We start from the raw sequence: 253,086 nt of genomic DNA, 5'->3' as shown, positions 1-253,086 counted from the left end.
GCTGATCTTTGGTTTTTATTTGTGGCATTAACTAACAAAAATTCTAAATCATATTAACATCATAATGTGACGTCCATACAATGTCAAAGTGTAACATCATTAGACGCTGATCTTTGGTTGGTTTTAGGTTGTGGAACTAACCAACCAAAGTTTAACATCATCTTAACATCATAATGTGATGTCCAGATAACGTCAGAGTTTAACATCAGTAGACGCTGATCTTTGGTTGGTTTTAGGTTGTGGAATTAACCAACCTTAGTTTAATGCCGTTTTACTATCATTATGTGACATCCATATGACGTTAAAATGTAACAATGATAGACATTGATCTTTCGTTGGGTTGAGGTTGTGGAATTAACAAATCAAAGTCCAACATCATATTAACGGTATAATGGGATTAGACCCTGATCTTTGCTTGGTTTAAATTTGTGGCATTAACTAACCAAAATCTAAAAGCATATTAACGTTAAAATGTGATGTCCATACAGATGTTGATCTTTGGTTGGTTTTAGGTTGTGGAACTTACCAACCAAAGTCCAACGTCATCTTAATGCCATAATGTGACGTCTATTCAATTTCAAAGTGTAACAAAAGTAGATGTTGATCTTTGGTTGGTTTTAGGTTGTGGACTTACCCAGCTAAAATTGTACAATGTCAATCTAATGTTCTGTGCCTGCAGGCTACTCTGAGGTCTTAAAATGTACAAATTAAGCTTATGCAAAGAACTGGAATATTGCATTTGTATAAACATTTGCAAAAAAAGCACTATTTTCATCCAAAAAAAAAAGCAAATACAACAAAACGGTCCCTTCCTAATAAATTGGCACCAAATATCAAAAAGAAAAATGGAATTTTACTTATGGTAGGAGAAGCCACTGTGAGCCTTTTTCTTATATAATAAATTACTTGCACCTCAGAAGACAAAAACGAAATTAACTGAATGAAATTATAATTGGTTTTTGGAGGCTCGAGACTACTCTTTAGGAGTTCAGTCTCTCAAATAGTTCTGCTAGATGATAATACTGAACCACTTTAAAGAGAGACCTAAAGCTAAAAAGTCATTTTAGAATGTTTAGACCAAAACAACATTTCAGATATCGGGCAATGTGGTTTGACCACTAGTTTGTCTATTAATGGCATTCCATTGTGCCCCAGATTTGACAGAAAGTGAAGTTTATCTATAAACAAATTTCGAGAGAATCACATGCTTATGATTGTTCACAGCTGTTCCAACTTTAGCTAATGACTGATTATCCTATCAGACGATCCTTAACTCAATATAAATAACCAGACTTTTCTCATCTTAATATCTTTGTCTTGAAGAAACCCCCCCACCCAACCCTACTTTTCCTCCTTTCAAACGGGCGACACGGTGGCCAGTGATTAGCGCTATTGCCTCACAGCAAGAATGCCAGTGGTTTAATTCCCTTTCAAACCAGGCAACATTTCTGTGCGGAGTTTTGCTCGTTCTCCCCGTGATTGTGTGGGTTTTCCCTGGGTCCTCCATTTTCCTCCCACAGTTTAAAAACAAGCACCCTAAACAATTAATCCAAAATATTTTAGCCAAACTCTGAGTACACCTTTTCCGCATCCATATCCGTCATTGCGATCTACCTTAGCTCAAACTCGCCTCTCGCCTTTCAACAGGAGGGAGCCCAGGGCTCAAGGATCTTATAAGCTTAGGGCTCTCTCCCGGGACAGCGCGCCAAACAAGCTTTATTATCAATCATCAGCTAAGTGTGAACTCTTGAAAGCTTTTTATGATGATAATATTATCTTTTAAAACTAAATCACATGACTTTTTTATGCTGGTGAATGTGTTTATGGTAAATAAACAAACAAAAATATGATTGATGTGTTTCCATTGTACTTTTTGCACATTTTTTCTTACATAATAAAAAGTTTATCCTACTCAAAATTAAGGAGCGTATTGGCATTTCCATTTAGAATTTTTTTTATGCGATAGTTCAAAATGCGCATAAAAATCTGTGTATGAAAGTCAGTGGTGGAAAAAGTACTGAAAAATCTTACTCAAGTAAAAAAAAAAAAGGACCATTCCTTGCCCAAAAATGTAGTGCAAGTAGTCAAAGTATCTTTTGGAAATATTACTCGAAGTATGAGTAAAAAGTAGTCCTTTCAAAAAGTACTCAAGAGTAGTGCTGATACATTTACATGTAATTTGTGTATGTGTGTAAATGTAACATTCTGTAGTGTATTTAATTATGGCCCAGCAGGCACACAACGTCATAAGCTCATATTAGGTTAGATTTAGGTTGTGATGTCAGGTGACCAAAATTCTATGTCTAACCGGCGTCTAAGGACAACATTATTTTGACGTTCAATAATGATTTCAAATAACGTTGATATTTGGTTGATTTTAGGTTGTGTTAGTGACCAAAATCCAACATTGAGCCAACATCCTAAACCAACGTCATACTGACGTCAAATACTGACGTTTATTCATCTGGTATGGCAACCAAAATCCAACATCTGATGGACATTGTGGTAACGTCAACACAACGTCAAGCTGTAACATTATTAGACCTTAATATGTGGATGGTTTTAGGTTGGACGTTGGCCTGACGTTAAGTTCTGATATTAACATGATTTTCATATTCATACTAAATTTTTAAAACTACTTAGGAAATTACAATTCCTGAGAAAAACTACTCAATTACAGTCATTTGAGTATTTGTAATTAGTTACTTTACACCACTGATGGAAGTATAGCTATCATTAACTTCATTATTTCATAAATTACTTGCTGGGTTTCCATCATAATGAGAAGCAAATATTTTGAAAGTTTGCAAACAAAGAAAAAAACAAAACAAATACAAATTAGGTGTAAGTTGTTAGAGTGGATGACTTTGGGATTGGTAATCTAGTAACCAACAGTAAAAAAACAAAGCATAACAGAGACAGCCGATTAGCCACGTGAGTTTGATGTTTGTTACATCAGAGTTTATTCAGCAACCCATCTGGCACATGACGTCAGATTGACCTTGTACCCCAATTTTGTAGAACGTTGCATTTTGTTTGAAAATGAAAATTAGGTTAACGTCAGAACCCAATGTCATGTCGCCGTCAATGTCTATTGTTGGACAGAAGTTACATTTTGGTTACTTTCCAAATCAACCTAAAAACAACCAAATATCAGCGTCTAATGATGGTACAGCCTGACGCTGTGTGGACATTACCCATAGACCATCTATCAGACATTAGATTTGGTTGCCATCCTTGACGAATAAATGTCAGTATTTGAAATCAATATGATGTTGGATTAAGATGTTGGCTCGACGTTGGATTTTGGTAAATTTCTGACACAACCTAAAATCAACTAAGGCCGTACTCACACTAGGTACAGTTGCCTCGAACCGGGCCAAAGCACGCTTGTCCCCCCTCCCGTCTCCCCCGACGGCCCGCGCTCACACCATATCGGGCCTCGGCACGCTTACGTCATCGCTGCTGCGCTGTTCAGAAGCGCTCTCTATGGCAAGCCTTTTTTAGCATTTAAATCTTTGTTCTGACTCCATAAATATATTCCTCCATTGACTTCCATTGAAAAATATTTGCAGATATCTCTAAATGAGTTTTGACTAGTCACAATTGTAATTAGAGATATCTCTGAGTTTTTACTAGTAGTAATACATTTGGAGATGTCTTTAATTCATCATATTTAGAGATATTTACAAATATATTTGAAGATCTCTAATTAATTTACTAATAGTCGAATTACAGTTGTAGATATCTTGAATTGGATTTTTGACGAGTCAAAACTCAGTTAGAGATGTCTGCAAATATTTTTCAATGGAAGTCAATGGAGGAATATGACCAGTCATAATATATTTGCAGATATCTCCAATCTGATTTCGTACTAGTACAATTGTAATTGCAGATATCTCTAATTGTCATTCTGACTAGTCGAATTATAATTATGACTAGTCAAAATATAATTAGAGATATCTCTAAATATATTTATGGATAGTCAGAACAAGGTTTAAATGCTAAATCGGCTTGCCATACGCTCTCACCCAGCAGCACAGCGGAGATTTCTCTAGTTATATCGTTTCAGTCGTTTGATAAGTCGTTTGATATGCCGTCAAATATTTCGCCAAACAGTCCTTAGGGATGCGGTGATACGCAGTCAGATATTTCGCCGAACAGATCCGCCACTTTTGGCGCTCATAAACAATCATTAAGCTCTCGTGCTGCAGGAATGAGGAGGTCTGCTGAAGGCGCGCAGCTGGCGTGCTGTGAGGAGTTTGCGTCTTTAATAAACTACGGCAGTTTGCGTTCACTGAACAGTAAGAATAATTAATAAATCCATATCAATCAGTCCCTTAAAAGTCACCTTTCAGTTTCGGGCTTTGGCGCGTTTTGCGCTCACACACAAGCGTACCGCGCCAAAGCCCAAGTGTACCGCGCTCAGGCACACCTCTTCCAACCGGGCCAGGGCCGGCCAAGTGAACCGTGCTTGAGCGCGATTCAGCGCACTCACACTTCTCAAACGATCCGGGAAACGGGCCTGGGCACGGTACGGATGGCATAGTGTGAGTAAGCCCTAAGTATCAACGTCGTAACAGTACCTAATACATAAACGTATTTCACGTTGTTATTGGACATCAAAATAACATTGTCCTTAGATTTTAACAAACATCTGCTGCGTCCAAAACCGCATACTTCCATACTATAGAGTACGCTAAAATCAGTATGCGAGCCGAGTAGTATGTCCGAAATCATAGAATTCGAAAAACAGTATGCGAGAAGTACCCGGATGACTTACTACTTCCGGCGAGATTCTGAAGTGCGCATCCCATCCCGCTGCATTCATACTGTATAGAACGTACTTTTCTAAAGGCCGAGTAGTACGTTTAAATTCAAATGCTGTACCTATTGAGTAGTAGGTGGTTTCGGACGCAGCTTTAATCTAACCTCATATTAATGTCTTATGATGTTGTGTGTCTGCTGGGAAATGTTTCCATCTATTATTATTTTCATTAACCCTTTTTCACACAGGTCCAAAACCACATCAAGCAAGCAGAAAAACTTTTTATGCGTGTGAATTCAGTGATTTGCATGCAAAATATATAATTTTTTAATGTTGTTTGTTTGTTTTTAAATCTTAAGTCCTGGTAGCCATTTTCTTGCATTTTATGGATCACCCTAGACCAGTTTCAGCCAAAATATTAATGCTACAAAGTCACCTACTAACCTAAATATCTTTTGAGGTTCGATTGAACTATCTCTTTAAATTAGGCTATATAAAAAAAACAAGAGAAAAAAATCTTGAGCAGCCATTATTTGTGTGAGAATGACAGGAAGAGTTCAAAACAAAATAAAAGATGTACGTATGCCATTGTGATTTGACGAGAAAGCTGTAAATAACTATGCCCAAATATAACTTTAAATTTTCATAGAAGAATGACAAGATGTCCCAAACTAGATCTTATTAAAACGGCCATGCGTTGTATATTGACCATCGTCTGTTTTTTCTTATGGTGCTGCTTCATATTGCTGCTTCTGTGGACTTTTAAAAAAAACGCTTTCCTCTCTGCTTTCCGTCCATCCTGTTTCCGAGTAGCATGTGTCACTGTTCTAAGTGTCTTGAGTAACTGTACAGCCATGCATTGCATAAACCTGTAGCACAACAGACATGTTTTTTTCCTCCCCATGAAGATGTCTTTCCTTTTATAGATTTATAAAAGGATTGTGTAATTAACATGTGCAGCAATACGATTTTAAGACAAGATTTATGTCTCTGTAGAATAAATATATGCACATGTACTTGGATTATGAGTGCATTTGTGGTCTTAAATAAATGATGGAATTAAACTGTATATTTTTCCTGTGTTTAATAGATATGTGGAGATTACTTAGGTCCGGTATTATTGTATAGGCAACAGTTATCAAAAATACCCAAGATTGACATGTATTTAACCCATATATTATAGTTTTAAGGATGTTTATCCTGTTCTGAGCAGGAAGGGTTTTGAAATGACTATTCATACTTTTATTTCCATGTGATTATATTATCAAAATTCTTTATATATTGGTCGAACTTCATCTTCTATTTCTAATCTTCAAATGGTCCAAAATGTGGCCACCCGTTTGCTTACAAGTAGCCACAAATAGGATTATATCACAAAATATTGAGATCACTACATTGGTTGCAGGAACATTTCCGAATAGACTATAACATTTTATACAGACTATAAAAACTATATCTGTTTTTAAATCGATGTTAAAGACTCACCTTTTTTCGAGTGCATTTAATCTTCCCTAATGGCGGTTCCAGGCTACACTAAATTGCTTTTTTCTTGAAAACTTTTACTGTTGTCATTATTGTTATGATGGCTTGAGAAAGCCAACATACTGTTATACTACATTAACTTAACATTCTTGAGTCATTTTCTATTTTAAAAACGCATCTCCTAACTCCAAACCTTAAAACTATACTGAACTAAGTTGCTATGTCTTTTCCAACTGATCCGACTTACGGTTTTCTGAAAACTGTCCCGGAAAATTCTGAAAAGTCCCATTCACTTAACATTGGACCAAACTTTCTGACTTCATAATTTTGCTCTAAACCAGGGGTCAGCAACCCTCGGCTCTAGAGCCGCATGCGGCTCTTTAGTGCTGCCCTTGTGGCTCCCTGGAGCTTTTTCAAAAATGTTCAAAAAGATGGGGAAGGTTAATATATATTTTTGTTTTAATATGATTTCTATAGGAGGACAAACAATTTTAACGTTTTCAAATGCTGTAAAAGTGTGTAGAATTAATATTTAATTTCAACATTTCTGTCAACGAAGATTTGCGTCATAGCCTGCGACACAGGTTTCCATCAGCAGGGCGGGATGCCAGGCAGGTGGCTGTTGTAAACAAACCGGGAGATATTAAAGCATGGAAAACCGTTCACAGATGGTGACTACATGAAGGAGTCTCATCATCATATTAGAACACCTATTTGCAGACTTCAAAACCAAAATAATACAAAGATTAAAGATATAGCCCTCTCCGCTAAGACAGTGAAGGAAAGTGCTATTAAAATGGCAGGTAACATCACAGATCAGCAAACCAAGGACATTAATTCAGTGCCAGCATACTCAATTGCCTGTGATGTGACCGATATTCAATGCGCTTTTATGCAGGTATGTGAACTCTGATGGGCCGAAAGAAGAAATGATCAAATTAATACCACTGAAAGACCAGAGGCTGTGCTGAAGTGTTTAAATGACAACACAATAAACACCAGCCACCTGATTTCAGGGGCTATTTAATCATGAAGACTCATTATGTATTTGTAGCCAACTTAGTCATTTTTATAGTAGGCTAATATAGCTACTATAGATACATACAGCATGTGTTTCCTTCATTATAAGGCTTATATAAGGCTTTACATTTTTTGCGGCTCTAGACATATTTGTTTTTTGTTTGTTTTGGTCCAATATGGCTCTTTCAACATTTTGGGTTGCCGACCCCTGCTCTAAACTGTCATACAGACTTAATGTTGGGCTCATTAAACCCAGACTACTAATCTGCCCCTCACTGATGACCTTTCAACTTACTAGCCACACCCTTGCAACCACTTACGGCACCCTAGCAACTGTCTCATAGACTTCCATTATAAAAAAAAACTTCCATTGACTTTACATTAGACATGCTAACAACATACCAATTCATACTAACAATATACTAGTCCATACTAGAAACATACTAACAACATGCTAAATAATTTAGCAACATGCTAATCAATCATAAAAAAAAATATGCTGGATAAGTAGGCAGTTCATTCTGCCTACTGATGATCCTGATGCAGACATTGTTTGGAAGAACTTTGATCTATATTCCCAACCAAGCTCTTTTCTGTTTTAAATCCCACCCAGAAGGCAGACCGCTAAACCCACGAGTGAATATCACAGCTGTTAAATTATAATCTTATTATAAACTTCCAACCACATGGAGGGGTTTAGTTGCCAACAAGGGGGGTGTGACATTAGAGGGGACCTATTGTGCACGGATCACTTTTATAAGGGGTTTAAACACAGCTGTTGTGGCAACGTGTGTAAATAAAGCCAGCCTGTAATAGTAAAAATTGATTATTTCTAAAAATTAATTATTGTTTTTATAATAACACTTCAGAAAAACAATCTGCAGAAACACTCTGATTGACATTCACAGGAAGAGAAAAGTCCTGCACATTAGTGATGATCTCTCCCTCATTAGCAAAAACAGCCCTGAGTGAGAAGCAGCTGTCCATCGTTAGAGATTTGCCTACCAAAGATGTCACAGACTAAGCTTTGAGAAGCGCATCTTTTAAATGGTTTACTGGGGCTGATCACACTGAACACGCCTTTTGCTTTGAGAAGCGCATCTTTTAAATGGTTTGTTGGGGCTGATCACACTGAACATGCTTTTTGTGTTGAGAGGCGTCTTTTTGGAATGATTTACAAACGGCCACAAGCGTTTTGCGCGCTGCTTATATGCCCAACACACCTCACGTTTTTGCCATTGCGTGCTGTGCACTTGCAGTTAAAAAAAAGTCAACTCTGAGCAGAAAAAGCGTGTTACGTCAGTTGCGTCTGTTTCATTCTCCATTTAAATGAATGCAGAGGCAGAGTTTTCAGTTGAGGTGACAGCAGTGTTTGTGTTGTTAAGACAACTATGGAGACTTTTGAAGGTAGAGGAGAGACTAGTGGTTGCTGTTTTGAGTTATCTGAAGCTGTATGACTCTTAAATCTTGAATATTACAATATTATTAAATATTACAATTATAACAACATCAACAGCAACACACGCACACAATACACAGCTGATTCAGTCGTTGCCTAGTGACATAAAAAGCCCACAGCACTGCACTTCTTTTTTGTTGTCAACAAAAAGACAGTGCAGTGCCCCACATGTTTTTAGAATGTAAATGCTTGTTCTGTGTGATCACCCCTGACGGCCACAAGCATCTTGGGCGCTGCTTATGCACCCTATTTGCCTTGCGTTTTAACCACCTACTGCACCTCACATTTTTGCGGTTGCACGCTGTGCACTTGCAGTTGAAAAAAGTCTTAGTGGAAAAAACGCGTTATGTCGCATCTTTTTTAGGGCTTATGCGCCCTATTTGCCTCATGTTTTTGTCGTTGCAGGCTTCCCTCGCAGTTGGAAATAAGTCAACTCTGAGCGGAAAAACCGCGTTATGTCAGTCGTATCTTTTTCATTCTTCAATCAAATGAAAGCACAGGTGGGGTTTTCAGTTGAGATCATTGCAGTGTTTCTGTCATCAAGACAACTAAGGAGACTTTTAAAGATGGAGGAGAGATTAGTGGTTACTATTTAGAGTTACACAAACCTGTATGACTTTACAGATCTTGAATATCACAATATTAATAAATATTACAATTATAACAACATCAACAGCAACACTCGCACACAATACACAGCTGATTTAGTCATTACCTAGCGGCATAAAAAGTGCACCGCACTTATTTTTTTTCTTGTCAACAACAAGGCAGTGCGGTGCAGGTGTTTTTGGAAGGTAAATGCTCATTCGGTGTGATATAGACAATCTTCTTCTGAGCCACTGTTTTTTTTTTTTTTTTTTTTTTTGCCATTTTCAGTTTTTCACAGAGATAATGTTAGTCTTGTTTTTTAATTTGCCGCTATGCTAATGCATAGATCTTTGTAGCTCCTTTCTCTTTTTTAGAGAGGCATAGGAGCACAATCTCGTTTGAGTTGGAAGCAACAGTCACCAAAATGACACAATTTGGATAAAAGCTTAAAAGGGGCAGTTTCTTTACGTTAATCAGAGTTATAAAACATTATGGGCTCTATTTTGACGGTCCATGCGCAAAGCGCAAAACGCAGGGCGCAAATGCTTTCAGGGCGTGTCAGGACGCGTTTTTGCTAATTTAAGGATGGGAAATCTGCCTTGCGCTTATTTTCTTAATGAGTTATAGGTGTGTTTTTAAGAATAAACCAATTAGAGTCTCATCTCCCATTCCCTTTAAGAGTCAGCTGCGTCACGCCAAGAGCGCATTCGCTATTTACAGGACGCAAAGTAAGTCTAAGTGGAAAAAATGAGCATTTCACAAGCAAACAGTTAACAGTTAACAGTTTTTTTAACAGAAAACTGTTAAACAGAGCATCTACTGCGTGAGAATGAGAGATAATGGATCACTTTCGCTCTTGGATAGTGAAACCTTTATGCACAGACATCAATTAGTCTATAAATAAATACTTTTGTTTGTTAAGCGCAAATATTCGTTTCAAAACTATTTCTAAATTCAGTTCTAATTTCCAGCAAACGAATAAATGAATAATAATAGCAAAATGTGCTATATAATGAGTTATATCCTAAAACACATGCTGTGCCCCATATGGTCTAAACCTGACAGGTGGGCAAATCTAAGCTTGTTTTTAATAAAACAAATATAAATATGGATATAATAAATAATACTGCTAATAATAATAACATTATACAAAAGCAAATTGTTATGAATGAACTGAAAAAGCCTCCCGAGATGAAGAAGGCATAAAAGCAGTGGTTTTTCATATTTATGTAGGCTAGAAAATAATTTGTTTTGTAATATTTTAATCCTTTATATTTATATCATATATATATATATATATATATATATATATATATATATATATATATATATATATATATATATATATATATATATATATATATATTCTTATTATATCCTATATATATATATCCTTAATATTTAAAATTTTTTCATATGTAAAGATATTTGCCTACTGCTCTCTTGTGCCTTCAAAGTGATATCCGTCAATACCAAATTTCTGTCCTTTAAAAACTGTAAAAAAAAATCATGGTTGTAAGCTGTAAGTAAGCTGAAGAAAGAGAACCTCACGAGTCATTTGAACTAATATTATGTAAAACTAATCTAAAATAGCTTGCCTGACTTATAAAATTAAGTTAGAACATGATTAATTTAGTTTAATAAGTTACTGTGAACTAAAAACATATGCTGTCATGGCTAACTGATCATATAATTTTTACAGTGTACTTTCTTTTTTTTATTAATTATTTATTTTTATTTATTAATAATTATAAAATAAACTTTTTCAGAGTAACTGGTCAAAAATAAAATGTATTTCTGAAATAAACTCAATTCTAAAATTAAAAAAAATGTAGATGGAAAGTTTTTGACCTTTTGTCTAATCATACAAAGCTCCAAGAACACTTTTGATCACAAATGTTTTGACTCCTTTTCTGGACTTTCTGGAATGTCTCAGGACCACTGCTGTCTATGGAGGTCTCATTTAAAATATCATTATTTGTGTTCTGAAGATCTCAAAAATCTCAGGGGTTTGGAATGACGCAAGGGTGAGTAAATATTAAAGGAATTATTATTTTTAATTTCTCAATTTGTTTTTATCAGCCATTATTGATTATTTCACTATACACTTCACTAGTACTGGGTTGGACTCCCTTTTGCCTTCAGAACTGGCAAAACTGGAAATATGCCTCAGAGATTTTGGTTCATATTGACATGATAGCAGCATGCACTGTGAATCTCCCGTAGCCATCAGTACATGGGTACACTAGACATGGTCAGCAACAATAGTCAGGTAGGCTGTGCTCAAATGGTTTGACTATTACACCACCACCACCAGCCTGAACCATTGATACAACTCAAGATGGATCCATGCTTTTCCTGCATCTCAGATGTACCAAACTGTGAATTTGTGTCTGTTTGGGCATGTAAGTAGGCCATAGGCTCTTCAGACTTTAATAGGATGTACTAAAGCATCACAAAAAAAAAAAAAAAAAAAAAACCTGAGTGCCAGATTTATTTTGGACTGAGCACTTTACACTTCAATCTAGAAACACAGAAAACTCCCACAAGCTTTCACCCTTGGCACGCATTAAGAGGATTTCCTGGATAACCAGAGTGGACTGATAATGTGTCACTCTGCTTTAATAGGGCTAAAGTTCACTTTAATTCTTTGGCTGAACTGTGATCTGATTTTATACTGAAATATATAGGACAGAGGGGACTGTATGCAAGGTTCATTACTGGTTGATGATTGATGGTTGGACTCATCAAATAACACTCACTGTTTATGGAACCTCTCATCATTACGTAAAAAAAAAAAAAAAAACATTAGTCTGTGTGTACAGTGTTGAATTGCAGTGTATAAGCTATGTTCTCTATTGTGAATATCCAACAGTTCTAGATGAGCATGGTGGGAATTTGAGCAACATCCATTTTTGACACTTTGATTAGAGAAATTTTAAATGATTAAAGGCAGAGTTTACTTGTTTTGTTTAAAAAAAAATAAAATTCCCAACTGCTGACCATCAAATTGGATTAGATCATTAGCCTCTTGCTCAAAAATGACCAAAGAGTTCTCAGATGTTCCTATTTAAAGCTGGACTGTTCTGTACCCACATAGCAAAAATTTCATTGGCCTTGCTCTGGCCCACAAAATCAACCTTTGCTTAGCCCAGATGCTTCTGTGAATGGCGGTTCATGACTGGACCAAGTCTGGCTTCCAGACAAGGTCTAAAACGGACCTTATCTGGGCAAGTCTCAGCTAAGTTAATTCTTTATTCAAAAATAAAATGTAATTTAAATATGGGTCAAACTTACATGGCCCACAAATCAGTTTTTAAACATCCGGGTGAAATACTACAGTTGACTTCTGGCCCATGTCTTGTGTGCCGCCTTAAAGACGGTGCCACCTCTGCCAAACCCAGGACATGTCTGGCCACATGCTGTATGGCAGTGCCGGATGAATGCCTGCTGTGGTAGTTTCATGCCAAATCTGGGCCAGAATTCTTTGCTATCTTGGTAGTTACATTGTGTACTAGGGAAAATGAAACGTTTGCTGTTTTCCTAGACTGATGTCTAGGCAGTGGTGCCCCCAGAAAATTTTCTTAGGGGTGGCCAGAAGAGGCCACACCAAATCTTAGGGCGGCACACAAAAATTAATGAATTGAATGTAATGTTGAAAATTGTTTCTGGTAAACAAAATAATGTGGTTTTAATTCATTTAGATAATTACTCTTGAAATATTGCTATTTATTCATTGAAATAATTCAGCAAGTACATGTGCAAACCAAATTTGTATTTAGTTTAAAAACACTTTTCATACATATATTTATTTATTTTTCACATACCTTTATTGTACCGCATACAGTATAACCCATGTCTATAATTAATGAAAATTAATAAATGAATTAATAAAACAAACAGTTGAACAAACTGAACAAAAGGCATTACTATATACACACACTCACTATATAGACCCTATGCTATAATTTATCCATATTTCTTTTTGAGCCACAATATTATTAATGCAGCTTCTTCTATTAATGTACCCTAAGGTAAATATTAAACTGCTATTGCTGTCTATTGAAGATGTATGCGTGCTATCAAAGACGATCGAGGAGGCCCGCAGTGGCGGTTCTAGTTTAAATGACACCCTGGGCAAACCACCCCATACACCCCCAACCTCTCAAATTGTTAGATTTATTTTTCAATAAACATATCAATTTGTTTATATTTATTCTAAATAAATACAATTATTAACATTATTATACAATTATTATTCTAAATAAATAACAGAAATAAATCCTAAATGTTACTGAAAACAATGTAACAACCGGAGTGATATGCCAAGATCACTTAAGAAATCTTTTGCATGAATATTATGACAATTCTATACAAAAAATAAAAATGTTTTATAAAATTATCTGTGCTCTTAGACCTGACTCATGGCCGAGAATTAATGTTATGAAGTCTTACCTCCCTGACTCTTTATTCCTGTTTTCTGCCTTATAGCCATGCTCAATAAAAGTAACATCATCTTATTATTTAAACTCAAGTTTTGTCGACTTTCAAAACTACCTGCATGCCGACACCTCTGCACAAAAGGCTGTTACTCCGGTTTCACACAGGGATTCACACAGGAGCACGTGAGGCGCACGGGAATGGTTCTCTGTGCACATGTGTCAGTTTGCTTTCACCAGCATTGTTTCGGTTGCACATAGAGAACGCTTGCAAAAGATGCCAACTGTGAACGACCCCTAACATCTTTATTGCCACTCACAAAAAGTTAATACACTTGCATAAAGTAAATCGTATCCCAATGCATTTAGGGGATTTATTTTTATTTTTTTTAATGTTTTTGCACCGTCTCCTCCGTGCCCATGCCTAAATCTGCCACTGGGGGAGGGAGAGGGGCAGTCATTCAGCTAAGTCAGTGGCACCAACAATAATTTAGTAGCTGCGTTTTTATTTATTTATTTATAGAAACATTAGAATTTACATAAGTACATTTAATTTAATAATATCAACAGCAAAATCATATTGGGGTGGCCCTGTGTCCAGGAGTTATGTTTTCTGTTACAGTCAGAGAACTACAACTTCAAGCCACCAAATGGACTACAAATCCCAGCATACACCGCACACACACCTAATCTCTCTGATTGCAAACACTCACAGCTGAAGCTGCTCAAGGACTCATTACACTGACTATTTATACACCACATTTGCTCACACACATTGCTGAGTGTTGTTTATTTGTTTTGTTAGTTTAAACGAACCTTTAACTTTAGGTAGCATTTTTTTACGTTTTATGTTTTTATGTTTTATGTTTTTATGTTATCTACTTCTAGCCTTGTTCCTAGTTTATCCTACCATTCTGCGGTTTTGACCATTTGCCTGTTCCTTGACAATGACTTCCGGATTATCTGTATGAACCCGATTGACCAATGCTTTCCTGACTAATGTTGAATAAATCTGCAAATAAAATTTGCTCCTCTGTGAAAGCCTCCATTTTCATTCTAGCGTAATAATCAAGAAACTTTGCTGCTGTACCATGCTGCTGCAACTGCAGGCACAATTATATTATTATTATTGATCATTATATATTAAACATTATTGTTCTTATGACAAAATAATGGTATATTAGACATGTCGCTCTAGAAAAAAAGCTACTTTTCATTTTCTGTCAGTCTTAGTACATGATGGAACTACAGAGAATCAAGCTTTGAATACAAACATTATTGAAACAATTTTTTGTAAATTTTTGAGTGAAATGCTAATGGTCTAATTTGCTTTAATGATCTGTGCTAAGCTAGAAATATTTCTGCCAGACCGGAAGATTGGCTGAACTTTAAAAGTTAAAAATTTTGCCCATAAAAAAAAAAGCAGTGTTTTATAATTGTATACCAATTGAGACAAGGTCCATATAGCTCTGCTACACAATTTTTTTAATTAAATTTGTTGCTAAATAAAGAAATCTGCCTTAAAAAAAAAAAAACCTTAGTATCAATATTTTGTATTGAACAATTAATGATTTTATTGCCATCCTGTGGAAAAAAAAAACAGCTAAGCAACCCCTTAACCATGGGTAAGTTATAAAAATTTACCATAGTTATTATAAATTATTAATTAAAAAAATGACCATAGTTATTATACAAAAAACATTGTTGTTGTAGTTAATTCATGACCACCAATGTTCACATGTAAACATGGTTTCCTTCGGAGGGGAACTTCAAAGCTACGTGGAAAAACTTCCACTATGGGGATTTCGTTCAGAAAGCCAATCATCTGAAAGAGTATGTAAAAGGGCCAATAAAATGCCAATGAGTTGGCAGCTTCAGCTTGCGCAGCTGATGCTCGTTGCAATCAATTTGACAATAAAAGCACAGTGCGTGCAAAGCTGAGCATTCTTTTTTACTTCAGAGTCTTTCACAAAGCTTCTGAAAGTCAATGAGGGTTCCTCAAGTTGTACTACAGAAAGTGAACAAGGGCGGTCACCCGGTCCAGAGTGTGTGACACGCATTGGCAGACGGTTGACCTGGGCTTCTCCCTTGCCTGGCGTTCTTTGGATCCGGTCCTCGAAAGCAGTTTTTATTGTTTCTAATTTTGCTAAAAGAGCAACACGGTCCTGCAGCGCGTCTTTTTCAAGATTTCTGCTGCTTCGGCTGCGGGCCTGGAGATGGTTTATCCCCCAGCCCCGCAGCCAGACTGACTAGATGAGTGTATGTGGAGGACTAAAAAGGCAAGACCTTCTAGCCTCCCATCCCTTTCTTCCAGGAAGTGCACAGTGGGCTCACGTAGTCTTGGAGGGCACCTTTCTCTGCCTGATCTGCGTGCGGCTCTGCCTTCACCACCCTTAATGGTAGAGCAGCCAGGTATACGAGTCGATTCCCCAGATTGAGAGTGCCATTGTGGGCCCGCTTGGTGCCTCTTTCTGCTGAAGTCAAACCCGTCCAGGGCGTGTCAGTTTACTGCCTCTCTCGGAGCCAGAGCCCACACAGCCGCGGGCCAGGCTGCTTCCACCCTGCATGCTAGGGTTTATGCTTACATGCTGGCCCAGGTGCACGAGAGTGGTTCTGACCCAGGCTTGTTACAAGCCCCTCACTGCACCCGACTGAGCTCCAGGCACCTCACGATTGCCACAATAGTGGTTCACGAGTGCCACCTCAAGGTCAGCAAGGTTCACTTTCTTGACTCCCTCATAACCCCGAACTGGCCTGTTCGGCGACACTGTCAGTGGATACCCAGGAATTCACAGCGGTGCAGTCGGATACAATGGGCTGAGTTTATGAGAGCTGCTACGCCCCGCCAGCGCCTCTGGTCATGCACCAGTGCCGAGCACCTCGCAGGCAACCGGCACCCCAGGGCACAGTAAAGTATGGTAAAACCAATGGACTACAAATCCCAGCATACACCGCACACACACCTAATCTCTCTGATTGCAAACACTCACAGCTGAAGCTGCTCAAGGACTCATTACACTGACTATTTATACACCACATTTGCTCACACACATTGCTGAGTGTTGTTTATTTGTTTTGTTAGTTTAAACGAACCTGTAACATTAGGTAGCATTTTTTTACGTTTTATGTTTTTATGTTTTATGTTTTTATGTTATCTACTTCTAGCCTTGTTCCTAGTTTATCCTACCATTCTGCGGTTTTGACCATTTGCCTGTTCCTTGACAATGACTTCTGGATTATCTGTATGAACCCGATTGACCAATGCTTTCCTGACTAATGTTGAATAAATCTGCAAATAAAATTTGCTCCTCTGTGAAAGCCTCCATTTTCATTCTAGCGTAATAATCAAGAAACTTTGCTGCTGTACCATGCTGCTGCAACTGCAGGCACAATTATATTATTATTATTGATCATTATATATTAAACATTATTGTTCTTATGACAAAATAATGGTATAGTTATTAGACATGTCGCTCTAGAAAAAAAGCTACTTTTCATTTTCTCATAACCCCGAACTGGCCTGTTCGGCGACACTGTCAGTGGATACCCAGGAATTCACAGCGGTGCAGTCGGATACAATGGGCTGAGTTTATGAGAGCTGCTACGCCCCGCCAGCGCCTCTGGTCATGCACCAGTGCCGAGCACCTCGCAGGCAACCGGCACCCCAGGGCACAGTAAAGTATGGTAAAACCGCCTCTGGTCATGCACCAGTGCCGAGCACCTCGCAGGCAACCGGCACCCCAGGGCACAGTAAAGTATGGTAAAACGGGCCACAAAGCGCTACTGAGCTCTCTCCCCGGTGGGGGACCGGGCTTTTCATCCACCGGCACTTAAAAAACGCCACCAAACCTCAGAGAGAGAGAGCATTTTTTCCTTTCCCGGACAGCCTGAATACTGCCAGTCTGGGATGCGATGCCTTCCAGCTTGCAGGATCGGTGCACTTCGCCAGTGGCTCACGAGCTCTGGGAGGACAGTCTCCTTTCTCTCACACCTCCAGGCCTCCCCTCCGGAGTCTGGGTGCTAGGTGATAGTGAATCTCTTGCCTCCAGCTCTTCCACGGGACCCCAGCGCTTCCCGGATCAGCACTCCCACTTCATGCTACCCCACTACTGGTACATCAGAGATTGTAGCGATGCAGCCATTAGCGAGGACTCTGCTTGCCTTGTTTGTGCAGGCTAGCCCTTTGCGGTGGCTCATACGCACGATCAGACTCGGCTACGCAATTCAATTCACAAAACGGCCTCCCAAGTTCACAGGTGTGTATCTCACCAGGGTCAGCCCTGTGATTGCCCCTTACTTGCGAGAGAAGATTGCGGTTCTCCTAGCAAAGAATGCAATCTAACCGAACCCTCCAGCCAAGATTGAGATCGGGTTTTACAGCCTTACTTCATCGTACCCAAAAGAGCAATGGGCTACGGCCAATCCTATATCTGTGCGTTTTGAACTGCTGTCTTCACAAGCTGCCATTCAAAAGGCTTATGCAGAAGCGCATCCTGTGGTGCGTTCGTCCTTGGGCTTGGTCTGCAGCAATAGACCTGAAGGACGCGTACTTCATGTCTCCATTTTTTCACCCCACCGTCAGTTTATGTGGTCTGCGTTTGAAGGTCGAGCCTGGCAGTACAGTCTTCCCCTTTGGGGTCTCTCTGTCTTCGTGGGTCTTCACCAAGCTCGTGGAGGGTGCCCTAGTGCCCCTTCGGCATCCGCATACTCAAATATCTTGACAACCTGCTGATTTCAGCTAACTCGCAGTAGCAATTGATTATGCAAAGGGAGAAGTTGCTCTCGCACCTCGACCTATTGGGGTTTCAGGTCAACAGAGAAAAGAGCAAACTTGGGCTGGAGCTGGACTCGGTCACCATGACGCATGACAGAGTGCCTCTCCAGAGAGGGTGCTCAGCTAATGCTGAACTGTCTGAGATAATTTGACAGCAAAAAAGTGGTCCAACTGAAATCTTTTACAGTCTCCTGGGGCATATGTCACGCCACTCGGATTACTCCATATGAGACCACTTAAGCACTGGCTTCACGATCGAGTCCCCAGATGTGCATGGCATGCGAGCACACATCGGGTGACTGTCACTGCGCTGTGTCGCCGCACCCTCAGCCCCTGGAACAACCCCTGGTTCCTACAGGCTAAAGTGCCTAAGGGACATATTGACATATTGTCGTTTCAACAGATGCTTCCAGCACGGGCTGGGGGGCCGTGTGTTGCAGGCATGCAGCTGCAGGCCTATGGAAAGGAACCCAGTTGCATTTGCATATGTATTGCCTAGTGTTGGTAGTGTTCCTTGCTCTCTGCTGTATGTCACGGCATACTCGCCGTTTGCTCCTCTTGAGTCATACGTGGCAGAAAACGATGAGAGCTATTAACATTCCAGGTGAGCTCAACTGAGCAGTCGACGAGCTCTCATGGCAGCTTTTAGGAGACTACACCCGTGTCTGTTCAGCTGATATGGATGTGATTTGGGGAAGCCAAGATCGATCTGTTTGCTTCCCCTAAAAAAACGCTTATTGCCAGTGTTTTTTTTTCTCTGACCAAGGGCTCTCTCGGCACAGATGCACTGGCCCACAGCTGGCCTCGGGGCATGCGCAAATATGCGTTTCCCTCAGTGAGCCTGCTCACGCAGTTACTGTGCAAGGTCAGGGAGGAGGAGCAGGTCTTGCTAGTTGCGCCTCTCTGGCCCAACCAGACCTGGATATCTGGATATCCGGGCCCTCCCCTGGCAGATCTTTGAAAGAGGACCTACTCTCTCAGAGACAGGCCACCATTTGGCACCCTCGCCAAGATCTTTGGAACCTCCATGTGTGGTCGTTAGACACGAGGAAGATTTAGGTAACCTAACAACTGCGGTGGTCAATACCATCACTCAGGCTACGACCCCCTTGACGAGGTGCGGCTACGCCCTGAAGTGGAGTCTATTTACTGAGGGGTGCGTCTCTCACAGAGAAGACCCCGGAACTTGCCAGATCAGCGTTGTGCTTTCTTTCCTTCAAGTAGAAGCTGCAGAGCAGGCTGTCACCCTCCACACTTAAAGTTTATATGGCTTCCATCTCTGCTTACCATGACGCAGTGTCTGGCAGCACCGTGGGAAGGCATAACCTCATTATCTGGTCCCTCAGAGGTGCTAGGCAAATTAATCCACCCCGCCCCCTCTTATGCCCTCTTAGGCTCTTGCCCTTGTTCTCACGATCATGCGCCGAGATCCATTTAAACCACTTGACTCAGTATCTACTGGAGGCCTTTTCGGTCAGTGAATAGTGCCTGGAATTCGGGCCGGCCTACTCTAACGTTGTTCTGAGACCCCGGCATAGATACGTGGTTAAGGTTCCTACTACACCGTTTAAGGACTAGTTAGTGAGCCTGCAAGTGCTGCCCCCAGAGGAGGCAGACCCAGCCCCTTCATAACTATATACAGTTTTTATATAAAAAGCTGTGGCTCACCCTGGCTTAATGCTGTGGCATTCTCCCTAACATACATAAGATACATAAGATACATGCGCTTATTTCACACTGTCAGTAAAGTTTCCCGCTTGACAAACCCTGCAGAGATTTCTCCGTCGCCCCCAGCATCTGACTCAGCAGAGGAGTCAGGTGCTGGCATGTTACATTGTAGGTCTGCCCACTGGTGTGCGATCCCAAATGCTTATATAGCCACGGTGCAGTCCCCCCTCACAGGCGGACTGCGTCTTCCCTCACCGCTAACCATCTTATATTTATATGCCTATAAATATAAGATGCTCTTCTGCCACCAGGTTTCCCCTCATGGGTAGCAGGTGGCCTCCACATAATCCTCCTTATCGCGCTTCCCAACGTACTGTCATATTTAAATTCCTAGAAATTATGTAGACGCATTCGCGACTCCCAAAAAAATATCTAAACCCGTAAATCTTCTGTTGAAGTGGGATAAGTAAGCGCCAGGGAACAGGTTGGAAGACTGCGCCTCTGGTGTTGCAGGTATGCTCACGCTCTCTTTTGCCTGGCATAACCTCTCATCTGATGCGAATGTAAGGTTCAATCATTATGGCGTTTGCCATACATTTCCCTATAGTGGAAGTTTTTCCTCATAACATTGAAGATCCCCTCCCGAAGGGGAATGCTGCGGCCGGTTACTAAAGTAATCCTCCTTCCTCTATGTTCCTTCGCCATAAAGATTGCCCCTTAGCTGTTGAGGTGAAAGTCTCTTCAGCTAAAAAAGGATGCTCAGTTTTGCACACGCTGTGCTTATATTGCCAAATTGATTGCAATGAGCATCAGCTGCGCAAACTGAAGCTGCCAACTCATTGGCATTTCATTTGCCTGTTTACATACTGTTTCAGATGATTGGCTTTCTGAAATGGTTTGAGTAGTTTCTTGCCACCTACTGGTGTACCAATCCCACATAGCAAAATTTGATTGGTAGAATTTTTACTTTAATCAAAAAATATTTAATTATGTATTTTAAAAGTGGGTCACGATAGGCCAAGCATATACATTTTTAACATCTGGTTCAAATACTACATTTGATCCCAAGTCCTATGTGCTGCCATCTCTGCCAAACCTGGGCCATGTTTGGCCCACATGCTTAATGCCAGTGCCGAACGAATGCCTGCTGGGCCAGCTTTTATAACAAATCTTGACCAGAATACTTTGCTTCCTGGGATGTAACCTAGACTAATTAAGCTTACTAGAAAATTCCCACTACTGAAGACAGACTGTCCCCGGCACTGGTGTTAGCTCTCTTGAAACAACACTTAGCCAATCAAATTCAAGTAAAAGAACTCAATATCATTTTGAAATTCCATTTTGTCATTTAAATTGAACCGTCAACAACAAGCACCCTTAGCCACCCTCACATGATGGCAAAAGTAAAGGTTTCACAATTGTTTTCTACATTTTTGATATCTGAAAGAATCACTCCAACACTTTACGGCTGTTAATAACACTTTATTACATTCATCATCTCAACTGCAAAATGAACATGTATCTGAAATCAAACGTTCACTGAACCACAGTCGGCCAGTAGATCATGAGGTAGACGATTTCAAATGGATTGGTGCTACATATGTTGAGAATATTCACAGCTGACAGAAACAAAATGCAAAGATTGTGAGAAGCAAATTGCATAATTTATGTGCACATCAAATTATCTACAAGTGAGACACATTCTAAAGGTTGTCGAGTGGGTATTTGGCTTTCTTCATCGTTACAATCAGTATCATCGCAGGACCTGATGCCTCTCATACTAAACACTCCATTTGGTAAAGCATTTATTTGTACAGCTTCTTGTTTACATTCGTACATTTCTAATACATCATCTGTACATACTAGTTTTGATGGAAGTGTGCAAAGGTTTTGGCGATGAATTGAAGGACTTGACCTATTTCAATGATTATCAGTCCCAAGAAGCTTGTTTAATAAATAAAACAATCCCTAAAAAAAGGGATCCATTCATCTAATTTTTAAATAAATCACTCCAAAAACAGAATCCAATGGGTCCTAGGTAGATTCATTGTGTCATGGAAAAATAAAAGAACATCTCTGATCTGTGACACATTCAGTTCAAAGTGACTCTTCAGTAAAACTAGCCAGAATTCAAAGTGACAAAATAGTCTGTCGTATATATTAATATCGCCATTTCTTAAAATGTAAACAAAGATTTTTCTTTTAACATCCAAAAAGTCATAAACACCAAAAGATAAATCTGTCTAGAACATTCATTTGATCAGACATATATGCTAGCTAGCATACTAGCTAGTTAGCCACACAAAATAGGCAACATCTTTAATGTTTTGACTGAAATTAATTGACCCTTCTGATGTTAATGTCATAGTTTCTTAAGGCATTTACAGTGTGCAACTCTGTACCCAGCTACCTCAAAAAAAGCTGCAATCTGATGACTAGTAGATGCTTACTTCAAATAAAAGTACCTTTGCATCATCTAACATTTACAATCATAAAAAACATCATTAGTTGTATCGGAAATAGCAGACTTTGACATCAGTAATTGACTTTATGGTTCACTGAAATGCTGAACTTGTTTTGCTAGCGTAAGGTAATGTCTTTGGCGAGATAAAAGACTATAAGATTTTTAGACATCGGAACCTTTATGACATATGTTGGTATTACTGAAACGCAACAAACCTAGTATCACCAGCCATTGTGTGAGCTTCCAGCGTGATGCCTCATTAACACTAGCAGTGACAAAGTAGCTCAACACGCACACCTGCTCGTCAATGGTTGCTGTCGCTTGCTAAGATTGAGGTTGCCAAGAAGTTGCTCATTCTCCTTTGAAATGAGCAGTCGCTTGTTTCTTTGCAGATAAAAGTCGCTCATAGTGTGATGCCTCGTTTACACTAGCAGCGACTTTGTAACTGTTTTTTGCTTTGGGTGGCGACCTGCTGCAAATGCAGGTCCGTGTGGGTCAACAGCACGGAGAATACAACTGGCCTCTGAAGGAACTGAAATAGGATCACTTGTGCTCCTATTGGCTGTCGCTCAAGAAAGTCGCTCTTCGTTTGCATGAAGTTGAAGGATTCTCAACTTTGACATATCGCATGGCACGCCCACCTGGTCATTAACGGTCGCTTTCATTTGCGTAGATGGAGGTCGCCGAAAGTCACTCGTTCTCCTTTTGAAACGAATGATCGCTTGTCGCTTTGCCTCTGCGAGTCACTTGTAGGGCGAAGCCTCATTCACACTAGCAGCGACTTTGTAGCTGTCTGTTGCTCTGGGTGGCTACCTGCTGCTAACGCAGGTCTGTGTAAGGCTACAGCACGAATACAACCGGCCTCTGAGTGACGTCTACCTGGTCGCCAACGGTTGATGTCGCTTGCGTAGATGGAGATTGCCAGAAGTCACTCGTTCTCTGCTGAACGATTCTCAACTTTGTCCACCTGGTCTCCAATGGTAGATGCCACTTGCGTAGTTGGAGGTCGCCGGAAGTCACTTGTTTTCCGTTGAACGATTCTCAACTTTATCCAACTGGTCACCAAGGGTCGATGTGGCTTGTGTAGGACACACTAGTTTTACATTGAAATGAGAAGTTGCTTGTCGCTTTGCCACTGCGAGTCGCTCATAGTGTGAATGAGGCTTGAGGAGTTCATCAGTCTTTTTCGGATGGCGTGAGAAGTAAATGAAGCAGGGGAGAGGAAAGGAAACCAGTAGTAAGTCATTTTGTCTTCAGACAAAAAACCCTGAGATATATAGAAGGACATATCTGTCCTTCGCATTGTCCTTGCGTGATAATACACACAAAATCAAAATCACCAAAAAGTTCTCAATGTTTTTCTAAAACGTACAAAAACTGAAACGCACAACAGCTGTATCCAGCACAGTATCTGTTCTTTTGGACACACTCCAGAGTATCTATCCTCAAACCTCATCCAAGGTAGCATCTCAAGTCTTATGCCTCATTCACACAAGCAGTGTCTTTGGAGCTGCCTGTCGCTCTTGGTGGCAATTTGCTGCAAACGCAGCTCTTTGTAGGTTTATAGCACGGAGAATACAACCGGCCTCTGAGCGAGCTCAGAGAAGATCATGCGAGCTCTACTGGTGGTCCTATTGGCTGTCGCTCCAGAAAGTTGCTCCTCATTTGCATAAAGTTGAAGGTTTCTTAACTTTGTTGCATTGCTCGACATGCCCACCTGATCACCAACGGTCACTGTTGCTCAAGCCGATGGAGGTTGCTCACTCTCTGTTAAAATGAATGGTCGCTTTGCCACTGTGAGTAACTCATAGTGTGAATGAGCCTTTAATATATTTTCTTCAGAGGCAGAAACTCTAGAGTTTTCAGCTTGAAAAACGTCTTGTGTGTTTGGGGGTAAAGAGTTAAAGGTAAATGGAAATTTGGAGATTAGATATGTCGTCCTGTGAGGAAGTAGAGCGGACGGTCCTCGCTGCAGTTGGCCGTTTGAAACTCATCTCGCAGGCGAAATTGCCACTCATCCTCCAGCTCCAGACGTACAATAGTCTGACGCAGAGAGCTCCGGTCCTGACAGATCACACACAGCGTGGCGCCTGCAAGAAATGATCATCATTTAAAGCTTCTTATGGGATCAAAATGTCCAGAGCTGGGTGTGCTATTACTTTCCTGGTGGTTCTAATGAACTTAATAATTAATGTCTGAGTGGAGAGGGGTTTCAGACCAACCAAATCCTAATTTGCCATGATTTTTTTATTAGGTTAGACGTTATTTCAGTTCTAAAATATAAATATAAATAAAAACTAGGGATGCACTGAAATGAAAATTCTTTGCCAAAAGGAAAACAAAACCGACAATTCTCAACGAACTTGGCCAAAAACCTCAAGTACTGTGTATTCATTCGTTTATTCATTTCCCCTTTATTTATCAGGGGTTACCACAGCTGAATGAACCGCCAACTTTATTCATTCATTGATTTTTTTTTGGGCGTAGTCCCTTTATTAATCAGGGTTTGACAAAGCGGAATGAACCACCAACATGTCCAGCTTATGTTTTACACAGCAGATGACCTTCCAGCTGCAACCCAGCACTGGGAAACATCCATACATACTCATTCACACACATACACTACTCAAATTTAGTTTATTCAATTCACTTATACCGCATGTCTTTGTACTGTGAGGGAAACCAAAGCATCTGGAGGAAACCCACGCAAACATGGGGAGAACATGCAAACTCCACACAGAAATGCCAACTGACCAGGCCAGAACTCGAGCCCCAGCTGGGTCAGTTGGCTTTTCTGTGTGGAGTTTGCATGTTCTCCCTGCATTTGCGTGGGTTTCCTCCGGGTGCTTCGGTTTCTCCCACAGTCCAAAGACATGCGGTACAGGTGAATTGGGTAAGCTAAATTGTCCGTAGTGTGTGAGTGTGAATGAGTGTGTATGGATATTTTCCAGAGATGGGTTGCAGCTGGAAGGGCATCCCATACGTAAAACTTGTGCTGGATAAGTTGGTGGTTCATTCTGCTGTGGCGTCCCCATATTAATAAATTGACTAAGCCGAAAGAAAAATGAATGAATTAATGAATGAATGAATATAATTTTGTAAGACTTTTTAGATTTAACTTAATAATTAAGATTATACAGATGAAAAAAAAGGGATATAAAATAAACACATTTTATTCACAGTAAAGAGGCGCCATGTTACAAGTATTGCCATGACAAAACAGTAGCACTATTGCAAGTAGTTGGAACAGGTATACTATATAGGAATGTCCTGGCAGTGTATTAATTGAGAGGCCTTTGCATAGAGCATTGAAATGAATGTGTTTCAAAGCTCAGTGACTTCCACATCCTGTGTCAAAGCTCTGTACAGTGTACACTGTGCATTGACTATGACTGAAGGGAGAGTGAAACCAGCGTGCTGAACACTGTGGTGCAGCATCAACTTTTTTCCGCCTCATATTTTCAGACTTTTCTCTCTTTTGCGCGAAAACCAAAAATGCCATTTTCAGGTGATAACTTTCAACAGCCAAAAATTCAGAGCATCCCCAATAAAGAATTCACGACCATTTACAAGTTTAAGGTCAGTAAGATTTGATTAGATGTAATATTTCTAGATATTTGTTAATATATGTGTCTAGATAGTTTTGTCTAGTTAGTTATATTTAGTTTATCTAGATGGTTTATCTGTCTAGGTATTTGTTCTAGATAGTCGTTCTAGATAGACCTGGCCTTACCTTTGAGGAAGTTGAATTTCTTTAGAAGGCTTGAAACGACAAAGGAGTCACACAAGTAGAGCAGCAGGCCACTGAAAATGACACCTTGATGATCTACATTCACCGAATGAGGTCGCGAGCTCACATAACACACCTGAACCTGCAAAAGCAAAGAAAACGCAACAAATCAAACATTTATAACAACTACTCCAATATGAATAATAATATGAATATGGTTAATATGAATATAACCTGTCAACACTATATCTCAGTCATTTCCTTACCAGTAATGGAGCATTATTAAAGAGAGTTCACCCAAAAATGAATCTTTGGACATCATTTACTCATCTTAAAATCCTGTTTGAGTTTCTTTCTTCTGTTGAACACCAAAGAAGATATTTTGAAGAATGTTGGAACAGCCACAGCCATTGACATCTATAGTAGAAACTAAGAAATACTATAGAAGTCAAGAGGCGCTACTTTCCAACATTCTTCAAAATATCTTCTTTTGTTTTCAATTGAAGACAATTAAACAGGTTTGGAACAAGAGGACAAAAGTTTCATTTTTTGGAAAACCATCCCTTTAGGGAATCAAAAAGTGATGATGTTGAGGGAACTATTCTTTGAAATTGTAATTATTTAGCCTCTGAAAACAGAAATGAAAGGGTCCTACATTGATTCATTGTGTCATGAAAAAAATAATACATATGATCCGTGGCACATAAGATTCTTAGGGACTCTACAGTAAAACTAGCCAGAATCCAAAGTGATAAAATAGTCTGTTGTATATATTAATATCGCCATTTCTTAAAATGTAAACAAATAATTTTCTTTTAACATCCAAAAAGTCATAAACATCAAATTATAAACCAGTCTAGAACATTCATTTGATCAGTCATACAGTATGCTAGCTAGTATACTAGCTAGTTAGCCACACAAAACATTCTTTGTCTTTTTATGTTCTGACTGACATTAATCGACTCTTTTCAAGTGAATTGGGTTTTCCTCATAGTTCCCTAAGGCTTTTACAGTGTGCAAGTCTCAAACATTCCCAGTTACTTCAAAGCAAGTTGCATTATGATGACCAGTGCATACTAACCAATCGGCTCTCCCTTGTGAAGCAAATAGGCCTACAGAAGTAACTGAAACTGCAATTCATCGAAAATCCACTAGTCTTGACACCATAATAGAGCACATTTCTATTGACCCCACTGTAAAATGGCCAACTTTACAGCAGAAAAAGGGTGTTTACAGCCTTACAAAAAATAATTTTGGTTCATATAGCTAATATTACCCTTCATGACAACTTTTAGGGGGGTGAATTTTTTATAACTCATGCGTTTTGTTTATATTAAGTTATATTATTTGCATAATCAAGGGCGTGGCCACTTGAGTGACAGCAAGGTGTCTCTGGTCGCCAACACTTCACCTCAGCTAATTCCAGCTGATTAGCCGTTGAACTCGGCATATGCATTGTGTTTTTGTTTTGCTTTATGTGGCTTTACACAGTCAATTGCCTTTTGAGATTATTTCCCACACTCTGTTACCCAGATGAGTGAAATTATATACTTTTATACCATCTCTATAAATGTATTTGCTTTATTTAAGATCATTTATTATTTATAATTTTCTTTAAACCTGTAATGCACTCCAGAATCTGACAGATTGATTAGTTGTAGGCTATAAAACAGTCATCTGAAGTGTTGTCATACAGTGTTATGCCTATATTTCATAAGTGGCCTTGCGTACACTTACTTGGCTATATTTGAAGAGTTTGGCAGTAATTAGCTTTTTCCTCTGGTAGAAGAGTATGATAAGAACAAGGTTTAGTGGCTCAATGTATTACAACAGTGTTTTTAAAGAACTAAACACTTTATTGCTATAGTATACAACCAAACACATGTAGTCAAAACAGAAACGAGTTGCAGGTAATGAAGTATTGTTTTCCCAAATACGTCAAAGCAAAATGCTAGCAGGTGTCTGTAGCTACGCCTCTTTGCACTTGTTTGATGTGCGAACAAATGGCAACCGTTGGCCATGCCTACTTGTAGCTTCATTTGCGTTCTTCAGAAACCTATGAGTGACATCACGAATACTACGTCCATATCTTTTACAGTCTATGATGCTAACAAACATAATGACCTCAGATATAATGATGCTAATATGCACCAACCAGTGAAATCAGTAATTTAATTTAGTAACTTTGTGAACTTGTGATAACAAATGTGAGGAATTACTAATATATATATATATATATATATATATATATATATGTGTGTGTGTGTGTGTGTGTGTATTTTTTTTTCTTTTTACCTCTGGTCCAAGGTTGAGGTAGCTGTCTATGGACAACACAGGGTTAGCACTGTTACTGAGAGCCAGAGGAAAGAGCCGATGGCTACAGGACTGCAGAAACTTCTCCAGCAGGAACTGAGCTGGCGCAGACAGCAACGTTTGTTCACTGTCCGGAGCGCACACATATTGAGACGCACACACACGCACCGGCGTCTCTATTCTCTGCAGGCACACACAGGAGGAAGAGGTTATTTTTGAGCTGTCTTTTACAAATACACTGCACTTTACCAAGCACTGCTTTCAGAGTTCCAGAAATGTGACAAATGAAATGGAATGTGATATATATTAATAAAAAATTAAATTTAATAATAAAATAAAAATAAAAAATACTAAATGTTTGTGGTCATTTTGTCTTATATTTTAGAAAGAAATTCCTTTTTTAAAATAAATATTTAAATAATTATTTCTAACCAAGGCTCCATTTATTTGACCAAAAATACAGTAGAGAAATTGTCAAATTACACTAAAAAAACTTTTTTCATAATTTTTAAAATATTTATTACATTTTAAAATGAAGTTTATTGTTGCCCTGTTTACTCCAGCATTCACTGTCACATGTTCATACAAAAATCTTTCAAAAATGTTTATCTGAAATAGAATTCCAAATATAAACATATTTATTGTAAATGCTGAATAAATGTATTATTAATTTATTTAATTAAAAATAAAATGTTAAATAGTTAGTAATTATATAAATATCAATTATATATATAAACAATTATATAATAATAATAATAATATTTATTATTATTATAAATATAAACATTAACTTATAAATTACAGTAATATATAGTGTAATGCATTATATTGATTAACATTTAATACTAGCAATTGTTGTATAAATGTACAAAAGCACTGTGAATTGTAAAAAAATATATACATTTCTAAAGTTCTAGTTCTTTAATTTAAACAAAATTCATGTTCAACATGCACAAAAATTACCATTACTGTAGCGCCCACTAGTGAACATACTATCTAACTGCACTTACCATCAACATATTTTTTTTGTTTTAAAAGGTTTTTATTGTGATATTCATTGCATTGCATTGCACAGCATTACAGCAAATATTACATCATCTCTATTTATTTATTTTTTGTTGCAAAAAAGAATTCAACAAATTAAATAACACACATAAAATAAATAATTAAAAAACAAACAAATAAATAAGTAATTCGTATAAACCCAGAACACATTTCAAAAATCACAAAATGTCTAACCCATAAAACCCACCCCACCCCTGGGACTAAAGCTTATGCAGTACTGTTGGTGTGACCTTCACGATCAACATATATTGTAATTTTACTTTTTTGGATGTAAAACTAGCATACTGAAGGTCAACTACGAAGCTCACCATGAGTTTGGGTTTGATGAGGAAGTCTTTATGTCCTCCGATGGGAATGTGTTTCTTCATGATGCTGAATTGATTGAAGCGACAGAGCAGAAGACCACTGCTGTTTGCCCTCAGGTTGAAGTCCACCTCTTCACATGTGAACCTACATGTACAAAAACACACATCCAGACTGTTAAGACTTAAAAACAACAATAATAATAATACATGCATACTCAAAAAAAGAGTTGTTCTTCCTACTTAATCCTAATTGTTAAATATAATATGTAACCTTAGACAACATAACTTGCATGGGTATATTTGTGGAATTAGCTACATTGTATGAATCATATTATATATTAAATAGATTATATTTATTTTTATATCAACAATCATTATCATTAAGGATCATCTAACACTATTTTTTCAAATTTAAGTATATAAAAATCAAATCAACCTTTATTTACACTAAAGTCAAAAGTGTTTTTTTCATGTTTTTTTGTTAAGAAAATGATTCATTTATTAAATGTATAAAATAGTTCAAAAATAGTACAAAAATAGTTAAATTGTTAAATATTTATAAAATTTTATTTTATGTAGTAAATCGTACTGTATGTAGTTTGTAGTTTGAAATGAAATTATTATTATTACTATTATAGACATTGTTGCTTGTATTACTATAACCATACATGTCATAGTGCAATAACATTTCACAATTTCGCAATTTGTACTGTATTTTAATTAAATAATTGCAGCCTTGATGAGCAGGTGAAGCTGATTTTAAAACATTTAAAAATCATACTGACCCCAAACTTTTGACCGATAGTGCAACTTACTACAACCAAGGTTGACCAAAGTGCTTTACACCAGTAAAAACAAATTATACAACACAACTAGAAAGCAAACAATGCAAAAACAATACAAAAAAGGTCAATAAATTGCAGCAAAACATTAAAATAGAAAAAAGTCTAAGTGCTCAGTCATTTTGGACAAGTGGGTCTTTTGCTACATAAATAAAAAAATATTTATTCAGCTTTTCAGAAAATTAAAATGTTAACAATGGACTTTGTGATCCAGGATCACATATATTTTCAAATGTTGAAACATTATATATATATATATATATAATATAATATAATAACATATAAATAAATAAATAAATAAATAAATAAATAAATAAATAAATAAATAAAAACAAATATACAAATAAATAAAATTAAACAAATATAAAAATAAAAATAAATAAATAAAAACAAACAAATAAAAAACAAAAAAAATGTTAAAATAAATAAATAAAAATAAATAAATAATTTTAAAAAATATATATCTATAATATATACATCCATATAAACTTACATAAATATGTATTTTAATCATGGATTTTTAAAGCAATTTAAAAGCCTAATTATTTAATAAGAACATGAATTAATGTAACATTATTTTTTATGTGTAAAATTTTTAAAGAAAGGAATACACAACAAAAATACAGCAAAAAAAATTACATTGAGAATTCTTATTCTAATATCGTTCTACCTCGATCCACATTCTATTGTGAAGTTAAACATGTATTTTCTTGACCCTGAAATACATTTTAAAATATATATTGGCATATGAAGGTTAGAATTGATATATTTTAAATGTTACAAATTTCTTTTATTTAGCCTCAGGGTTACATTTATCATAGTGTATATTGTTTTTACTGAACAAGAGAAAGCAAACGCTCACCGATTGAGGTCATACTGGACGTTCTGTGTGAGGTCAACATTCAGCAAGATGAGGTCGTGGAGATGACAGCGAGAGAAAGGGCTTGTGGGAGCTTGAGAAGACAAACTACTGCTCCATTTGCGCAGGCCACACACTGCATACTGGGAGATCTTTGGAGTGGCTTCCATGTGCTGCAAGACGCTCTTCAGAGACACGTTCATCACCTCGCTGAGACACACACACACACACAACCCATGCATGTTACACAATCAAGATATTAGAGTGAACAAAAAAATGTTTGCTTGCTCAACAGTTCTATTGTTACATACGTTTTGCCGTCTGGTCCAGGCTGCTGGGCGTTCCACAGGACGCAGGAGTCATCCATCATTACGATAAAGGGCCACACGTCCTGCCGTTTGACGCCTTGCTCCTCTTGTCGGTTCCTCTCAAGCTCCAGGTTGTGATAGGACAGTTCTTTGATCATGAATCGAGCCGCACCTGAAACAGCATTTCAATTCATTTAAGTCTGTCATGGTCCTGAACTGAAAGTCTCGTTTGTCCTGTGCTTGCTTACATGGCTTTGCCTTAATTAGTGTTAGTCATGTGCTCCTCTTGTCTTTCCTCCTTGTTTTTAGTCACCTCACCTTTGTTTCCTGATTGTTTTCACCTGCCTCTCATGTGCTTTGTTCTATATATTGTGCAGTGTGTTGTGTTCTCATTTCTTTGCTTGTTCGTTCCATGTGAGCTTGTCTTTGCTTATCTTGTATCTTAGCCTCGTCTCCATACATAGTGTTTAGTCTTGCCTGTTAATCTAGTTCTCTTGTTTATTTATTGTTTGTTGTTGTTACTACATTGAGTTTGTTCCTAGTGTTTACTTAATTTTGTGTTTTAATCTTGTCTTGCTTTTATCTTTATAACCATTTTCGTTAGTCCCAGTCTTGTAGTAGTTTTTTATTAGTTGTCTTTTTGTTTGTTTAATTACTCTCTTTAAGATTCTAGAAGTCTTTATTTCAGCTTTTTCCTGTTGTATCCGTTTGCCTAGTCAGTCTAGTTTCCTTTCTACCAAAAACATCAATTTATTTTATTTACTAATTAAACATGTATTAAAAGCTTGTCAGTTCTCCGCCTTCTTCTTTCCAGCGGCCAGGTGGCCAAAAACTTCATTACAGGGATGCCGAAATCTGGGAGAAGGAGGGACACATTGTCCAGTTGCCCTCACCGATGAGAGGGAGTGCGAGTGTTTGGGAGTTAACCCGAGTGTGGGAGAAACCATTCATCTGCCCAGAGTGCCAGGGCGGCCTGAGGCTGGCAAGGAAAGGATCTGCTTGCTACCGTCTCCCAGCATGGGGAGGAGGAGGGGATGCGGGGCTCACCACCGGAAGGGGGCCATCCCGGAGAGCCCAGGGGAGTCACCGCTGTCCACCATAATGCCAAAATCTGGAAGCGGGAGCGGAGCAGGAAGCCAGAAATGACGCCAGCCAGGAGAACCACTGCCGGATACCAGAAGACAGACGGGTGGATAGATTCCTCCACATGGCTCCCAGCACGTTGTCGAATCTCTTAGCTGGTTGAGGACAGAGTGGCAGCATACCCCGATTTTTTTTTTTTCCTCTCTCCCCTCTCTCTGTCACTCTTTAGCCTCTTCTCAGCTATCCAGCTCCTTTCTCTCGGCCCTATTATTCTCAAGTTTTGCTGGTCCTGAAGAACGGCCATATATGAGGTGTCGTGATCTCGTTCCTTTGAAGTGTGCATGCACATTAGCTTGAGCAAAGATGCAGATTTTGTTTGATTCTAACATTTAGAAATGAAACTTATGACACAGTTGTTGTTTAATTTTATCTGTGATTCCAAATTTGTAATGTATCGTAACCTTGGCAAACAGTTTTGGAGAATTTGATGTTTTCCCATTCAATACATCATACATTAACATACTGTATGATAAGATGTATTCTTAAAGGCATAGATCACCCCAAAATAGACATTCTATCATCTACTCATCCTCCACTGGTTTGAAACCTGTTTAAGTTACTTCCTACATTATTTTCTTTTTCTAGTACTATAGATGTCAGTGGCAGCAGGTTTCAAAAATTCTTTAGAAAATCTTGTTTTTTAAGTACAACAGAAGAAAGAAAAGTTTAGAACGAGTAAAGAGGAGGACTATATGATGACAAATGTTCAGTTTTGAGTGAACTATCGCTTAAAGGTTCAAGAAACCCTCGAGTACTTTAAAAAAAAAATGTTAACAGATTTGTGTAAGTAGGGCATCAGTTAAGACAATGTTAGCACCTGTTAGCTTTAATTGTGGGTAAAACTGGATCATTTTGAGCTTTTGTCAGCTAATTTCATCTTCCGGGTTTAAAATGATTTTTGGGGCGGGATCAAAACCGGTGACATAGCTCAAAACTACAAGTGGAGTGACGACGTGTCGGTTTCTCATTATTCATAGCAGAGTTTTCTTATCCCATGGGAAGAGCCTGCTTCTTAATTATTTATGATTGTGCATGCTTTTCGAAGGCAAGACAGACCTGCCAGTGCCAAGCTGTGAGATTCTATGTTGATGACTGAGTGAGACCGCGTCCACAGACCCACGGCACACAATATTTAGCCTATCATGAAGGGTTGTATGTGTTTGTTTCCATGATCAACTGGGTTTGTTGCATGCTTTTCCCCACGACCCTGTCAGGGCTGATACAGCAAAGCTGTATGTGCGCAACAAGCATTTTTGTTGAGAGAGCAGTACGAGAATTGGAGAATAACGGACTTTGTCTTTTAAAAGTTAAGTTCGTTCACATTTAGACTAGCGCTGTCAAAATTAAATAATTAAAATAAATTTAAATAATTTTAAATAATTAACGCGTTAAAAAAAATTTACGCAATTAACGCAGTTCAGGGTTTTTTTACTTCCTGTTGTGGTGGACGTGTGTTCAACATGCAATAAATGTGGATAAGACCAAGGAAGCACTTTTTGAAGGCAAGTTCCAGTATACTACAATTAGTTGCATCACAGGTTATCCAGAGTTTCATGCAATTTCGGGTGTTTCATTTTTAACTTCCGACATCTGTTGTAAGTTGATACCGCATGGTGAACAGAAAGAAAAACACGCATTTCGTGACTCGGTGTTCCTTTTAGGTAAGGTTCCTTTTAAGGCTCCACGGTAGAATTTTAATAAGAGTATTATCTTAATCATATTAAAATCGGAGTATTGGTGTCTTTTGTAAATGTACTCAGAATGTCTGGTGAAGTCGCGAGCTGTCAAAGACAGGGCATTACTCTGCCTTTCAGCATGAGCCCTCCAAGTTTAGCGTGTTTCCTCATTAAACGCAACGAAAGTGTATGCTTCGCGTTGCTGTGTCAGAATCCTTGTGAAATACAGTAATACTTTAGCACACTTAGCAAATTTGATGAACGTGATCATGCGTGTTGAATCTGAGGGGAGTCGCTCCAGTATGGAAGGCCGTTGGGGCCAAAACGTCTGCAGCGCGTTGTGTGTGTGTGTGTCTGTGTCAGGCCCATTGAGGGGTGTCAGGGGTGGAGTGAACGACGTATCTGAGTAGGGGCGAGAGGGGTGTGCAATGTATTTAACGACAAGAAATTTTTTGCAAGAAATTATCATTCATTTGCGGGCATTTGGGAGTCTCTGTGTACTTGCGGGATACTCCTAGTCTTAGCAACTGGATGAATGTAAAAGAGGATTAAGCAAAATTGTTTCTACTCTATAATTAATGTTCTCAACTCACAGCAATAAAACTTTACAATGACTGCAACAGTTTGTATTCTATAGTTTATTATTATAATTTTTCATTTTCCATATCTGCAATTCCTGTATTTTGGCATTTTTTTGCAGTCCACTTAGAATCCAACATGGAAATCAAGGTTTTCTTTATTGGCATTGATTGTTTTGAAATTTTAATATCATTAACATGCCTGTGTTTTAATTTCTGTAATAAATATGGCTGTCAAGCCAGGATCTTGATGGTTTATTGTGGGTATGTTGTTTACATGAAGAAATCTGTGTTACAAGTTAAACAAAACTCTATTAAACAATAATATTTTGAATTTTTCTTGCGTTTACATAAATTTTACATTTAAATAGGCAAAATTACAAGTTTCAGTATTTTAAAAGCGATTAGTCACGATTAATCGCGATAATTTTTTTTAAAGGTGCGATTAATTAGTTAATTTTTTTTAATCGATTGACAGCACTAATTTAGACACATCGCCGTGCTGCTGAGTACGCCTAAATCCTCCAGATTACCAGCAGGGCTAATGGTTGAAATAGGCAGGGTAAGAGACCTGCTGCACTGAGTCTGCATTCAGACCCGGAGCTTGAGGGAGAAGTCCTCATTTATAGTGTTTATATAAACTCGATTATCTTTATAATGATATAAACTGAGATTGAATTGAACTGAGTATATGAATTTACGAATAAAAAATGTAGCAGGACATTAAATTACTGTTTATTTCTTTGCATTTTAACTTTGTAAACTATAAAATCATGGGTCTCCTCATGGTTTGTTTCTCATTTTGTAAGCTGACTGACGACAGTTGTTTGCTCCCTTCCTTCTACTCTGTTCTGCTGGCCATGCCCACTCCTGCCTCTACTCGCAGAGTTCCACGTCTATTATGATGCATTTTTTGAAAAACATTTGCGGTAGACTTGAACCGAAAGTGGGGGGTTTCATGGCCCTTTAATAACACAATGCACATTCCTCTTTAATTTTCATCATTGACACCAATACTCACCGACTCCTGAGTTGTTGAACATGGCGGGCAGCACCAGCAGGATGTGGTTGGGCCAGTATTTCCTATAGAGTGGCATTTCATACTGTTTGACCACCAGGATGTGCAGGTGCTCGGCTCCCTCCATGGCATGGTAGATGTTGAGAAGGCCGTGCTCCTGGCGGCCCGTGGTTGGGGTGAATATTGGGCTTTTCATCATGCCCGACTCCTGAATCAGCAAACAGTGCAACACTTTTTTTTAGAAATTGTGCAACACAACCAAGAAAACATACCGTAAGAACACTTGAGAGATGACTCAGCAAGCACAGGACTTTCTGCATTGCTCAGGTTTCCAGGTGCTCCTTACAGTAAATCAAGATGCATCTCTAAATTTATTCGCATTGTCCTTGAGTTTAACGTATTTCTAGATACAGAGAGCTGATCCTAGATGTTTTCTTAAAGCTTTCCATTCATGCCATATAGAAACTATGCTTTCACATTTTCTGTTTGGCATTTTTTTTCAATATGTTTAACATGTTTAAGTAAAGTTTAGACAAAAATCTAATTATGAATGATCTATAATCGCCTATTCAACAAATTTGTAAAATAAAAGGAAAATAATAAAATATATAATCAAACAACCAACCAAATAGTTAACAATATTAACAGTGTGCTTAATAAAGACAGCAGCAAGATGAGCGTCACCATTTTTCACAAGTAAATATATAATATTGACAAAACCAGTTAAAGGAAAATAAAAGGAAAAATAATAAAAAAAATATGCACTGCGAATTTAAAAAAAAAAAAACTATTTTCCTAAAGAGATGGACCTCCGACATGATTTTAATACCTCAATAATGATATGAACAAAGTCACTCATTTCTTTATCCACTTTATTCTGGCTTTTTCTTTTCCTCCCTCTTTTTTCTTTTTACTTTCCACTTTTAAATGCATTTGTTTTTTTTACCTGCATTTACAACCATTAATGTAGCTGTAAATGTATGGACTAACATGTAAAAAATTAAACAAAATAAAATAAAAAAAGTCTTGAAACAAACAGACTATGCAAGTGTGCAAGTTAAATGTTCTTTTTTCTGAACCTTTAGTCTTATTACTTACTTAGAAGGTAGGGTCGTTACATATATTCCAAAATATGTAATCCAAATTCAATTTCAAATAGTTAAAAATTGCATCATTTTTAATTCTTAAGCCTGAATTTGCTATGAGATGTGGCTGTGTATTGCAGTGCCCTTACGTGCAGCGTGTGCATCAACTGCTACTTCTGAGAGAGAAAGAGAGCAAGAGAGCAATGCCAGCAAGAAAGGGAGATAAATCATTTTTGGCATGCTGATTTATGTGAAACTGTGAATATAGGTGTATAATCACCCTTAAAAAAAAATATTTTATGTTTTCCTGTAAGTAGGTTAGTTTAATATTCTGTTTATGCTAATAATGCATTGTGTCGGATGCTGTAGTTTGAAAGTGTCAGTTAGGTGACGTTGATGTGCATAGCTGAAGCCGTCAAATTATGTGAAGTTTATTCATAAACTAATTTCGAGAGAATCACGTGCTTATGATTTATCACGGCCGGTCTCGCATTTGCTAATCAATATCTTCCAATCATATGAGCCCTAAGCTACTATAAATAACCACCGTTTTCAGTTCACTTTATCTTCGTTTGGAAGAAACCCCCCTCCTCCCCTTTTCTCCTCCTTTACCTCTGACTGGGCGACACGACGGCCCAGTGGTTAGCACTGCGAGCCCCACAGCAAGAACACTGCCGGCCCTGGTTCCACAGGACCGGTGGGTGTTTCTGTGAGGAGTTTGTATGTTGTCCCCGTGTCCGCGTGGGTTTTCCCCGGGTTCTCCGGTTTCCTCCCACCATCCAAAGACATTCAACATACATAACAACCAAGAATTTATCTAACCCCTCGTGTTCCCTTAGCTACCGCAGCAGGGGAGTTCTGAGATCCACCGAGCTCAGGCTCCCCTCTCGCTCTGCCACACGGGAGGAAGCCCCCGGCTAGAGGAGTCCTTGAGCTTGGGGCTCTCTCCCGGGACAGCATGCCAAACAAGCTTTTATAAATCATAAGCTAAGTGTGAACTCTTGAATTGTAGTTCATTTATTATTAGATGATGATTAAAAATAATATTAATAGTCATTTTATTCAATGTAATTAAACATGTTATAGGTCTATATTATGTGAAACTAGTTAAATATTGTCTTTAAAATCGTCATAGGTCTCAGCTCAATCCTAAACTCTACCCTTAGTTTTACCTGCTCGCGGAAAACACTCTTTCTGGATCTATCAAACAAAACTCAAGTACACTCAAAGAGGACAACATGAGCATTTATAGCAAATAAACTAATGTAAATATTATTCCACTTTTTGAGCATTGTCGAGTGTGTTCTTACATGCCTATGATTGATCATTATGTTCACATGCTCAACAGAAAGCGTTGCAATTGGCTCAAAAACGGTCAGCGCTTTTCCCTGATAAGAGACACGGACACTGAAAAATGTGCGGTAACAGTCTATTTGCATGTAGTAAAGCGCACATTGTGCATTTATCATAGCTGATTCATAATAGATGGCGTGGGGAAAACTCGCTCTACAGACTTCTTCAGGATCCACAAATATCACTTTAATAGTGATAGAGGAAAAGTTACCTTACAAACATACCAGCAGTTCAAAGATCCAAAGTGAGAGAGAGACAGAGAGGGAAAGAGCTTTCAATTTCTCCCTAGCAGTAAAATAGTGTATCCTGATTATGCTGTACTTCAGTGTCAGTGAAAAACAGTCCAGCAAACTTGAGTGCAGTGAATTGTGCACAGTTTCCTGCTTTTTAAGTAGTTAAAGCATTTTAATTACTCGCCCTCACCTCGTTCAAATGGTATTCTACCACGACATAGTGCAAATGAAATAAATGTCAGTACTGTATGTAATAACCGGTAATGATCTATTAATGAACCGATACTGAATTGTCTACGTCTGCATCGTAGTGCATCAAAGAAACAATTCATTTTGACACCCCTATATATATTGGCAGTGCAATGTAATGAGAGTAACTCACCTTGTCTGAAAGCAGAGGCAGTCTCATGCTCTCTAGGTGACTGCCCTGTTGGCTGAACACAAAATGAGGCTCTTTGGATTTAGGGATGATAAAGTGCAGCTGGACTTCCTCTCCCAGCATAGATGAGCAAAAGGTGAAAGCGTGGAAGGTGCAGTCGGAGAGCTACAATCACACACACATAACACATAATCTTACAATAGGCAAACAGCTTTCTAGATTAGCTATTCTGAACCATCAATAGTGAGCATACTTTTACTATGAGATTTACTGTTAAATTAGTCATTATTAGTCAGTATATATGTCTTTATTCTTCAGTAGATCAGTAGAACATTATATATGTATATATAACAATATATACAGGGCTGATAAATACAGAAATGAGTACACCCCCTTTTAAAAAATGCATATTTTCATCCATTTCTCAGTGAATAAAGCCAATCATTTTTTTGCGCATTTAAAAAAAAAAACAAACAAAAAAAAAAATTATATATATATATATATATATATATATATATATATATATATATATATATATATATATATATATATATATATATATATATATATACATACATACATATTCTTTAAAAATAGTGTGGTCTTCTGATATCTTTAGGAATATAAAGCTAATACATTTAAATTCAAATAAGCAAAAAAGATAAACTTTCAATTCTTTTCAAAAATTTCAACCTTGAATAATTTTTATGTTCTTTTTTATGATTGTTCCTGTTTATTACAATTTTATTTAATATTTTACCCCAACATATTAATTTGGGTGTGCTAAATTATTTTGTTAGGTTAGGCAAGGTTTTGGCTTTGGTACTGATTGATACTGGACAAATATAATATTGTGGCATGGTTGTTGGTGCCAAACAGGCTGGTCCTTCAGAGTATTTTAGAAACTGCTGATCTACCGGGATATCCACGCACAACCATCTCTAAGGTTTACAGAGAATGATCAGAAAATGCCTTGTTGATGCCAGAGGTCAAAGGAGAATGGCCAGACTGGTTCCAGCTAATAGAAAGGCAAAAGTAACTTAAATAACTACTCGTTACAACTGAGGTATGCAAAAGAGCATCTCTGAACACACAACACGTCCAACCTTGAGGCGGATGGGCTACAGCAGCAGAAGACCACTCCTCTGACCCACTCCTGCCAGCTAAGAACAGGAAACCGAGACTACAATTTGCACAGGTTCACCAAATTTGACCAATAGAAGATTGGAAAAACGTTGCTTGGTCTGATGAGTCTAAATTTCTGCTGTGTCATTTGAATGGTAGGGTCAGAATTTGGCATCAACAACATGAAGGCATGGATCCATCCTGCCTTGTATTAACAGTTTAGATTGGTAATGGTGGTGTAATGGTGTGGGGGATTTTTCTAGGCACACTTTGGGCCCAAAAGTAGAACCAATTGAGCATCATGTCAATGCCTCAGCCGACCTGAGTATTGTAGCTGACCATGTGCATCCCTTTATGACCACAGTGTATCCATCTTCTGATGTTTACTTCCAACAGGATAACGTGCCATGTCATAAAGCTCAAATTACCTCAGACTGGTTTCTTGAACATGACAATGAGTTCACTGTTCTCAAATGGCCTCCACAGTCACCAGAGCTCAATCCAATAGAGCACCTTTGGGATGTGGCGGAATGGGAGTTTCGCATCATGGATGTGCACCTGACAAATCTGCAGCAACTGCATGATGCTATCATGTTATTATGGAGCAAAATCTCTGAGAAATATTTCCAGTACCTTGTTAAATCTATGCCACGAAGGATTAAGGCAGTTTTGAAGGCGAAAGGGGGTCCAACCCTGTACTAGTAAGGTGTACCTAATAAAGTGGCCGGTAAGTGTACAAACTGTATATATCTATATAGAATGTGTTTTTCTTTTTTGAAAACTATGTTGTCTAGCTTGTTTTTGGTGAACTTTTTTTAATTTAGAAAAAAGCGATATGCTGCAGTTATTTTATGTTGCTAGGCAACCCCCACAAAAAAAAAAAAAAAAAAAACACTGAATCAGCTGTCCTGTCACAATGGAAGACTCACCTCTGGATGATTGGAAAAAAACATTTATGACGTTGAGTATTTTTTTTTTCTTAGCAGAGTTAATTTTGTTTTTTCAAGCATTTAAAGAGCTCCAATAAAAACACGAGTGCACAAAACATATAAGGCCTCTACTACACCACCGGATGCATCACATGATCATCACATTTTACTTACCTGAGCAGCAGGAATAGGTTCACTGTAATGGTGGCACTGCTCACAGTGGTGAAATGCATTGTGGGCTGCAAACAGGCTGAGTCTAACAGATACTGTGTTTCTCTTTGGTGGGTCCGCTTCTGTATCCAGTCTTTCGGTTTTAACCCCTACATTTTATGAGCACACACAAAACAACATCAGCATACGTACACAACTGTAGCTTTAAACTGACATACAGCATCATAAAAAAGCAGTTTCATACCACTCTGTGTTTTTGGCATCCTGTTGGCATACACTGGACTTGAATATTTGAACTTGCAGTCATGAGGGCAAAGGTCAAATCTTAGTTTGCGGACGTCCTCCACATCAGGCCACTGTGGCCCACTAGAAGGGGGAACCTTTGATTTGTCTTGCACATCTAGAGATTGTAATTTAAGATAATTAAAAACAGTTTTACATAATTATCATCTCATATGGCTAGGTTAAAAAAAAAAAGATGAAAAGGACACTTTTAGCTTTCTTACCTTCCTCCAGCTCTTCTTCATCATAAACGTCTACCTCCAGAAGGCGAATCAGCATACGGAACAGAATTCGTAGAAACTGCAGATATGCACCTGTTTTTCCAACCTAACACAGAGGAAAAACAAAGAATGATGCACTGGATGCCTGGCAAAGGGGCAATAAGCTGAATCAGAGGTCAATGTAAAATGAGCTTCTTGTTTAAGAAGTCTCATTTTAAATGGATAAACCTTATGTAGAAAATGTGAACAGTAAAATCTTTTGCAGTTTTATGTATTTTTTAAGCTATTTAAACATTCAATTCACCTATACCACATGCCTTTGGACAGTGGGGGAAACCAGAGCACCCGAAGGAAACCCACATCAACACAGGGAGAACATACAAACTCCACACAGAAATGCCAACTGGGACACAAAGCAGCGACCTTCTTGAGTGAGGCAACGGTGCTTAACACTGAGCCACAGAGTCGTCCTCTTAGTTTAAAATATTTTTGTATATTCAATATATTTTAATTCTTACACATATTCCAATAAACCTGGCAGCACGGTGGCGCAGTGGGTAGCACAATCGCCTCACAGCAAGAAGGTCTCGGGTTCGAGCCTCGGCTGGGTCAGTTGGCGTTTCTGTGTGGAATTTGCATGTTCTACCCGTGTTCGCATGGGTTTCCTCCACGTGCTCCCGTTTCCCCACAAGTCCAAAGACATGGGGTGCAGGTGAATTGGGTAAGCTAAATTGACATGTTGCATTGACGGGTTGCAGCTGGAAGGGCATCCACTGCGTAAAACATGTGTTGGATAAGTTGCCGGTTCATTCTGCTGTGGCAACCCCAGATTAATAAAGAGACAAAGCTAAAAAAAAATGAATGAATGAATTCTAATAAACAATGTCTTGATCACCAGCGATCTAACATTTGACTACAATTCTGCCACTGGACCGAATTACAACTTCCAGAAGTCATTGCTCCTATCATTCCTGCCACAACTGACATTCATCTGGATAGTGACACACACACACACACACACACACACACACACACACACACACACACACACACACACACACGCACGCACACACGCACACCTGAAGTTCATCATTAAATGTTTACATGGACCATATATACACTACAGTTTCACACACTCTTTGCTGAGTCTTGTTTCTGTTTTCTGTAAGCCTTTCCAGTTTGTACCTACTGGTCAGCAAAGTGAGGCTTCATAAAACACTGAAACATTCAAAGAAAGTGTGTCGATGCTTCGAAGCATTTCGAAACCCCACTTTACGGTGACACTCAGTGATCATTTTTTTTCATGTATTGCTCTAGAACAGCTTTAGCAAAATACATTTAAGCAAATTGAGGTATTAAACCCCACGTTGTAACGTTGTAGAGTTGAGGTTTCAAGTGATTTAGTGAAGCGATGAGAGTTTCTGACAAGCATTCAGAGGTATTAAGTTTGAATCCAGGGTGATGCAGTTATAGTTAGTTTTAAATGCTATGTTGTTGTAACATATTTTGTTTCGACACTGGTCTGACGTCCCAATGAACACTTTGTGAATAAATATGTCTTGTTTTGGTCATAAAACAGTAACATTATTAAAAATACAGCAAGGTCTCCAAACACTTCTGAAATGACCGATGCTTTGAATTGCTTTAGTCACATGGCCTGGTGTTGCGAAACACTTTAGTCATGTGACCTGTGTGTTTCGAATCACCTTAGTCACGTGACCTGGGATCATGCTTCAGTGCAGTGTTTTGAAAAACTTGGCCTTCAAAATCTCGACACTGTAACGAAACCCCAACAAACACACCACCCTGCCTCAACGTAGTGATGATCTTACAACATTGTACCAAACTTGTAAAGAGGTTGAGAATTTATGTTGTTGCTAAAGGTTGTCACAGCGGTGTCATAATGTTGCCAAAAACGCTGTTGCCTTAAGTTGTGCTTTGGTGGCATGGACGACAATTCTACAACATTTTCTCGTCATCAATGAATCAGTTCAATTTCAACAGACCGTTCAGCGTCTGTCTGTTGTGTCAAGCTCTGATCTGTCCTCTTTTGTTCACTACCTATTTTGACTTGTGGCTGCTGTGGATCCATCTCTGAACTGGATTCTTTGTTGGATTTCTTTGTATGACTGCTTTCTCCGTACAAACAACTATGCCTGGTCTTCGGTTGCGCTCCCCGATCTGCTGTATTCTTCAGTCCAGAGCTTCGATGCCCAGTGTCTGTATTTTAATTTGCTTTCTTGTTTACTTTTCTTGATTGTTTACTTTCAAGTTTGATTATATGCATTTGTGTGGCATTTTTACACTTTAAAGTTTACATATGCAGTTATTAAATTAAAAGGGAAAAATGAATGAACAATATTTAGTATATGTAGTAATATGTAGTAAGAACGTCGTCTCAAGGTTTCTGAATGTTACACCACAACATTACAACAGCCTTCTACGTTGTAACAATGTAGCGAGCACGTAAGTGGCGACGTTGCCTTTGAAAAAATGCATGTTTGTTGGGTCAGTTTCACATCACCCATCCCTCTTTATACCTGTTTTGACCATTCCCTGCCTGACTATTCTCCTAAATTAACTGCATGTGGATCATCAACTCCATTGCAACAACAGTTTTTGTTAAATATTAATACAATAAATTACGTAAGTGCAATGTGTATTAAAAATGTTAAATATTTTTGTTTATTTAATTTTTTATATTTTATAGCAAAATTATTTTGTATACTTTAAGTGTATCCTATATTTTAAAGGTTTCTTATATTTCAATTTGAAATATTTTTGTGCATTTACGTGATGCATTCTGCATATTTAAACAAAAAAGTGTTTTGCACATTAGTAAACAATGTATCCTGTTTATTTGACCAATTTTATATAGATTAATATTTGAAACATTTTTTTTAAATATTTGTTGTATTTTTTCCATTTACTTTCATGGCTTATTTTATAACTTAATATATCCTTTCTGTATTTTGGTCCCTTTATTGTGAAAATGTCACGAATAGAAGTGATGCTTTGCATTAACACACACAATCCAATAAATAGAAATGGATCATGATTTTTTTAAGCAACTCCTGACCTGTGGTGGGCCGCTCAGCAGCAGTCTTCTTGGGTGGGGATGGGGTACTGGGCCTTCATAATCAGCGTGGTGTTGCCTGGCTGTGGTCCACTGACGATAGTAGAGGGACTGCTCTGCTCCACCAAGGCCATGAGGAACCGGTGGTCTGAGCGGACTGCTCCACGACACATCCGCATGTGGCAGCAGAGAGGCAGAACTGGGATGACCCAGAGTTTCAGGAGCCAGCAGGGTATACGCAGCCCGAGACAGCACCGCCGTCCGGGGAAAGACCTGCGTCCTGTTACATTCACGTGGAGCCTGTGTAGACTGACTCGGTCTCTGAGCTGCCGGAGACGAGGAAGAAGAAGAGGAGGAGGAAGCAGAGGAGAATGAGGACGTGCCGGATGATGAGGGAGCCTGAGAGTCGCACTCCTGCTTGAAGCGAACAGGAGAGGAGCAAGAGTCCATCATAGTCCTGCTTCCACAAGGGTCACTCTGTGAGGATGGCTTGTCAAGTATACTTGAGGAACTGACACCATTTTCTGTGGTGGAGCCTGATAGAGAAGAGAATATATTGTAATGAATTATATTAGATCATGCGACCACACAAGACAACAATCTGGTTCACCAACAAACTCACTTCATACTGCAGCTAAATTTGGATTATTTGATGTTTATTGATTTCTTGCTCCAAACAAATAGTAATTTTAAGGACAATTCTTAGTTTGTCTTAAGGCCAGTTTCCACATGATAATAACATGCATTCAAATCTATTGAGAACACCTGTGTTTGGATTTTGTCAAGAGCCTTCAGTTTTATTTTCAGGGTTCTTACACATTTTTCAAAGTCAAACTTTAGCACTTTTCTAACACTTTTTCAGGTGCATTTTCAAACATTTCCAGCATTTTACAAGTAACATATATGCAAATTACACATTTACATACACACTTAATAACATTATATCAAATACTAGTTGTTAAAATGCCATACCAATACTGTATCATAGATTAGATTTAGATTAGATTCAACTTTATTGTCGTTACACATGTACAAGGCAACGAAATGCAGTTTAGGTCTAACCAGGACTGCAATAGCAGCAAGTGTAGGACATAGGTATATGTTGTAAAAGTGCATTTATAAAAAAAAAAAATAATGGTGATATTTACAGATGTATGTACTATGAACATTACATACAGGTTGTATTAACTATAAACAGAGATTTACAATAGATGAATATATGTACAGGTTACTATTATACTCAGGTTGTGCAGATAGATATGAACATAATTATAATGTACCGTTGAAGTCAGAATTATTAGCCCCCATTTATATTTTTCCCCAATTTCTGTTTAATGGATAGAAGCTTTTTCAACATATTTCTAAACATAAAAGTTTTAATAACTCATTTCTAATAACTGATTTGTTTTATCTTTGGCATGATGACAGTAAATACTATTTGACTAGGTATTTTTCAAGACACTTTTATACAACTTAAAGTGACATTTAAAGGCTTAACTAGATTAATTAGGTTAACTAGGCAGGTTAGGATAATTAGGCAACCTGAAGCGCCTGCCAGAAGAAAGGGTACTATACTATACTACAGTATACTATACTATACTATACTATACTACAAAAAAATTAGAAATGTATTTATGTAACAGGGACAATGTTCATTAATCAACAGTAAAACTGTACATAAGCCAGACTCAGCCACATAAGCTAATTTTAATCTGTTGCCCCCTGCCAGATTTTAAAAACGCAAGCTAAAATAAAAAAAAAAACACGCTATTACACATACAATAAGAATAAAGTTACATACAGTTGAAGTCAGAATTATTATCCCCCCTGAATTACTAGCCCCCCTGTTATTTTTCCCCTAATTTCTTTAAAAATCTTTTCAGCCCATTTCTTAACATAATAGTTTTAATAACTCATTTCTAATAACTGATTTATTTTATCTTTGCCATGGTACAAGTAAACAATATTTTACTAGATATTTTTCAAGACACTTCTTTACAGCTTAAAGTGACATTAAAAGGCATAACTAGGTTAATTAGGTTAACTAGGTAGGGTAGGGTAATTAATCAAGTTATTGTATAACGATGGTTTGTTCGGAAGAAAGCCATTAAAATATGCATTTAGGCAAACTACTATGCATTTTTTGTCATGTGATGCAATCATGTGATCCATTTGGCCCAAATCTAGATGGTGGTTTGCACAAGCGATCGATAGCACTTTTTTCAATTAAGACAGAATGTTTACTCAATAAATTATTGTCTGGATTTACTGATGAACAATACACAGACAATGTCAGCATTTTTTAGATGTTTAAATGTGGAAGAGAAACTTTTGGAAAACACTAGAAAATGCTGAAAAGGAGAGAGCTTTTTTTCATCTGTTCACAGTGACAGAAAATTGGTTACAAATGGTAGAGATCAAACAGGTGACACTCAACTACATTGCTATGGTTACCATGGTGTTAATGAGTACATGTTTTGTGCATAAAAATATCTTGGGTAACACTTTATTTTGATGGCCATTTGAGTATTAGAAGACTGTCTGCTTAATATCTGTTGATACTGCTCCTTCAATAGACATTTACCTGACTATAAGAAACTTTGCAAGTACATGTCAAATTACACTATCACTAACCCCAACCTAACATTATCTACTTATAATCTAATGAGAATTAGTTGCAATGTAACTTAAATTCAACAAACTGATAATCAAAATAAAGTGTGACCTTTTTTAAATAATTCTCTCCTATATTTAGATGCAGTTGTCACTCCTAAAATTGTACAGAGTGAACAGGACCCTTGAGTCCAGTGTCACTCACCGGAGGTCCTAGTAGCAGCGCTGGCATTGCTGGGTGGTCTTTCCAGCTCCATAGGGAGATCATCGTGTTCTGCTGTTTCTCCAGAGCTCCTTTCACCTTCTCTCGGTCTCTCTTCTCTGCTTGTGGCAGTTTTGGTCTTAGGGATTACTCTACGTGTCACATATGAACAGGCCAAACCCACTTCCTGTTCCAGCGCTGTGCGTGTCAGGTAGCTGGAGTCAATCAGCCGCAAGTCACAGTACTTTAGAGACCTATACAAATACAGGAATAAACATGTAAAGTAGTCTCCACGAGATTATTTTGATGTCAAAACGTTTTTGGATTTTGATCTATCCAGTAGAACTTTATGCCGAGTTCAGGCTGCAAGATTTTAGCCCTGATTTTGACTTGGCGACAGGATTTCAGAAATCAGCTAAATATCTGGAGGTGTCTGCGATTCAAATCATGCTGTGTGAAATACGATCACCTATAGCCAATGAGAGCGCAGCATCCACTACTGTGGGTATCTGCAGGTCAGCGGGAGGTTGGAGGAGAAGTTTACAGTGCTCATTTTCAGTTTACTTGGACCCAAGAAATTGAGGCAAAACAAGTGGAAAATTGGCAGGAGTACCCATGTCTGTTTGACATGTTATCTGAGCAATACCACAACTGGGTCGAAAAATAAAAAAGATTGAGAGAAATTGCTCCCTTTAATCCCAGATGGGTAACATAAATACATTTTCTACCCCACCTAAAGGCTTCTTTCCCATTATGCAGTAACAAAATATATATTACAATATTTTACTATATATATATATATATATATATATATATATATATATATATATATATATATATATATATATATATATATATATATATATAGTAAAATGCAGTTTTGACAAAGTTGATTCTTCCTATTTTAAAGTCATGCAGTGTGAAACCCCCTGTCGCCGATACATCTTGTAGTGTAAACACAGCACTGACAGAAAGCTACCCCAAATTGTCATGCAGTGTGAAAACATCCGCGACACGACTACTTTGAAAATCATGCAGTCTGAACTAGACATTACAGGATGTTAATCTTCGGTGTATCAAAAACAAGTTTTCGGAAAAATATATGTCTTATATTTAAAATATCTTTTTTTTATTTATTTTTTATTATAAATCTAAAAAGGTTCAAAAAAGGCTACACAAAAAGTGTCAAAAATACAATAAATGTATTCATATTTGTAGCTAATTTCTATTAGCTTGAATTGACCTTGTTAAATTGTACCTATTTACATTTATTTAATGAATAAATAAAAATATTAGTTCAAATATAAATTTTTCCCTCTTTTTCTCAGCAAGACTGCAATTATTTTATTAAAATTATAGTAATAATATTGTGAAATATTCAATACGATTGATTTTTCGTATGATCCTTCAGAAGTCATTCTAATATTTTGATCTCCTATTTACAAAAACTACATTTTTATTTTTCATAGACATTTATATATATATATATATATATATATATATATATATATATATATATATATATATATATATACATATACATATATTTATATATATATATATATATATATATATATATATATATATATATATATATATATATATATATATATATACATATATATATATATATATATATATATATATATATATATATATATATATATATATACATATATATATATATACATATATATATATATACACATATATATATATATACATATATATATATATATATACATATATACATATATATATATATATATATATATATATATATATATATATATATATATATATATATATATACATACAACGTATAACGATGGTTCGTTATGTAGACTATCAGACAAAATAAATAGTTTAAAGGGGCTAAAAATGTTTGACCTTAATATGGGGTTTAAAAAATTAAAAACTGTTTTTATTCTAGCTCAAATAAAACACATTTGACTTTCTCTAGAAGAAAGAATATTTTTAGACATACTGTCAAAATTTCCTTGCTCTGTGAAACATCATTTGGGAAATATAAAAAAATAAAAAAATAAAAAAATTGAAAGGGGGTTTAATAATTCTGACTTTAACTGTATATATAGTACATATTATACACAGAAAGAATAATTTCACACAGTTGGCATGAAGTACCTCGGGAAGGTTTCTCCAAGAGGATCTTTTCCAGTGAGGATGACAATGCATGGAAGTCCTTCCAGATCTTCATATGTATGTGGGACCCACTCCTCATTTTTACAGCCCCTCCAAGCCTAAAATACACAGTTTTCTTATTCCATGTTTATTCTCGTAATAAGAGCCAGACGCATAAGGATCGGATTCTTACCCGCAGACGAGCACAGAAGTGCACTGGCAGGCTGATCTCCGCAGCAGGGCTTCCCAGCAGCACAGCAAAGCGGTACTGCAGCCCCAGCTTGTCCCGGGCCTCCTCCAACCGCTCCTGTGCCAGTCGTGCCAGCTGCAGTGAGGGCACACGCACCAGCAGCATGTGTCCGCACCCATGCTTGCTGCGGCCTGGTACACTCAGCAGATCCTCCACCATGGCGAGTGTCTGAGGGGTCACGTGATCCCGCAGAGAAGGGGCTGCTGTGAGTGCCATCAGAGCCTCCGTGTACTGCTGGATCAACAGGTAGCTGCGGATCACCATACTGTGCAAATGTGGGTGCCTGAAATCAGCAAGGAAGGTTTTATGACTGAGATACAGTGTACTAACAGACAGAGACATTAGATTTTTCACAAAATTGATAGTTTTCATGTTGACTATGAAAAAAATCTAGGGATGGCTAACATGAAACTGATGTTTCGACACAGTGTCGAGATTCCTTAGCGCAAATGTTTCGAAACACTGCACCAAAGCATGATCTGAAACACCCAGGTCACATGACTAAAGTGTTTCAAAACACCTGGTCACGTGTCTAAAGCGACTCAAAGCATCAATCAGTTCAGAAGCGTTTCAAGCCCTTGCGAATCTGGATTTAACTGACAGGGTCGGAAAATGTGTTTGTCTCATATAGCCTAGTGCAGTGGTTCCCAACCTTTTTCTTTGGAGCCCCCCCTATGAACATATACAAACATTGGAGCCCCCCCACCATATAAATACACACGCACGCACATACATATGTACTGTGTGTATATATATATATATATATATATATATATATATATATATATATATATATATATGTGTGTGTGTGTGTGTGTGTGTGTGTGTGTGTTTGTGTAACATTAATATATAGTAATATGTATAGAAAATATTAATTAATCAGTTTTAACTTGTCTTGGCCTTCAATAAAACCAAAATTTAGGTAGGCTTTGTCATACTGTCTAATCTTTTTCTTCGCCTCTGAGGAATCCCTGCATTTACGTTTGTCTGCCATTTTTGTTTTGATTTTGCCTTTATGACACGTTGACAAGCAGATTGCGCGAGTGAGCAAAATTTAAATAATTATTTAAAGTTATTTATTTTAATTATTTTCACTATTATGTTGGAACTTTAAGCATGTGTTTAGTTTTTTATTTAGTTTTTTGGTACTTAAAAATACATATATAATAGTAGGGCTGCTCGATTTTGGGAAAAATCATAATCACGATTATTTTGGTCATAATTGTAATCACGATTATTCAAAACCATTGCCAGTTAAAGTCAAAATTATTAGCGCTCCTGAGATTTTTTTTTTTAATAAATATTTCCCAAATTATGTTTAACAGAGCAAGGAATTTTAACAGTATTTCCTATAATATTTTTCTTCTATTTGTTTTATTTTAGCTAGAATAAAGAAAGGTTTAAATATTTTGAAACCAATTTAAGGTCAATATTATTAGCCCCCTTAAGCAATAAATATTTTTGATTGTCTGCAGAATAAACTACCGTTATAATGACTTGCCTTATTACTCTAATTAAGCCTTTGAACTGCACTTTAATCTGAATGCTTGTATTTTGAAAAATATCTAGTAAAATATTATGTGTGCTGTCATTATAGCAAAGACAAAAAGAAATCAGTAATTAGAAATGAGATATCAAAACTAAAATGTTCAGAAATAAGTTAATAAAATATTCTTTCCATGAAACAGAAATTGGGTAGGAAAAGGTTTGCTAATATTCAGGAGGGATAATAATTCTGACTTCAACGGTATACATACAGTTATTTTCCACCCTGCAAAGGAAAGAGAAATAAATACAATAGAATAAAAATATAAAACAAACTGTGTTTTAAGCATCTTCACTGTAAGAAAAACACTAGCTGCAGCAGTCCTTCAGTCAAGAGCAGCGAGGGTTTTCTCGTTATGTTTGTTTAATAATGATAAAAACAGGCGGCAGAAGGATTATAGTGCGCTGTCTCTTTAATAGTTTCTCTTTCACGTCTTTTGATCCTCAACTCGTTTGTTTATTACACAAATGAGGGTTAATGTACATAATCACTAAACACCGTGTTTTGACACCTATTTTACCATTAAAGCGCTCACGTTAAGATGACTTTAGATGTCTGCGCTCCTCTGCTCGTCTCAGTGTGTGAATGAGAGTGAATGCTGACCGACCGCATGCTTCTGACTGCGTGATCGTGCTGCACGCACACATAAGCTCTTTCGCGCTTTTAAGAGCCATTTAAGAGCGTGTACAACTGGAACGTGGCAAAATATGATGCAATAATCATTTATCTCGATTAATGCTTTTTTATAATCGTTTGAAACCGAAATCTAAATCGGATATTCGATTAATTGCAAAGCCCTTTATAATAGTGGAGCATTTTTATGCCTTTTTCTACCTCAACACTTATCCTCTCCCGCGCCCCCCCTGTGAACTCTGGCGCCCCCCTTAGGGGGGCGCGGACCCCAGGTTGGGAACCACTGGCCTAGTGGACCATGAGAGTACACGTTGTTACTGTGCTTCAAATGGCTTTTGGGTTCGAATACTCAGAAATCAAGATTTTTTGTATTTTAATAATGTTATTGTTTTCTGCTGTAGTCCAGATAGGATACAGCTGCGGATATGCCATCAATTTAGCATCATTTTTGTAACACTGTAAAACAATATCTAATATTTTTACAGTACTGTGATGGTTGGGTTTAGGGTTTGGGTAGACGTTAATAAAATACAATAATTGGGAAATTTAATTAATAATATAAATAACTCTTGTTAACTTTCAACAACAATCTTGTCTGATCTAGCAACAATCTTGTTTTATAACCAAACCAAGACATATTTATTCACAAAGCAAGAAAGCATTTATTCGGATGACCAATGTTGAAACAAATTAATACAAGAACAAAGCAGTTCAAACTGATTTTAAGCATTTCAAAATAGCTGTATCAGCCTGAATTTGAACTCACTTTTCCTGGCTGGTTGTCAGGAACCCTGACCACTCCACTAAATCACTTGAACGTTCAACTCTACAAAGTGGAATTTAATACCTCAATTTAATACCAATCTACCTTCCTGCAGATTTCAGTAGCAAACCACATCAAACACACCTGCCTGTAATCATTCAAGTGCTTAGTTAATTGGTTCAGGTGTGTTTAATCAGGATAGGAGCAGAACTATGCAGAAAGGTAGATCTCCAGGAACAGGGTTGAGCACCCCTGATCTAGCGTGACATTTATAGCCATACTAAAAGCACAAGCTGATAGTTTACCTCACATCTTGAAAATAAAATAGCATTGCCTAATGTTACATGTATTTATTTAGTCAAACAGTACAACTTCGATTTTGTAGTAAAAAATAAAAGATCTTTTCCAAAACAAATAAATATTTAAGTTGAACCAAATGAAACAAATTTACTCATGGTCTAATAAAACATCATTTTACATTTGAGTGAATGTATTTTTTTCGTTTGTCAGAATAAATATTTTGATTATTATTTCATTGAGTATTATTTTATTGTGATAAAATAAGGAAAACGTTGCAAATGTGGTATGAAAAGTTTTGAAGAGCTTGTCATCTAAAATCGTACATACATTTTTTGAATGTAAATAAACAAATTATTTTAAGAAAACTGTCTTTAAAAAGATAGAGCCGAAAGTAATGCAAATATTTAGTCTATTTTTATATAAACTTACTGTTGGTGATGTAGATTTTAGCCTATTGTAATTATTTAATAGTGTAAAATAGCCAGGTTTTCCAGAGAATACATGCTTTTTTTCTTTTGCCAAAATTATAAAAATTAGAAATAGTCTATAGAAAGTGAGAGTTCACTTAAAAAGCTTGTTAGTTGCTTGTGTGTTCTGAACATATTTTAAAGAATATTCATTGATAACTATTGTCTTCTATAGCAGGAAAAACAAATACTATAAAACACAAGGGTTACTGGTTTCCAACATTTTTCAATTAACTTCTTTTGTGCTCAACAAAGCTAAAACCTTAAACTGGTTTGGAACAACAGAAGAGTGAGTAAATTAATTTTCAATTTTGGGTGAACAATTCCTTTAAACTTGTAGAATTATTAACCTCTAAAGGCCTAAGGTGTTTTGTTTACATGCATTTTTTTATTTGTCTTTGCTATTTAGGCTTATTAGAACCTAATTACAATAAAACCTAAGTATCATCTTTTGATATGATGTTCTTTTAGAGAAATATGATATATATGTGGACTCGTGGTCCAAATTTACATAAAACACTAAATTCCTGACTGATTTGTAATGCATATTTAAACGTATTTGAACATGTTTTGTCTATCAGAGTAAAAACAAAAATATTTTCCCCCATTTATTGCAGTTAAAAATAGTGTTTGGGACATTTCACATGCTGCAAAACAGTTGCAGAATGAATCTGTATGTCTGTAACAAAATATAAAACATTCAAAGTATTTTAAATAGCCACTTAAGAGCTAAAATGTGCTGTCAACGTTCTGTATGTGGCCACTAAGCCCTAGGAGGTTAAAGCTGAATATCATTTATAAGTTCCCTCTGGACATCACTTTTTGTTTGTAGTGTAATTTAAATCGAGAGATGCAAAACAGATAAAGTGCATTAGGCTACGTTCACACTGCCAGGATTAGTGCTCAAATCTGATTTTTTTTCTCAGATCTGATTTTTTTTGCATGGCTGTTCACACTGCTCTTAGAAATGTGGCCAATATCAGATTTGCTGTGTAAACAGATCATTAAGGCTACGTTTACACTGCAGCCAAATGTGGCCCGAATCTGATTTTTTTGCCCACAATGTGACTCAGATAATCATAGTGTGAAAAGCCCAAACCGCATGGAATCTGAACTTTTCAGGTCAGATCTGTGCCACTCTGGCTACAATTACACTGCAAGGCTTAGTGCTCAAATCTGATTTTTTTCTCAGATTAGATTTTTTTTGCATGGCTGTTCACACTGATCTTATAAATGTGGCCAATATCAGATTTGCAGTGTGAACAGATCATGGTCCTAAACTGACCCGCATGCGCAAAAGTGCATTACGGAGAGCACAAAATGTCTAATTATCCACACACGTGTGTGCTGCATGAGTAAGCACGTTGTCAGATCCCGCTTATATGATTATTGCCCTTTTCACAGACAACCGGGGTGTATTTCATGAACTTTAAATGATTGTTCTGGTACTACTACTGTGTATTTCGGCATTTGAGATCTACAATAAGTCTCCTGTGAAAAAAAAACACTGATCATTTGTGATTTATGACAACCGCGGTGCGTAGCGCTCTGACCACCGGCGGTGTAGTGAACTCAAGGGTTAATAAGCAGCTGCAGGCTGAGCTGTGAAGGTGGGGTTGGTTTCTTCTCCGTTTGTGGAGTTATTTAATTTTACTTCGTTATAAACAGCAGACATGTGCATAGGGGGTTTGGGTGCTAAAGCACCTGCCCTTTTTTTCTCTCGGAGAGAAAATTCTTCCTCAGTTGCACACAGATCCCCCATTCGCAACACCCACAATGCTTTTCAGCTTCGCGATCAACCCGTGCCTCAATCGTTAACCAGATTAGTTAACAAGCACCAGTTATGCCTTCAAATTCTTTTTCAACATGGACAACCAACTTTCTGTGGTACTGCAATCGCCCTGTGTGCCATTCTACTGTGCTGCTGAAGAGTAGAGGATGTTTGCAGCACAGAATGATGACGCATGTCCCTCAAAGATTACGTAAAAGTCACATGAAATCTGACATAACCATTTACACTGCGGTCGCATTGCAAAATATCTGTGTCTGATTTAAGACCACATATGAAAGTGGCACAGATCTGACCTGAAAATAACAGATTCCATGCGGTTTGGGCTGTTCACACTGTCATCACCTACATCACATGAGGGGGAAAAAATCAGATTCGTGCCACATTTGCCTGCAGTGTGAACGAAGCCTCTCATATGTAGTCTTAAATCAGACACAGATCTGATGTTTTGCAGTGCGACCGCAGTGTAAACGGTTATGTCGAATTTCATGTGACTATTACATAATATTCGAGTGACATGCGTCATCATTCTGTGCTGCAAACATCCTCTACTCCACAGCAGCATATTAGAATAGCACACATGGCAATTGCTTTGCCATAAAAAAGATGGTTGTTCATTTTGAAAAAAATTTTGGCAAAACTGGTGCTTGTTAAGGATTGGGGCACGGGTTGATCGCGAAGCTGTAGAGCCTTGTGCGTGTTACGGATAAGGGATCCGTGTGCAAAGGAGGGAGAACATTCTCCAAGAGAAAAAAGGGCAGGTGTTCGAGCACCCAAACCCCCCTTCTGTACGTGTCTGCTGTTTATAACAAAGTAAAATGAAATAACTCTGCAAACGTAGATAAAACAACTCAGCCTTCACAGTTGTCTGCGGCTACTCATTAACCTTTGAGTTCACTACACCAGTGATCAAACAAACGTGCAACACGGTTGTCATCAGTGTTTTCATTCACAAGTGGCTTATTGTAGATTTCAAATGCCGAAACCCACATTAGTAGTAGCAGAACAATCATTTACAGTTAATGAAATACACCACGGTTGTCTGTGAAAAGGGCAATAATCATATAAGTATGATCTGACAGCGGGCTTACTTCATACAGTATAACTTGTGCATAATTAAACATTTTGTGCTGTCCGTATCTTTACTTCTGCACATGCGGGTCAGTTACGGACCATAGTATAAACAAACGTAATCCACATTTCGTTTCCTGATTTTGTCTTTAACAAAATCTCAGAACTGATCAGAGCAACAAAAACAATATTTTTCTATTTTCTTCATGTGATTTTATTTCAGAAGTACATTCAACTATGTGAAATGGACTAACCTCTCCAACAGGGTTTTAACCATCCGCTCAAAGGCGTCATCACATCGCAGAATTGGACTCGCCACTCCCCACTGCAGAGACTTGCTGTAGTCCTTCAGCCCAAAGTAGATCAAGTCTTTAGGAGAAGCTTCACCCTGCTGTTACATGCAAACAGTAGCATCGTCATTTTATAGCATCATGAAACCCTGGACTACATTTCCTTTTTTTTGCAGGTTTTTGCAGATTAGTTTGAATTGAACATCAATAAAGACAATGTTTGCACCTATTAGCCTTAACTGGCTTTCAACTTTCCTCCAACTTTTTCTTCTGGCTTTTAAACATATAACTGGGTGGTGTCACTTGTGATGATGTAGCATATGATTGTGAGTACTTCAATGATGTGTCAATGTCCATATATTATTCACAAGTCTGGATTTTTTATCCTATGAGAAAAGCTGTTTCTGAGTTATTTGGTCAAACTATGAGACCCCAAAGTGTTTTTTTATGGATCTACAACATTCACAAGTCTACTTAAATGTAAAAATTGTGACAATAGCAGTATTTCCCACATACATTATTGAACACTGCTGATTTGCCATTGTGTTCACATTCTCAACAAATATGGCTGTGATTTGCTGTAATGATCACCGTTTTACAAGAGCGTTCACAAGAACACTAGAAAGACTGGAGTGTTGCATTTTTCAGCTGATCGTCATTGAAATGAAACGCCATTCAGATGCTGACAATCAAACTTTCAAATGCTCAAGTGCCCCAGCACTTTTCAGTCCCTTCAAAGCTAGGAATGTTTGTGTCTATACTTTAAAATAAGCACACTTTAAATATAAAAATGATGCATTTCCTGGCATATTATCTATGATTTTTAGTCAGAGGGCCACTTACAGATGATGGTTACTAGAAATACCATAGCACACATTCTGACATTCTCATGTAAGACATCATATTTACATTCAAAGCTTCTATTAGGATATTTCAAAGATGCTTTGAATGTCTGTCATCATATTTAATTAAGTCATGATGCTAAACATATGATCTTTTTTGGTAATACAGCCTATAAATGAATAGTTAAGCAAGAATAGAGCACTTTTCACTTTCACATGCAGGAGAGAAGGCTTTTTCATGCCACTGAATATGCTGATTTGAAAGACAAATCTGAAGTAAAGTTGTGTTTTTGTTAGCAGAAAATTGCTAGGCAACAGAAACATGCATATTTAAAATCACTGGGAAAAGTAGCAGACATTGAAACGCCACTATGGTAGTTCTAGGTTGAAATAATCAGAACTCTTTTGTGTTTTATCATTTCAATAAATAACAATGTTAGAAGGAAATATACACATATTTAGTAAAAGTCAGGGAAAAATAGATATGACTGTTTTATTTCAACAAAGTTATTCAATTGTAAAACTTACAAATGTTCAAAATTAATTAAATAAATAAATAAATAAAAATACACCCATGACACTTTCATGAGCAAAGTCACAATGTGTATGCATATAAACGCACATCACCTATCTGCAGTGGTGGAAAAAGGAGTGAAAATCATACTCAAGTAAAAGTACCATTACTTGCCTAAAATTAAAAATGATCAGTTGTACATATTCCTCAAAGTATTGTAAAAAGTAGACATTTCAAGAGTACTCAAGAGTAGTGCATAGTGAGTATTACGCTGTAAAAAGCTGATGCATTTACATGTAATTTGTGCATGTGTGTAAACATAACATACTGTAGTTTATTTAGTTATTGCCCAGCAGGCACACAATGCCATAAAACGTTAATATCAGGTTAGATTTAGGTTGTGATGTCAGGGGACCAAAATTCGATGTCTAGCCAGCGTTTAAGGACAACGATATTTTGACATCCAATAACGACTTCTAATGACTTTAATTCTTGGTTGATTTTAGGTTGTGTTAGAAAGCAACCAAAATCCAACATGGAGCCTACATCTTAAACCAACATCATTGACGTCAAATACTGAATATTTATTTGTCAGGTGTGGCAACCAAAATCCAGCATATAGATAGATGTCATAGTGGTAACGTTCACACAAGTCAAGCTGAAACATCATTTGACATCAATATAGATGTTTGATTGATTTTAGGTTGGTCGTCGGACAATAACTTCAGCCTGACATTGAGTTCTGACATCAACCTGATTTTCATTTCCAAACAAAACTGGGGTACAACGTCAATCTGACGTCATGATGACGTTTGTGCCTGCTGGGTGTTTAAGGCCATTTCGGTCATCATACAGTAAACACCTGTCATCTTCTCATCAGTGACATGCATCCAAACAGTCTCTGGGTCAATGCGTGGAAAGATTTTAGACATCTTCTTGGACACTTTTAATGCTTCCAAACAGTTTGCTACAATTATAAATTACCCATTACTTGAGGTAGTTCATTATGATGCGATTAACCTATTTACTTCTATGTCCGATTTGATTGGACTAGAATCAAAGGACTGACTTTTTTTATTCCCTAAAGACAGGGATAAAATAAAGTAGTGGCTGCAGGTTGAAGAAAAAAATACTGGAGTAAAAGTACTGATACTGTACTAAAAATGTACTCAAAGGAAGGTAAAAGAACACATTTTGAAAACAACTCAGTAAATTACAATTCTTGAGAAAAAACTACTCAATTATAGTAATTTGAGTATTTGTAATTTGTTAGTTTACACCACTGGCTATTTGAAGTCTTTTCTATCCTCCACATACTCCTTTAGATCTACTGGTGGTCAGTGAAACTCACCTGGTTCTCAGTGTCGGGCCAATGCACTTCATTCTGGGTACTGATTCGTGACTGCCGGCTCTGCAGGGTGAACGGGAAGCAGCTGACCTGCAGCACCAGTAAGTTTATTGCTTCCAGAACCTCTGGACAGTTCACCACGCGATCGGCCAATCCCTGCAGCTCCCCATGACAAACCGACCCTGAAAGAGCACTAGTGGACCAAGAGAAAAAGACAAGACGTTAACGCAAGATATTCCTGAAAAATCCTGCAATAAAGCACATAGCTGCATCTCTCACCTTGTCAAGTCCACGTGCGAGTTGTCATGAATGAGGACGAAGAGTGTATAAGGGTTCTGTTTGACCTTCCTCATAAAGGCCTCCATTTTTGTGTGGACCTCCGTGTCCAGACGCACCACATACTTGTCAGACTTCTGCATGGCTAATGACACGTCCTCTATACCAAGATCTATTAGGACGCCTAGACATGAGGACAACAACGTGTTATATTATTGTAATAAATCATAGCAATTCTAATGATCAGGGTTGCCACTCTAAGCCAAATATCAAATTTATGACTCTTCCCTTACTTTTACTGAATAAAAAGAATAATTTTATCTATAATGAACAGAAAACATGTTGCTGTTGTGCTTTGCATGATATTAGATTAGTTTTAGCTTAAATATCATATCTGCAGAACATTAACAGCCACTATGAGAACAACAATAGATACTGTACTCACTGTTTGCACGGCTCCCTCTTTCAAATTTGATAGTTGATAGTAGTTTTGCAAACTACTATCCGTTGTCTGCTTTTAACACCCATTCTTTGAAGCCAAAGCTCCTAAAATGTATATTTTGCTGGCATGTTAACTTCAGGTAGCAGGTACAGTCTGATGACTGCCTATGAATTATATTTTTGCCAGTTGATGAGCGTAAAATGATTGTAAAATATAGATGACGTTAATATTACACTGAACTAAACTTCAACTCTGAAAACTGGACTCAAGCAATTTCAATTTACTAGAACCACTTCATTGTTAGGCTGCTCTGACACAGTCTACATTGTAAAAATCCTTGCAGGCACAGGACGTCAACATGACGTCATATTGACATTGTAGCCGACTACGTTGTAGTCCATTTTTGTTTGGAAACAAAAATCGGGTTGACGACAGAACCCAACATCAGGCCAACGTCAATGTCCAACGTCCAACCTAATCTCAACCTAAAATCAACCAAATGTCATTGTATAATAATGTTACACCTTGATGTTGTGTGGACGTTACCACTATGACATCTATCAGACGTTGGATTTCGGTCAACACAACATAAAATTAACCAAATATCAACGTAATTAACACCATTATTGGACGTCAAAATAACGTTGTCCTTAGATGCTGGTTACACATTGAAGTTTGGTCACCTGACGTCATGACCTAAATGTAACCTAATATTAAAGTCTAATGATGTTGTGTGCCTGCTGAGGTTGTCTAGAAAAAAAGATGAACTGAACTGAATTGAAAAATAGCCTAACCATGACAACAAGTGTGAAACAAAACAATAAAAAAGGCAAATAAAAATTACATTTTGATAAATAGAAACTAAAATGTTAAACGACAAAACAAAAATCTCTAATATTCCATGACTTAAATATAAAAAAATATAAAAATTCCCTGTTTTTTAATGTCTGGAATAGACACTTTAAAATTCCATCATATTCCAGAAATTCAAGAACCTTCAACGATTGATTTGTATTCAGTAGTGAGTTTGACATCAGTAGAAAAACAGCAATATTGCTTCAAATTTGTCTTCTTTTCTGTTGTGATGTACCTGATTGTCGTATTCGCTGGACTGTTTGGTGAACCAGCACATGGGAGGGCGGCACCAGAATCAGAAAGTCTACTTTGCAGAATCGGCCCAGATCTAAGCTCTGGCTCCCTGAGTCGGCAATAGCACAAACCTGTGACAAAAGGCTTCGTGCAACGCTCAACTGAGGAGGGTGTATCTGAAAGTCATCGTTCAGCAGATCTGTAACACATATCAAATGTTTATTTTAGCGTGAAGATTTATCATGGCAATAAACCTTTTAATTGTAGGCAAGAAAAATTATAGATTGTGATATACAGTAAAGTCTCACCTGGCCCTGATTCTGGTATCATGGTCGCAGCTTCCTGGGAGTGGATGTACTCGGTGAGATGCCCCTGAAAAGGTTGAACCACCCTGTCTTTGCGCTTACGTTGATAACGAACCAGCTGTTTGTCCATATTGTCACCTGTAGCCCCACAATCCAGATGAAATTAATAATAGGGACACTCTCAATCACTACTATCACTCAAAAGTTTGGGGTCAGTAAACAGTTAATATAGATCACAGGTGTTAAACTCCTGCAGCTCTGCACAGTTTAAGCTGTGGTCACACTCAAGTTTGAGCATGTGAAATTCTGTACTACGACGCTGTGAAAAGGGGCGGGATTAAACAAGATGATTAGACATTTAAAAAGCAAGCGATTGGTCCATATATTCAATTTCTGTCCAGAAAGGACATCTTTTGATCTTCGATTGGTCTTACGCAATCACGTTATGTGATTTCGCAGGTCAGAGTTCAGCAAGCTTGAACTTTGCACCGCAGCAAACTGCGAAACTTGTTGCACAAGCTTGCGTTTCTGGTCTGACGCATTTGCATGCATATGAATGGAAGTCTATTGGGAAAAAGTGCAGTGTGACCACAACCGTAATTAAACACAGCTGATCAAACTAATTGAGTGCTTTAGGTTTGTTTAATACCTACAGATAGGTGTGTTAAAGCAGGGCTGGAACATAACTCTGTAGGGCTGCAGCCCTCCAGGAATCGAGTTTGACACCCTTGACATAGATAAACTGACTGAAAGTGACAGTATAGTTACAGAGGAATGGCTATAGTCTCTATTTTAACAAAAGAGAATCCTTAAAAAATAAAATGGACCCCAGTTTTTATAAAACATGAGACAACAAAGACATTTTGGAATGATATTAAAAGCATATTAAAACTGGAGTAATCATGCACCAAATTTAGCCTTGAATTTCAGTAGGAAATTACAATTTAAAATACAGTACAATTAAAAGACATAGTATAAATTATTTCATAACATATTATAATAGAAGTGTACAAGTGATTCTAAGCTTTAAAGGATAGTTTACCCAAAACTAAAAATTCTGACAGCATTTACTCATCCTTCATTTCATACAACCCTGAGATTTCTTCAAAATATTTAGAAAAAAGCTTGAAACCTGAAACCTTTGACTTTTTTTATGTTTTCCCTGCTATAGAGGTCAATAGTTGCAGGTTTTACAGGTTTGAACATTCTTCAAACTATCTTATTTTGTGTTTAACATTAAAAGGAAACTCTTAAGTTAGGAACCAATTGAAGGTCAGTACATTTTCAGTTTTGGGTGAACTATAGCCTTTTAAAAGAACTGTAGTATTTTAACTACTTTCAAAAATAACCAGAGAGGGCGCCATGACCTAACCAATCTACGCTGCCTGGCTATGTGCATGACATTTTGTGTTCTCCACAAACAGCAGCTTACATTTACATTTTTCAGTTCATTTCTGAATAAAGAACAATGAAAAGATGATGACGACAGAGATTGGATCCACTATTTATCATGCACTGATACTCACCTAAAGAGGTGCTCTGGAAGTGTGAGGCTAGTACACTAACTTTCCCTGTGATGAGCTCATAACTGATCTCCTTCAGAAACTCGTTTGTAGACAGCATGCTCTCTGCCAAGGCTCGAGACTGATACTTACCTAAATAAAAGATCCACATAAAATAATTAGTTGGCAAATCCAAATAATGGTCATTGTTTTCACATTGCACAGCTATCTGTTCACACTGCAAAAATGGATTGGCAACAGGATTTTACACAGTTTATAATATAAAGACTCTATATATGCTCTGTGATGATTCCACACGTCTATGATGATTCTAATATGCTCTGTGGGGCGAGGCAGTGGCGCATTAGGTAGTACTGTCGCCTCACAGCAAGAAGGTCACTGGGTCGCTGGTTCGAACCTCGGCTCAGTTGGAGTTCCTGTGTGGAGCTTGCATGTTCTCCCTGCCTTTGCGTGGGTTTCCTCCGGGTGCTCCGGTTTCCCTCACAAGTCCAAAGATATGCGGTACAGGTAAATTGGGTAGGCTAAAATTGTCCGTAGTGTATGAGTGTGTGTGTGTGAATGTGTGTGTGGATGTTTCCCAGAGATGGGTTGCGGCTGGAAGGGCATCCGCTGCGTAAAAAAAACCTTGCTGGATAAGTTGGCGGTTCATTCCACTGTGGCGACCCCGGATTAATAAAGGGATTAAGCTGACAAGAAAATAATATGCTCTGTATTGTCCACAATCACCTTTTCGAGAGAAGTGATTAGAAACAATAAGAAGTCTTTCTCTGAAATGAAGCTATGCTTGATAATATTGTGGTTTATAACTCCTACCAAACTGCCTGCTGCCTTGTATCTTGCACTTTCATTGGCTGTAGGTCATCCCAGATGTATTTATCAGTCAGAAATCAATTCAAACAATAGGACAATTTCATAATTTTGTAAAACTTGTGAATCAGTGAAAGTCATGGTTAAAATCATGCAGTGTGAACTCAGCATTAGTTGCTTTTTGATATCGTTTAAAGTTTCTAAAGATTAAAGAAACATAACATTTATTTTATTTTACAGCTTCCCTGGAGTTAAACAGTTGAGTTTTACCAATTTTTCATCCATTCAGCTTACTCTAGATCTGGCGGGAGCCTTAGCTTAGCTTAGCATAGATCATTGAATCAGACCATTAGCATCATCCTCAAAAATGTCCAAAGAGTTTTTAACATTTTCCTGTTTAAAGGGGCTTTCACATCTGTGGTCCGGTTCATTTGGTCCAGACTAAGGGCAACAATTGATACATTAAAGCATTTTTCTGCCATTTTTGGGTTCTTTTTACACTGATTGCTTTGGTCCGAACCACTTGAAAAGAACCAAAATGCAGTCTTGTGACAAAATCCACATCACTCCTTGGCCAGATGATACTGAACATAATTCCTAAACTGCTTTTCGATTGGTCAGAATAAATGTGCAGAAAAATGCCAATGGAACACCTGCAAGTACTCCAACAGACACAAAATATCGCTTTTTACTTTGGAGGGAGGACTGCGCTGACTGACTGTATCCCAGAGGTCTGTTCTTCGGACATGGCTTACTCAGTTAGCTGGATTTGGATACTGCCGATTTGACATGATCCAGGATCATTTTATTCTTCAAAACTCATCTGAGACTTGTTGTCATAGCAACAGTTCTGGTAGCTCAAACCTACTTGGGAGCAGGCTAAATTCATATAAACAGGATTAGATTGGGCCAGTTCACGCAAAGATAATACTGAAAGTACCAAACCAACAGCTCCCAAAACAATGGCTTTAGCAGGTGCAACGATATTACATTGTACCTGAAAATAGTACCCAACACCAAGCCCTACACTTGCACTACAAGTTAGAATATGTGCACCTGCTGCAGCCAAGGTACAGCAGCAAAATTCCTTGATTATTACACTAAAACCAGGGTATAATTCTTAGCAATAACCACCTAGAAAATAGCTATTCGAAAAAAAATGAAAATAACTTTTCATTTACATAACCATAGAAGTGTCAAGCCTTAAATAGGAAAATTATCAAAACACTGTGCTAATGCTAATGGTCTAATCAGAATCAATGATCTATGCTAAGATAAGCTAAAAGTGCCCTTTTTCAGACCCAGACATCGGCTGAATGGATTCAAAAATTGCAAAACTCTTTGAACTGTTTGACTTTAGTAGTGCTGTAAAAAGAGCCTAACTTTTTTTAAAAATAAGGAAGTGTTTCTTTAAACCATGAACTGGAGAATAAAGCAAAACTTACCCAACACGAGCACACAGAACTCATTGGCTCCACTTTTGGAGGTGCAGATAATGAGCACATAGTTGGGGAGACACTGCTGCTGCTGTGGAGATGTTTCACTCAGTGAGCGCAGAGACTCAGAGATACCCTCACCAAGAGAGCCGTGGGTGACCAGCACCTGAACACTGCCCCCTGACACACTGGCCTCCATTCGGGCTAACCAGGGCAGCTGCGCAGGCGACACTGGAGGGCCAGTCGGACCACACAGCATAGCCTTCAACATGATTTGCTCAAACTCTTCCCGTAACGGTATCTGCTCTGTACCTGAACAGACAATTAAAAAGAATGTGTTGATCTCACAATGGATAAATTATTGGTTCTTCTGATCCATTAAAACCTGTTAAAACTGATGTATTACAAATCCAAATTCATTAGTCGTGTTAGTATTATATACCCAGTCGAGCGAGGTACTGCAGTGTGAGCAGTATCATGGTCTCTGTGGTCAGTAACTGGTTTGCTGACATGCCCAGGCTGGCCAGGGTCTTCTCGTTGAGCTCTCTGCCCTTGTAGCAGCTCACCAGCAGGGGGCTCACCACCAGATCACCCACATTGCCAAAGAAATATGGTAAAGTGCCTTGACCTGGAGAGGAAATTCAAACAACCATGAGTTCACACAAACATCTAAACACTTCTTTGAGGTGAAGGTGACTTATTTTTGTAAAATGGGCCTCATTGTGAAAATACTATTTCAGATTATGCTACTTTAATATAAAAGTGGCTTTATAAAAAAAATAAAAAGTAGAAAACTCTACAGATGTTGATGTAGTAACAAAAATGAACTAGCAATGAGCAATACATAAGATATTTGTTGATTCTTCATTCATTCATTCATTCATTTTCTTTTCGGCTTAGTCCCTTTATTAATCTGGGGTCGCCACAGCGGAATGAACCACCAACTTATCCAGCAGATGTTTTTACGCAGCGGATGCCTTTCTAGCTGCAACCCATCTCTGGGAAAATATTTATTGATATATAAATTATTTTGTAACACTTTAGTTAAGGTAACAATTCACACTATCAACTATTGACTTTTATCTGCCTATTATCAAAATATTAATCGTTAATTTGAACTAATAAGGTATGATCTTATTTTACATCCCTAATACCTAAACCTAACTACTACCTTACTAACTAGTAATAAACACCTCATTAGGGTAGCTATTAAGTAACTAAAAGTCTACTACTATGTTCAAATATGTATTTGTCATTACTAAAGTTAGACAGTAATAATACAACTTTTCACTGTTAGTTCATTTTAGGTCAAGTCCATTAAAAAACTATTTTGTTGAACTCAACATTAACATTAAAAAATACTGTAGAAGTATTAACAACTAATGTGCAGAAATGTTAACTAATATAGTTAAAGGTGCAGTAGGTGGTCTGACAAAAATGCTATCCTTTAGCATAATAGCTTTGAAAGCACAGTCCCTTACCTCCCGTCCAAAACCACACCTCCTGATATCAAAAAAGCACACATTAAAGATGACAGAAACCCACTGGATCATGCCATTTGCCAGTTAGAAATTTTATAGTACTTTAAAATACTACAATTATTATATCTAGCAACGATGCTTACACTATGCTTGGCCAGCGGGGTGCAGGAATTATTCTTATTACAGAAGTCATACTTGCTATTTCAGAGTGAATATTCAGAGTAGCATGGTAAACAATATAGGGAGCGCGTTACAGGTTGCCATTGTTCAAAAATGACCCAATGTGAATATAAAACCAACTTTACCTCAGTAAAGCAGGCTAGGTGGAATAGCGCTATTTACTTGTTTTTTTTTTTTGTAAAACTAAAAACAATCTACATTATCGATGCTGTAAAAGGCACTTATAAAATTAAATACAGTCACATCAATCTTTCACCAGAATATTTCACTGGCAGAACAACACTTCTGTGCATATAACCTATTTGTAAAACAACACAATCTACATCAGCTTTGTGTGACTAAAACAGTTTTAAAACATAATATGACCTGTCTAAAACAAATACTTCAATACAAAGTAACTCTAATATTGTTTCAGGATTTTAAAAAGTTTTGATTCAGCATTTGTTTTTACTGCTATCACTCTCTCACATGCAAACGGTGGATCTGCGTGAACAGAGGTGCAACAATTTGTTGACAGACAGTTTGGGCTACTAATCAGAATTTTGGGAATTATCGGCATGACAAATTTTAATTAGACAAACATTTTTTTGTCTTATGCCTCAACCAGAAAATAAAAATACAAATAAATACATTTAGATCATTTACTTTATTCATTACAATCAGAAAATGAAGAGCCCAGCACAACAAAAACTGTTTCTGAAGACAATCATCTACTGCGCATTTAAGTAATGTAACAAATGAAACCTCAGTCTAAAATTAAATAACTGAAATAAATGATCCTGTCTATGATGCCATATCTAAAATCTACTTTTTAAGAATATAATATTTTTGATTTTATTTTAATTGAGCATTTGCGGAGAGATTGTTTGACAGGTAATTTGACACATCAGATTTGATTTTAGGGCTTCTGTTGCTATCTGACATTTTAAAAAATAGTGGATTGGAATAACGTTGGAGGACTTGAAAATCTATAAAAAGGTGCTCATATGGGACATCAGGAACCGTCCGACTGAGGAGTATACAAAGATCAAGCCTACTCTTGCCAGAAACATCCATTTTAAAAAGAGATTTGTGAAAAAAAAAACACAAACTGACAGTGGGAGTGCCATAGTTGGTAGAAAAAGCAAATATGTCAATCCTAAATAACTGTCAGATTTTTACTTTATGCATTCATTCAATTTCCTTCGGCTTAGTCCCTTTATTCATCAGGGGTCACCACAGCGGAAAAAAACACCAACTTCTCCAGCATATGTTTTACACAGTGAATGCTCTTCCAGCTGCAACCCAGTAATAGGAAACATCCATACACACTCATTCATACACATACACTACGGCCAATTTGGTTTATTCAGTTCACTTATACCACACATGTCTTTAGACTGTGGGTGAAACCAGAGCACCCGAAGAAAACGCACGTGAACAGGGGGTGAAAATGCAAACTTCACACAGAAATGCCAACTGACCCAACCGGGACTCGAACAAGCAACCTTCTTGCTGAGAGGTGACAGTGCTAACCACTGTGTTGCCCCTTTTTTACTTTATTCCAACTAAAAAAACTAAAGTGTTTATTTAGAAATTAAATCTTTGTGTAAGTAAAACAAAAAACTAACCAATGAGAAGGACTGGCCGGACCCCGTAGGAGTTTAGAAGGTTGTCAGGAATGATGACCGTTTCTCCAGCTGTGATTGGCTGTGGTTGTATGACCCCTGAGACCGATGCAGGCTGTTGATTGGACAGGGACAATAAAGGACCTGAAAGGAAAGAGCAAAACATTAAATCCATGTACTGGAACATATAAAGTGAGGGGTCAAGCCATTGCTGAATGATAGTAATACTTTGGATGGATCTCTTCACAGTTCTCCCTCAAGCTTTGTAAATGTGGCACTCCAATCAATGGTGACTAAAATTGTCATGAATCTTCAAGGTCCATTTCCTCAGCTAAACCTTTCAAGCTGCTATGAAACAGTTCAGAACCTGCTTTAGCCTGACATTTCACTCCTGTATATACAGAAACAATTAATAAATCATCCCTGTGGATAGAAAACATGGATACCACTTGGTACTTGTTAAAAGGAAAAGCAGAGATAAACAAATTCATGTCTGCTTAGGGACATGCATAAACACCCTGGATGAACTGACCAATGGCAATACAAATTTGATAATCAACAAACAACAGGTTGAGTGTGATTGAGTTTTAATTTACCAGAGCTGCAGGTCAGCGGTCGGATGGCTGGTACAGGAACAGCTGTGGCTGGGATGGGCACTAAAGTGGTGGGATGCCAACTACGATGCCGCTTTTTTGGTGGACCTGTCGACATAGCAGTGGATGCTGCAAGAAAGAACATGGGATGGTGAATCTGTTACTCAATATGTAATTTCAAATTGGTTAGTGGTAATATTTGATGAGTTAAAATAGACAACCCAGACTCTTTCTGAAAATGTACCAATATATACATTTCTGGAGATCACGAAATACGTTTCAGGAGGTAAGTTTTTTTTTGCAGTTTTTGTTTTCACAAATCCACCAGAGGCCGCTTTGTCAGCTTTTTGAGATCTCAAATTTCTCCCGCAAGTGCCATTCGCGCCTGCTGTTCTTGTGTAAACCACCAGCTGACTGACTGACTGACTGACTGACTGATGGACAGACGGATTGCCTGACCTACCTTCCTCCTTCCCAAAACCCAACCAATAGTGTTTTCAAAAGCACCGATTGACCAACCCATTCACCTACTTCCCTAAATCCAACCGACAGTTTTAAAAAAGCAATCCAGAAAAAGAAAAGTACTCGCCTGATTTTTACTACGTTTTCAGATTTTACCACTTTCTTACCCTGTTATTTAATTGTTTATTTTATTTTTTGGCTTCTGTTTTTGTTTTATACGATGTCTGGAACCGTTCTTTACTGGACTCAAACCCCGTTATTGTGGACAACTCCTCTCTGCGTCTCAAGTCTGCCGACGTAAATGACTAGCTAACTAGACAAATTGGTAACCGAAGGAAAGCTATCCTTATGGAGGTAAGCGGTCAACTTTTAAGCTTGAAGCATCATACTGCCTCGTAGCATTTGTTTTAAAAACGAAATGCAGCCATACGTACTTTTGGCTACATAATTTGCGATCTCAAGAAATGTATATAGGGCTAGGTGTTCAGAAGGAGCCTATGTAAAAAAATAGACCATTGCATATGTTTAAAGCCTGGTTTATACTTCTGCGTCAAGTGAATTATCCTCTATTTCCACCTGGGGATACTCATCCCGAGGTCCTCAGATTATGCAGAGTCGCTGATTGGATCCAAGACCAGCGAAGAGATGATCCCAAGGTTCCATATCCGGGACCAGGCCATATCCTGAGCTGCTGCTGCGCTGATGGTCATGGGGAGTGGAGAACATGAGTCTGATTCCAGTGACGCTCCAGGGACAGACGAGTCTTCGCTTAGGCCAGGTTCCAGCCTCCACCGCGGTGACTGAAGCTCTGCACAAGACTTTTGGCCAGCGGAGAAATTAAAATGGTCGTGCCCACCTGAGTCTGGTTCTTCACTCTCCTATCAGGTGAAGTTTTTGTTTCCTCTCTGCTGTCACCACTGGCTCGCATGGTTCAGTATTGGTAGAGCTACGCATCGATGAATTTGCTCTTCAGTGTTTGAACTCTCAGTAATGATTTTAAATCACACTGAACTGAGCTAAACTGAACTTAAACACTAAAAACTGAACCACACTGTTCCAGTTACTATGACCATTTATGTGAAGCTGCTTTGACACAACCTACATTGTAAAAGCACTATACAAATAAAGCTGAAATGAATTGAAAAGTGACCAGTGTAACCCATAATGCATGCAACGCGCGTAGCTTTGCATTTATACTTCTGCGCGCTGTCATTGTTGGTCTGCATTAATACTTCCGAAACGCTATTGGGCAGTGAGGTGTTAATGTTTCTCTCTGTCGAGTTTCTTCGCTGCTGTTTTTTTTTTTTTAACGCTTCCTGAATGTATAAGTGGCTCAAACTCGCTCATTTTGAGGCAAGAACCGGCGGACATGCAACAACTTTAACTATGAGGTAAACACAAAACAAAACTCCATCCTGAGCTCCTTCACGGGACTCCACACTTGTAAACAATCGCTTCCTCGGTCCTGCCCTGACTCGTCAGCGCTACCAAGCCGACCAATCACAGAGCTTGAGCTATGCGTCGTTGCGACGTGTAGTAGCATTTTTTGAGAGGTGAACGTCAGCTACGCTGACGGCCATGGCGTAGGGCTGAAGACGCAGAAGTATAAATCAGCCTTAAGCAAGGTGATTTGATTATTAATGGCATTCATCAGGTAGTGCTGCGATTGGCCAGTGTAATGCTTACCTGGACTGTCTCCTGTTTCTGTGGTTCTATAGCCATGACTAGGAGTGGAGAGTGGGTTTGTACGAGGTGGGCTCAGTAGAGTGGAGCGTCCATCCATACTGAGACCATTAGTTAGACCATTCACTCGGAGGGCAGTGGGAACTGCAATAAAATATTTTAAGAATTAAAACAACTGCAGAGAAAACATTCTACAGTTCAAAAGTGTGGGGTTGGAATAAATTTCCTGAAAAAAAAAAGCCATAAAGGATATCTATGTGATCAAAACAATAGCAAAAAAATACAAATACAATAAAGTTTTACAAATTTTAAAGATTTTACATGAACGGTTCATGATAATGGTGTTTTCAAAAGTGAAGCAATGGGTTTTTCCCCACATAAATAACAATAATATGGTTTAACATTTGAAAACAAAAAGCATAATTTTTAGATAGTAATTATACAGTCATCAATAATATTTAATGTATGGATATACAGTGCTTCCAACAGGTTTGTAATATACTTGTGGTGGTAGCCAGATTCAAGCACCTTTTACCAACAGCACATAAACAGTTAACCATACACAACGAACAAAACATAATTAGATTTTGTAACACTATTTTTATTATTAGCTGTTTAAACTTTTTCTTTTTAATGGGTTAAAGTAAAAAAAGACTGTTGAAATAAATAGATAAATAAATAAATAAATAAATAAATAAATAAATAAATAAATATAAATCCACTGTTTCTCTTTTATGCTAATCAGGAGGCATGTGCACCCACTGACAGGTAAAATCTGCTGCTCTTTATCTCTCAGTCAAGTTCATACATTTATAATTGCATGAATAAAATGTGTAGATTATTTAAACAAGATGAATGAGTTGATTACTTATTTTTAATTCTAAAATATTCTGCAGGCACTTTGAATGTAATTTCGTCCTCTCCGAGTATTTAGTAACATTTTTTTTTAGAGTCGTTTATATTACAGAATTAATTATTTAATGTCTCTCTTGCGGCTCTGTGCATAAACTTAATGACAGCTTAGAAAATGAAAGCAAAACCAAATCCCGGACATTTTAGTAGGTTTAGAAACCTCGGCTGGATGCAAAAAGGTGCGGGTCTGTGCTTTGACACAGAACATGAGAGTTCTCTCATCCTTCCAACAGAGTTTGTTCTTCCGAGGTAATCTGGGAACATGTTTAGTGCTGCAAATTCATTGTAAAAGCATGTGCTGCTTATCCAAATTTGTCATTAACAGTGAAATAGTTTAATGTAGGCTTCTCTGAAACTGTGAATATTTCGTTTTATTTAGGCTAGATTATCATTATACTCAACAAACCAACACAATCTAATGGCAATTCGTGTTTTGGCGCTGAAGCAAATAGCAGACTTGTTTTGAAGCACTTAACCTCAAATGTTATTCGTTATTCTTGTTCATCTAGTAGATAACTGACCAACAAAAAGTACATTAGAATTAATATACAAATTAAATCAAACAAAATTTGTTTCAAAAAGATATATTTTTTAAGAAAAATATACAAATTATATTTTTGTTTGTGTTTGTCCACTACTCAACTGTGCAGGTGGATGATTTGTTTCGCTCCGTGGAAAAGGAGAATTTAATTAATGCTTCACGGTTACTGTTGTATCACAAACCTCTATCATATATTTGCTATTTTTTTGTTATGTCAGTATTTTAAAGATTGTCTTGAGCTTCTGATTTTTCCTTGGTGCTGGTGTACTTTAATTTTTTTTTCCATCTCACTCATGGCAAGTCCAGGCGAGGGACTGTTTAGGCAAGATTGATCCTATCAATGTAAAGCAAAGAACTTAAAGTAAATGATGTAGCCAAGTTGTAAGCAAGCATCATTTTTAAATTGAGATCGAAATGAGATAAAAAAAAAATGTAATTAAGATAAGAAGTATTGTTATACTACTTATGTTATTGTATAGCAACACATCAAGGGATGACTGATCGTGAAGGAACGTAGTCTGGCACATTTGTTACCCACGACAAGTGAAAATCTGATCACGACAAAATCGCATAATCTGACATAGTGACTTTTGTAACCGACAATAAAAGCCATGTGAACTGACTGAGGCTTAATTCAACCTTATTGTAAAGTATTTTCATGGTCAGCAGTATATATGTAGTGATATAGAGAGTGATATATCTTTATTCATCTGATTATCTATATGCATTCAAAAAACAGGCTGGTAAAATATTTTCAGGAGTCTCAAAATGGTAGTATTAGGCTCCGCACACAAATGATAAAATTATAATTTTTTTTTATTATTCCACAATTTCTTTCCTAGAGATGGGTTGCGGCTGGAAGGGCATCCGCTGCATAAAAACTTGCTGGATAAGTTGGCGGTTCATTCCGCTGTGGCGACCCCGGATTAATAAAGGGACTAAGCCGACAAGAAAATGAATGAATGAATATTCCACAATTTCCAATGTGCCCCAAAAGGTGTCATGTTTTACACATTAATTGCTAATAGCTACTCTTTTGGTGACAAACTATGCAAATGCCTACCTAGAAGCACACAAATTCAACAGGGAATGCATTCTTGCTCATTTCTGAAGAAGAATGGTTCCTGTGGAACAGTTTATTGATTTCCTTTAACTGATGGCATGTTGATAATGAACTGCTGGGCCACTTTTGCATCTAATATTCTTGACACACACACAAATAGTAACATAAATGTCTTAAACATCAATCAGAAAAATATTGAAGCGTGGCGGTGACATTAAGACCCTTAATTTAGTATTTCTAGACCTATATTGATGTTTCGGAGTGACTTATTGTGTGCAATTCCATAAGTGTGCACAGGGGTTGTGATGGTAAGCAGCCAATACAAATGACCTTCAAAGAGGAGATTTATTTTGTCCTTTTGTGTAGAAAAACAAGGCAGTTAACAACATCGAACACAGCTTTGTGGCTGCTTAATGTAATTTTAGAAAATCTAAAATCAAAACAATAGCTACAATATCTATATGGAAACATATGGCAATATATGCACATGACATACATGACACACAAGATCATATTTGGATTCCAAATATATATAAAATGTTAGACAAATTAGGTGCATTTCTGGGGACCACTGTTTATCAATTTGGTTTAACGCCTCATCACAGTAATGATTTATGTATTTATCCTATAAAGAAAGTATTAGAACTGTATAAAAGGCTAAAATCTACAGTTATAATTGGTTTTATTGATGCCTCTAAATCTTTTGATAGGGTTAATCATCAAAAGGTTTTTAGTAAATTAAAACTAAGAGGAATACCTAATAGTATTTAAAGAATTTACTGGTACACTAATCAAAGTACCCAAATAAAGGTTTGGCAATTTTGTATTTGATAAATTTAAAGTATGTAATGGAGTACGACAAGGAGGTTTATGTTCACCTGCCGTTTTTAATGTTTGCATGAATGAGTTGTCTGAGGAATTAAGTGATTGTAGGGCTGACTGTGTGCTTGGTGATGCTACAATAAATCATTACATGTATGCTGATGATCTTTTCCCCAAGTAGTGCTGGTTTTCAGCAGCTGTTTAATATTTGTGCAGATTATGGGCAGAGATATGATGTGCAATATAATAATAAAAAAAGAGAATTTAAATGACATGTGGAACTAAAGAACATAGAGATATGATTTTTCTAGATTTTTATTTGTCAGAGAAAATGTTTTAAATGTTAGTAAACCTGTAAATATTTAAGCCACGTCATTACTGAAGATGGTTTAGTGTAAGTGAATTATTTTGTAAGGTAAGAGCTCAATAATTTTTGCTTTGATGAAAAATTTGATCTCTAAGTTTATCTGTTGATTAGAGAATTCTTGAAATAATTAATTTTAATGTTGTTGATAAACCCTAGGCTTACTGATGTGTGTTATCAGTCATCTTTGATAAAATATTGGCATATCTGTCTTTTTTAACATATATTGTGTGGTTTGTATTGTTTTATATGCATATATGCAACATATATTTTTAAAAAATATTAGCAAAAATAGCAGTTTTTACATATTTATTATATACAGTTAGGTCTATAAATATTTGTGACTCTATGCACCAACACGATAGGTTTAAAATAAAATGAACAAGATGTGCTTTACTGCAGACTGTCAGCTTTAATTTGAGGGTATTTACGTCCAAATCAGGTGAACGCTGTAGGAATTACAACAGTTTGCACATGTGCTTCCCACTTGTTAAGGGTCCAAAAGTAATCGGACAGAATAATAATCAGATAAAACTTTCACTTTGTAATACTTAGTTGCAAATCTTTTGCAGTCAATTACAGCCTGAAATCTGGAATGCATAGACATGACCAGACGCTGTCTTTCATTCCTGGTGGTGCTCTGCCAGACCTCTCTAGAACTCATCTTGTTTGTTTCATTTTAAATCCATTGTGTTGGTGCATAGAGCCAAACATGTTAGAATTGTGTCTATGTCCATATATTCATGGACCTAACTGTATATTCTCATATATTAACCATTGGAAATACTAATCGGTACATTTATGTTCTGATATAGTAGGTGAAACTATATGTATAAACCTTCATGTATAGCTAGAGCTAAAGCAGTTTAAGGGAAAGATGATTAAGCTAAGGTTTATTCCTATTTAATTTTTACATCCAAAAGCTTTTATTTTGGTAGAGAACTGCAGACAAGCTTCTGCTTTGATAGGGTTTTCTTTTGTTATTTCAAATGCATGTTTTATTGACCTAAACAAAGAACTATTAAAGATTTGAGAGAGATGAAGTGCATCAGAGTGGCTCTGAGATGCTGAAATTGAACACTTATTATGTGCTGCTCACATTTAAGCATGGGCGGGTATAAGATTCTGACGGTATAGTAAGCGTATGATAATTTTCACGGAATTGTGACTGCTCTAAAATATATTCCTTTTAAATGTCTGGGTAAAAAACCAAAACCTTTTTCCCCTTTGTTTAAAATTTTATTTTGAGAATAGATATTTTGTAGCAGCAAACATGTCAGGCTAAAGAATTCAAATAAATTATTGACATCTGAGCTCTTCATTACTTTTTTTTTACTATTTAGAACAGCATCTTTGGATATCTTTTCTGCTGAAGATAGTTTCCTTCCTCCAACCCCCCTCCCCCACCCCCCACACCTAACCAAAAAAAAAACATTTTTACATATACCTTAGGAACTGTATAGCAGAACATTTTTACTTTTCTGAATTGCGGTATACCTTGAAAAAGATTATCGTCCCATGCAGTTCAATCTGTTTTGAATCAGACTTATTGCACATTAAAGTTACAATTAGATGAATTATATGTATAAACATTCATACATGGCCATATATAGCTAGAGCTAAAGCAGTTAAAGAGGAAGATGATTAAGCTAAGGTTGATTCTTGTTTAATCTTTGCTTCCAAAAGTTTTTATTTTCAGAAGCTCAGACTGTTTTGAATCTGATTGATTGCACATAAAAGACCATAATATAGTTTGTGCGATTTGATAATTATTAAATAGTGCTAGATATTTGTAACGGAGGCTAGCTAGCAATATGCTATGCAGGTAAACCTCACTTCTCTGGCCTCAAAAGGTGCTCTAGCGACAGACACTAGAGACCATGGCCTTTAGCCTTCTTGATAGAGCAACTGACTCCCATGCAAAGAATCGCCGGTTCGATCCCAGCAAAGATTGGGTGCAGTAGGACAAGTGGGTTACATATTAATTACGTAATGAGACATTTTTTAAATTAATAATTATAAAGTTACTGACCAACAAGCAAGCAATAGAGTTTCATACACTGTAAAACCCAAAAAGTTAAGGTAACTCAAAGCATTTGAGGAGACCTATTGCAACAAACCAGTTAAGTTCAAAAACTAATCCAAATGAATACTGTGAACTTAATCTATTTGAGTAAAAGAAGCTATTTGAGCACAATAAAACCCGATAAATTAAGAGAACTCAAACCACCTGAGTACTTTAAAACCCAATAAGTTAAGGCAACTTAAACCGTTTGAGGAAACCGATTGCTACAAACCATTTAAGTTAAAAAAAATTATTTATGTGAATACTGTGAACGTACTCCATTTTAGTTGAAGTGATGAGGTATTTAATTAACTCATAACCTTCAACAAAAGAGTTCAAAACTCTTTTCAAATGAGTAGAATTAACTTTAAGTAAATTTTGAGTTAACTAAACTTATTTTATTTGATAAAGTTCACTGTTGGGTTTTACAGTTGTAAGCCCAAATAAATAGTTCTTGGTATAATAGTTCTACGAGTTTAAACCATATGAGGGAGAATAAATGATGAAGTAATTTTCATTTCTGGGTCAAATATCCCCGTATGGTTTGTACACTGTGACCTGTTCAAATGTGTAATCCATTAACATAGGGTATAGCAAAAACATGTTATTTGTTTAGCATGCTGAATTGTTAGCTTATATTGCTGAAATTACAAAATAATATATGAACTGCTTGCATTTTCAAAAGAAATATCTACTTCAGTAGACAATGATTCATGGCTTTAGCGTGGTATTATGAGAAATCAATGCTGCTTTGAATTCAAAATGAAGACAAATATCTGATACCGATCGGTAATGTCTTGGTCCCGTGGGTCGGTGTGTTCAATGGTTTAAGGAAGCCCAGCTCCTGGGGTCCAAAAATCCCTGAGGATGAGCCAGATTGCATGCGGGCAGGAGGCGAGTCTGTAGGTCAGAAAAACAACATATTATACAAACACAACGATTTACTGGGGGTTAAAGTGATGGACAAAAAAATTGTATTTTACCCTCAGTTACTCATCCTTTACTTGTTCCACACCTTTATGAGTTTTATTCTTCTGTTGAACACAAAAGCTTTTAGTAGAAAGCCAAAAACCTGTAACCATTGACTTCCATAGTAGGAAAAACAAACACTATGGAAGTCACTTAATGGTTAGAGGTTTTCTAGCTTTCTTCAAAAAGAAAGAAACTCATGAAAGTTTGGAACCACTCGATGGTGAGTATATAGTAAGTACATTTTCATGTTTGAGTGAGTTATCCCATCCGGAATGTATTAGACAAAAAGCCTTCATTTATCAAATTTGGTGTACATTAATAAGCCCTTCTCCTAAACCTATTTTAGGCACTGTAAAAGACTGCTATCAGCACTAATGGATGCACTCTGCTGCCAGCTGCCTGTTTCTCTGAATGGTGTTGCGAGGAAGAATGAGACAATGACTTGCTTTCTTTCACCAAACACTGTTGGGTAAACACAGTGTGGCCTCTAGCCAGATGTCACCAAATGCTGAGTAGCCCCCCCCCCCAGCTCTCTTTAACCCCAGGTTTCACCCCCACCCCCGTATGTCCCCTCCCCCCAAAACAGAACATGACCTCTGTGCATGCTGAAACCAGCAGAAGATGGACAACCTCCACTGGACAGATGCTGCATGTGTTGTCTTACACTGGTCCTCCAGTAAACACCAGAAAGCTTTTAGAACAAAACCGTGCGACCAGGCATACAATATTTGATGGTCCACACGTCCACTCACCTGAGAGGGGGAAGGGAGATGGACTGTGGCCATTTGTGTCTCCATTTTCTTTGCTGCTTAGTGAGGATGAGGAACTAGGCTTGGATGAAGAAGCACTGTTTGAGAATGGTCGTGTCTTACAATCTGTGTTGAAAAAAAATATGATGTTTGGTGAAACATTCTCTATCATATTTAACAGGTTTAGTAACAACAAACACAACTGTATTTACTTTTTAATTCCTCTTCTATAATTTCTAAATAAATAATCTTAATGTGGCAGTTTTTTACCGTGGTGGCAATACCTGATAAACAGAGATTACGCTGAATGAAAGTGAGGGAGTAATCTCATTGTAAAAATTTATAGAGATTCTCTGTTTCCTGTATTTTGTGATTCAAAGGCATTTTTAAAAAAAAATATTCATGCTTTTAAATTGCATTATGGGGCCTTGATCTCCGCTCCAACATCTCGTGATTTTGAAACGTTTAACAAAGTGTTATTTTGTTACATTTTTGCATTTTGATATAATGTCTGAGCTGGGCAAGTACGGATGTCCAAATCTGATCTCATGATCGGAAATTGGGCCTGATAACACGGTTTCAGATTCATTCGGCATTGGATGTCACCTTAAAAGTCGAATATATATATATATAAATAAATATATATAAATAAATATATATATATATATATATATATATATATATATATATATATATATATATATATATATATATATATATATACATATATATATATATATATATATATATATATATATATATATATATATATATAAGGTATATAAGGTAACATCCAACGCCGAATGAATCTGAAACCGTGTTATCAGGCAAAATTTCCGATCATGAGATCAGATTTATTGGGGAAAAAATTACCGTTTAATTTTTTCCCCAATTTCTGTTTAACAGAGATAAGCTTTTTTTCAACACATTTCTAAACATAATAGTTTTAATATCTCATTTCTAATAACTGATTTATTTTATCTTTGCCATGATGGCAGTACATAATATTTTACTAGATCTTTTTCAAGACACTTCTATACAGCTTAAAGTAGCATTTAAAGGCTAAACTAGGTTAATTAGGTTAACTAGGCAGGTTAGGGTAATTATGCAAGGTACTGTATAGTTATACTTTGTTTTGTAGACTATTGTGAAACAATTACCTTAAAGGGGCTAATAATTTTGGCCCTAAAATGGGTATAAAAAATTAAAAACTGCTTTTATTCTAGCTGAAATAAAACAAATAAGACTTTCTCCAGAAGAAAAATATTATCAGACATACTGTGAAAATTTCCTTGCTCTGTTAAACATAATTTAGGAAATATATTAAAAAAAATCAAAGGGGGATCTATATATATATATATATATATATATATATATATATATATATATATATATATATATATATATATTGTAGCGAGCCATGTAATACCACGTCGCCCTGGGCACAAATCCACACCAGCTGGATCTCTCATCAACCTCGGATCGCTCACAGCTGGACCTCATCAGCCAGGGAGAGATATAAGCCAGCCCCACACAGAAGGAAGTGAGCTTCATTTCAGATGACTCCCTGCGCTAACGCTTGTCTCTCTCTGTCTCTCCCACAGCCGAATCCAGCTCGTGACCGATCCAACACCATCTCTCTCACCAGTCTTCACCTTCTCCCCGGAGCACCTGAGCACGCACCTCTAAGAAGAGCACTCATTCACCCCTTTATCACTTGTAAATAAAAGCACCCTCCGGGGCATTGTTTGTAACTTCATCTACGGTGTTTGTGTTTTCCCTCTGCCTCGCTACAACTGGTGGAGAATGCGGGCATTGCAGAGGGAAAAATTCAGAAGAAACACTCACCATTAAGTAGAAAATAACCGCTGAATTTTTCTCTGTGTTTGTTACAGACAGGCATCCGCTCTCTCTCTCTCCCACGCTTCCTCTTACTCGGCTGTCAACATCCCGTCGCCATGTCGGTGGAAGAGGTACTGCTCCACCTAGCGGAGATCTCCAGCAAACAGAATTCCATCTCTGAGCAACTTACAGCCAGACAGGATCGACTGGAACAACAGCTCCGCCAGGTGGCCAGACACCATTCGACTCCCGAAGTGAGTGCGCATCATCATCTCACTAAACTCAGCGACCTGGATGATATTGATGCATATTTACATACATTTGAAGTTATTGCCGAGAGAGAAGGATGGCCAAAAGAAAACTGGGCGAGAATGTTGGCTCCGTTTCTCACAGGAGAAGCGCAACGAGCATATTTTTCACTAGAGACACCTAAAAATGAAGATTACAAAGCGTTAAAAAAGGAGATATTAGCCAGAATGGGGCTATCCTCAATCAGCGCAGCCCAACAGTTTTCCCAGTGGTCTTACGACGAGAAACAACCAGTGAGAACGCAAGCAGCTCAACTTTCTCGCCTGGGAAGGCTATGGTTATTGGGAGGAGACCCCTCGGCGGTCCAGGTCGCTGAGAAGGTGATCATCGAGAAGATGATGCGTGCGTTACCCCGACGTTTGCGAACACTCACCAGCATGCGAAATCCTGAGTCACTGGCCACCCTGGTGGAAGCGATCGAGCTGGCTGAAGCTCACATCGCCAGAGATAATGGGGAGAGAGCGGCTCTGCCACCCCGGAGGGTAAGTGCGCCTTGGCGACCGGTGGAGGGCACAGCGCGACCAGGCGGCAGACCAGCGGTCCCCAGCCCGATGGACGAGCCGATGCCCACCGAGCCGACGACGCACTCGACCCCGGCCTGGACAGCAGGGTGCGCGGTTCACCGCAATATCCCTCCCGAAGCTCCCACCCATAAAGTCCAACTAGAGGGAAAAACACAAACGGCCACCTTAGACACAGGAAGCGCCATCACTCTGGTTCACCCGAAGACTTTGAAGTACCGCCAAGAAAGTAAAAGCCTTATTCCAATCACGTGTGTACACGGTGATACCCGCCACGTACCCGCCCGAAGAGTGACCATCGCGGCGAAACCAGGCAGCTGGCGCATTGAAGTCGGGGTCGTTCCAGATCTTCCTGTGCCCCTCCTACTGGGCAGAGACTGGCCGGGGTTCGACGAACTCCTCACTCACCACCACGCTCTATCGGCTCGTTCCAAGAAGAAGAACAAGTCACGGGCTCATCGGGACCGCAAACCAGCGCTGATGACCACCGAGAGCGACAGAGGGGGTGAGTCATCAATATCTGCTAATTTATACTTTGATCTATTTCAGCAGATAACCGCAGGAGGTGATTTTGGCAGAGCACAGAGGGAAGATGAAACGCTCAAACACTGTTGGCCACAAGTACGGATCATCGACGGTAATGAGCGACTTCCCAGCCCTCACCCCCTCCCACATTTCATTGTGGAAAATGGTCTGCTGTACTGTGTCGCAGAGAGGCGGGGGGAAAAGAAGACACTACTGGTCGTTCCGAGGACCAAGAGGGAGACGGTCTTGGAACTGGCACATACCCACCCGATGGCTGGACATCTGGGAGCGGCCAACACGGTGAAAAGGATCCGCGATCGGTTCCATTGGCCGGGGCTAGACGGGGAAGTAAAGAGGTATTGCCAGGCATGTGACATCTGCCAGAGAACGTCTCCCCAACGACCACCCCCCAGCCCTCTAATACCACTACCCATCATCGATGTGCCCTTCACCCGAATTGGTATGGACTTGGTAGGGCCTTTGCCGAAGTCGGCCCGGGGACATGAGCACATCCTTGTTATCCTCGATTATGCCACCAGATACCCTGAAGCGATTCCCCTGAGGAAAGCCACGTCATCGGCCATCGCGAAGGAGCTGTTTCTGCTATGCAGTCGAGTGGGAATCCCAACGGAGATACTGACCGACCAGGGCACCCCCTTCATGTCCCGGTTGATGGCAGACCTCTGTCACCTACTCAAGGTAAAACAGCTAAAAACCTCTGTATATCATCCACAGACGGACGGCCTTGTCGAGCGCTTTAACAAGACTCTGAAGCAGATGCTCCGACGGGTGGTGGCAGAGGACGGGCGCGACTGGGACCTCATGATCCCGTACGTGTTATTCGGTATCAGGGAAGTCCCCCAGGCCTCCACAGGATTTACCCCCTTCGAACTGCTGTTTGGCCACCAACCCCGAGGCCTATTGGATGTGGCTCGTCAAGCCTGGGAACAGGAACCAGCCCCCCAGCGGTCGGTGATTGAACACGTACGGGACATGAGAGAACGCATCGACAAAATCATGCCCATCGTCAAACAACACCTGACCGAAGCCCAGCGCGCCCAGCAGAGATTGTATAACCGGCCCGCCCAACCCAGAGAGTTCCACCCAGGGGACAAGGTGATGATACTCATACCTACCACAACGTCGAAGTTCCTCGCATCCTGGAAGGGACCATACACCGTGGTAGAAAGGGTAGGGCCGGTAAATTATCGAGTCCGTCAGCCGGGACGAAGACGGGAAGAACAACTCTACCACATAAATCTTATGAAGAAGTGGGTTGCAGCTCCAGGTCATCTCGTTGCCTTCGCTGAAGAAACTCTTCCCGTTGTCCACATTGGTGAGCAACTCTCACCAAACCAGAAGGCGGAGCTGCAAGCCTTGGTTGGTCAGTTCAAGGATGTGTTCTCAGAGAAACCGGGCCGAACCTCCATCATCCAACACAACATTATCACTCCTCCTGGCACCATCGTCCGGCAAAGGCCTTATCGAGTTCCAGAGGCTCGCAGGCTGGCTATCGACGAGGAGATCCAGAAGATGAGAAGGTTAGGCATCATCGAACCATCCCGTAGCCCGTGGTCCAGCCCAATAGTGATGGTCCCCAAACCCGATGGCACCCTCCGTTTCTGTAACGACTTCAGGAAACTCAATGAGATCTCCAAGTTCGACGGATACCCCATGCCTCGGGTGGACGAGCTGCTGGATAGGCTGGGTGGAGCCCGATTTATCTCAACCATCGACCTCACCAAAGGCTACTGGCAGTTACCACTCAGTGAAGACGCCAAGGAGAAAACCGCCTTCTCCACACCCGGTGGGCACTGGCAATACCGGGTTCTTCCCTTCGGGCTCCACGGGGCCCCAGCCACATTCCAAAGAATGATGGACATCCTGCTGAGGCCCCACCAGCCATATGCAGCAGCCTACCTGGACGACCTCATCGTCCACTCAGAGTCATGGGAAGAACACCTATCCAGGTTACGGAGGGTGCTCTTAGATCTTCGACGGGCTGGGCTCACAGCTAATCCCAAGAAATGCCACCTGGGTCTAGCCGAAGCCAGATACCTCGGGTTCCACATTGGACGAGGTCTCATACAGCCACAGCAAAACAAGGTCAAGGCACTACAGGAAACTCCACAACCCACCACAAAGACCCAGGTACGTGCATTTCTGGGGTTAGCGGGCTACTATAGATGTTTCATACCTAACTTCTCATCCATAGCCAGCCCTTTGACAGACCTGACCAGAAAGGGGCAGCCGGAGAGGATAAGATGGACCAAGGAAGCCGACGATGCGTTCCGAGCCCTAAAGAAGTCCCTCACGTCCTCACCGGTACTGCACGCACCTGACTTCGGCTGCCCCTTCATTCTACAGACGGATGCTTCCGACTCGGGCCTGGGCGCGGTCCTCTCCCAGGTCCACGGCGATGAAGAACATCCCATAATGTACGTGAGTCGGAAGCTGACCCCCGCAGAGACCCGCTACGCAACGGTGGAGAAGGAGGCCCTGGCGATCAAGTGGGCAATCCTGGAGCTAAGGTACTATCTCCTTGGCAGGAAATTCACTCTGGTGACCGACCACGCCCCGCTACAATGGATGGCGACAGCGAAGAACAACAACGCTCGGGTCACCAGGTGGTTCCTGTCGCTCCAGGATTTCAACTTCGACGTACAACATCGAGCCGGGGCCTCCCACGGAAACGCAGACGGACTCTCACGGCTCTGGTCAGGATGGGCAGGTCTGTCGAAACATTCTACCCCCCCTCTCAATACACTGCTCTTCCTTCGCAGGACACCCAGGACCAGGACGACGCTAAGGGGGGGGGAATGTAGCGAGCCATGTAATACCACGTCGCCCTGGGCACAAATCCACACCAGCTGGATCTCTCATCAACCTCGGATCGCTCACAGCTGGACCTCATCAGCCAGGGAGAGATATAAGCCAGCCCCACACAGAAGGAAGTGAGCTTCATTTCAGATGACTCCCTGCGCTAACGCTTGTCTCTCTCTGTCTCTCCCACAGCCGAATCCAGCTCGTGACCGATCCAACACCATCTCTCTCACCAGTCTTCACCTTCTCCCCGGAGCACCTGAGCACGCACCTCTAAGAAGAGCACTCATTCACCCCTTTATCACTTGTAAATAAAAGCACCCTCCGGGGCATTGTTTGTAACTTCATCTACGGTGTTTGTGTTTTCCCTCTGCCTCGCTACAATATATATATATATATATATATATATATATATATACAGTTGAATAAATCAGATGAATTATATAAAAAATAAGGAACATCCTGCATCTGTTTCCTTGCTCTTTTTTATTATTTTTTTATGTATTATAGAAGTATCCGATTGGGTTTCTGCATCAGTGAATACTCAAAACCAAATGACTCAGACTCGGACTTGAAGGCAAATAAACCTGATCAGGACATCCCTAATGTAAAACATAAAGAAGATTTTTTTAACACATTTCTAAACATAATCGTTTTAATAACTCATTTCTAATTATTGATTTATTTTATCTTTGTCATGATGACAGTAAATAATATTTTGCTAAATATTTTTCAAGACACTGCTATACAGCTTAAAGTGACATTTAAAGGCTTAACTAGGTTAATTAGATTAACTAGGCAGGTTAGGGTAATTAGGCAAGTTATTGTATAATGATGGTTTGTTCTGTAGACAATCGAAAATATAACTTAACTAATTTTGACCTCAAAACGGTTTTAAAATAATTCAAATCTGCTTTTATTCTAGCCGAGATAAAACAAATAAGACTTTCTCCAGAAGAAAGATATTATCAGACATACTGTAAAAATGTATTTGCTCTGCTAAACATTATTTGGGGAATATTTAAAAAAGAAAAAAAATTAAAAGGGGGCTAATAATTCTGATTTCAACTGTATACAGTTAAGCCAAAAATATTTATACACCTGGCAAATTATTGTTGAAATGTAAATAAAATCTGAGAAATATGTTTTTTTTTTCACAGTTATGCCTCTTGTACACCATCTTATTATATTTAGGTAGTAGCCTGGGCAATTTCCGGTCCAAAAAACCCCTAAAAATAACTTTAAGTCAGAATTCACCAGGGGTATGATTAATTTCGGGTTTGACTGTATATATTGTTTCACTTTTAAAATGTAAATAAATGTCCCTTTATGAAACTACTGACCAAGCATATGTTGTGGGTAAGCTAACCCAAAAAAGGTAATGGTAATGCATTCTTGGCATACTCGTCATTTTAATTTGTATGTTTTAGACATTTATAACATGGGTTCATTAATTCAATAGTACTTGTGTTATGTTGAGAGCTCCATGAAAGAGATGTAGAACATGACAAAACAAGAATAGGTTCAACAATAAATGTGTCATCATGGGAATGATGATCCCATGATGACACACATTAGAACACATGTAAACACAAGGCAAAAATAAGGACCTTTGGATGATTAATCCTGGTTTTTAACCTTTATTTTTTATAGGACAATATATTGGAGACAGGAAAGCAGAATGAAAGAAGGATGTGCAAAGGACCACGATCTTGGACTGACTAATTCAGTGCTATATGTTGATGCACTTAAATACTATGCTATTGGCACCAGTAATTATTGCTAATTTATCATATTTTGCATGCGTGTAGTACCTTTCCAGCAAATGAGGGCTCCTTTGCACAGAGCACCCTGAGAGTTCTTCACCAGGTAGTACTTTAAGTGCTTCTGCTTCTTCGGCTGAGTGGATAACTTCAGGTTAATGTGGTTAGAGAACTCGGTGAAGTAACGGAACCCTTTCTCACCACAACCCACGCAGTTCCCTGAAAACCCTTTAGAAACACACAAACACAAATCACTACCTGCTGTGAAAGACTCTGATAGAAAGAATAGTCTTTTTGATGCTGTTTATATATACAGACATTGAACATGACCACTATTTGGTCCAAATCACAATATCTAGTTCATCTAGTTTCACCCCAAAATGAAAACTATGTTATTAATTACTCAGCCTCTTATAGTTCCAGACCCCTGAGAATTTTGTTTGTCTTCTAAACAGATGTTAAGACATTTTAGATAAAATCTGAGATCTCTCTCGTCTTTCATTGACCACAATGGTCCCAAAGTATACAAACAATACAGACTTTCATATGCTTTCAGTAGACATACTTTTCAGGAATAAGTCATGACCATTGCTGTCTACGGAGGATAAGAGTGTTCTTAGATTTCATCTAAATTATCTTAGTTTGTGTTCCAAAAATAAGTGAAGATTCATAAACTAATTTCGAGAGGAGCACGTGATATGATTGAGTACAGCTGGTCACTCATTTGTAATCAGTAATAATCCAATCCGAGTGATCCTAGCCTTCTATAAATGGATCACTTTCTAACCTTTTTCCCTATCTTCGTTTCGGAAGAATCCCCCCTTCCACCCCATCTCCTCTTTTTTCTCCCCTTTCTAAAAGGGGGAACTATCGAGACCTTCCTGATCTCGGATCCTCTGATATGCTTATTGACCGGGCAGGAGCCCTGGGCTCAAATATCTCCGAGCTCAGGGTTCTCTCCCGGGACAGCATGCCAAACCTGCTATAATGCTAAGCATATCTAAGTGTGAACTCTTGAAATGAGGTTTAGTGAGGGCCTCAGATATTTGGAGGGTAAGGGGAGTAGTAATTATTGACAGAATTTTAATTTTTGAGTGAATCATTTAAAGTTGTGAAAATGTATTGGAACACCAACCTAAAAGTGCATTTTTCCCATTCTCATCTGGCAGGAAGCGCTTGTCCACTGCACAGACGAGGATGTGCTCTGGGATGCTGGGCGATTTGGCACCGACCAGCTCAAACCCTGCAGGAACCTCGATAGACTCTGTTGCCATGGAAACCAGGCGCAGATCTTTTCCTGCTTGACAGAAACCTGTGCACAGATGACTTGAGTCAGCTATACAGTGAAAAAGCATGATGATTCACAGTTTGCACAATGTTTTAATGCTACCGTCTGCGGTTCTGCAAAACCGTTCTCATGTATTTCACCTTGACACTGACAAATTGTCTCTAAATCAACTACTTTTTTCATTTTACATTTTAATTCACAATTTGCTAAGCACAAGCAAGCATTTACTGTAAATGCACAGGAAGTCTAAATCATTAAGCTTTGAAAAAAAAAAACTAAAGGGTTATTCACTAAACAATTACAATTCTATCAACATCTCACCCTTATTTTGTGAGTGAGACCTTCACTCTGAGACCTTCATTCATCTTCAGAACACACATTAAGATATCTCAGATGAAATCCGAAAGCTTCCTGATCCACCACAAACTTGTTCAAAGTTCAGAAAAGGAACAAAAAACATCTTCAAAACAGACCATATGCACTTAGTGGTTTTATCAGAATATTATGAAGCTACAATAATATTTGTGTGCACATATAAAACGAAATAACAGCTTTATTAAACAGTTTCTTATCCTCAGTGTCAGTATAGGGTGTGCCTTCATGTTCCAAGCTCAGTTTTGTTGTTAGTATATTTCCCTGAATAAGTCTGTGCTTTTTTCAAACACAGATAGTCGAGCATGGGCATTTGGGGTATACAACAATGCACAGCACTTGTGAACACGTGCCTTATACTGACACTGAGGAGAAGAAAGTGTTGACTATAGTTGTTACTTTTGTTTTCTGTGAGCACAAATTGTATTAAGATTAAACCACTGGGGTCACATGATCTGTTTTTTGGTACCTTTCTAGATTTTGAACGAATCAGGACTGTTAATGTTTATGGAGGATCAGGAAGCTCTCAGATTTCATCTAATATATCTTCATTTGTATTCTGAAGTGGAACGAAGAATCTCGGGTGTTTGAAAAGACATGAGGGTGAAGTTTTAATAACAGAATTTTCTATTTTTTGGTGAAATAACTGCTGTTTTCGTGCAGCTAAAAATATATATTAGGAGCGATGCACATTGAAATTTAAGATTTATTATCTTTAACTGCCTGCCCTACCAAATGGTTGACCATATTTTGACTGTTTTAAATAATATATATAAAGTTATTTAAAGAATGACTGTTTTAAATAATGGTTTACACACAGTTAATGTTAGGTCCCATGTGGGACCTGTTTGTATGTGTGTTTTTGTGATTTGCAGAGCCTGCATGATGATTGCAGAGGGGTGGGTTGGTCATCACACCTGAGACTCATCGTGTGGTGTTAATAAGGAGTCCGGCATTCTGTCTGGGAGAGCTCGATTAGCCGGACGTCTCTGCTTGACGCTTTTGATTTATTTTAGTTTGCGTTTGGATCATGAGCTCAGTACACTACCATACACATGCTTCTCACTACTGACTTTCACTTATACTGACTTTGATTGCTTTAAATATTTTTGTTAACTATACGTTTTGTTAATAAATCATTTGTCTTTTCAATTTACCTGGTCATTATTGTCTCTCTAATGTTGCAACGTTGAGCCGGTTGTAACATATGGGGGCTTGTCTTATTGAGAGGCATGCGGACCGGTAATTGTTAAGGAGAATCAGGTGCATGTTTTGGTAGAGCAGAGCGTTCGTTTGGCTTCGGACAGGTAAGTTCGGCTCATAATATGTTTTGGAAATCCCCGGATAGGTTATAGTTTTTTTTATTTTTTGGTGTTTTGCTGGGTTAAGTGCACGGCCGTGGTTGCATTTCTGAGCCGACAGTTCAGCTGTGCACCAGTGGTATTAGCTGCTTAAAGAGGCTTGACTCTTGGGAAAACACAGAAGAGTTAGGTAAGTTTAGTTAGTGGGAAATGTGGGTTAGTTAGGGGGATATTTGATTATGAGCCGCTTGCTTATGTCCGAAGTTTAGATGTAAGTCGTAAGTATTTATTAGTACTGCATTTGGGTAAGTTTATTCTTTATTTACAAAAAAAAAATGTTGCACTACTAAACTTGATTGTGGTTTTATTGTAAAAAAGAAAAAAAAAAGAAAAACATGTTAAATGAGAATCTGAAATATTTAATGGGCATAGTTAAAAAAAAAGGTGATTTAGTATTCAAAAATGTTCTATTTTGATTATGTTTTTAATTAAAATGGTCTTACACTTCATATTTTCATATTTATTACAATACATGTAATAATTCTGGTTCTTTTACCAAAAATTGACATATCAACCATTTGGTAGAGGTTGATATTTTAGAAATTATGGGATATGTTGCAAAAAAATGCATTGAGTGTGTTAACTAGCAACATAAGGAGTTAACAAATGCATTACAAATTCTTGGTGGAGCAGTTAAAGGTCATTTATGTTACACAGATAAATCAGGTAATCTTAAAAGTAGGATGTTTATGAAACTTGTGATTCTACCCTGCTGGCACAGGACATCAACAGGATGTCATATTGATGTTGTAACCCAACGTCATGGGGACGTTGGATCTTGTTTGAAAATGAAAATTAGCTTGACGTCAGAACCCAACATCAGGCCCAATGTCTAACCTAAAATCAATCAAATATCAATCTCTAATCATGTTACACCTTGACGTTGTGGGGATGTTACCTCTATGACATCTATCAGATGTTGGATTTTGGTAACTTTCCAACACAACTTAAAATCAAGTAAATATCAACGTAATTTAAAATCGTTTTTTGACGTCAAAATAACATCCTTAGATGCTGGCCAGACATTGAATTTTGGTCACCTGACGTCATGACCTAAATCTAACCAAATATTAATGTCTTATGATGTTGTGTGCCTGCTGGGTACCTACCACAACAAGCAAATCTGTATTTCTTAACAAAGCACCCTAATCCAATTTTGCTTCTCTTTTTGCAAAAAAAATTCAAACAATTGCTAGATTTTAGCACAGTGGTTCTCAAACTTTTTTCATCAAGTACCACCTCAGAAAATGATTATCTTTCCAGGTACCCCCATAATGATGAGGCAAAACAATTCCTATTATTAAAAATATTTATGATTGTCAGCCACGTTAAACATTTTAAATAGTCTGATCATTAACACTGTACTGTGCTTATAGGTAAAAAATTAAATAAAAAGTCAACATTAAAAAATGTGCTTTTGAAAGTTAATTAAAAATGGCTACTGTTCTTAAAGTAAAAAGAAAGTTGCGTGAGTCTATGTTCTGTGTCCTGCGACATTTAAAACAAATCCAGATGAATAAGGCTAAATCTGAAGTAACAAATTAATTGAAAGCCACACTGCTTTACAAAAACAAATAACTTTATATATTTTAAACACGCATTGTTTTACACAACTCCAAACAGAAATCGAACATATTTGTGATAATTATTTACATGTAAAATTATTTACCGAGTTTGCAGTAACTGAAATGCCAACATAACAGCACTGGTCTGCAAAAGTGCTTCTCTAGCGTATATCTGCTCCACAAGCATCGCGGCCACGCACCTCTTTCTCTGGCTCGCCAAAGCGGGTTTATTGATTAGCATCTGATGCGTGATGAACAACAGTAAGCATTCTAAGCACACCGATGTAATCGGACGATTCAGGGTACAGCCAGTGCTGATAACATCAGTGTAATCTTTCGCATCAAGGGGTTAAAAGTGTATACATGTTTTTTTCATACATTATCCAGTATTCCTTTGCGTACCACTAAAATTAAGCCAGCGTACCACTAGTGGTACGTATACTACACTTTGAGAACCACTGTTTTAGTATGACTGACATTTTATATTCGATTAGTAAAATAGTTAAGTTGTCCTATGAGGTTGGACTGAAAAACCAGGCAGGGTTCTTCCCCGATGTAAAGAGAACAGTTATTCCTGACCAGTTTTCAGTTATTTATTCACTTTAGTGTGCTGTGCTCATTTATGTTCTGTGATTGTCTCCAAAGTGCGCTTGTGTATTGCTCTGTGACATACACTGTTAATAATGCTGAGTTCCTCACAATTCCGTCATGCCGTCCCAAGACAAATCGATTACGTTAATGTAATTGTTTTTTTTTTTTTTTATTTAGTGGATTGAATATAAAACAAATATGTTGTCCCAACAAAATCTCAAAAATATTGTTGTTTTAGCTTATTTTAAAAAAGTAGTTTGAACAAGCAGCAAAAATTATTTTTTTAAAGTGTACAGACTAAACAGAATGTCAAACCTTTTCACCACTGTACAATTAAAAAAATGCAGTGCTTAATTTAGAAATAAATAATTTCCGGAACAAAACTAAAAAATAAACGTTACCTTGACCGACTTCTACCAAACAATTTCAGTTTTCCCAGAACATGACGTCATTAATCGGTGATATTGCAAAAAAATAGCATCACATTTCGGAACAGTCTTTAATTATTTTGTGCTATAAAACGTTATAGGCCAGTCATGGATATTAAAAACATGTAGCTACAAACATAAATCGTATGAACAATCACTAATCAGTTTACTTCACTATTATGTGCCAAATGAAAAATAATAATTAAATGACTTAGTCTAATCTTCAAGAAAAGCCCACAGTTACCTCTTCTGTCATGTTTTCTGGCTGAATTAATATCTCTTTGCTTCTGTCTCCTGCTATCCTGATCCATTCCCGCAGTTTCATCTTCTCTTGATCAGGCTCATTTTCAGACTTGATAACGCACATTAGACTTGATCAGGCACATTATCATTATTATCATACTCGTGGTTTAAAAAAAAAAATTTAATATGCAAGACTATCTCTTTGCCATTTTGAAAATAAAAATATTATTTAGGTTGGCCACTATGCCATTACTTATTTTTGCTAATTATTTAAGAGTGACCGTAAACATAAGAAAGCCGATTGACTGAAAATGCTTTATCGTGCGCATAGTGACAACCGTCATGTGTGTGCGTGCGCTCACACAATCTACACAGCCTTTGCTTGCACTCATTCACACTCACTCACACACACACACACACACACACACACACACACACACACACACACACACACACACACAGGTATTCACCATGCACAAGTTAATGTCAGATCCATTAAAATAAATATCAGAACACAAAATATTTGACGGGCGAAGCAGTGGCGCAGTAGGTAGTGCTGTCGCCTCACAGCAAGAAGGTCGCTGGGTCGCTTGTTCGAGCCTCGGCTCAGTTGGTGTTTCTGTGTGGAGTTTGCATGTTCTTCCTGCGTTCGCGTGTGTTTCCTCCGATGCTCCGGTTTCCCCCACAGTCCAAAGATATGCAGTACAGGTGAATTGGGTAGGCTAAATTATTCGTAGTGTTTGAGTGTGTATGTGAATGTGTGTGTGGATGTTTCCCAGATATGGGTTGCGGCTGGAAGGGCATCCGCTGCGTAAAAACTTGCTGGATAGGTTGGCGGTTCATTCCGCTGTGGCAACCCCGGATTAATAAAGGGACTAAGCCGACAAGAAAAAGAATGAAAAATATTTGACATTTTCCAGAACAGTATCCGGCAAGATCCAGCTCAAATTAAGCACTGAAAAAATGATGTCTGCAAAATTGTTGCAAACAACTTATATGTGTTTAATTTAAACTAATTAAATTTTGTAATTTTCTATTTAAATTGTTTGTTTAAATTCAGCCCAAATAAACTACTTACAACCACTTAACTTTAAAAAAAATTGTAAATCCAAGGAATCATCTTTGAATCATTTTTTTCAGTGTTTGGCTAAATTTTACGCAAACTACATTTGCATAAAGCAAACCAGAATCCTTTTGTTTTGATTGATGAGATCTATAATCAAGCTAAAGACGACTGCTTTGATGTCCAGGAACACAACAAAATAATGTAAGCTATTGACAGCCCTAGTAAAAAAAATATGTTCACTTGACAAACTTATATCATTAGAGTGAGCAGAGAATACTTCGTTACTGTACTTAAGTAGATTTATCTGGTATCACTACTTTACTTCACTATTTATTTTTTGGACAACTTTATTACTTTTACTCCTTACATTTTTACACAAATATCTGTACTTTCTACTTTTTACATTTTTAAATCGAGCTTGTTACTTTCGTTTTGTATGTATTTTGAGGCGCTATCTATAGTATTTCTCGTCACTATGCAATTTGAACACCTTTTTGTTTCTCTCAATCTATTTGTCATCGTGTTGTTTTCAACCTTATTTATTTAAGCTTAACATGGGAACGGTTAACATGGATGAGACAGGGGGAGTCCGAGATGTAATAAGATGTGTTTTGGTAGATCAGATCACAGGTCAAACAAGAGACGCATTACTGTTTAAATCTGGCATTTAAATGGGATTAAAGTCTTTTGTCCACTTCCGACTATGGTGTACTGTACATCTAATCTTTCAATCTAATACAGCAAAATAAATAAATAAATACACAACAATCATGTACTTTTTTTGTCAATGTTTGTACAGTTAGTACTAAAGCAATTAAATACCTATTAACACACTATGCAATGAGGTTTCTTTCCTAAGTTTCCGAGTTCATATTTCCTGAAACATAATTCATTCTGTATTATAGTTTCAATGTGTATATTTTGTATACACTGTTGTCTTTATTTAAATTTGTTAGACAAAATGTTAGATAAATATTTTAGAAAATTAAGCATTTATACTGGGTGATTTATGAATATAAATATAATGCAAAGGACAAGGAATTTATCATCTGAAGAAAGATGATGCAAAAATGTGTATTAACAGCATTAATGACTTCAAAATATGTTAAATAAAATATACACAATACCCTGAAAACAAACAAAACAAAAAACAAACAGTGAAATCATATGAGCTGCAAGAGTGTTGCTCTTTGAAGAAAATGAAGCAGCTTTAGCATAATGCATAAAAACTATTTATCCTCAAATACATTCAGTTTTTTTATTTAATAAAAAGAAAAAAAACTAAAATATGTTTTGGACAAAAAGAAGTGTTAAATTTAAGACAATTATGAGTTATAAATACAGTATATAGGCAGAAGAATTTTGTTTTGGAATATACTACTACTAGAATATGACTACTTTGCCGCTAAACATTGGCAACAAAATTTTGAGAAAAAATTTGAAATGTAAGTTATTTTGTATAGATGTTCATAATGTGCAGTGTAGTTATGACCGTGAAACTAAAACAGGTATACCAATGAATACTTTTTACTTAAGTACTTTTTTTTAGGTCGTACTTCTTAACTTTTACCCGAGTACAAAAGTGTAGTCAGTACTTCAACTTGCAAAGTACTGACTAGTACTGAGTCGTTTCAAATATGAGTATCTGTACTTCTACTTAAGTAAAGGATGTGTGTACTTTTGCCATCTCTGAGAGTGAGTAAATAATAAACAACTTGTCACTGTAAATCTAGATTAAATTCCCAACCATCAACAGTGCAGCAGCCATCAGGAGGGGGTCCCTGCAGGTAAGGCAACGGTGGGCTGCTGGCGTCTGAATCGTCCTCGTCATCCATATCCTCTACAGAATTTGAAGAGTGGCATTTCACAAGCACATGGCTGGATGGGTCGGATCTCAGGCTCAGGTCCATTTTGGGCTTAATATCTGAAGGGCAGAACACAGAAAATATACTGTATAATTACCATATAGAGCATGAAGTTCTCTTCTGAGCTAGTTTTTCACAGTAAAAAATGCAGGGTTCCACACAATTCATTCAAGTTGTCCCAACACAAATCGATTAACAATGAAGTTGTACCAATGAAATCTCAAGAATTGTGTTGTTTTAGCTCATTTTAAATTAGTCTGAACAAGAAAAAAAATAACCTTTTTTGTGTGTTGAACAGCTAAAAAATGCAATTCATGATTGATAATAAAAGTTAATATCAATTCCTGTAGCAAGTAGAGACAAATAGCCTTGCTTACCTTCTACATGGCCAGAATACTGATCAGGCTCGAGATATAGCTGTGTGAAAACCGGCTGTGGGTCACCACCGCTTGACCTTAATGAAGCCTCTATTGAGTTATGGAGAGCTTCCTCAAAGCGAGCAGATTTCAGCTGCCCCGCGTATGAATTTCCCATGATCTGAAACAAAATATCATATTTTTCAATGTTAACTTAGTTTAAATACAGTTGAAGTCAGAATTATTAAACCCCTTTTGATTTTTTTTCTTTTTTATACATTTCCCAAATTATGTTTAACACAGCAAGGAAATTTTCACAATATGTCTGATAATATTCTTAATCCTGGAGAAAGTCTTGTTTGTTTTATTTTGACTAGAATAAAAGCAGTTAAAATTTTTTAAACCCATTTTAAGGTCAAAATTATGAGCCCCTTTAAGCTATTTGTTTTCGATAGTCTACAGAACAAACCATCATAATACAATAACTTGCCTAATTACCCTAACCTGTCTAGTTAAGCTAATTAACCTAGTTAAGCCTTTAAATGTCACTTTAGGCAGTATAGAAGTGTCTTGAAAAATATCTAGTAAAATATTGTTATTACTGTCATCATGGCAAAGATTAAATAAATTAGTTATTTGAAATGAATTATTAAAACTATTATGTTAAGAAATGTGTTTAAAAAGCTGTCTATGTTAAACAGAAATTGGGGGGAAAATAAACACCGGGGCTAATAATTCAGGGGGGTTAACAATTCTGAGTTCAACTGTATATCCTACACAAACATCACATACACACTCTGTGATCAGTTCAGCTTTGTGTCTAAATAGGGTAGACGAGGGTTTCATTTCAAATGTTTCCATCTATAAGGTAGATGAGACGGAAGCAAAATTAATGAAATGTTTCTGATGGACTGCAAGATGAGGCTTTCGTTCCAGTCTGAACAAGGCTAGTTTTAATCTATCGTAGAACAGTCCTTGAATCGGTCATATTAAGACTACAATTTGTTCACATGAAAAGTCACTTTTTCAGTGCTTCAAATAAAATTCATTTTGGTCTGAAGTAACATCACACTAGTTTGTTCTTTGATTTCATTTGTAATTATATCTGAGCCTTTACTATCACAAATAATCAGACCCAAAACAGAAACATCAGCATTTATCCTTCATCAAAAGTCTTACAAGGCTTGATTTTAAAGGGTGACGAATCACCAAAACACATTTTTTGAGATGTTGACAGTGATACACCGTATACTCTGAAATCTAGACTTTACTACAACTATGTTAAGCTGCTTTGACACAATCTACATTGCAAAAGCACTATATAAATAAACATGAATTTTATTCAATTGAATATATTTCACTAAACGGTAACTGGTTCTACCAGTTTGAAAAATATTTCAAAGTAACGTCAAGGTGATGAGATCACTGTGTAAATTGCAGCATAGAGATTAAATGTCTGTACTGGCTGTAGTAGGAAATCCAAATCAGACTGGAAGGGAGGTCTGACTATCTATAACGCAATAAAAATGACTTTCTTCCGTGGTATTCTTTTGTAAATCTGCATTGTGCTCTATGAACAATAGACAAGTAGGAGATAATGCATAGGTCAAATGGTCATTATCACAAAATGAACTTAATAGGATGATCAACAACCTGATGTCAAAACCAAGGGTCTCATTTCACTTACTTCTTTATTATTAATTAATTTATTTATTTATTTCACAACAAAGAGACACTGTACATTAATCAAAATTTCCCAATCATGTAAATTTATCTAAATTAGCCCAAAGGTAGTTTACATTAGAAGTCCTCTTTTTGCCAGAAGTTACAGGCTGAAATACCAACAAAATACAAATTCCACATTAATACAAATAAATTAAACAAATATAATAATAATAATATTTATTCAGGGTAATTCCGCTGTGATGGCAACACCTAATAAATAAGGGACTAAGCTTAAGGGAATTGAATGATTGAGGGCAGTAATATTTGAATTCATGACAGCAATAAGGACTTTTTAGGTACAAGCACGCACCGTTTGCACTGCTCCATTGACAGCTTTTGTACCTTTATTTTGAAAAGTGTACATACTAATAGGGCTGCCAAAAACATTAATTTATTTATTTATTTGTTTGTTTGTTTGTTTGTTTGTTTGTTTATTTATTTTACAACGAAAAGATAGTGTACAATAATCAACATTCCTCAATAATGTAAATGTAAACAAATTAGCCCAAAGGCAAGTTTTATTGGTGGTCGTCTCTTTGTTAGATGTTACAGAGAGAAGTACCAACAAAATACTAAGTCCACAATAATAAAAATAAATAAAAAAAACATAACAATAATCCAAAATGAATTGTACATGCTCTCAAAATTCTCCAGAACAGCACAGCTACAAAAAACAATTTGGTAGTGTGGTAATATTGAATTTTTCAGTCATTAATTTTCGGCTTAGTCCCTGTATTAATCTGGGGTTGCCACAGCGGAATAAACCGCCAACTTATCCAGCATATGTTTTTACACAGCGGATGCCCTTCCAGCTGCAACCCATCTCTGGGAAACATCCATACACACTTATACACTACGGACAATTTAGCCTACCCAATTCACCTGTACCGCATGTCTTTGGACTGCGGGGGAAACCGGAGCACCCGGAGGAAATCCACACAAATGCAGGGAGAACATGCAAACTCCACACAGAGACGCCAACTGACCCAGCCGAGGCTCGAACCAGCGACCTTCTTGCTGTGAGGCGACAGCACTACCTACTGCATCACTGCGTAGCCCAATATTGAATTACACACCGATAAATAAAATAAACAAGTTTTCTATTGAAAAGCAACAGTAGCCATTTATAATAAACATAGCCCCTGACAACCTGTCATGGAATACAACTGTTAGCACGTAACAAACAACTACACACATCAGGTATACCCTTCTCATCTGTCGGACCATCTGCTCCGCATTGACGCTTTAATTTGCACTTCTAGTTACATTTTCTTCTTTTTAAACATTTAGAAATAAGCTCAGTATTGGTTTCTGTTTGTATTTATCATACAGCAAATAATAATAAATTAGTTTGTTACTATCAAAGATATAGCAAAGATCAAGAGTTTTGACAACTTCTACATTCTCTGAAATAAAAAACAAATTGTCTCTAGAGAGGTATCTTTTCATACTTTTTATGTACTAATACACTTTAGGTATGTTTCCCAGTACTGGGTTACGGCTGCACTGAAAAAAAAATATTTAAATATGATTCCTTGGATTTACTAATTTTCTTTAAGATAAGTGGTTTATTTGGGCTGAATTTATACCAAAAAATTAAGTTGAACATTATTAAATTTATTTTGTTTGTTTGAATTTAACACATATAAATGGTTTGCAAAAATTTTGCAAACATCATTTCTTTCAGTGCAGAAGGTCATCCGCTATGTAAAACACATGCTGGAATAGTTAATGGTTCATTCCGCTGTGGAAACCCGTGATAAATAAGGGACTAAGCTGAAGGAAATTGAAAGATTAAATGTACTAATATCTGGATCAATATGGACTTTTTAAAGAACAAACATGCACCTTTTGCACTGCTCCATTGACAGCATTTGAAAACCTTTATTTTGAAAGGTGTATCCTCAAAAAGGGGTACTAAAAACACGCAAAACATAAATGTAGAAAATTTCTGCTACAACCAAGGAGCAGGACGCCACTATACCTTTGATTATATTTCTTTAGCTGCAGAAGAACAAGATCACCTCTTCTCCATGGTATATCAAAGTGTAACTGTAGTACTCCTGCACCTACAGACATGGGGCAGATGGTCAAATCACAGTTTGATTTACAGTATAAAATCTACATAAATTAGCTTACGGTACAACTTTCTGCTAGCTAATACATTAAAAAAACAAGACTAATACACATCTAGTATGCATTTAAATTCGGCTACTTAGTTTAGGTCACAATTCATGGTAATAACAAACCATTAACTAACACTACTAGCATTATAAACTACTAATAAACTGTTTATTAATAGATTTTAAAGCAGAAGTTGGGCTTAGGTTTTGGGTAGGATTAGGAATGCAGCATAAGATTATACTTTTTAACTATTGAGGAACAGTTATATCTTACTAATAGGCAGGTAATAAGCTATTAGTTAATAGCGTGAATTGTAACCTAAACTAAAGTGACTATTGCATTATTAGAAACTGGCAATAGGCATAGCTTGATTTGAAGTGCACTAAATAGAGTATTGCGAATAGTATGTTGTGAGTATTCATCTACGTTATCTCCAATCAGACAGTTGTTTGCAAAGTCGAACAGACTGCAGTGATCTTCAACATATGTAGCTGTTAACTGATAACACTGAAGGATGAGTTACACTGTGACCTCAAGGGAATGTTTGTAGAACGCATCGGGGAAAGGAACTCAACGTCTCCTACTTCCAGGCTTACACAAAGACTGATGGGACAGGTTTTGTTCTTTGGGCCTGGTTAAAACAAGAGTGAAATGTAGCAAAGCTATCAATCAGCCAGTTAATACCTCTGTTGTGAGTATCCAAGGATTATGTGACTGGAGCACTTTTGAAAAGTGTGTGGGCTGTTTTTAATACAGGTTTTTAAAGACTACACGGTAAAACCCAAAAAGTTAAGGTAACTCAAACCGTTTGAGGAAACCGATTGCAACAAACCAGTTAGGTTCAAAAACGAATCCAAATGGATAGTGTGAACTTAATCTATTTGAGTAAATGAAGCAATTTGAGCACAGTAAAACCCAATAAATGAAGAGAACTCAAACCAACTGAGTAATGTAAAACTAATTAAGTTAAGGCAACTCAAATTGTTTGAGGAAACAGATTGCAACAAACCTTTTGAGTTAAAAAATGTATCTATATGATTACTGTGACCTTACTCCAATTAAGTTCAAGCAATGATGCATTTAATTAACTCATTACCTTCAACACTGAGTTTAAAACTCTTTTAAAATGAGTAGAAATAACTTTCAGTACATTTGGAGTTAACCACACTTATTTTTCATTTTTATAAAGTTAACTGTTGGGTTTCGCAGTGTAGGTTTTGAGATGAATTTGATTAGTTTAAAAAGGACAGTTCACCCAAAATGATTTAATTACTTCATCATTAATTCTCCTTCAAGTGGATTTAACCTTGTTGAACACAAATGAAGATATTTTAAAGAATCTATGTTGCTAAGACCTATTAAATAATACACTTCAAAATACTATTGAAGTACACTTAAATAGGTTTTGAACAATGGAAGGGTGAATGAATGAGGACCGAATTTACATTATTGCATCAATAATCCTATTAAGTTAAAGTACCTCTACTTTTACCACCAGGGTAGGGTTCAAGATAAAAACAACAGTTACCATTAATTAATAAAGTATTACATGTCCAATTTTTGGAAAAATGTTCACTTTGTGATTGATAGTGTTGGGCAATAATGCGTTACTAGTAATGTGTTACTGTAACAGCATTATTTTGGACAGGAACTAATACATTACTTTTTAAGCATATTAGCTCCGTTATCGTTACAATATGATGTGTTTGTCTATTACATGGTAAATTGATTACCAACAAAATGAGATCTAATAGAGATTGCAGTCGAAAGCGATGTGTGTTACCATATTAAAATACCTTCCCTTGCACATCGAAGTGGATCAGGTTTTCAGATAAAAGAATTAACATGGCAAATCTTTTGTGTGACAGAAGATGAGTCAAATCGACTGATACCACCACTGAATATCTTAACAACTAGTAGCACGCCCTGTTTTACAAAGAGCTCACCAAAGGCCTGTTGGGCCTAGTTTCATCTAATCACTTATCTAGGTACTATGGTAAGCAGAGGAAAAGTGAGGCAGCAGCAACCAAACACAGTTCTGTGCTGCCTTCAGGGCTTTCAGAGTCCAGTTTGACTGCTAATGACATTTAAGGAGTGTTAAATGCTAATGTGGACATGCCTGCAGAGAGCCCTGCCTTTAGGCTGTAAGCTGTTTCTGTTTCTGCTTCCATGCAGGCTTTCAGTTTGCTTTCTAAATCTGAATATGCCTGCACCGAAACACAGAAATAAGTCAATATGACATTGAAAGCATGCAAGCAATGATCAACACATTGGCTACAAAAAACATGTATACTTACAACCAAGGACTCTGTGTCCTGCAAGGCTGTCTATTCCTAACTAATGAAATCAAAAGCACCAAAAGTATAAACAACACAACCAATAAAGGAAACAACACCTTGGGCAGACAAAACAAACCAAGCCATAGACATAATTATGTAAACTTCAAACATTTGCTTGCATTGCTGGTAACATTTGTTATGTCTCAAATGATTAATTTTGCAACAATGTGCTCCAACAGACACAACATGACCCACTATCTGAGTGCCACATGATGAAAACACAAACTGTGAAAAGTAGACTTGTCCATATAACAGGTTGCTGTATTAATAATGATAGCAGGAAAAAAATAGTACTTAAATATATTGTTGGCCACTTTTAGAATGCAGGCTTTTTGTCTTGCAAGTTATCTTTGGCATCAGAACCAGAACTTGCTGGTAGAATGTTGCTGAACATTTATACAATTCATAGAAGTAAAAAGTTATTAAAAATGGCCAAAAAAAGTGGTTACAGAAAAACTATGGCACTAAATTAATTTCTCTCTTTCATTCTATTCACTCATCTAAAGTTTTTCACCTTATCAGCATACTTTTATTAAACTACTAACAATGAAAGAGCAGAGCTAGCTTTCAATACATTTTCAATAAACAAAATCAACTTTTGTTTAATAAAAATCCTCCTCAAAATAAAAAAACACTTACAAAACTCAAAAATTATGACTAAAAGCCCAAAGCAACACTATTGCCTGAAATCAATAGTGCCTGCCTTTCAACATAAACAATAAATGAACACAGTACTTCTTAAATTTTGACCTTCACACTTATCACTGACCAGTTCACACTTAGTTTTAATTTTACATTCAAAGACATTCACTTAGAGGCAGAGAGATAGAGCAAGGGGGATGGGAAAGAGCTTAGTCAATGCAAAAATGCAAATATGTTTAAGTAAATGGGGTGTTAAGAGCCATAGCCATTGACACCATGTTAACAGGAGCCGGTGAGTGTCAAAGAATCTAACATGATGCTTCTGTACCTTTCATAAGCATCCAGGGTGTGGAGTGTGCCTCGACGAGTCCCAATGTAGACCTTAAGGCAAATCACTGAAAAAAAGAGACTCCATTTCCATAGTAAACGTCCTTCAAATATCCAAAAGCAACATCAAGGCTGTGTGTGTGGTAATGGTATTCCTTGTCCTTGTTGCGACCTAGCTGCTCCCTGGTCATGATAGTCCTGAGTCGGGGCAGCAATGCCTGATTCCAGGAACTCCAGTGAAGCCACCCTCTCTGTCCTGTACTCGGTAGATCTGGATACACAAACCCTCTAACACTCACATACACAAACAGCAGGCCCTCCCCCAGTTCCCGTTGCCCCCTCCCTCTTCTTGGCCATTTGCTCTGTGGGGCGAGAGGGGCATTCTCTCAGGACTCATTCATCTTGGCCCTTGCTGACCCCCTAAGGTGACAGATGCTGTTGTGGAGAGGGCCATACTGCCAGGCACGGTACAATAGAGGCAAGCCACCTCCATGCGCCACACGCGTGCTGCAGTCGCTATGCACGATGTGCAGATGCCTCGCTCTTGACATGACACCGGAGAACACAAAGATCTGCACTTGCAGATGGGGCAAAAGTGTAAGACGAAGGATCATTTTCTTACCCTTCTGCCGCTCCCCGTTTTATTGGGGCCATTTTACTGATAGGGCACACCAATGGCAAACTAGGGACACTTGCTAAAGAATGTGGGGTCAGTCCACAGTTTGTCCATCAGCCTTGCTTGCACTCATGGCCCTCCCCTCACTGAAGGTTGACGATTAACTGAGAATTTAGGCCCATTGTAAATAGCCGAATGGCAAGGACTCATCTGGTCAAAATAGCTTAATAGAAGATTGATGTTTTGCTCTTTACGGGATTGATCATTTCCTACTGCGTGCCACAGAGAAGAGGCTCAGAGGAAGTTGAGAACACAACAGTGATTTAAACGCAAATACAGGAGGATCGGGTTCGCCTGGTGCTTCAGGCTCTCTCTAACAATGACTTCATTTCTCATTTTCTCAACAGCAAAATATTGTGACTCGGTAGAATCTTGGGAAACAGGAATAGTAATTGAATGAATGAAATAAAAACAGGACTACTCCATTTGAACTGACACAATATGACTCATGTATCCAACATGCACCTCAAACACTAATCTTGCCCCATTCTGGTAATGTCACCACAAGTTTCATTAGCATGACCCTATCATTTGACTTTAGAGGTTAAATATACACTGTAGATTTAATCAACACACCCAAAGATCCTATTTTATCTGCAGTGAGTAGAGAGATTTGTTAATAATTGATAATAGCCTTGTCCATGAAACAAAAAGGTTACTTGACGCAACAGTTCAAAGAGTGTGCTGAGAACCTGACCAGTGAAATGCATTTGTCAAAGTTAAAGACACAAAGAATTTGTCAGGCAAACAACAAAACAGCCATGTCAACAAACCAAAATATCAGATGGATTACAGGCAAGCACTTGATGTAATAAAGCAAAAGAATTTTAACAATAAAAAATAATTTTGCTGTGAGAATTTAACATTTTGTAACAAAAGAAATCAATTTTGATCAAGCTGCACAGTATGTAAGCTATTTATTATGCTTTTTATATCTTTCGTTGCAGGAAAAACACAACAGTTGGTCAAAATCAAGCTGTATACTTCTTCTCACCCCAATATGAATTAGTAGATAGGGGCTAAAGCAGTATGGGAGTCAGCTTTAAACAATGACCTACCACCCTCAGTGGGCTTTATTAGCCCCTCAGAGTCATTAATGCTGTCATTCCAGCTAATCTAGAGGCTTTGTCTAAACATTGTTTATTTTAATTGCAAGGTATCTCCTTAAGATATCATTTGGACCACACAATGTCCATTAATGTGTAATGAGGAATAGAGATTGGTAAATGCATTTCATTTGAGACTTCATTTTGTTTGTTGTGAAAGACTCTTTTTCAAGATTGAACGAGAAAAGATTTTTATGTATAGTATCGCAGAACAAGTTCATTCTTCTGTGTAACCTGAAGTGCCGAATCAAGTCTCTGGCTTTAACACTATCAGACCATAATAGGTCAGTGAAAAAGGAGAAAGAGAGCAAAGCAGGGATTTCCTTTGCTCAATTGAGCTTGTGGGTAAAACAAAAGATTCAGTGAGTGAGCTGGCCCTCCTCTCACCCATCCTTCAGCACTGCTTTGAGTCTCCAGCCTTGGGCACTGACAATGGGAAGTATCTTTTCCACTGCCACCTGAGAATAGATAAGTCATGTGGTGGCGGCTCTTTCAACATCTTCTGGAGTTCTGCTTTGTCTTGTTCTCTACTTCCTTTTGAGAAGTGCTACATTCTTAAGGTACAGCAAAACTGGCTCATTCCAGACAGAGAGCATCATTGTTTAGGTCCAGTGAGACAAACACTAATGGGTAAATCTTTGAACCGACAAAAGCCCAGTTTGTGGTAAACCACAGCAGGATTATAGAGTACAGAATTGGAGTTTTATACTATAATTCATCCTTGGTTTCTTTCTGGAGAAATAGTCAACTCAGTTCCAATGGGAAAAACATGATCCAAGCATTGGATTAATAAAAGTTCACAATGTAAGTACTAAAAAGTGTTCCTGGCTTTCATCCATAAAAAAAGTAAAACCAAAGAAGAAAAAAAGAAATGCAAAATGCAAGATTTGAAAATCTTTTCCTATACACTTTTCTGAGAAACATCTAATCTAAAGGTCAATTAATTAACAAAATGGATCTTAAAGATGTACAGTTAGTCAGAATTATTAGCCCCCCTGTTAATTTTTTCCCCAATTTTAATGGAGATAAGATCTTTTTCAACACATTTATAAACATAATAGTTTTAAATAACTTCTTTTCTAATGACTAATTTTTTTGCCATGATGACAGTATATAATATTTTTCAAGACACTTCTATACAGCTTAAAGTGACATTTGAAGGCTTAACTAAGTTAATTAGGTTAAATAGGCAGGTTAGGGTAATTAGGCAATTTATTGTATAATTATGGTTTGTTCTGTAGACTTAAAGGGGCTACTAATTTTGACCTTAAAATGTTTCTTTCTAGCCGAAAAAAACAAATAAGTCTTTCTCCAGAACAAAAAAAAATTTATCAGACTTATGGTGAAAATGTCCTTCCTCTGATAAACATAATTTAGAAAATATTACAAAAAGAAAAAAAAAATTACAAAGAGGGGCTAATATTCAATTCAATTCAATTCAGCTTTATTTGTATAGCGCTTTTACAATGTAGATTGTGTCAAAGCAGCTTTACATAAATGGTCATAGTAACTGGATCAGGGTAGTTCAGTTTTTAGTGTTTAAGTTCATTTCAGTTTAGTTCAGTTCAGTGTGGTTTGAAATCATTACTGAGAGTCCAAACACGGAAGAGCAAATTCATTGATGCGTAGCTTTACAGATCCTGAACCTTGCAAGCCAGTGGCATAATAATTCTGACTGTAGTTCCCTCAGTATTAATAATAACAAATACTTACTATTGGTTGCTCTCCAGTTGTTCCAAGCATTCCTGATTTTATTTATTCTGTTGAACATAAATTAAATATTTTAAAGTATGCTAGGGACCAATGCCTTTAACTGAAATTTGAAAAAAAGAGGTCTGCTTATACTGGCATGTATAAACATAACAGGATATGTTGGATTTAGAACATACCAGTATATAGCCAAGATTGAAGTAAATTAAAACCTAATTACTGACCTTTCAGAATATCTCCCAGAACATTTTCTATAAGAACTTTTAAAATGTGATCTCTGTGCTTTTGATTATTATTTTTTTAACAGTTTCCTCATTGGGGTATATGCACATGGACTTTAATTGAATTTCAGTCAGCCATTTAATTCTTAATTTAATTCTCAGTCAGAAGCCCCTGGCTTCTGGTTAATTGTCATCTCACACAAAATCGCTGGGTTTAAGATCTGATTTCTTTAAGAAAACAGTAAACTTCACTGTCTGGCTGAGATATGATATAAAGTGGGTATCAGACCAAACAAGAAGCAATGCATTAAATTATATTGCTTCGCATCATGTCTTTAAAATATGGAAATTAATTTTACCACAGTATTTTGCTAATGACGGCGGCTGTGTTTAAGCACTTTGTTGCCTCTTTTTACACTTTAACAATTAAATGCATGTTTAAGTCTATTTAACTGATTATATTTGAATTACATTACAACATCAATGCTGTAAGAGGAACCTTATGAAATGGAAAATATTTACATCCCAGGCCCAGCAACCATTTTTTGTTTTTAAAAGATGTCTAATAGACATCTAAACATAGTCGTGTTGGCTAAAACAAAGCTAAATTTGGGCTGTCAGTAAAAATGTATAATAGACGTTGCAGAATAGGCCAAAACTAGAGTAGTCATCAAATAAACAGAAGCAAATGTCTACACAATGTAAAGTCTGTCTAATCTATTTGTTTTGGGCTATTCTTAGATGTCTATTAGATTTTCACTGACAGCCTAACTTTAGCCTTGTTTTAGCCAAGCTGTCTACGTTTAGATGTCTATTAGACGTCTATTAAACAGAAAGTTGTTTGCTGGGATAAAGTTTTGACCGGAGGTTGGCTGAAAAACAATGTGCTTAAAGCCCATACATCTGCATTCTATGAATGACCAGGCTTTCAGCTCCCTTGCCCCAAAACTTTGGAAGTCACTACCCTATGATATGAGACATGCATAATCTTTCGAGGTGTTTAAATCATCTTTGAAAGCACACTTCTTTAGATATATCCGTGAGGTGTGCTTTTTATGTGTTTTATTTCGACTAGTTATACTGTTACACGATATTGTTTTATTTCTCTTATGCGTAAAGAGCTTTAAAATATATATATATTTAAAAATGAGCTATATGAGATCACCCTTTATTTTGATTGTCCGTTTGTTGAGTTTTGACACATTGCATCTACATGCCAACTAAGACATAAGTAGACTCTTAGGTTGGGGTCAGGGTTGGGGTTTGGGTTAGTGTAAGTTGACATGTACTTGCGAAGTTTCTTATAGTCAGTTAAATGTCTGTTGAAAAAGTAGTATCAACAGATATTAAGCAGTCTACTAATACTCAAATGGACCATCAAAATAAAGTGTTACCCTATATGAAAATCTATTTATGATTAATATTATCTGGTTTGCTTGGTCAGTGTGAAAAGAGTGATGGAAAGAGTGGTTTGGCCTCTTTTATGGGAAGCCTTTCGAGTGCAGGATTTCAGAAGTGTGATGAAATTGTAATCCTAGCATGGTTGTAAAAACAACTGAGAATCACATCGATGAGGTGATAGCGGAACGTGATTTTAACGCAGTGACAAATGAGCATCAGCTGGGTAGGAGGGAGAGATGGAGGTGTCAAGTGCCACAGCTTATTGTGCTCTTCAGGAGCTATCTACTCAGTGTCAGAAAAAACAAATCCACCTTAACACAGGCCAATTACAACAGCCTGACAATGTCGACGTCACGTGAAAGCCAATGCTACCGTGGCACGTTCTGCCTCCCTGACCACATAAGGTCTATTCCGAGCATGAGGCGTGGGGTCTCACGCCGCTTGTCACACCGCTGGCAGGTTGTTGTTCCTTAAGCCCTGTGCTCATTTGCCTATTAAAGCCTTCTCACGGACTTCCTGCTGAGGTCCTGAAGTGCAAATCGGGGCTTTTCCAGCGAGGCCAACATGAGCCAGGGTTTTGGAGATAACCTCCTCCACTTGGCCACACAAACCAAGGGGGGAAGGGAGGCATGGGGGAGGCAACACAACAAGCTGAAAGCCAAAGCTGAAATCGGCAAAAGAGAGAAAACCCTGACTGGTCAGCAAGGGATTGGCTGGCGGGGGGTGGAGGTGACAGCCTGGGGAGAGGATTAGTCCAGCAGTGGACGGGGGTGGTGGTGGGCCAAGGTTAGCCAGGGTTTAAGGGGGTGGAGGCCTGGGAGGATCAACAAAAGGAGTATTTGGGCAGATGAAGAAGTCATCATCATTAAGCCACTGGAAGTTTACTGTCCAGTTATAAAAGTGACTGGAAAATGAGAAGGGCAAGAGGGCAACCCCGAGGTACGGTCAGCAGACTGCAGCGGGATGGGATCGTGGGAGTTCTGGGCTCATTTATTAGAGTCAGAAACGGGTCTTTGTGTGAGCGAAGCACTGATTAGAGTGTTGACCTTGCCGCACATTCATCCAGAGTGAATTGCTTTAATTTAACCTTCAACCAACTCCTGCACTTAGACAAATGCTTTACGTCGGTAATTAACAAAGGCCCCTCTGGAACCTCATATTAGTGCAATTTAGGAACACTTGCAAAGGTGATTCACAGATTGAACTATATCAATTAAAGGCCATTTTTAGAATTTTTTAAATTCGTTGGTTTTGATTAATATGAATGACTTTATTGTGCATGTGCTTTTGTTTCAGTTTTAACATTGAGATTGCCCTTTGTCATAATCTAAACTAAATCTTATTTAAAGTAACATTTTCGAACACTGTTAAATGTAATATTTAATAAATCCAAATTGTTTGTGGATTTTAGCACTTAACCTGACTGCTCTTAGACTTTTTTGGCAGATTGTTATTCAAAATGGAAGTCGCATTGAATAATTAGATAGAGCTTGACGAAATGACTAAATCCAATGCGTATCTTCATCTAGTAAGCGTTCCCAATGATCTGCACAAGTATTAATTCTTCCATGCGAAGCCTCCACTACATTTTTACAAAAAGTCTTACAAAAGTGTCCAAACAACAAATAACGACACCAGTATTGAGAGTTATGTGCAAATATTTTTCAACGTAGGGGAGTGCATTCTCAACAATAAAACAATAAGACCTAAAAATCTATGGTGTCCATGGGAGAATTAAGTGCCTCGATACCATGACAACAAACAAAGAGCTCAATATGGGTAAAAACCAGCAAAGCTACTCTGGCCAATAAACCAGAGACCTGCCGATGAACCCAGCCCTGCATTTTACAACAGACCACAGCTGTTATTCACTAGGGACAATAATAGTTCAACTAACAGGTTAAATTCATTTCTTTTTCACTGTGTGATTTGTTATTTGTTTGCAGTTATGTGCTGATGACCGAATCCCATTTGGCTCAATCCCATTTGGGATTTGACAAATTGAAGTATTTATGTTTTAATTTAACATTTGGTAAACGCGCACATTTACCTCATGGTTGCTAATGGTTTGTTTGTCCGTCTCTTGTTCTCTTGATTAAATGGCCATTATAGTCTGAGATTTTACTTTTTACAGTGTAAAATAGGGTCTTGTTTAATTGCCCTGTGTCACATGAAGCACATATTATCAAAACAGACAAGCCTTATCAGGTGACAAGGGCCAAAGAGAGGTCAGATGTGCTTCCTGACACAATTCCTCCTGCTTTGACGCTTCATCCATCATTATTCGGGCGAGGAATGGCACTGCTGGTCAAGAACCGATGATTCACGTTGTCGTTCAACCAGATGCAAGTGAAAACAAATGCTGAAGAACTATAGCAAACGTTTTATGACGACACAAAAGTTAATCCATCTGTTTTAGTATGAATTTCAAAACGTTAAACACGAGAAAACAGTTTCTCAGCACTGTTTGATTGAATCTTTGCTTCGCTGATCTTGCACATCTGGTTAACTGATAATGGTCAACCACAATTTTACACCTTTCTCTCAAAGGCAAAGTGTTGAAACCACATGTTAATGCTGAATTCTTTCCTTGTTAGTATAACCACAATTATGTTTATTTTTAGGTGGAGATCTATAAAAAATTTAAATAGAAACAAACAGTTGCTCTCATGATCTGCTTATTACTAGAACCAGACAGAATCTGTGGACGTCTTTTGTTATTTCTGCAGGGAATTTTAGTAAAAACCTGCGGATTTCTGTGAAATTATTTTGGGAGTATCATAACTCAAACCTAATATATGAAATAAACAATAATATCTTTTTAACTTTTATTTAATGTTTAAATTGCAAATCCAATTATATTCACTTTATTTGGTAAATAAAGCAAGTCTATCACATAATATATCTACTAAAAGAAGATATTACTGTACAAACTGCATTGCACATAAATCAGATGAACATTTTCACATTAGTCAATAATATTACTTTAATTAATTTAAAAACTGAATAAATATAGATTTACACACATTTACTCAAGTAAATAAACAGAATTAAAGATGGGCTAAAAATCTGCGCGCACAGATTCTGGGTGGGCCTACTTATAACTGATAAATGGTTGATACTTATATCCTGATGTTTTGTCTAAACATATTTAAAAGCTTTCAAATTTAGGAACCACAAGACTATAAAGTATTTAAAGTTGCGGCTGGAAGGGCATCCACTACGTAAAACATATGGTGGAATAGTTGGTGGTTCATTCTGTTGTGGCCACACCTGATAATTCAGGGACTAAGGAAAATGAACGAAGACTATAAAGTACAATACGAAAATAGATGTTCATTTTGAGATTTGCCAAAGATTACACTTAACAGTGTTAATAAATTGTGTTTAATTGTTACTGTAACCTAATCAGGGATGCAAGCAAACAGACAGGAACAAACCTATATATACAAACAGGAACAAACCTATATATTTAGAATAAATTGAAGAACATTTTCTGAAACAGTGCAAGGTTGTGTCCAATCGGAACAACATCTGTAGTTTTTGAGCATTATAAACTAGGGCTGCACAATATATCGTTTCAGCATCGATATGGCAATGTGATCATTCACAATAGTTACATCGCAGCAAAGGCATTATTAAGTCTGATTTATGGTTTACTTGCATGTGTTTTTGCGGCATGAAGATTTTAAACGCATTCAAGCATAAGAAAATTGTACCATTTGTAACTTTAATAACGATTATCTTTATTGAATTGCTTATTCGATGAAGGCTACATAGTGTTATTTACATGTGATTATTCAATTACTGTACCTGAATACAGTAATTGAATACCTCAAACAAATGTAAAACACTGTTTCTTTCATTTGTATCTTTTTCTCTATTGTATTTACCTATGTTCGTAGATTGTATCTGTATTTATGTTTTTTTTTTGTTGTTTTTTTGCATAATTCACTCCCCTACAGAAACATCCTAATCAATCTAAAATAATTCAGTCTTTCCAAATAGAGATATTCAAGTCATCTGGTGAAATTCCGCAGAGAGGGCTTGACATTAACACCTGCCAACCAGCCAAATGCAGTTAGATTTCATCTTTAGCAGGTTAAGGCTGACTTAGGCCCCGTTTACACTAATGCGTTTTTGTTTTAAAACGCATAAGTTTTGCTACGGTTACGCCATCCGTCCACACTACGCCGGAGTTCTCGAGCACCGAAAACAGAGCATTTTGAAAATGCTGGAGAGGCCGTTTTCATTCTAAAATCCTGCTGCTCCGTTTCAGTGTGGATGGGAAAACGCAGACATCTGAAAACGGAGGCGGGGCTGCTGAGATTCGCTACCTGATTGGGGCTTTAGTGTCATTGCGTATCCTTCCCTTATTTCTCAAGCACCTATCACATGACTATAACACATGGCTTTAAAGCTACCTGAAGACAACAGACCAGCCTTCACTGTAAACAACAACACAGACACAACTGGGAGCGTTGTTTGCACTATTGTCTGTTTTAGGCACCATTGGGCAGTTATTCATTTGTTACGTTTAGTAACAACTCGACTTCGTCGTCTGTTCACAAAAATACCTCTCTTACTTTCTTTGCCATCGTGTTTAATTTACAACCGGCGTTTGTTGACTAACAATAACCAAATGCCGAGCGAGATGCATGCTTTCTGTTTATACTAGAACGCGCATGCCCAGAGTTCGCGAATGGTCACGTGATATACGTTTTTGGTGGCGTAGTGTGTACGGAGATATGTTCAGAGACGCTAGGTGAAACGCTAGTGTTGATGCAGATCGTTTTTGATCTAAAACGGCATTTTAAAACTAAAACGCACTAGTGTAAACGGGGCCTTATACTTCTGTGTGAAGCGCACGCATATGCTTAGGTGCAGCCTTCGCGTGGTCGCACCTCTCAAGAAATGCAACTACACATCGCAACGATGCATACTAAGCTGACCAACCAGTGATTGGTCAACTAAGCTGATCAACCTGTGATTGGTCAGCTTAGTAGCGCTGCCGAGTATGGGGCAGACCAAGAGCCGCGCAAACCCATTGGAGCGAGTACTCACTATGGAAACTGTTGTTTTGTGTTTACCTTATAATTAACGTTGTTGCACGACTGCCGGTTTCAGCCTCTGAATAAGCGAATTTTAGCAACTTGCACAAAAAGGTAGCTTTCAGAAAAAACAAAACATCAGAGAAGAAACTTGACACAGAGGAACACAAATAGAGTGCAGATGTATAAATGCACAGCAATGGGCAAGGCATGCACAATGGGTCACGGCGATCACTCGACACAGAAAAATAAATCAGGTGTTAGACAGCCACCCTCATTAGCCACTTTGGCTGGTTGAAAGAAATTTTTTAATTGCCAGTGCTGGCTTATCACTTAAGATTAGAATTTTAGTTTATGTATAGTTTTATGTATAAAACTTGTGTTTAGTTTTAGTGTACTGCTCTATATAGCTTGTTTTGACACATTGTTCAAATTTTGTGGTAAGGAAAAACTAGCTTGGTGCTGGCCAGAAAAAAAAGGGCTAAATCGTTAGTGTTGAGCCCTGAAAAGTCATGTGAAATAAAATTAATTGCAATGCGACACTGTGCAACCACAACCCATTTGAACATTCTTATAGAGTAAGGTCATAGACGACACACAAATAAAAGATAAATGAACGATGAGGCATAAAATAAAGATATTTCAGAATGCCCAAATCAAATTTATGCATTTAAAATATATTTTCTCAACAACAAAATTGTGGCTAGTGAACATGGCCACTTCTAGAAACATTGGAAAACTACTAGAAGTAGTTAATGTCAAAAAAGTTAATGTCAAGTCCTTATTGCAGAAAAACAAAATATTGTAATATTCGATTTTTCGATTATGCAGCCCCATTATAAACTGTCAAATTGAATTGTCATAAAATTAGCTTTAACTTTGTATCTTTTGACTTTTTCAAATTCTTCAGATTATACATTTTATGAGTTCTCTCTCACTAGACTGCTTTGATGACAACCAAAGACCCAGTTAGCACCTGGTTTTAGATGTGTTTTGGTCAATCAGATCACAAGTTGATGGAGACACACTCTTTGTGTTTACCCCTTTTGACCACTTTTCTAATTTCTTTGAAGACAGGGTTTATACGTAAGTGTATGGTAATGTATTAAGTTTTTGTATAATATTGATTAAATGTAATATTTACATGCATTTGGCAGATGCTTTTATATAAAGAGATCTACATTGCATTAAATGTACACATTGTTATGGCAATCCCTGGGAACGGAATACACACATTGGCATTGCTACATTGTAAAAAGCGATTAGTTGACGTTTAAAAAGTGAGTAAACCTATTTGACTTATCTTAAAAAAGGTGAGTAACCCAAACAAAGTAAATAAACAATGTGCAGAATTAAAAAAATAAGCTAAGTCAACTTAAAAGTTCCAAGTATAAATGGGTTTACTACATTTTTAAAGTAAAACTTTTCACTTTTCAAGGCAATAGATTTACTCTTTTAAGTGTTAACTAATCACCTTTTACAGTGTAGTGCCATGCTCTACAACTTCAGCCACAGGAGAAGCTTTTTTACATTTGAAGAGTTTAGATGCAGTTGATGGAGACACACTCCTGGTGTTTTAACCTCTTTTGACCACTTTTCTTTGAAGACAGTCTATGTGTGAGTATATGGTCCTGTATTAAGTTTCTGTTTAATATAGATCAAATAAGCTTGGAAAGTTCATATTTACATGCACTTGGCAAATGCTTTTATCTAAAGAGACTTATATTCCATTAAATGTACACATTGTTATTGCAATCCCTGAATTGAATTCACAACCTTAGCATTGTTACACTGTGAAAAGCAATTAGTTGACATTATTTTAAAAAGTGAGTAAGGGTGCTTTCACACCAGTGAATCGATTATTTTTTTCCAAAACAGCGATTACAATTTTTATATTGTTGAACTTTGTTCTTGGTGCAGTTCGCTTTCACATGGCAAAGTTTCTAAATGGACCAAAATAGCTAAAACAAGTACGAGTAAACTCTCCTCACATTGGTCAGTTTCAGGGTTTATTTTCCAGAGTTTTAGCTGTCAAGCATCCCTATTTTAATTTATGACAATAAGCAATGAGACATTATAAGCGAAAAGCTGTGCTTTAATTTTGAATTTTGACACGCACAGACGTTGTCACTAAATATAGAGCAGAGGTAAGACTTTCTCATACACAGCAGTTGGCTTATGCATTATAGGCTTTACATTATAGAAATAAATAACATAAACTACTGCAGTTTACTCATCATTCTCTCTTCATATAGCTGTATATGTCTATTACATATCCATAATACACTGTGATATAGCCAGACTCAGATCATATTTTCACTACAATCGATCAGCTCCAGAGGTCGCTTCAATAGAGACAAGACCACGTCATTCAGGCTATCTCAGAATGATTGTTTTGGTGTGATTGCTGGATTCACATATGCCAAACTAACTGCGCTAACTGGGCAAACAGGTTCCGAAACAAAAGTCTAGGTGTGAAAGCATCCTAAACCTATTTGGTTTTACTAAAAAAAGGTGAGTTACGAAAAAAAGTCAATTAACAATATGCAGAATTACAAAAAAAAAAAGCTAAGTCAATTTAAAAGTTCCAAGTTTAAATGGGTTTACTCACTTTTTAAGTAAAATTAACTTGTCACTTTTAAGGTAACAGGTTTACTCTTTTTTTACGTAAAGCAACTACAGTAATCACACTACAGTAGATCAAATAAGCTTGGATAATTTATATTCACACACATTTGGCAGATGCTTTTATTTAAAGAGACTTACATTGCATTAAATCTACACATTGTTATTGCATTCCCTGGGAACTGAATTCACAACATTGGCATTGCTGCACTGTAAAAAGTGATTAGTTGGCATTATATAAAAGTGAGTAAATGCATTGCTTTTAAAGAGATTAGTTTACTTTACTTTAAAAAAGGTAAGTAGACCAATAATTTTTTTAAAAGATGTACAGAATTGCAAAAAATAAGTCAATTTAAAAGTTCCAAGTGTAAATGGATTTACTCTTTTTTTTAAAGTGAAATCAACTTGTCACTTTTAAGGCAACAGGTTTACTATTTTTTTTAAGTAACTCGTCGTGTTTTACAGTGTAGTGCTATACTCTACTATTTCAGCTACACACTCTCAGAAATAAAGATACAAAATCTACCACTAGGGCCGATACCATTTCAAATGTTACATTTTTATTTCTAACAGGTCGTTAAAGGTACATATTAATGCCCCAAAAAGTACAAATGTGTACCTTATAGAAACTTAAAGGTACAAAAAAGAATCTTAAATGTACAAAAGTGTCCCCTAAAGGTACGATTGTCCAGCTGTTTGGTACAAAAGTGTACCTTTTGAAAAGGTACCACCCCAGTGACAGATTTTATGGCTTTATTTCTGAGTGTGCAGGTAAAGCTTTTTTACATTTAAGAGTTTAGATGCAAAACTCTCTAATGCCGAGTTCAGACTGCGTGATTTTAGCCCCGACTTTGACTCATAGAAAGTTTTGAGGAATCGCAGACCAACGCCTGAAATCACAAACAAATCGATGCTTGTTCATGTGAGAAAAAATTACACAGTGTAAACTATCAAAGACACAATCTGAGAGAATCATTGATGAGACCGGTGTGATATTTGGCATGCTAAATATCTGGAGCTGTCGGCAATTCAAAATCAAGCTGTGTGAAATGTGTTCTAATTGAAAATAACATTGGCGATTACCTACAACCAATGAAAGCAGCAACCACAAGTATAGGTATCATGCAGACCAAAGGGAGATTGTGGGAGAAGTTTTTTTTTTTCGGTCTATTTGGACCCAAGAAAACAAATGGAAATTTGGCATGAGCACCTGTGTCTGTTTGACATGTCATTTGAGCAACACCACAAGTGGGTCAAAGAAGAATAAAGTTGAGGACAAAAATTGCTAATTCCCCCAGGTAAGCAAATTAATTACATTTTCTACCACACTAAAGGTTTCTTTCTCATGAAAAAGTTAATAACAAAATATACTACGTGTTATCACTTTGTTTACACTTCTCACATGTGTTTGGTTGTGAGAAGTAATTTGCGTCAAAGTTGTTGGCGATTCTTCCTATTGTAAAGTCATGCAGTGTGAAACTCCCTGTTGCCAATCCATCTTGCAATGTAAACACAGCAGGAGCGGAATGGTAACCCAGATAGTCATGCAGTGTGAAAACATCTGTGATGTGACTACTGCCATCTGAAATTTCCTTTTAAAATGTGTGCTTTTTTATCCTCATATGTTTGTGTTCAGTTATTTCCCTTTTAAAGCAATCAAAACAAGCTTTTCATTGTTATTAAAGTTAAATAACTGAACCACACAGGAGTAGAAAATTTCAGATACCCCTTAAAGTGTTTGGCATCTAAACTCTTCATTTGAACGCGCACAAAAAACAACAGAATATGAAACAGAGATAAGCAGCCTTAGTTTATGTTAAACACTGTTGGTTTGTTTTAGAACCGGTGCTGGTCAAACAACTTCAACACCTTCTGTAGTGTTTTAAGAATGAGGTTAGTAGGTCAAGAGTAGCTGGTCATTTGTGGCTGTTTAAATGCGTTCAAACACGAGTGTCTACACTAGGGCTGGGCAATATGACGGTACATATGTTTACGGCAAAATAATTTGTAAACCATAATAGATTTTTTAAAATTCTATGTACAGAGTGACAAGTAAATAAATGGGTGTGGCTAACTCACATGCAGTGAGGCTGAGCAAGAAGCTGCTCATGTGTCTGAGGGAAGCACTGACTGGAGCACTTAAATTTAGATCAGGTCAGCAATCTGAAGTTAACTTTTACCTTTGATTTAGGTTAACTGTTATGGATCACTGACTTGAAACTGAAAACATGACAACGGAACACTGTGTACAATATCCCTCAGCAAGTATAACAGTCACTTGTGTAACATTACAGCCCCTGTTGATTTATTCACAAAAATGAAAGAAAACAAAGTTCTACTTGGAAACAAAGCATCAATTGGGGTCAGAAAAATCACAAGTCTGTTGTGAATTTATTGTGAAAAGCTAACACTTTTGTGAAATATGTAAATTAACCAGTAAATTAGGTAAAAAAGTGAAGCCTTTTTCATTTCCTAAGTATTTAAGTTTCATTCATTCATTTTCCCTTGGCTTAGGGCGTAGTCACACTATGTACAGTTGCTACGAACCGGGCCAAAGCATGCTTGTTCCCCTTCCCGTCTCCCCCGACGGCACACTCACACTACAATCGGGCCTGGGCAAGTTTACGTCATCGATGCTGTGCTGTTCAGTAAGCGCTCTCGCTCAGCACAGTGGAGATTTCTCTAGTTATATCGCTTTAGTCCTTAGGGATGCGGTGAAACGCAGTCAGATATTTCGCCGAACAGACCAGCTACTTTTGATGCTCATAAACAATCATCAAGCCCTCGTGCTGCAGGAATTAGGAGATTTGCTGAAGGTGCACAGCTGTCGTGCAGTGAGAGGTTTGCGTATTTAATAAACGATGGCAGTTTGCGTTCACTGAACAGTTAAAATGATGAATAAATCCATATGAAACAGTCCCTTAAAAGTCACGTCTAGCTTTTAGTTTCAGGCTTTGCACAAGTGAACGACGCTCAGGCACACCTCTTCCAACCGGGCCAGGGCTGGCCAAGTGATCCGTGCCCGAGCCTTTTTCAGCGCACTCACACTTCTCAAACGATCCGGGAAATGGGCCTGGGCATGGTACAGATAGGACAGTGTGAGTGGGCCCTTAGTCCCTTTATTCATCAGGGCTCACAGCAGAATGAACCACCAACATGTCCAGCATATGTTTCACACAGCAGATGCCCTGCCAGCTGCAACCCAATCAATGGGAATCACCCATACTCTCTCACATTCACACACATACACTACGGCCATTTTAGTTTATTCAATTCACCTGTGCATGTTTTTGGACTGTGGGGGCAGGCCCGACCCTAACCAATTTGGCGCCCTAGGCAAGATTTCAGGTGGCATCACATCGCAGGAAATTACACTGCTAGTTTACATATAGTCATAAGTAACTAAATAGCTTTTTGATGAACGTCAGATACATATACCAATGCAATTAATGTTGTTGCTGAATAGATTAATATTATTAATTATTATTATTAGTTAATATTTACTACTTTAGTAACTGTTTGTGCTCATTTAAGAGAAAATTTGTTATGTTTAAAATAAAACACGCAGGACGGACATGTTTACATATTTTTAAGTGTATTTGTCTGCTTAAAAACACATCGAATCACCAAAGTATCCCAACTTTCGCTCATCTCTAAATGACGTGAAGAGAAGCTGATCTGGGAACAGTTTATCATACGGAGCGCGTCCGTCAGTCAGCATCCATACACTGAATTCAGCGGTTGCAACAATCGACGCTTAGCTTTAATTGAAAGAAAGTGAACGCAGACGTTTTTATATTTATTTTAACATGCTTTCAAGCCCAAATAAAGCGAAAGCATAGGCCTAATTATCTTGATCAGCTCTTGCAGTTCTATCACATCTGAGATCGGCTCAACTAGTACTTTCACTTTTCATATAGAGATTAAACATACGGGGGAAATATGGGAAAATTAAACGTGATAGCTGGCAAAACGGGAGGGTTGACTGATATGTGTCATGCTAATTGTTAATGGCGTTCAATCAATGCTTGGATGCAGCAAAATAATAATTTTTATTGTAACATTACCTCTGTCTTTGTCGCATTTTTCTTCCTCTTCTTTTCTTTTTTGCCTCCTCTGCGCACCAGGCAGTTTGGGGCATTTTGACATGTTGAGCTTGTTGACCAATCAAAAAAACTAACACTTTGTAGCAGGTAAAGTCTAATCATTCAAATGGGGGTGTCTTAGGTGATTAGGCTATATTATCATTACTTAATACCACTACTCCTACTAAGTAGGCTTTGCACTGTGCAGTCAATGTGGGCGTATTACGTTATAGGTCATAATACCAACTAATTTTAAGAACAGTGAAAGTTACACTTTTTTTTTTTCTTTCCCCATTTCTGGCACCCCCCCTGGATGTACAGCGCCCGTAGCATTTGCCTATACTGCCTATGCCACAGGCCGCCCTGTGTGGCAGAAACCGGAGCACCCAGAGAAACCCCATGCGAACAAGGTAAGAATATGCAAACTCCATACAGAGATATCAACTGATTCAGCCGGGACTCAAACCAGCAACCTTCCTGCTGTGAGATTTAATTTAATTTGACATTTTTGCATTTATGAAGAAAAAGCTTTATATAGAGGTGACATATGTGAAATTGCCACTTGTGCGACTTTGGTAAATCAAATATAATTGTTAGAAAACATTGAAAGAGCCATTTTTGAGTATTGTAACAGTGCTGTAAAATACAAGCCTACTCAAAAAAATTTCACTATTTTGGTCAAAACTTTTTTGCATGGAATGGCTCATATGGAATTCTCAAAAGAGTAAAAAAATATCCGGCCAAAAAGAACTGAGCAAATCAATCATGCAATCAGTTTAAATAAAAGTGTTTGTAACTCAGAGCAAAGAAACAGAGCTTTCCCCTTCTCAGAGTTACAATGCCACCTTGAATGAGTAAGTGACAAACGAACAATGAGGGTCTTTAATGTTCTCAGGAAAGACCCCTGTCTTTGCCCCCTCCCCACTTCCTCGTGGAGCGCTCAACTGTATCCATCATGCTCCTCTTCCTGACCCCAGGCAGCCTCTGCCACATCAGGACTGCTGAGTGTGTGTGTGTATGTGTGTGTGGGTTGGGTAACAGCAGTGTCATGCTGATAAAGCCAAGTGAGTTGCCCACGGTGATAGGGCAGACAATTTAAATCCTCTTACTTCTTTTTTTGTTGTTGTGATGTAACAAAGGCAGGTTCAATCTATTGTCCGATGCTGACAGACACAAACCCCTTCACAAACAAATCAACTGTAAAGAGTCAGACTGCTCTCAGTTCAGCTCTCATCCCTCAGACCTGATGGGAAAATTAAAATGTTTTGTGATGTTATTCCAAGTTAGTGTTATTGATCATAAAGACACATTATGTTAACCAAAGAGTTCATGTTCCAGCAATAACGTACATTTGAACAACTAATGACCGCTTTAAACCATTATGTTTGTACATGAAATAAGCATTAGAACAGCATCATGAATTGGTATCTTTCATTTACACACATTTTAATCGCATATGCTGCTGTTACCATATTTAATGTCCCATAGTCATGTAGTCAGTGTTTATATGAGGAAAAAAAGTTTCAGGATTACATTTACATTAACAATAGTGACGTTTTTTTTTTCTTTTCTTTATTTTTGAGCCCTTCCAGCTGCAACCCAGTAATAGGAAACATGCATACACACTCGTTAGCCCCTTTCACACATACAGACCTTTCCGGAAAATTACCGGCAATTTTCCGGAAAGGTTGTATGTGTGAACAGGTCCTATTTGAAAATACCTGTAAATTCGTTCTGGCTATTTTCCGGAAAGAGAAGTTGTAACATTACTGGTAATTTGCCGGAATGCTGCGCTGTGTGAATGCAAAAGGAAGATTGCCAGAAAAAGCGTGTGCACGTCTAGAACATGCTGACTTGAGACGTCTGCTTTAGCCAACCAGAACAGTCAGACGCATTCACGTCCGTGCGGTTTGTGAGATTAAAAGCCTTTGAATATTTTCCCAAACGCGTTTAGCTGCTAGAAGTTAGTCAGATCACGTTTATATGTTCTTCTTAATGCCAACTGTGTAAAAAATCATCGATAAGAAGCTTATGATAAGCCACTGTTTGTTTACCTTCAAGCTTTGCGTGTGCCTGTGAAACAGCCTGTGAGCGCCAGCACACGCACATATTATGAACATCTCGACATGCCAAAGTGATCCTCCATGTTTTCATCGAAGTTGTTCACAATATTGATCATCCACAGAGTTTGCAATGTATTCAAATGTTTACAAATACAAGCGCAGCCGTTGAAAGCTCATTTGTGGTGAATGATGTCAGAATTTACCGGTATTTTGGAATGGATGTGTGAACGGTCTTTTCTGGAAAAATTCCGTAACGTCATCGCCTGTGTGAACAGCGCTTTTTTGAAAATACTGGTAAAGTCGTTCTAGAAATTTTCCAGATATTTACCGGTATCACTGTGTGAAAGGGACTATTGTCACACAAGCACTACAGCCAAATTAGTATAATTCATCTATACAGCATGTCTTTGGACTGTGGGGGAAACCGGACCACCCGGAGGAAACTCACATGAACACTGGGAGAACATGCAAACTTTACACAGAAATGCCAACTGACCCAGCTATGTCTAGAACCAGCGACCTTCTTGCTGTGAGGCAACAACACCTTCTGAGTATGGCAATACTGGCATGCTCATTTAAACAGAATATCTAGAAAGACTATGGGCCTACTCACACTATGCTATCCGAACCGTGCCCAGGCCTGTTTCCCAGATCTTTTGAAAAATGCGAGTGCGCTGTTCACTTGGGCTTTGGGCCCGAAACTGAAAGCGAGACGTGATTTTAAAGGGACTCTTTCATATGTATTAATTAATCATTCTTACTGTTCAATGAACACAAACTGTCGTAGATTATTAAAGATGCAAACCAATCACTGCACAAAAGCCCTGCACCTTCAGCAAACCTCCTAATTCCTGCAGCACGAGGACTTTATGATTGTTTATGAGCGTCAAAAGTGGCCGATCTGTTCGGCAAAATATTTGACTGCGTGTCACTGCATATCAAATGACTTAAACGACAAAATAACTGAAGAAATCTCCACTGTGCTGAGCAAGCTGCGCTTCTGACCAGCGCATCATCGATGACATAAGCGTGCCCAGGCCCGAATGTAATGTGAGTGCGGGCTGTCAGGGGAGACGGGAGAGGGGACAAGCGTGCTTTGGCCTGGTTCAAGGCAACTGTACATAGTGAGAGTACGCCCTATATCATTCATGCATCAGCCGGTAGCTGCCATTGTGCAAAGAAACACAACTTGTCTGTTACACGTTGTTCGCAATTATTGTTCTGGTTTTAAGCTCTCCCTTAAGGCTGATTCATACATCTGTGTCGAGCGATCGCCGTGACCCATGATGCATGCCTTGCACGTAGTCGTGCATTTATATTTGTGTGCTGATTGTGTTGCTCTGCAATAACACGTTCGAAGCGCTAGCTTGCAGTACGTTATGTTATATTCCTCTGTGTCGAGTTTCTTCATGGGTGTTTTGTTTTTTCTGAAAACTACCTCAACGTACAAGTAGCTAAAACTCGTTCATTCAGAGGCGGGAACAGGCAGACGTGCAACAACTTTATTCATAAGGTAATCACAAAACAAAACTTTCCATCTGGAGCTCTTTCACAGGACTCGACACTTGTAAACACTTGCTCCATCTGGCACGCAGCTCTCAGTACGGCCCACATTCGTTACAGCTACCAAGCTGACGTTGTTGCAATGTGCACATCAGCATAGACATCAAGGCAACTACACGAAGTCTGTGCAGTATAAATCAGCCTTTAGGTTGTACTCACACTTTGCTATCCGAACCATCCGAACCATGGCCGGGCACATTTGATCCCGATTTCCCGTTTTATTTGACAAGTGTAAGTGCTCCAAATCGCACTAAGGTTTGGTTCAGTTTCCGGCCCTGGCCCAGTTGGAAGAGGTGTGCTTTGGCTTGGTACCCTTGTAGTGTGAGTGCAAATCGTGCCTGGGCACGAAACTGAAGACGTGACGCTAATTTTAAAGGGCAGATAAACTGAACGCAAGCGTACTCTGGCTCAGAAATTCAAATGCAATGTGAGTGCAGGCCAAGGGGGAGAGGAGAGGGAGACAATTGCACCCTGGCACGGTTCAATGCAACTGTACCTAGTGTGAGTACACCCTTAGAAAGACAATGTAATACACACACGAATAACATCACTGTTTTCACAAAACATGTTTTGTAGTTTACACATACAATGGCACAACACCTCAACTACATTTTGAACATTTTTAAAAGCAGATTTTACAAAGCAAGTTTTGAAAAAGGTATTGTTATTGTCTCTCAATGTAAACTACAAAAATGTGAGTCTGTAAAAATGGGGACAATTCAGAATGTAGGCATGTAGACAAAACCAAACAATCATGACATTCGATTGCATGACCTGTCATGAATAGTTCAGTGTTTTTATAGACCAGTGTTCAGTTGTTTTTGTAGATCCGTATGAAGTTCTTGCCAATAAAATCCTTTGAAAATAATGAAAGCATACTTTTAAATAATGAAAAAAACAAATAATTTCAACTTGCATACTGTATCGTGCTAAATGAGTCTTCCAGTATGGCAGAAAGAGAGTTTATTTAGAGAGAGAAGTGGCCATCAAGACCGTAGCGTATGTTCCTCATGGGTAAATATTTGCTCTCTGTCTTATCATGAGCAGCAGGGCCATGGGTCTGGATGCTTTCTGAGGACATATGAGCTCCAGCCAAAACACAGCAGCTCCAAGAGTCCATTGGATTTGTATTTACTGTATTTAACGCTGAGAGATCCTTTAGATAGCAACATCTGTAAAATCATTTAAATGTTAAAGGGATATTTCACCCAAAATGTAGGCTAAACTGTAACATTTAATCATCTTCAGGTTGATCCAAATGTGTATAAAATTTCTTCTTTCTGTGGAGCATGGAAAAAAGTTTTTTATTTATTTATTTACTTTTAGTCTTTACAGGTTTGGAACACGAGGATGTGTATCATTTTAATTTACTGCAATCAATTAAAAAACAAAAACCTATACATTTGGCAAAAAAGGTGAGGTGTTGTCTTTTGTAGATCCGTTTAACATATTATTGTTAACATATTATTATTGGATATTATTCATTCATTTTGTTGTTAGCTTCGTCCCTTTATTAATCTGGGGTCGCCACAGCGGAATGAACCGCCACTTTATCCAGGAAGTTTTTACGCAACGGATGCCCTTCCAGCCACAACCCATCACTGGGAAACATCAACACACACATTCACACACACACACTACGGACAATTTAGCCTACCCAATTCACCTGTACCGCATGTCTTTGGACTGTGGGGGAAACCGAAGCACCTAAAGGAAACCCATGCGAACGCAGGGAGAACATGTAAATTCCACAAAGAAATGCAACTGAGCCTAGGCTCGAACCAGCGACCTTCTTGCTGTGAGGCGACAGCACATCCTACTGCGCCACTGCTTCGCCCTTTCATAAATAACATTTTTTCGAATGTTTTTCTTTAGCACTGTTTCAATACTCCTAGAAACAAGCTGATTTCCTGGACCTATGAAGCCAAACATGTTCTGAATCGTGAGCCGTCTAGTTAATACTGAAGGAAATATCAAGTCTGGGGTCTTGATTTAAATATTATGTAAATATTAGGCTCTGTGATGTCACATCTCTTTTGCCATTTGCTGTAGGCTTTAAAATGCAAGTTCCCTTTTCATTAAACTTAGAGTGCTGTGACTTTTAATAGTTAAGTAAAGCTAAAATAGGCAATTATAATAAAATAATTATTTAAAGGCCCTGTTATACTTTAAGAAAAATCTATATACTATATCAGGCCAAAAAAATAAATTTATTTAGATTTTGTTTCAAGAATTTGAAAAAGCTCTCTGCGAATCAAATTTTATGGAAAATTTTGCTCTGGCTAATTTATTCATGGAGATGATGTGGTTAAGTGTGGCTCTGAGGCTCCACCCTGTTTGACATGGAGGAGGATCTATGGACATCTCTGTTCAGTCTGTCAAGGTCACATTCAAAAACAAAAACATGAACATTGAAGAACTACAGTAGTAGATTAAGTGTAATTCTAACTAAAAGCAACACAGGCACAGTTTTTTCATGTTTAAAACTGGAAAGTTATTTTACTTTTTAAAAATAGTGTATATATATATATATATATATATATATATATATATATATATATATATATATATATATATATATATATATATTTTTTTTTTTTTTTTTTTTTTTTTTTTTTTTTTGTTATTGAGAGAGAAAATAGAACATATCTATATAATTGACATATTCAGCAGTGTGGGTAAATTGATAATTGATGTTTGCTAACAGTAAATCAGAGCTCAGGTTAATTTCTACCCCTAAATGAAGAAAAAAAATACCATTGCTAATCAAATTTACTTTTTTAGTCCTCTCAATTTACATAATTCTAGGCAAATTTTGTACAATTTTTCTCCTTAAAATGATAATGTACAAACTATTTACTCTCACTCGATTGGATCCAAACCTTTATGTATTGAACACTAAACAAGATATTTTGAAGAATGCTGAAGACCTGTTACTACTGGCATCCATAGTATTTGTTTTAGGGAGGTCAATGGTAACAGCTTTCTTCAAAATATGATGATGAATGATTTTTTCAGATTTTGGATGAACTACCCCTTCACAAAATGTAGCTGAAACATTGTTTATTTATTAAAATATTATAGTAACATAAAACATTTATTGTCATGACTTTTTTGTCATATAATCGCTTTTTTGTTTGCCCTTCAAACACGAGATTCTTCTCTCTCGATATACTTCTGCTCTAAAAGTAGGATTCCTTCTCTTTTTCTTTTGCCAGAATAAAAACTAAGAAATAAAAGATAAAACCCAACTAATTAAACAAATAAAGAACATCATTATAAGCCGTATAAGGAACGCTGTGGGACTACACTTCTGGATACAATATCCATATATAGCTGCAAGCAGCAATTACGGGAAGAAGCAGTTCAGAGCCAAAATGAGTAAAGTAGTCCAGAGGCAGAATGAGCACGTTTGAGCATATTTGTCAGTGCCCTAAACAAAATCCATTTCCTATTGACACAAATTTCACAAGACTTAGTCATCATGGTATGAAAATCATCTGAGTCAAGTTTAGTGATATTTTGGCAAACAGTCTAGTAGGAGTTTGCAAAAGAACTTTCTGAACAAAATCAATATGGCAGACAGGAAGTTTAGACAAATAGATCATATTTGGTATCAATGTTCACAACATGACCCACGGATTAAGTTGAGATTAATTTAACCACAATAAACATATGCAGTCAAAAGTTATTAGCAAATTTATGAGTCATTAATGATGGTTAGTAAACAGTTTTTTAACTCCTGACCACTAAGTGGCGTTGTTACCAAATTTACGTGTTTGTGAGTTGCCAATGTCAGACCTAAAGATCAGTGTCAATAAATTGAAGCGTTGCAAAGTCACTGCCTCAGTTGCACTTTGACATCATGCTAGCACATTTGTTGATGACCTAAATGACCATTTTGCTGATTGATATGATTTCTATGAATTTTGGTCAGCATGGTCTGAAGATGATCTGAATCAAATTTGGTGAAAATTAAATTAACGGTCAAGGTGGAGTTCGCAAAAGGCTTATAGGAAGTTTGTCCAAATATGGCATGTTTGGTATCAATGTTCTCGGCATGACACAAGAAATTATATGATATCACTTTTACCACAACAAACGTATGCAATCAAAATCTATTACCCATTTTGTAAGATTTATTATTGATGGTTAGTTAAGGGGTTATAATGCATGACTGCTGGGTGGCGCTGTTACCGAATTTTTGTGTTCTGGTTATTGTGAGGTGCAAATGACACACCTAAAGTTCAGCATATATTCAGCAATATATTAAACATTGCAGAATTACATCCTCAGGTGATCTTTGACATTGTGCCACCACATTTGTCAGTGCCTTAAACAAAAACCGCGTCACCTATCAACATGAATTCCATAACTTTTTCCCAGCATGGTCTGAAGTAGATCAAATTTGGTGAAAACCAGAAAAACAGTCTAGGAGGAGTTTAAAAAATATCTATAACGAAAGCTGTGAGACTACACTTACGGATAAAATATCCAATTACTCATCTAGAACAGTATTCCACAGAGATCAGGCGAAAACTCAGAGCCAGCGGCCATTTCTCTCTCATTCTCTCTCTCTGTTCTTTCTCTCTCAACCAGCTAGTATGTAGAGTCCAACAGTGGGTCGTGGTCACCGTGACTTTGGCCAGCCCGCCCTGTTAGCTTTCACTCCCCACCCCTCACCCCATCTCCCCTGAGCCGCTATTGGTGACCTTGAGCTGAGCCGAGTGTGTAAAAGGGTTCATGCAGGGCAAAGAAGTGGTCTAAGAATGCTAAAACATTTGGATGGAGCTCTAGATGGAAACAAAACAGAATGTCCAAAGAAAAACAGTTACAGTGTGTGATTTTAAAAGCTTCATCTCCTCAAAGTGAAAGAATCTCCTGAATCTTTTCCAAGAGAAAATGCCATGCTTGTCAGGATTATGCTGTTCCTCCAAAGAATGCTTTGGAGTGCATAAATGCAGAGAGCACATACAGTTCTTATGATTATAGTGCAATTTTCTGGGTTAATAATAAGTTGAAGAATGGATTTAGTCATCGGATTAGTAATCACAACATCTGTATGAACTCAAATTCATTAAATCATGTTAGCAGCAAGTTTCCAAAAGAGCACATTTCATGAAAAACATACTCTGTGCTCTGTTAAAGCAAGTAAATCAAATTACTCTTGCCTGCAATTTTTCAATTTTAACTGAACAGCACATACTTCAGAGAACAAGCCAAGATACAGGGCAAGTGAGGTTATGGCAACAAAAAATAGAAGAGTTACATACTGCTACAACAGAAAACAGACAACCTCAAATTACACAAAAGCCTTAAGGGCTATTAATAAGATACTGAATAATAAACGAGAAGTTAGGTGCTAAGTGTGTATTTAATTGACCAAGACAAAAAGTCTACTGTAAAAACTCTTAAGACATCCTGGCTATTAGATATGCTTCAGATGCCTGCTTGAATGTCATGCCTCAATTTACTTCAGCAGAAGATGTCCTTTTTAACTAAATCAAACCAGATCCACACTTAAAAGATGATTTTTGCTGCTTGTTCAAACTACTTATTTAAAATGAGCCGAATCAATACAATTTGTAAAGTTTATTTGGGTCAACCTAATTGTTTTATGTTCTATGCACTTAAATTTGTAATATTTACAAATAAGGTAATTTGATCGATTTGTGTTGGGACAACATGAAAGAATTGTTTGGGACCCAGCATTTTTATAGTCTATAACCGTTTCAAAAGTGCCAAAATAAATTTTTCATACTAGTTTGCTTTAACTGGTAAACACATTTGATCCATGAATATGATATAATAGTCTTCTTTATGTTAATATATAATCATAAACTCTGAAAAAAGTATTTTATAGAAAAAACTGAAGAGTTATTCTTAATTAAAATGTAAACCGAATTGCTTTATACTGTAAAGCTACTTGGTTTAAAGCAGTTTATTATTGCAATATTTGTGTTTGCTGCGTATTCATTTTATTATGGAGAGAACACTCAGCATTTCCCTTTACCAAAAAAAGTTAAAGAAAATTAAATAAAACAAAAAAAATAAAAATAAATAAAACAGAAATAGGTCCCACTTTATATTAAGTGTCCTTAACTACTATGTATTTACATCAAAAAATAAATCCAATGTACTTACTGTGTTCATAATGTATTTGAGAACACTTGTGTTGCTTTTGAGTTGGGATAGAGGTTGGGTTATGGACAGGTTTAGTGGCATGGGTAGGTTTAAGGGTGGGTTAAGGTGTAAGGATGGTCAACACTGTATTTACAAATGTAACTACAAAAGTTAATTACAGATGTAATTACATACATGTATTTAATCAAGCATAAGTACATAGTAAATAAATGTATTTACATATTATTTACATTGTAACAAACTATTAATTCCTGTGTAAGTACATATTAGTTAAGGCCACTTAATATAAAGTGGGACCATAAAATTATATTTATATATATACCCAGGCTTATCATTGAAACGTATCCTTACATACATCTTTGTAATTCGCAAAATAAGTCCCAGGATGTGTGTTTTGTTGCAGTTTTTGTTTTTACGAATGCACTAGAGGCCACTGTGTAGCTTTTTCAGATTTCAAATTTATTGTGCGAGTGCCATTCGTGCCTGCTGTTTTTGTGTAAATCCACTAGAGACTGCTGTCGACTGACTGGCTGACCTGCACTCCCTTACGTAAACCCAACCGATAGTGTTTTCAAAAGCAACAATTCACCCAATCACCCCCTTCCCTAAAACCAACTGGCCATGTTTTTAAAAGTAATCCAGAAAAAGAAAAGCCTTCATAAGATTTTTACTAGATTTTCAGATCTTACCTACGTTCTCACCCTTTTATTTACTACTTTTATTAATTTTATTTTATTAGTTTTTATTTTTTGCCTTTTGTTAATTTTGCCTTTCATTGCGGTTGATGCCTCTCTGCATCTCAAGCCTGCCAAAGTATGTGGTGATCTACTGGGTAAACTGGTAACAGCGTAAAAGCCGTCCAATGCTGGTTGCGCGAAAAGCAAGAGAAGCCATCGGCAGCATCAGTCCCATAGCGTTCATTTTAAAGACAAACATGTAGCCATACGTAGCTCTGGCTACATATTTCGCACTCTCCACAAAGGTATACGGGGGTGCGTTTTCATCATGACCCTGTGTTGCTTATTATCTCTGGTAATCATTTGTGTTCAGATTTTGCTGAGACCCTTCCATCATATGTTTGCCAAATTATTACTGAAAGGTGTAAGTATTGTTATCATATGAGTTATGTTGTACATACATTAGGAGGTCTTTAGTAACGGTTTAAATGCATTCACCAGATGATCATTTACACTACAAAAGCAATCTTCTCAATTGTGTTTTTACATAAGTAAGTGATTGAAAACATAAACGAGCTCAAAACATCTAGGACAATGCTCTTTAGACACCTTTTAGACAGCTTAATTTTCATGATCAGACAGATGAAAACATCTTAACACCAGGTGCAGATTAAGCCTGACAGCTTCTTGCTCAAGGGCTGTGATCAGTTGTTGAAAAGTGCAGTTATGTTGGACAGCACTCAAACCCAGCCTCCTCATCCTTCATCATGTCTTCCTTCAAACTGAACTGCTGGCAACCTTTTTAGATTTGTATCCAGACATGTTTCCTAACAAATAATGGGAGGCCGGGCCAGATAAGCCACGTGCGCTGAAGATATTAGCCTTTTGAAGTAGAGGAGGAGGAGGTCCAGGACCCATCTGCTCCGGATAAGGGCCATCCTGCCCGTCAGCGCCCAGGATAACCATGACAGGACGAGGAGATCCTCATCCATCTGTGCCTCATCCCAGAACAATAACACATCCACACAATCCTCATTTTAAACTGTACAAACAGAGGCTACATCTATGCAAAGTTAAGAGTTTTTTCTACCTGACCTCTGTTTTGCTGTCTCTAAAAATATCTGCATACACATGAAACTACAGAAACTGACAACACAATGATGTAGTATATATGCAAAACCAGTGTGTGGTGCTGTAATTTGGCCACAGGGATGCACAAATAATATCAAGAAGACTTCAACTTACATGTACACTGTGTTCTATTTGAAAAGGTTCATCTCTGTATATCCTAATCCATTTGATGGATTTACCCACCACACTGACATGCTTCAAAGTGATTAGGCATAGGGAGGAGCTTTTCCAAATGGATCGCAATATGCAACACCAAACACCTTCCCTGAACAATAGATCATGATAAAGTGTCTATCAGTTGTACACTTCAAAATCATTCATTCCTAGGGGCCCTTAGAAGTGGCCAGTTTTGAGCACTTCAGTTTTGGACTTACCCTTCAATATGGTGGCCATGATTATTTTCATTCCAAAATGGCCTTCGGAGTAAGTAAGAAAGTAAGTAATGTTTTTTTTATTTTTTATATATATAGCGCTTTTATCATCTATGGACATATACCCAAAGCATATCACAATCATGAGGGGGTTCTCCCCACTCTACCACCAGTGTGCAGCATCCACTTGGATGATGTGACGGCATCCACAGGACAATGGCGCCAGTGCGTTCACCACACACCAGCTATAGGTGGAGTGGAGAGAGAGTGATAGAGCCAATTCAGTGGATAGGGATGATTGGGAGGCCATGATGGGCCAATAGAGGGAATTTGGCCAGGACACCAGGGTTACACTCCTACTTTTTACGAAAAGTGCCATGGAATTTTTAATGACCACAAAAAATCAGCACTTTGGTTTAACGTCTCACACAAAAGACTGTGCTCACTGACAGTATGGTGTCCCCTTCACTTTGCTGGGGCATTAGGACTCACTCAAAACACAGGCTGGGTGCCACCTGCTGATCTAACTAACACCCCTTCCGACAGCAACCTAGTTTACCCTAGTGGTCTACCATCCAGGTACTGACCAGGCTCAGCCCTGCTTATCTTCAGTGAGTAACCAGTCTTGGGCTGCAGGGTGATATGGCTGTGGCGATATAACTAGTTCACATGTGTTTTAATGTACTTTCTCATAACACAATACTAATGATCACATCCGTAATAAAATCTGTAACAAGTCTGTAAAGCAGTACTGTATGTAGGTGGTAAATAGTGGTGTTTTAAATGCATTCACACTTCCAATTCACAGTTCACTAACTAATACGTTATTTAACTTTTTTTTCCAGCAGTGGGTGAAATTAAAATTTTCTGTAAATTTCTGTAATTTAACGTCTGGTATTTTAAGGTAATTTTCTGTAATTTAATGGCTGTTATTTTACAGTAAATTTCTGTAATTCGCTGTGTTATTTTATGGTAAATTTCTGTAATTTAATGTCTGTTATTTTACAATAAATTTCTGTAATTTAAGATCTATTATTTTACGGTAAATTTCTGTAATTTAACGTCTGTTATTTTAATTTTTTTTCAGGCACCCCAGCTGCTGAAAAATCCCCATAAAATAACAGCTTTTTTTTTACAGTAGACCAGGGGCCTCATGTACGAAGACTTGCGTGGAAATCTTACTAAAACATTGCGTACGCACAAAGCTGTAAATGTGCGTACGCAGAAAAAAATTCAGATGTATGAAACACTGCGTACGCCGAATCTCACGCATATTCTTTTGTACATCTGAATGAACGTGAAACTGAGCGCAACATGCACGATCACAAAACCCCTCCCTGCCTCCTCCCCCGTATGAATATGCTAATGACTATGCTAATGTCAAAACCCAACGAAAAAGCAATGGCAAAAGCAAGCAAAAAGAGAAACTTTGAACAGAATGTGAATTGGAGGTGCTGCTTTCGGAGGTAGACCGGAGAAAAGCGGTGTTATTTGCTAGTTTGTTCGGCGGAATTAACAACAAAAGAAAAAAAATAGAGTGGGAGAGTTTAGCTGATACGGTTAACACAGTTGGGTCTGAACATCGCACTGAGTGCATTTAAAAAAGAAATAGTGTGGTTTATATCTGTAAAATGTTGCAGTACCCTTCGCAGTCTCAGTGGCGCTACTCGTAAGACGCATGTGATCATGAACTGACACGTTCGAGCATGAACTCGGCTCGAATCCAGCGTCTGATGAATTCCTTCTTCTTTTTTTTCCCCGCTACATATCAGATTTTGCTAACTATTTATCACGAGAAAGACAAGTAGGAATCATCAATAAGTTTGTGCATCATATTTTATTTGCACATTTATTGAATGGAAATGTTTCTGATTCACGCATGCAAATTTATCTTCACATAGTGTCTTTATAGCAATGTGCGTGCAGTAGATAGCTCAGATTACATTGGGAAAACAGGCGACCGCTGCAAATTGTGCTTTAATGTTTAGCTGGTCAACTGTATGGTATGGAAATCTTACATACCTACTATATGAACCCGTCTCATACAGACGCCATTGCAAGGATCAGACACTTTGTAGAGAAGAATTTAACACAACTGCCTCTAGGAGTCGCCAATGGAAATAAAACAGACACGCACAAAAAATGTGCGTACGCCTGCCAGAAAGCTGCCGTGAACCTGCGCAAATTCCCACGTTCAGTTCATTGTTAGTAAATCCAAACGTGAGCGATTCTGAGCGTGAAACCTGGCGTACGCAAAGTTTTTGTGCGTACGCAGCGTTGATACATGAGGCCCCTGAAGAGTGTTTACACTAGAAAGGCAGTTTTCAATCGTGCTTTTACTTCTGATATATCACACTGCATGATTTTTAAAGTAGTCATCTCACTGCTGTTTTCACACTTCATGACTAACCGGTTTAGTATTTAGTTGCTGCTATGTTCACATATCAGCACAATGCATCAGACACACTGCATAACTACACTAGAAACAATCAGGAAGGTCAATAAAATATTTTGTTAACATGCTGCTGTGGCTGGCCAAGCAAATGTTTCTTCTTAGTTTCTGCTTAATGTCATTGCTTCGTTATTATATTGTGGTTTATAACCTCTCCCTGAACTCTCTGCTGCCCCGTCTCTTGCTCTCTGATTGGCTGTAGGTTATCATGGTTTTTCAGTCAGGACACATTTCACACAGCGTGACTTTGTATCGCAGACAGGGTCTGATATTTAGCTTGCCAATTATTTCACAGGAGTTGTAGTTGCTTTATAATTCACACTGTGTGACTGTCACTCCTGTGAAACAAGCACTAATTTATTTATTTGTTTGTTTATTGGGCAGGAACAGTTTACATAAATTAGCATTGCTGCAAATGCACCAAAATTAATCATAAGGCTGTTTTCAGCCTTTTTCAGATATTATTTAACAGCTGTTAAAATTGTCACCCTAAAAAACAACACAAAAATTATACAATCATTTAAGAATAAGAAAAACTAAAATAGACATAGTTAAATAGATCCTAATACATAAAATATACAAGAGCAAAATAAACTAAAAACACCAACATTATGTAATGGAGATAAGAGTAGTTAAAAAATATTTCAAGATTTCACACTTAGCTGATGATTGATTATAAAGTGAGTTTGGCATGCTGTCCTGGGAAAGAGCCTTGAGCTCATAGGATCCTCGAGCCTGGGGCTCCCTCCCATTTGCAGGGCGAGAGGAAACTTTAAGCTCAGGTAGGTCTCAAGCACTCCCCACTAATTTAGAGCTAATGACTAATAATATTACATAATAAATTGCTATATAGAAATATACTGCTCTCTAAGAGCTTGACTATAGTGCTAATTTAGATTGATCAGTTCACTTATGACACGTTTTTAGAATGTGGGAGTGCACCTGGAGAACCCAGGAAAAACCCACGCGAGCACGGAGAGAACATGTAAACTCTGCACGCAAACAACAACTGGCCTGTTAAGAATTTAAACCAGTGATGTTTTTGCTGTGAGGCAACAGTGCTAAACACTGGACCACTGTGCAGCCCTATTAAGTAAAAGCTACAGGATTAGGGGTGGAAGGGTGTATTCTTTAAGGCAAAGATAACTAAAGTAAGAAACCCTGGTTATTTATAGTGAGTTAGGAATCATCTAATCAGTGAATCATGTGTTAGTTAATGCAGGACCAGCTGCGATCAATCATAAGCACATGCTCCTCTCAAAATTAGTTTATAAATAAACTTCACTTAAACAACATATCATTACGATGGCAGGAACAAGTGGTAACATAATAGGTAGACACATGCTAATACGAATAATGATATGTCTGATGTTCTATAAACCAGATTTTTAGATGTTTTTTGAACAAATTGTAAGGAGTTATTTCTCTGATGCTCCCAGTGATTTTTGATATTTGCCACTGATTTTTGGTATTTGTTAGTGATTTAAAAAATGAGAGCTAAAATCATGCAGTGTGTACTTGGGTTTGCTGTACAGACAAAAAGGCAAGGGCATTTCACAATTCATAATTGTACACCCCCTAAACGCCAGATAAAACTGGATACACTGCAAAAAAGGCTTTTCTTACTTAGATTTTTTGTCTTGTTTCTAGTCTAAATATCTAAAATTTCTTATATCAAGAAACATTTTTTAGACAAGCAAAACATATTGCCTTGTTTTGAGAAATAATATGCCAATATTAAGTCAGTTTTTCCTTAAAACAAGCAAAATAATCTGCCAATGGGGTAAGCAAAATAATCTTGTTTTTTCTTTTGACGTAAGATTATTTTGCTTACCCCATTGGCAGATTATTTTGCTTGTTTTAAGGAAAAACTGACTTAATATTGGCATAATATTTCTCAAAACAAGGCAATATGTTTTGCTTGTTAAAAAAATTCTTCTTGATTTAGGAACTTTTAGATATTTGGACTAGAACCAAGACAAAAAAATCTAAGTAAGAAAAGCATTTTTTGCAGTGTAAACATATGATACAACATTTTTGTGTGTGCATACAGTATACCATGGATTGGGCCCCATGCATTTACAGTTTAGTTCTCAACATCACAAAAGGACATTACCACTGTAGACATTGAAGCACACACAGCCCATCCAAAATTATGTGTCTAACCCTCCTGTAGAGGGGTAAAAATGACCCGTGACCATTTTAACAGCAGAAAAAAACTACATTATGTTTTATTTTACCTTGAAGATTGGATACTTTTGTCTAAAATGACCCCAAACATTTAAAAAAAAACTAACCATCTTCTATTTTTTACATTTGGTACAACCGTTGTTTTAGGGATCAATATTGATCAGTTATAAAAACTATATTTTTACACCACAAAGTGTAGGCACACACTGGTACACACAGGCATACTCCAACACACACCCCCTCTGAGTGGTGCCCACTGATTAAACATTGATGGAACACTGCACACTGACAAGGGAAAACATTCACAAGGTCTGTGATGAATGAAAAGGTTGTTACTTTGTGCCAAATAGATGTGAGAATTGTATTCAAATTTGCTGCTACATATTTTGACCCATGAGAGAAACGAAATATACAGAATTTTATGACAACACAAGGAATAAACAATTATATATACAGCAGTGGCCAGAAATACATTTATAATCTTTGGTTTAAATTACCCATAAAGATCAAAACGTGCAGCATCGTGGCAGAGTGGGTTTGTCTCACAGCAAGAAGATCTAATTTATAACAAAATTACACTAGTTTTTGCCTTGGTTTGCTCGCCGATGTCTTCGGCATAGTCTTCTATCTGTTGAGTGAAAGAATTTTTAATTTATAAAATCAGATTTATTTACATCATTTAAATGAAACATTTAATTTCTTTTTTTTTTGTAGCTTAACGGTAAAACAAAAAGGTTACGTTAAATAAAAAATTATGATCTTTGTGTTAAAGGCATTCGCCCCAACCCTCTCCGTCATACTCATTCTCCTCTTAGATGGAATGGAGGGCCAAATCAAAGGTTGCAGTGGGCCAATTTTCCCCCGCGGGCCCTACTTTGGGCATCACTGCTATAGAAAATATTAATCTAAAAGAGTGACTTGTGAGGGGTGTAGTTATTTATGCTGGGTACTGTATATCTATATACATATTACTGTTATTATCAGCTACATAAGTTATAAAACTATTGCTGTTATTGAATTTTTTTTTTTTTACATTTTATAATTACTACTTTGCTTATGTTACATAAAATGTCAAACCACTCTCTTAAAAGTGGTAACATGAGTTTTGTACATTAAATCTTACCTTTAAATTTAGTTTTGTTGTTGGAGAATATGTGATCAAATTGGATATCATACCAACATTTTTTGGGACTGCCCCACGATTAAAAAAAAAAAAAAAAAAAAAAGAAACAGATTAAGTTAGTAGATATACTGTAGAAATACCTCTCGATCCAGCTGTGTGCTTATTGGAAGCACTGTCCAAAGAAACGTTTAATTAAGAAACAAGATTTGTACTGAGGATATTATTACTGGTTGCAATAAAATGATAACAGGACATTGTATGGACAAAAGTTCTACAAAGGTCCCTCAATGGATTCAGAGAATTAAACAGGTCTATGTAATGGAAAAAAAATGACTGCATGTCTACAAGTGCAAACTGATATTTTTTTGAGGTGGAAAAGTATTACAACATATTAAGATACAGTATGTACATTTAGAGGTATGACTACAATATAACACAATGTAGCTTGATGTACAAATGTATCCCCTGAAAAGTATTTATGATAGCATTACTTTATTTATTTATTTGTTTATTTATTTATTTATTTTGTATTATTTTTCTTATTTTATTTTAAAATTGTTATAATATCCTTTATTTATTTATTCCCTCATCTGTAAGGATTTAAAAAAAAAAAAAACTTCAATAAAAAGTAAAAAAATAATAATAATAATGATAACTTAGCTGTTTTATTGTAATTGAATGGATTTCTGTTCATTAAATAATGTTAAAAAACCTTCACCTAAAACATAAAACACATTTCAATCAAATAAATCATATCGGAAGACCAAAGGGTGATTACAAAAAAAACAGGTATTTTATATATAAATTAAACATCTTTGTAAATTTCAAACTAAAATCTTAATCAAAAGAAAGTTCATGGCCATATATCCACTACCAACAACTTTATTGTTCATTTTTGTACTATAAAAGTTGACCATTTTATAATTTAAGTACAAATGAGTAGTTGAGGGGTTAGTGTTAAAAGCAAAGCAACCACATTTATTAAGCTGTTGGTTCTGCTTTATTTTGTACAGTAGAATAAAGCATGTGGAAGCAAACCTGGTGGACAAAATGTAAGAAAACAGCTTTCAGGTCCAAACAAAGATATATTAGCTGATGTGAAGGGCTTTGGAGGGGAGCAGGCCACCCCCCGAGAAGCGATCAATGCACATGAAAGCAGAGGTCACCAACCTTTGACATCTCCATTCAGATGGGGGAGGGGACGTGATCTTTTGTAAAATTAGCTACATTGATCCAATTGTGTGATATTGTCGAATTGAACCCCAGACTGTGTGGCAGACACTTCTTTGAAATCGGTCTTTACTGAACTGTCGCTACTAAATAATGTCACCAAAAACACTTGGACAATATCATGTCCAGTCAAATTTTATACATGGCTTGTATGCATATGTGGGAAGGATATTAAATACAAGTTAAAAGTCTCTTTTAATTTTTCCTAAAAACTTTAGTAAAAATAAAGTGTAACATATTTATAAAAAAAATTAAAAATAAATGGCTTCAAAAGTAAAAAAAAAAAAAAAACAATTATATAAATGACATTTTATATATTAAATTATATACATTTTTTTTCTTTATCAAATAATTCACTGAAAGTTAATTTTACTCATTTGAAAAGAGTTTTGAACTCAGTGTTGAAGGTAATGAGTTAACTAAATACCTCATCACTTCAACTTAAATGAAGTTCACAGTACTCATTTAGAACAGTTTATGAACTTAAATGGTTTGTTGCAATTGGTTTCATCAAATGGTTTGAGTAACCTTAACTGTTGGCTCAGTTAATTTACCTTTATAGTGACCAACAAGTTCTTTTCACTGCCTTTCAAGTGACATAACTGAACATAAACCAAGGAAGTTGAGAAAAATTCCCATTTCAGGAGAACATTTGAGATGGCATTTATAGGTTTTTGCATCTGAACTCTTCATATATCATTAGATTAGTCAGATTTATTAGTCCTCCTTTTATTTAAACACTAAAAACTGAACTACCCTGATCCAGTTACTATGACCATTTACGTGAAGCTGCTTTGACACAAACTACATTGTAAAAGCGCTATACAAATAAAGCTGAATTGAATTGAATTGAATTTATTTATTATTATTATTATTTTATATTTCCCAAATGATGGTTATGTATAAGTATATTTAATCAAACTAAATTATAATTTAAATGATTACAAACATCTCACTGACAAACGGGTACATTCAGTTGGTTTGAAGGACTTAAAATGACCTTTACTGATTGTTTTAGGGCTGCACCATGATCCTTAAAGAGAGTATTTTAACATTTTGTTAAATTATTCTTGTTCTGAATATGCCTGCTGTATAAACTATTGTTGTCCTTAAAAAAAAAAAAAAGTGTGTATACTGTATACATGCTAAAATTACATGATTATTATCTCACTTTTTACTTTTTACAGAAAATGCATTAAAAATATATGAGACTATTTAATTTTTTTTTTTTATATTTTGATGCTTGAATACCCCTTTTCATAAGCTAAAGTACAGTTGAAGTCAGGATTATTAGTCCCCGTTTGATTTTTTTTCTTTTTTTAAACATTTCCCAAATGATGTTTAACAGAGCAAGGAAATTTTCACAGTATCTGATGATAATTTTCTTCTCGATAAAGTCCTATGTGTTTTATTTTGGCTAGAAAAAAACGTTTTTTTTTTAATTTTTAAAAGCCATTTTAATGTCAATTTTTTTTTGATAGTCTACAGACCAAACTATCCTTATACAATAGCTTGCCTAATTACCCTAACCTGCCTAGTTAACCTAATTAACATAGTTAAGCCTTTAAATGTCACTTTAAGCTGAATACTTGTCTTGAAAAATATCTAGTAAAATATTATTTACTGTCATCATGGCAAAGATAAAATAAATCAGTTATTAGGGATGAGTTATTAAAACTATTATGTTTAGAAATGTGTTGAAAATATCTGCTCTTCGTTAAACAGAAATTAGGGACAAAAATAAACAGGGGGGCTAATAATTCATGGGGCTAATTCTGACTTCAACTATATGAATAATAAAGTAACATAAAATAATACATAAATAAAATAAATATAAAATAATATATTAAATTAAAAGTTGAATGTAATACAAACTATTTAAATTGAAAAATCATGTAATAATTGTACAATAAATTAAGATAACTAATCTTTAAACGAATCATTCTTTTATCTCTGTTATCAGTGTGGCATTATTGACAGTAATAAAGATCATAATGACAATATGGCTCTTATTAAATCAATCAACATCCCGGCTCTAATTCCCTCTGTCATTTTTATGCACGGGAGAGAAAGACAATGCAAAGAAGAGTTCCTCGCATTCTTGTCCTGTCGTTAAGCAAGGGGACAGGTTAAAAGTTTACAAGCGGTCAGGCAGAAGACAGCCAGGTCTCCGCTGGAACAGGACAGGGGTCAGCGCTGATTCCCACAGCCATCAGGTGGGAGAAAGACTCGGAAAAATCTCAAACATCAAGGCAGAGGCAAAGTTAACTTTAATCGAGCATGCGCTTCTGAGCAGAGGATGCTTTACGAGCTCAGATCAGCATCGAGTTTATGGCGGACAAAACAAAAAGTCTGTGGAAAAAGGTCACCGAGGGTTTGAGTGTCACGGACAGATGGTCAAATAACATTTTATGACGGATATTAAGGGTCAAGGAAGGGTCAGTTTGTACAGTGTCATTACCACTCTGGATTGTTTCAGGTTATATTGTGTTACAAAATGTCTTTTTATCTGAAATGTTTAAAGCAATTCAATTGAGATTTTAACTTCTTGTATGTAAGCTGTCATTTAAGTCTAATCTAAAGCTCTTAATGTCCTTAGTCCAATATCTTGTATAGTAACAAATTACAAATACTCAAACTACTGTAATTGGGTAGTTTTTCTCAGGAATTGTAAATTAATAAGTAGTTTTCAAAATGTGTACTCACCCTTTTGTACATTTTTTTTGTGCTGTTTTGGTACTTTTACTCACTATTTTCCTTCAACCTGCAGTCACTACTTTATTTTTTCTTGTTTATGGGGATTAGAAAAGCCAGTCCTGTGATTCCTGTCTAATCAAAGTGCACGTAGAAGGTAAATCGCATCATAATGAACTACCTCAAGACATGTGCGCTTTATAATTGCAGCAAACTGTTTGAAAGCATTAAAAGTGTCAGATAAGATGTCCAAATTCTTTACAAGCATTAACCAATAGAGTTTAGATGCATGTCACTGAAGAAAAGATGACAGATGTTTACTGTATGATGACTGAAATAGCTTTAAACACCCAGCAGGCACAAGACATCAACATGATGTCAGATTGACGTTGTATCCCAATGTTGTGGGGACGTTGCATTTTGTTTGAAACTGAAAATCGGTTGTCCAACGTCCAACCTAAAATCAGCCAAATATCAACATCCAATGATGTCACAGCTTGACATTGTGCGGACGTTACCACTATTACGTCTATCAGATGTTTGATTTTAGTTACCATACCTGATGAATAAATATCAGTATTTGACGTCAATATGATATTGGTTTAAGATGTTGGCCCGAGGTTAGATATCAACGTCATTTGATGTCATTATTAGACGTCAAACTAACATTGTCCTTAGCCGCTGGCTAGACATTGAATTTTGGTCACCTGCCATCACAACCTAAATCTAACCTGATATTACTTATGACATTGTGAGCCTGCTGGCCAATAAATAAGTGTACTAAGTTTACACACCTCCACAAATACACATAAACACATCAGCTATTTACAGCGTAATACTCAATACTCTTGAGTACTTTTCAAAAGGGTTACTTTTTACTCATACCTTGAGTAATATGTCCAACAGATAATTGAACTCGCACAACATTTTTAGGCAAGTAATGGTACTTTTTACTTGAGTATGATTTTTTACTACTCGTTTTCTATCATTGTGTATAATAAAATTCCATCAAATATGGTAATTGTTAACTGATGAAATTTACTGAACTGTAACCTTGTCGTTGAGCATTGAGAAACCTTTGAAAGGTTGTCTGCTGTTCATAGAAAACAATTTTTGTCAAATTTTGTTTATATATACAGTTAAAGGCAAAAATATCAGCTTTCTTGTGAAATGTTTTTTTTTTTTTAATGTAATTTTTCAAATATTTTTAAGTCATGTTTAACAATGTTACAGTTACCAGCAAACTAGCTACTGCGGATCGCTTGAGAACTACAACTCTGCATTTGAATTTGCTCCTCTGTGAAAGCCTTCTGCTGTTACAAACAGAGCAAGGCACAGTATTTCCTATAACATTTTATTTCTTCTGTAGAAAGTCTTGTTTGTTTGGAATAAAGGCAGTTTTTAATATCTATCTATCTATCTGTCTATCTATCTATCTATCTATCTATCTATCTATCTATCTATCTATCTATCTATCTATCTATCTATCTATCTATCTATCTATCTATCTATCTATCTATCTATCTATATATATATATATATATATATATATATATATATATATATATATATATAATCATTATTAGCCCTCTTAAGTAATTATTCTTCGATTAGCTACAGAACAAACCATTGTTATCCAAAAACATACCTAATTACCATAACTTACCTAGTTAATTTAGCAATTAAAATGCACTTTAACCTTGCAAAAATATCTACTAAAATATTATTTACGGTTATAATGGCAAAAATAAAAGAAATTAGTACTTAAAAAGTAGAGCTGTACGGCATTGGAAAAATCTTACATTGCAACAGGGCTGGACGATATTGCAAAAAAAAGAGAAAATTATCACAATATCATGTTTTATATAATTCGATATTGATAATTTTTTATATATTTTATCAATACATTTAGGAATGTTACGTTTTTTTTTTATTTAACTACCTCATTTTAATTTACCAACATTACAAAGGCAAATAGTTTTAATAGTCAAAAACAAAAACATTTAAACATAATACCTGATGTCTTTGTTATAAAATAAACATAAGTGATAAAGAGACTCTTAAACTTGATAAATAAAATGTTACAAAGTGTGTGCAATGGTAAAGTGTGAATGTTGAACTGTCAAAGCAAACTTTAAGGTATTATTAATAATAACACAGAAAACCTCAACACTCAACAACAAAAATATAATAATTAATTCTGAGCTTTCAAGTAAAGGATCTAACGATCATTATTCTAATACATACTGCAAAATTACAAATTAGGAATTTAATGACTATATTACCTCTAAGCCAAAATTCTTTCAGATGGGGTGCTAGTGGCTGGGATGCACAAAAAAGAAACCAAAAAGCCACTCTGGCGACATTCTTACATCCTTTTTTATTTACAGTCTCCTCGCTGCTGCTATATGGCACTCATTTACATGTGTGTTACAGTTATTCTAACCTGAAGTGACAAGCACGTGCACGTGGATTTCTTGAAATCCCTGACAAGTCTCTTGTATTTAAGTGACCATCAACCATTTTCTCAAAGGATGACCAACAGACAAACATTGCTGCTGCTTTGATGCAAGTTTATAGAGAAAAGTAAAAAGCACTGCAGTGTTTGAGTGCGCTGTGTTTGTCTGTGCGTACGCCAGATTTTACGATCCCGTTTTGATTTACTAACGATGAATTGAACGTGAAAATGTGCGTTGGTCCACGTCAACTTCATGTCTGGCGTATGTGCATTTCTTGTGTGTGTTTAATTTATTTCTATTGGCGACTCCTAGAGGCAATCTTAAATTGCACACTACAAAGTATCTCTGAGCCGTGCAAAGGCAGCTGTATGGGATGGGATCATCTGCATGTCTATCAGGTATATACGGTTTCCATAACATGCAGTTGACAAGCCAAACATTAGAGCGCAATTTGCAGTGATCGCCAGTTTTCCCAATATAATCCGAGCAATCGACTGCACGCACATTGCTATAAAGGCGCCATCTAGAGACAAGTTTGCATACGTGAATCGGAAACATTTCCATTAAATAAATGTGCAAAAAATTTGTGATGCTCAAATGCGCTTAACATAATACACACACTTATTAATGATTCCTACTCGTCTTCCTCGTGATGCAGAGTAGGCAAAATCTGATATGTAGTGGGGGAAAAAATAATGAGTTCATCAGACGCTGGATTCGAACCGAGTTCATGATCGAACATGTTGCCATGCGCTTTACGAGCTACACCACTCACGCTGCTGTTTGCCACTCTCTTTAGTTATGTTGTCTCTGTCAATCAAACGGTTATGGATGGGAATCACTCATCTAGCTCATTTCAACAAGATGTGCTACTTGCACATAGTTTAAATAGACAAAAATTTTAATTAAAAAGTAGAGCTGTACGGTATTGGAAAAATCTTACATTGCAATAGGGCTGGACGATATTGCAAAAAAAAAAGAGAAAATTATCACAATATCATGTTTTATATAATTCAATATTGATAATTTTTTATATATTTTATCAATATATTTAGGAATGTTACGTTTTTTAAATTTAACTACCTCATTTTAATTTACCAACATTACAAAGGCAAATAGTTTTAATAGTCAAAAACCAAAATATTTAAACAAAATATCTGATGTCTTTGTTATAAAATAAACATAAGTGATAAAGAGACTCTTAAACTTGATAAATAAAATGTTACAAAGTGTGTGGAATGGTAAAGTGTGAATGTTGAACTGTCAAAGCAAACTTTAAGGTATTATTAATAATAACATCAGACCATTTCTTTTTGAATTCACTCACAGTGTGATGTTCAGACCCCACTGCATTAACCGCGTCAGCTAAACTCTCCCACTCTATTTTTGTATCTTTTGGTATTAATTCCGGAGGACTTCTCTGGCCTACCTCGTGCGCTCAGTTTCACGTTAAGTCGGATGTACAAAGAGAATATGCGTGGGATTCAGCGTATGCACTGTTCCATACATCGAAATTTTTTACTGCGTATGCACATTTACAGCTTTGTGCGTTCGCAATGTTTTAGTATGAATTCAGCGCAAGTCTTCGTACATGAGGCCCCAGATGTTTTTAACTAGGTGCGGCTGGAAAATGCGTACGGTTCATGTGTGCGCCGCTTGCACAACATGTGCGCGTCACTCCCATATGCGGGTCTTGCAAGTCGAGCGCCTCTATTGGAAATGACAAACTTACACTCTAAGATTATTAGCATTGCTTCCATATTAAAAAATTAACGTTAAAAAAAGAAAAAAAAAAATCAAAGGGGGGATAATAATTCTGACTTCAACTGTACATTGCGATATCATAATATATTGCTTAATATATTAACAAAACTATTATGTAAAAAAAAATCTCAGGATTCACAGTATGTTTTTTCCAAGTACTGAACTCTTATTCTATGCCTACACATTTTTTTATTTTATGGCACCTTTCAAACATATTATGCACTTTTTGTCTTGGCAAGTGGTGGTTTGTGGGTGAGGAGGAGAGTACTTTTTAAAGTGACTGAATAAGCAGGAGTGAACAGTGTGTCCTGAAAGGTTTATATAAACACATAATCATTCAAATGGAAACATGCTGCTTGCCAAGAAAGACCATTTTCTACCTCTTACTTTTCATCAGAAATCTCCATTATTATAGCATACAAAACACTCGGAAGTGCTGTGGCAGTTGAGATAATGATAACACTAAAATTCACCCCAAAATTAAAATGCACTCATTATTTGCTCACTCTTAAGTGCCTTCAAACCTTTTACAAGTTTCATTACTCTAATGAACACAAAGGAAATATTTTTTAAGAAAGCTGAACTCATGTAGCTATTGAAAGCTGGAAAAACTACTATGGAAGTCAATCCTTATAGGATTACAGCTTCCTTCAAAATGTCTTATCCATGTTTTACAGACAAAAAAAAAATTAAATGATGGCAAAATTTTCAATTTGGGCAAACTATTTCTGTAGTACAACAGTTCACAGAACCAATTAGGTGTTTCAAATAACTTTAAAACTAGCAACATAACAATATGTAACAATGTTTAAACCAAATGGAGAAAAGAAATTAAAAAACAAAATGCACCGACCAAAGAATGTAGAGCATAACGTGTTCATTTCTGCCTAATCAGGTGTTGAGGAACTTGATTTAGGTTTACCAGATCAGCTGACTATAAAGTACTGAAGCATGTTAATCACTATAAAGAAACATACAGGGGTTGGACAATGAAACTGAAACACTGGCCAATCTAGTGTTGGAGGTTTCATGGCTAAATTTGACCAGCCTGGTGCCCAATCTTCATTGATTGCACATTTCACCAGTGCAAGCAGAGTGCAGAGGTTAAATTAGCAGAGTATTATCACAATTTTGCTTAAAATATTGTAATGCACACAACCTTATGGGTGACCTATAAGAGTTGAAAAGAAAACAAATTGCACTGGCGTGTCTGAGACCAAGATAGCAAGACTTTGTGATATCAAGAGCTACGATATCTAGAGTAATGTCAGCATACCACCAAGTAACTGTGGATGCAAGAGTAAGCCGTCTGAAAGGGATGCTTTGGGTGCTAACCCTGATTGCTGCCCGCAATGTAAGGAGTCGGGGTACAACGGAGTTGTAGATCCATGTGCAGTTTATTAGGAAAATTGTCAAGCAGGCAAAGGTCAAACAGGGACAGATAGGAGCATGCAGATAAGCCAAAAGCATGGTCAGAATACACGCAAATGGTCAGGACAGGCAGCAAATCAATGTAAATGGTAAAAAAACAAAGGTCAAAAACACGGCAAGGCAAGACAAGGAAAACACTTCGGTAATCCACACTTACAGATCACAAGACTCAGCAATGATGTGTGTGTGCTGTCTTTATGGTCCATCTAATTAGTCCAACATGAGCTTCCAGCAGTGTGTGTGTGTGTGTATGTGTGTGTGTGTGTGTGTAGCTGTGTGTGTGTAATCAGAGGGAATCAGGAACTGGTATGTGTGTGCAAAGACTTCTGGGAGTTGTAGTTCATTCATGTTCATCATACTGGCTAGATTGCTGATGATCATGACATGCCTAATTCACTGCAGAATTAAATACACTGCAACCCTCCTGTTTTCATCAAAACTGTTCCTCGGGAGCTCCACAGGGTCAATATACATGACCGGGGTGCTACAGTCAAACTTTTGGTGATGGTTTGGGCTGCAATACCGTGAACTAGAAGTTGTTGAGACTTTTCTTTCAGTATGTTGATGTATTTCCAACTGATACTGGCTATTAAGTAGAGGCGGAGCTTTCTTGTGCGAATCATTGCCTCATAACAAAAAGGAAATGAGGGTATTAATATTGCAGCACTGCAAAAACTATGGAAAGCCACAGGTTGACTTCAACTGATGTGATAGAAAATGGTAATACTTTCTGTGGAGTTTATCAAAACAAAAAAAAAAATGTTTTCAGTGGATTGGTGTACGGCATGGTGGCTCAGTGGTACACGCCTCACAGTAAAAAGGTTGGAAGTGGTGTTAGTGAGGCCAGCAGGGGGCGCTCAACCTAAGGTCTAAGTGAGTCCTAATGCCCCAGTAAAAGTGAAGGGGACACTACACTGTCAGTGGGCGCCGTCTTTCGGATGAGATGTTAAACCGAGGTCCTGACTCTCTGTGGTCATTAAAAATCCCATGGCACTTCTCGTGAAAGAGTAGGGGTGTAACCCCGGTGTCCTGGCCAAAGTCCCTCTATCGGCCCATACGATCATGGCCTCCCAATCATCCCCGTCCACTGAATTGGCTCTATCACTGTCCCTCCACTCCACCAATAGCTGGTGTGTGGTGAGCGCACTGGCGCCGTTGTCCTGTGGCAGCCGTTGCATCATCCAAGTGGATGCTGCACACTGGTGGTGGTGTGGAGAGACCCCCCCTCATGATTGTGAAGCGCTTTGGGTGTATGGCCATACACAATAAATGCGCTATATAAATACACATTACATTACATTACATTACATTACATTTCAAGACGTTTTCTCCCCACATTCACATGAATTTCCTCTGTTACAGTTACAGTTCTCCCCAAAGTCCGAAGACATGCGGCATAGGTCAATTGGGTAAACGAAATTGGCAGAGTGTGTGTGTAAATGAGAGTGTGTGTGGTATTTCCTAGTGCTGGGTTGTGGCATAAAACACATGCCAGATTAACGGGTGGTTTATTTGGTTCATAAACAATTTTTAACATCTGGAAATTTTAAATGAGACACTTTTAGTAAAAGTAATTGACTTAGCGGCATGAAGGTTTTGAAATGTGCATGTACATTTGAAAAACAGCAACAGTTAAAATTTACTCTGTGGCGTTTAATGCTAACATTGCTGATGCCACAGCACAAACCCTTCTCACACAACAAACAGAATCGAGCCAAACCATGGTTTCATTACCATGAACCAAATCAAACCATGGTACTAATGTACCTTTACACCCCTAAACATAGCTGCATTGATTGAATCCCTTCTGTAAACCGACAGCTGAATGCTGATTCTCCTCCTGTGACCTTCACCTGGGTAACCATGGTCACAAGAAGAGGAGGTAATGTGTATTTGTTCACCTTGAAATCTGCTGTCTTTCACTGCAATCTCTAGGCAACACTCCACATTTTTCACATTTTTTATCTTTCGTTTTTTTTTTTTTCAATCTAGCCATTAGCCCTATATATGGCACAGTGTGGCTATAATTATCTTGACTCATGCACGTTGTGAAATCCACTGGAACGGTTGCTTAAAAAGGTCAATATGTTTGTCTAAAAAAAGAAGCACCTGCTTTCTTCAAGAGCTGCGAACAATAGGAGGGATTTTATCAGCTAGTCGGGCATCTTTTATCTTGCCATCTGCACATGACACTAGTGGTCACTGGCCAAAAGAGCCTTCTGCTTCTCTTACTTAGAGTTTTTGTCTCGTTTTTACTCCAAATATCTAAAAAGTCTAAAACAAAGAAGCATTTTCTAGACAAGGAAAAATATTGTTTTGTTTTTAGAAATGATCAGCCAAAGATACATTTATCTCTAAAACAAACAAAGTAATCTGCAAATGGAGTAAACTAAATAATCTTGGGTTTGCTTTGAAATTAGATTATTTTGCCCCATTGGGGTAAATGTTATTTCTGTAAACTTGGCTGGACTATAAAAAAAACTTTTACTGCATCTAAAACCGCCTACTACTCTGTAGGAACTTCATTTAAATTTAAACTTACTATTTGGCTGTTAGAAAATTACATTCTATACCATATGAATGTGAGAAGTATGAATGAAATTTGGACATACTATATCCACCATTTTGTCATAGTCACGTGACCTTACCGCGTCAGTTGCGTCACTTCACTCCCATTCATGAATTCTCTCATTGGGAATCATTGGATAGCACAGAGATGCCCACTTAAGCATCTCGCCATTTCGTACTTCTCGCATACTGATTTGCGAATTCTATGAATTTGGACATATACTCGGCTTACATACTGATTTTAGTGTACTATATAGTATGGAAGTATGCAGTCTCGGACACAACCTATATGTAAATAATGTAAACACTGCTAAGATCAATATTATTAGCCCTTGGCATGGGCCGGTATAAGATTTTGATATAATAACCTTAGGTAAAAATATCAGTTTCTCGGTATTGTGATTACTGCTCTAAAATTCTTTTTAAATGTCTAGGTAAAAAACAAAAACTTTTTTCCACTTTGAACACAATATATTTTATTTTGAGAAATAATTCAGCTAAATAATTCAAATCAATCATTGACTTTCGCACAGATTTCTTTACAATTTAAAACGGCATCTTTGGAGAGGTTTTCTGCTGGAGATACTCTTATTCTTAGATAGTCTTCCTATAAAACTAAAAAAAAAAAAAAAACTAATTAAACAAATCTTACACATACCATAGGACCGGTAGAGCAGAAAATTTTGGCGGTTTAAAACCTTGACTTTTCCAAACAGCGGTTTACCTCGAAAACGGTTATCGCCCCATGCCTAATTAGCCCCCTAAACACCTGCCAAATTAACCTGACTTGCCTTTAAAATGCACTTTAAGCTGAATATTATTCAGGCAAAATAACTACTAAAATATTGTGTACTGTCATCATGGCAAACATAAAAAATAAGTAGTTATTAGAAACTGAATACATTATGTTCAAAAATGTCAAATGTCAAAAAGTAGGCCTGTGCGATTTGGAGAAAATATCTAATTGCGATTTATTTATTTATTTATTTTTTTGACAGATATTGCAATTTCGATTTGATTTTGTACTCAAGCTTCAGCTTAACAATCTGTATCGTAGCTTCTTACTGCTAAAATGCAGTGAGTGTTAGTTTAAAAAAAGGAACTGAAAAGATATTAACTTCAACGTTTATTAAAATTTGTTTTTAAATATCTAGAAATTAACTACTATTTTTTCTCTAGAGCAATAAATGCAAACAAAATTACCTTACCTTTCTTTAAACACATTCAACTCAAATTAGGGAGATAATGTAGCTTATTCTAGAAACCAAAAATATAATTATAAAAATACAGAACACTTAGCAAACAAAAATGACTGATAAGAAGCAGATTGAAAAGTTCTGATTGGGCAGAATAAATTGTGTAAATCACTTAGATAAGACTGGCATTTGCTCTGGGTTGGGGAAATTAAATACTACATATATATTCCATATCGTAGTCTTGATTGCAATTAATCGCACAGTATTAATGCTTTATAATATATGATACCTTGGCTCAGTTGCTGCTTCTGTGTGGAGTTTACATGTTCTCCCTGCATTCACGTGGGTTTCCTCTGGGTGCTCCTGTTTACCCCACAGTCCAAAGACATGCCGTACAGGGTAATTGGGTAGGCTTAATTGTCCGTATTGTATGAGTGTGTGTGGATGTTTCCCAGAGATGGGTTTGCTGCTGGAAGGACATCCGCTGTTTAAAAACGTGCTTGATAAGTTGGCGGTTAATTTCGCTGTGGTGACCCCGGATTAATAAAGGGACTAAGCTGACAAGAAAATGAATGAATGAATAAAGCACAATAATGCTTTAATTTTTTTTTTTTGCAAATAAAACATTTTTTTTTTTTTTATCTTGATTTAGATTTTTTTTTGTCAAATATAACCTATTTTACTACAACATTTATCTTCAAAAAAAGCATTTGGAATGAGCATATTAACAGGGTATATGCATACAGACTTTTAATTTCAGCCAGCCAGTCTCATCACTTCAAAATTGCCACGTTTAAGGTCTGATTTCTTTAAAAATCTGACCTTCACTGCCTTATAGATATACAATGTATAGTGGGTATCAGTCCAGACAAGAAACACTGCAAATTACATTTCCCACCGCCATGTAAGGCTGTGTGATTTGGGGAAAATATTTATATGCGTTTTTTTATTTTATTTTATTTTTTAACAGATATTTAGATTTTTTATTTGATTTGCGATTTAATCTTGTAGTCAAGCTTCAGCTCAATAATCTGTATCATAGTTTCTTACTGCTAAAATGCAGTGAAAAGGAAAAGGAACTGAATCAGCTTATATTAGCAAACATCTCTAAAGTTGTACTTTGCTGTTGCTTGCTACTAGATTCAGTGTCACTGGCAATACTTTTAGTTTACTTTTTAACAAGACGCTCCTCATATAACCATCTGTGGTGCTTTTTAGGTTCTGGTAGTTGTATTTCGTCATGCTGTGGCAACAGTTCTGGTTTTGTTTGGTGACTGTGACCAAAACATATCTATATTACCGATGTGCTGTTTTTCTTTGATATTAATTAGTCTATTAATGCTTCTGAAGTGGCAGATGCCATGATCCCACTCGTTTGCGCTTTCCTGTTTGTTTGTCTTTTATTGTTGGCGTTCCGCATAGTTCTGTTGTGCAATTCTGATTGGGCAGAACGAAAGTGTGCTTATATCACAGCCTCTTGCGATTAACTAATCGCAACTTTTCAAATCGTGATTCGATTTCAATTAAACGCACAGCCCTACCGCCCTGTCTTTAAAATATGAAAGTTTATTTTACCGGCGAGGCAGTGGCGCAATAGGTAGTGCTGTTGCCTCACAGCAAGAAGGTCGCTGGGTCGCTGGTTCGAACCTTGGCTCAGTTGGCTTTTCTGTGTGGAGTTTGCATGTTCTCCCTGCCATCGCGTGGGTTTCCTCCGGGTGCTCCAGTTTCCCCCACAGTCCAAAGCCATGCGATACAGGTGAATTGGATAGGCTAAATTGTCCGTAGTGTGTGTGGATGTTTCCCAGAGATGGATTGCGGTTGGAAGGGCATTCGCTGCGTAAAAACTTGCTGGATAAGTTGGCGGTTCATTCCGCTGTGGCGACCCCAGATTAATAAAGAGATTAAGCCGACAAGAAAATGAATGAATGAATAAAGTTTATTTTACCGAAGTATTTTTAATGGAGTTTCTGCGCTAGCCTGCTGATCCTGATGGCGCTAGCTGTCTTGTTTTATGCTTGAACAACTAAATAAATGCTTAAGTTTATTTAACGGAATGTATTGTAATTACAAAACAACATTGATGCTGTACAAAGAACCTTATAAAATTAAAAATAGTCATATTAAGCTTTCCTTGGAAGTTTATTATTGGCTGAAAAGCACTAGCTGTGCATATACCCCACTGATAAGTGATACTATAAATCAACCGCAGGAATAAATTAAAGAAACAGCATCTATACGGTTTAATTGTAATTTAAACAACTTAATTGTCTGCTGATTTTGCTCTTCTTTGTTCGGGGATTGATCATCGTGTTACACAGATCAATACTGGATATTGAAAGCTGGCCCCTCTTGACTTTATTGATATCCAATACAGTTTATATTAGATTTTCTTCCAGCCCCCTTCTGTTATGACAGAAAAAGCTCAGCACACACATTCCCATGTCACAACACATTAGAATAATAAAACATCCGAGAAAGAAAGAATCCGAGATTCAAGGAGAAGGCCTTGTGAAGCTGTAACCATGGCAACGGGCAAACTAAAAATAAGAAATCAATCAACAATGAAGGGCCTAAGTCACATTCAGCTGCGTTATCTGTAGAGGAGATGTCAAGCAGCTTTCGGCAGAAGCTTTGTGTCCTCCCTGCAGGTTCCTGGCCCACGGAGACAAAGGGTTTCATGTATAACCATGGACAAGAGCTTTATAATGAAGGAGTGCAACCAACAAACACAGCAAACTCTCTTTCAATCACACTGTTGAAGCCGAATGTTGAATTTAAACTCAGGCTACAGGAAGAGGAGCTGACAGGCAAAATTGGAAACAAGAATGCAAGAATTTTCTTTGATATGGATGTAAAATGAAGATTCAAAAGCTCATTTAGGCCTTTTATACGCAACCAGATAATACCATTTGGCTTTAAACTGCCAAATGCCTGCAAAGGAGGTGAAATATTGCTTATTTTTGTTATTTTACAAGCTCTTTCAAAGAAACGCTGAAAATAGTTGGAAGTATATTGTTAATACCCCAATTATAAAGCTTTAAATTAAACCATCAGTAATTTTTATTAATAAGAATATGTTAGTTTTGACCTGGAAAATTGATAATCAATGTAACAACTCTGAGAAGAATTTGAAATGTCTCCTGTTTTAATGTGAGGTTACATAATGTGTATTTATTCAGTGAATATTCTGCTTCCTCTGTAACGAAACACCATTTAAAGCCATTTCAAGGATTTAAGTTTACAGAGTATACAGGAATCAGAGTGAAATTCAATACCTTTTAAGCCCTATTTTAAGACATTTTAAGACCTTAAAAACACTTTAGGTTTCAACCAGAAACACTGGCAACATTTTAACTAGCAGTGTATTTACTAAATATTAATATAAGTAACTAATCCAAAATTCAAACATTATTCACTGAATAAAAATAGATTTAATCTAGCTAATTGGCTAAGTTGGCACCCATAGAGCTGCAGAAATAATGGTGTTGCCTTGTTTACTGCAGTAAACAAAGCAGCATGGTGTAAAATCTAGTCGGATATCATTGATTTTATAAACTATGCAGCATTCTGATATTCTCAGATTTAATTCAGTCAAACTTTAGCATGCAACTTGGCATGGGCCAGTATAAGATTCTGACGGTATATGATAACCTTGGATGAAAAATCACTGTTTCACGGTATCGCGATTACAGGTCTAAAATATATTCTTTTTAAATGTCTGGGTAAAAACATTTCCCCCCTTTGAACACAATATATTTTATTTTTTGAAAGGTTTAAAATATTTTGGAGCAGTAAACATGTAAGACGAAATAATTAAAATGAATTATTAATTATGAATTATAAATTCTGAATGAATTATTAATTCTGCTGTCTACATTAGTTTAAAAAAACACTAATTTCTTTACAATTTAAAATGGGATCTTTGAATATTTTTTTCTGCTGGATTTCTTTCTGGATACTGTTGTCCTAAAATAAAATAAAAAAGTAAAAAAATGTAGGTGGTTTTAAAACCTTGACTTTTCCAAACCGCAGTATACCTTGAAAACAGTTATCGTCCCATGCCTACATACAATCAATCAATGCATAATCAAAACTGATATAAAATGTAATACCTTGCAAAATAGCATTTAAGACGGTTTAATAATTTTTAAGGGCCTTAATTTTATCTACATTAATTTATCAACTTTTAATACTTTTTAAGACCCCTCGGACACCCTGGTTTAAAAGAGTGGTTTGATCTTATTTTGCATTTAATTTACACTAAATATAATTTTTAAGTGAAACTGCTCCTTGTTGAGGCGATTCATTGCACTGTGGCGACCCCTGATTAATAAAGGGATTAAGCCATAAAGAAAATGAATGAATGAGTCCTTGTTGATTTATAAAATGGCCACTGGCACTTTGGTAGTCTATGATAGATTACAGTAAAACAGTATTCAATCTTTGGCACCTGATGATCGTATAGGTCTTATGATGCAAAATGATTGGTCTATGCAAGAAACTGAATAACATTTACTGTAATAATCAAATAAACAGCTTTGGCAAACTATTCCAAGATTGATCGGGAGCACTCTTAAAAATCTGAAGTCCCCAAATGGCTTTCACAGAGATGATACTGAAGAACCGACTTGTGGTTCCCCAAAGACCTTTTCAGTCAATGGTTCTTAAACAAACATTTTTTTTTTCCTTTAAATTGAACATTGTAATGATCCAATTAATCCATTTTCTTTAACAAACCTTTTGTGGGATAAAATGATTCATTGATGTTAAAGGTTTTGTTTTATGGAGCTACTGAGGCAAATACAGACCTTCATTTTTGACCCTATTTTTTTCCCCTAAAAGTAAGCACAAGCCTCTTGTTACACAATGACTTACAATGCTCAGCATAATTGAGTACACCCCATTTTAAAAATTAATATATGTTTATCCATTTCTCAGTGAATATAGGCAATGTATTTTGGTCTATCTAAACAAACTAGATTTATATTTCTTAAAATAATATTTTCATCACCAAACATATTTAGAAATTGAAAGACAATACAATGAAATTCAAGCAAAATATTGCAAAAACTACAACATTTAAACAAACATTTTTATTTTTTTGCTTCTCTTGAGTTTTCTTCTTTTTAAAATTTGTATTTAATGTTTTTCTATAACATAAATTTGGCTGTAGTAGTTTTTAGACCATTATCGTAAGTTATTTTGTTAGATTTGGCTTCAGTACTGACTAATTGAATGTATATGCACAAATATAATATTGTAAAGCTTCCTAATAAAATATTAATTTAAAAGATAGATTTGTGAGCACTGTGTATGTGGGATGCAATGAGTTTATCAGCTGATGCTGTTTGTTTAAGCTCATATGTCACTATGTAACATGAAGCTCATGCTGTGAACATGCTCAGGATTGTTTGAACAGGCTATTATGTATTAATGTTAACTTTCTTATACAGATTGGTCATTTTACATGACATGACCTCAATGTATTGTCAGAAGCCATTGTTATTCTTTGTCTTGACTGTCAAAGTGCCTATCTCAATGAGAAACATGATTAAAAATATCCACTTTTATTTTATTATTATTGAACAGTAAATTGTCAGCAATTATTACAGTAAATGAAACATAGTGAACTATAGAAGAAACATAGATGACTCCAGGGGGATAAAGAAATAAAAAAAAATTTAATAAAAAATTGAAATAAACAGATGAATGACCGCCACAATATTCATTTAATAATAATACAATTCAATAAGTTAAACAAGAAATAGATAGAAAGTAAAGCTTAAAACAAAAATAAAATATTAAGAATGTAAGTATTTCAAAGTAATAATGTTACAGGAGAATATAGGGCATGACAAGATAATGTTTTCCTAGCTTTAGTGTTTCCTGAACCGGAAAGTGTTTCAAAATATTATTTAAATTGTCTTATGAAGACCTTAAAAAGTGGTTTATTGTTGGAAAATTTGCAATTATGGATGTAATATTTAGCAAGAAAAAGAAAAAGATTTAGGAATTAGAACACTTTCTTAGTATTATTGTCCGTTTCAATAAAACCAAATAAAAATGGAATAAATCAACTCAATCACAAATTAGCAAAAGTTACCCCAAATATTTTTGAGTAGGTGCAGTACCAAAATAAATGTACAGTTGTTAACTTTATAATTTACAGAAAGTGCATATTGTGTCAATATCTGATGTAAATCTCTTTAAAAAGCTACTCACTGGGTAGAATCTGTGAATTCATTTAAAGACACTTCTCTGATTTTGTTCACAATAAGGTATTTGTATGGCAAAAGACGAACTTTACTTTGTCTTTACTTTACTCAGTTTGAACTTTGAAATAATTGTAAAATTGCTCCAGTAAGTAATAACATATGATTTTGAGACATCTTTACAGAAAAAGGCCATAATCTGTCATATTTGGGTAACTATCCCCTTTAATCAAGGTTTGTTTAAATATTTTAAGCAAAACTATAACTGTAGTCAACCCAAAAATAAAAAGTACTCATATTTACTCTCCTTCAAGAGTTCTTAAACCTTTATGAGTATATTTCTACTGTTGAACACATTGAAGAAATTTAGCTGAAAATCTGTAACCATTCATTTCCATAGTTTAAAAAAACATACTATGGAAGTAAATGGTTACAGGTTTTCAGCTTTCTTCAAAATATCTTCCTTAAATAATCTTCTTCAATAAAGACTTGTTAAATGTAAATGATGACAGCATGTTTATTTTTCGAGTGAACTGTCGTTTTTTTCTCCTATAGCCTACAGTATCACATTTTGTAACCCCCCTCCACCCCTCAAAAAAAGGGAAGCCAGTCAGTCAAAACCTCTTTCAAGAAAGAGAAAGAGATGTCTCCTTACACACTACGTGAAGACTGGCTGATGGCGGCAATGTAACAGAGGCTTTTCTTATCTCCTTCAGATTAACTTCCAATTGTTTTGGGCAAACAAAGGCAGCATCTTAGGAAACCACCCCCTAAAGGTCCAGATGGTCACCGTCCAAGACCCCTGACCTAAAGGCTCCGCCAGGGGACACAACTGCACATGCCTCCAGCACCGAAAGGCCACCCAGCAAACCTTGTCTTTTCAGCCAATCAAACATGGACTCACACTTTTATAAGCTCTAAGCTCGCGCTGATAAAGTGGCAGCTTAGCCAGTTGGTCTGGCTTACTAATCACCCTAGAGTGGTAAATTAGAAGCAGGAGGAACCAGATTGAATTACCACTAAAGGCTGATTGCATAGAGAGTGTATAACATAATACCTCACTAATGCCATCTTGATTAAAACCTGACCTTACTTGAGTCTTGGTGGTTTCCTTCCTATTCTCCTTCAACTTAAAGTTTCAAGTATACATTTTTTTCTTTAAATGTGAACATTAACATATGCACAGTCAAAAGCGCAGCCTTTCAAAGTACAAACATTTTACAGTGAGCATTAACACAAGAAAAAAAAAATTAGGATTAGTTTTTTCAGTCCCACTTTATATTAAGTAACTATTTTGAACTATTTATGTACTAACATAAAAATAAAATACAATGTACTTAATGTGTTCATAATATATTACACATGACTGGTGCTATTGAGAATGATCTAGGTAAGTTCAGATGCTATGTGTAGGTTTAAGGTTGATTAATGTTTAAGGGACATCATTAGTGTAATTATAAATGTAATAGCAGAAATTAATTACGTATGTAATTCTTTTTTTTTTATTTAAAGCACTCCATTAACTACTTTTTTTCTGCAGCTTAGATCTTCTTTTAAGTAAAAAAATAAAAATTAAAAAATGTATGATAAAAATTTCTGCATCACAGCAGCACAATCCCCTCACAACAAGAAGGTCGTTGGTTCGAGCCCCGGCTGGGTCAGTTGGCATTTCTGTGTGGAGTTTGCATGTTTTTCCCGTGTTCGCATAAGTTTCCTCCGGGTGCTCCGGTTTCCCCCACAGTCCAAAAACATGCGGTATAGGTGAATTGGGTAAGCTAAATTGTCCGCAGTGTATGTGCGTGAATGAGTGTGTGTGAATGTTTCCCGGTGATGGGTTGCAGCTGGAAGGGCATCTGCTGTGTAAAACATATGCTGGATAAAGCTGGTGGTTTATTTCACTGTGGCGACCCTAAATCAATAAAGGTACTAAGTCGGAAAAAAAAATGAATGAATGATTGACTGAATGAATATATGCACATGGACTTTTATTTTCAGCCAGGCAGCCCAAGGGCTTCCGGTGACTTGTCTTTCCATTAAAAAAATTTCACATTTAAGATGCAATTTCTTTAAAAATCAGCAATCTTCACAGCCTGTTAGATATACGATATGAAGTGGGTCTCAGATTGGACAAGAAGCACTGCATTAAATCCCATTTCCCCCCGCCATGTCATTAAAATATGACAGTTTATTTTACCCAAGTATTTTCAATGGAATTTCTGCGCTAACCTGTTGCTACTGAAGCAGCTAATGGTTACAACAGTTTTTCATCTCGTTTTACGTTTGAACAACTAAACATATGCTAATGTCTCCTTAACTGATTATATCTGAATTACATTACACCCTAAATGCTGTAAAAACAACCTTGTGAAATTGAAAATAGTCACAATAAGCTTTCACCGGATGTTTATCACTGGCTTTAAAACTCTGTGTATAAAGCCTATTATATTCTAATTTTAAAAGCATACCTTAAAGGTATAGTTCACACACAACTTAAAATCTCAGATTATTTACTCACCCTCAAGTGGTTTCAAACCAGTTTGAATGTTTTAATTCTGTTGTTTACAAAGAAGATATATCAAGAAAGCCGAAAATGCTTAAGCATTGACATCTGTAGTAGGAAAAACAAATACTTTTAAAGTCAATGGTTACATGTTTCCAGATTTCTACAACATATCTTATTGTGTTCAATAAAAGAAAAAAAAAAGGTTTGAAACAACTAAAAGTTGGGTAAAATGTTTCTTTTTTTTTGGGTGACCTATCCCTTTAATGTTACTGGAAAAAGTAATGTATTGTCTATTACGCCCAAAAGAGGGTGCAAGCGAGCACAATAAGCCAAAAAACAAGCAAAAAAAAAAAAAACAGATCAAGCCTCACATTTTACTGAAATGAAATGAAATTTAACATGCATAACCTAAGGGAAATTAGACAACTAGTAAAACGAAGTGCATCAGTAACCTGAAAAAAATGTGCTTCAACAGACAGCATAATGCTTGCAACATCATTTAAAATGCACAATATTACACTGCCATTCAGGATCAAGCTACTCATACCCTACACGTTTTCAACAACAAAATTAGCACGGATCTAGCATATGTAAAACTTATAAGTAAACTTTGTATGTTTACAGCACAAAATTTTAAGTATGTTTAATACACAAAATGAGTAGAAACACTGCTAATAAGTTATTTCTGAGATATATTTTATAGTAATATTATAATTTATACATATTTATAGTGCTATATGTTCCTATTGTGTTTGTCAGCTGTATTCAAAGGCCAGCTAGCATTTTCTATTATTTTTGTTTTAGACATAATAAAATAACATAAAATGTTATGAAATATTCCCAACTGACATGGTAAAAATGTGACTATGACACACCATTGACTACAGAACACATTGAGGTCAGAAGTGGCTCATTTTACTGCTGAAATTCAAAATGTTATTATGTCTTGATTGCAGCATTATATCATTTATATATTGCCTATAAGGTAGCTTCCCCAAATGGTGGTTGCCTCCATTTGAAATCCTTTAATGCACAGCAAGCTGATGAAGTTATTGCCAAGTTAAAATCTATCAGTTATGACACGATAGTTCCCTGCTTTGAATCAGGCAGACAGATAGAAAGGAACCACACATGAGAGAGAGAGAGAGAGAGAGAGAGAGAGAGAGAGAGAGAGAGAGAGATCATGTGTGTGTGCATGTAAATGACATAATCAAATCTAAAAGCTCATAGTAACACATGTTAACTTCCGCTCCGCAAATCTTTGTTAGCATGCTAGCTTGTTTGTTGATGTCTACTGGCTCCCTGATGAAGCACACGTCTGTGTCCTCGAGAATACACAGAGGAATGAAGGCTCCAGCAATTGTTACTGCAACTAATACTATGGCTATTACTAATGTTTGAGGGACAAGCTTTTATTTCAAACTGTGATCAAAACTGCATTAAACGATTTTCTTGCACACTTTCCAGCCAACCAGAATCAAAAATTTCAACAACTGTGGGTTAAATGTAAATAAACAATGACTCTCTCTCTTTGTTGAACTATGCGCACATCAATATCCCCTTTTATTTGTCAGTAAAAGTTTAATAAAAATGTATCATAATGTGTGAAAGTGTGGCAATGTTTTAACAAATACATAAAGCAACAAACAGTTTTCAAAGTTTCCAATAAAGCAAAATATTTAGCAGCACAAAATGTCACAATATTACTATTTTTATTATCGTTTTTATTTAAATAAGTGCAGCCTAAGAGAGTAGAGGAGTTTTTCGCCACACTAAAGACAGCTAAAATTATGTTTTTAGTAGGGTTGGGCAATGTCGACCAATTTGACATCGCACAATGTCTAATGTGAAACATCGTGATGAACGATAGCACTGTCGTCGTAGGCGGCAGTAAATTAATTATTAATTATGAATAAATAATTAATTCATAAAGAATTAATTATTTGTAGCCTACCGTTTCAACTACCTGATCCGCATGGTCTTTGTTTTACCTATAACCAAATCATAAATAAATAAAAATAAGCTACGCACAAGTTACCACGTCAATCACTTTTTCCGCAGGACTCTGGCATGAATAGGCAAAGTGATCATTATAACGACAAAGTGTCGTTATAATAGCATCGACAAACTTCAAAACCAACAGGCACCAACCAAGATTATCTGAGGTTTCCGTTAAAATTACTAAGTACAAGCATAAACCGAAAGACTGACGCCGTGACATGTTACCTGATAGTTTCAAAAGACCGAAGAGTAGTTAGACATAGACAAGATGAGTTAAATATCACGTTTAACAACTATAGTAAGACATGATCCAGCCGGTACATCCTTCATGAACTGTCCGACGTGCACTGCTCTCTGGCGTTTTGTGCTGACTGCTAAATCTCAGATGCATATGAATCGTGATGTCGGCTCAGCCTTGTGATGCTATGGGCCATCAGCAATGGTCGAAGGCATTGTCTATCGACCCACCCAACCTTAGTTTTTAGGTATAAATAAATATACATATAAATGTATCATCTTTAATAAAAAATGTCATAATGGTCTCAATAAATATCCATTTAGAAAAAGTAAGTTCAATATTGCTTTCATGCTGCAGACACATTTCTGGTCAGATTTTGGAAAACAAAAAACTTTTGAAGGTCTCTCTCTTTCTCTATCTATCTATCTATCTATCTATCTATCTATCTATCTATCTATCTATCTATCTATCTATCTATCTATCTATCTATCTATCTATCTATCTATCTATCTATCTATCTATCTATCTATCTATCTATCTATCTATCTATCTATCTATCTATCTATCTATCTATCTATCTATCTATCTATCTATCTATCTATCTATCTATCTATCTATCTATCTATCTATCTATCTATCTATCTATCTATCTATCTATCTATCTATCTATCTATCTATCTATCTATCTATCTATCTATCTATCTATCTATCTATCTATCTATCTATCTATCTATCTATCTATCTATCTATCTATCTATCTATCTATCTATCTATCTATCTATCTATCTATCTATCTATCTATCTATCTATCTATCTATCTATCTATCTATATATATATATATATATATATATATATATATATATATATATATATATATATATATATATATATATATATATATATATATATATATATATATATATATATATATATATATATATATATATATATATATATATATATATATATATATATATATATATATATATATATATATATATATATATATATATATATATATATATATATATATATATATATATATATATATATATATATATATATATATATATATATATATATATATATATATATATATATATATATATATATATATATATATATATATATATATATATATATATATATATATATATATATATATATATATATATATATATATATATATATATATATATATATATATATATATATATATATATATATATATATATATATATATATATATATATATATATATATATATATATATATATATATATATATATATATATATATATATATATATATATATATATATATATATATATATATATATATATATATATATATATATATATATATATATATATATATATATATATATATATATATATATATATATATATATATATATATATATATATATATATATATATATATATATATATATATATATATATATATATATATATATATATATATATATATATATATATATATATATATATATATATATATATATATATATATATATATATATATATATATATATATATATATATATATATATATATATATATATATATATATATATATATATATATATATATATATATATATATATATATATATATATATATATATATATATATATATATATATATATATATATATATATATATATATATATATATATATATATATATATATATATATATATATATATATATATATATATATATATATATATATATATATATATATATATATATATATATATATATATATATATATATATATATATATATATATATATATATATATATATATATATATATATATATATATATATATATATATATATATATATATATATATATATATATATATATATATATATATATATATATATATATATATATATATATATATATATATATATATATATATATATATATATATATATATATATATATATATATATATATATATATATATATATATATATATATATATATATATATATATATATATATATATATATATATATATATATATATATATATATATATATATATATATATATATATATATATATATATATATATATATATATATATATATATATATATATATATATATATATATATATATATATATATATATATATATATATATATATATATATATATATATATATATATATATATATATATATATATATATATATATATATATATATATATATATATATATATATATATATATATATATATATATATATATATATATATATATATATATATATATATATATATATATATATATATATATATCTATCTATCTATCTATCTATCTATCTATCTATCTATCTATCTATCTATCTATCTATCTATCTATCTATCTATCTATCTATCTATCTATCTATCTATCTATCTATCTATCTATATATATATATATATATCTATCTATCTATCTATCTATCTATCTATCTATCTATCTATCTATCTATCTATCTATCTATCTATCTATCTCTCTCTCTCTCTCTCTCTCTCTCTCTCTCTCTCTCTCTCTCTATATATATATATATATATATATATATATATATATATATATATATATTAGTGCTGTCAATCGATAAAAAAAAATTAACTAATTAATCACACCTTTTAAAAAAAAATAATCGCGATTAACCGCGATTAATCGCATTTAAAATACTGAAACTTGTCATTTTGCCTACTTAAATGTAAAATTCATGTAAACACAAGAAAAAAATATTTAAATTCAAAATATTATTGTTTAATAGAATTTTTGTTTAACTTGTAACACAGATTTCTTCATGTAAACAACATACCCACAATAAACCATCAAGATCCTGGCTTGACAGCCATATTTATAACAGAAACTAAAACACAGGCATGTTAATGACATTTAAATTTCAAAACAATCAATGCCAATAAAGAAAACATTGATTTCCATGTTGGATTCTAAGTGGACTGCAAAAAAATGCCAAAATACAGGAATTGCAGATATGGAAAATGAAAAATTATAATAATAAACTATAGAATACAAACTGTTGCACTCATTGTAAAGTTTTATTGCTGTGAGTTGAGAACATTAATTATAGAGTAGAAACAATTTTGCCTAATCCTCCTTTACATTCATCCAGTTGCTAAGACTACGAGTATCCCGCAAGTGCACAGAGACTCCCAAATGCCCGCAAATTAATGATAATTTCTTGCAAACCGGTCGTTAAATACATTGCACACCCCTCTCGCCCCTACTCAGATACATCGCTCACTCCGCCCCTGACACCCCTCAACGGGCCTGACACAGACACACACACAGACAGACACACACAACGCGCTGCAGATGTTTTGGCCCCAACGGCCTTCCATACTGGAGCGACTCCCCTCAGATTCAACACGCATGATCAAGTTCATCAAATTTGCTAAGCGTCCTAAACTAAGCGTCCTAAAGTATTACTGTATTTCACAAGGATTCTGACAGAACAACGCAAAGCATACACTTTCGTTGCGTTTAATGAGGAAACACGCTAAACTTGGAGGGCTCATGATGAAAGGCAGAGTAATGCCCTTTCTTTGACAGCTCGCGACTTCACCAGACGTTCTGAGTACATTTACATAAGACACCAATACTCCGATTTTAATATGATTAAGATAATACTCTTATTAAAATTCTACCGTGTAGCCTTAAAAGGAACCTTACCTTAAAGGAACACCGAGTCACGAAATGCGGAGGATTTTCTTTCTGTTCGCCATGCGGTATCAACTTACAACAGATGTCGAAAGTTAAAAATGAAACACCCGAAATTGCATGAAAATCTGGATAACTTGTGATGCAACTAATTGTTTTATACTGGAACTTGCCTTCAAAAAGTGCTTCCTTGGTCTTATCTACATTTATTGCATGTTGAACAAATTGCATGTTGAAGTAAAAAAAAAACCTGAACTGCGTTAATTGCATTAATTATTTAAAATTAATCGCATGCGTTAACACGTTAATTTTGGCAGCGCTAATATATATATATGTAAATACCGTCATACCGCAATAGCAATTTTTTTCAATATTACCGTAGTCGCATGACTCGGTAAAACTATAGGTCTTCTGAGAAAATTTGATCAGGTGAATGAAGCGAACAGGAGGTAGCGGAAACTACAATTCCCATCAGTCCAGACGTGGCCATCATCCTTTGCGGTCTGTTGTCGCTACAGATCCAGTAATGCGGAAATGGAGTGTGCTGCTGGTAGCGGGGATGAAAAAGAGCTGGAAATGATCGAACCTAAAGCGGGTTTTAAATCGGATGTGAGGAAGCATTTCAGTTTCTCTCTAAAAAGAGAACTGAATAGCTGTGTTGTCGCGCGCATTCTGATCAGCTGTGTTGACGCGCACGTACTGTAAAGCGGGGCGGAGGGTGTGTCGCGTCGCGGGGGCACTTTTGATCATTTTGGAAGGGCACTTTCTATACAAGACTAAAAAGGGCATGTGCACTGCACAGGTTGAGCCCTGTGTGTGCACGTGCCTGCAAGTTGGGGAATACGACTAATAACAGTCATGGGGACTGCAGAATACAGCACACTGTTCAGATTGATGCTGACATTGATTTGTACCACTCATGGCTTGTCCTCTCAAGTGGGGAAAAGACAATGCACAACGTTACCCACAGCTGTCAACCTGGGCCAAGTCATATCTCTGTCCCAGAAACCTCAGTCCCAAATGAGAGGGTTTTTTTCTTTTGCAGGGGACATTGTAAATGCCCAGAGATACCAGCTTTTACCAGATTATAGTTATATGATAATTTTCCTTAAAACCCATCTCTATCTAAGTGAGTGAGTGATTGATTAAATGTTGAATGTGATGAGTTTTCAACAATACTAAATTGAAACTAAATTTTATTTACATGGTTTAATAATTTTTTGTTATTAAAATTGAAAAATTGAAGTTCCTGTTTCAAAGCTTACAGATAGACGGCTAATTTGTTTGTCATTGACTTTTTTGCCACTTTTTTTGGGGTATTTTCATTAGTTTTGTTTTTCCTGTAAATGATTCAATAAATACTGTACCGTGCCATTCCTACCGAGGTATTACCGTACCGTGAAATTCTGATACCGTTACATCCCTAATATATATATATACATATATTTATTTATATTATATTTGTATAATTTTGCTCTCTTTCAGAATATCCCATGATGAGAAATGCTCATTAAATGTGAATAAAATATTTTATGGGGTCTAGGTCATCAAAAAATATCTTCACCTTGACTTCACAAGAAAGACCAAAGTCAAATATAAGATAGCAAAAACAGTGAACCTTCTGCTTTCTATTCTGAGGTGTATTTTCAGTGTCATTAGCAAATGCATGTTTAGGAGTCCAGTTTTCTCATAGCTGGCTTTTGACTTAGGCTCCGAAGTGTCTGTGACCTCTAAGGCCACCGAGCAGAAATATTCAGGGGGTGGGAAAGAATGAGGCTGTGAGGACACAGGAATGTGACCAAAACATTGCCTTTAAACCTTCAGGTCATGGGACCTTGAAGGACTTCAGATGAATGTCCAGTTTAGATGGGAATGTGGTCGAGATAAACTGGTTTACAGGCACTGAACCAAAACGGCAACTTACTGTAAGATTCCTTGTTTATTGTAGATTGAATAGGAGACTTTACAATGTTAACACCCGTTTGTCATAATTATCGCTTTGTTTATCAGTTTAGCTAATTAAGCAAATATATCAGGTATTTGACACTTTCTAAAAATAAGCCAATTTTGTTAAATGTTGACCTGTTAAAATATCCAAAACAACATTGCTAAAAATAAGTTTCAAAAGGTTTTCATATTGAGACAATATAAGAACAGTTCTGTGAACAGTTTAAAAAATATATGCATATATACATATGGAATAAAAATTGTCACAGATAATCACAGATGCCAAATAATAAACCTTATTTTTAGAGGTTTACAGTTTTCCTTTTCAGCATTCATATTGGCATAAATCTTTAACTTAAATATTTTTTGCTTAATGACTTGCAACAGTCTTAAAATGACAAAAAAAAAAAAAAAACTGGAGATTTAAGTCTTTTCTTTAAACCTAGAATGTTTTATTTTTATTATATACATATTATTATTACTGTTATTATAATCTAGTACCCTCATAACCAACATAAGCGAACCAAAACAAAGCCTCTGTATACATATACATACACAAACAATAATAGCCCATCAAACTATCAGTTTTGGCAACATTGTTATCACTAGAATCAAATGAGGGTGTATCCTTTAAGTTAGAAATGTATGGCCCCTATGGTGTGATTTAACGTTGATGCATGACTCCTAAACACATCATATTAACATCAGGCTAAGGTATTTAACTTATCGTAAATATTATATTAAGGCCATTTAATTAAGAATGCAAAACGGAGAAAAGTTTGCGTTGTATTATCTTTTCACATTTTCAGTCCTGTAAGCATCTGTTTACTGACATGATGTTGATAAAGTTAAAGATCCATGATATGCTATCAAGCTTCATTGCTTTCAAGCAGACATTGCGTAATTCTAGAAAACCAAGCACAGAGAGTAGTCACGCTTTTTCATGTGCATCTGAAGTAGTTTTGCCATCAGTCTTGACTCAACCTTGAACCTAGCGTTATCACGCAATGGAAAATAAAATGAAATAGCACCGTTCAGAATAGCCAGTACTTACCGAATTAGGTGAGCAGGTTATCGGTTTCGTCCAGATGTGTGAGCTAATGTTTCTCTTGCTTCTCTTTCAGCTGATTTCACTTCATTTTGCCTCTCTCGCGCACTGACTGACTGCTTGGGAAGCTCGATATGACGTCGGCTGGACTGACTGTACGTTCTGTCACGTCACGTACCGTTTGTTTTCAGCGTGCTTATCTGCCCAAAACATCCAGCTCCGTGAAATTAAACAGGGACGAACTAATGTTTTATTACTGTTTGTGATTTTGGGATGTTCAAACTATATACTTAATGTGTTTTCTAAAGTAATCATCATAAATCTAACTAAATCGACATAAAGCACATTAACAAACACACAATTTCTTAATTGTGAAATATTGTGGACAAAAACAATTGTCCATTTCCTAATTAGCCAGTATAAGCTGTTTACATATTTCATTACTAACCAACAAATTGCCAACGTTTTTTCTTGTTGCACACTATTAGACTGTGACAGGACAACAAAAAGACAATTTGAACAATGGATTCATTAAACTTTTTTTTTTTTTGATATGTCAAATGTCTTTAAAGTTGATGCAACTTCTTAATAATGGAATAAAAAGATGTATGAAAATAGTCAAGCCAGTGTACAAAGCGTATTATTAAAAATATTAAACACATAAGCAGAGAATCTGTATCTTCTATTTGTGTTCAGACCATTGGTTCGACCTTCAGAAAATCATAATAGGCTCATAACCCAGTCAGGTCCATATTTTAAAGGTACAATTAGGAGGAACGGGACTGCAGCGCCCACTGCTGGACAATTGGGTGAAGGCTCATGATTTTTCTTTTTTCTTTTTTTGAAGTGACCTCAGACTCAGAGCCTCACGAAATACAATAGTCAGGCCCGTAACCAGCCTGGTAAAGTAAAAGGGGTGGTTCTTTTTTTCCTCAAAAAGTGGACTTTTTTGCAGTTATACACCTCAGTTTCTATTTAACTATTAGATTTAAATACTACCTTTTAGTGAAATTTATTTTGCTGGATTAGTTAGATGTCATCATAACCACACTTTTTGATGTACTAAAATATATTTCCTAAAAACTGCATTTAAAAAATTAAAACAAAACTCATTTTTAAAAATACAAATTTCATTATAAAAAATAGCAATCTGTTAAAGTTTTAAAGTAAACTGTATCGTACTATCATTTATTAGACAAAAACAAACTGGCCAGCACATTCAGCTGTCCTCGGTCAAAATTTGGTCGTTTCAATAAAAAAATTAAAATTAAAATATATTATTAATAATAATAATAATAATAATAATGAATTGTTCAGAATTTTTCAAGTACATTTGAAAACTCCTGGATATCAACAATAGCCAAAATATATTCAAATTAATGTAATATGGTCTACTTCTGGTGCTTCAAGGCAAGGCAAGGCAAGTTTATTTATATAGCATATTTCATACAAGGTGGCAATTCAAAGTGCTTTACATAAACAAGAATAAAAGAATCAAGTATAAGAAAAATAAAAACAAATAAAATGTAATGAAAAAGACACTTTTTTTATTGCTCATTTTTATTTCAGGAATAAGGTCCAAGATTTAGAATAAAAGTTTCCTGTAAAATGTTTTATCTGTTTAAAAACAATTCAGTAGTGAAAGAAGACTTCTCTCACATCAGATTATAGTCCCACCAAAGCAACAGCCGACAAATGATTTTGTTTGCTCTTAAAGCCTTTTTTGATGGATTATTTTCATTATTTATGATGGCATATCAGTCAAAATAGGACAAATGAGCTCATGTGTAGCACAAACTCTAGACCTTTGGCTGTGAGGGATAGGTCTTCTGAACCACTCAAACACCCCTGGCTACAGGCCTGAAAAGTTAGAACGTTTTATACCTATAGTAAACATGTTTTTAATAGAATTTTGGCTGTAACGCGCACCTACAGGTGTTTCAGGCGCAGATCAGATTTTCTCCAGGTCATAATTTGTTTTGTTTATATTCATTTTTCATGCTTCTCTTTGCAGTCTTCATAAACAAGCTAATTAAATAACTTAAACTCTAAATAATTATCTTCCATGTTAATTAATTTGAGAAGTAAATTTGTAATGTAGTAGGATAACACATTTTTAACATTCAAGTACATCAAGGCACATTTTTGCACCTGCAAACTTTAAGAGATATAGTTTTTTGCCTTCCTGTTAATTAAAAATAATGTTTCCCTATGATCTTTAACAAACCTAGGAAATTTTCACAGTATTTCCTATAAAACTCAATTAATTCTTCTGGAGTCATAATTAGTGTTAATTCCTATAGTTTTTCTTGAAATTTTATTCATTCATTCATTCATTTTCTCGTCGGCTTAGTCCCTTTATTAATCCGGGGTCGCCACAGCGGAATGAACCGCCAACTTATCCAGCAAGTTTTTTACGCAGCGGATGCCCTTCCAGCCACAACCCATCTCTGGGAAACATCCACACACACATTCACACACACACTCATACACTACGGACAATTTAGCCTATCCTATTCACCTGTACCGCATGTCTTTGGACTGTGGGGGAAACCGGAGCACCCGGAGGAAACCCACACGAAGGCAGGGAGAACATGCAAACTCCCCACAGAAACACCAACTGAGCTGAGGTTCGAACCAGCGACCCAGCGACCTTCTTGCTGTGAGGTGACAGCACTACCTACTGCGCCACTGCCTTGCCCCTATTGAAATTTTAAATAAATAAAAAAATTAAGGTAATTATTATTAGCATCCTTAAGAAATATTTACATTTTTGAATGTCAACACAACAAACCTGTTATACAACAATTTGACTTATTATTCTAACTTCCCTATAGTTAACACAACCTAGTTAAGTCTTTAAATTACACTTTAATCTGAATACAACTATCTTGAAAAATTACTAGTAAAATATTATGCACTAACTGTCACCATGGTGAAGACAAAATATGATCTTTTTAATGCAAAATAGGGGCTCTTTAAAATTATGTTTCCCAAGTAATCTTTAACAAACCAAGGAATTTTTCACAGTTTTTCCTATAAAACAAAAATAATTATTCAGGAGTCATATTGAGTCTTGTTTCTTAAAGTTTTTTTTCTTGCAGTTTTTTTTTTTTTTTTAATTAAGGTCATTATTATTAGCCTCCATACGAAATGTTTATATTTTTGATTGTCTATACACAAAAGACAACAGTTATACAATAACTTGGCTAATTATTCTTAGAAATTAGTTAAACTATTATGTTTAAAAACATGCTGTGAAAAAATCATGTGTTTGAATACTCGTGCTTTATGTCACTAGTAAAAACAAAAATTAATGAAGTCAAAACTTGAATATGACTTTTACATGAGCGTGACTGCAAACTAAATTATATTAATGTGTTACATCTGTTTTCTGGTACTTAACCCCAGGACTGGTTGTTAAATCTGAACAGACATTCGTTCGTTCGTTGCTTCCCTTCCTGCTGATGCCCTTATATGACACCGATATACACACACCTTTATTTCCACTCCACTTTATGTCCCAGTAGGAGCGTCCACACACACTCTCTTTACAGAGCACCTGTACACAACCATCAAATCTGTTCGGATGAACTGGATACTCCTGGGACTTGTCAGTGCGAGTTGCTGCTCTGTTGCCTTTGGACAGTTGCAGGAAACGGTTCACTGTGTTTGAATCCAGAGTAAGCTGACAGTGATCTAAGGAGAAACACGTATACATTTTTATCATTTGATATATTCTGAATGCATATAGAGTAAAACCACGAAAAAAAAATTCTGACATTTTACAATCAGACAATTTAGAAAAAAGCAATATGATATCTTTTATTCATTCATTCATTTTCATCCGCTTTTCTGGGGCCGGGTTGTGGGGCAGCAGTCTTAAAAGAGAACCCCAGACTTCCCTCTCTACAGACACTTCCTCCAGCTCCTCTGGGGTGATCCCGAAGCTTTCCCAGGCCAGCCAAGAGATATAGTGCCTCCAACTTGTCATGGGTCTTCCCCGAGGCCTTCTCCCAATGGCACATGCCTGGAAAACCTCCCTAGATAGCCGTCCAGGAGGCATGCGAAACAGATGCCCGAGTCACCTCATCTGACTTCTCTCAATCTGGAGGAGCAGCGACTCTATTCCAGGCTCTTCGGGTGACAGAGCTCTCACCCTATCTGTAAGGGTGCGCCCTGACAACCTCCTAAGGAAACTCATTTTGGCAGCTCGTATCCGAGATCTTGTCCTTTTGGTCATGACCCAAAGCTCATGACCATAGGTGAGAGTAGGGACGCAGATTGATCAGTAAATCAAGAGTTTTGCCTTTCAGCGCAGATCCTTCTTTACCATAATGGATGGTACATCAACCACATTACTGCTGCCGCTGCATCAACCCACCTGTCAATCTTACATTCCTTCCCTTACTACACTCGAAAAAATATCATATGTTGGCTTTAATAAACTTTTTATGTCGACAGGTTCCATGTAACTGAGTTAAGTTACCTTAAAGAACGAATATTTATTTGAGTAAACTTAAGTTATTTACATAAAAGTAATGTTTAGTTCAATCAGCACAACATTTATAATTTAGCTTTAATTTATTTACACTGTTAAAAAAATCTGTTAAATTTCAGTACCAGTAATCTACTGTACATTTGTAAATCCATATACATATACGTAAAATACATTTCACAGTCTGTATTTTTCATCAAACACAATTAACCCCTTAAATCCCAGAGCAAACTCCTCACTAGTGTCCTCTCTACAGAGGGTTGAACACTCAGGCAGTGATGAAGTTAAGAGTCTAATTAAAGGATGAATTGATGAACAACTGTGAACAAGCAGAATCACTGAAGGAAAGAATAGCACAAATTACAGCCAAAACCAAAGATGAAATCAACCAAATAAAACTCTAAATAAAATAATAATAATCAAAATAATTAAACAATGAAAATGTTCTTTCTGAAGATCTTAACAGAGATCATTAAACAACTCCACTAACATCACAAGCTTCACCCATTACAGAGCTCTGACTTTATTTCTGTCATGTGGACCTAAGCTCTTCATGACATTTCTGTTGTTCATTTAAAGTCACCATGATGGAGATCAGCGTCTGCTTTAGTTGGGCTCTTCAGCTGCTTATTTCAACACTAGTTTTGTTTTATCAGACTGTCTGTAATGCATGAAAGGACGAAACAAATATATATAGGAAACAGTCTGATACAATTAATTACAATATTGTATCCTTCCTCACCTGCTTGTCTATATTTTGTATATCTTGTTAGCTCTGTGTAAGAAATGAACAACATGTGCTAATAAAATCACTGGAACTTAAGCCCTAATTACATAAATCACAATGAGAATGTTAGATTTATAGCAATACACAAAAACACACAGATATCAACAATTAGTCTTTGAATCTCAACAATGGTGACAAACCAAACATAAAAATCTAATAAAAACAACCCAGAACTATACAAAACACTCAACTGAAATATTGCCTCCTAAAAACAACATAAGCTAAAGGCAGAGAAAGAGATTGTAAGAACTTTAAGCTGCATAATTTATTCAGGGTGCAATGCATGCTGGGAGTTTTATGCTGACACCCAGCATGCATTGCAGCATGAATGAATTATGCAGCTTTTTTTAGCAACCATGGTTGAGGTTCATACCCTGATTCTCATGTCTGCTTGTGTTAAGATATTGTTGGCGCCTGAAGATTTTGTGTATAAATTCCTTAATGAGAAGGTGCAACATTGTACCAAACAGCATTAACATATGTTTGCATTTTTTATGTATTATACATTTTAACTCACCAAATACTAGAAATGATATCTGTACTAGTTTAGTACAGTATATTTTCTCATTGACTTTCTTGCTATAATTGATGAGTTTCAGAATAACAGTTACAACAGCCAGAGAAATATTAAGATAAAAGTGTGAAGGATCAAGAGCCCAACTAAAGCAGCCTCTGATCTCCATGATGGTGAAGTCAAATGAAAAAAGAAATGTTAAAAAAATATATAAACCTCTGTTAATTATCAAATATTCCTGCAGATATGACAGAAATGTGTTCAAGCTGTAATCAGTGATGCTGCTAATGCTGTTATTTAATGGAGGTGTTTAATCTGTTTTAATTCAGTTGGTTTGGTGTGAGGCAGTGTCTGTATGTGTTTATGTCTTTGTTCTTTCCTTCAGTGATTTGAGCTTGTCTACAGCAGCTGTTCTTCAGTGTCTGAATTCATTCATTGTGGTCATTCACTCTGTCTAGTGGACTAAACTAATCGACTAATTTAGGGACTAGTGAATGAGGGTGTATAGTGAGATTTCAGACACTCTAAATACATTCTGGAAAACAAAGGTTAGATCTGTCAGTTATTTTCCGTATTTTGTACAGAAATGAGCTGCTGATTGTTGAACAGATTTTCACTGTGGACTGTACAGACTTTTACGGTTAAAATCAACCATATTTTTTCAGTGCATTGAACATAGTGAACAGCATTTTTCTATTGTTTCACTGTAATCTTTCTCTTATGATTCCCATCTAATGAGAGCGATTGTTGTGGTTTGCATCTTCCTTCCTCTGTTGTTTTAAAACAACAACTAACCTATTGACCAAAATGTGGTACTGCAGAAGCAACACAACTCCCTTTCATTCATCTTAAGCGAGATGTTTAAATTTGAAAACATACTTTTTTTCTATTTTTTTCAACACAACTCTTTTGGTTTTGATAGACAAACATAAGTGAATTGTTTAATTTAAACAGTTACATTCTTTGGACCAACTAAAGCCATAATCCATTTTTTGAGTGTAAAGCTTTTAAAGAATTCCCAATGATTTAGTTTAATTTGGAGCAGCAAGCACATCTACTATTTTTTATTTTTATTATTAACTAAAGGACAAAAGCTTTTCTTTGACTGCTTTAAAATGTGTCCGAATGCATTGACCCAAGTCAATTAATACAGCACTCTAATCATAGCTCGAAGAACACATTTTGTGGCAAAAAAAAACTACTTGTGAGATTATCAGGGTGCACGTATACTGTAGGCAGCATGACATAATGCAAGCACTGTATTTTCCAGAGTAAATGAGCATCCTTCTCTGACGCAGCTGAAGGGAGAAGATGTACATGAACAAAGTCAGGCAAACGTCTCAGGACCCTTCCTTGCTGTCTACGGAGGATCAGAGAACTCCAGGATTTCATTAAAAATTTAAATGTGTATGCTGAAGATGAATAAAGATCTCAAAAGACTTAAATGACATGAAGGTGAGCAATTAATAACATCATTTTCATTTTTGGGTGAACAAATCCTTTTAATAGCTTAACGATTATGAAAGTTGTCAATGATGAGACTAAACTGTGAGATCACATAACATTTCCATTATTTTATTTGGAAGGAAAAGAAGGATAAAACACAAGGACATAACATACTTATCAGAGTTAATGTTCTACTTATACATTTCTATTTTGTTGTTAAGGTTATTTTCAACTCGAACTCATTCTGAAAACGTACCACTATATACATTTCTGGAGAAAGCCAAATACAACCCAGGAGGTAAGCTTTTTTGCAGTTTTTTTTTTTTTGTGAATCCACCAGAAGCCGATGTGTACACTTTTTCAGATCTCATTTTGCATGGGTGCCATTCGCGCCTGCTGTTTTCACGTTTATTCACCACTGTCAACTGACTGACTGACCAATCAATTGACCTAAACCCAATCAATCATATTTGTAAAAGCAACAATCTATCTAAACAATCTATCTAAAACCCACTTCACTAAACCCAATCGACAGTTTTAAAAAGTAATCCACAAAAAAAAGTCCTCACTTTACAATGTTTTAAGATTTTACCACGTTTTCAACCTGTTATTTACTTGTTAATTTTATTTTATTCTGTTTTTGTCTTATCCAATTTCTGGAACCGATCTTCGCCAAACTTGAACCCCGTCATCATGGTCAACTCCTTTCTGTGTCTCAAGTCTATTGACGTACATGACGAGCTACTATACTTGACAAACTGGTAACAGAGGGACAGCCATTAATACGGAGGTAAGTGGTCAGCTGGTAGCGTGAAAAGGAACGATGTCATACTGCCCCTTAGCGTTCGTTTTAAAGATGAAAAGCCGCTTTTCCACTATCGTGCTGAATCGTTCTTTAAACAGAACTGTTCCATTCCGTGCCAAACCGGGCCAGACAGCACGGATACGGTTTCATTTTCCACTGTCGTGCTGCGACAAAGCTCTTTAAAACATTACACAAAACGCATCAGTCGTTGCCTTGGTAACGCAATGTAAACGGCTCCCTTTGTTCAATTAAAGTTAAACAAGAGCCGAAACTATTTTTTTTTCATAAAAGCAAAAGCAACCATGTGACTAAACACTGTTATGCCGCTCTATCAAATAGGGGTGCTAAATGTGCACCCTTATTTATTTATATGTTGCGCAGCTCTGGCTAAATTTTATTTGGAGGGAAAATTACCAAAATGTAACGTGATGATTGAAAATAATTGGAGGGGAAATAAATAATATTTAAAATCTCTGAACATAACAAAAAAAATAAACAATGATAAGACAACAATAATAATGCATTTGCATTATAGTGGCAGAAATATAATTTTGGACAGGCCTTGTCAAAGGTGAGCGGGCACTTTCACTAATAAAAACACAGCACATAAATGATTTCATTTTTAACAATTAATTAAATTACACTGCGTTTTTATATCAAAAGTTGATAATGATATAAAATATACTACATTTTGATGGTAAAATGAAACCAATTAAGCGCTGGTTGTTATTTGTTTTACTATTCAAACATTAAATAACGAATGCGGCAAGTGAAAAAAAACGAATATGAAACAACACATATATTGCAGGATTTAAAGCATTTAAAGCACTATTATATTTAGCAAAATGCTGCTCTATTATCTTTTTATTTTAATCATTTTATTTTTATTATTATAATAATTGTGTTCATAATTAACTAACAAGCTGTAGGCGAATTATTGCTAGACGTTTTAGAAAATATTTGCGTAGCTATATTAAAGATCACCACAAAAAAACAAAAACACAGAAACATGTTACATAACATGCCTCATAAATGTCATATAACTTATGTAAAACTGAATCATATAATTGCCTATAGCTGAAATGATGAAAATTGCTCATTTTATTTTTATAAAACATTTGTCAAAACGTAGCTATTGATATTTTTTGAGTAAAAGCAATACTGACATTTAAGAATCCATATTTATTTAATTCATTCATTCTTTTGAATTGTTTATTAGTGCATATGCTGTAATATAAATCATACAACAGTACCTTGGACAGTTACAGTGCCGCTCCGTAAAGCTTTCAAGCAAAGTCTTTTGGACGGCCGACATTACAACACGAACACGCCGTCCTTCAGGTGGTCTCGCCGGTATTACAAGCTGTCCTGGCTTTGAATTAAAAAGTGCAATTATTTCCTCGTTGTTAAAAGAGTCTGCAAGTTCGTGTTCCATGGATATAGTTATGTTGTTGTGGAATTTGGACATCGACGAGGCCAAGCGTGACTTTATTCGCTTTATTCGATGCGCAGCAGGAAAAAAAAGTCAGCAGCGCAAGTCGCTGGCATGTCTCTCCCGGATCAGAGCGAGTTTTGTGCTGTGAAATACAGCGCTGCGTGCAATAAACTCACTTTCAGGCAGGCGAAGTAGGTCTGTATTCAAGTCAATAAAACAATAACTTTAATGAATAAAATATCTTCGTAAGAATGCTGAGTTATTCACTTCTCTGCCAGAGACTGCTCCATGGTTTAAAAACCCTTTTCAAACTGTATCGTTTAGACCTGGATCATTATTTTATATTAAATGTACTGTAGTTTATTGAGGATGTCTGATGACTAACACGCTTCTGCTGAGCCAGCTGTGGTAGCTTAGCAACCGAGTCGCGACGTCAACACACAGAATCTGTCAGCACAGTTCAGCACGGTTGTCTAACCGTGCCGAGAATTCCGGGCCGAGAACGGTTTGTAATCGTGCCGCGCCGTTCCAGGCTCAGTGGAGAAACAACCGTAACCGTACCGAAGTGTTCTTAGAACGGTTTGGCACGATAGTGGAAAAGCAGCTAAATACAGCCATACGCACTACTGCCTACATAATTTGCAATTTCCAGAAATGTATATAGGGCTACATTTTCAGAATGAGACTATCTTGGTTATATTACAAATTAAATTCCTGCTTCAATGTTTCAGTACATACTAACAGTGATTGCACCCCCTACTGGAGATTTAGTTAAAGGTTTACATTGACATGTTTGCGACAGCAGACTCATACTACGATAATGTAAGTAGAAGCTACAGTACATCAGTCCTTAGTGTTTGTACACATTATATACAATTGTTACTGCTTGTGTGAGAGATTCCCAATAAAAATAATCAAAGCTACATCATGTAACATGCCAAATTTCTCTACTATGTTGTTAGATGACACAGTTTCACATTTGAGCCAATATTTAAGCCAAACCCAGGGTATAGAGGCTGAGTGAATGTGGTCTGGATTGTATGGATGAGGGCCATAGTCTCAGAGACGCTGTAGAAGTGCAGAGTTCCTGACCTATGATCCACATACACTCCTACTCTAGAGGATGTGGAGGACACAGGGATTTTAGTCTTGCTCTTATTGTGCATGAATAGGTAATTGGAGGGAGAGCAGTACAAACCCCAGGACTGACTATTGAATCCAAACATATCTTCATTAAACAATGCCTTTCTGCTGATGCTCTTATATGACACTGATATACACACACCATTAATTCCACTCCACTCAACCTCCCAATAACAGCGTTCCGACACACTCTGTCTACACAACACCTGAAAACTCCCATCAAATCTTTCTGGATGAGCACGATACTGCTGGGGTGTTTCAGTGAAACTGACTGCTTTGTTTCCCTCAGACAGACGAAGGTAACGGTTCACTGTCTTTGAATCAAGAGTGAGCTGACAGGAACCTAGAGAAGATAAAACACAATTACTTATTAGAATGCTTATGTGTGTGTTTAAGTGTGTGAATAAATTAATATTTCTGTGTGTGTGTGTGTACATGGTTTTTTCTATTTATACATTACTTTGCAAATGTCATTCACCCCACCACCGCCAAAAAAAAGGTTTAAAAGTTGGTTGTGTTTATATTTGTATGTAGCATACAAGTTTTAAATATGAATTATTTTTGTCATTAATTGTAATTGTACAGTGAGATTATTGTCTGCACAAGAAGTTTCACACAGAGATCTGATCATCATCCAGTCTGTCTGGACTGAACAGACTGAAGCTAACTAAATCCAGAAGAAATCTGGCAACATCTCTAAGATGCTTCAAAAAACCTACCTGTAAAGGTACAGTACTATTTAAAGTTGTTGGCACTTGTGTAAAAATGCTGTAAAATGAGGATGTTTTCAATCTTTTGTTTATCAATAAAACATTTAATATTATTAATTAATAACAATAACAATAATAATAATAATAATAATAATAATAATAATGATATAAATTAAATAACATTTGGTATGACCACACTTTGCATTTAAAACACTTTGAACACCTGCCCATGTTTTTCCAGGTACAGTAGGTTTTTTGAAGTACTTAGAGATGTTGTCAAAGTTCTTCTGGATTTAGTTTGCTTCAGTCTGTTTTGTTTTTTTCATGTTATTGCAGACAAACTGAATGATGATTAGATTAGATCTCTGTGTGGAGCACTGGCTGTACTCAAACTCCTTGTTCAGATAATAATCTCACTGTGTAATTACAATCATTACAAAAGGGGACTGTACATGTACTTGTAAAATTGGGGGTGATCAGCAATGTATTTAAGGTTTGGTTGTCTTTATAAGATGCAAAGCAATGTGTGCTCATGCTTGTAGAAAATCATGTTATTTGTTCATATACCTTACTTTGATTATAAACAGCTCAGCTAACATGAAAATAGTTCCTCCAAAAGGCCTGCTCTTAAGAGGCTCTGATTGGTCAGCTAACATGATGTGATTTGGCTCCGCATCGCCACATTACGCCCCTATGAGCACACGTGTTAGTGCTGTGTAAACAGTCTATGCATGTAATTGATAAATTTTAACAAAAAAAAAACACTTACAGCAGGGGTGTCTAAACTCGGTCCTGGAGGGCCGGTGTCCTGTAGAGTTTAGCTGCAACCCTAATCAAACACCTGAACCAGCTAATCAAGCTCTTACTAGATATACTAGAAACTTCCTGGCAGGTGTGTTAAATTGAGTTGGCGATAAACTGACCTGGGGCCTCATGTATAAAGACTTGCGTGGAAATCATACTAAAACATTGCGTACGCACAAAGCTGTAAATGTGCGTACGCAGAAAAAAATTCAGATGTATGAAACACTGTGTACGCCGAATCACACGCATATTCTTTGTACATCCGAATGAACGTGAAACTAAGTGCAACATGCACGAGCGCCAAAAAACCAAAAACCAAATTGCAAGAAAACCAAACGAAAAAGCAACAGCAAAAGCAAGCAAAAAGAGAAACTTTGAACAGAATGTGAATTGGAGGTGCTGCTTTCGGAGGTAGACCAGAGAAAAGCGGTGTTATTTGCAAGTTTGTCCTCCGGAATTAACAAAAAAAGAAAAAAATAGAGTGGGTAGAGTTTAGCTGATGCGGTTAACACAGTTGGGTCTGAACATTGCACTGTGTGGATTTAAAAAAGAGATAGTGAGATGTATAGGGGCAAAATGATGTAATACTCTTAACAGTCAGAGTGGTGCAGCTAGTAAAATGCATATCATCATATTTTGACATGTTCGAGCATGAACTCGGTTCGAATCCAGCGTCTGCTGGATTCATTCATATCAGATTTTGCCTATTATTAATCAAGAGGAAGACAAGTAGGAATCATTAATAAATCTGTGCATCATATTTTATTTGCACATTTATTGAATGGAAATGTTTCTGATTCACGTAAATTCATCTTCAAATGGTGCCTTTTATAGCAATGTGCGTGCAGTCGATCGATCCCATTACATTGGGAAAACAGGCGACCGCTGCAAATTGCGCTTTAATATTTGGCTGGTCAACTGCATGGTATGGAAACCTTATATACCTGCTAGATGAACCCGTCTCATACAGCTGCCATTACACAGCTCAAAGACACTTTGTAAAGTGCAATTTAACACAATTGCCTCTAGGAGTCGCCAATGGAAAAAAACACAAAAAATGTGCGTACCCCAGCCATAAAGCTGGCGTGGAGCTGCGCACAATCCCACATTCATTTCATCATTAGTAAATCCAAACGTGAGCCATTCTGAGTGTGATACCTGGCGTACGCAAAGTTTTTGTGTGTACACAGCGTTGATAAATGAGGCCCAAGGACACCGACCCTCCAGGACAGAGTTTGGACACCCCTGACTTACAGGTTGTGGCTAATAATCCACAGCTTCGTCGGTTGGAGTAGTTTTTAGCCGAATCCAGCACAGAACTGAGATTCTGGTAGTTCTCCTTTGTAAAAAGGTTAGCTGTATATATTTTTATAATTCTCTAGAACATAATTAAAATTAAACTGCAAGCATTTCTCTCTTTGTGTCATGTCCTTTGAAAGCCCAAGTACAGAAACAGTGTATGGACAGCGTTTTAGCTTTCTCTGCTATAAATGCATGTAACTTTAAGCGTTTATGATCTCATTAACCCGGAAGTATTTTTTTTGTAGTCCCCAAACTTGTTTGCTGTAGGCTTATCCAAGTTAACTCTGTAAAATCCAATGTCTCCCATTGTATTGAACTTTGTGCGCATTACTGTAAACTCGGAGATATTGTTTATGGTCACACAGCTACATTACACATCAACTAAAGTTTAAAATATGATATCGTAGTGAACCACCCCTTTAACATTTTTATTCCTTACATCATGAATTTTTTTGGACTAGTGTATGCGTGTGATAATGCCTTACTCTTGACAAACTGTTCCCGGGTATGAACTGATTCACTGGTGGGAGTCATGTCATTGCATGTCACTATGGAAAAGTAGCAGAAACACTTTAATCAATATGTAAATAAGCATTTAAAAGAAATAGACATTCTTGTATGTAATATCAGACAAAATAAAAGTAAATGAATATACTTTACCTCTATCAGAGAACTTTTCTAGCTCTTCTTTACAGAAACCCTCTAGTTTTTCCTTCAGCTTAGAGATTGACTTTACCACATCATGAAAAGGGATGAGGGAACTGACAGTGATGCCACATGTGTCTGTAGATTTAGGGTGTTCAGATATATACTGGAACATCTGCAAATAAAACATGAAGTCTGTCAGAATTCCTGACCACAGCCCTACCAAGTCTTGTATTTTAGGGTTTACCTGGAGGAAATGAATATGATTTTCTATGTGTGAAAGCTGCTCCAGCTTAGAGTCTCTCCTCCTAAGATCATCAATTTCCTCCTCCAGCTGCTCCGAGAGTTTTTCAACTTCACTCACTGCAGCCTTTTCCTGATCTTGGATCAGTCGTGTCACTTCAGATCGGCTTCTCTCAATGGTGTGGATGAGTTCAGTAAAGATCCTTTCACTATCATCCACTGCTGTCTGTGCAGAACACTGTTGACACACATAATACGATTGTACTCAGGACAACATTTCAGCAATAGCTTACGGACAGGTCACAAGGATGAGATTTAAACGCATCCAATTGCAAGAAAAAGCTTATTAGCTTAATTGCTTGGTACCAATTTCAAGGAGCAAAGGCTGACAGCAACTCTGGTAGCAAGGAATGCAAGATAACAGTCATGGGGAACAGCAGACCGAGACCTGAACAACTGAATGTTGAAAGGTGGAAAACTTAGTCCTAGGTCTCAATAATAGGTTGCAGGTGGCTTCACTGATTGGTCAGCTGACTAGAATGCGCTCTGTCAAGGAAAGGTAAACAAACACAGCCATGCGACAGACATACAGTAACAAAAGGAGAACATGGTGAAGGATTCGGATTTCTGCATTTCAATCCGTCTCATCTTAGACCAACGTTTATCCTTTACTCATCATCTTGTTTCTCATAATTTTTTTATTAAATATATATATTTGATCATTTGAATGAGTATTTAACTTTGAATTGATTTTAATTAATGAATAAGTTGCTTAATATAAGAATGTTCAGTGCATTTGCCTAACTCTTTATAACTATTTCCAGAAGCCACCAAACTAGGTCAGAGGTCACGGAGACCTTGAGTAAAGATTGTAAAGTGTCACCCATATGGCAACAAAATTCCAGTTTATCTCTAGAAAAGCAGGTTCACATGCTATAAACGTGTGTTATCGCCACACCGTATAAACACTGGGCTCCACACAATTCAATTAATCTACAAAATTAAGTGTATTGAACATAAAACACTCAAGAATTGTGTTGATTCAGCTCATTTTAAGAAGCATTATAAAAGATCTGCAGGAATCATCCTCTCAGTCAGTCTTCTCTTGATGGCTGAGGACTGGAATCAACTGTTTCTATTGTTATTTCTAGTAGTTATTACTATCTAAAATGTCTAAAGTGATTTTGCTATTTTTACGGTTAAATCTTTTAAAGTGATTCTACTTTTATTCAAGATAGACTTTGTATAGTAAGAATATAACTGCCTGAATGTAGATTATACCAGTTTTTAACCAGTGTGTGTGTGTTCTATTTCCTAGTCTATCTGTGTTTTAACCAATCAGGTTTGAACACCTGTATGTGTGACACAGTTAATGACGTTGTGTGAGAGTATAATTGTTATTGATTGGTGATTGTAAGCAGAGCGGCCTAGGAACTCTTTGCGAGTGTTGAACCTGGCTTCTGCTCATGTAACTGCAAACTATCTTCAGTAAACTTGATTTATTTATTTAAATATCTGACTCCGGCTCTTCTTCCTCTACCAGACTGGTCATTCTTTGGGTCAAACTGTATACTATCCCTACAATGGCTATATGAACCGTGACAGGACAGGGTTCTGTTTGGGTGTAGGAATTTGATAGGGATTACATTTTTGAACACGAATGATGTTCCAGGAATTATAAAATAGGACACAGGTATGTGTCAAACTATGCAAAATTAGGACTTGCATCAGGACACATATCATCACATCACTTTGAACCTTCAGTCAGCTTCAATGTGTTTAAAAGTATCCTCAAACGTTAGAAAATTCACCTTATAAGACTTCACAGCATCTCTTAGCTCCTGCAGCTCCTTCTGTCTTGCCTCGATTGCTTGCTTGAACTTTGTTTGGATTCTTCCCAAAAGCTTCTGTAGGAAAAGCAGGAAGATATACAATTACAACAAATAAACAATAATACCATTATTTATTAATAAACAATGATACTATTATTTACTACTACATTCCTTTTTAAATGACACCAAGATAACAATGTAGATTTGTGCGTTAGCATGTATAAGTCAGAATTATAAGCACAATAATAACTAAATTCAGTTCATACCTGTTTCTCTGTCCTCTCAGCTTCAGCTGTTACAGTTTCATGGTTTTTATGTTCGTCCATTAAACATCGATAACAAATGCACTGCAGGTCAGTACGACAGTAAATTTCCAGTGGTTTGTCGTGTTTTGGGCAGATCATCTCATGGAGTTGTCTAGTGGGATCCAATAGATTGTGTCTCCTGTCTTTAAACAGATTCTCGTGTTGTTCAAGATGGCTTCGGCAGTAAGAGTTCAGACACTCCACACATGACTTGACAGCTTTATATTTTCTTCCAGGACAGACGTCACACTCCACATCTCCAGGTTCAGCATGAGCATGGGCAGGACAAGCAGTTTGTAAGTTAGTCTTCTTTACTTTCTTCACCATCTCATCAATCAAGACATTCTTACACAACACAGGTCTTGAAGTGAAGGTGTTTCTGCACTGAGGGCAGCTATAAACTTGCTTCTGATCCTCCTGATCCCAGCAGTGTGTAATACAGCTCATACAGTAACTGTGTCCACAGGGAATGGTCACTGGACCCTTTAAGATATCCAGACACACTGAGCAGCTGAACTGGTCCTGAGAAAAACTAGCTTCTGCCATCTTACCTTGTGTATACACACACGATTAGATAGGTTCATATGTGTTTGACAACACAAGTTATCTCAGATGATGAGTTAATAAGTAATCAACTCCTGGTTCTGTAAGGTGTGACTTGTCCTTACCTTAGTACAAAGTCCACAAACAATCTTGGTTTATAAAAATTGTCCTTATTTGAAATACCTTTGCCCTTTATTGAAAAAAAAAAATTCTTTTTTTATATAGAAATATTTTTAAGATATTTTAACCTTTATTAATCAACTTCAATCAACTTTTATTTATTTATTTTATTTATATAGCACTTTACAACAACCACGGTTGACCAAAGTGATTTACACAAGTTAAAGAAAATTATAGAACACAATAGAAAAGGATACAATGCAAAGCAATACAAAAAAATATCAATAAAATCCAACAAACATTAAAACATAACAAAGACTCAGTGCTATGCATTAAAAGCCAATTTAAACAAGTGGGTCTTAAGCTAAAAAAGTGACAGGTCCGGGATTATACAAAGCTCAGTAGGACGGGTATTCCAGAGTTTAGGACCTGCCACTGCAAAAGAGCGATCACCCCACTGCTTGTATCTTATCCTCATAAATCGCTTAAAGTCTACAGGTGTCCAGGGACAGGCTCTACAATGGTTTAAGTCATACTTAACTGATCGTTACCAGTTTTGTGAATATTAATGGACAGCCTTCACAAGTCAGCCCAGTAAAGTATGGGGTACCTCAAGGATCAGTTTTAGGCCCTTTGCTGTTTACAATTTACATGCTACCACTGGGAGACATTATTAGAAGAAATGGGATCAGCTTTCACCGCTATGCAGATGATACTCAATTATATATTTCAACTAAACCTGACGAGACGTCTGAACTGTGTAAACTAACTGAGTGTATCAAAGACATTAAAAACTGGATGACCAACAATTTTCTTCTCTTAAACTCTGAAAAAACAGAATTATTACTTATTGGGCCTAAATCTTGTACACAGCAGATCTCGCAACTCAATCTACAATTAGAGGGATACAAAGTTAGCGTTAGCTCTACTATAAAAGATCTGGGTATCATATTAGACAGCAATCTAACTTTTAAAAACCATATATCCCATGTCACAAAAACTGCCTTCTTTCATCTGAGAAATATCGCTACATTACGAAATATGCTATCCATCTCAGATGCAGAAAAGCTAGTCCATGCTTTTATGACTTCGAGGCTGGATTACTGTAATGCTCTATTTGCTGGCTGCCCAGCATCCTCTATTAACAAACTTCAATGAGTACAAAATTCAGCAGCCAGAGTTCTTACCAGGTCTAGAAAATATGATCATATCACCCCAATTTTATCCTCCTTACCCTGGCTGCCTGTTAAGTTTTGTATTGAATTTAAAATATTACTTCTCACCTATAAAGCTCTAAATAACCTAGCTCCTGTTTATCTAACCAACCTTCTGTCTCGCTACAATCCAACTCGCTCTTTAAGATCTCAAAACTCAGGGCTTCTGGTAGTATCTAGAATAGCAAAACCGAGTAAAGGAGGTAGAGCCTTCTCCTTTATGGCTCCTACACTCTGGAATAGCCTTCCTGATAACGTCCGAGGCTCAGACACACTCTCCCAGTTCAAAACTAGATTGAAGACCTATCTGTTTAGTAAAGCATAAACTCAATGCATCACCTAGCATCTTGCTTATATACACTATGAACAGCAGCTACGCTAATTATTCTCTTTATTCTTTATTTTCACCAGGGGATACTCATCCTGAGGTCCACAGATTATGCAGATTCACTGATTGGATCCAAGACCAGCGACGAGATAATCCCAAGGTTTCCATATCCGGGACCAGGCCATATCCTGAGCTGCTGCTGCGCTGATGGTCATGGGGAGTGGAGAACATGAGTCTGATTCCAGCGACGCTCCAGGGACAGACGAGTCTTCGCTGAGGCCAGCTTCCAGCCTCCACCGCGGTGACTGAAGCTCTGCACAAGACTTTTGGCCAGCGGAGAAATTAAAATGGTCGTGCCCAACTGAGTCTGGTTCTCTCAAGGTTTTTTTTCTTCACTCTTATCAGGTGAAGTTTTTTTTTCCTCTCCCCTGTCGCCACTGGCTCGCATGGTTCAGGATTGGTAGAGCTACGCATCGATGAATTTGCTCTTCAGTGTTTGAACTCTCAGTAATGATTTTAAATCACACTGAACTAAGCTAAACTGAACTGAACTGAACTTAAACACAAAATACTGAACTACACTGTTCCAGTTACTATGACCATTTATGTGAAGCTGCTTTGACACAATCTACATTGAAAAAGCGCTATACAAATAAAGCTGAATTGAATTGAATTGAAATTGAACTGAGGGACTTCAGGCAGAAGTTGGTCAGCAGATCGCAGAGCTCTGCTGGGTTTGTGCATGTGCAAAACTTCACATAAATAAATAGGAGCAAGATTGATGGCATAAAAACAAACAACAAAAGTTTAAAATCAATTCTAAACTTAACAGGGAGCCAGTGGAGGGAGTAGAGAATTGGTGTAATGTGTTCACTTTTCCTACTGTTAGTTAACATGCGAGCAGCAGCATTTTGTACAAGCTGCAAATGATGAAGACATGACTGATTAACTCCAACATAAAGTGCATTACAATAGTACAAACGCGAACTAACAAAAGCATGGATGACTTTCTCAAGATCAGCCTTGCTCAGAAAGGGCTTGACTTTGAAGAGAAGGCGAAGCTGAAAAAAGCTTGTTTAATCACCGAATCAATCTGCTTATCAAATTTTAGACTACTGCCTAGTCTTACACCCAAGTTTTGACACATGACTGAGCCAGATGCACAGGAGATGAAACCCAGCTAGCAAAATTCATGTGGCTCAAATCCGGCCTACACCTGACACTTACATCCGGCCCACATACTGCATGGAATAATGGCACTTGGGCAGTTCCTGTATGCCAGATCTGGGCCACAATTAAGACATAGCAATATCACATATCAGCCAGAATTCTATTAAATGAACCAGAACTGACCCTATTCTGGGCCACAGTTTGCTTTTATTCTGGCCCAGATCCGGCCCACACCAGACACTTACATCTGGACCACATACTGAATGGAAATGTTGGCTCTGGGGCGGTCCACTTTTGTTTGCCAGATCTGGGCCACAAATAAAGCAAAACCACATGTGTTGCCCTTTGAGAAGTTTCACTTTAAAATATGTAATTATTTTATATGCATATTTCCTTTGTTAAAATGTAAAATTCATAATTTAGTTAATTAATCTACTTCATGTGTGAAAAGTAATACTTTTATTTTGCGTTATGACATACTTCCTGTTAAATCACTTCCTTTTAGTGTTCCTGGCTCTTTGTGGAACCCTTGTCAGACGTGCTCTCTTGGACAATCTAAACCAGGGGTCACAAATCTCGTTCCTGGAGGGCCGGTGTCCCTGCAGGGTTTAGCACCAACTCGCCTCAACACACCTGCCTGGATGTTTCAAGTATACCTAGTAAGACCTTGATTAGCTTGTTTAGGTGTGTTTGATTAGGGTTGGAGCTAAAATCTGCAGGACACCGGCCCTCCAGGAACAAGTTTGGTGACCACTGATTTAAACCATCTGCTTAAAATCATCACAGAGGAATGCCTTTTCACCATAAATTCTAATAAGAAGAGTGACAGTAAATGATCGACCTTTCTACGACTCTGTCTTCATTGGCTATGGTTTAACTCGGTGTTTAGTTAGTCACAATACATACTGTATGAGAACACTACACCACATATTAGCCAGAATTCAACCAAATGAACCGGAACTGACCCTATCCTGGGCCACAATTTGCTTTTATTTTGGCCCAGATCTGGCCTACAGCTTACACTTGCTGGTTGTGGCAAAGTTCAAAAATCCCAGCATGCATTGCAGAACTAAAATCATAGGTAAACTACTAGTAGTAAAACAATGGTACAATAGTAAAACAATGGTAAAACAATGGTAACATGATGGTAAAACAATGGTAAAACGATGGTAAAACAATGGTAAAATGATGGTAAAACGATGTTTCATTGACGATCATTGTTTTACCATTGTTTTACCATCATTTTACCATTGTTTTACTATCGTTTTACCATTGTTTTACTAGTGTACTATAGTAGTTTACCTATGATTTTAGTATGTATTTACTATAATTAAATTGTAGTAAAACGATAGTAAAACGACAGAAAAACAATGGTAAAACGATAGTAAAACCATAGTTTTACCATTGTTTTACTATTGTTTTACTAGTTTACAATAGTAAATAGTTTATAAATGTCTATAAAGTAATATTAACATTAATTAAAGCGTGTTTGAATCCAGAGTTAGCTGATAGTGATCTAAGGAGAAACACATATAAGTTTTTAACATTTGATATATTCTGAATGCATATAGAGTGAAACCAAGAATAAAAAATCTGACATTTTACAATCAGACGATTTAGAAAAAAGCAATATGATATCTTTTATTCATTCATTAATTTTCATCCGCTTTTCTGGGGCCGGGTTGTAGGGCAGCAGTCTTAGGAGAGAACCCCAGACTTCCCTTTCTACAGACGCTTCCTCCACCTCCTCTGGGGTGATCCCGAGGCTTTCCCAGGCCAGCCGAGAGATATATTGCCTCCAACGTGTCCTGGATCCTCCCCGAGGCCTCCTCCCAGTGGGACATGCCTGGAACACCTCCCTAGGTAGCCGCCCGGAGGCATCCGAAACAGATGCCCGAGCCACCTCATCTGACTTCTCTCAATGTGGAGGAATAGCGATTCTATTCCAGGCTCCTCCTGGGTGACAGAGCTTCTCACCCTATCTATAAGGGTGCCCCCTGCCACCCTGCGAAGAAAACTCATTTTGGCAGCTCGTACCCAAGATCTTGTACTTTTTGTCATGACCCAAAGCTCATGACCATAGGTGAGTGTAGGAACACAGATTGACGGTAAATCAAGAGCTTTGCCTTTTAGCGCAGATCCCTCTTTACCACAATGGATGGTACATCGACCACATTACTGATGCCGATGCATCAATCCACCTGTCAATCTCACATTCCTTCCCTTAATAGTGAACAAAACCCCAAAATACTTGAACTCCTCCACCTGGGGTAGGGACTTTCCTCCAACCTGGAGATGGCAAACCACCTTTTTCTGGTGCAGCACCATGGCCTCGGACTTGGAGGTGCTGATTCTCATCCCAGCTGCATCACACTCAGCAGCAAAACACCCCATGTTTGGTCCATGTTTGATGAAACCAACAGAACAACATCTTCCCAAGGCTGCTCACAGAATTGGTGGCAAATGGCAGCCTTGCTGGAGTCCAACATTCGCTGGGAGAAAGTCTGACTTATTGCCAGCAATGTAAACCAAACTCCTACTCTGTTTATACAGGGATGAGACAGTGCTTAACAGAGCACCTCTAACCCCATACTCAAGTGTGTATTAGTTGGGCATACTTCCATGAACCCAAAGCTGGTCCAGTGTAACCACAGCCTGGACAAAAACCTCATTTTTCCCTCTGAAACCTAGGTTCAACCATCGGCCAGATCCTCCTCTCCAGTACCCTGGCATAGACTTTTCCAGGGAGGCTGAGGAGTGTAATCCCCATATAGTTGTAACACACCCTCTGGTCCCCCTTCTTAAAAATAGTGAACCACCACCCTAGTTGCCCAGTCCAGAGGTACTGTCCCCGACCTCCATGCGATATTGTAGAGACGTGTTAGCAAAGACAGCCCCACAATATCCAGAGACCTAAGATACACAGGCAGGGTTGCTTTGCCACTGTGGAGCTTGTATGACATTCATTTTCAAGAGTTCACACTTAGCTTTTGCTTGATACTAATTGTATGTATGGATTTCTTCAAAAATGAAATGCTCAGACGGCTAGATCTGCACTTCCAGACCTTCCAGTGCCTCCTGCTGTTTGAAAGATCGACTAACCTGAATGCAGCTGCTATGAAATTGTAACTTAAACAATTTTTCTAGTATAAAATATTACGCTATGATTGAATGCATTATTATATAAGATATTAAACATACTAGATTTTGATTTAATGCAATAATTCTGTCGTATCTATTAATTGCATTCGTAAATATAGATATTGTTCAGTAACTTTAGCATTTTCAGAAATTTGTTGTTTTTTTTTTTAATAATTTATCACTGTTTCGTATTGATTTGAGGGAATGAATATTATCTACAATGAATTTCTTCACATATAATAAATTATAGTTCTCTGGGTAATTTTCTCACAACAAACTTTATTTTTGTTTACTTTTTAATGAGGTCCTACAAATCATCAAACTGTAAACAATGAAGAGAAAAACGGTGAAAATAATAATTGGAATATTGATAATGTTTTTTTTGTGTAGAAAATAACATCAAATAAAAAATAAATGCTTACATTCTTGTTGGGGAGATTTTTCATTTCTCGATCAAAAAACAGTGGAAATATCTGCAGCCTTTGGTGCACTGTATTCGTGTTGGCAGAGACCCCCTTTTTGAATTGTAATATCCATCTGGGAAAAAATACACACCACAAGCAAATTATTATTGCTTTAACCGAAGAGAGCTCATATTGTAAATTCTATGCAGATTAACTAATATTTTGATTTCCAAAAAACTTATTTGTAATCATTACAAAACTTAATAATTGTTAAACTGTGTTACTGTTATTGTCTTTAGTAGCACTTTCAGATAGACAATACAATAGTTGTAGACCTTTATAGCACTAAAATATCTTTCAAATAATAATTGTGTTATATATTAAACATTTTATTTTAACATTTTTACTTTAACATTTTTATTATTATTATTATTATTATTATTTTGCCAGAAAACATTGCTAGAAAATTGTCCCAGAATGGTACAATAACACCGAAAATAAAGCAAGTTGCAAATATCATAAAATATATTATGGCACTAATTTTGATCAATGTTTTAATCAAACACTGAAACAATTGTTAATGTAATATTTTACACCACATTATGTCATAAAACTTGCAATTTTCAGGAATCGCTTTAATTACTAATAACCTTACTGGCATGTCAGATGTTGCTACTTTCTAGAAAGTGTTTGTCTAGGATATAACCATCAAAATGAACATCCAGATACTTTTTATTTATTTAATCTTATTATATTTTTGGCCAAATATTTTATACATAAGTGTAAATTTTGTAAGCGTAAACCTTTCTTTTTCTTGAAGATCTAAATCTTTATATGTCTTTGATTTCTGAATGTACTAACAAAAAAGCTGTAAAAACTGTGAATCTGTTTAAAAGATACATTTCTGTTTTAAGCCCTGGCCTGTAATGTAATATAATGTAATGTAAATGTTGCAGTTTGTTAATAAAAAAAAAAAGTAAAAAAAAAGTGTTTGTCTGATGAGAGTGCAGTTGCGTCTCCGTAACTGCCACTTCACCCAACCCAACAGCAGGTGACACTGTCAGAGAAAAAAGGTTTGCCTGCAGCTCGACGTATTAATCTTATTTATATTCATGAGCCGAGAGTTCCTCATAGTAGGATTCGCAGGATGCGTAACGCTAACCGGAAGTGAGTGAAACCAGCGACCTCTTGCCGATAAAAATGTTTGTAATAAAGATACCACATTCCTAGTAAACATAAATCCCAAGGTGTCTGTTTGCACAACATAAGCCAAATAAACGTAGCTTACTGTCAGCATTTATAACAATAATATTATTTTACAAACAGCGAGTTCGTTGATTAGCCAGGCAGTTGTCATTCAGCAGCAGAGCACAGCTGTACCAAGGGACTTACGTGGTTTGATGGAAATATTTATTCTCTTATGGGGTTGTAATCTTTATCCGAAACATCCGCTGCAACCGAAGTGCAGATCGTTACAAAGTAAACGGGTAAATATCTATTATTTAACGTTATGCAATTCTTTACATTGTGGTTCGATGAACGCTCGGATTTCGGTCTGAAATGTAAACAACGGCAAGCACGGCTTCGCTATTGATTTTGTTTCCTATCAGAACATTTGTAGGGTCGGATATGTTAGTGATTTAACCAATTCAACTTATTGTGGAAAAGATACTTTACGTAGTATAATGGGTGTCAACATATTCATTCGATGAATTTTTCTTAAAAAAAAAGAAAAAAAGATCTGAAATCTAATCCCTTATTTTGATATTAGTTTGATACTCATATTCTATTTAAAATGTTTTCCTATATCTATATGTTGATTTAATAAAACATTACTGAATTATTCACGCGACATTATATAACCAGGTTACAATCACACATGTAATTGCCCTCCCTGAATACATGCATCTATTCTATAACTGCTTCTGTTTAACATGAAGCATCATTGTCTGAATTAAAGCTACACAATATATCGTTTGAGCATATATATCGCAATGTGTGTATTCGCAATAGTCACATCACAGGATTTGATTATTCATTAAAGATGAAAACATGCAATATGAATATTTTTAAATAATTTATACAATGCTGACCATGTTATTGTACATTTGATTGTTTACTTTCTGTACCTGAATACTGTTAGACTACTGTAAAAACCATCAAGCGCTGTTTATTTAACTTTTATTTTTGCTCTCTTGTAATTTATTAAAATTGATGTAAACACACTGCATAGATAAGATTTGATTATCCCAATCTAAATGAAAATGGCCATTCAAATCATGTGGAGAAATTATATATGCAACACAGTGGCGCAGTAGGTAGTGCTGTCGCCCCACAGCAAGAAGGTTGCTGGTTCGAGCCTTGGCTAGGTCATTTGGTGCTTCTGTGTGAAGTTTGCATGTTCTCCCTGCATTTGCGTGGGTATCCTCCGGGTGCTCCGGTTTCCCCCACAGTCCAATGATATGTGGTACAGGTGAATTGGGTTGAGTTGGCAGTTCACAAAGCTGTGGTGACCCCAGATTATTAAAGGGACTAAGCCGAAAAGAAAATTAATGAATGAAGATCGCAGAAAAAAATGTATTGCAGTGTCAGATTTATTCCATTATCGTGAAGCCCTTGTCTGAATGCTTATTGTCATTATCAATTCATAACTTATCTATTTGTTACTGATTACATACAATCAGTCTTATAGTAAAACAAATCTTGCATGCGTTATAATGAAATTTTCTGTCTGCAGGTAAATGAGCGAGGCTGACATCTTCCACTCTGCCGATATGGCAGAAGTAAACCGCATCCACTATGAACTAGAATATACAGAAGGCATCAGTCAACAGATGCGGATACCTGAGAGGCTCAAAATCGCCTCCGGTTCTTCAGAGGAACCGCCTGGTCTCCTGAATGCATCTCACAGTACTATGATGCATGTGCCAGAAAGGATTGTGATTGCAGGTAATACCATATCATGGTGTAGTTTTGGGTTAAATGAAGTCAAAAGAAATTTTTAAGTTAGCAGAAGTCAACTAATGCCTATCAACCTCCGTCCCTTTCATTCTCCAAGGAGATGATAATGACGCTCGCTTTGGAAGACCCAGAGATCTAGATTTGATCCAGTCTACTCCACTAGAAACAGTCGAACTGAAAACTCCACCACGGGTTCTTACCCTCAATGATCAACCTCTGGACTTCCTCGAGCCAGAGCCAGCAGCAAACTCCACTGCCCAGCCGAGAGAAGAGGTGAGATCACTGCATGTCAAAGAACAGGTTAAAAACTTGGCTGTGTGTATTTAGAGCTCCTTAAAGTCAAACACTCAAATCAATCCTGTATTAAAAAGTTATTAGGTTTCATTTTAGAAATATAGCAAAGATAAAATCATGCCTGACATCCAAAATTATCGAAATTGCAATCCATGTTTTCACATAATTAAGGCTTGACAATTGTAATTCATTATACAAGGGTGTATCGGCCAAACATCTGTCCTACAGTTACAGAAGGTTAAAATGCTACTGTTACTGAACATTAAAAAGCATCAACATATAACTTCATGTATTTGATCTCTCTAAACTGGCGTCTGGTTCAATATAGGATTTATTTCAAGCTTATTTTTATTAGTGTATATATACAGTAAGTTAATATAGCCCTGCACTATCCTACCTATCAGAACTGTTATCTGAATATCAGAGTGAAAGAACATTTCGATCACCAACTTAATATCTCCTACAAATGCCAAGGACAAAATTAAGACAGAAAGGAGACTAAGCTTTCTCTGTTGTGGTGCCAATTAGGGCTGTGTAATATGGACAAAAGAAACCTATCATGATTTTCTTGAACAATAATTTGATTTCAATTTTAATCACGCTTTTGATACACACGGACGTTTACAAGTGTAAATCTAAAACATATTTCTCAAGGAAAACAATTAGATCTGTAGCACTAAGTTGAAAACATCTTAACTTTTACTTAACAAGAACTGACCTATTCAGCTTCATACTTTGTATAGAATATACACATTTTGGTAGAATAATTACCTCAGACAAACAAAGAACATTGAATTTTCTCCACAAATAAAACTTGTTTCAGTGCTGCAACAATGTTTTGTTAGTTTGTCATCCTCTGGGAAAACGTTCGATAGACACCGAGCAATGACAAAGGAGCACAAGACCAAATCGCATTGAAAATGCTGACAGAAGCGATGCTACTTACGCTTTTCACACGCTTTTAGACACTATATTTAACTAACAAGCCTTACAAATCACTTAATTCTGCAAAACATCAACCTTCCTGTATCCAAAGTAATTTCTTACACTACATATGTCGACATTTTTGGACTCCCAAGTCCTCCTGGGCTGAACTCATCATTCCTGTTTTTGCAGGCTATTTGTAATTAAGCTCAGTCTCCTATTCTCGCGCTTTGTTTAGGCACGCTGTGTTATGATTGGTTCAAACAGCATATTGCGGGAAAATCGTGCTGTAAGGCGATTTAGAAATCGCACATGTACAAATCACAATTTTTAAATATGATTTAAATTAATCACACAGCCCTAGTGCCAATACTTTAAAACACATTACCTCCACCATGTCAGAAATGCAGACTATACACTTTTTTTAAAGTAAAGTTAAAGACTTGTTTGCCATGGCATATTCTTGTTGATGTTTATTTTTGTTATTGTTTTAAATGATGTAAAGCGCATTGGTCAACATGTGTTGTTTTAATAGCCCTATTAAAATTAATTTGACATTGAGGAATGAGGGAACTCTGAATCATCATCCTGACATGTACCTTATAGAGTTAAACGGGTAGTTCATCTAAAACTGAACAATCTGTAATCATTTAGTCACCTTTCACTTGTTTCTAAACCAGTTGGAGCTTCTTTATTCTGTTTAACACTAAAAAAATATTTTGAAGAAAGCTATAACCCTTGGCATGCATTGTAGGATGAACAAATACTATAGAAGTCATGGTTACAGGTTGTCAGCTTTCTTTAAAATCTCAAACAGGTTCTGAATAGTGAGTAAATGATGACAGAATTTGCCATTTTAGGTGAGCTATCGCTTTAAGAACTGTTATCTGTCTCTTCGCAGATGAAATCTCACTTTAGGTCAAGACGGGAGCGATGTAGGAGTGAAAACTCTACAATGCGTCGCAATGGACAAATAAACAAACATGATTTGTAAGTAAAAATAAATCCTGTCATTAATAACATTGGTCCTGCCGAACTGTAGTATTTCTGTACAGTAAATATAAAGTCAATATAATCATATTCTTTACACCTTTAATTTGCTAACCTTTAGAAATATGACATATGATAGTCAAAAGCATAATAAAAAATACCATATCTAATATGTGTTGTAAAAAAAAATAAATGAGTGAACAAGACAGAACCCAGTCCAGTAGACTCGAAACAAGCAGAATTGGTTGTACTAAAAAGTTGTTTTCAACCAGTTTACCAAGTTCTTAAACTTGAGGGGGGTTTTAGACAATTTTCAATCTGGTTTCAGAGCACATCACAGTACAGAGAGCTCTCTTATAAAGATAATCAATGATATACACCTAAATACAGATTCAGGCAGTGCTGCATTTGACACTTTCGATCACAGCATACTTCTCTATAGGCTGGAAAACTGGGTTGGGCTGTCTGGGACGGTCCTCAAATGGTTTAGATCTTACCTTGAAGGATGAGGTTACCATGTCAGTATAGGTGACCACAGGTCGAGGTGGACACCAATGACATGTGAAGTCCCACAAGGCTCGATTCTGGCACCTCTCCTGTTCAACCTTTACATGCTCCCTCTGAGCCAAATAATGAGAAAGAACCAAATCTCCTACCACAGCTATGCTGATGACACTCAGATCTACCTAGCCTTACTGCCTAATGACTACAGCCCCATTGACACCCTCTGCCAATGTATTGATGAAATGAACAGTTGGATGTGCCAAAACTTTCTTCAGTTAAACAAAGAGAAAACTAAAGTCATTGGGTTTGGGAACAGAGATGAGGTTCTCAAGGTGAATGCGTACCTTGGCACTAAAGGTCAAACAACAAAAAATAAGGTCAAGAATCTTGGTGTGACTCTGGAGTCAGATCTGAGTTTCAATAGTCATGTAAAAGCAGTTAGTAAATCAGCATACTATCATCTCAAAAACATAGCAAGAATCAGATGCTTTGTTTCCAGTGAAGACTTAGAGAAACTTGTTCATCCTTTTATCAGTAGCAGGGTGGATTACTGTAACGGCCTCCTCACTGGTCTTTCTAAAAAGACAGTCAGACAGTTGCAGCTCAGCCAGAACGCTGCAGCCAGAATTCTGACCAGAACCAGAAAATCAGAGCACATCACACCTGTCCTTAGGTCTTTACACTGGCTGCCAGTTACATTCAGAATAGACTTTAAAGTATTATTACTTGTCTATAAATCAATAAATGGCCTTGAACCTAAATACATTACATATATGCTCACTGAATACAAACCCAACAGATAACTCAGATCTTTAGGATCATTTAAACTACATGTTCCAAGAGTTCAGTCAAAGCAGGGTGAATCAGCTTTCAGCCACTATGCCCCCCGCTGCTGGAATCAGCTTCCAGAAATGATCAGATGTGCTCCAACATTAGGCATGTTCAAATCAAGACTGAAAACACATCTGTTTAGCTGTGCCTTTACTGAATGAGCACTGTGCTGCGTCCGACAGATTGCACTATTATGTTTTTCTCTTCTTCTTCATTCTTTTATATCACATTTGACCTGTTTTTACTAATTTTTATTATTTGTTTTTATTTTATTTTACTTGTTTCTTTTATTCTTGTTTATGTAAAGCACTTTGAATTGCCACTGTGTATGAAATGTGCTATATAGATAAACTTGCCTTGCCTTACTCGAAACAAGACATGTTGGTTAATCTGCAGTCATACAGCATCTTCAAGAAGTCCATCCAAGAGGTCTGTAGTCTGCGAGTTTTATCACAAGTCTGAATTGAGACAAAAATGTCCCGTCTATAATGTTTTATTAGGAGGAGGGGAGATGGCTAAACAAAGCATGCACATACATTAAGCTTCACATACTGCTGGCTGCTCAATGACTTCCAGATTGTATAATTTGGTTGGAAATAACTGTTTGAGTGCTTAATATAATTTTTTTTTTATCAGGTGAGTCTAGCCAAACCTGTGTTGATATGCTAATAGATTAAATGTGCATATGATTTTTGTCACAATTATGTCTCTCTCTTTTAGTGCAAGTCCGTCTCCATCTCGTGCTCCTGTCCGTGTTTGTCCCCCTCTTATAAGTCCTGAGGACAGTCAGAATTTAAACAGTGCCAGTGGTGTCCTCAATTACATCAAGAGCACGACTCGCAGGGCTTACCAGCAGGTCCTGGAGGTGCTGGACGACAGTCAGCGCGGGTGAGCTCTCCCCGAAGCATGCAGTGGTGTTAATTATGCATATGCAGAGTATAAATGTCAATGAATTAGTGATAGCCTGATGCCAGTATCTTAGAGAGCTAGGAGGCATTTGGCAGTAGGCTACTATATCTGACAATACTTATGCAATAGGCCCTATGTGATATAACACTGTTTAGTTTGAACCATCGCCTTTCAACTACTTGTATTGTTGAACGTTAAATACCGCAGTACATTCTTTACAGTATGTAGCAGTTGCTATATTTTCTTAACAATTTGTGCTGTTCTGTATTACTTCGCAGTACTGTATGATATATTAGGACATAAACCAATGAAGAACACTTCTGGCTTAGAGGTGTCAAAAAAAAAGTCCAGTTCTGATAAATACTGCGCTACAGTGTAGGTTTAACTCAATTTGTTTTTTCCATACAGAAAGATATTTTCAATAATAAGAAATAAATCTAGCTCTAATGTTGTTATTTTATCTATCTATCTATCTATCTATCTATCTATCTATCTATCTATCTATCTATCTATCTATCTATCTATCTATCTATCTATCTATCTATCTATCTATCTATCTATCTATCTATCTATCTATCTATCTATCTATCTATCTATCTATCTATCTATCTATCTATCTATCTATCTATCTATCTACTGTGTCTGTCTGTCTATATATATATATATATATATATATATATATATATATATATATATATATATATATATATATATATATATATAGTATGTTTGTAAGTGCACCTACTTGGCAATAAAACTTGTAATAAAACACTAAATAAGAATGTATATAGATGCAACCAGCAACGTTAAATAGTTTTATATTTCTGTCTCTTTATTTGCGCTTTACTTTTATTTTTCATTCACAATTTATTAAGGAAATTTAGTTTTTTACCACGTAAAGATGTTAAGTATCCAGACACATACTTTGTCTTTTCATCAGATTTTCATGTGCTACTTTGCTTCAAGCCAAAGTTCGACACAGATGGCCAAAATATATCAAGCCACTACATTGACTATGGTGGTTATGTTTTTGTAAGCACCATTGCAAATTTTTAAATGTCAACTGTAAGATAATTAAGTTGTTTAAAGATGCAGTATGCTCGTTTGACACCCAGTGGTTGAATTGGGTATTGCACAGCTGATTCAAAACGAAGGCAAACGTAGGTTGCCAGATTGATGACACCAACAACAGTGTGCTTGACTGTCAAGCCTGATTTAAGGCTCATTTAAACCATGTTTTAAATAAAAGTAATGGCACGTCATAGAAGGAATATTTTCCATATTTAAAGGAGTTTTTGTTCTAACTAACACCTACAATTTATATTAGAAACAGCTTATATTTCTTGCAGCTGAACAACAAAAAACTATGACAATGATCACCTCAGGTACACCTCATGTGCTTTATTCAGTGTTAAATGTTAATAATGTGAGTTTGAATGCCATTTTACATGACATTTATTACCATACTACTGAAAGCAGCAGCAGATAGTTCACCTCGATCTTGAAAATTGTAACTCAGTGCAAGCCAACACATATCAATGACGGATGTGTATTTAATAATGTTAAAGAGGTTGAATGTGTATTTGTGTATTAATTAGTTATAAACCTTACAATTTTGTTGAAGTGCAGTAAGTGCACTATTCTGTGCTTCGGAATATTTATTATTTGCTAATTAATAGCCACCTCATTTGGAACTCTGAATTTGCATCTTATTTTGGAGGCTGCTACTGTGCACTTGAGGTCCATTTCGGCCACAGGCACATACTTTCAGAGCCTTCCTGACTGAATGAATGAAATAAATGGTATTCCACTTGGGCAACTCAGGGAGCTGAAATATAATTGGCTGAACTGGCATTGGGCGGGTTGAATGACCAAAACAAAGACAGCCGTTCCAGCATATAATGCACATTTTCAAAGCAGAATATCTGACTTCAGCCATGTTTTTCAGATAATCAAGAATGTTCACTTAGCATGTTTCTTAAATATCTGCAAACATATTATGGTATTTTTTTGCTTTAGAGGAGTCAAGCTTACATACAGCACCTTTAAGTTTTCATTTGCTAGTTTGACTAAGGTTTTTTTTTTTTTTAAATGTAAACGTTCTTTTTCTTGTAGTCGTGCATCTCTTGTGACTTTCGATGCGAGTGTGGAGAACACTCCTGATGATGCTGGTTTAACAGACGCTGCCTCACTGCGACGACAGGTAATATTCGCTGCTCTGCCTTCAACTCTTCATTCATTGTTAGAAAATGTCAACAAATCTAGGTATGCAATTTTACAATATCTGTATATTATTATATAAGACTATACTGTATATATTACTTATTATGTAATCTGTGCAGACTTATGTAGATAGATATAGTTGAAACCAGAAGTTTACATACACTCTTAAAAAAAGGAACATAACCAATTAAAAAAAAAAAGTCTTTTGGTAAATCATACTAAACGTTTACTATTTTAAGTCCATTAGGATTACCTAAATCATTTATATTTGCTATTTGCCAGAATAATGAAAGATTTTTTTGTAGAATGTTTTATTAATTGCTGGACAGTCAAAAGTGACATACATTTCCTTGGTATTTTTATAGCTTTACTTTTAAACTGTATAACTTTGGTCAGATGTTTTGGGTATCCTTCCTCAAGCTTCTCACAATAGTTTGCATAAATTTTGGCCCATTCCTCCCGACAGAATTGGTGTAACTGAGTCAGATTTGTTGGCTGTCTTACTCGCAAGTTTTTTTTAACTCTGCCCAAAAATTTTCTATAGGATTGAGCTCAGGGCTGTATGATGGCCACTCCAAAACATTCATTCTGTCCTTAAAGCACATTTTAGCTAATTTATCAGTATGCTTAGGGTCATGGTCTGTTTGGAAGACCCATTTGTGGCCAAGTTTTAATTTCCTGGCTGATGTCTTGAGATGTTGCTTTAGTATTTCTACATAATGTTCTTTCTTCATGATGCCATCTATGCTGTGAAGTGGACCAATCCCTCCTGCAGCAAAACAGCCCCACAACATGATGCTGCTGCCCCCATACTTCACAGTTGGGATGGTGTTCCTGGGCTTGTAAGCTTTCCCCTTTGTCCTCCAAATGTAACACTGGGCATTTTGGCCATACAGTTCAATCTTAAGGCTGATTTATACTTCTGCGTCAAACGCCGGCGTATGCTACGTCGCTGACGCATAGCCCTCCGCCGTGGCCGTCGGCGTCGCTGACATGCACCTCTCAAAAAATGTAACTACACGTCGCAACGACGCGTAGCGCAAGCTCTGTGATTGGTCGGCTTGGTAGCGCTGACGAGTGTGGGCGGGACCAAGAGCCGCGTGAATGGTGCGAGCACGATGGAGCGATTGTTTACAAGTGTGGAGTCCCTTGAAGGAGCTCCGGATGGAAAGTTTTGTTTTGTGTTTACCTCATAGTTAAAGTTGTTGCACGTCCGCCGGTTCCTGCCTCAAAATGAGCGAGTTTGAGCCACTTGTACATCCAGGAAGTGTTCAGGAAAAGCAAAACAGCAGCGAAAAAAATTCGACATAAAGGAACATTTACACCTAACTGCCAAATAGCGTTTCGGAAGTGTTAATACAGACCAACAGAGACAGCGCGCAAAAGTATAAATTTACAGCCATTTTGCGCCAGACCACACACCACACACCAGCTGATTGGTGGAGAGGAGACAGAGATGAAGCCAATTGGAATATGGGAATGGTTAGGAGGCCATGATAGACAGAGGCCAGTGGGCAGATTTGGCCAGGATGCCGGGGTTAAACCCCTACTCTTTTTCGAAGGACATCCTGGGATTTTTAACGACCACAGAGAGTCAGGACCTCGGTTTAACGTCTCATCCGAAAGACGGCGCTCACTGAGCAGTATAGCGTCCCCGTCACTATACTGGGGCATTAGGACCCACACAGACCGCAGGTTGGGCCCCCCCTGCTGGCCTCACTAACACCACTTCCGGCAGCAACCTAGCTTTCCCATGTGGTCTCCTATCCAGGTACTGACCGGGCGCAGCCCTGCTTAGCTTGAGTGGGGGACCATGTGAGAGTTGCAGAGAGCTAGCTGCCGGCTTTAGTTCCATCAGACCACAGAACATGTCTCCAAAAATTACTCCATTTACTAGTGTAATTTAGCAAGTTGTAATCTGGCTTTTTTGTTGACTCTGGCTTGATTTTCCTATGTTTTCACACAAGGAAGCAGTGTGTTTGAGGTTTTCCCTAAATACTATTCTACAGTTGTGCCTCCAATTAACTCAAATGTTGTCAATTAGCCAATCAGAAACTTCCAGAACCTTGACACCATGATCTGAACTTTTTCAGAGGCATAATAATCTTATTGTGTGTAAGCTTGTCTTTCAAGGAAAGTTATAACAATTTCTCAAAAAATATCTCTCATTATTCTGCTATTAAGCATAACAGAAACGAATATGATAATCCTAACTTACCTGAAAGAGAAAAAGTTTATGCACATTAACGTCTGACTTTTTTTTAGATGGTTATGTGCCTTTTTATACTGTGTATGTATACTTCTGGTTTCAACTGTAGATAGCCAACACAAAATCACCAGCTGACTGTAATTTTTTTTGTTTTTGTTTTCAGTGTCTATGAGCATCTTGATTTGCAATAAATGCTGATACAAACTCTATGTTAGTCTATATAAGCTCTGTCAGTTTGTGTTACCTATTGTGTGCTTTTGAAAACACAGTCTCCAAAATTTAGATTAAGAATTGTTTCTAAATCTGATGCCAACAAAATAAAAAACTACTTGATAATTCAATACTAATGTGTTTTAAATATAAGGCAAATGTATATAATAAAATTATTATTATTAATAATAATAATATTATGACCATAAAATTATAACGTATTCAATTATGCAGTTATTTATTGTAACAACGATAATAATAATAATAATAATAATAATAATAATAATAATAATAATAATTATTATTATTATTATTATTATTATTATTAATATTATCATTATTGAAATAATGCATAAAAAATCTGCTCTCATGGCTGATTTCTCATGTGTTGTGAACAGATTATCAAGCTGAATCGAAGACTGCAGCTACTGGAGCATGAGAATAAAGAGCGAGCCAAGCGTGAAATGGTCATGTACTCCCTCACTGTTGCATTCTGGTTAGTTAACTCATGGATCTGGCTTCGTCGCTAGAGAGCCTCTATTTTTTCCACACATCCTTTAAGTGTCAAACTAAATAATAAAAATATGTTTCATTCACAATGTAAAGTTGGTGTTTTATGATTTTCAGTTCATAAAAGAGTCAATTTAATAATATAACAGTTGCACTTTCTATAACAGTCTGATTATGCTCAAACAAATGTATCTAGTTATTTTTTAAGTTATTGTTTTTTTGTCATTGTTATGGTGTTTTTGTAACTGTTTTTGTAACTGTATGTATCATGGTTCAGTGCATTGTGATGTAAAGATGTAAATGTTTATAATATTCCATTTTTGTGAATACATGGAAGTTTGCACTTATATTTCATTAAAAAGTGTTTATGCAGGAACATATTAAAAGATGTGGGATCACCAAAGAATTAAAGTGCAAAATGCATAAACTTCATTGCTTTTTATTCACTAAATTATTGTATTTCCCCTTCAGACCCAATAATTCATTTGAAAAGATGTATATAAATCCTAGTTCATATTTTTAAAAATTGCAGTGCATTTGTATTAACTAATTATGGGTGGAAATATACACTCACCAGCCACTTTATTAGGTATACCTGTCCAACTGCTTGTTAGCACACATTTCTAATCTGTTAAATCACATGGCACGGCATGGTCATGACGATCTGCTGCAGTTCAAACTGAGCATCAGAAGTGACTTTGAACGTAACATGGTTGTTGGTCACAGACGGGCTAATCTGAGTATTTCAGAAACTGCTGATCTACTGGGATTTTCACACACAACCATATCTGAGGTTTACAGAAAATGGTCAGAAAAAGAGAAAATATCCAGTGAGCGGCAGTTCTGCAAATGCCTTGTTGATGCCAGAGGTCAGAGGAGAATGGCCAGACTGGTTCCAGCTGGTAGAAAGGCAACAGTAACTCAAATAACCACTCGTTACAACCGAGGTATGCAGAAGAGCATCTCTGAATGCACAACATGTTGAACCTAGAAGCGGATGGGCTACAGCAGCAGAAGACCAAACAGGGTGCCACTCCTGTAAGCTAAGAACAGGAAACTGAGGCTACAATTCACACAGCTCACCAAAATTGGACAATAGAAGATTGTAAAAAGTTGCCTGGTCTGCTGAGTCTCGATTTCTGCTGTAACATTTGATTGGTAGGGTCAGAATTTGGCGTCAACAACATGAAAGCATGGATTCATTCTGCCTTGTATCAACGGTTCAGGGCTAGTGGTGGTGGTGTAATGGTGCGGGAGATATTTTCTTTAATAAATGGGATGTGGTGGAACGGGAGGTTTGCATCATGGACTTTCAGCTGACAAATCTGCAGCAACTGCTTGATACTATCATCTCAGTATAGAATATATATATTGTTGAATCTGTGCCACTAAGGATTAAGGCAGTTCTGAAAGCAAAAGGGTGTCCAACCTGGTACTAGTAAGGTGTACCTAATAAAATGGCCAGTGAGTGTACATAACAGTTGTTTAACATATACCACTTTGTGGGAAAAGTATAAACAGTTTATTAATCATTTTTATTATTGTCAAAGCATGCTGAAGTTACAGAACATATATTTGCAACTCAAAATGGCAATTTGTTTCTTTAAACAAATTGGCTAAATCTTCAGGATTAAGTCCCTGTCACATGTTTTTTTTTCTGCAGCAAGTATCGGTTCTGTGGAAAGCAGTTGCAGAGGATAATAGTTTAAATGGCATTATAAAACATAGTTCACCCAACTCCCTTGTGTGGCTTTAAGCGTTTATTAATTTTTTTGTTGAAGACAGCATTTTGAAATATGCTGGTTAATGGTACCTAATGACAAATATATATACTATTGCCAATGGGTGTTATCAACCAGCTTTTTCCATATTATATTTTGTGTTCAACAAAAAAAGAAAGAAACTCAAAATAGGTTTTGGACAAGTAAAGGGAAAGTAAATGATGACAGAGATTTCATTTTTGTGTGAACTATCCCTTTAAGGGCAACTGGTTGATTTGAGCAGCAAATCAAAATATTTAAATATTTGTATGTTTGTATACATACAAGTATGTGACACTAAAGAAAAGGATGATGCTGAAAATTCAGCTTTGAGACATGAATTATACCTTAAATTATATTAAATAAGAAACCATTTATTTTTGGTGGAGCTGTTATATGAAAATAATCACAGTTCATCTAGATGACTTAATAATGTAATGTAATCTGACTACATTTTGATTATTTTATTTTTTATTTTAAAAACATAAGTGTGTTAAACATGATGTTATATCAGGGTTTCCCAAATGTGGGGTTCGTGATGAGACATTGATAGGATAATTAATTCCGCCATGAAATTGTTAAATAGAAATAAATACTTTAACAAAAGATTAAATAATAAATATCTTAATTCACTTCAAACTAGATTTATTGGCATGACTTGTCAAGTGCCAAAACATTGCACATTACATAAACAGTGGATAAAATAGTAAAGTAATTATAATACATGCATACAAACAATACAATTAAAATTTAATACGTATATACACAAATAAAAAACACTAACATGGTCATTAAATATGTAATGAAAGAAAACATTTATAATAATATTAATTCAAATAAAATACAATACTCTCTCTTCAGCAAAGTTCTTCCACATGCGATTTTAACATGTAATTATTTATGTGTGTGTGTGTGTGTGTTTTTTTTTTTAAATAAGTGTTACCTTACCTTTCTATAAGGCTTTTCCCTATTCTCAAAGCACTATTTTAACAAACACCTAAAGCTTTTTTAATAATTGCATTTTATTTTGGTAGCATTTTCTCAGCAGATGTTTGTGTTGTTGGTAGAGGGCGCTCTCTCGTGATGAGTCCACCGTTTCTGTCTTCCTGACCTGGAAGAAAAACGCAGTGTCAGTCAGTTCGGCCCTGCCTGGCACAGCAGTGGACGTGGAATGCCGTCAATGTATCAGTCGCTGTCACCGCAATGGATCTGTCAACGTAAGAAACCAGACATTTATGCTTAGACCGCGGGATACACTGTGAGCCTATGAGGGAAGCGTTCGTTCCACCTAACCTGGATTTCGCCAGTGAAGGAAACAAGTGACTTTTGATTAGCTCGTAAGATATTTTCTCGTTTATGTTATAGCTGCGTTCAAATTATGCGCAGCAAAGAGAAACACGACTGGTAAAGCTGCTGTACTGTTCTCGCATTCCCCTGGCTTTGCTCGCACGTCTATAATTGCGATGGCTCCTATGGGCATCCGGCTGTCGCCGCTCGGCATAGCCGTGTTCTGTTTACTCGGGATCGGTGTGATTTATCACCTGTACGCGGGGGTTTTGTCCAGCAGACTCGCCTTTTTCCGCCAGAAGAGGACCGTGGATCTGAGAGAGCTGCTGGCGCTGTCCATAGACGCTGCGGTGCAGGGCGGACGGGAGGTGAAGAGGATCCGGGAGGACAACACACTGGAGGAGAAGTCAAAGGGCAAAACGAAAGAAGGGGCTAGCGAGAAGTACACGCTGGGGGATCTCAACTCCCACCGCAAGATGTACTACCTGATCAAGAACACATTCCCTAATATACAGGTACTGCTGATTTGTGTAAGGTGTGCTGTACAAAACAGCATTGTAAACTTTGTTAGTTCAGAAAATCTTATAATGATTCCAAAGAGTACAAAATTACTATTCTGTGCAACTTATAAGTAAAAAAATAAGCCTCTTAAAGGGATATTTTGCCAAAAAAAATTAGACTCACCATCAAGTGGTTTCTGTCCTTAATGATTTTTCTTTCGGTTGAACACAAAACAAGATATTCGAAGAAAGCTAAAACCTGTAACCATTGACTTAGAAAGTAAAACGAATATTATAGAACTCAGTGGTTACAGCTTTCTTCGTAATATCTTCAACAGAAGATCAAAATGAGTAAATGACAGAATTTCCATTTTTGTTCGATTTCCTTTTACTTCAGGGTTTCCCCGAGGTCTTAAAAAGTCTTAATGTCTTAAATCTCAAAATCAGTAAAATTTACTTAAATGTTGTGTTGTAGTTCTTAAATCTTTTTTAAACGGGTCTTAATTTTTCTTTGTTCATGTATTGCCACCTAATTTCCCTAATACACCCATACAATTACTAAAAATCCATCTCAATAAAACTTTTAACTTTTTATCTTAACATTATCTTAACTTTTTAACTTTATTAATCATAATGGTTTAATTATTTTCCTTACAATAATATTTGTTTAAAAGTGCTTTAGGTATTTAAGGCTAAGGACACCGGCCTGGACATATTGTTGTGCATAGATTTAGTTTATTATGTTTTTTTAAAACATTCGTTCATTTTTTTATTATTATTTTAAAGAAATTTATGTTGCGTAAAAAGTGTGGATAAAAGTAGAGATTGTGTGTTTTTAAACAATATTAAAAAGTTTTGCCAAGAAATATCTAACATATTTTAATTTTTTATTATTCAATTATTATAGTATTATTAAATGCATTAAAATCTAATAAAAAAAACTTTTTATCTGGGCCATTTGGAAAATATTTTGCGTTTAGCCTTTTATGAGTCTAAAATTTCATTCATAATGGTCTTAAAAATGTCTTAAAGTCTTAAATTTAACCTGCAGAAACCCTGTAATTGCTGAACATTTATTATTATTTGGAAAAAAGCAATAAATGAATTTCTAAAATTCATTAAAATTAGTAATGCGCTAGGGTTGGGTACCGAAACTCGGTGCCACTATGGCGCCGGTACCTTTGGAACTGGTATGCACCAGATCAAATCCGCATATGAATTTCGGTGCCAAATTTCGGTTCTGCAACATGAACATAAAGCAAGTCGCGCACCGTAAGCACCGCTCGGGGACGTGAATTCGCAAGTCAGCGGCTGTCTGCGGCATCCAGCGGCCAGCCACGACTCATGACTGTTTATACTGCTGCCATGCCACAGAGCTACTTCTTAATAGTTACATTTTAAATAAAATGCGAATATGCACGTCTGGTGTGTGATGCTATCAACTGTCATGTGCGATCCGTGTCATCAGGCACCGTTTTGGCACCGGTACCGTTTTAAAAGTATCGATTTAGCACCGGTATCGAAAAAACCCAAAGGATACCCAACCCTATAATGCGCTAATAATTACTATTATTACATGGCTGTCTGGAATACTTTATTATGATTGGTCAGTCGCAACATTCCAAGATATGTTATATTAGGGATCATTCACATACGTTTATAGAAGTACTATTTTATGTAAGTTACGTGTAAAATAAGCTACGTAAAGGGATAGTTTGCCAAAAAAATTGCATTTTTTTTCATTATTTACTCACCATCAAGTGGTTTCTGTTCCTAATGAGATTTCCTTGTGTTGAACACAAAGGAAGATCTTTCGAAGAAAGCTAAAAACCTGTAATTATTGACTTCTTTAGAAGGAAAAACGAATATTATAGAACTCCTTGGTTACAGCTTTCTTCATAATATCTCCATAATTAGCTGTTTTCATTTGTCAGCTTTGCGTTTAAATAAGGAATTGACAAACTATTACAGCTCAGGACAATGTTTAGTGCATAATTGTTATGTTTTGTGGCAAGTAGCTGTGTAATAAGTGGGAAAAGGTACATGTGAAAGGAGCTGGTAGCTTTAGCTGGCTAGTGATGCTAGCAGGCTAAAGCTAGAAGCAAATGCTTGAGAGACTAAACGTTTCGAGTAGATTTTTTTTTGTAGAAAAGGTATTAAGGGGTTGTTCATCCTCAGTAGGAACAACAAATAGTAGCAAATGGGGATGTATTCTATGAGAAAACTGGAAATTGTGAATCTACGTGACAAAGTTCAACACATTCAATGATACAACCGTAACAACAACAATGATGTCACTCGGTTCCAGATGATTGTTTTCATAGAATAAAATCCCTGCTATGCTTTATTCTTAATGAAGAGAGAATTATTGAGAATTATGATCATTAATGATAATTGAAATAACAAAATATAGACTAACTTGCTCTCTAGCAGGCATCTTATCAGAATACTAAAATAAACATACTCTACTACAGCAGACAGTGTTACCTAACATACTCACTTAATATAATCAACTTTTTAACAATAGTACAACTGGTCAATCAGTCCAGTCCACCTCAGAGGTCCCAGTGACCCCTTGACCTAGCCCAAAGATCCTGAAAACAGAAATATCTTGGTATACAGACAGAGCAAATTGTTCTAGTTTTACCCTAAAGAGGGCTGACACTAAGGTCATCATTATAAGATCTAGGCAGTTAAACACAAGCTGCGTCCCAAATCGCATACTTTTGCACTATTCTAAGCCATTTTGTAGTATAAACAGTAAGTAGCGTGTTCACACTGAAAACTTTAAAATAATAAGTGGACTTTAATTACCCGGATGATGCACTCATTCAGCTGGTAAAATGAAGTGTATAATGATGGACAGTTTACGTACTAAATGACCGCAGGTTTGCTCACGTAGCCGAAGGGGCGGAGCTATCGGGCGTACATGTTGGATAACTATAGCTGCGTCCGAAACCGCATACTTCCATATAGGGCTGGGCGATTTAGCAAAAAAAAAAAAAAAATCTATTTTTTTTTTATAAAGTTTGACCGATTCACGATTTCGATTTCAATTTTTTTTTGTTGTGTTATTAGTCTTCTCAAAACATTAAAACAGCATGACTGAAGTAACTTTGTCTTTAAAAATAACTTGAAAAACCATCTGGGTAAGGAACATTGTATTTTTAATGGCCATGTCATACTAAAATCGGTCAAGGTGTAAATAAATATAAAACAAATTCACGAGTTAAATAGCGTTGCTGAAGATTTGAATAAGAAATATTTGTGTAAATATTGCAGTTGCAGGAATACAGAGGTATTTTAGAGGTAAGTTTTGCTGAGTCTAGGAAAGATTGGCTGTCAGCTCGGCTTTGACTTTGTCTTCTGATTAAATGACAGGTTGTAAAGCTGCTGCCTTTTTCTTAAAAAGATACAGTGGAAGAAAAGGACTGAACATGGAAACTGTAAAGCCTAATTTAACCCAATGTGTGAAGTTGTGGACGTATAGCAGGAGCAAATACAAGTACCAGATGTGTGTCTAATATAAAATAATAAATGTAATCTATTTTATGCGCTTTGCTCCACTTTCTGTATTATGCTGCCTGATCTGTCTGGTTTTCAACTAGGTCCGCTAAATGACGTCATGGGGGCGGGTACTTTCATTTTCACTGCTACAGTCCCTCACTTGTACTCGTGTTTAAACCAAAAGATTGGCGCGGTTTTTCACATTGCAGGCTTTTACGTTCTTCATACATGTTGAGATCGAGTTTATCGACTTGATGAGGGAATGTCTTGACAATCCACACAGACGTGCAACAAGTAAAATCCTACATGACTTCACGCTTTAACAGATCGCTTCACGCTCTAATCAGATGGCGCTCTGTGGGCCGGCTGAAATATGAACTGCTTTGTGAATTGTGGCTGTGCGGTGTCGGTGTGTGTGTATAGAAACCTGTTTAGAATTCTAAAATCCATGCCACTGCGTGGTGCTGCGCGTCACCGAGAGGCGCTTCTGGTGTGCTTCCTGCTTCATATAGAGAGTGAACCGAAGCGCATTGGTGCCATTATAATGTATTAAATATATATATATTTTTTAGAAAATCGTGATTTCTCGATTTGATTCAAAATTAAATCGTCTTAAAACGTAAATTCGAAAAATTGTCCAGCCCTACTTCCATACTATATAGTACGGTAAAATCAGTATGCGAGCCGAGTAGTATGTCCCGAATTCATAGAATTCGAAAATCAGTAGGCGAGAAGTACCCGGATGACTTACTACTTCCGGCGAGATTCTGAAGTGTGCATCCCATGCACGGTGCGCTATCCCATAATGCCCCGTGAGAGAATTCATAAATGGAAGTGAGGCGACGCAACTGACGCAGGTAGGTCACGTGACCATGACAAAATGGCGGATGTAGTACGTCTGAATTCCATTCATACTTTTCACATTCATACTGAATAGAGCATACTTTTTTAATGGCCGAGTAGTATGTTTAAATTCAAATGCAGTACCTACTGAGTAGTAGGCGGTTTCGGACGCAGCCTCTATTTTGGATAGTGAAAGCAAATTTCTCCTGCGAGAGTGAGTATAGCGCCTCCCGATGGTGAATGTGGTTATACTCATGACAGGTATTATTTGATAGTTTGCTCATTTATTTAACTGATTTGGCGACTGTCAAACGTCATCAGGGAAATGGTTTGAATTTCAGCTTAGTAAAAAAAATTTCTATTATGGTCTAAGTTCCTAATAACATGAGTAAAATGATCACATATAAATACTTTTCTGTGTATTTATTTTAAAATGTAAAAACCCAGTGCTTTATATGTGGCCAAAATATATAATCTATTAACAGATGCATGTTCTCCCATAAATGAATAATTGTGGCGCGAAGCATGAAAACAAAAAACCTGAAACCTTATGATGTTCATAGTAGTGTTTTACTTTGTGATTGTTCTTCAAAATGTGTTTTATTTACTTCCACAGGTAAACTCAGAAGAGCACGCGAACGCTGAAGGTGAGGCCACAGTGTGGACACGAATGATCCCTGAAGATATTCTTGCTAAAGTCTCAGGCGGGAAGGAGATTCCTGCAGAAAAGATCACAGTCTGGATTGATCCACTGGACGCCACTCAGGAATACACAGGTTTGTGGCAAGTCTTTATTTCTGTTGTAAATCAGCTGCAGAGAGGATCAAGAGGAAATATAAAACATTGAATCACCTCATTGTTTGCCTATTGTCTGTGCGAGACTGTTGTTGTCCTAGGAGGAATGGTTGGTTTTATGTTTCTGTAGCGCACATGTGCTGTACCAGGATGTAAATCCTGTTTGTGCTTTCAACAGAAAATCTCCTGAAGTATGTCACAACCATGGTGTGTGTGGCTGTGGACGGGGAACCTGTTATAGGTGTGATCCATAAACCCTTCACTGGGTACACAGGTGTGTCTATTTGAGCTCCACAGACATTTTTAAAACCAAACTAACAGATCCTTAATCCAAGAGCTATTCTGGCAATAGTATGACGTTAAGAAAAATGAAACATTTATAGTTTTTCTTTTTTTATGCATTAATGATGACATAAAAAATGTGATTATTGGTAAGATTGTTTCATTTTGGAACATTAGCATTATCTAACAATGTAAAACACTTCTGCAGCATTTATTAATGGTAGTTAATGGTAATCTCTGCCTTAACCAGTGCATTTTTAAAGCACAGTGTGATCATTTTTGTTAAGCAGCATTAACAAATGTTTAGTAATTCTGTTCAAATATATGACTTATTTAGTGAAGATATCAAAATGGATGTCATTTACTCATCCTCCTCTAGTTAAAAGTTTTTTTTTTTTTTAATCTTTAAGATGATTTACTGAAGAATGTCATTAGCTACAGTATTCCATCCACCTATTTTTATGTGTATTTTGGAGATGCGCATAAAAAATTGATAGATGGAAACGGCAACATGTGCAAAATTTTAGAAAATGCACATAACAATACAGTAAAATAAACTTTTTAATCGATAAGATGTGCATAAACTACGATGGAAACACTTTTACCAAACAAATTCCAGTATGCGCATTAAAAAAAGGTTATGAGATTTTGTTATAAGAGATCATGTGATTATAAAAATGTGTGTGAATGGACAAACCAGCAGGCTGAGCACATTGTAAAACATCTGAAATGTTGTTTTGGTCATTCTAAAACGCCAGTATTAGTTTTATCATACTATTAATTTCCTCCAGAATTGTCAAGAGCATCTGCATAAATTTATTTTGCATATTTGGATGGAAAGATAGCCATTGACTTTCAATATTTTGCTGTATTTTTTTTTACCATGGATGTTAAAGGCTGTTTTTATCTACAATTCTTCAGAATGTTTTGTTTTGTGTTCAACAGAAAAAAGAAATTCTTAAAAATTAAGAACCACTTCAGCACAATTTCATTTTTGGGTGAGGTATCCCTTTAAATAATGTTAGTTTTTAACATAAAAACAGTAGTTTTTTTTTAAAAGAATCACACAATGCTTAACGGTTAGCAGGGAAATGTCAATACAATAGCATTATATCATTATTGAGCACAATAGTCTGGTTCTGAAATTAAAACTAATTTTCCTCATTAGGAAATTTTGTATTATAATTACTGATAAACCTTTAAAGTCAAACCTGGTGTGAGTTCCAAGATTGAATCTGTTTTTGCTGTTGTTAAATCTGTTCACAATTATTATTATTATTATTTGGATTAAATTTTTTTTTTTACAAACTGGTGGTTGCATAACAGCATACTTGAGACAGTATTAACAACAAAAAACAAGCCATGATATCTAAATAAAATATTAAATAAAAAATAAAATAAACCACCACAAAAACTGTGATGTGCCAACACAATCTGCAGATTTGTCAAACAGTTTAATGAATGAATCCCACATGCACAAAAAACATGCCTTTTCCTTTCTTTAATGAAACGTTTATTTAATTTTTTTTTCTAAATGTGATTTCTTTAACGATCCACATGTCAAATCTTTGTACACCCTTTGACTCCCAATGTTGCAAAATAATTAGTTTTGCAAGTAACAAGCTGAGAGAAACTGCGTGTGCTTCAGATTAATAACAAAGATTAATAACAAACATAGTAACCTAAATACCTATAATTCACTATGCACTACAAAAAATGCTTTCCTCACTTTAGAGTCTTTGTCTTGTTTCTAGTCCAAATATGTACAAACTCTTAAATCAAGAACCATATCGTAGACAAGCTATAATTTTGTTTTAAGAAATAATATGTGATTTTAAGTGAGTTTTTTCTTAAAACAGGCAAAATAATGGAAAGGAGTGGGCAAAATAGTCTTGTTTATTCTTTTGCTTACCCCATTAGCAGATTATTTTGGTTGTTTTAACAAGACAATATGTTTTGCCTGTGTAGATAATGCTTCTTGATTTAGGAATTTTAGATATTTGGACTAGAAGACAAAATCTAATAAAATACTTTTATTTATATAAAACAACATATATTTAGAATCAGGTTTACCACACTTACAAAAAGGTATAAATAAATGGGAAAAATGCTAGCACTGCTATAAAATGGAGAGTCACTGATTCATTTTATTCATATTCATCAAGGTTGTATCAGTAAACCTCCTCTGATGTTTTGTCTGTAATGGATTCATCCTTTGATGCTTAAACCTCTACTCTGATCCTCAGTTTGGGGTTTTGTTGGAGAGGGATCCAATGTGGCTCCACGTGATTCCTACAACACAAACTCTCCGAAGGTGATCGTCTCTCGCTCTCACGCGGGCAAAGTGAAGAGCTTCGTTCAAACGGCGTTCGGCAACAATACAGAAATCATACCAGCAGGGGGCGCAGGTACTGCATTCTGAAGATCTGTTAGAAATACATGTTTCACTTGTATATGTACATTACTATTTATGTGTGCAGGGCTCAGTAAGAGTTTAATTCATTAAACAAAAGTGAGATTAAAAGCCTTTATAATGGTGCCAAATTTGGTAAATATTTCAATTATGATGTATAAATATTGTAAATATGTAAATAATTATAATTGGTAAATATTTTTAAAATTATACTAAACATTTCTATTCCTCAAAGGATAATACATATGTGTCAGTTTCACCAAAATATTAAGCACATTTTTTAAAATGAGTTGACAATAAAATGACCTTTTTCTTAGCAATGAATGAGCATATTAGAATTATTTCTGAAGGGTCATGTGACACTAAAACCTGGAGCAGTGAAGCTGAAAACGTACCATTGAATCACAGGAATAAATTATTTTTTAAAAGTTTATTGTTAAAATTATTTTTAAACAGTTATTTCATATTGGGGTAATATTTCACAACATTACAGGGTATCCACGGGGTCTTAAAAAGTCTTAAAATGTCTTACATTTCAAAAACACAATTTTAGGTCTTAAAAAGTCTTAAATTCACTCAAATATTGTCTTTTGGATCTTAAATCATTTTTAAAGGGTCATAATTGTCTTTTATGTAAGGCTGTCCAATCGATCTAAAACACATCTCAATAAAACTTTTAGCAAAACTGCTCATAACTAATAGTATAACTCTGGTCTGTGGTAAAAACAAAAAAGAGTTTTTAAAATTTTGTTGAATAAAAATGTATGTAATGTATACAACTAAGATCTTTGTTTTGACAAATTATTTAATATACAGTTGAAGTCAGAATTATTAGCCCCCTGTTTATTCTTATCCCCAATTTTTGTTTATTAGAGATTTTTTTCAGCACATTTCTAAACATGATAGTTTTAATATCTCATTTCTAATAACTGATTTATTTTATCTGCCATGATGACAATAAATATGATTTTACTAGATGTTTTTCAAGACACTTCTGTACAGTTTAAAGTGACATTTAAAAGCTTAACTTGGTTAATTAGGTTAAGCAGGCAGGATAGGGTAATTAGGCAAGCTATTGTATAACGATGGTTTGTTGTGTAGAACTATAAACTATATAAAAATATATAGCTTAAAAGGGCTAATAATTTTAACCTTAAAATGGGTTTTAAAAAAATCAAAAGCTGCTTTGATTCTACCTGAAATAAAACAAATAAGACTTTCTCCAGAAGAAAAAAATATGATCAGACATACTGTGAAAATTTCCTTTCTCTGCTAAACATCATTTGGGAAATATTTTTTTAAAAAGTCAATTCAAAGGGGGGCTAATAATTCCGACTCATAATGACTAATTAGATTTTTTTGTCTGCTGCGCCATTTAAAAAAACTTAGCGTCTAGCTGTATATAAGTCTGAAATTTCATTTTTCATGGCCTTAAAAAGACTTAAATTTGACTTGGTGAAATCTGCAGAAACCCTGTTTAACTGTTTTTCTCTGCAATCTTTGTGATTATGAAGAGATTTATTTAAAAAACATTCAGAAATGTGAACAAACCCAACTTTTTTTTGTTCAAAAGTTAATTGATATGAATCATGCTAAACTTTTCTTTTAGAGTGCAAACCAAACTCCTCGCGCACATATACTTTTAAGTTCTGTAAAAATATATGTATAATAATAAAATAAAATAGAAATAACACGATTCATAAGGTCATGGAAAACCTGGAAACGTCATGGAGTTTTGACAAGGCATTTTCCAGCCCTGGAAAAGTTTGGGAAAATTCATGGTAATTAGTTTAACAAATAAATGTACACTTGAACTAGGGCTGCGCGATATTGGAAAAATCTAACATTTCGGCATTTTGTGTTTCTGTGATGTATATTGCTGTGAATACAATTTCACCAGATGATTAAACAGGTTTATTTGGATTAATTGAGGGGATTTTGTAGAGATAAAAATCTATAATAATATATAACAAATAAATTACAAGCATAGATAAATAAAATATAGTAAAGATAAAAGTGAATTATAGTTTTCAGGTATTTACTATTCAGGTACAAATAATAAATAATAGTCTTTATTGTATATTATTTAATCTTTATTAAAGTTACAAAGTAATTCTTCTGGCCGGATGTTTTAAAATTTGAAATGTTAAAATGTTTTCCGCTGGAAGGGCATCCGCTGCGTAAAAATTTCCTGGATAAGTTGGCGGTTCAATCCGTTGTGGCGACCCCGGATTAATAAAGGGACTAAGCCGACAAGAATATGAATGAATGAATGTTGAAATGTTTACAGTCACAAGCCTTAAAGGGAAGTTTACTCAAAGATTAAAATGTACTCACTATTTACTCACACTTCACTTGTTTCAATACTATAGGAGTTATTAAATTATATTCTTTTTGTGTTCATTTATATAAAAAAAAGAAAACTCATAAATGTTTGAAACAAGTGAAGAGTGAAATGAAAATGTTAAGTAATTATTGGGTGAACTACCTCTTTAAAACTGCATGCAGATGATAAACTTTTACTCCATCATGATTAAACTCTATATTAAACTATAATCCCAACATTGCATATACTGCGATGTGACTGTTGTGGATGCAGACATTGCAATATCGATATTGAAGCGATCTATTGTGCAGTTCTAACTTGAATATAGGTTAGTTGTCTTTACTTTTTTCTGTCCTTGGCCAAAAACTTGCTTTCACATTGTGAGTGCTGTGTAAGCATTATCAAGATCAATGTAAAAGCAAATTGAAACAAAGTAGATAGTTGCGTGTTCTATGATATGCTGTAATAAATTTGAACGTCATTGTTTTTCTTATAATTTTACCTTGTATATGTAGACCCTAAATGAAACATTACGTTATGAAAATGTACTTGAAAGCTCTGGAAAAGTCTTGGATTTGTAGTAGTAAAAATATGAACCATGAAATAAAACAAGAATATTATACAAAAGGAATTAAGAGAAGAAGAAAGAGAAAGAGATGAGGGAAAGTTCTACTCTTCTAAAATATTTTTTTGTGATCTGAAACAGGTTGTCAAGTACAATAAAACAAATCAGTACATCCTTTTATAGCATTTCATATTTTTTCTAAGGTCAAGTGGTGTAAAAGGCCCATAAGCCTTTGCCTAACAGTTGAAGAGCATTTTTCCATCTATTTGAGCAATATTAACCTACTAGCTACAAGCACTGCAGAGGCAATCACGTTTTTCTTACTTTTATTAAAACATAAGTGTGATGTAATACCAAATATTGACATTTTCTGCCTCAGGTTTAAGGTATTTAATATGTCTAAGAGAAATTTAAATATTAACTGCCAAAAGTTCAAACTCAAAAGTTTTGAACTGTATAATGTAATGAAATGTAATATAATGCTACTTAATTTTTTTTTTAAATATAATAATAAAAATTATAATTAACTACTACTATCATACTACAATCATATTCTATTTATAATAATATGCACCAGCGGATAAAAAAGGGAGAAAAGTTTAAAATATTTTTTTAACCAAAAGTAAAACTTAAAAAGCTGTTTTATATATATATTTTTTTTACATCTTATATTATGTATTTTTTATTGTTGTTGATGTTTGTTTTTAGTAGTGGTGGGTCGTTATCAACGTTAACTTGAAAAATGAAAAATATCGCCGTTAATCTATTCTCAAAGTTGGGTTGGGAGCTGGGTCTATTTTACGCAAGCTATGATGACTTTCACCTTGATATTTTTGCTCAGACGTATACCTGGCTGAATTGCACTGTAGGGGGCGAGAACGAGTCTTCGAACGTGTGTATTCCTACTGTGAAATTACCACATCAAACGTGACGTGCTAACATGGATGCAGTTCACTAGAATGAATCTGATTAATGTTAGCTTCACATCTAACTATCAGGCACCTGTAGAGTTTATGCGTTCGAGTAAAACATACACAAATAAAATGGACTGGGTGCTTTTTAAAATGAATGACGGTGAATGAAAGTCAAACCGGTGAGCATCTGACAAAAAAGTGCCCTTCTGAATCAAATCAGCAGGATGCCCTTCTGAAACCTTCACTTTCTTCGAAGACTCTACTGACTACAGCTACATGAAAATCTGTAGTCTAGTCATTTGCCTTAATAGACAATAATATAATTAAGGTGTTTATATGAAGTGCTTTCATGTAAGAGTTTCCTGTAATTTTGGGTGAGTTCAACTGCAGTTTGGCTGTTTCACTTTAACTCATGAACATTTCATTAATGCCCCTGTGACAAACTAGGGTGTTAAACGCAAATAAGGAGTAAGGACTGTTGAGAGTGTTATAGAGTTTAATAATGCACGCCAACCGGAAAGAAAAATCTTCTGCATTTCGCGATGTGTGTGCGGTCCTTTACTGAATCTTGTCGGAAAATATGATGATAAGTCCTACATGACGGTAATAGTTTGATTGCTGTGTTTACTTCAGTAATGTCACTAATATATGCATACTTCACATGTATTAATTCCATTTCTGTTTAGTTCAGTTATGACCTTAGTCAGATTAAGGTGATCAAAAACGCGGTTTGGATCTTATGTAGGCCACCGTTCACAATATCATGTTTAACTGAATAAACAGATAGTAAACACAAGTACATCTTATTGAACATCATTTATTTTCATCACCAACTATCATAGTAGAACAGTTTCTCAAGCAGTTTGTGATGCATTTTGAAAACAGGAGATCAACCCCTGGTCTAATGCGCCACCTGGCTTGAGAAATAAGTTTTCAGAGACTTAATTTTAGTCATTATTTGGGTAGCACACATATTTTAAATGCCTTCGGCAGAATTCAAATGAGCCATTTTAATCTAGAATAATTCCAAGATTACAGTGAGAATAATTTAGATTAGAAAAAATTAATCTCTGCCCACCTATAGTAATAAACCTTTAAACCTATGTATTATAAAAAGTAATATTTATAAACCATTTGTAAATTTGATCGGTGTTTACCATAAAATAGCTATTAAAGGCTGATATGACGTTAAGTTCTAAACTGTCTTTGTTTCTCCCTTAAGGATATAAGGCACTGGCTCTCCTAAACCCCACTGATGACAAACAAGAGACGGCTGATATCTACATCCACGTCACATACATCAAAAAGTGGGATATCTGTGCGGGCGACGCCATCCTGAAGTCTCTCGGTGGTCAGATGACGACTCTGAAAGGAGAGCAGATTGATTACTCTGGGTTAGAAGGAAACAAGGGCGGTCTGTTAGCCAGCATGAAAGTCGATCACAAAGCATTGGTGAAAAGACTTCCACTCTGGGAAGACAACAAACAATAATAAATCACCAATTCTGTTCATAACACTCCCATTTTCTTCGGTACCACATATTCGTTTAGAAATATGAAGATCCAACAGATTGCAAGAGGAAACGACTGATCCAACATCGCTGACTCTGGAATATGTGTAACAATACCCAAAACAAGTTTGAGATGTGTGCCTTTGGTTTGTACAGATCATTAATAATGCATTGTGCTACACATTTAAAGGGACAGTACATCCAAATTAAAATTTACTCACAATAAAGCTATCCAAGATGTAGCTGACTTCCTTTTCCTTTAGTAAAACATTTAAAGATGATTTTTAGCTGAATCTCTGGTCCTTGGTGATTCTAAAAATGCAATGAATAGAACACTTTGAGAGTTAATACTAAATACATTTCATGGCTAGTGATGATGCGCTGAGGTCTTATGCAAAACAATCAATTAACAGTAATCAGTCTTGAGATTCAAGTGCATTCGCACCAGTAAGGAGAGTGAACTTCCTGTCGCATAATGATGTATATTAATCTTTTTGGTCACACTTTACAATAAAATTCCATTAACTAATGATAATTCATGTTTTTATTAACACAAACTAAAAACTATCGAGCAATACTCTTATCATTGTTTAACATTTACTAATAATTCCAAAGTTGTGCTTATTAACACTAGTTAATGCACTGACAGTTAAAAACTAAGACAGATGGACTTAGTTTCATTGACATACATTAACAAAGTTGAATAAAAACTCCAAATGTTCATGTTATTAACTACATTAACTAATGTAACCTATAACTAATGTAATGTGTTACCAGCTTATTTATATAGTTTACAGCATCTAGAATAAGCACAAATACCGTTTTGATAAACAGTACAGCACATGTGTCCTCCCTGTCTGTTGAAAACAGTTTCGTTATGTGACAAGAAGGTTAAAACCATTGGAAATAATGGTTCACAGACTGTATGATGTATTTCTAAAGACCTCAGTGGGTAACACTTTAGAATAACGGTCCGCTAGTTCATGTATTTATTGTATTATGTATTGTTTAACATTTATTGGTGGATTATTAAAAATGTGTGCTGAATAGTTGGTGGTTCATTCTGCTGTGGCGACCTCTGAAATAGAGACTAAGCTGAAGGAAAATGAATAAAATGATGCATTATTAACATCCAAAGTTGGGCTTGGTAACATTAGTTAATGCTAATGTTAACATTAATAGTTAACGTTTAACTTAACTAAAGTTAACAACGATTAATCATGTGTCATCAGGTGTATTCGTTTTCTTTTCCCTGTTTATTTAAACTCTCAAAGTGTCGTTAGCCATTAACTTGCATTTTATGAATTATCAACTACCTTAAAACTACTGAGACTACTAAAGACACCTATATCTTAGCCTTAAAGTGAGCAAATACAAGGATTAGTTCACCCCAAAACAATTAACAATCTCCTGAGACCTTCGATCATCTTCAAAATGTGCATTAAGATATTTTAGACCAGGGGTCACCAATCTCAGTTCTGGAGGGCCGGTGTCCCTGCAGGATTTAGCTCCAACTTGCCTCAACACACCTGCCTGGATGTTTAAAGTATGCCAAGTAAGAGCTTAATTAGCTTGTTCAGGTGTGTTTGATTAGGGTTGGAGCTAAAATCTCCAGGACACTGGCCCTCCAGGAACAAGTTTGGTGACCACTGTTTTAGACGAAATCCAGGAGCTCTCTCATCCTCCATAGACAGCAATGGTCACAAGACTTTCAAAGTCCAGGATAGTAACTCAAACATTTTTCAAAACTTTTCATGTGACTTCAGATGTTCACTTGTAATTATACGAAGCTCCAAGAACATGTTTGTGAACCAAAATACTGTAAAACAACTTTGTATTTCATGTTGCATTATGGTGTGCATTTACTATCGTCACTACGATTGTGTCAAAACATTGAACTGCATTTAATTAAACACGCACCCTGACCTGTCTTAGAATGGAAGACAAAAGCAAATAAAGTCATTAATAGAGTTTTTTGCAGCACAAAAATGTTCTTGGAGCTTTTTATGATTGCAGTTGAACTAAAGAAGTGGCATAGAATGTTTTTTTTTTTTAAGATTAATTTTTTTGGCCTTTATTATAAGATAGGACAGATTTTAGACAGGAAGAGAGAGACAGGGGGTAGGGTAAGGAAATGTCATCGAGCCGGTATTCGAACTCGCGATGCCCTGACGTGCTATTGCACCATATGTCAGTGCGCTAACCACTAAGCTATTGCGCTGACAAGAATGTTTTGATAATGTTTTAGTTTCCCCAAAATAATTAATAATCTCCTGAGACCTTCGATCATCTTCAAAATATGAATTAAGATATTTTAGATGAAATCCAGGAGCTCTCTCATCCTCCATAGACAGCAGTGGTTACAAGACTTTCAAAGTCCAGGATAGTAACCCAAACATTTTTCAAAACATTTTATGTGATTTCAGATGTTCACTGTAATTATTTGAAACTCCAAGAACACGTTTGTGCGTCAAAATACTGTAAAAACAACTTTGTATTCCACATTGCATCATGGTTTGCATTTACTATCGGCACTACGATGCTTGTGTCAATACATTGTACTGCCCTTAATAAACACGCACCCTGACATGTCTTAGAATAGAAGACAAAAGCAAATAAAGTTATTTATAGAGTTTAAAAGCATAAGACTAAGTATGATTTATAAAGGAGCCCAAACATTTCATGGGACTTCAGTAGTTTACTGTAATTATACGAAGCTCCAAGAACACGCTTGTGCACCAAAATACTGTAAAAAACACTTTGTATTCCACGTTGCATCATGGTGGCTACGAGCCTTGTGTGTTGCACTGCTGACACTAATGACAATACACTATACTGTCCTTGATAAGCAAATAAAGTAATTTCTAGAGTTTTTTTGGTGCACAAAAATGTTCTTGGAGTATGAATATGAACTGAATATGATTATAGTTGAACCACTGAAGCCGCATGGAATGTTTTGACAATGTTTTAGTTCCTTTTATGGGCATTTCAGCATCGTTGCTGTATATGGGGAATAAGAGAGCTCTCAGGTTTCATCTACGATATCATAATTCATGTTCTAAACTAGGGGTCACCAATCTCGGTCCTGGAGGGCCGTTTATCTTCAACTTGCCTCAACACTTCTTCTTCTTCTTAAGTTTTATTAGCGGGCTGGTGTAAAATGCACATGCCACCACCTACAGTTCATATCTATATCTATATATACTATTATGCTTACCTAAATTTCTCCATCAGGACTCAGCTGTCAGCTGGCACTGCGTGTTCAGCTCCTCCTGCTTCCAGTCTTAGTCCCTCCGGGTCCTTAATACATTTTAATTTAAATTATTTATTATATTCTTTCGCTCAATCCTGTGCTATATGGATATTGTGTTAATACCCTATACCCTAAACTTGCCTCAACACACCTGTCTGGATGTTTCAAGTATACCTAGTAAGACCTTAATTAGCTTGTTCAGGTGTGTTTGAATAGGGTTGGAGCTAAAATCTACAGGACACCGGCCCTCCAGGAACAAGTTTGGTGACCCCTGTTCTAAACCATCAAGCAGTTGGAACAACTTGAGTAATTATGAACAGAATTGTCATTTTTGGGTGAGCTAACCCTTTAATTGCAAATTTTCAGTTTTGGATGAACTGTCTCTAACAGCGTCTGGGGTCAAATCAAGTCACCTTTATTTTATTTAATAAAAACTCTCCAAGATGAACCGGTAGCTGTATGTCATGTCATGTGATTTTATTTTTATTTATCTATTTTTTTTTAGAATGTTTCCAAAATGTCTGGTAAAACCAGGTTTAAATGGTTATGGGCGAAGATTTAACTGTGAATCCAGAGACTTGACTACTTTTCATATAATTCACTGCATTGTCCCTTCTCTCTGTAGCGTGTATTTGGTTTTGTGTCGGATCTCAGTTCGTATGGTTTATACACTGATTCCTGAATTGCTATGTGAATTAAACTGCAGAGATTTAAGCAGTGTGTAAATAAAAATAAATAAAGCATAAGTTTAAGGTCTTATTTTGTTTCTAAGGGAAGTTTAATTGGATTGAGTGGTGTAGTTGCTCAGATGATGCCCTGGGTTATTCACACTGATGTTGATTTGTTGTAGGGCTTTCACTGTGATTGCAGGTTTAAAAAATGTATTTTTGTATGAATATTCATACCATTGCTATGATTGTTGAGATTCCACAGATTGCCATGGTACTGTTTTTCCCTCTGATTTAAAAAAAGTGTGCATGAAAAAATCATGTAGAGGAATGATTTTATTTTATTATTTGTATTTCTTTTTGCTGCATGTGCCCTTTTCTTCTCAGAGATTTGAGGCATGTTATTTGACATCACACTGATCGACGTCTTCATTCTGCCTTTAATAAATAAATGACAATAGGTTCTATGAGTAGCGAACTGTCATTTTTTTTGTGATGTTATACAACCCCAAAACAAAAAAAGTTGGGACAGTATGGCAAATGCAAATAAAAGAAAGTAGTGATTTCAAAATGTAGTTTTTCTTGTATTTCATTGCAGACAATATGAACACAAAATGTTTCCTGTTTCGCCTGGTCAACTTCATTTTATTTGTAAATATACATCCTTTAAACCGTCATTTAAACCGTCAACACATTCATGAAAATGTTGGGACAGGAACATTTTAGGGCTAGCAATCAGGTAAATTGGTTAAAGGATGTCATTTGAAACAGGTGATGTCAACAGGTGATTGTAATTACGATCTGGTACAGAAATAGTATCCAAGAAAGATCTAATCCTTTAGCAAAGATGGGCCTAGGATTGCTATTTTGCCAACAAATTTGTGAGGAAATTGAATTGTTTAAAAAAACAATGTTCCACAAAGAAAGATAGAAAGACATTTGGATATTTTAACAGTGCAGAACATTATTAAAGATGAAAAGAATCTGGAGGATTTTCAGTGTGTAAAGGACAATAGCGCAAAGCCTATGCTGAACAACCGTGATCTCCCATCTCTCAGGCAGCACTGCATCAAGAATTACCATTTATTTATAAGTGATATCACCACAGGGGCTCAGGACTTCGGCAAACCTTTGTCAAATACCACAATACTACACCCACAACTGCCAGTTAAAACTGGACTGTGCCAAAAAGAAGCCCTATCTTAGCAGTGTCCAGACGTGCTGTTGAATTCTTTGGCCTCGGAGGCATCTGGGATGGAACATCACACAGTGGAAACGTGTACAGTGGTCAGATGAATCAGTATTTCAGGTATTTTTTTGGGATGTATAAATGCTGTGTCCTTGACTGGCCTGTCTGCAGTCCTGACCTGTCTTCATTAGAAAAAGGGTGGTAACAAAATGTGACAACAAAAACCAGGTTATAGCTTTACTATTAAACTTTTTTTTTAAATGTTTTTATTTTTAAGAAAAAATAGATAGAAATCATGAGGATCGCATTAAATAATGTTTGTTAGTTTGTTGTTTGTTTGTTAGTTTGTTAATGTTTGTTGTGTTGTCTGCAATGAAATACAAGTCAAAGTAAATTAAGAAGTCACTACTTTTTTTTTTTTCATAATGTGCCAACTTTCCTGATTTGGAGTTAGAGTTAACAAAGTTAATTCTATAATAAAAAAGTATTTTTCTTTCCAGTGCATTGTTTTTCACTTTTAGGTTTAACTTAATAAAATTATGAACTTATTTTTTTAAGTAATTTTCTTCTTTAGTAACATTGTCTGACATAAAAATAAAAATCTGTTTTTCTACCACAAGATGGCATGATTTCTTTTATATTTTTTAGACTAAGCAGTAAAGCAAGTAAGCCTATTTATAAAGGTTGCCAAGTTTAGACTACTTTTAGCCACTTGCCTAGGTTTTTTTTTCTGTTCCCTAAATTATACACATTCACTTTCCTTCGACTCAGTCGTTGTTTCATCAGGGGTTGTCATATTGTCATAGTGGAATAAACCACAAATTACTCTGGCATAAGGCATACTTTCAGGGTTGAGTGCCATGTTGCATCAATTACCTACATTTAAATGGTTGTTAAAATTTTTAATAACAGTTTTTGACCAAAATGTACAAGGCTTGGACAATGAAACTGAAATGCCAGATTTGAATTCATTATTATGGTGTAGGTGTAGGTCACCAACCACGTTCCTGGACAGCAACCTCACGGCAGAATTCAGCTCCAACCCTTATCAAACACACCTGAACCAATTAACTAGGAGCTGAAGCAGCACTTGATAATTACAGACAGGTGTGTTCAGGGTAGCAATTGAAAGGAAGGTAGTTTTCCAGGAAAAGTGTTTGTGACCTCTGTTGTAGTGCCTCCTTTGGTGACCAATACAACATCAGCATCAGTCTAGGCAATGACAGACACTCCTGTTAACCATAGCATTCTATGTTGTGTGTTGAACCTGCTCACTTATTCACAAATATACAGAATTTATATTGCATTACACAAACGTTTAATACAACAGTACCTAGTCAATGTGTTTTTAACGTTTTGTTGAACACATGAACATTCAACTACTCGCTGGAATCTCATCTGCACATCGAAAAAATGTTTTTACTCAGTTTGGTCATGCTAGCACAGTTTTTATCATTGGTAGCTTACACCCACCAGCCACTTTATTAGGTACACCTTACTAGTATTAGCGTTTAGAACTGACACAATACTCAAATGGGCCCAAAGTGTGCCAAAAAAATAAAGTATACCCCATGCAGTTACACCACCAGACCTAGCCTGAACCATTGATACAGGGCAGGATGGAGCCATGCTTTCACGTTGTTGAAGCCAAATTCTGACCATAACATCTGAATGTCACAGCAAATATCGAGACTCATCAGAACAGGCAACTTTTGTCCAATTTTGGAAAGCCTGTGCAAATTGTAGCCTCAGTTTCCTGTTCTTAGCTGAAAGAAAGTGGCACCCAGTGTTTAATGTGTTGTGCGCTTAGAGATGCTCTTCTGCATACCTCGGTTGTAACGAGTGGTTATTTGAGTTACTGTTGCCTTTCTATCAGCTGGAACCAGTCTGGCCATTCTCCTCTGACCTCTGGCATCAACAAGGCATTTGCGCCCACAGAACTGCCGCTCACTGGATATTTTCTCTTTTTCTGGCCATTCACCGTACACCCTAGAGATGGTTGTGCATGAAAATCCCAGTAGATCAGCAGTTTCTGAAACACTCAGACCAGCCTGTGAGGCATCAACAGCCAAGCCACATTCAGAGTCACCAAAATCACCTTTCTTCTCCATTCTGTTGCTCAATTTGAATGCAGCAGATCAACTTGACCATGTCTACATGCCTAAATGCATGCCTAATGTGTTCCAGCCTCTCCAATGTGCAGGAACATACTATTGGCGTAATCTTTAATCTTGCTTTTGTGTAATACCCTAAAGGCAACTCTGCTGATTATATTTTTATTTTATGCTATACAAAAAATATTAGGCTAAGATTGTAGATAAAGCATAGTATAGCATAATTAGAATCTCACGGACCAGCATAAACTGTGCATTTTCTCAGAATCAGGTAATTCATGGGAGATGGTGAGCAGTAAAACGGAGCACCTGACATCTTGTTTTTCCACACAATCACACTCTTGCGGCTTAAATGAGATTGCCAGCATTTCACAGCTAGAGACGCAGCATTATTTTCTCTAGCGCTTACGTTTTCATTTCTGCAGATGTCTTCAATTATCACAGCATGACAGATCCTCCACTTTAGTGTGCCGATGAACCCCCTGCGACAATACGGAATTATGCAAAAGTCACGCCAATCTCCTGAGACATGACTTCATGGAAGACCTAACAAATCCATATTTACAGTAGATCAATCTAGGGGACTGATTCATGTTTGTCAGAAGTTATTACAAAGAGAAGGCCTATTGTTTTATAATGTGACAGATGTGTGCGACACATCTGATGAGAAACGATGAGAAACATGACTGGCTGCTGATTCCTGTGATGATGGCCATATTTATGGATTATTGCATTATTCATAGTAACTATCTATTACCATCACACTGGTCATATTGATGTGTTGTTTAAAGGCTTACAGCCGATCCTTTGATGTGCTAAAGAGAATTTAACTTAATGGCGTCTTTATTCACCATCTCTGGATAAGCTCCAAAATCTGGATCTTCTTGATAAAATGCTATGCGGTAGTGTCAATAATAGATCTCCAGTGTTGTCCACGACAGAAGTACAGTATTTTACAAAATATTTGTGGTAAATGTACATTTGAGACCAAAGTTTTGACCTTTTGTTGGCATTTCCAGCGAGAGGTTATTGTCGTAAGCAAATATTGTATGTATTTTGTCGTATGTATTTTGTCATATGTGATTATTACATCTACATTTAGTCTTTTACATACTTTTGTTCGAAGTGACTTACAATTGAGAAGGCATTCAGCAATTGAACAAGAAGAGGCAGTACATTGAGGAAGAAGTCAGTCTGAAATCTATTCTAGTTTAATTATTCTTTCAGTAGATGAGAGCTTTGGTCTTTCATGTCCACATTCTTTAAATTGGTAAAACACTGTACGTAGAGATAGATGCTGAAACTGTTGAGCACTGACCTGAGCACATCCAAGTGTAGCATTGTACTTAATATGTATTGCTACGCTCCTCACTATCCTGTCCTTTCATGCATTGTCTTTTCAGGTCAGCAATCCTTAGTCAGTGGCATCTTAATGATGTAACATACTAGAAATCACCGATTTGGAATAATCAACTTCTCCTGCTGTGGCTGAAAGGGTCATCCTTTACGCGCCAGATCATATCTTGACCCAGAAGTATAAATCAGCCTTAAGAAGTGATCATAAAAATGTGAATGTTTTATGTTATTCTTTAATTTTGACATGTATATTTGGGTCAAGCTGTAATTTATAACATTTTGTGAACTTTTTCTTTTGCTAAATTGTTTTAGGACAAAGGCGTCAAACTCAGTTCCAAAAGGGCCGCAGCTCTGCACAGTGTAATTCCAACCCTAATTAAACACACCTGATCAAAGTAATTGAGTCCTTCAGGCTTGTTTGAAACCTACAGGTAAGTGTGTTGGAGCAGGGTTGGAACTAAACTGTGCAGGGCTTCGGCCCTCCAGGAATTGAGTTTGACACCCCTGTTTTAGAAGGAAAGTCCCTACCCGAGGTGAAGGAGTTCAAGTATCTTGGGGTTTTGTTTACGAGTAAGGGGTGGTTGGAATGTGAGATTGACAGGTGGATTAATGAAGTGTCAGCAGTAATATGGTCGATGTATCGACTCATTGTGGTAAAGAAGTAGATGAGCCGAAAGGCAAATCTCTTGATTTACCGGTCAATCTAGGCTCCTACTCTTACCTAGAGTCATGAGCTTTGGGTCAAGACAAAGATCTCAGATACAAGTGGCCAAAATGAGTTTCCTTCACAGGGTGGCTCTTATGGATAGGGTGAGGAGCTCTGTCACCCAGGAGGAGTTCGGAGTAGAGCCGCTGCTCCTCCACATCGCGAGAAGTCAGCTGAGGTGGCTCGAGCATCTGTATTGGATGCCTTCAGGATGCATAACTAGGGAAGTGTTTCAGGCATGTCCCACCGGAAGGAGGCCTTGGGGAAGATCCAGGACATGCTGGAGGGATTATGTCTCTCAGCTGGCCTGGGAACTCCTCAGGATCCCTCTGGAGGAGCTAAAGGAAGTGTCTGGGGATCTCTCTTTAGACTGCTGCCCCTACGAGTCGCCCTGGAAAAGAGGGCGAAAATGAGATGAGAAATTATTTTAAACTTGAATTTCTTTATTATTTTATTTTTCCAAGTCAGACAATGTAACACAGTTCAAAAAATTGGATGCCTTTAAGCAACACATGATTAAAAAAATAATAATATATATATTGTTAGTTGAAAAAAAGACAAATGTTAATGACAGACATTTTCTGTGATGCATGTGAATTTGTCACAAATCCACTGGATGTTGTTAGTGTGGGTGTAATAGGTGTGATTCATGAACTAGATGAGTTACCCAGAAACCCCTTTATCCTATAATCATCATGCCTTCTAGCAACAGCAACTGTTACTTTAGTCAATTTACTGTAAGGCAAGGAAACAAACATCTGCTACAAGACAACAGAGCACAGAGTTCTAAACCTCAAATAAATCAGATTTATTTTGCAGATACAAGATGGAAGCGCTGCGCTATTTTAGCATTTAGATGAAAACGATTCCAGTGTTGCGCTCCATATATGCAGCTGCCAGTTCAGATCTTTCTCGTCACAGCTTTTCTGACTGCTGATGTTGTGCCTTCAAGCAAAGTCTTGAACCTGTTTCTACTCCATAGCACGGCTGCCATGCTGCTACATCTTTTATTTCTTACCTGTGGCAAATCAGACTAGACGTATGCAAAGTTAAGCAGGTATACATGCCTGTATAATCCAGATACGAAAAATATTTGATGAGATGTGAAAGAAAAATAGGAGAAGGATCTTTCAGTGGGTGTAAAAACAGGTCACAGGGAAATGACTCGACATTATAAAAACTATAAGAGCTAGCAATGAAGCACATGATGGAGATAAACATTCCCATGGGTAAATTAGACAGAAACTTGTAAATAACTCATGAAAGAATAAAGTTACATTAAAACCACCATTGTTTTTCTTGTGAAATCCCCAATAAGTCTGATGTGTCAAATGACCCTCTTCCTGCTGGAAAAACAAAAGTTGGATCCAAGATGGCCGACTTCAAAATGGCCACCATGGTCACCACCCATCTTGAAAAGTTTGCCCCCTCACGTATACTAATGTGCCACAAACAGGATATTAATATCATTAACCATTCCCATTGTATTAAGGTGTATCCATATAAATGGCCCACTCTGTAGTGCAGAATCACAGAAGGAGGACGAAGATCAGAGCTATGAGCATGAATGACAGTTTATTAGAGTTTATGAGCAGGAATGATGTAAAGAGGTAATTTATCTATCTTGCGTAAATGAGTAGTGGACCAGAAAATGGATGATGACCGGAGATAGATGGTTGATACTGAAATTGGAGGAAATGGAAAGAATTCTGGCCCAGATTTGGCATAAAGCTGGCACAGCAGGCATGCATCCGGCACAGGCATACAGCATGTGAAATAAACATGGCTCGATGGCTCGGGTTTGGCAAAAGTGGCAGTCTTTAAGGTGGCACACAATACTTGAGCCAAATGCAAAGTGTAGTATTTAGCCTAGATTTTAATAATTAATATGTGGGCCATGTAAGTTTAAAATACATTTTTATTATTTTTTGACTAAAGAAAACAAATTCTACCAATTAGATCGCTTCGAGAAAAATAGCGCAATGCTTCATGGGTCAATCAATTTCATTGCAGTTGTGACACACCAACAAATCTGGCCCAGTTTAGAGTTGTTAACTTGGCTGAGACTTGGCCCAGATATGGTCCATGTTTGGCCATAATCCAGATTTGGTCCAGTCATGTACTGTAATTCACTGCGGCATGTGGGCCAAGAAAAAGCTGATTGAGTGGTCCAGAACTGGGTCAGAGAAATGTTGCAATGTGGGTAGCCTAATAGGATTTACTAACCAATGATATTTTTCCCTCTCAGTTGCGATAAGACTGGTCCCTGAGTGAGAGATGGTGAGGGAATTTATGGAGCTGGAGGGATGAGGGGGGATGACGTGTAGGTATGTAGGAGATCAGAACGCGATGATGGGGATCTTGCTGATTGCAGTGAATGTGAGCAGGGTGTTTCAAGTGATTGTGAGTGGGGAGAACCTGACCTGGCTCTGACAATTATCATCATTTATTTATTTTGAAACTACATTTAGAAATCAATGCAAATGTTTTGCACAAATTTGCAATAGAAACACAATTATTGAGAGTAATCAATCAATATTATCAATAAATTATCAATAACCAAACAATCATTATGGAACAAAAATTAACTCAACCCTAAATTAAATTTAGTTTTAAGAGTTTGAAACAACTAGCCAATATACGGTTACCGGGTCTGCACAGAAAATTAGAACTAGTTGTTATTAAAAACTTGCTTAAAGGTAATCTAATCACATTTCTTGCTTCTTGCTGGGACATCAAAATGTTGGTTTGAGACTAAACACCCCTCTGAGACTAAAAATCAATTGCACCTATGCATGCAGACTGGTAAACAAGGCACTGTTAAAAATGCTGGGTTCCACACAATTCATTCATGTTGTCTTAACACAAATCGATTAAGTTAACTATAACACTTTTAACAATTTTTTATATTTAACATAAAAAATTTAGTTGTCCCAATGAAATTTTAAGAATTGTGTTGTTTCAGCTCATTTTGAGTAAGTAGTTTGAACAACAAAAAAAATATAGATTTTTTGAGTGTGGTTTGCTCTCATACTCAGTAAATCTTAGTGTGTTAGGCCGTACTCACACTAGGTACAGTTGCCTCGAACCGGGCCAAAGCACGCTTGTCCCCCCTCCCGTCTCCCCCGACAGCCCGCGCTCACCGCTTATGTCATCGCTGCTGCGCTGTTCAGCGCTCTCTATGGCAAGCCTTTTTAGCATTTAAATCTTTGTTCTGACTCCATAAATATATTTAGAGATATCTCTAATTATATTTTGACTTGTCATAATTATAATTCGACTAGTCAGAATAACAATTAGAGATATCTGCAATTGCAATTGTACTAGTACGAAATCAGATTGGAGATATCTGCAAATATATTATGACTAGTCGTATTCCTCCATTGACTTCCATTGAAAAATATTTGCAGATATCTCTAACTGAGTTTTGACTAGTCACAATTGTAATTAGAGATATCTCTAACTGAGTTTTTACTAGTCATAATACATTTGGAGATGTCTTTAATTCGTCATATTTAGAGATATTTACAAATATATTTGAAGATATCTCTAATTAATTTACTAATAGTCGAATTACAGTTGTAGATATCTTGAATTGGATTTTTGACGAGTCAAAACTCAGTTAGAGATATCTGCAAATATTTTTCAATGGAAGTCAATGGAAGAATATGACTAGTCATAATATATTTGCAGATATCTCCAATCTGATTTCGTACTTGTACAATTGTAATTGCAGATATCTCTAATTGTCATTCTGACTAGTCGAATTATAATTATGACTAGTCAAAATATAATTATATCTCTAAATATATTTATGGAGTCAGAACAAGGTTTAAATGCTAAAACGGCTTGCCATACACTCTCACTCAGTAGCATAGTGGAGAGTTCTCTAGTTATATCCTTTCAGTCGTTTGTTATGCAGTGACATGCAGTCAAATATTTCGCCAAACAGTCCTTAGGGATGCGGTGACACACAGTCAGATATTTCACCGAACAGATCCGCCACTTTTGGCGCTCGTAAACGATCATAAAGCTCTCGTGCTGCAGGAATAAGGAGGTCTGCTGAAGGCGCGCAGCTGTCATGCTGTGAGGAGTTTGCGTCTTTAATAAACTACGGCAGTTTGCGATCACTGAACAGTAAGAATGATTAATAAATCCATATGAAACAGCCCCTTAAAGTCACGTCTGGCTTTCGGTTTCGGGCTTTGGCGCGTTTTGCGCTCACACACAAGCGTACCGAGCCAAAGCCCAAGTGTACCGCGCTCAGGCACACCTCTTCCAACCGGGTCAGGGCCGGCCAAGTGAACCGTGCTTAAGCCCGATTCAGCGCACTCACACTTCTCAAACGATCCGGGAAACGGGCCTGGGCACGGTACGGATGGCATAGTGTGAGTAGGCCCTTACTGTAGTAGGCTGCCACATGTGTAAGACCATTGGTGAAATTTACTCACTACTAATATTCCATAGTCAACTTTAAATGGTTACTTTTGTTACTACTTGAGAAAAGCACATGTTTTGAACTGTGATTGAACTGTGCACACCTTCCAGCCAATCAGATCAAGAATTTCAACAAACCATAGAATAAATAATAAATATAAAACTGGTATTCTTACTGTTCATGAATCATGTGCTTTGGGTCACTGCCATATTTTTTCAATGACTGGGCCTAGTGTTCTATGGCCATATTTATATTAATGAAAGTTATCCATTCATTCATTCATTTTCTTTTCGGCTTAGTCCCTTTATTAATCCGGGGTCACCACAACAGAATTGAACGCCAACTTATCCAGCATGTTTTTAACGCAGCGGATTCCCTTCCAGCCGCAACCCATCTCTAAGAAAGATCCACACACACTCATTTACACTTATACACTACGGACAATTTAGCCTACACAATTCACCTGTACCGCATGTCTTTGGACTGTGGGGGAAACCGGAGCACCCGGAGGAAACCCCCTGTGAATGCTGGGAGAACATGCAATCTCCACACAGACCTGACCCAGCCGAGGCTCAAACTAGTGATCTTCTTGCGGTGAGGCGACAGCAATGCCTACTGCACCACCAAAAGTTATCCATGTTAATTGAAATTTTAAGAGCATTAAAGCAAATTGGTAAAATAGTTAATTGGTGCATGTCATGAGGTCTTTAGTAATTTACAGCATACAGTCAGGTCCATAAATATTTGCATATCGACACAATTTTAACATTTTTGACTCTATACACCAACAAATTAGATTTGAAATGAAAAAAATGTGTGCTTTAACTGCAGACTGTCAGCTTTAATTTGAGGATATTTACATCAGAATCAGTTGAACGGAGCAGGAATTACAACAGATTGTATATGTGTGCCTCCCACTTGTTAAGGGACCAAAAGTAAAGGGACAGAAACTTTCACTCTTTAATACTTGGTTGCAAATCCTTTGCTGTCAATTACAGCCTGAAGTCTGGAATGGATAGACATCAATCAGATTCAGGTTAGAGGATTGACTTGGCCATTGCCTAACATTCCACTTCCTTCCCTTCAAAACTCTTTGCTTTTGCAATATGCTTTGGGTCATTGTCCATTTGTGATCTGTTGTCCATCTGCCATTGTCCAATGGTTTACATCTTGTGGTGAACCCTCCTTATTCACTCTGGTGAAATCTCTCGATTGTTGATTTTGACACACACCTACCTCCTGTTGAGTGTTCTTGATCTGGCCATCAGTTGTGAAGGGTGTTTTCTTCACCAGGGAAAGAATTCTTTGGTCATCCACCACAGTTTTTTTTTCGGTAGTCATCTGAGTCTTTTGGTGTTGCTGAGCTCACTGGTGTGTTTCTTCTTTTTAAGAATGTTCCAAGCAGTTGTTTTGGCCGTGCCTAAATGTTTATTTATATCTCTGTGATGGATTTGTGTTGTTTTTTTCTGCCTAACGATGGCTTGCTGATTGATAGTGAGAGCTCTTTGGATCTCATCTTGAGAGTTTACATCAACAGATTCCAAATGCAAATAGGACACTTGAAATGACCTTTTATCTGCTCATTGGAATTGGGATAATGAGGGAATAGCACAGGGGTGTCAAATCCAAACTTGGTAAGGGCCACACTGAGTGCTGTGAGTAAAGTCAGGGGCCATACATACACATTTTGTTTTATTATTTATTGGAGAAAACAAAAGTGTATTAACAACTGTATAACATCTCTTACACTTTATTAAACCACATTTATCAAAATAGTGATTTGACATTTACTAAATACATTTAGTTTGTGTCACAGCAGGTTTTATCTCTATCAAACCATAAAATAAGGTCTCTAACCAATATTAACATAAAACAGTACAGTAGGCTAGCATAGAACAGTAGTCTACTTTAAAAACTATTTTATATTCAGAAAAAACTGATGACAAAACAAAAAGCCAACAACCAATATACCACATTGTAACAAGCAACAGATGGTTTCTAATATTGTATTACTGAACTTGTTCTTTAAGCTTTAAAAAGCCAACCTAATCAAGAAATGATCCATGTCACCTGTTGATGCCTACAACTGAACTTGTGGATTTCAGAGGAAAAAAGAAAGCAATATATTTATTAGTAGGATAATTTTATTATTTAGATTATTGGTAACGCTTTCTTTTACAACCCGCAAAGTACCGCGTAAGTACAGTGAAATTACAGTGTACTTTTCTGTACGTACTGTGTAAGTATAATGAACGTATGTGTAGGTATAAGGGAACAAACCGTAATGTTTGGGTAATAAGGGGGTAACAACCAGATGTTCATCACGAAAATTACCGCGTAAGTATAGTGAAATAACGGTGTACTTTTCTGTACGTATAGTGTAAGTATAAATAACGCTTACTTAGGTATAAGGGAACAAACTGTAATGCTTGGGTAATAAGAGGGTAACAACCAGATATTCAGCATGAAAAGTACCGCGTAAGTACTGTGAAATAACGTACTTTTCTTTAAATTGCAAAAGAACAAACCATAATGTATGCGTAATAGGGGAGTAACAATAAGATATTTATCAAGCAAAGATCCGCGTAAGTATATTACGTTTACGATGTACTTTTCTTCAAGTATTGTATACATATGAAGAATTATGCAAGGATGGTGACAACCTATTGCTATCTGCAAATGTACTGTACATGCACCTGCGTGAGTACATTAGTACTCTTATTCAGTGCTTGGGTTTTATATGGGGTGTTTAATGAATAAAAGGTTTACAACCTGTGAAATTATGAACCCTTATTGTATACTGTATGCATTTTAAATCTGCAATTCAATATAAAATATATTTCCATACACTACTTACCTTATGTTTACTCGTCGATCTCACCAAAGCCATCAATGTCTCCGTAACTCACTATCAACAAATAACTTTGCATGATATAGGCCTACCGTCAGGGTTCAATGTAGATTAAAACAGGATCGCATCTTTACTGCTGTTTGCACAGGGGGGCCAACTGTTGCATTTCAGTAAATGTATAGCTGATGCTTTATAGAAAAATGTAGTAATTTGGTCTTCAATCAATAAAAACTGCTGCTGTAGTTTACTCTGTTCTTAGTGTTCACGTATACACTAGTGTGTTAAAGTTCAGCTTCTTCCCTCTTTGTTCCCTGTAGTTAAAGGGTGAATACAGTATTTGTTCCCTCCTTGTTCCCTGTTCTTACAGGGTAAATACCACATTTGAGGGTTGTAAATTAAAGTGAAGCATTGTTCCTCCCTTGTTACCCCCTTGTTCCCTGTACTTACAGGGTAAATACCACATTTGAGGGTTGTAAATTAAAGTGAAGCATTGTTCCTCCCTTGTTACCCCCTTGTTCCCTGTACTTACAGGGTAAATACCACATTTGAGGGTTGTAAATTAAAGTGAAGCTTTGTTCCTCTCTTGTTACCTGTAGTTAAAGGGTAAATACAACATTTGTTCCCCCCTTGTTCCCTTTAGTTTACAATGTAAAATCTTGAAGGCAGTAAAATAAATATACAAACACACAATATATTTCTTCTTTACTTTGTAACCTTTATTTTAATAAATAAGCATTTTAAAACACTTCATCTTAATCAAACATTGTCCTGTCTATCATTGCCTATACTAATTCATTTTCTCTTCGGCTTTGTCCTTTTGTTAATCTGGGGTCGCCACAGTGGAATGAACCACCAACTTATCCAGCATATGTTTTACGCAGTGGATGCCCTTCCAGCTGCAACCCATCTCTGGGAAACATCCATACACACCCATTCACACGCATACACTACAGACAATTTAGTCTACCCAATTCACCTGTACCGCATGTCTTTGGACTGTGAGGGAAACCGGAGCACCCGGAGGAAACCCACGCAGACGCAGGAAGAACTCCACGCAGAAACGCCAACTGACCCAGCCGAGGCTCGAACCAACAACCTTCTTGCTGTGAAGAAACAGCACTACCTACTGTGCCACTGTGTTGCCACCCAGCTGCAACCCATCACTGGGAAACATCCATACACACTCATTTACACACATACACTACGGACAATTTTAGCTTACCCAATGTCACCACATATTTTTGGACTTGTGGGAGCACCCGGATAAAACCCACGCTAACATGGGGAGAACATGCAAACTCCACACAGAAATGCCAACTGACCCAGCCAAGGCTCGAACCAGCGACCTTCTTGCTGTGAGGCGATTGTGCTACCCACTGCACCTGCCTATACTCAGACAGCAAAATAACACAATATTTCATTCCCCCTTTTTTTCTGGCATATCTTGCTTGGCTTCCTCTTCTGCTCTTCTCAGCTTCCACTGAGGACTCTGATGGTGAGTGGCTGATGAAATCCCATGGGTCTTGCTGCTCTGCATTTATATAAAATATATGAACAGACATAAAGACTTTTAGTAAGCTGTAGACATGTTTATTTTGCTGTTCTATGTGTGTGTGGTGGTTGTCAGACAATTTCACATACTAAATATTTACAGATACCATACAGACACTATACATTACTATCAAACAAAAGTACTATGATCAGATCATATGGGAGATTGTGATCATTTATAGTGATAATAATTAAAGCGCAGAGGGGAAAAGGCTATGTGCAGGCATTACAGACTTTGAAGTAAAGATTATTTGCAGTTCAGTGTACACATTTAAATTCTGTGTTACTCATTAAATGGTAAGTAAATGTAACGTTTGGGTGAACTACCCCTAAGGTTAGTTTTTGATTAAGTACATGTCTTAACCCATCATTAGTCCTAAATAAAGTGAAAGATAACATAATATGGTTGATGTACTGTTATGGACCCTTTTTACATTTCAGCGCAGTGAATGGGAAAGTACAACACATTTTTTTTTTTTTTTACAATCTTCTTTGCTCAAATAAAATGAAAACTTTATGATGGTGTTGTCTCGACAATTAGAAAAAGAAAAAATTTGCGTGAAACTGATAACGCCAGCAAGAACAGAGAATAACATCTAATTTACTCATGTCCATAGACACTGTTTGAAACACCTCGCACATGTAATCATATTATATAATACATACGTAAATACAAACAGATGTTATTTTATTAAAAATATCATTTAAAAACTCAAGGATTTTAGATGCTGATGATCGTAAAACGCGTCATAACAGTATTGTGGAAAGGGAATTGTTAAAAATAGGTACAAACATCAGATAGAAACAAAAACCTAAACAAACACTTCTATGTACATAACGTCATAAAAATACTTATTTTATGTACCTCGCGCTGCCCTCCTTGTACTGCCGTGTACAGGAAATTCAGGGAATGGAGGACGGAGAGTTGAATCGATTCGTCTTCAACAAACCGATCAGTGTGACATCAAAACATCGCGAGAACAACAGACAGCTCCGTGTGCATTTGAATCCATCTCGCGATATTGTATAACTTCAGGTACGCGCCTACTGATTCGTTGATTCAAACGAGTTGTGAATCAAGAAGCCTCTAAAGATCCGAATCAAACTGCAGCAGCACGCCACGAGGTTTTGCTCAGACTTTTGGGACGTTTGGAATTGCTCCGTCTCGTCACCATGTAACACATGTGAGTAAATCGTTTTTAGTAAATAACGCTACTGTTACGATTAGAAATTGCATTAACCAGATTATATTTATTATGTTTCATTTGTTTTAGCGTAAAATTAATGCTAGTTCATGGCCGAATCTAAACGGCCAGCAGCGAATATTTACCAATGTTTACTGTCGTTTACTTTGCACATCTTAGAGATGTTGCCAAAGTTCCTCTGAATTTAGTTTCTTCATGTCATTCCAGATAGACTGGATGATTATCAGTTCAGATCTCTGTGGCTGTTGTCATACAACTATTTTCTCCCTGTATACGTTAATTACAGCAAAGTTAATGACAAAAATAATGTTTGGAAATGTAAATTGATATATCAAACTGGCATGCTACAGAAAATATCACCCCCCCCCCCCCTTCAATTACTAGTAACGTTAGCCTTGAAGTTTAGCACAGTAGCCTACTATATAAGCCTTTTCCCCTCTGCGCTTTAATTATTATCACTATAAATGATCACAATCTCCCATATGATCTGATCATAGTACTTTTGTTTGATAGTAATGTATAGTGTCTGTATGGTATCTGTAAATATTTAGTATGTGAAATTGTCTGACAACCACCACACACACATAGAACAGCAAAATAAACATGTCTACAGCTTACTAAAAGTCTTTATGTCTGTTCATATATTTTATATAAATGCAGAGCAGCAAGACCCATGGGATTTCATCAGCCACTCACCATCAGAGTCCTCAGTGGAAGCTGAGAAGAGCAGAAGAGGAAGCCAAGCAAGAGATGCCAGAAAAAAGGGGGAATGAAATATTGTGTTATTTTGCTGTCTGATGCAGTGGGTAGCACAATCGCCTCACAGCAAGAAGGTCGCTGGTTCGAGCCTTGGCTGGGTCAGTTGGCATTTCTGTGTGGAGTTTGCATGTTCTCCCCATGTTAGCGTGGGTTTTATCCGGGTGCTCCCACAAGTCCAAAAATATGTGGTGACATTGGGTAAGCTAAAATTGTCCGTAGTGTATGTGTGTAAATGAGTGTGTATGGATGTTTCCCAGTGATGGGTTGCAGCTGGGTGGCAACACAGTGGCACAGTAGGTAGTGCTGTTTCCTCACAGCAAGAAGGTTGTTGGTTCGAGCCTCGGCTGGGTCAGTTGGCGTTTCTGCGTGGAGTTCTTCCTGCGTCTGCGTGGGTTTCCTCCGGGTGCTCCGGTTTCCCTCACAGTCCAAAGACATGCGGTACAGGTGAATTGGGTAGACTAAATTGTCTGTAGTGTATGCGTGTGAATGGGTGTGTATGGATGTTTCCCAGAGATGGGTTGCAGCTGGAAGGGCATCCACTGCGTAAAACATATGCTGGATAAGTTGGTGGTTCATTCCACTGTGGCGACCCCAGATTAACAAAAGGACAAAGCCGAAGAGAAAATGAATGAGTATAGGCAATGATAGACAGGACAATGTTTGATTAAGATGAAGTGTTTTAAAATGCTTATTTATTAAAATAAAGGTTACAAAGTAAAGAAGAAATATATTGTGTGTTTGTATATTTATTTTACTGCCTTCAAGATTTTACATTGTAAACTAAAGGGAACAAGGGGGGAACAAATGTTGTATTTACCCTTTAACTACAGGTAACAAGAGAGGAACAAAGCTTCACTTTAATTTACAACCCTCAAATGTGGTATTTACCCTGTAAGTACAGGGAACAAGGGGGTAACAAGGGAGGAACAATGCTTCACTTTAATTTACAACCCTCAAATGTGGTATTTACCCTGTAAGTACAGGGAACAAGGGGGTAACAAGGGAGGAACAATGCTTCACTTTAATTTACAACCCTCAAATGTGGTATTTACCCTGTAAGAACAGGGAACAAGGAGGGAACAAATACTGTATTCACCCTTTAACTACAGGGAACAAAGAGGGAAGAAGCTGAACTTTAACACACTAGTGTATACGTGAACACTAAGAACAGAGTAAACTACAGCAGCAGTTTTTATTGATTGAAGACCAAATTACTACATTTTTCTATAAAGCATCAGCTATACATTTACTGAAATGCAACAGTTGGCCCCCCTGTGCAAACAGCAGTAAAGATGCGATCCTGTTTTAATCTACATTGAACCCTGACGGTAGGCCTATATCATGCAAAGTTATTTGTTGATAGTGAGTTACGGAGACATTGATGGCTTTGGTGAGATCGACGAGTAAACATAAGGTAAGTAGTGTATGGAAATATATTTTATATTGAATTGCAGATTTAAAATGCATACAGTATACAATAAGGGTTCATAATTTCACAGGTTGTAAACCTTTTATTCATTAAACACCCCATATAAAACCCAAGCACTGAATAAGAGTACTAATGTACTCACGCAGGTGCATGTACAGTACATTTGCAGATAGCAATAGGTTGTCACCATCCTTGCATAATTCTTCATATGTATACAATACTTGAAGAAAAGTACATCGTAAACGTAATATACTTACGCGGATCTTTGCTTGATAAATATCTTATTGTTACTCCCCTATTACGCATACATTATGGTTTGTTCTTTTGCAATTTAAAGAAAAGTACGTTATTTCACAGTACTTACGCGGTACTTTTCATGCTGAATATCTGGTTGTTACCCCCTTATTACCCAAGCATTACAGTTTGTTCCCTTATACCTAAGTAAGCGTTATTTATACTTACACTATACGTACAGAAAAGTACACCGTTATTTCACTATACTTACGCGGTAATTTTCGTGATGAACATCTGGTTGTTACCCCCTTATTACCCAAACATTACGGTTTGTTCCCTTATACCTACACATACGTTCATTATACTTACACAGTACGTACAGAAAAGTACACTGTAATTTCACTGTACTTACGCGGTACTTTGCGGGTTGTAAAAGAAAGCGTTACCAGATTATTTTGCTCCAAACGACCCTTGTACTGGGCTTGCAAGCCAAACCTAAGAAAATTAGTGATTTTTTTAAGCTCTTACCAGACATCCTGCATCTTTTCATAGAAACAATCTAATCTATTCTAGGTGTAATGTCCTTTGCCATGGCTACTTTCCTTACAGATTAATATGGTGGTCTGTGAGGCGAGATCTGTGGGATGTTTTAGTTAGCTTTATTATAGAGAACATTTATTCACATGAGTATTTCACCTTGGTTGAAATTGTCGATATTCGCTGTACCCTTTGCGTTTTTTTGACATTGTGCTAGTCCCAGAAATATTGTACCTTGTTTACGTTTAGTATAACATTACGCTAACGTCTAAATTAGTGAGTAGGGTAAAGCGCAACAGCACCACCTGCGTCTCAATATTGTAGTTGTCACAGACCTAATATTTAAAGCGAGCAGAGGCCACTTGAACTTAATTACCAAAACTTGTTGTCGGGCCTGATAAAATGTTTTGACGGGCCGCATTTGGCCTGCTGGCCTTGTAATTAACACATGTGGAATAGCACAACTGGCCATGGAACAGCTTAGAAGCCAATTGTACGATTATTTTTTGTAATTCCTACACTGTTTACCTGATTTGGATGTTATTACCCTTAAATCAAAGCTGCCAGTCTGCAGTTAAAACACATCTTCTTTGTTTTAAATCCATTCTGTTGGTGTATAGAGCCAAAAATGTTGGAATTGTGTTGATGTCCCAATATTTATAGACCTGACTGAATATGCCATTAACAGATACTTGCATGAATCTGGATTCCAACTTGAACTTCATTATCCACCATATGAGGTGTTGCAGGCTCCATAATCCTTTATTTCTTCACCTGCACATTTGCTTGTGCTTGAGGAAAACACTGGGTTTGGTGATTCAGAGCGTGTGACGGAACATACACCTCTCTCTAGGCCATTTCTTGCTTGGTTATTTACGCATAGAGGATAATGGATTAACGGAGCCCAGGCATTTGGCACCAACAGTATGGCACATTGTGGGGGGCACAATGAGCCACAGCACATTGCTTATGAACAGAAAACTTTGTGAGACATACAGTTGTGCGAAACTCAGAGCATTCTGTCGTGATCATCAAAATCCCCTTAAAGCCATAATAAAAACAGCTTAGTCCCTCAACAGTAGCAACTCTCAATAAGAGTTATGAGCGTCAATATTTAGTGATTTTGCAAGAGGCTCAGTCTGCAACAGCTGTTTAAGTGGATGGCTTTATATATAGCAGAAATAACCACTTGATTTGTTGTGATGTGTCATGTGCGACACGTTGTTGTGCTATAAACAGAATTAATGGAGCATTTGCAACCTATGCACCAACACTATAACTATACTAATGCTTCCAAAGAAAGCTAAAGCTTCAAGAAAGTTACAGCTTTACTGTCCTGTGTGCAAAAGCACAATTGTGTGCAGTAAAATTCTTTTGTTGATCTAAGACGACATGCAATCAGAATAAATATAAAATGACTATAAATATAGAAAAGCAAAATAGTAAAAATAGATTAGACAGCAGCAAAAATCCCACAATTCAGTCTGTTTCAGCACATTCACCTTTTTTTAATACCACTTTTGCATCAAAGTAATGGTGGTGGTAGAAGAAAACAGACTACATGGACTAAAAATAAAATATTGATTACTGGATTTTATTCATACCAGATTCCAGAAAATATTCAGTTTAGAGCAAATCTAACATTGGCAGATATTTATGTACAATAAAAAAAAAAAAAATAAAATAAAAACAAAAAGAAAGATGAAGATAAATAGTGATAATAAGAAAAAAAAATTAAATAGTATTTAAATGTGTATTTAATAAAGTAATAAACTAAACTAAGAGTAATAAAAACTTTATGAAAAGAAATTTAAAACCAGATTGTTTGTGGATAAAGTGATATTTTAATTAGTAAATTAGTCTAAAATCTGTAATTTTCTCTTTTCAAAATTTGCTTAGAGCATTTCAATGTGGTCATGTCTTTGGTACATGAACATTTCCTGCTTGTTATCAAACTATTTCAGAACTGTAACAAGGGGTGATTCAATCATAACTTAATGTTAAAACAGCTATCATAACATTATTTATCAATATGTGGCTCAGGAAATGGGTTGGGACCATTGTTTTTTTTTTTTACATCCATCAAAATAGTCTATAACTCAACAGCTATTAATGTTTTTTTTATATCCTTCTACATCTCCTCCTTTTTTATGTTACAGCCTTATTCAAAAACTAATTAAATAAATTTATTTCCTTAAAATTCTACACACAATACCCCATAATGACAATGTGAAAAAAATTTAATTGTTGCAAATTTACTAAAAATAAAAAAGCTGAAAAATCACATGTACAGAAATATTCACAGCCTTAACTCAATACTTTGTTGATGCACCTTTGGCAGCAATTACAGCTTTTTTGAATATGATGCCACAAGCTTGGCACATCTGTCTGGGAATTCTTGCCCATTCCTTTTTGCAGTATACCTCTCAAGCTCTATCAAGTTGGATGGGAAGCGACGGTGTACAGGCATTTTGAGATGTCTCCAGAGATGTTTAATAGGATTTTAGTCTGGGCTTTGGCTGGGCCACTCAAAGACATTAACCGAGTTGTTGTGAAGCCACTCCATTGATATTTTGGCGGTGTGCTTTTGGTCATTGTCCTGCTGGAAGATAAACCGTTGCCCCAGTCTTACATCAAGAGCACTCTGAAGCAGGTTTTCATTCTGGATGTCTCTGTACATTGCTACATTCATCTCTTCCTCTAGACTAGTCCTCCAGATTCTGGTGCTGGAAAACATCCACACAGCATGATGCTGCAACCACCATGCTTCAGTGTAGGGATGGTATTAGCCTGGTGATGAGCGGTGCCTGGCATTCACTCTAAAGTGTTCAATTTTAGTCTCATCAGACAAAAGAATTTAGTTTCTTATGGTCTGAGAGTCCTTCAGATGCCTTTTGGAAAATTCCATGCGGGGATTGGCTTCCTTCTGGCCAATCTACCATACAGGCCTGATTGATGGAATGCTGCACAGATGGTTGTCCTTCTGTAAGGTTCTTCACTCTCCACAGAAGAACGCTGGTGCTCAGACAGAGTGACCACAGGGTTATTAATCATCTCTCTGATGAAGGTCCTTCTCCCCCGATCATTCAGCTTAGATAGCCATTCAGCTCTAGGAAGAGTCCTCCAAACATTCTCCACTCGTGGATGATTGAGGCCACTGTGCTCATTGGAACTTTCAGAGCAGCAAAATTTTTCTGTAACCTTTTGTAATCCTATCTCGGAGGTCTAAAAATTCCTTTGTCTTTATGCTTGGTTTGTGCTTTGATATGCACTGTCAACCCTGGGATCTTATATAGACAGGTGTATGCCTTTTCAAATCATTTCCAATCAACTGAATTGACCACAGGTGAACTCCAATGAAGCTGCTGAAACATCTCAAGAATGATCAGTGGAAACAGAATGTACCTGAGCTCAATTCACGGCAAAGGCTGTAAATACTTATGTACATGTTATTTTTCAGGTTTTTTTATTTTTAATAAATTTGCAACAATTTCGAAAAATCTTTTTTTACATTGTCGTTATGGGGTATTGTGTGTAGAATGTTGAGGAAATAAATGAATTTAATGTATTTTGGAATAAGGCTGTAATATAAATTTTTTTTTCGAAAAAGTGAAGCGCCATGAATACTTTCCGCATGCATCGTATCTACCATTACTCTCTGACTGCTCTTGTAGAGTATTATGTATTGTTTCCTGGTTCATCAATCCCCTCTCATGACCATTACACAAGAGGTTAGTTGCAAGTACTGATGATGGCAAACTATACCTCTGTCCAATAAACGTGAATGCTAATGTATCATGCAAATTACACTTTACAATGTGGACAGATATAATTTTTCTGAAACATTGTTTAAACAGCTACCCGCTTGCTAAGATGTTATGTATAGAATAATGTTTCCGGGTCCAAGCCATTACAGATTTGAATTGAGAAAATATTCGTTTATGAACACTTTTAGTCATATCATACATTAAAGTGAATTTCAAATAAAATCTTGCTGTACACAACACCACTCTGTACTCACAGACACCATTATTTTACTAATTTAAAAAAACATTTATCGGATATTAGGCATGGATGTATATATGTGTGTATGTATGTGTGTGTGTGTGTGTGTATATATATATATATGTGTGTGTGTGTGTGTGTGTGTGTGTGTGTGTGTGTGTATATATATATATATATATATATATATATATATATATATATATATATATATATATATATATATATATATATATATATATGTATTGTGATTGTGATTTTTGAAAGTATTACATGGCTTTGTAACCATTTATTATTACCATTTGTTGAGTCTCCCCATACAGTTTGATATAGCGATTGGACTCGAAAGCCGCTTCGCATATAAAGCAGATATAGAGGAGAAGCATTTTTGTTCTAAAACACTGTTTCAAAATTAAAACACACTTATGCAGCATCAGACTACGTCAACACCAATCTGAATACATTTTAAAGCGTCCTGTCATCTGCTTCACGCCCACACGGTCAAATTGACAGTTTGCTAAGCCCCGCCCTCCTTAGTTATTGTTGCTACGTCTGTCAAGCTTTCATGCCTGGCACGTCAATTACAATATGTATGCACTAGTGTCTGACATTGCCAGGGATATAGTCTTTTTTTTTTGCAAACAGATGAGATATCTGAGAAAGCCAGACAAAAAAGGACTGCAGTATGCATTACAGGGGTATATTCACGACATAATAGGCAACCGATTAGAAAATAATTTTATCAAAATAGAAGCTAGGTTAGCCTAGCCGCCTCATAAACTTACCATTCAATAGCTTAATTCATGCACAGCAGGAGAGGTGAAATTTAAAAATGATCTAATAACAGATGAAACCGTGATTTCCCCCTTTTTTTTTTTTTTTTAGCTAAAAAGCCTGATAGATTATTGTTGTGCATTGAAATATGGGCTGCGTCAGTAACCGCCTACTACTCAGTAGGTTAGGTACTGCATTTGAATTTAATTGTACTACTCGGCCGTTAGAAAAGTACGTTCTATACAGTATGATTGTGAAAAGTATTAATGGAATTCGGACATACTACATCCGCCATTTTGGCATAGTCATGTGACTTACCTGCGTCATTTGCATCACTTTACTCCCATTCATGAATTTGCTCACGGGGCATCATGGGATAGCGCAGTGTGCATGGGATGCGCACTCCAGAATCTCGCCGGAAGTAGTAAGTCATCTGGATACTTCTCGCATACTGTTTTTCGAATTCTTTGAATTCGGACACACTACTCGGCCCGCATACTGATTTTAGCGTTTACACAGTTTAGATATTTTTAGGTAAGAAGTGTGTGAGTTATTGCCGTCTCTCCACCACCCTGTCCAAACTTTAAGAATACTGGGTATCAGAATTGCACAATCCATATGCAACGCTTTGGCCTGTTTCCCTCGCTCGAAAGCTTGACAGACCTCCTGCAAGTAGCTACGGTTGCTAAGCTACGATTGGTGGTTGGCGGTTTTTGGGTGTGGCTTAGTGAAAGGTCAATTGAATTGTTTTCCATAAGTTTGTCATTCACAGAGAACCAACTGAAAATGCTTACGTCCCTGTTTTTTTGCATGTGTTAAGGTGTTTATTTACTTAATGCATCATTATTCTGAAAAATTTTACACAAAAACTGCATTTTTAAATTTATCCATGTTCGAGAGTGTTTTGGACCTTGTTTTCATTGTATATATATATATATATATATATATATATATATATATATACATATATATATATATATATACATGCTATCAACAAACGACCAGAACGGAGAGAAAATAACTTAGATTTGTGTGGACAAGGCTTCAAGGATAAACGGATTTCATTTTGCCTCCAAGACTAGCCTATTTTATTTAAGTATTTTTATTAGTATGATATTTTTACTAAGGCCATTTTGAGAACAGTTAAAATGTAATGCATTAAAAGAGAATCAACAAAACATAGATCCAAAATGATTTGTTTCATTATTTGTCTATATGATTCCATAGACTATTTGAATCGGTTTAAAGAATATTTGGAAGAAGGAATTTTGTACCTTTTGAAAGCTTTTAATGCACTTAAACCCCTTTAATACCTTTATATGCCCTTGAACTAATTTTTATCTATCCATCCATCCATCCATCCATCCATCCAGATGACAGATAGAATGTAGGAGAGCAATATAAAAGTGTTTTGCTCTCCTTCAATGGGGTAAAAACAGCTGTTGTAATACACAAGCTTGTATTTGAGCCAGCTTTTATCTTAAAAGATAAGCAAAAAGCTGGATTTTCTTTCGCATGGATGATATGCTTTCCAGCTTGCTGCTATTAAATGTAAACAATCTGTGAGTTTTGAAGCAATTATATTGCCTGCATATTGAGGGCAATAAAACGACAGACTCTTTAAGTTAACACCTGCGTGGGTAATTAGCCTCAAACGAGTAAGGTGGCAAATTAAAATGTCTGCTTTGTCACCTTTGTTGAGGTTTCCACTCAGGCTATTAGTCAGAGATTACAGTGGTGTTAATTGAAAGAGTGGACATGGGTATATGAATCACCACAAGAAAGTTCTGAACATTTAATTAAATTTGCTTATTTTATCAGATACAGAGCTGTCACTCTGGTGTTTTTAATAAACGTGGAAGGATAATTGCGGGTCTGTGCTATGGCTGAAAAAAGTCAATCATAAAGTCTCTAATATAATCACTCTTAAGCCTCTGTAATTAATTCTCAAAGTAATCTGGGATTTATAGCTGACATTATGCAATATCTCATGCTGCGCTCTAGAAAAAAAGGCTATTTTAAGGTGCTTTGCTCATAATAACAGAAATCATTTCATCATGAAGAACGCTTTTATCCAAAAATGGTTCTTTGCAATAAATTGTTGGTTTCTAAATTTTTAAAACCTGTAACTGTAAAATAATAATTTTATAGATACCTCATTAATGACTTCTTCTTAGAGCTCAATCTTCACTTTACCACAATTCCCAGCAGGCACAGGATGTCAACATGACGTTAGATTGATGTTGTACCTCAATGTTATGGGAACGCTGCATTTCATTTGTAAAAGAAAATTGGTTTGCCGTCAAAACCCAACATCAGGCTGAATTCAATGTCCAACATCCAGCCTAAAATCAGCCTAATATCAACGTCTAATGATGTTATAGCTTGATGTTGTGTAGACGTTACCACTATGACGTTGGATTTTGGTTGGCATAACTGATGAATAAATGTCAGTATAAAGTGTTGGCTCAATTTTTTATTTATTTATTTTTTTTTACTTTTGGACGTCAAAATAACATTGTACTTAGACGCTGACAAGTCATTGAATTTTGGTCACTTTACATCACAAGCTAAATCTAACCTAATATTAATGTCTTATGACATTGTGTGCCTGCTGGGTTGGTCAACATACACATTAATAGCCTTCTTAAAAGGGTCTGTCATTTTACTGATTTCTTAAGTCATGTCCTTTATCTCTTTTAGTTTTTTTTAACAGATAGTGTCACCCTATACTGTAAAAACTTCTGCAATGATCTACTACAACTAAATTAATCAATGCAACTAAGTACATTTTTAAAGTCTGTTAAACTTTGTAATGTGTTTCAGTGCATAAAAGTTGTTGGAAGACCTTCAGTGTATATTCAATGTGCTTGAGTTTTGCAGGTCCAAGGTCATCAAGTTTTTTGGGGACATTGACCACTTTAATCAAAATGCCTACGATGAAAAATATGCCACAATGATGCAGATAGGCTAGATCTTTAAAATGGACAATTCATCTTGAAAGCACTTATATTGCTCAGTAACATCCTGAAAACGCATTTAAAGATTAAAAGGTAAGAGTTGAAATTCAGTTTTTAAGACACAGTTTGACTCAACACCATCCTTAAGGTAACTAAAAAGTAAAATCTCTGACATTAAAGGCTCGTTTCCACTGAGTGGTACAGGATGCTACGGTACGGGTCACATTTATCAGGCTTACATTTCCAATGCCTAAAGTGTACCAAGGGTACCCTTATGGTGAACATGCTGTACGATAGAAAGTTTTAGTTGACGTCATTCTCGCTCGAAGAAATGTTAAAGTAAAGCGAATGTACGATTCGAATGTACGAATCGTTCACATACCATATGAGAAGCACTTCGCAAAAACAGATGCTTTATACACATAAATACTTGTGTATAGATGTTCATGACTAATCTTTCTATGAATATGATTTGATTATAACTGCAGATCAATGATAAAAGTATGCACGGCACAGCACGGCATTAGATTATGCTTTCATGACCACCAAATTGGCTGCTCGTGCCCTGGGGAAGATGATGGCCACATTAGTGGTCCAGGAGCGCTACCTCTGGCTGAACCTGGCTGATATGAGAAACGTTGACAAAGCTCGCTTTCTTAACGTTCCCATATCCCAGGCTGGCTTGTTCGGTGATACGTTGAGGAGATCACCCAGGAATTCTCCACAGTGAAAAAGCAGTCCAAAGCGATGGGAGAAGTCATCTACCAGGGGGCTCGGAAAACTGCTCCTCCCACTGCCCCATCCACTGTGGCTGCTCCTCACCGAGGGCATCCACCCATGTCTTGGTCCACTTCTGCGGCCAAGTGGCAATGCCGAGGCTCTTGCGGGACTGTGACGCCTCAGCCCCAGGGCGCTGTTAAGTCCGGTAAATGGACCGGGAAGCATCCCTGAGATGGGTCATCTGGAGAAGAGGGGACCTGCTCATTCCTCGGCGGGGGACAGAGGATCATCACAGTCAACAACTAAAATACACTCTAAAATACACCACTGCTGGCCTCCGGGCTGGCGGCAACCAAATTTTCTATAAAAGAGCAGTTTCCTTTTTCTCCGGATGCGCAAACCTGAGCACTGCCAGTCTGGGACGCTCCGCCATCCAGCTTGCAGCACTGGGACCCTTTGCCTCAGGCCCTCGGAGTGCAGGCACATCAGCGATCGCTCCAATGGTGCCATTAG

The 253,086-nt window shown here is 36.6% G+C and overlaps 4 protein-coding genes and 2 long non-coding RNA genes across 17 annotated transcripts; 4 read left to right on the top strand and 2 right to left on the bottom strand.

The window, feature by feature from the left end:
• Positions 1-21,659: 21,659 nt before the first annotated feature.
• Positions 21,660-169,322, bottom strand: greb1l (GREB1 like retinoic acid receptor coactivator). Of its 9 annotated transcripts, none has more exons than XM_087238429.1 (34): positions 169,178-169,322; positions 100,123-100,207; positions 96,435-96,594; positions 95,940-96,116; positions 88,414-88,590; positions 87,330-87,506; positions 79,499-79,621; positions 78,558-78,674; positions 72,011-72,151; positions 69,866-69,991; positions 69,273-69,413; positions 66,444-66,629; positions 66,011-66,313; positions 63,762-63,890; positions 62,239-62,373; positions 61,932-62,129; positions 60,403-60,583; positions 60,127-60,316; positions 57,384-57,520; positions 50,504-50,843; positions 50,314-50,429; positions 48,172-48,422; positions 45,357-45,889; positions 42,281-42,383; positions 42,019-42,174; positions 41,778-41,923; positions 39,553-39,714; positions 36,503-36,707; positions 32,088-32,256; positions 31,780-31,986; positions 30,079-30,220; positions 28,688-28,888; positions 26,396-26,534; positions 21,660-24,752 (listed from the first exon to the last, which is right to left on the bottom strand). In XM_087238429.1, the coding sequence occupies exons 3-34, from the start codon at positions 96,589-96,591 to the stop codon at positions 24,589-24,591; spliced, it is 5,829 nt and encodes a 1,942-aa protein (XP_087094555.1). In that variant the 5' UTR covers positions 96,592-96,594; positions 100,123-100,207; positions 169,178-169,322; the 3' UTR covers positions 21,660-24,588.
• Positions 67,840-76,659, top strand: LOC147846225 (uncharacterized). Its single transcript, XR_015478257.1, has 3 exons — positions 67,840-70,878; positions 71,471-71,801; positions 71,862-76,659. It is a non-coding gene; the product is annotated as an uncharacterized LOC147846225 (long non-coding RNA).
• Positions 169,323-176,445: 7,123 nt separating the features above from the next.
• On the bottom strand, positions 176,446-187,204 carry ftr01 (finTRIM family, member 1). The gene is made up of 7 exons (XM_087240480.1): positions 185,602-187,204; positions 185,315-185,410; positions 183,508-183,741; positions 183,276-183,435; positions 183,101-183,163; positions 179,269-180,142; positions 176,446-177,283 (listed from the first exon to the last, which is right to left on the bottom strand). Exons 1-6 carry the CDS (start codon positions 186,184-186,186, stop codon positions 179,607-179,609), a joined length of 1,674 nt encoding a protein of 557 aa, XP_087096606.1. The 5' UTR covers positions 186,187-187,204; the 3' UTR covers positions 176,446-177,283; positions 179,269-179,606.
• A 6,486-nt stretch (positions 187,205-193,690) lies between these two features.
• Positions 193,691-205,552, top strand: mffb (mitochondrial fission factor b). 3 transcript variants are annotated; one of them, XM_087239436.1, is made up of 7 exons: positions 193,691-193,727; positions 195,298-195,509; positions 195,619-195,794; positions 197,641-197,729; positions 199,785-199,952; positions 202,089-202,176; positions 205,014-205,552. In XM_087239436.1, the coding sequence occupies exons 2-7, from the start codon at positions 195,302-195,304 to the stop codon at positions 205,143-205,145; spliced, it is 861 nt and encodes a 286-aa protein (XP_087095562.1). In that variant the 5' UTR covers positions 193,691-193,727; positions 195,298-195,301; the 3' UTR covers positions 205,146-205,552.
• Positions 205,553-208,020: 2,468 nt separating this feature from the next.
• Positions 208,021-226,310, top strand: bpnt2 (3'(2'), 5'-bisphosphate nucleotidase 2). 2 transcript variants are annotated; one of them, NM_001037568.2, is given in 5 exon segments: positions 208,021-208,687; positions 213,639-213,798; positions 213,996-214,091; positions 216,346-216,507; positions 221,540-226,310. In NM_001037568.2, coding segments are annotated over 5 exon segments (1,026 nt in total). In that variant the 5' UTR covers positions 208,021-208,348; the 3' UTR covers positions 221,809-226,310.
• LOC147846224 (uncharacterized) lies at positions 216,679-217,808 on the top strand. The gene is made up of 2 exons (XR_015478268.1): positions 216,679-217,017; positions 217,066-217,808. It is a non-coding gene; the product is annotated as an uncharacterized LOC147846224 (long non-coding RNA).
• Positions 226,311-253,086: the final 26,776 nt, after the last annotated feature.

The sequence above is a fragment of the Danio rerio genome, chromosome 2, assembly GCF_052040795.2.
Source record: "Danio rerio strain M-AB ecotype USA chromosome 2, GRCz13ab, whole genome shotgun sequence".
NCBI lineage: Eukaryota > Metazoa > Chordata > Actinopteri > Cypriniformes > Danionidae > Danio > Danio rerio.
Note: the sequence above shows the minus strand (reverse complement) of the source record. Positions and strands in the feature narration are given on the sequence as shown.

Coding starts and splice junctions, on each gene's coding strand:
- greb1l (XM_087238429.1), bottom strand. CDS start 96,591: ATGGGAAATTCATACGCGGGGCAGCTGAAATCTGCTCGCTTTGAGGAA. Junction 42,175..42,280: donor TGAAGAAGAGCTGGAGGAAG/GTAAGAAAGCTA, acceptor TACAATCTCTAG/ATGTGCAAGACAAATCAAAG. Junction 36,708..39,552: donor TGCCTCTGCTTTCAGACAAG/GTGAGTTACTCT, acceptor TTGCTGATTCAG/GAGTCGGGCATGATGAAAAG.
- bpnt2 (XM_087239978.1), top strand. CDS start 213,573: ATGATGTTCATAGTAGTGTTTTACTTTGTGATTGTTCTTCAAAATGTG. Junction 213,799..213,995: donor CGCCACTCAGGAATACACAG/GTTTGTGGCAAG, acceptor TGCTTTCAACAG/AAAATCTCCTGAAGTATGTC. Junction 214,092..216,345: donor ACCCTTCACTGGGTACACAG/GTGTGTCTATTT, acceptor TCTGATCCTCAG/TTTGGGGTTTTGTTGGAGAG.
- mffb (XM_087239436.1), top strand. CDS start 195,302: ATGAGCGAGGCTGACATCTTCCACTCTGCCGATATGGCAGAAGTAAAC. Junction 197,730..199,784: donor CAAATAAACAAACATGATTT/GTAAGTAAAAAT, acceptor TCTCTCTTTTAG/TGCAAGTCCGTCTCCATCTC. Junction 202,177..205,013: donor CTGCCTCACTGCGACGACAG/GTAATATTCGCT, acceptor TGTTGTGAACAG/ATTATCAAGCTGAATCGAAG.
- ftr01 (XM_087240480.1), bottom strand. CDS start 186,186: ATGGCAGAAGCTAGTTTTTCTCAGGACCAGTTCAGCTGCTCAGTGTGT. Junction 183,436..183,507: donor ATCATATTCATTTCCTCCAG/GTAAACCCTAAA, acceptor TTTTATTTGCAG/ATGTTCCAGTATATATCTGA. Junction 180,143..183,100: donor CCGGGAACAGTTTGTCAAGA/GTAAGGCATTAT, acceptor TATCTTCTCTAG/GTTCCTGTCAGCTCACTCTT.